The following is a 224,785-nucleotide window of genomic DNA, read 5'->3' as shown; positions in this document are numbered from 1 at the left end:
TCACTGTTGGAAGTTGGTGCAGCTCCTACAGAAATAAGTATGGATTTTCTGAAGAAAGTTGATCACTGGTCCAGCAATATCATTTAGTTGAACCTGACGGACTCTCAGTCAACAGACCACAGATTTACTAGTATATCCATGGAAACAAGTCAGTGTATATATCCATATACAGATGAATGAACCAAAAAAGAAAAAAAACATGGCACAGAGGCAACAGGATTTCATGTAGCTGGGAAGAAAAGTGAAAGCATGACTTTTTCAGAAACGTATAACTGGAGGCCACTGTTCAGAGAAAAGAATCCAGATCTCAGGAAGAAAATATCCCATGCTTTCTTTCATAGGCTGAACCTAACCTTAAAGGCTTGTGTATCTGTACCTGTGGTTTTTAGATACCCAGTCAGGAAAAGCTGAAGAGGTACCAAGTGGTGTTGGAAATGAATAGGGTTATATGTAACAGGAAGGTAGAAGCAAGGACTAACTAGAAGAAGACAATGAACTGGCTGGAGGGAGGGGGGAGACCCAGGAACACAGGAGGGAGGGGCACAGGTGAGAACTGAGTACACTGACACATAGTATGAAGAAGGTATGATGAAACTTGGTGATTAAAATAGAATAAAAAGACAAAGACAGTTACGATTTTTCAGTATCAGCTGAGGGATGGTGGCACAGGCCTTTAATCACAATACTTGAGAGGCAGAGGCATGTGTATTACAGTGAGTTCAAAGCCAGCCTGGCCTACAGAGTGAGTTCCAGGACAGCCAGGACTGTTATACAGAGGACCCCCTGCCCAAATATTTTGGTATTATTGTCTCTAACGGTGCAGCCACTGGAAGAGTAGGTAGTGAGATAAGTGAGTAAGTGCTGTAGTCTTGTCTTTTAATGCACTCCTCTGATGGCTCTTCTTGATTGTCACCGTGACTACATCCGGAATTATATAGAACCCAAGCGGCTGGCACACCTGTGCATTTTTCTTGATTGCCTAATATGAGATGGGAAGAACTAATCTAAATGTGGGCTACACCTTCTGGTGGCAGCCCCCAGAAAAGGACATGGAAGAAGGAAGCTTTTTTTCTTTTCCTGCTTGCTCTCATTCTCACTGGCAAGTTCATCTAACCGGCTGCTGAGGCATTCCTTTGCTGGTCTTAGAACCCACTTCTTTAGGGGTTTCAATGTATACTGAGGACCAGCTATGACATTCAGCCTCATGGATGGAGTAACTACCGGATTCTTGGCCCTTCCTTCAGGAGACATCGACTGTTGGCCTAGCCACATCACAGCTGGTTAGCCACTCAATCCCCTTCTAATAGATAGAGATTCACGCTAGCACTTCTGCTCTTCCAGAGAACCCTGAACAAAACTCCACAGAAATGAGAAAATTCTACCTATATCATCCTAGGCAAGGGAAAGGTAAAAAGGATGGTGTCATGATTAGGGTTCACTATTGCTGTGAGGAGGCACCATGACTATGGCAACACTGATAAAGAGAACATATAATTGGGGGAGGTTACTTCCAGTTTCAGAGTTTCAGACCATTATCCCACGATGGGGAGCAGAGCAGTGTGCAGGCAGAAGGGGTGCTGGGACTGAGCCTGCTACATATTACAGGCAACAGGAACTCAATTGACGGTCACACCGAGTGAAGCTCGAGAAAAAGATCTCAAAGCCTGTCCCCACCGTGACACACTTCTTCCCACAAGGCCACACCTCCTAACAGTGCCACTCTCTTTGGGGACCATTTTCTTTCAAACCACCACAAAGATTTCAGAATGTCATATGCAGGTAAAGACTCTTGTCTCTTCTTGATTCTAGTAAAACAGAACTGTTTATGCGTTCTGGGTGTCTCAAATTTGAACACGTGAACCTTATATAAAGCAGGCCCAGGACATGTATATGATGATACTTTTATAAGAAAATAGAGAGATATTAGGTGTTCAGCCAGACTTGGATTCTAAGTTCATGTTCATGCTCACAGGAGTGCTGGGGGATGTCCTTCTGTGTATATGTTTCTCTTATTGGTTGGTGAATAAAGCACTGATTGTCCAGTAGCCAGGCAGGAGACGAGGAGAATTTGGGGGAGAGGACACAGAGAGAAGCTGTGAGGGAGATGCCATGTAGCTGCTGAGGGAGCAAGGTTCTCTGGTAAGATAAAACCACATGGAAATACTTAGATGAATACAGATGGGTAAATAATTAAGGGAGAGTTAGGCAATAAGAAGCCCGAGCCATTGTCCAAACAGTTTATAATTAATATAAGCAGTGTGTTTAATATAAGCTGCATGATCAGGCAGAACAGAAGCTCCATCTTCACAGGAAAATCAGGTGGTCTTTAGGAGACAGGGATGTGCAGAGGATCCTGGAGGGAGGACTTACAGCTCAGCCTGGGGACAATTCTCCTAGGAGCCCTTGGGTCTGACAAAATCAATCATGCCTTCATGATAATATCCTGAAGAAAACTGGGAATGGAGCAGACATATTTCAACATAACAAAGGCTATACATGGGTCTTTGCCAGACTCTTTCAATGAGGCTTCAATAACACTCAATCCCCAAGCCACACAAAGACACAACTAAGAAAGAGAACTTCAGACCAATATCCCTCATGAACATTGATGCAAAAATACTCAATAAAATACTGGCAAATCGGATCCAAGTAAACATCAAAACAATCATTCACCACGATCAAGTAGGTTTCATACCAGGGATGCAGGGATGGTTCAACATATGAAAATCCATCAATGTAATCCACTATATAAACAAGCTGAAAAACAAAAATCACATGATCATCTCACTAGATGCTGAAAAAGCCTTTGACAAAATCCAACACCCCTTCATGATAAAGGTCTTGGAGAGATCTGGGATAACAGGAACATACTTAAACATAATAAAATCTATATACAGCAAACCAACAGCCAACATCAAACCAACTGGAGGGAAACTCAATGCAATTCCTCTAAAATCAGGAACAAAACAAGGCTGTCCACTCTCCCCATACCTGTTCAACATGGTACTTGAAGTTCTAGCTATTGCCATATGACAACAAAGGGGGATCAGGGGATACAAATTGGGAAGGAAGAGGTCAAACTTTCACTGTTTGCAGATGATATGATAGTTTACATCAATGACCCAAAGAACTCTACCAGGGAACCCTTACAGCTGATTAACACCTTCAGCAAAGTGGCAGGCTACAAGATCAACTCAAGAAAATCAGTAGCCCTATTATATACAGATGATAAAAGGGCTGAAAAAGAAATCAGAGAAACATCACCCTTTACAATTGCCACAAACAACATAAAATACCTTGGGGTAATGCTAACCAAACGAGTGAAAGACCTGTATCTCAAGAACTTTGCATCTTTAAAGAAAGAAATGAAAGAAGCCCTCAGAAAATGGAAAGATCTCCCATGCTCTTGGATAGGTAGGATCAATGTAGTAAAAATGGCAATCCTGCCAGAAGCAATCTACAGATTCAATGCAATCCCCATTAAAATCCCAGCACAATTCTTCACAGACCTTGAAAGAACAATAATCAATTTGTATGGAAAACAAAAGACCCAGGATAGCCAAAACAACCCTATTCAACAACGCAATGTCTGGAGGCATCGCCATCCCTGACCTGAAGCTCTATTACAGAGCTATAGTCCTGAAAACAGCTTGGTACTGGCAGAAAAATAGACAGGTAGACCAATGGAATCAAATTGAAAACCCGGATATTAACCCACACACGTGTGAACATCTGATCTTTGACAAAGAAGCTAAAAATATACAATGGAATAAAGAAAGCATCTTCAACAAATGGTACTGGCATAACTGGAGGCTGGCATGTAGAAGAATGCAGATCGGTCCATGTTTATCGCCATGCACAAAACTTAAGTCCAAATGGGTCAAAGACCTCAACATAAATCCAGCCACACTGAACCTCTTAGAAGAGAAAGTGGGTGGTACCCTTGAACAAATTGGTACAGGATACAGCTTCCTGAACATAACACCACTAACACAGACAGTGAGATCAACAATTAATAAATGGGACCTCCTGAAACTGAGAAGCTTCTGTAAGGCAAAGGACATAGTCAGCAAGACAAAAAGGCAGCCCACAGATTGGGAAAACATATTCACTAACCCCACATCTGACAGAGGGTTGATCTCCAAAATTTACAAAGAGCTCAAGAAGCAAGTCTCCAAAACACCAAAGGATCCAATTAAAAAGTGGGCTGCAGAACTAAATAGAGAATTCTCAACAGAGGAGGCTAAAATGGCCAAGAGACACTTAAGAAAGTACTCAACATCCTTAGGCATCAGGGATATGCGAATCAAAACAACTCTGAGATACCATCTTACTCCTGTCAGAAGAGCTAAAATCAAAAACACCAAAGACAATTTGTGCTGGAGAGGATGTGGAGAGAGGGAAACACTCCTTCACTGCTGGTGGAAGTGCCAACTCATACAGCCACTATGGAAATCAGTATGGAGATTCCTCAGGAAAATGGGAATCAATCTACCACAAGATCCAGCAATTCCACTCTTAGGCATATATCCAAAAGAGGGAAATTCATACAACAAGGGCATCTGCTCCACTATGTTCATAGCAGCATTATTTGTAATAGCCAGAACCTGGAAGCAACCTAGATGCCCCTCAATTGAAGAGTGGATAGAGAAATTGTGGTACATTTACACAATGGAGTATTACTCAGCAGAAAAAAAAAACAATGAAATCTTGAAATTCACAGGTAAATGGATAGCACTAGAAGAAACCATCCTGAGTGAGGTAACCCAGTAGCAAAAAGACAAACATGGTATGTACTCACTCATATATGGATTTTAGACATGGATCAGGATAGTGCCAGTCTGCACTTCCACTGACAGAGAGTCTGGGAAACAGGAAAGAACCTAAAAGATATGCATAGTACCCAAGAGAAGAGGAATGAGGCAAGATGCTCTGAACAGATGGGGAACACGGCGAGGAATGGGGGGGAGTGGGAGCTGGGAAGAAGAGAGGGGGAGAAGAGGAAGAGAGAGTAGGTCATGGGGGAACAGGAAGGTTGAGTGGGGGGGGGCAGAATAGGGGGAAGAGGGAATCATGGGTTAGAAGACAGATCAGGCACCAGTGTGACCTCAAGTGATCTAACGGGATGACACCAATTGGCAAGCTAAGCAATAGTGGAGAGACCACCTCGAATGCCCGTTCCTGATAATGAACTTGATGTCTATAACCATCCTGGAGCCTTCATCCAGTGACTGATGGAAGCAGAGGCAAACATCCACAGTTAAGCACTGAACTGAACCCAAGGAACCCAGTGACAGAGAGAGAGGAGTGATGAGCAAATTGGCAAAGAATGGGCTGGCAAAACCAGCAGAGACAGCTGATCTGAACAGGGGAGAGCTCTTAGACCCCAGACCCATAGCGGGGAGGCCAGCATGGGACTGTTCCAGACCCCTGAATGTGAGAGTCAGTGAGGAGGCTTGGGCAACCTTGGGGCCCTGAGCAGTGGATCAGTGTTTATCCCTGGAATACAAACAGATATCGTGTGTCCATAGCACAAAGAGGGATGCTCTCTCAGCCTGGACTCTTAGGGGAGTGCCTGGACCCTACCCTGAATGAAATGACAGACGCTAGATATCCCCTATGTGGAAGGAATTGGCAATAGGGTGGGAGGCTGGGGGGGGTTAGGGAGGGCGGGAGGAGGGGAGGAAGAGGGAACTGGGATTGACATGTAAAACAAGCTATTTAAAATTAAAATAAAAAAAATAGATAGGTAGACCAATGGAATGGAATAGAAAACCCTGATTAAAAAACCCACACACCTACAAACACTTGATTTTTGACAAAGAAGCTAAAATTATACAATGGAAAACAGATAGCATCTTGAACAAATGATGCTGGAATAACTATTGGCACGTAGAAGACTGCAGATGTCTATTGCCGTGCATAAAACTTAAGACCAAATGTATCCAAGACCTCACTGTAAATGCAGCTACATTGAACCTGTTAGGAGAGAAAGTGGGAGGTACCCTTAAACTAATTGGTACAGGAGACTGCTTCCTGATCATAATACCAGAAGCACAGGTACTGAGATTGAAAAAACTGAGAAGCTTCTGTAAGGCAAAGGACAAAGTCATCAAGTTTAAGGCAACCCACAGAATGGGAAAAGATATTCACTAATCCCACATCTGACAGAGGGCTGATCTCCAAAATTTACAAATAACTCATGAAGCAAATATCCAAAACACCAAAGGATTCAATCAAAAAATGGATACAGAACTAAATAGAGAATTCTCAATAGAGGAGGCTAAAATGGCTGAGAGACACTTGAGAAAGTACTCAACTTCCTTAGCCATCAGGGAAATGCAAATCAAAACAACCTTGAGATAACATCTAACCCCTGTCAGAATGGCATAATCAAAAACATAATGACAGTTTATTCTGGAGAGGATGTGAAGAGAGGGGAACACTTCTCCATGGCTGGTGGAAGTACAAACTCATAAATCCACTTTGGAAATCAGTATGGAGATACTTTAGGAAAATGGGAATCAGTCTACCACAAGATCCAGCAATTCCAGTTTTAAACATATACCGAAAAGATACACATTCATACAAGGACATCTGTTCCCCTATGTTCATAGCAGCATTATTTGTAATAGCCAGAACCTGGAAGCAACCTAGATGGTATACAATAGACTACTACTCCACAGAAAAAAACACAATGTAATCCTGAAATTTGCAGGCAAATGGATGATACTAGAAGAAACCATCCTAAGTAGGGTAACCCAGTCACAAAAGGACAAGGTATGTACTCACTCATATATGGATTTTAGACCAGAAACAGGGAAGTAACAGCCTACAGTCCCTCCGCCAGAGAGTCTAGGAATCAGGGAGGACCCTAAGAGAGATATACATGGTACCTCAGAGAAGCAGAATGGGACAGGATCTCCTGAGGGGAATTGGAGCAAGGAGGAAGGTGAGAGGGAGCTGGGAGGAAGAGAGGGATCAAAGAGGAGGGGAGAGGAGGACGTGGGGAAGAAAGAAGGTTGAATCAGAGGAAGAATAGAAAAGACCCCTGAGAGATACCATAAGAGAGGGAGCCACTATAGATTTGAGGAAATATCTGGCACGAGTGAGATTTCCAGAGATCTACAAGGATGACAGCAACTGGCAATCTAACCAATAGTGGAGAGGCTACCTTCAATGTCCTTCCCCGATAATGTAACTGATGACTATCTTGTATATCACCATAGAGCCTCCATCCAGTGGCTGATGGAAGCAGAGGCAAACAGACACCCAGAGCTAAACACTGAATTGAACTCCTGGAAGTCAGTTGCAGAGAGGGAGGAACAATGAGCAAAGGGGTCGAGACTGAGTTACGGAAACCCACAGAAAGAGCTGACCTGAACAAGGGGGAGTTCATGGACCCCAGACTGATAGTTAAGAGGCCAGCATGCAACTGATCCAGACCTCTTGAATATGGGTGTCAGTGAGGAGGTCTCAGCATTCTTTGGGACATCAAGCAATAAATCAGTATTTATCCCTGGCACCTAAATAGACTTTGGGAGACTATATCATGTAGAGGAACACTCTCTCAGCCTGGACATATGAGGGGGGGCCTAGCCCATGCCCTGGGATGATATCACAGACTTTGTAGATCCCCCATAAAGGGCCTCACCCTCGCTAGAGAGTGGAGTTGGGATTTGGTGGGCAGTTGGGGATTGATAGGCAGGAGAGGAGAGGAGTGAGAGGGAGCTGGGATTGACATGTGAAGCAAGGTTTTTTTCTAATTTATAAAAAAAAAGGTAAAAATACAAATTACCTCAGCTACTCACCTCCAAGATAAGACACCTCCACTGTCTCTGAGAGGAAGACCAAGGACTTTCGTTAGTTACAAAGGAAATTATAGGAGAACCTGGTCATGGAAGACAAAACACTGAGCTCGATGCATATATGTATATGGAAGAGTCTGTGTATGTGTCTGTGTGTATGTTTGTACAGGGTCAGCCTACGTGTGTGTGTCTGTGTGTAACTGATGACCAGCACTTGTACCTACATGCTAAATAAAGGAACTCCACTGCTCTTGGTCATGTGGCCCTGCCCTTCTCCCTAGTTCCCTCTGTCTTGCTCAAAATCATTAGATGACATCCATAAAGCTCGCCACCAAGATCTATTGTTCCCTTATTGGGCCACTCCTCCTCCTGAGACTGCCTACCTACCATTGTCCTGGCATCAAAGTATTGAAGTCCACCAAGCAAAAGTCCCCTTTGGTTCACCTAATTTAACATGCCGGACCAAAATACACCACAGCATCCTAGCCCACTCTAATACAGCCCAGCCCTACTCCCTAAGCATGGCACCTGCAAGGAAATCAGGTGCTGTTTGTCTGCCTGAGGCAGAAAGCAGCCCCTTTATAAAACTTTTGTTCCCCATATAGGAAAGGATTTTTGCCATTACAGGCAGTGAAGAATCTTTGCGAAAACATGTATTTGGGTGTAGTTTGTACCTAATCTGGGTTGGGAAGGAGCAGCCGTCTGTGTTCTGGAACTCAGTTGAGCAAGTAATCCCCTGGCCCTTTATCACACATTCCAGTCCTTCTGGATTCCCTCATCTAAAAGATGGCTGATTTTAAGTTCCCCAGCTTGGTTGTCCTAAACAGTCCCCAGGTTATTGGGTGACAGCCACCAGGCGACTAGTGTCCCTGCTCTGCCCTGTGGTACTGGGGAGACTGCACCCCACCAAGAACTTCAGTGGTTACCGTGGACACCCATGGACTGACTGCCAGCTAGCACATTCCATCAGTCTGCTTTGGTAGCGGGCTTTGCCTTCTTACTCTTGGTGGTCACACTGCCAGAATCTGGTGTCCTTTCCTGGTCTGAAATTACCTGTTGACAGGTCCAGATTCATCCTCAGGCCCACCTGGGTCCCTCTCTTGGTGACAGAGACTAGAATGGTGATGGCCTACCCCCTCCAAGAGACTGCTGCTCCACCACTCAGATTCACTGGGATGCATGGTCTCCACTTGACTCTCCCCTCAGTCTCTCAAGATTCATATGGACACCTGGTCTCTCCACCTTTCACGATCTCCTTGGCCTCTCAAGACACACAGAGACACTGGGTCTCTCAACTTTGGCCCACTGCCACTAAGAGTGATGGGATCTGTCCCCTCCATGCTGACTCACTCATCTTTGGGATGTCGCCTCCAGAACTCCAGTGGCTACAACACTCAGACATCATTTTTCACTACAATACCCAGGCTCGGCCTGTATATCCACTACATAATCCATCTAAAAGGCCGCCTAACAGCTTTCAGGATGCTAGTATTATTCAGGGTCTTGCAAAATTCTATGAGTTCAAGGGGAAAGGGAAAGAGATCCTTTATGTCTCTGCTTGTTCTTTCTCTGCTGCATGCCCTCCCTGTATGCTTCCTGCAGCCCATCCCATGGCCTCCTTGCTCTCAATGAGACTTCCTGTTTGCAACATTCACACCACGTCCAGCACATACTGTCAGATGTTCACTGCGTCCAGCTCTTACACTGTCTCCCTCCCCTCTTCTGTGATATCTCTCAGCCATGGGGAGAATAGTGTGCTGTAGAATTACCATTTAGATCTGAGCATTTCGTGATCTCTTAATCTCTAAATATCAACCAGCTATTGTCTCTTTGAATCAACAACTACTGCAAAAGGAACCTCTCCGAAAAGAGTAGAGATGTACTAATCTATGAGTATAAACATGAAAATTTAGGAGCAAATTGTTACCATGTCCAGTTAGCAGAATAATAGAATTAGGTTCTCCAACTAGCGCCTTTGTACTAGCCAGCTGTGTTGTTTAACCCAGTTAACAGTACTAGACATGAGTCTGGTCTTGTGAAACAAGCTTTCAAACGAATCAGAAAGTTATTGGTTACTGTAGTATGAGTTAATTGTTCTTAATAATAAAAACCCGGAGAAAGATATCAGGGGGTGAAAGCTGAAGGATCAGAGATGCAATGCAGCCAACCACTAGGCATTTCTTCCTTCTACCAAGGCTCAAACCCAAAAGGGCAATCCTGTCATCAGACTGCTTCTTCAGACTGCGTCCTTAGACTGACTGCCTGGACTGTATACAGCTCAGACTGCTGTCTCAGACTGACTGCCAGACTGACTGCCTCAGGCTGCCCTGAACTCCTGTCTCCTCCCACCTAAAGTTCCTCACTCAACCCAGTCACATCACTCCTGTCTCTACCTCCCTAGTGCTGGAATTAAAGTCATTCCATCCCAAGTGCAGGAATCAAAGGTGTGATCTCAGTTTCTCTTTTACACTGAATCAATCTCCTGTAGCCCAGGGCGGCCTAGAGTTCACAGAGATCCATCTGCCTCTGCCTCCCAAGTGCTGGGATTAAAGGCCTGCACCACCACTGCCCAGTCTCTATGGCTACCTAGTGTGGCTGCTGGGATTAAAGGTGTGTGCCACCATAGCCTGGCACTATAGCTAACTAGTATGGCTATCTTTTCACTCTGATCTTCAGGCAAGCTTTGTTTGTTAGATCATAAACAAAATGTCGCTGCAGGTTACTCCCATAACATGTGTGCCACTGTTGCTTCAGTAGGTATACCTTGGCATAGGATTCATTAGTGTAATTTGCAGGATTCACAGCTGGGTGACACTGCTGGTTACTGTTCTACAGCAGCACGCATAGAAACTTACATGTCTAAGACAGTCAACCAGGAGGGATGAAGCTTCAGGGTCATTGCCAGCGTGATTTCTCCATGTCCTATGACTCAATCGTGTGTTGCCTTCAGCAATAAGGACTTACTGACTATTCTGGAGATTAACCAAGAGAAATGGTAATAACCTGTAATGTTTCCTGGTCTATGGGATGCCAGACCAACAATTTAAAAATAGGTTACACACTGAGCTTTTTAATTTGGTAGTTTATTGTGTCTGTGAGAAGCACTGCCCCCTCCATTGTAGGGTCGCTCCATTTATTCTCATTTTTACATTTACGAAGCTTGTATAGTAAACGTTTACCTGTGGCTTCTGAAAAGATCTCTAGTGTTATTTAGCCCTCCCTATTTGCCTCCTCTTGTGACAGAACATGTGTTTATCCCTTCTTCTGTTTCTAATTCTTTTTCTCTTGTGGCACTAGATTCTTTTCTTTCTGTTCCATCATTTGTAAACTCTGGTATCTTCTACTGAACAGTCTGCCCCTGGTGGCCATTTACTTGCCTCTGTGTCCTATTGCAGAGACTTCACACATCCTGCACTGTGGCCTCAGTATGAAAGTTGGCATGTGGACAGCTGCCCCTGATCGAACTCCCAGGAATGTGTACTCCTGACTTGGTGTGTAAAACATCCCAGTGCCTGGTCTTAGTTCAGTATATAATCTATTTCTGCATTTCCAACATCTATCACCATTGTGGGAAGACATTTGCTGCCATGTTGGGAGAGGAAGCTGTGAGCAGCTGACATGCTCTGCTCCTGGTGAAATCTGTCTCTCCACATGAAATGGTTTGGGATCTGTTTACATTAAGTGTTCCTGCATAGCTCAAGCACATGTTACCAAATATGAATTACAGATCACTAACTCAAACTGTGAGTTAAAGTTCATTCTAGATTTGAATGGCTGTGTGAATGCACATAGTGGGAGGTTGGTACTATGGTCTGTGCGTTCTATTTCTGATTATCTGAAGGCTCACAGTGATCCTGTCTCCTCCCATACACAGACTGTAATGTAATTGATGTATTCCTGTCTGAGAACTAACCACAGCTCTTCCTTGGTTTCTTTGTGGAAATCAAAATATAGTTCTCAGATTTGAAAAATGTGTACAGTGCCTTGCTTCCAGATAACTGAAGCGATGATTCAATGATAATGCACCATGTCATGAATTCACCATGAAGATACTATTGGTGTGAAGCTGGAGAAAGAACAACATCTATTTTATTTTACTACCAGGAGACCAGTGACCAATATTTCTCAGAGAACATGATTGGAGGGCAATGGAAGAGTGGGAGAAGTGAAGTGTGAGTGAACTGTATGTGTCAATGTTTCAGAGAGGCCACATCTCCTTAATTCAAACCTAAGATGCTTTCAAGTCTCTGAGAGGAACAATATGACTCCCTTTGTAGTTACAAAACAAGCAACAGGTCACCTTTTCAGCTTGGATACAAAGTAAAGCTGTGACCTTAAACTTGTGTGCACATTCTCTGCCTGTGTATCTATATGTGTGTCTATGAGCTGGTATATGTGTCTGCCTGTGTGTAGGTATGTGTTCCCATGGAACAGATGGCACAGAACACATATCGTTTCATAGAACTCTGCATTTAATGTGTGCCTACAATCCATACCACCTGAGAAGCTAGGAAACCAGGAGGACCCTAAGTGACACATACATGGTCCCCTGGAGAAGGGGAAAGGAACAAGATCTTGTGAGCAAATTGGGAGCATGGAGGGACATAAAAGGAGGTAGGAGAAGGGGAAGAGAAGTGGGGAGGAGAACATGAGGGATCAGGAAGATTGAGTCAGGGGAAGAATAGAGGAGAGCAAGAAAAGAGATACCTTAATACAGGTATACATTGAAAGAGAAATCTGGCACTAGGGAAATGTCCAGAGATGCACAATGATGAAGCCAACCAAGAATCTCAGCAATAGTGGAGAAGCTACCATAAATGCATTTCTGCTCTAATGAGATGGATGACTACCTTAAAGGGCATCCTAGAGCCTTCATCCAATAGTTGATGGAAGCACAAGCAGACACCCACAGCTAAACCCTGGAATCCACTTGTAGAGAAGGAAGAGAGATGAGCAAAAGGGTCAAGGCAATTCTGGAGAAACCCACAGAAACAGCTGGCCTGAGTGAGTGGGAGCTCACAGACAACAGTGTGACAACTGGGCTCCAGCACAGGACTAAACAAGCCCCTGAACATGGGTGGGAGTTAGGAGGCCTGGGCAGTCTGGGGGCTCTTGTAGTGGATCAGTATTATTCCTACTGCACAAATGGATTTTGAGAGCCCATTCCCAAGGAGGGATACTCTCTCAGCCTAGATCCACAGGGGAGGGCCAAGGCCCTGCCCAAATGCTGTCACAGACTTTTATAATCCCTCATTGAAGGCCTCATCCTCCCTGGGAAGTGGATGTGGGGTGGGATGGGTTGGTCAGTGGGATGCATGAAAGAATGGAAGGGAGAGAGACCTGGGATTGATATGTAAAATAAGATCGATTCTAAATTAAATAAAAATTTATAAAAAAAGAATATGTGGTATAAGGAGGGAAAAGGCAGGCAAGCAATCCAAGAGTTTTACTGGATTTTTTTCCTGTGTTGTGATCTGATTTTCAGTGGAGTTGGGCTTTGGTTGAAGAGGCGGAGTTCACATTCAGCTGCACAGAATGGCTCACACAGTTCCCTGGTGGACTTCAGAGGAGGGAAAGAGAGGCCCTCAGAGGAAGGGGCAGGAAGGAGAGGATGTGAGGTCCTTTTGAGCCAGGACGTAGACAATGGTGCTGTGTCACAGATGCTTGTGGTCCTTCTTTGTCCTTGAAATATTTTTAATATACATTAAGCGAAACGGAAATATATGGAGTCCACACAGGGCATTATCAACCAGTGGAGACCTCTGTCTGCCTTCCTGCTGCCCCACCCAGCCTGCTTTCCTGTGTTCCGCACTGTTTTGTAGCATTTCCACAGCTGCCTTCAGCCACTGCCTACCCCTGGCCCTAAAACACTGCTGGGGTTACCTGCGCCACTGAGCACAAGCCATCACTTTCCCCAAACTGCGCAACCAGGCACAGACCCCAGGCTCCTCATAGTTATCAGTGTGCTGCGCCTCCTGCGCAGCCTGTATCCGAGAATGTGGCGAGGATTGATGACACAGAGACCAGTTGGTTGTGTTAAGAAAACTTTATGCTCCCCAAATCGGCTTAGGAGAACTTCCCAAGAAAAAACGCTTCCCTTCAGAAAAACTTCTGCCATCCATACAGGCACAAATCTCCAACAGCCCTCTCACACACCTCTCATACCTCTCACACAGACCTCTCACCCTCCTGGCTGATGGTTAAATCTCTGGCACCAGAATCAGGAAAAACAGCAGGGAGCAGGAAGAAGTAGCTAGCCATTGGGGGGGAGGGGGGGTCAAAGTCAGTGTGTTTCAGTGACCGAGCCCTTATCAAGACCTTATCAGGAATTTATAGCACTGAATTGTTTTCAGTGGCACACTTCCTTAAATAAGGCCACAGCTTCTACTCGTATCGCTCCCATTGAGGGGCATCTTCTTTCCAACCACCACATAAAGGTGAATAGAATCAACATTCAGTACTGGAGGAAAGTACCCTGTTAGGTTGAGGTTCCGTGGGATCTAGGTCCTGCCATGATGGACTCCATGTTAGTTGGGAGGAAAAACCAGGTCCTAGGATGCTGGAAGCTGGGAGAGCAGAGAGAGATAGACAAGGAGCTGAGCTCTAGAGAAATATGGATGTGACCCTGAATGTTTGGAGGTGTGAATTCCCAGGGTTTGCTGATGGAGCAGAGGTGGGGAGAATAAGGAGTGAAAGATGATCCACTTGTTACAGTTTGATAGCAGGGAGACGGCAGTATTCTGATGTATGGCATAAATCATGTCATGTATAAGTGAATTTATGTGACCTGTGTAGATAGCCGCACCAGCATCTCTTGAGGTGCTTCCAGCTGGCATCAGGTAAGCAGGCAGCATGTGTAAGGAAGAGATGATGCTGGAATGTATGGAGGTGAATGAAGGAAAAAGATCAAGGGCTCACAGACAGCACTCAAAGTAATACTGAGATAAGCCTCACCTGAGGGAGACTCAGGTCTCAGCTCTCAGCTCTCCCCACCCTTCCCCATCCCTGTGAGCACACTGTCTGGGATTCTGATACCACAGTCTCTTGCCTCTGCTCTCCAAGGTGCACTGCCAAGGTGTCAGTCTTCCAAGAGCAGTAAGGAAATATGTTTTTATAGACAGATATTTCTGTGCTCTGGATTTTTGTTTTATTCATAAAACACAAAAGAAAGACTGGCTTCTTACAACTAATGAGGTAATATGAAGAATGAAGAAATCACAAACCATCTGGGAAGTAGCACCAAGTAATGGGCAGAATTTTTTAATGGTAGAATCTAGGACAAGATACAGGACTTTCTGGGGCTTTGAGGACTCCTCCTCACTATGGATCTTCTGGTGTGGGTCCCACGTCCCTGAGAAGTTTCAGAGACTCTAAGTACCCGGAACAGTAGCACAGAAAGGAGAATGACAAGCCAGACCTCAACTGTGTACAAGACAGATCCATACCTGATCAACTCATAGAACACTGGCTGAAGGGAACAGGACAAGCATTAGCTATAAAATATCTTTTTTCTTTTTGTATTTTATTATTTCAGTTTTAAATAGCTTGCTTCACATGTCAATCCCAGTTCCCTCTCCTTCCCCTCCTCCCACACTCTCCCACAATCCCCCACAGCCTCCCACCCTATTGCCGCTTTCTTCCACATAGGGAATATCTAGAGTCTGTCATTTCACTCAGAGCAGGGTCCAGGCACTTCCCTAAGAGTCCAGGCTGAGAAAGCATCCCTCTTTGTATTATGGACACACAAAGTCCATTTGTATGCCAGGGATAAGCACTGATCCACTGCCCAGGGACCCACAGGTTGCCCAGGCCTCCTCACTCACTGACTGATGGAAATATCTTTTTAAAGGAGAGAAGGTGATAACTTTAAGCACACAGCAGTCCCATTTCCTTCCACAAGGAGATGAGTCACACACACCGATTCTAATCCTTTAACTGTGTGCAGGTAACACACAGGTCTGGGAACATTGAAGACCTGGGAACAACTCCGGGCTATAACATCCAATGATTTAACAAATCACAGCTTCAGGAACAGAATGAGACTTTTGCCTACTCAGATTGTGATTTTAGTCCCAGAGGTTAGCGTTTATTTATTCTACTGACAGGTTAGAATGTCTGGGGGAGGAGAGAATGTGGGAGAGGGGCTCATGTCTAGAGGCTCTGTCTCTGTCTGCAGACACAGGTGTCCCTTGTCCCTACCACATACACATCCTGTCACATTCTTACTGACAATCTGTCCAAGCCCTGACCATAAACTCCTCCTTGCATTCACTGTGGGAGTCACAACACAATTCTAGGAGTTGAGGAACTGGGGTAGAGCAGCTGACTATATCAAACCTGCAGTCCTGGCTCATATTTCCATGCCAATGTATCCTGAGATGAGGAGGGGAGACAGGAGAGAAGCCACCTCTGTCCCTGGATAGCAGGATACAGGACAAGTATACTCCTTCAGAGCCTTGATGTCACAGTGAGACCAGTAAGGAAAGAGGGAGTCAAGGACACATGTGTGAACAGAGTCTGTGAAAAACCAAATCACTCACCTCCAATCTAAGACACCACCACTGTCTCTGAGAGGAACACCAAGGGCCTTTCTTTAGTTACAAAGGAAATTGTAAAAGACCATCACCCTGGAGCAACAAAAGGTGCACAGTACTGAGCCTGATGCATACAGGTATATGGAAGTGTCTGTGTATGTGTCTGTGTGTATGTTTGTATGTTTGTACAGGGTCAGCCTATGGGTGTGTGTGTGTGTGTGTGTGTGTGTGTGTGTGTGTGTGTGTGTGTGTGTAACTGATGACCAGCACTTGTGGCTACATCCTAATTAAAGGAACTCCAGTTTGTCTTGAGCATGTGCCTCTGGCAGGCCCTGCCCTTCTGCCTAGTTCCCTCTGCCTTGCTCAAAACCATTAGATGACATCCATAAAGCTCGCCACCAAGATCTATTCTCTTATTTGGCAACTTCCTCCTCCTGAGGGTGGCCACCAGGGTCCTGACATCCAAGTATTATAGTCCAGAAACCAAAAGTCCCCTTTGGCTCACCTAATTAGCACGCCAGATCAAAATATACCACACCATTCTAGCCCACTCTAATACAGCCCTCCCCTATTCTCTTCAGCATGACACCTGCAAGGCATTTGCTGCTGGTTTGAATGCCTGACTCAGAAAGGATCTTTGCGAAAACAGGTATTTGGGTGTAGTTTGTGACTAATCTGGATTGGGAAGGAGCAGCCCTCTGTGCTGAGGTCTCCTCATGGGTTCTGGGATTCAGTGGTCCCAGTAACCCCCCAGCGCTTTTTTTACACGTTCCAATCCTTCTGGATACCCTCATCCAACATCTGGCTGATTGTATGTCCTCTACCTTGGCTGTCCTAAACAGTCTCCAGGTTATTGGGTGACAGTCATCAAGTGTCCAGTTTCGCCACTCTGACCTGTGGTACTGAGGAGATTGCACCCCTCCAGGAACTTCAATGGACTCTCCACTTGACTCTCCCCTCAGTCCCTCAAGATTCACATGGACACCTGGTCTCTTCACCTTTCACGCTCTCCTTGGCCTCTCAAGACATACACAGACACCGGGTCTCTTAGCTTTGACCCACTGACATCAAGAGTGACAGGTTCTGCCCCCTCCATTCTCACTGACTCACCCTTGGGATGTCTCCTCCAGAACTCCAGTGGCTACCACACTCAGACATCAAATTTCACTACAGTATCCATGCTTAGCCTCTATATCCATTACATAATCAATCTAAAAGGCTGCCCAACAGCTTTCAGAATCCTAACATTATCCAGGAACTTAACAACTTTTAACAGTGCACAAGAAAATGGAAAGCGGTCCCATATGTCTGCTTGTTCCTTTCTCTGCTCCATGCCCTCCCTGTGTGCATCCTGCTCACCATTCCATGACCTCCTTGCCCTCAATGAGACTTCATGCAGGTACCAGGGACTCCAGATCACTGACCTGCCCCTTGTTTGACATTGCAGCAGGAGAGCTGGTACTGCTCCTCATGGGAGAGTTAGCCTCTGCACTCATGGGAGATGTCCCCGCCCCACACCATGGGCATGGTTGAGCTATCCTTGATGACATGGGCCTAGGAGACCTGGCTCCACACCTCTCCTGAGAGGGGTGGTCCCATCAGCCCCGACTGAGGAGCACAGCTACCAACCAGACCCAGATCCAGGGCCTTGGGTTGGCCCACCCTTACATCTATCCCATCTATGACCTGCTGGAGCATGTGACAGACCTGGTCCTCAGAACAATAGTCACAGGTTCTCCAAGATTCTGGGAAAATCAGGATAACCAAGAGGAGTTTCTGTGAGGGTCCAGTGATGATGGAGTGCCAGAGGCCTTGAACCAGAACAATAACTCATTACCATGAACATTTTCAGGTAGGGAAGATTGAACAAAAGTGTAACTGTGTGACACACCATACTTTCCAAAGCCACTATGTCAAATGAAGAGGTGTTAGAGAGATGGGAAAGATGGAGTGGCAGGTCATTTTTGCTTGTCTTTTTTCTGTTTTTCATTAAGTTGGGGGGTTCTTTTGTGGGGTATGCTGCAAGGGTGAGGGGCAGATACGGCAGCACTGGGAGGCGATTTGGATTGGGTACATCATGTGAAATTCCCAAAGGATCAATAAAGGCGTGTGTTTAAAGAAAAAAGATGGTTGTTCCGGAATCAGTGATATATAACATAATGAGATATAACAAAATAAAATAATCAAGATAATCTCTCATAGGGTTCTCAGTACATCTCACATTCTGTCTTACTATCAGAAAATCCATAACAGACATGAATGGTCAACAGGGTAGTGGTACAAAGCAGTAATCAACATCTCCCCCTCCTAGCCAAGGTCAAATGCGTGCAGTACCAACTATGCCCCTGGGAGATTCAGAATATCATTGAAGCAGGACTTTGGGTTTTGCTTTTTGTTCTTTTTTTTTTTTTTTTTTTTGCTTTTTTTCAAAGAGTGAAATTACAAGGAGTTTCAGTTGCTAATCATGTAGTGTGAATTTCTAATTCACTCACATTGGCTAGGGAAGGATATGAAATAGATGTCTTTATTTATGTAGACCAAGAGGATCTACAGATGTGATGAGTCTTCTGTTTTAACCAAGCTCCTCCTGGAGGGATCTTGGCTAATGATCACAGTCCTCACCTGTTGTGTGGCTCCTTCCTCTTAGAGAGGCGTGTTTGTCTACAGTGTTGGGCACCTGATGTCCCTGTTTCAAGACCCCTCAAATTAATGTGTCAAAGCAGAACCAACTCTGAGAATGAGGAAGTATGTGAAGACTTTCACGGGGGTAAAAGATCCAGGGTTCATTTTACCACGAAATCACAAATCAAATCCCTATTATCATGGGCATTTTTTACATATGAGTTTATTGGAAGTGAGGTTTCCTCATGCATTTGCACAATGTTGATGACTTTACTTCTCCTTGTGCTACAGAACACTCTAGCCTTTGCCACAACAATCTTTGGGCTCAGGACAAGGAAAAGGATGAACTATCAGGCACTCCAAAGACAAGGTTTGTTACTCTGGATTAGGTTATGAGTCAGTATCCAAAGCAAGGCCAGACATGAACACAGATTTCAGCTTGTGTCTCATTTCCCATCATTCCCAGTAACCGGGGGCCTTAGATATGTATGTTCCCACCTTTTTTTCAAAAAGATCTTCCTTATTAAAAAGAGTTATGGCATCATTTGCTGCAGTTTCAAGAAAGAGATTCTGCAGATAGTAAGTCTTTCTGTAGTAAATACAAGTAGCAACTGGTCCACCAGTGCCCCGAACCATGGGGCATTCAACATGAGGACCCTAGGGCACCTAGGAGAAAGATGGGGAACAGGAGATATGAAGAAGAAACACAAGACAGGATTCTGATCAAGTCCACAACTTTATTTCATCCCAAAGGGAAGGGGGAGGGGAAGGAATGGGGGTACAGTGCAGCTGAAACGAGACTGGTGGAGAAAAGGTCAGTGGGATGTCCTCTGGTAACCTAACTGCAGATTCTAACTTCATCTTTCACATTCTACACTCTATTGTACAAGCCTACGTCCTAGTGACTAGGCAGATAAGCCACAAGTGTGTTTCCTCAGAACTTGCTTCCTATCTTAAGAGGTGGTATTTCAGCAATGTGATCTTCTCTATGAGGAGGGCATGATAATGCTATGACTGAACTCTGGCAGAGGCCCCCGACATCTCCCCCTTTCTGGTTAAACAAAAAATAGACACAGCCGGAGTGTAAGTTACCCAAAAACCACAAGGATGATGGAGCCTCTCTTAGGAATCGATCTGAGGGGCTTCCACCTTACCTGTCATTGGATCACTTTGCCAGCCATCAAAGCTCCTGACTTAGGGGGTGAAAGCATCAGAAGGGAACCCATCCTTGGTCAGCCATCAATAGGGGTGGTTATTTATTTTGTGGGTAAAGGGTCCTGCCAAGTTCCCTGGCTGGGGTTGCATAGGGGGGCCTTGGATTATGTGCCCCAGGGGAGTTTGTCTCCTTTTTGCTATATGGAGACTGGGAACTTGTCATCACTGTTATCAACTTTCTGATAAGGACCACTCTCCTTATCAGTCTCTGATAGTGGATCTGAATAGGCCTTGCAACATGATTATCTATTTTTTTTTGTTTAGTTAAAGTCTGTCAGGCGCCTAAGGGCCCATGGGCCAAAAGAAATAAGTAATATAAAGCCTAAAAGGAGGCCCAAAATGTTGGACAATAAGGATAGCCGGGGAGAAGTAGAAATCTAATTGTTATACCAACTCCCCTGTTGTTCTCTCTCTCTTTTCCTATTCTCTAGACCCTCTCTGACTTTCTACACACTATTTGACTCTCCCTGCTTTGTTAACAGAGAAACACATTCCTCTTTGTTTGAGAGCTCAAGGAATGAAATCCTAGTTCCTTCTCCGGTGGCTCCCAGGCACAAAAGCACATCTTGTTTAGAATAATAGTTAAGGCTGGGAATCAATTTAACTAAAATGTAAAATATAGAGGCAGAATTTAGGCGGTGTGAGTAGATGCGGGTGGTAAGGCCATCCTGACAGGCCCATGGTTCTTAGAGATCGATCATATAAGCAGAGTTAGTAACAGGGAAGAGAGCGAGGTTGCAGAGGTGGGGATGGGTTGAAGGAATTTAGAAACTGGGCGGGAAGGAGGCTATGCAGAGTCAGGAACACTGGTTCAGCATGTTTCACTGGAATTGGTTTGGACAGCTTTCCATGGTTTCAGGTCTGGTTTTTTTCTGCGCTCCATGCATCCCACCACATTCTGGCAGCCACAAAGCTTTGTTCTTTTCCTGTAAGAAAACACAAACATTCCCTCCACCCCAAATTGGGTCTTTTCCACTGTCTAGTGTATGGGTGTTTTTATCTGAACAGAGCAAAAGTCACCCAAATCCATCATGCCAGAATCTGTCTGTAGTAGATTGTTCACTGGCATCCCCATTTTTAAAAAATTTAAATGAAGAGTGCATGATTTAATGCATCATGTGGAGACAAAGGTGATTTTATAGCCATTTTTGCAAGCTATAAAAACACATGACTTAGGTTCATTGTGGAGTATGTCTGAATAGTTAGTTACTCCCATGCCCGTGGAGCCTGTGGCTAAGGCCTCAGATACTCCAAGTCCCACTATCAGGAGGATGAATTAGATAGCTCTCTTATGTCTAGGAATAAGATAATCTGTGGGCTCACTTCCTGGAATAAACTCTCTATCTGGGAGAAGAGTGGCTAATATTCGTAACCCTGTCCAATTTGTAGGCAACATATAATAAGCCATTTCATTTTCACATGTTAAAAACTTACCAGGTGGGGATTAGTGACATTACTATTTTAGTTTTTAGAAGTTGCATTTTTAAGGAGCTATGAGCATGTTCTACTGTTCCTTGAGGATTGTAAGGAATACCTGTTGTGGTCAATTTTCTATTGAGTACAAAATAGCTGAATGCCTTATTAGAATATCCAGACCTATTGTCTGTTCTTTATCACTTTTGGAACTCCCATGTAGGCAAAACATTTTAAACAATGACTTATCACATGCTTGGTGACTTTTTTGTGTGGTGGCCATCAAAAAACCTGAATACCTATCAACTGCCATGTGTACATATTTTAACTTGTCAAGTTCTGTAACATGAGTAATCATCCATTTGTAATAAATGATTAGGATGTAGGCCTCTAGGGTTCATTTTTAAATAAGTTGCAGATAAATATTGTGGGCACAATTCATTGTTTGACAATTTTGACAAGCATTCTCTCTAGTTAAACCAAATTGCTGTTCTAGACTTTTGCTATTTTGATGATGAAAACTGACAAGACTGTAGAGTTCTCTCCACCAGAGTCAAAGAGAACAATGTTGTTGATTTATCTGTTGACTCTTTTCCCCTGGCCAGTGGGCTGGGAAGGTTTGAATGAGCTCTAGTGTTACCCACATAACATGGCAATTGCATTTTGAATTTGAATATTTTAACCTGATCATTGTTAGTTTTAATGTATTGAACTGTCTTTATTATTTGAAGAACTTTAAAAACATAATGATTGTCAGTGTACAATTAAATGAATTATTTACTAGAAGTTGAAAAACCATTGTAACAGCAAATAACTGGACTATCTGAGCTGAAGCCAGAGTTGTTTGCTCCACATATTTCTTACCATCTATACCATAAGTTGTTCTTTTATTAGAATAACTCTTAATAAAAACTAGCACAACATTTTTATAGGACTAATTTTTACTATTTTGGAGAATATAAAAGGATGTGTTAGCTCAAACTGTAACAGCCTATGGGCTGTAAAGTGATTATCAGTTTTCCTAAAAACTGAGCAAAAGCAGTTATCCACAAATCTTTGTTCTGAAACAATAAATCAGTCATGCCTGAGCCCCTGCTCTCAGAGGAGGGCAGGCAGCTGTCCACCATTCCTGTTAACATTCCTTTGCTAATTGTTGGTCATAATGGTCCTCTGCCAGTTGTAAAGGATTCTCTAGCCCAAGGGATAACTGACAGATCCCATGACCTCAGCAACTCTGCAAGCCTTATCTTATCTTATTCAGATGCATCCTGACCAAAACATATATTTATTGTTTTGCTCCAGGTCTTGTATGGTGTAAGTAACCATGGAAACTGAAAATTGTGGCCCTTTTTTAAAGGCCCCCCTCCCTTGTTTTGATGGTGGGCATCTCATGTCCTCCATCATGGAAAGAAATCCAATCTGGCCAGCCTGAACAGAACATTCAATGTGGGGACTGGGAACACCTAGGAGAAAGATGGAGAACAGGAGATACAAAGAAGAATGACAAAACAGGGTTCTGATCAAAGCGACAACTTTATTTCATCCCAAAGGGATTTATATAGGGGAAGGGAGGAGGGAAAGGAATAGGGTGTGTAGTGCAACTGCAATGATCCTGGCGGAGAGAAGTTCAGTGGGATGGGTAGGTCATCTTGTGTCCTCTGGTAACCTAACTGCAGATTCTAACTTCATCTTTCACATTCTACCCTCTATCGTACAAGCCTACATCCTAGTGACTAGGCAGATAAGCCACAAGTCTGTTTTCTCGGAACTTGCTTCCTATCTTTAAGATGTAGTATTTCAGCAATGTGACCTAAAATCATCCCTTCTCTATGAGGAGGGCATGATAATGCCATGGCTGAATTGTGGCAGAGGCCCCTGACACACCAGTAATCGAGGAAATGTGCTTGATACATTTCCATAGTTTGTCTTCCAAGGGCACATTATTGCCTTCCTCAAACAAATGGGGAAACCAAAGGTGCTCCTTGAGTTCATTCACAGATATGATAAGATCTTGAGCAATGTTTTCCAATGAGGCATCATCCAGTCCAAAGTAAGACTTGTAGAGATTAGATGTTTAATTCAGATCCTCTAACTCATCCCTGATCATGCCAACCAATGGAATGGTGGCCAATGCTCCAGCCTGCACAGCCTCTAGGAAGACTTTCTGCTTCAGGGAATCTCTCTTGAGGTTAATGGTGGTCTCAGTAACACTGTTTAAGGACAGTGTGAAGACTTGTTACTTGTGGGCTGGCAGATCCCTTAGGAGTTTTGTTTGCAGGTTTGGGAAGTCATAGTCAGACATATCAAGGTTGGAGACCAAGAAGACTGGAGGCTCACTGGAGAGGGCTTCCTTGAGTTGCCTTGAGCAGTCATCTTGGATTTTCATCAGGACATTCTCCTTATTGAAGGCCTTAGGTTTACTTTTCTTTTCATTATATATGTCATTATCTATCTTGGTTCCAACAAAGTAGAAATTCATCTTCATCTTTTCGATGGCTTTCGCTAGTTTTGCATTATTTTCTTTGAAGCATGAAGCCGAGGTGATAACAAAGAAGTCATACTCAGCAAACTTCATTGCCTGTAGGTAGTTTTCTGGTGGGAAGAAAGTGGACCCAATGCCAGGCAGGTCCCATATTGTCACCTGAGGAAGCTTTGGGTGTAGGTATGGCACTCTCTCCATGGTTGTCTCTGTCACCCCAGTAGGGGCTGCACGTTCTTCTTCCTGCCCCAGGTCCCTCAGGGCATTGATGAAGGTGGACTTCCCTATCCCTGTCTCTCCTGTCACAGCAGTGTTCAAGGGGGGGATCTCAATGTCTCTCAGTACTTTGTGGATTACAGAAAGTGCATGCTGTGATGAAGATAGCCAAGAACCTTTGTGGGTCAAGCATGAAATATGTGGCTTGAAGGTGAACTACCTCCTATAGGGTGAAGTGTTTAAGTGCATGGTACCTAGCTGGTGGCATTGATTGGAAAAGTTATGGAATTATTAGGAGGTAGAGAATTACTGGGGAGAGTAAGTCACTGGAGACAAGCTTTGAAGTTGGTCCCATTTCCTGTCCTCATTCTGCTTCTGAATTGTTAATGCAATGTGATAGAGTGGTCTCATGTCCCAAAGCCATGCCTCCCAACTATGATGAAATGTAACCTCTCTGAAACTGTGAGCTAAAAAGAACCATTTCTCTCCAAAAAATGGGGGGACATCCTGGAGGTTATTTTCCTGAATGTGGGATGAAATCAAGGTGATGGTTTCGTCAGAGATGATTTGGCTTTCCCTCTTAAAGTTCTTAAAGAATGCATCAATGCTGGAGGCCCAAGCCATGTCTCCGTAGAGTAGAAGCTGAATGGAACAGAGAAGAGAGAAATCATAATCATTAACTAAAATCAGGGCACAGCTTTGGAGCCTGCTGTTGCAGTAAAGCAGGCCCCCAGATCTGTCCCACATCAGATCCAGCATTGCCTTTCTTGGCTTCTCTTGGTTGCTGCTTCCACTGCTGACCTGAATATGAAGAGGCCTCTTGCTCAAACTTCACTTCCGGCTAGAAATTTCCTTGAAACCCTCGGTATAATTCAGACTCCATTTATTCTGTGAAGTTACCCACTATAGCCCTTATCATCTCTTTGAAACCTCCTTTAAATTCATTTATTTTCATTAAAATGACACCCCAAATGGTATCAATTCTAAAAGGACACAAAAGAAGCAAAACTTCCAGTATGGGCTTCAACCTTATTTGAACCCATTACTGAATTGCCTGTAGCGCCTCAAAGGCTTTGATCTCTTACATGATTATTCTGTAATGAGGAAATGACACTGGACATGGTTTGGAAAAGGCCTAGTTGAAAAGAGATGTTCAAGAACTGCAATTTCTCTTTAGTCTCATAGGAAGGTCAGGACATGGCTTCCATGGTAGGCCGACTCCTACGTGATAGACCCTGCTTACTGGAGGTTACATGTTCAGTTGTGTATGTCTATGTGCTATGTTCCTTGGGGGTGATTAGTTTGGAAATCAAGACAATAAAACAGTTGAGTGTTCACCCCGGCACTGACAGGGACATACTGGGAAATTTTGACGTGTGTCCTGTATAATACTGACTAGATTTTTAAGGCCAAACATTTCTCAAAATCAACATTTCTAAACTCTAGGAAACACCACGGTTAACTTGGAGATAGAGTTAAAAGTATAGAAAAAGAACACATTGGGAATAGTTTTATTTCATATTTACCTAATATATATAAATACTTTTTGTCAGGAATGGGAAATTCCTCTTGAGTTGCTGGTAAGGGGAGTCTAGGATACTCCAAAAACAGTGAAGGTTACTGCTACTGCCCTTGCTTGATCCCCAGAAGGTGAAGGCCCTTTTGCTGAAGACAGCACACATTTCAGGTACAGGACTCAGACAAATCCAGCTGCATGTGAGCCAAAGTATACCTTTCACAATACCAGAGGGTGCTGTGCAGGTTGTCAAGGGAGGAAAGCATTCAATGATCTTATCCAGCTGTGAGCCACAATGATAATCCCCACATTGAGGTAACTCTACAGGTGTAATGGTGGCATTTATGTTTTGGTGGTAACCCACAGCCGTCTAATCGGACTTCAGGCTTGTTGAACAAGGAGAAAAATCATTCCTGGTAAATGAAAACCTAGCCAACCACGTGTTGCTACCAGTGAGGTCATAGATCTCAGAGGAGAACCCACTATGGCCACTTTCCTATCCCAGTATATTCCTAAGTGCTTTCTAAATACTCATCTTTATACCCACAGGTACGTGGAGCTGTCACTCACCATGAAATATGCTGCTTTTCATAGCAGAGATCACTTTAGAAAGACACAACTAGTCAAAGAGCAGAGAACAACAGATCTATGGTGCCCAGTGGATACATTGTAACTCAAGCCTTACACCCAAGACCCAGGAAACACTGCAGAGGAGGGTGCTGAAAGACAAGAGTCACAAGACTGCAAAGTCTTGACATTTCCAAGTCTGCAAGATTGAGTCTAACGCATGTGAAGTTATGATAGATCCATAAAACCTCATGATTGTAGCCATTTAAACAAGATCTGAGCAAGGATACCACCAGTTGACATGCCAAAGTGGATGTTAGAAATTGCATGTGTTGTCACACTTAGATGAAGCGTCACAAGTGATAAAATGCTGTGGAGAGGCAGAAGTGGTCTTACCCTCAGATAAGTCTGTCTGTCTATCTATATGACCGTCTGTTTGCCTGTCTATCATCTATCTTTATATCTATGTATAAGAGATATACTAAATGCTTCAGGTTGTGCTTACATATGTATTTGTTTGAAGATATGTCACACTAATGAATTATTAGAGGCCATAAATTTGAAAGGCAATAAGGGGTATGGAAGGGACTTTAGGGAGGAGAAGGGGTAATGATGCACTTGTATTTTAATAAACAAGAGGACCCTTGGTTCATGGCAAGCATTTAAATTACATAAAATTCAAAATTCAGAAAAGGAATTAAAGAGAGAGATGAAGGAAGGAAGGAAGGAAGGAAGGGAGGGAGGGAGGGAGGGAGGGAGGGAGGAAGGAAGGAAGGAAGCAAGGAAGAAAGGAAGGAAGAAAGGAAGGCAGTCTACTTTTAGATTCAAGGGCAATCATGGGAAAGACCATACTGCACAGAATGTCATTCACATTGTCTGCCTAAGAACATTATGCTGATATACCTAAGCCAGCCAGTGCTACATTGTAAGATATTGTCTCCAAAACACTGGATAGAGCCTCCAGGACTACCTGCCTACATCATGAGGTGCTGGTAGCCTTTGAACCTTCCTGTCCATCCACTATCCACTCCATGATGTGAATCCCTGTTCCTCAGAGACTTCAGACCCCCAACCTGCAGTGACTGCTATGCATCTTCCCCACTCAGTGTCTGGCCTGTTGGTTTTCCAGCTGTGAACCCACCTACTCACCCAGGGAGGTCAGCATTCACACTTTTGAGTCTTCCACATTCACCTGACTTGTGCTGACCACCCCATGCATCAGAGCCTTGAAAGACAACTCAACTGCTTGCTATTATATAAAAAAAAAAGCCTCAGTGACCAACCTGATCTGCCAAAGACTGTGGTTGTTTCTGATCTGGGCTTTTATCTCCATGGGCAAATGAGGAGCTTACAGCATACACTCCAAGAGCATCTGGGTAACCAGCCTGCTGTCCATCTCCAAGCTTGACTGCTTCAGAAGACTGGCACAGCCCTCAGCACTCATGTGGAAGGAAGGGCTGTTGCTTGTCTGCTTTGGGATGCTCTGTGTCACAGAAGATGGCCACAGAAGGATGCTACTGTGAAGGCTCCCTGATTAAATCTCCCCAGTTTCTCCTGCTCCAGTGTCAGCAGCCCACTCTCAGTGTTATCACCCGTGTAGGGTTATTGGCCAAGCTGAACTTAGAAACTGTTCACTTACCTGAGCAGTGGCGAGCTTGATCTGTTGCCAATGCCACCTGTGGGAAAGCTCTCCTCTTTTTTATTTTATTTTATTTTTAAGTTTAAATTTAGATTAGAAACAAGGTTGCTTCACAAGTCAGTTCCAGGTCCCTCTCCCTTTCCCTCCCCTCCTTCCGTGCCCTCCCCCTAACCCCTCCATTATCCCCTCATTTCCCCAGGGAGGGTGAGGCCCTCCATGGGGGTGTCCACAGTCTGTCATTTCATCTAGGGCAGGGCCTAGACCCTCCCCCAAGAGTTCAGGGTGAGAGTGCGTCTCACATTGTTGGATGGGAGTCCAAAGTCCGTGTGTATACTCCGGATGAGTACTGATCTAGAAAGCTCTCCTCTTAAGAAAGCTCTTTGCAAACCAGTGAGGGCAGTGATTGTGGAATGATCTAAACCTGGAGCTCACACTCAGGATGTTCAGGAAGAAAAGAGATGACCCGTCGAGTGCTGGTGTCCCAGGAAGAACTGCGTAAAGAAATGAGGAACACTAGGGATGGACAGCCTGATATTCTCCAAGTTACTTTATCATCCCTGGTCACCCAATGCCCTTGCTGTTTACACTTCTTGCTGGATATGAGCTCAATTTATACAAACCAACTTACAACTAGAGTTGGTTTCAGTTTCTATTCCTAGAAATGGCAGGTTTGCATGAAACAATGGGGAAGTTCTTTAGAGGATATTGCAGATATGTAAAGCCGTTTGAAGTTGGCCTTGCTACATCTGTGCCCTGGGCACGCATGGGGTCCTTCTGCAGTGTCTTGACTTCTTTATAGATTTACCAGTCTGACTTAACTTTTGGTTTTAATAAATTTGAGGCTTTTAATTAAAGCTTTTAAATAAACCAGTACCAAATCAGAGAGTGATCTCTAGGCAACACCCTGGCTATAGTTAGCCAATGGATTGCAAGTGGAAAAAAATCCACCAAGTTATAATTTTGGGGAGCCTCATTAACTTGTATGCCTGCCAGGGTGTTTGCAAAGTTTAATCTTTTAACAGACATCCTGCAGATACTTTATCATGCAAGCAAACAAGCATTTCAAAAAAAGCAGATCAAGGCATTAGTCTGTTTAATCTGTGACCAAGTACCTTGTAGGAATACCTTAGGCTGTGAAATGTTCAATGGTTAGCTTTTTATTCTAAAGAGCAGTCTAACTACACCAGTAAGAGGTCTGTCTGGGGCCAACTCACAGGGTACATTAAAGGTAGGCAAGGTAGAAGCTACTTCCTCATGGGTTATACAAGCTAAAAAGGACTTTGTTTTTACATGCCTAACACAGTAAATTCATCCTCTAAACATAATGTTCAGCATCACATTTCCAAACCGGTGAGTCTTTCATGTCTTAGATTCTCACACTTTTAAAAAAATTGTGATCCATTATTTGGTGCTACTCCTCAGATGGTTTGTGATTTCTTCATTCTTCATGTTACCTCATTAGTTATAAGCAGACAGCCTTTACTTTGTGTTTTATGAATGAAAACAAAAATCCACAGCACAGAAATATCCATTTGTGAGAACACCAAATAATGGGCCAAAAATAAAAATAAAAATCCAAGACATGAGAGAAGAATTTCCAGTGCTTTGAGGACTCCTCCTCACTATGGATCTTCTGTGGTGACTCCCACATCCCTGAGAAGTTTCAGAGACTCTAAGAACAGTAGCACACAAAGGAGAATGACAAGCCAGACCTCAACTGTGTGCAAGACAGATCCACACCTGATGAATTTTTAGAACAGAGGCTGAAGGGAACAGGACATGGATTAGTTACAAAATATCTTTTTAAAGGATATTTTAAATGCACAGCCATCCCATTTCCTTCCACAAGGAGATGACTCACACACACTGATCCTAAACCATTAACTGTGTGCAGGTAACACACAGGCCTGGGCACATTGAAGAGATACAACTCAGGGCTATAACTCCCACTGATTTAACAAACCACAGCTTCAGGAACAGAATGAGTGGACTCTGCTTGTCTTCTGTGTCTAATACTGTGTCCATTCAAATAGTCCTTCCTGCATAACAAACTTGGTTTCCTGATGTCCTGTTCATTATATTCTGCCCTACCAAGGAGGGCCTCTGCCCAAGGGCATAAAGGGGAAACAAACACTGACTCTGAGATAAGGGGAGATGTTGCCTTTGCACTACTGGCTGAGCTGGGAAGCTGGACTCACTGAGATACAGATCTCTGCATGTCTCCCCTAACTGCTGTCTTCCCAGACACCTGATGCTGCCACCACATAAGGAAAGCAGGACACAGGAACAGCCTGCCAGTCTCCCAAAGCATGAACTGAACCCTGAAACACAGTGGTAACAGCTCAGGCTGAATGAGGCCCAGGCTCCACTCTGCTGTTTCGCTCTTCTTATGAATACCCAGGGAGCACTGAAGTCCTCTGGATGAGGAAATGGCTATGACTGCAGAGCTGTCCTCCACCTCTGAGAGCAACATAACCCCTCCCCCATGCTCACTACATCACCTTGCATTGGGAAAATCTGCCTCCAATCTTTCTTGGGAATATCACACAGTTGTTGGGCCTTCCCTGACATGGCCAGGACACCCAGTTTCTGCTTCCAGTAGAAGTTCACTGTTCAACTGACTCCAGGGTGCTAGGAAATCCCATTCTCCACCATCGCCTGGGTCAGACACGCTTCTACACTGACACACGTGATTCAGGATTAGGGTTCTGACCATCCGTTCTTCGTTGCTCCTGTGTTTTCTTGTATGAAGACTGCCAGCAGCTGAGATCACAGCAAACAAGCAAGTGAATACAGAACAATCACACTGGTCAAGGTCTCAGTGGACAAGGCCGCTGTGAGGGTCTGAAGCCATCTAACAGCTAGGACTCACCGGTTTGGAAATGTTATGCTGAACATTATGTTTAGAGGATGAATTTACTGTGTTAGGCATGTAAAAACAAAGTCCTTTTTAGCTTATATAACCCATGAGGAAGTAGCTCCTATCTCGTCTATCTTTAATGTACCCTGTGAGTTGGCCCCTGACAGACCACTTCCTGGTGCAGCTAGACTACTCTTAAGAAAACAAAAAAAAAAAAAGCTTGTAGATTGGGTGGGGGATAGGAAGATGGGGGGAACAGCTGGCCTGGTGGGGAGGGCAGGGGAGGAGGAGAGAGGGAGCTGGAGTTGACATGTGAAAAAGCTTGTTTCTAATGTAAATAAGAAAAAAAAAGGTTAACGGTTGCACAATTCACAGCCTAAGGTGTTCCTACAAAGTAATGGGTCACAGATTAAACAGGCTCACAGCTATGATCTACTTTTGTATGAGACACATGCTTGCTTGGATGGTGAAGCATCTGCAGGATACTGTTACAAGATTAATCTTTGCTCACACCTAGGCAGGAATATAAGATAATGTACCTCCCAAAACTTATAACTTTGTGAGTTTTTTCCCCTTATAATCCATTGGCTAATTATTACCAGTGTCTTACCTAGAGAATTTTCTATTGTCTGTTCCTGGCCTGAGTCTTTTATTTCAAAGCCTCAACTTTATTAAAACCAAAACTTAAGTCAGATTGATAAATCTAAAAACAAGCCAAGACACACAACAGAAGGATAGCATGCCCAGGGCTACTTGCCATCACCTGAGTTAGCAGTCCCCAGTGGGGAAGCCATAGGGTCAAACCCAGGTTCTACCATGAACTGTGCTCTCATAGTGTTGTGCCAGGTTCATGGAAGCCCAGATACCAACCCGAGGAGCAGACACCTCCAATGCAAAAGCAAAGATTTATTTTTATTGTTCAAGTTGGCCAACTTGAATCTCACTCCATGGTGGGGAAATGAGATTCCAACCAGCCAAAAAGAGAAGCTTTTAAAGGGGTATACCATAAGGTTGAAGGTCACAAATTTCAGAGTTTCCATGGTTACTTAAGGTCATACAAAGTACAGAGTAAAGCAGTAACTACATATTTTAAGCAACATACATTCATTTGAATAAGATAAGACAGGGCAGGGGATTGCAAGGTCACAGGGTCACAGGGTCTGTCAGTTAGCCCCTGGACCATGGGATCTTTACAACCTTAGGTCCAGCAATTAGCAGGCATAGGAATTTTGACCCAAGTGGCAGAGGGTGACCTCCCCTTCTCTGAGAGAGGGTTTCAGGTGCCAGGCACAGCATTCCCAGTCATTAGAAGTTCCCTTTTCAGGAACTTTTATTAATTTCAATTTTTTGTACTTCAGTGGTCACACCACAGAATTAGTAAAACCAACCTCAAACAGCTTGACCCATCTGCAAATTCTCTGAAGAATCTCCCCATTGTTTCACTGTTTCATTTCTAGGAATGGAAACTGAAACCAACTCTGACCACAAGGTGGTTTGCATAAATTGAGCTCATATACAGCCAGAAAAGTGTACAAAGCAAAGACTCCGTGTGGCCAGGGATGCTAAAGTAACTTGGAGAAGATCAGTGCATCCCGAGTGCTCCTCCTTTCTTTACGCAGTTCTTCTGAGGACACCAGAACTCCACACCTCACCTGCTTTCTTCCTGAACATCCTGAGTGTGAGCTCCAGATTTAGATCAGTGAGCTCCAGATTTAGATCATTCCATGATCACTGCCCTCGCTGGTTTGTAAAGAGCTTTCTGAAGAGGAGAGCTTTCCTACAGGTGGCATTGCCAACAGATCAAGCTCGCCACTGCTCAGGTAAGTGAACAGTTTCTAAGTTCAGCTTGGCCAATAACCCTACACGGGTGATAACACTGAGAGTGGGCTGCTGACACTGGAGCAGGAGAAACTGGGGAGATTTAATCAGGGAGCGTTCACAGTAGCCTCCTTCTGTGGCCATCTTCTGTGACACAGAGCATCCCAAAGCAGACAAGCAACAGCCCTTCCTTCCACATGAGTGCTGAGGGCTGTGCCAGTCTTCTGAAGCAGTCAAGCTTGGAGACAGACAGCAGGCTGGTTACCCAGATGCTCTTGGAGTGTATGCTGTAAGCTCCTCATTTGCCCATGGAGATAAAAGCCCAGATCAGAAACAACCACAAACTCTGGCAGATCAGGCTGAGCATGGTGCTTTCAAAAATTCTGCTGCTCTCAGTCAGTTGTTACTCTGATGGCCACATTTATAGTTCTTGATGCTTTTTTCTTGCATTTGCAGAACACTTGGCTCTGTATATATGCAGGGTTTTAGCTATAATATGACTCCAGCAGTTCCTTTTTCAGCCCTGTGTATCTGGTGTCCTCCAAGCCTCATGTATCTACATGGATGTGCTTTTCTGTCTCTAAATTTGTGGAATTTTATGCTACCATTGGTTGAGAACCTTTTCTATGCTGTTGGAATGGAGTTCTCCTTCTAAGGCCATATTTTCATGGTGTTCCACAGGTCACACGTGCAATGTTCATAGGTTTTCAATTTTTATGTTTTTCCTTGAAAAGTCATCCAAGTCCCCTACAATGTTTCAACCCTGATATTCTCTCCTCCATAAGATCCTCTCTGTTGGTATCTTTCCACTAAGAATTTTTAGTCTCTAACCTCATTTAAGTCAAGACTTTCCTCAGTATTTCTCTTGATTGATTTTTATTTTCATACCCTGTGCTGACTCCTACCTTTCACCTAGCTGAGCGTTTGAGCCCACATTTTTTACTCAATATATATTTTTATTTAAATTAGAAACATGAATGCTTAGAATGTCAATCCCAGCTCTCTCCCACCCCACCTCCCTTGTCCCTCCAGCAGCCCTCCCAGCCCCCACCCAATCCCCACATCATTCCCCAAGGAGGGCGAGGCCCTCCTTGGGGGGATCTCCAAAGTCTGTCATTTCATGCAGGGAAGGACCTAGGCCCTTCCCCATGTGTCCAGGCTGAGAGAGCATCTCTCTATTTGGAATGGTAAGCCCACGTTTTTTAAACACATTTACAACAACCACTTAAATACTTTCTCTGGAACTCTATCTAAGTCATTCCCATGAAGGCCATTACTCAGGGATTTAGAAGAAACTCACTGTGTTGTTTTTTACATAACCAAGATTTTATGTTCGAATTTGCTTAGAACACTGACTGATTTTCTTTTGTACATATTTACGGCCTAAATTATTTTATAATAGGAAGCAGTTGGGTGGTCTCAAAGGTTCTCATGCATGGGGTGGTCAGCAGATGTCAGGTGAACATGGATGTCTAAGACTCAAAAGTGTGAATGCTGACCTCCCTGGGTGAGTAGGTGGGTTGACAGCTGGCAACTCTGACAGGCCAGACACTGGGTGGGCAAGATGCATAGCAGTCACTTCAGGTTGGGGGTCTGAAGTCTCTGAGGAACAGGGATTCACCTCATGGAGTGGATAGTGGGTGGACCGGAAGGCTGACCCGCTGCCAGCACCCTATTAAGTAATCAAGTCGTCATGAGGCTCTATCCAGAGTTTTGGAGACAATATCCTACAATGTAGCACTGGCTGGCTTAGGTACATCAGTGTGATGTTCTTAGGCAGACACTGTGAATGACATTCTGTGCAGTATGGTGTTCCCATGATTGCCCTTGGATCTAAAAATAGACTGCCTTCCTTCCTTCCTCTCTTCCTTCTTTCCTCTCTTCCTTCCTTCTTCTCTCTCGCTCTCTCTCTCTCTCTCCCTCCCTCCCTCTTTCTTTTTCTGAATTTTGAATTTTGTTTAATATAAATGCCTGTCATGAACCAAAGGTCCTTTCTTTCATTAAAATATAATTACATCCTTACCCCCTTCTCCTCCCTACAGTCCCTTCCATACCTCCTATTCCCTTTAAATGTATGGCCTCTAATAATTTATTACTGTGACATACCTTCAAACAAATAAATACATCAAAACAACCTGCTGCATTTTGTATAGCATATATATATACATATGTATGTATACAGATGGATGATAGGTGATGGATGGGTGGATGGATGGATGGATGGATGGATGGATGGATGGATGGATACATGCATCTATGGATATACAGACAGACTCATCTCTGCATAAGTCTACTTCTCCCTATCTGCAGCTTTTGATCACTTGTGACTCTTCATCTAAGTGTGACAACACATGCAATTTCCGACATCCACTTTGGCATGTCAACTGGTGGTATCCTTGCTCAGATCCTGTTTAAATGGCTACAATGTTGAAGTTTCATGGATTTATCATCAGGTCACATGCAGAAGACCCAATATTGCAGACTTTGCTGTCTTTTCACTCTTGTAGCCTTTCTGCACACTTTTTTGCATTTTTCCTGGGTCTTGGGTGTAAATCTTGAGTTACAGTGTATCATCTGTGCACCACAGGTCAGTTGTTCTCTGCTCTTTGACTAGTTGTGTCTTTCTAAAGTAATCTCTGCTTTGAAAAGCAGCATCTTTGTTGGTGAGTGACAGCTCAACCTATCTGTGAGTATAAAGGTGAGTATTTAGGATAGGAAAGTGGCCACAGTGGGTTCTCCTCTAAGATCTATGACCTCACTGGTAACAGGTGGTTGGCTAGCTTTTCATTAACCAGGTGTGATTTTCTTCTTGTTCAGCCAGCCTGAAGTCTGATTAGACGGCTGTGTGTTCCCACCAAAACATAAATGCCGCCATTGCACCTCTAGTTATCTCAGCATGGGGATCATCATTGTGGCTCACAGGTGCCACAGCTGGGTAGGATCATTGAATGCTTTCCTCCCTTGGCAACCTGCACGGCACCCTCTGGTGTTATGAAAGCTAGACTAGCCCTCGGGGAGGAGACGTTGGCATTCGTGCAGCTGGATTTCTCTGAGTCCTGTACCTGAAGTGTGTGCTGTCGTCAGAAAAGGGGCCTTCAACTTCTGGGGGTCAAGCAAGGGAAACAGCAGTAGCCTGTGCTGTTTTGATAGTATTTTGGGATTCCCTCACCAGCAACTCAAGAGAAGTTTCCCATTCCTGACATAAAGTTTCTGTTACTGTATGACTAAAAGGGGAGACATTATCAACCAAGTGCCATTACATCATTCCAAGTGTATGCATAAGGACTGAACCAGGCCCCCTGAACATGAGTGTCAGCTAGGAGGTCTTGGCAGTCTATAGCGCCTCTGGCAGTGAAACCAGTATTTATCCACAGTGCACAAACCCATTCCTCATGGAGGGATACTCTTTCAGCCTAGATACAAAGGGGAGGGTCTAGTCCCTGCCCCAAATGACTTGACAGACTTTGATGATCCCTCATGGAAGACAACACCCTCCCTGAGGCGTAGATGGGGGGTAGGATGGGGGGTTTCAGTAGGGGGGTTATGGGAGGGAGAGGAAACTGAGATTGATACATTAGATAAGATTGTTTCTAATTTAAATAAAATTGATAAAAATAAAATGTATATATTATACATATGTAATATAATTTACGTAAATATGAAATAATAAGATTCGCAATATAGTGGTTTTTTATAGTTTTAACTGTTTGTCCTGGTGCTTTCTGGCTATGTGAGCCATTGTGATTTTGAGAAATGTTTTGACCTTAAAAACCAAGTCAGCATAATACAAGATGCTTGTCAGAATTCTCACAGGATGTCCCTCTCAGTGCCTGGTGTGGAAGCTCTGATTCTTATATTGTCTTGAATTCTGACCTAATCACTCTAGAGAACACAACATTGGACCATACACAACTGAGCATGTAAAGTCCAGGAAGCAGGGTCACTCACTTATGAGTCTGCCTGAAATGGAGGTCATGTCCTACCACCGCTAAGAGAAGAGAGGGAAATTACAGTTAGTTGGACATCTCTTTTCACTTCAGACTTTTCCATCCCTTGTCCAGTCTCCTTTCCTCATACAGAATAACCATGCAAAGAGACAAGAGGCCTTGGGAACCTACAGGCAATTCAGTAATGGGTTCACATAAGGTTGAGGACCCTACCAAGAAAAGTCTTACTGTTTTTTTAATGTATTTTGGGGGTTGACAACATGTATAGATGTCATTTTAATGAAAATTAATTTAAAGGAATTTAAAGGTGACTTCAGAGGGATAATAAAGGCTTCAATGGCTAACTTCACAGGATAAGTGGAGTCTGAATTAGACCAAGAGATACAAGGAAATTCCTAGCAGGAAGTGAAGTGTGAGCAAGTGGCCTCTTCATATCCAGGTCAGCAGCAGAAATAGCAACCAAGAGAAGTCCAGAATGACAATGCTTGATCTGATGTGGGACAGGGTTGGGGCCCTGCTTTACTGCACCAGCAAACTCCAAAGCTATGCCCTGCTTTAGTTAATGATTATAATTTCTCTCCTCTATATTCCTTCAGTTTCCAACATACAGAGACATGGCTTGGGCCTCCAGCATTGATGCATTCTTTAAGAATTTTAAGAGGGAAAGCCAAATCCTCTCTGAGGAAACCATCATTTTGATTAAAACCCACATTCAGGAAAATAACCTCCAGGATGCATTTTCCGTAATCCACACTGCACTGAGAGACATCGAGAATGCTCCCCTGAACATTGCTGTGACAGGGGAGACAGGGACAGGAAAGTCCACCTTCATCAATGCCCTGATGGGGATGGGGCAGGAAGAAGATGGTGCAGCCCCTACTGGGGTGACAGAGACAACAATGGAGAGAGTGCCATACCCACACCCAAAGCTTCCTCAGGTGACAATATGGGACCTGCCTGGCATTGGGTCCACTTCCTTCCCACCAGAAAACTATCTAAAGGAAATGAAGTTTGCTGAGTATGACTTCTTTATTATCATCTCAGCTTCACGCTTCAAAGAAAATGATGCAAAACTAGCGGAAGCCATCAAAATGATGAAGATGAATTTCTACTTTGTTCGAACCAAGATAGATAATGACATATATAATGAAAAGAAAAGTAAACCTAAGGCCTTCAATAAGGAGAATGTCCTGATGAAAATCCGAGGTGACTGCTCAAAGCAACTCAAGGAAGCCCTCTCCAGTGAGCCTCCAGTCTTCTTGGTCTCCAACTTTGACATGTCTGACTATGACTTCCCAAAGCTGCAGACCACCCTATTGGGTGAGCTCCCAGCCCACAAGCGCCACGTCTTCATGCTGTCCTTAAACAGTGTTACTGAGGACACCATTAACCTCAAGAGAGATTTCCTGAAACAGAAAGTCTTCCTAGAGGCTCTGAAGGCTGGAGCATTGGCCATCATTCCATTGGTTGGTAAGATTAGGGATGACTTAGAGGATCTGAATGAAACATTCAATCTCTACAGGTCTTACTTTGGGCTGGATGATGCCTCATTGGAAAACATTGCTCAAGATTTTGGTATGTCCACGGATGAACTCAAGGTACGCCTTCGCTTTCCAAATTTGTTTGCAGAAGGCAACGATGTATCCTTAGGGAAAAAACTACTGAATTATATTGAACTCATTTCCTCAGTTACTGGTGGACCATTTGCTGCTAGGTTTTACTACAGAAAGACTTACTATCTGCAGAATCTCTTTCTTGAAACTGCAGCAAATGATGCCATAGCTCTTCTTAATAGGGAAGACCTTTTGGAAAAGAAGGTGGGACCATTTATATCTAAGGCTCCTGATTACTGGGAATGATGGGAAACAAGGCACAAGCTCCACTCAATGTTTAGGTCTGGCCTTGCTTTGGACACTGAATCATAACCTACTCCCGAGTAACACACCTTGTTTGTGGAGCGCCAGAGAGTGTCCTTTTCCTCATCCTGAGCCTGGGCTCAAGTGTGCTGTAGTAGTAGGAGAAGCTTCAACACTTTGCAAATGTGTGAGGAAAACTCATTTCCATTAAAATCATTTGTATAATATCCATGATAAATATGGATTTGATTTGTGATTTTTGTGGTCAAATGAATCCTGGACCTTTTACCCCTGTGAAAGTCTTCACACACTTCTGCATTCTCACAGCCTGGTCTGCTTGTCACATTGCTTTGACGGTATCGAGTGCCCAACACTGTTGGAGGGGATGAATTCAAGTGGGTGGGTAGCCTCTTTGGGAATGTGGCAGGAGATCCAGAAGCCAGGGTAAAAGCAAAAACCAACTTCTTTATCGAGGGTACGGGCAGGCCATTTATACCCCTTCTGCCAAGCTAGAATACTTCTTAGTCTCTCTCTCTCTCTCTCTCTCTCTCTCTCTCTCTCTCTCTCTCTCTCTCTCTCTCTCTCTCTCTCTCTCTCATTAGCTCAGGCCATCATGATGTCAGCAGTCTCCAGGCCTTGAGGCAGACCTTAGTCTGGCTCAAGAGGGGGTTGACCGGCCTGGAGCCAGCTGCTAGCCTTCTCCTACACAACTCTGTGCAGACAAACACACTTCATCAGGAGGTGTGAGCCCTCACAGGAGGCACACAACAGGTAAGGACTGTGACCATTAGTCACACTCCAACCAGGAGTTGCTAGGGAAAAGCAGAAGAGTAAACACATCTGTAGATCCTCTTGGTCCACACAAATGAAGATATGTATTTCATATACTTCCCTAGCCAATGTGAGTGAATTGGAAATTCACACTATGTGATTTGCAACCCAAACTTTAATTATAAACTGTCTCCCCTTGTAATTTCACTCATTAGAAAAAAGAAAATATCTGCTTGAATGTTTTTCTCTAATCTCCCAAGGGTACTATTGGTACTTGCTCTCATTTGAACTGGGCCAGAATGTGGAGCTGTTGACAATTGTTTTTTTCCACTACTCTGTTGACCATTATGGACTTTTGGATAGTATGTCAGAATGTTCGATGGGCATGAGAACCCTATGAGAGATTATCTTGATTATTTTATTTTGTTATATTTCATTATCAAGGAAGAACCATGTTTTTTAAACAAAATTCTTTATTTTTTCTTTGGGAATTTCACATGATGTACTCCAATTCATATCACTTCGCATTCCCTCTGTATTTGCCCCTCACTTCTACAGCAGCCCCCCCCAAAAGAAACCCTCCAGATTAATTAAAAACAAACAAATAAAACTGCTTCCCTCTCCCTCTTTCCCATATCTCTAACACCTCTTCATTTGACATAGTGGCATTTGGGATATGTGTTGTGTCACACAGTATATCCTTTTGTCAAATCAGCCCCACCTAACATGCTCACTGTAATGAGTAATTGGTTCTGGTTCAAGGCCCCTGGCCCACCATCATCACCGGAGGCTCACAGAATCTCCTCTTGGTTATCCTGCCGTTCCCTATGTCTTGGAGAACCTGTGGATATTGTTTTGCAGGACCAGTCCCTTCACATGCTCTAGCAGATCATAGATGTTGTAGATGTAAGGGTGGGCTAACCCAAGGCCCAGGATCTGGGTCTGGGTGGTAGCTGAGCTCCTCAATTGGGGATTCTGGAGCATACCCCTTAGGAGAGGTATGGAGCCAGCTCTCCTAGGCCTGTGTCATCAGTGATAGCTCTCCCATGCCCATGGTATGAGGTGGGGGCCATCTCTCCTCAGTGCAGAAGCCAGATCTTCCACGAGACGTGGTACAAGCACTCCTGCTGCAGTGTCAAACTAGTGTCAGGGCCAGTGACAGGAGGGACCAGCTCAACAAGTCCCTTGGATTTCAACATGCATGGTTCCTATGACCCCCTGTGATAACATGGACCATTGACATCGACACAGACTCCAGCTACAGCAGGAACATAGATCCATATATGACCTTAGGCAGCAGCTTGAGCCCATATGTCACCATGGCCCCAGTGGCAGAACAGGCCACCCATATCAGCATTTTCCAGGTGGCTGCATGGCCCTTGGACACCAACATGGTCTCAGATGGCAGACCAGACCCTGAGCAGCTGCACAGCCCGCAGTGGTAACAGGAGACACAGACATCAACTCAGACGCTGGCTGCTGGAAGAAATGGCCTTAGGCAGCACTGGTGACACCATGGCTCTGTGTGGCAATGCAAGCCACACAGACACCAATGTGGTCACCGTTCCACAGGTTGAGGCCTAGACCCTGGACATCCATAAGGACTTTGGTAGCCATATGGGTCATGAATGTCAACACAGACTCTGGCTATGGTAGGAACACAGACATGGCCTTAGGCAGTGGCCTGGTCCCTGATGTCACTGTGGCCCTGGGTGACAATCAGGCCACCCATGTCAGCCTGTTTTTCACTGCCTTCACTTCTTCAGTCTTGCCTTTCTCCACAGCGCTTGAACCCTTCTGCTTCCCTTTCTCTCCCATTTCTCCACAATACATTTGCTTGTCATAATGGCATGTACAAGCCCGGCGCCTTCAGCCAGGCTGACCTGTGAGGACCCAGGTTGCCCTGTTGGTTTCTTTGGCCTGTCTGAGCCGAGTGGTGCCAAGTGGACCTGCGATGCCTTCAGCCAGCCTGGATGTACTGTGGAAGAACCACCTTAATGTGAGGCGGGACCCTCCTCCCAAGAAAGAAGATTCTGGACTGCATGAAGTGGGTAAGGATAGTGGAACATGAACGCTTTTCACCCCTTTCAACTTCCTATATTTGCAACTGGACCAGCTCTCTCAGGCCCCTATGGCTGTGATTTCCCTACCAGAGTTCAGTATAACCTTCAACTGTGAGCTAAAAGAAACCCTTTCTGCCTTACATTGCTTTGGCTAGGTTATTTTGCCACAACATAAAAGAAATTCAGGCAGATACCTAAAGTTACTCTTGCTTAAAGCCCCTATGTAATTCCCATGGTTACAGCTTTCCCACCAGAAGGGAAGAGATGCGTGCATCACATTCCATGAGCAGAAAAGTTCAGTATTGGGTTCTCTAGAAAACCAGATGCAGTAGATCAAGGCCTGTGTCCTCTTACAACTCTGTCAATGTGCACATCTTATTGACATTAGTTAATTCTGTGTGTGGTGACACAAATATCTGACAAACACAACATAAGGGAGGAAAGCCTGCTTTGTCTCAGAGTGACAGTGAATTACAGTCTGCTTTGTCTCAGAGTGACAGTGAATTGCAGGCCATCATTCCAGAGGTGACAGGTGGCAGAAGCAGTGGGGTCCATCAGATCAGAAGGCTGTCTGTAAGACAGCAGAGAAGAAGCAGAGAGAACTAGAGGACAGGAGGCAGCAATTCAGAGTCCTGGTCCTCAAGAACTACAAACAGTCCCCAGACTCAGGATCCACAGCATTAAATATAGGAGCCTTTGGAACATATTTCAGATTCCAAACGTAACACTAATGTAGCACTATCTTACTCTCTTTCTGAAAACTTGGACATACATGGAGGAATCGATGTTGCAGCTTGTCTCCAAACAGCCTGTAGTAAGAACTGTCTCTTCTTTGGTGATGTTGGATCTTCCTCATTGTCTTGGCTGATATAATAAACAATATGGGAGTTTGTCCAACGTATGCCCTCACTTGAAATTTAGTATTGTCTAAAAGACTTCAGGTCACCTCTACCTAATGGTGAGTACATCTGGATAGTAAAACCTGGCCAGGTTGCCATGTAAAATTCACCTTCCCAATCCCCATGATTACCCTATTTCTTTTTATTCCAGCCTTCACATATGTGTGTATATAAAGATATGTATATCTAAAGAAATTTGTGTGTGTATGTATATATATATATATATATATATATATATATAGAGAGAGAGAGAGAGAGAGAGAGAGAGAGTTGTATTTTCATGTGGTACAGTGTGACAACTTGACATAGACATGTAACACTAAATGACCAAATCTAGGTACTTATACTTCCATATCCTTAATCATTTTTTAAGCTTTTGCATTCACCTAACTAACATGTCCAATTAAATATGACATTTTGATACATGCATACCATGTATACTATCTTGGTTTGTCCTCCTGAAGCTAAGATATCGTGACAAAAGCAACAGTGGAGAACAGGTTTATTCCAGGTCATAGTTCAGAGGTACAGTCCAGTCCATGGCAGGGAAGTCATGCTGGTTCTGGAAGCAACTGGACATGTCATATCCACAACTGGAGACTGCAGAGAGCACTGAGTGCATGTGTGCTAATGTCCAGATCCTTCCTTCACTTGATACAATCCAGCATCTCCTACAATCCACAATTGACATAATCAAGGTAACCCCCAGCAGGGATGCTCAGAGTTGGCTGTCTCAGGAAACTCTAGATTTTGTCAAGTTAACAATTAACACTAGTCATCACATGAACTATCCAGATCAGGATTCTTTTGTTACCACTATAATATTGGCACTTTGTCATTGGTGTGTTTGGGCTCGTCCATTTTGCCTATTTCATAAAATTTGTAAAAGATTATTTAAAACTAGTCACTAGTGTGCTCTGTAACCTAGACTTTATGTCTTCCATCCACCTCTTTAGGTACCTGTTATCCAAACAGTCTCTGTCCCTCTACCCTCTTTCCAGCCTCTACTAAACACTTTTCTACATTCAGCTCAACCATCGACACACACAAGAGAGCAAGAATTGATAACTTATTCTCTTTCTCATTTTCCTTTATAGCATTGTCTACAGAACAGCCTGCTCCTGAAGGGTACTCACCTGCCTCTGTGCCCTGCTGCAGAAGCTCCAATACCTACACTGTGTGCCTTGAAGATGAACATAAGCGTGTGGACAGATGTGCCGTCCCACATCCCTGATGTATCCACCCCTGCCTTGGTGTGTGAAACACCAGTGCCAAACACTAGCTTGGCCTATAATCTATTTCTGTGTGTCTCAGTTCTTCTGATCACAGTGGAAAGCTGTTGGAGCGATTCTGCAGAAGGAAATTTTCAATGGCTGGCATGGCCTTGGAAGGGATTCTATCCAGCATGGTGTAAACGTCTCTGGAAGGACTTGTCCTTCTCGTCCACTCCCTCTGCCTTGCCAAAAACCATTAGGTTACATCCCTAAAGCTAGACACCAAGGTCTAGTTCCTTATTTTGCCACTTCCTCCTCTCGAAGCTACCAAGATCTAGCTATCAAAGTATTGAAATCCAGCAATCAAAGGCCCCCACTGGCTCACCTAACATGTCCAATTAAAATTAAACACCTCTCCCTAACCCAGAGTTTCCAACTGTACCTATATAAACTGCCATGTGAGTATGGCCCACATCTATCTCCTCTCTATCCAAAAGCTATCCTTTGTCCCCCTCCATGACAAATTCCCCCTCCCCCTCCCCTTCCTCCTTTCTTGTTCCCCTTCTCTTCTCCTTCGTCATCTATCTTCTGTCTCTGCCTCTTATTCCCTGCCCTTTGTCTCTCTGGGACAAATATATATCCTTCATGCTGAGATGTTGGCCTTGGGAGTCTATCTTTGAGGATTGGAGTCGTTTGTCCTACTTACAGGAAAGTATATTACAAGTACATGACACTACCCACTGATGACAACAATAAACTTCTGCCTACTCAGGCCATGCCATTTTAGCCCCCAGAGGTTAGTGTTTATTTATTTCATTGACAGGTTAGAATGGCTGGGTGAGCAGAGACTGTTGGAGAGGGGCTCATGTCTACAGGCTCTGTCTCTAATTGTCTGGAGACACAGCTGTCCCTTCTCCCTACCATACACACATCCTGTCACATTCTTAGTGATGCCCTGTCTAAGCCCTAACCATAATCTCCTCCTTGGTTTCACTGTGGGAGTCACAACACAATTCTAGGAGTTGAGGAACTGGGGTAGAGCAGCTGACTATATCAAACCTGCAGTCCTGGCTCATATTTCCATGCCAATGTATCCTGAGATGAGGAGGGGAGACAGGAGAGTAGCCACCTTTGTCCGCGGATAGCAGGGTACTGGAAAATGTATTCCCTTAGAGCCTTGATATCACAGTGACACCTGAAAGGAAAGAGAGGGTCAAGGTCACATGTGGAAACAGAGTCTGCTGTAAACCCAATCTGCTCACCTCCAATCTAAGAGGTCTCTGAGAGGTACACCAAGGTCCTTTTACCTTTATAAACCTCCTTTTGCCTATGTCCCACATCTGTCTCCCCTCTATCCTGAGGCAGTCCTTTGTCCCTCCAGGACAAATACCCCTGTCCCCTTTCCCTTGTTCCCTTCCCCTTCCCCCTCATCCTTTATCTCCTGTCTTTGTCTCTTATTCCTGCCCTTTGTCCCTCTGGGGCAAACAAATTTCCTTTGTGCTGAGAACTTGGTCTTGGGGGTCCTGAGCCAATATATTTCCTTTCACAGATACCACCAAAATGCAACTTGGTAAGCCAATGAGTTTTCTTGGGGCTACTTACTGGAATATGTGTGAGGGTTTACTTAAAGGAGCAGGAATCACTCAGACAGCTGCATGTCCAAAGCCCACCCCTACATAAGTAACAGCTCTCAAAAGCTGGGAAACATGGAGCAACTCAGCAGGCTGGAGAGTGCCCTTTCCAAGTGACTCTGGTCTAACCTTCCTCCAGGCAGCTTGGTTGGTTTCCACTTCTTCCAGGCAGCTGTTCTGCTCTCAGAGTTTTCTTGCAGCTCGTCTTTATTCGTTGGAGAGGGACCATCAGCTTTTACTGCTTACTCTGGCAGGGAAGGACCTAGCAAATCTAGTCAGTTTCAGGGACTTCCTGGAGATATTTTGAGTTGTGTATCTCTCTGTCTAAAGAGCTTCCCTGATGGGGGAAGTCCTTCTGTGTATATGTTGATGAATAAAGCACAGTTGGCCAATAGGGAAGCTAAATAGTTGGGGCTAGGAGTCTCAGAGGATTCTGGGAAACTGAGTAAAGGGAGTTGTCACCATGTGATCTCCCAGGAAGAAAGGACGGTGTCCTTTGAAAGATAAGTCCTTATAGAAATATATATTAGTAATTATGGGTCAATAATTAAGTCAGAGCTGGCCAATGAGAAACAATAGCAAAAGGCCAACAGTTTCATAATTAATACAGTGTCTTGTATGTTCTTTGGGGTCTAAAGTGGCAATGGGATCCAGGCAGCTGACAGGAAGAATGCATGCTACATGTCCCTGCAAGATGGAATGTTTCACTCTCAGAGAAAACTGTTACATAACAAGGGATCACATTGTCCAAGCCTCTGGGCAATATGGAGACCTCTGTTTGTAGAGCTTGTGCTGAGGCCCCTCAGGCAGTGCTTATTTCAGAGCTCCTGGGTTCTATCTGCACATGCCTGGCCACTCTCCGTCTCTCTTTCTCTCTCTGTCTCTGTCTCTCTTTCTCTCTTGTTCTGTCTCTCTATCTCTGTCCCTCTTTCTCTGTGTGTGTGTCTCTCTGTCTCTGTCCCTCTTTCTCTCCCTCTGTGTGTGTGGGGGTGCACAGTGTGCGTTGAAGGGTCCAGAAATAGGAATATAGAAATGAAGGGTAAAGAAACATAGAAATATAAAATTGTAAGCCCAAGCACATTTTGAATAAAAGAAAGAAACTGACAGTCACTGTTAACCTTTAACAACCCCTTTCTGCCGTAAGGGCAGACACCCTGGCATCCACTGTGTAGAGAGGAAATTTTAACACTTGCCTCCTGCCTCCAAGCTTCAGCAGACAACGTTAGCTTCTAACTATTGCCTCTATGGGACCCTGTGCATTGCATTCCCTTCATTTTTGACTGTCCTCCTGTGTGATTCTACTCTGCCTTGCTTTCTTTCAGGGACAACAAAAAGCGGCTATGTCAGTCGCACGCATTCGCAAACATCCTATAACCAAAAGTTGTAAAACCTAAAATGTAATGTGACTCTAAGCCTGACCACAAGGTTGTAAAAACTCTCTCAATCACACCTGGTGATTGGTTTTACTTTTATAAAAAGAGGCCCCAAACAAGCCCCCATTGTCACAGTTTGGAAGCCCAGTCTCTGGCTATGGTCTCAGCAAGCTGATAAAATTTTTATGCCCCTCGGTGATTTTTTTCTCTCTTTCTTTTGCTAGAATAAAGCTTGTTTCTGTTTCAGACTTTGGTGCCTGTTCCCCCATTATTTCCTCCCCCAAACCAACTGTGTCAGGAAGTGGTCCATCTCGGGCCAGCTGACAGGGTACATTCAAAGTATGAGCCACTTCCTCGTGGCTTATGCAAGCTAAAAACAATGTTGTTTTTACAAACACAGTAAATTTACCTTCTAAGCATAATGGTCACCATCACAGTGGAAATTTCCATGAGTTGCCAGGGAAATAACCCATTGCTCCCTGGAGCTCACTTGCCAGCCAGCCTTGCCTAACTGGTGAAGTTCGAGCCAGTGACAGTGTCTGTCTCAAAATAAGGAAAATGGTATTGAGTGACAACAACACATGTCCGCCTACACTGCCCATTGGGTGAGAGAAAGAAAATCAGCAGGACAGACAGCACAGGGTGTGGGGTTACTAGTGTCTGCAACCATTGAACCCTGGACTCCCTGGATCTGAAAGTCAACATTGCCCAGCAATAGATGCCAACATCTGAGCAGAGGCTCTTGAGGAGGGAAAACAGAATGGTCAGTGCCAGGGAACATTGTTGACACTGGATTAGGCCACCATGGTAACAGATCAATCAGGAAACCCTGGAGTTGGACTTGAGCCACTTCAACAAAGCTCCACCCCCCTCTCTGAAGGACGATATAAAACCTATGCCACTGACTTGTGTAAACCAGCCAGCTGGTTCAAGAAATAGAAACCGAACCCTACCCTCACTGTACCCCTCCCTTTAGGGACCAAGTAGGCAGGATTTAGATCTAGGAAGTGCAGAGCACAGGCTGTGTAGAGCAGGCTCTGGAAGGAAATCCAGGCAGATCAGCATTTACTTCCCAGCTGTTCTGCTCTCCTACAAGACCAGAAACCCAACACCCTGCATCCCACCTGGTCCCTGAACATCGCAGCTCAGACGATTCGCCAGGACCTTGCTTCCAGAGAAGAGGTGACATCATAGGAGGGCCACTCACATCATCACTCAGGACCAGGTATGTGAAAGATTTTTAAGTGTAGTTTAACCAAAAGTCCTACTTACTTAAGACATGGAATGTGAATTCCTGGTAGCAGGGCAAAGGAGCTCGTACTCTGGTTTACTACACTCAGGGACTGTTCACAGAAGGACCTTTCCCTGTCTGCTGCACCACAAAACACCCAACCCACAGAGAGGCAGCAGCAAGCTTTTCTGCCAGCTGCACATTCCTGGGTCTGTGGCTCTTCTGATGAGAGCTTAAGCCTGGAAAGGGAGGGAAAGCTGCATGACCAGATTCCTCAGAGTCAATGCTGTAACATGCTTGGGGGTGGGTTTCTGTTCTTGTAGCTCTTTGTTGATTTTATTGTTTTTGTTTCTGTTGGAGACTTGATCACTCTGTGTGCCTCTGGCTGGTCTAGATCATGAAAATCAGCTTGGCCTCAAACTTACGGAGACCCATCTACCTCTGCCTGCTAGTGCTGACATTAAAAACGTGTCCCACCACACCCGGCTATACTGTAACTATTTTATTTACCCCATGGGGATAACATTCTATCATCAGAACACCAACTGGTATTACCTGGTGGACAATGAATCTGTGAGAAGCTGTGAGCTTTACCTGGACCACCTGCAGAATACGAAGGTCTTTGGGTTGGGTTTTGAAGATGAAGCATCTAAGTGGCCTTTTTCTCTGACTCACATCAACTATTTTATCTGCATTGAGGAAACTATCTCTATGGTAGGGCACAAACTCCTGCAATAATTACTTTACTGAGGTTGGGATTTTTCAAACACTTCAGAAAGTATGCCATGCTCAGTACTGACATGAGGATCATGCAGAGATATATGAATGAATTTGTCTCTCAAAGTTTCCATATGGTGATCAAATAATACCAGGAATTTTTTCTTTTAGATATCAAAATTCATTTTTGATATTTATTTTTTTGAAAACTTCATGCATGAATACTGAATCTACCTCATTCCAGGCTCCTCTCCTCATTTCAATTTTTCCCATCCTCAATTAATTATCTATTCTGTAATTGTCATCATAACATGTATGTACATATGTAATGGCAGGTACTTTACCCACTATCCAAAATCCTTGATATTTCTGATATATATCAAGGCTACACTAGTTTTAATATCTCTGAGTCTTGTGATGGAAGTTCAAATTAGTTACATGAAAAAATCATATAGAAACCCCAGAGAAGCTTGAACCCTCTTCCAGGAACAGATGAAAGCAGATGCAGAAATCCATAACTAACCAGCGGGCCAAGCTCCTGGAGGACAATCAAAGTAGGGAGGAGCGATAATATGAACAAAGGAGTCAAGGTCATGATGAGGAAACCCACAGAATCAGCTGACCCGAGCTAGTAAGAGATCACTGACTCAGGTCTGGCAAATGGGGAACCTGTATAAGACCCAATTAGCCCTTAAAATAGGTGACAGTAGTGTGGCTGGGGCAACATATGAGGCCACTGACAGTGGGTCCAAGATCTAACAATAATGCACAAACTCTATATGGAGAGATACCTTGCCCAACCTAGACACGAGGGTATGGGGGTTGGATAGTTGCTCTGGCCCTACATCAACCAGATGATAGGACAGACTTAGACTTCCTAGGGGAGGCCTTACCCTCTCCGTGGAGCAGATGGGAAGAGGGGGGATGTAAGGGGAGCCGGAGGAGAGAGGGAAGGGAAACTGGGATTGGAATGTAAAAAATAAATTAATAAGAAAAAGTGCTTTTGGCCGGGCGTTGGTGGCGCACGCCTTTAATCCCAGCACTCGGGAGGCAGAGGCAGGCGGATCTCTGTGAGTTCGAGGCTGGGCTGGACCGACAGCCTCCAAAACAATACAGAGAAACCCTGTCTTGTAAAAACCAAAAAAAAAAAAAAAGGAACCATATAGAGCCTAGCATAGAAAATCAATTCATGAATATCCTACATTTTGTATCAACTCCTTTGTTTATGGGGTAAGGTACAAACACACTTGTTAAAGTTGACGAAATGGAGGATAATATAATTTTCACAATTCAGTGAACAACAATATAGTAGACCAAAGTGCACAACAGAGTAATAAGTTTTCTTATGCTATTGTGCTATCAGGGAGCATGTACTTGGGTCCTGTGTCAAATGGATTTCCCACTGTTGTCCCTAAGTGGCACCGTCTCTCCCTATTGAGTCACCCAAATGGAATCCTTGATTGCCTTCCACTCTTTGCCCCTCGCTTCTGCACTAAAACTCCCTGATCCAGCCACAGGTCTACTAGCAGTTCTCAAGATGTGCTACAGTGCCTCATCTTTATCTCCATTTCTCAGGCTCCTCTTGACCACACCCCCTTTCCCATCTACCCAGCCCACTCCACACATCATTCGTCACCTTGCTTAGAAATCACTTCCTTTTGAAAGTCTTCTATGACAAATGAGACAGGACCATGGGATTTTATTCTGTGCTTCCCAGCAATCACACCTATACCATGGTTGGCATGGGAGCATTTGTGAGTCCAGCTAAGTGGCAAATTCTGAGCATCAGAGCCTGCCTGAATTTTTTGAATATAGTGACAGGTCATTCCTGAGAAATGGCAGCCATCTAGAAGTGAAGATGGTGTAAAAACTACTAGGAGCTCACAAAGGTGCTTTTGTTACCATGATTTGGTAACATGACTTAAAATCAAGTACAGTGATGTCCTCAGCATTTTCCCCACCTCAGAATTGGTTTGTCTGTATAAGATTTTTTGTACTCTCAAACTGAACTTTAAGATTTTTTTCTAAGCAAAGGATGGTGGTCCACCCTTTAATCCCAGCACCCAGGTAGCAGAGGCAGGTGGATCTCTGTGAGTTTGAGGCCACCCTGGTCTACAAAGATAGTTCCAGGACAGCTAGGGCTGTGACACGGGATTTTTTCCCTGCTTCTGTGAATGATGGCATTAGAATTTGGATAATAATTGCATTGAATCTGTAGATTGATTTTGTTAAGACACCCATTTTCCAAACATGAATTTTTTCCAATCCTTTAGCAGGACAAATGTTTTTTTATCTTTTATTGCATTCTATTTTTTTCTTGAAGGTTATAAAGTTTTCACTATAGAAGGCTTTTCCTTCTTGGTTAGCCTTATTCAAAGGTATGTTGTTGAGAAGAAGGGGCTGACTAATGTAAATGTGACTGGTTCACTGGCTTCTTCTTTGACATGTTTGCCTTTAATATACATTCAGGCTACCAAGATTTGTATTGATTTTTAATTCTGCTACTTTGCTGAAAGTGGCTCCAAGAGCTTTCTGGTGAAGTCTTTAGGGTCTCTTATGTACAGAATTATGTTATCTTTGACTTCTACCTTTTCTATTTATATTTTTATTGTCCTAGCTGAGACTTCCAGTACTGAACTGATAAGAGTGGAGAAAGTGGAAATCTTTGTCTTGTTCCTCTGCTCAGAGCACTGACTTTGAGGTTTTCCCATTTGGTATAATGTTAGTTGTAGGTTTACCATGTATAGCCTTTGTTATGTTGAAATAAGTTCGCTCCATTCCCAGTTTTCTTCAGGATATTATCATGAAGGCATGATTGATTTTGTCAAACCCAAGGGCTCCTAGGAGAATTGTCCCCAGGCTGAGCTGTAAGTCCTCCCTCCAGGATCCTCTGCACATTCCTGTCTCCTAAAGACTACCTGATTCTTCTGTGAAGATGGAGCTCTGTTCTGCCTGATCACGCAGCTGTTTAGCCCCAAATAAACACACTACTTATACTACTTATAAACTGTTTGGACAATGGATCGGACTTCTTATTGCCTAACTCTCCCTGAATTATTTACCCATCTCTATTCATCTAAGTATTTCCATTTGGTTTTATCTTACCAGAGAACCTTGCTCCCTCAGCAGCTACATGGCATCTCCCTCACAACTTCTCTCTGTGTCCTCTCCCCCAAAATTCTCCTCGTCTCCTGCCTGGCTACTGGATAATCAGTGTTTTATTCACCAACCAATAAGAGGAACATATACACAGAAGGACATCCCCCAGCACTCCTGTGAGCATGAACATGAACTTAGAATCCAAGTCCAGCTGAACACCTAATATCTCCCCATTTTCTTATAAAAGTATCATCATATACATGTCCTGGGCCTGCTTTATATAAGGCTCATGTGTTCAAATTTGAGACACCCAGAACGCACAAACAGTTCTGTTTTACTAGAATCAAGAAGAGGCAAGAGTCTTTATCTGCAGATGACATTCTGAAATCTTTGTGGTGGTTTGAAAGAAAATGGCCCCCAAAGAGAGTGGCACTGTTAGGAGGTGTGGCCTTATGGGAAGAAGTCTGTCACTGTGGGGGCAGGCTTTGAGATCTTTTTCTCAAGCTTCACTCGGTGTGACCGTCAATTGAGTTCCTGTTGCCTGCAAGATGTAGCAGGCTCAGTCCCAGCACCCCTTCTGCCTGCACACTGCTCTGCTCCTCGTCGTGGAGATAATGGTCTGAAACTCTGAAACTGGAAGCAACTGCCCCCAATTATATGTTCTCTTTATAAGTGTTGCCATAGTCATGGTGCCTCCTGACAGCAATAGTGAACCCTAACCATGACACCATCCTTTTTACCTTTCTTACCTAGGATGATATAGGTAGAATTTTCTCATTTCTGTGGAGTTTTGTTCAGGGTTCTCTGGAAGAGCAGAAGTGCTAGCATGAATCTCAACCTATTAGAAGGGGATTTAGTGGCTAACCAGCTGTGATCTGGCTAGGCCAACAGTCGATGTCTCCTGAAGGAAGGGCCAAGATTCCAGTAGTTACTCCATCCATGAGGCTGAATGTCATAGCTGGTCCTCAGTACAGATTGAAACCCCTAAAGAAGTGGGTTCTAAGACCAGCAAAGGAATGCCTCAGCAGCAGGTTAGATGAACTTGCCAATGAGAATGAGAGCAAGCAGGAAAAGAAAATAAGCTTCCTTCTTCCATGTCCTTTTGTGGGGGCTGCCACCATCTTAAATTAGGCAATCAAGAAAAATACACAGGTGTGCCCAGATGCTTTGGTTTTATATAATTCCAGATGTAGTCACGTTGACAATCAAGATGAGCCATCAGAGGAATACATTAAAAGACAAAACTACAACACTTACTTAGTTATTTCACTACCTAGTCTTCCAGTGGCTGTACCATTAGAGGAAATAATACCAAAATATTTGGGCAGGGGTTCCTCTGTATAACAGTCCTGGCTGTCCTGGAACTCACTCTGTAGACCAGACTGGCTTTGAACTCACAGTAATACACATGCCTCTGCCTCTCAAGTATTGTGATTAAAGGCCTGTGCCACCACCCCTCAGCTGATACTGAAAAATCTTAACTGTCTTTGTCTTTTTATTCTATTTTAATCACCGAGTTTCATCATACCTTCTTCATATGTATGTGTCAGTTGTACTCAGTTCTCACCTGTGCCCCTCCCTCCTGTGCTCCTGGGTCTCCCCCTCCCTCCAGCCAGTTCATTGTCTTCTTCTAGTTAGTCCTTGCTTCTACTTTCCTGTTACATATAACCCTATTGATTTCCAACACCACTTGGTACCTCTTCAGCCTTTCCTGATCCCTTTTGGAGACTGGGTATCTAAAAACCACAGGTACAGATACACAAGCCTTTAAGGTTAGGTTCAGCCTATGAAAGAAAACATGAGATATTTTCTTTCTGAGGTCTGGATTTTTTTCTCTGAACAGTGGCTTCCAGTTATACTTTTGTGAAAATGTCATGCTTTCATTTATCTCCCCGGCTATATAAAATCCTATTGCCTCTGTGTCATGTTTTTTTTCCTTTTTTGATTCATTCATCTGTGTATGGATATCTACACTGACTTGATTCCATGGATATACTTGCAACTCTATGGCTGTTGACTAAGATGCCGTCAGGTTGAACTAAATGGCATTGCTGGACCGGTGATCAATTTTCTTCAGAAAATTCACACTTATTTCTGTAGGAGCTGCACCATCTTCCAACAGTGAATACAGTTCCTCTTTTCTGCATTCTCATCAATATTTGTTGTTGTTATTATTTGGCTTCTTGATAGTAGCCATTCTGACTTTGTTCAGATGGAATATCAGAGCAGTTTTAATTTGCTCTTCTCTGATAGCTCAGGCTATTGAAAACATTTTCAAGTATTTATTTCTCATTTTATTTAGTCTGTTGATGACTGTCTCTACAGATCATTAGACCACTAATTGACTGAATTATTTGAGTGTTGACTCTTTCAGGATTTTTTTACATTGTCAAAACACTCTGCCCATTCCCTGGGTTCTTACACTGTTCTGTCATCTCTGCTGCTTTGCACTAATCCTTGGAAGGGGTGATAAATATGTCCTGTTTATGGCTGAGCATTCAACATCTCTTATTCTTAACTCATTGAGCACTGTGAGTTACTCTACATTTACTCCCACTCACTATAAAGAGCAGCTTCTCTGAACAAGGTGCATGATAGTACTAACTCAGATACAAACCAAATATTTAGGTGAAAAAGTAATGGGTATATCATGCCAATTTCACAAAACAACACTGGCAACATCCCCCACAAGAACCTATGACCACCAAACAACATGGTTTTGATTGCCAAAACAAAGGGTTTTCAGCACCAAAGAGAGAAAAGAGTCTCTTAGATATCAAAGTCAGAGGAAACTCAAGAGAGATGCACCAAGGGTGCCCTGCATCCTTAATACCTCTTCTGACCATGAGTTGTGCTCTCCACTTGAATTTGAATAATTACCATTCAGGTTAATTATTAAAGTAACTGAAAACCTGAAAATCAATTTACATGTCATAATATGACCTTATTTGAAGAAACTGACAAAGCTTTGACATTGGTGATTTCTTCTCCAAACAAAGATTCTTGGTATCTTAGCCCAGGCAGACCTCAAACTTGTGATTCACAGCACAATCTCCTTAGTGCTGGTATTAAGGTTTGAATTTGATCTTGAAGAATTAAAAGTGCTTCAAAGAGGAAAATGGTCAAGGGTAAAGGAGTCTGAGTCATGGCAAAATTTACATCCATGACAGAAGTAAATGCAGTTGAGTCCTGAGTATTTGATTAAAGGGGGGAAAGACCCCATTTGTAATGTGGGGTGGTTACAGGGACTCTGCTTTTCCATCGCTTGCTCTTTCTGAACTAATTTTTTTTTTACCTTCCTGTCTCTTTCCTCCCTTTAGTACCATCAACTGTTCCCAGTCATGGGTCAGACCTCCTCTTCTACACCCCCTCAGAAGGAGGATCCTGATTCAACCTCCAGCCTTGCTTCCAACGTTCACAATTTCAAGATGGAAAACAAAATCCTGTCTCAGGAATTAGCCACCTTGATTGGATCATACCTAGAGGACGGAAACCTGAGGGGAACAGTTTCTGCAATCAGTGATGCTCTGATTGACATTGAGAAAGCCCCACTTAACATTGCAGTGATAGGGGAGGTTGGGGCTGGAAAATCCAGTCTCATCAATGCTCTACAGGGAGTGCGGCCTGATGAAGAGGGTGAGGCTGCTTCCACTGGAGTGATATGTACAACCACTGAGAGAACACCATATCCATACTCTAAACTGCCCAGTGTGACACTATGGGACCTGCCTGGCATTGGGTCCACTGCCTTTCAACCACAAGATTATCTGAAGAAAATCAAGTTTGAGGAGTATGACTTCTTCATTATTGTCTCTTCTAGACGCTTTAAACAAAATGATGCAGAACTAGCCAAAGCCATTGTGCAAGTGAATAGGAGTTTCTATTTTGTTCGAACCCACACAGATCACGATCTAATTGTTCAAAAACAGTGTAGTCCTCGGAGATTCAATAGAGAGAACATCTTAAAGCAGATTCGAAATACCATTTCAAGTATGCTTAAGGAAATTACCCAGCAGGAGCCTCCAGTCTTCTTAGTCTCTAACTTTGATGTGTCTGACTTTGACTTCCCAAAGCTGGAGACCACCCTTCTGAGGGAGCTCCCAGCCTACAAGCGCCACATCTTCATGCTCACTTTGCCAAGTGTTACTCATTCCACCATAGACCGGAAGAGGGACACACTGAAACAGAAGGTCTGGAAGGAATCGGTAATGCCAAGAGCCTGGGCCATCATACCATTTAGGGGTTTGACCAAAAATGACGTAGAGAAATTGGAAGAGACTTTGAACCTCTACAGATCTTCCTTTGGCCTGGATGAGACATCCCTGGAAAACATTGCTGAGGATTTGTACGTGACACTGGAGGAACTCAAGGCGAGCATTAAGTCTCCACATTTGTTTTCAGAAGAGCAGGGTAAATCCTTAACAGATAAACTATTAGAGCACATTAGCCATTCTTACTTTTCAAAGGCTTTCTACTTGCAAAATTACTTCATTGACACTGTGGCAAACGATGTTAAAATTCTCCTTAGTAAAGAAGAACTTTTTACAGAAAAGGTAAGTTCATTCAGCCCTAGCGCCTCTCTATACTGAGAGGAGTTAATAGGACAAAACAGTGTTTTCCACAGTTGTTCCAGGAAGAACCTTTCTATCTCACTTTGTTGAAATGTTTCACAGTGACTCTGATCAAATCCGTTTTCTGAAGCTGTTGAGATCTTATGGTCTTTCTGGTTCAGGCTGTTACATGATGACTTTTAAGGCTTTTCATTACAAACTGACTCATTACTGTAGTGTTTATTTGTTTTGTGGTTAACAAGTATTTCCACTAGTTGGAATCCTCCTTGTCAGTTTGCTTGTGTTTCCTATGCTTTGGGGACCCTATGTGGAAAAAGCTGATGAAGTTTTTCATATATATTTCCTTTAGGAGCTTCAAATTTTCTAACTTATATTAAGCTTTTTGGTCTATTTTGAGTTAGATTTTTGTATAAAGTAAAAGATAAGGATCAAGTTTTAGCCTTGCCTGGTGTCCAGTGTGCCCAGTTCCATTTATCAAACAATGTGCCCTTTGTGCAATGTTAGCTGCCTTACTGAGATGTCAATTGACCGTAGATGCACTCATTTGGCTGTACATGTATGGAGACATTTCTGGGTCCTCTCTTCTGGTCTGGTGCTTGGTCTATGAGCCTCTTTTCATGCCACTGTATTAAGGTTTACTGTGGCTCTGTACTTTACCTTGAAATCAGGTTTTGTGATTCCCTAGTCCTGTTCTTTTTGAACAATACTGTTTGGGCTATTTGCAGTCTTTTGTGTTTCCATGTGAATTTTATAATTCTACAGTCTACTTCTACTTTAAAAGACACTGATATTTTAAATGAGATTGTATTGGGTCTGTAGATCACTATGAAAAGTATGGACACTTTGGCAACATGGGAATCTTCGCATCTTTTGTAGCCTTCCTTGAGATTTCTTTCATCGGTGTTTTGTGAGCATTTATTGTTCAATGCTTTCCACTTCCGTGGTTAATTATTGAAATTTGATTGCTCTCTTCCTTTCCTTATCATTCCTTTTCCTTTAACTTCCTTCTTTCCTTCCTTCCTTCTCCCCTTGCCTTCCATTCCAGTGTGCCATTATACATCTCGTCCATTCTTATATGTTCTTACTCATTCCTTTCCCTACCACCTTCCACCATACCCTTGTGCTTGTCTGTCTAGTTCCTTTTCACCTACAATGAGTTCCTTCTTCACTTTCTTATCATATATAATCTATTACTCATCCTATGTATTTCCTCCTTTAACATGTCTTCCTCCCTTCTCATATGATTGAAATTCTTGTCACTGTTTTTGAAATATTTAACAGCAATTTCATCCATTTCAATTGGAAATCTGTGATCTTTTGTGTGTATCACTGTCTTGATCATTTTTAATAATTCTTGTTTTCTGTGTAGCAGTTTGTGCTTCTCAGTGGAAATCTCTACCACTTAAAGAGGATGTTCTTTTTTTTGTTTTTTTTTTTGTTTTTTTTTTTGTTTTTGTTTTTTGTTTTGTTTTGTTTTTTTCCGAGACAGGGTTTCTCTGTATTTTTTTTTTTGGAGACTGTCCTGGAACTAGCTCTGTAGACCAGGCTGGCCTCGAACTCACAGAGATCCGCCTGCCTCTGCCTCCCGAGTGCTGGGATTAAAAGCATGCGCCACCAACGCCCGGCAAACAGGATGTTCCTACTAAGCAACTTCTCCAGAAAAAATGTGTCTTATGAGGTCAGTTTGTTGTGCAATATTGGGTTTATTTCCAGCTGACCAGCACAGTGTAGATGTCATATCTTTATTCTGGTAGCAATTAGTGACTTTTGGCTCAGCCCATTCCGTATCAGAATTGTAGAGAACCATGGTCTTAGATGGTCACACAAGACTGAGGACTCACATGCATTGCAAGCAACTGCGGCCTAAATAGTAGAGCATAAACTATGCATTATACATGAGTTTATATTCAGTTCTATAGCCACAATGACCAGGAGTTCTTAAATACTGCTCTACTTGTAAATCAATTGTGGAGATAGTCCTAGCACTGGAGAGGCAGAGCAAGGTAGAACCCTAGGATTCATACTACATGTGTGTGCAGCTTCATACACAAACTCAAATATTCACCTGAGAGTTTTGATATTTTAATATACCATTCCTAATGATTGTAGGATATATATATTGATGCCTACCCCCTTTCCCTTACTGTTATTTGTGACATGGCTTCCAACAAAATGATCGGCAGTATCAAAACTAGAACTTTGTATTGAAATTTCCATAGACCAGAATATTAGAGCAACACCCCCTTTCCCTTACTGTTGTGACATGGCTTCCAACAAAATGATTGGCAGAATCACAACCTAGAACTCTGTATTGAAATCTCCATACACCAGAATATTAGAGCAACATGAAGCCAGTCTCACGTAACTTCCTGAATTTACCTTCTGTTCCAACTGCAGTTCCAAAGGCCTGTATATGCTTCTAACATCAAAAGAAAAAATATGACAGTGAATCTACACCTTCTTCCTAAAGTTCTGGTCTCTTTTGAATCAATATTGATAAACTTGGATCTACACTCAAAGCTATAATGAAGTCTGGTTTTGTGCAATTCATGAAATGGAAATAGTTGTAATGTCCTTGTAAGATTATAATAAACTAGGAACATGTGAGAGAAAATGGATATGACCTATAAAATCCAAAATATGAAATCTGTGGACCTTTAAGGGAAACATTTGGATTCTTAATGGAAACCCATCCTATCTTTACCCCAACTCTTCTGCCTTAAGAATTGGCTCCTTTGCTGGATGGTGGTGGTGCACACCAGCACCCGGAAGGCAGAGGCAGGCAGATCTCTGTGAGCTTGAGGCCAGCCTGGTCTGCAAGAGCTAGTTCTAGTACAGCTAGGACTACACAGAGAAACCCTGTCTTGAAAAATTAAAAAAAAAAGAAAGAACTCTTTCTCAGGGAAGGGGTTTGATGAGAATACATTTCTTCAGGGTACTTTAACAAAATGAGGGAGCATTTTTAGTGTCTTCTTTAATCAATCTATATCTATATATATATATATATATATATATATATATATATATCCAGTTTGGGATTTTTCATTTTTGTTCATTGTTTGATTGAGGTTTAGAGACTGAATGCTAGCTGAATGCTAGGAAGCAGGGACACATGGGATATTTGCTTACCACTGAGTCAATCTACCACTGGGGCTGTCCCCTAACTCCCCTGTTGAAAAATAAGGGATGGCATAAGTTCGTATCTCCTTTCAAATGATTTTTTAATTTATCTATTTTTTAAGTTTTCAAATAAGCACATACTTCAGGTTAAGAATACCCCCCCCTGGTCCCTTGTCACCTAAGACAGTTTCACTTTCATATCATATCATATAAACACATATAACTTATGTGTCTATATAAAATCTAAGTTCCACGAATAAGAAAATGTATTTGCCTTTCTGAGACTGGCTTAACTGACAATATGATTATCTCCAGTTACATCCACTTTCCTACAAATGACATAATTTGTCTTTTTTATGGCTATAAAACAAAGTCCATTACAGATGGGCAATAATGTGTCCAACTCTCTGTGGGCCATGTAATGAATCTTGTCCATTCCCCACCTCATGTCCCTTCTCCCTTTATTTACAAACTTCACAAAGGAAACTAGAATGGCTGTGCTAAGAGCCCAGAGGTCATGAGGCCTAAGAAACAATGCTTGCAAGCATTCACAAAAGGCAGGGAGCCTTTCCATGAGAGATGATGTTCGCTGTTTTTGATATGCAAACCTGTGCCCTTAAGGTTTTTACAATGTACAGATATTAATCTTTAAAAAGAGCAAACAGAATTTAAAGATAGTTTTAAATAAGAAATAAACACCTGGGTAGGTAACTGCATGGAATAAGTGGACCTTGAACTGGACAGCAAGGAAAGAGGGAAGCCTTAGGAGAAGAAGAGCCTGAGTAAGAGGGCGCTTGATATGCCGGTCGGAAATCTAGCCAGCAGCCAGGAACAGAGAGAGAGGAAGGTGCTTCTGCCTATTAAGGGGATAGGAGATGAAGCCCTGCTTTACTGTAGCAGCAAACTCCTAGCCCCTGCTCTGCTGTACCAAGAATTACAAGGTCTTTCTTTTCTCCTTTCTTCAGCATCTTCTACTGCAAACAGCTCCATGCAAGCCTTCGAGGCCGTCTGCTTCAACGGCTCAGCTTTTGGCATCCAGCTTTGAAAATTTTTTTCAGAATTTCAAGAAGGAAAGAAAAATCCTCTCTGAGGAAACCATCGCCTTGATTGAATCCCACCTGGAGAATAAGAACCTTCTGGGAGCTGTTTCTGCAATCAGCGATGCTCTGAGAAACATCGACAGAGCCCCACTAAACATCGCCGTGACGGGAGAAACTGGAGCGGGCAAATCCAGCTTTATCAATGCTCTGAAGGGAGTGTGGGATGAAAAAGAGGGTGCAGCCCCCACTGGGGTGACAGAGACAACCATGAAGAGAACTCCATACACACACCCAAAACTTCCCACAGTCACAATATGGGACCTGCCTGGCATTGGGTCCCCTTCCTTCCCACTTCACAACTACCTATCGGAAATGAAGTTTGCTGAGTATGACTTTTTCATTATCATCTCGGCTACACGCTTCAAAGACACTGATGCGCATCTGGCCAAAGCCATCGCCAAGATGAATACAAAGTTCTACTTTGTCCGAACCAAGATAGATCATGACTTAGATAACGAACGGAGGAGTAAATCTAAGACTTTCAATAGACACAGTATCTTAAAGAAAATTCGAGATGACTGTTCAAAGCATCTCAAGGAAGCCCTCTCCAGTGAGCCTCAAATTTTTTTAGTCTCTAACTTTGATGTGTCCGACTTTGACTTCCCAGAGCTGGAGACCACCCTATTGAGTGAGCTCCCAGCCCACAAGCGCCACATCTTCATGCTGTCCTTGCACAGTGTGACTGAGTCTGCCATTGACCGGAAGAGGGATTTCCTGAAACAGAAGATCTGGCTGGAGGCCTTGGTGGCTGGAGGATGGGCCACCATTCCACTTGGGGGCTTGATCAGAGATAAAATACAGACGGTAGAGAAGACCTTGGACCTCTACAGGGCTTACTTTGGGCTGGATGATGCCTCACTGGAAAATATTGCCAAGGATTTTAACATGTCTGTGAATGAAATCAAAGCACACCTTAAGTCTTTCCATTTGCTAACAAGGGCCGAAGACATGTCCTTAGAAGAAAAACTATTGAAATATATCGAGTGTATTTCCTCTGTTACTGGGGGACCACTTGCCACAGGCCTTTACTTTAGGAAGACTTTCTATTTGAAAAGTCTCTTCATTGATACCGTGTCAAGTGATGCCAAGACTCTTCTCAATAAAGAGGAATTTTTATCAAAGAAGATGGAGTCATGCATGTCTGATGCCCCAGAATACTGGGAAGCCGGGAAGGAGCCATGAGACACGTAACTTCCAACTGGCTTTGGGCACTAACTTATGACCTTTGAAGGAGCAAACATTTTCTGTGAAAGACCTAAGGATTCGCAATCCCTTTCCTCTTTCAGAGACAGAGTATCACTGTGGCAATAGGAAAAAAAAAGTCATCAATGGTGTAAAAACACATGTGAAAGCTGTCTCCCATTAAAATATCATGTCTGTGAACACATGCTTGTATATGTATGACTTGCAATATCTTTGCCAAATTAAACTTGGATCTTTAGTCTCACGGAGATTCCCCAGACATTGCCATACTCTCCTAAGGTGAAGAAGGTAGTTTCCTACCTTGAAGAATTTCTTTGTAGGGTTGTAAAGTACAGGGGCCTGGTTCCCAGCAAACATCTCCACATGAGGTGGTATCTTTGTGACCATCATCCATGCTCCCTCCAGGATGGACACAAGAGCCACATGGTAGAGGGGATTGTGACCATTGCCCATGCTCCTTCCAGGAAGAGCTGGACTACCATGGATGGGTGAACACATCTGCAGGTCCTTTCAGTTCTTGAAAACAAGGACATTTTATTCCATATCCTTCATCAGGCAGCCTGAATGAGTTCAGAATTCAGATTGTAGGCAACACAAGCACTAGTTAAATTGTCTCTCCTTTTGGTAAGATCACTCCAAAACACCAGCTTTCTGCTTTGATCTCCAAGGGAGTTTGTTGGTTCTTGCCCACATGAGAGGCTCAGCATGTAGAGTTGTTGACAGCTTGTCCACAGCACCCTATGGGAACTCTTTTGGTGTCTCTTACGTGTCATCCTAGGGAGTCTCTTTTGAACATCTAACTCCGTTAAAATTCCAGCGATGCTTTCTATATTTATAGCTGCCCTTGTAGAAGGTATGTAAAGAGTCATGCATGGAATTCCATGTGCACAAAGCAAGCATGCACATCTTAGATCTACATTGGGGTTCTTTGGAGAAAAGGAAGCAATATATCATATTCATATTTTCTTCTACCTGTGTCACAGAAATGATTTAAGAGAAGAAAGGGTTTGCCTGGCTCGCAATTTCAGAGAATTGCACTCTTTCATACTAGAAGCGGCATGGTGAGAGAAGTAACGCAGTGTAAGAGAAGGCTGTGAGCATGGTGGCAGAAAGAGCTAGGTGACAACAAGGGACAGAAGTAACAAAGTACTGGCTCTCATGACCTACTTCCACCAACTAGGCCCTACCTCCCAAAGCTCAACAACATTCAAGAACATTGTGCCATGCTGGGGACCTGGTGCTTAACACAAGAGCCTGTGGTGGCCTGCAAACCACAGCACTGTCATGGTCATAACTTACCAAGTCTGTCTCTCCTCCTTTCTTTTCCTCCTCTTCCTCTTCTGCCCTCCTCTCCCTCTTCCTCCTCTTCTCCTTCCTTCTCCTCTTCTTCTCCCCCACCTCTCTCTCTGCTCCTCTCCCTGCCACTGGCTCTCGTTGGCTCACTCAGCCGTGAGACTTGGCAAGCACAGTATCTACAGGGCAGCCGTGTAGCAGAAATCTTTGGAAGAGTCGAAATTACAACTTGTGTCCAAACAACTCTTTCCTCTCCCTCCCGGGGGTTTCAGATTTGCTTTGTTTTGTTTTTGTTTATCTCTGAGGTCTTCAATTGGTTACACAGGGGCATTTACAGCAGCAGAGATAATCTGGAGTATTCAAAGGCTCCTGTTTTAAAATGTAACCTCATCTAAAAATTACTTTCACAATAATATCTACACTGGTGCTTGTTAATTACTTGGGCACTGTCCTTGTTAGGGTTCGTTTTTCTGTGAAGAGACAGCATGACCACAGCAACTCTTACAAAGGAAAACATGTAATTGGGGCTGGTTTATAGTTCAGAGGTTAGTCCATTATCATCACGACGAGTGGCATGCTGGCAGACATAGTACTGGAGAAAGATCTGGGAGATCTGCATCTTGATACGCAAGCAACAGAAGGAGTCTGTAACCTACACTGGGCATAGTACAAGAATAGGAGTCCTCAAAGCCGCCCCCGGCCCCCCACCCCAGCCCCACAGTGACACACTTTCTCCAACAAGGCCATACCTCCTAATAGTGCTACTTCCTGTGGGGGCCATTTTCATTCAAACCAGCACAGGTAACATTACCTAGACAAGATGCTATGTAAAATTAATTTCCTCAAGCCCCATAATTATCCTAACTCACTTTATACCAGAATATATGTGTGAATGTGCACATGTGCACATTTAGTTACAATTGTACTTATTTGTGAGACTCAGGATGACAACTTAACTCAAATAAACAAGACATAATTATCAAATCTTGAGAGATATCTCAGCAGTTAAGAGCACTGACTGCTCTTCCAGAAGACTTGTATTCAATTCCCATGCCCACATTGCATATCATAACTGTCTGTGACTCCAACTCCAGAGGATTCCACACCCTCACACAGACATGCATGCAGGCAAAACACCAATGCAAGCCGGGCGTTGGTGGCGCACGCCTTTAATCCCAGCACTCGGGAGGCAGAGGCAGGCGGATCTATGTGAGTTCGAGGCCAGCCTGGTCTACAGAGCGAGTGCCAGGACAGCTTCCAAAACTACACAGAGAAACCCTGTCTCGAAAAAAACCAAAAAAAAAAAAACACCAATACACATCAAATAAAAATAAATAAATCATGTTTTTAATCTGGGGAGTCAGATGTCCGTATTCTTAGGCATTTTGAAATTATTGCGACTAGCAGATAATAAGCCAATATTAATAATGCATGTATACAGTAGATGGTGACCAACTGAGGGTTCGTTTGCCATTTTAATGTCATGTCTGTGTCTGGAACATCTGACCATCTCTGTTCTTCTTATTCATAAAGAACATGGGCTGGCGGGATAGCTCAGCCGTTAAAGGCTAGGCTCACAACCAAAAACATAAAGAACATAATAGGTTATTTTAAGAAAGAATGTCGGTGCTGTGCTTCAGCACCCCAGAACCAGCTCCTTACTTCTAATCCTTTTGGTACCTATTAGCCAAACACTCTCTTCCCCTCTATTTACATTCCCAGCTTCTGGAAATCACTATTCTAGGCTCTGATCAACCATCAGAGTGTTCCACTGCAAGTGAATAGTATTAATATGTCATTTCTTCTCTTTCTGGCTTACTGTCCTTTGTGACACTATCTACTGAGCAGTCTGCTTCTGATGGTCATTTACCTGCCTCGTGTCATGTAGAACACCCAGGGCCCTGTCTCAGTGGCCTTGAATCTATTTCTGTGTGTTTAAACACGAACAGTCTCAGTGGAAAGCCATTACCACAGTGTATGAGGCGGGGAGGCTGTCAGCAGAGAAGTCCACCTCTGAGGATGCGAGAGTTTCTATCCTGTATATGGGAAATGTTTCAGTACATTGCAGGTTTGTGTGTGATAGTTTATATCAATTTTCAACTTGACAGGACCTAGAGTCACCTTCGAGACAAATATCTGGGAATGGCTGTATGCGATTATCCTGACTAAGTTAATCAAAACGGGAAAGCCCACCTTAAATGTGGGCATTGAGGAAAGATATCAGCCTTCCAGGCTCCAAACCCCGGCGAGCCCAGCTTCAGGTGAGATTGGGTCTCCAGCGGGGACACCCTCATCCCCTGCCCAATACCCATCCCCTCGATCTTCCGGGCTGCTCCTGGCATCCAGAAGACCTGCCCACACAGGAAAGACATCAGCCCTTCTAGGCCCCAAACTCCGGCGAGCCCAGCTTCAGGAAAGACATCAGACCTTCCAGGCCCCAACCTCCGGCAACTTCAGCTTCATCTTAAGCTTCAGTGTCAGCATCCCCAGCTTCAGCTTCAGGAAGGAAGGAAGACCAGTGGAGACAGAAAGACCCCACCAGCACTCACTGGAAGAAGAGATGGAAAGAATACAGAATAAGAGCTCACTCAGCAATAAAAAGACCAACATGACTCCACCAGAATCTACGGAACCAACACCAGCAAGACCCGAAAAGCACTACATAGACGAAGCAGAGGAGACAGACCTTAAAAATTATTTCATGAAGATGATAGAGACCCTGAAAGAAGAAACAAGGAAATCCCTTAAAGAAATAGAAGAAAAAAACAAACAAAAAATCCATGAAATGAGGGAAAAATTCAAGAAATAAACAAATCTTTCAAAGAATCTAAAGAGCACCAAGAAAAAAGAACCCAAAAAATGAAGGAAACAACTCAAACAGTTGAAGGATTGAAAGCTGAAATAGAAACGATAAAGAAAACACAGAACGAGGGGATGCTAGAAATAGGTATAGAAGAAGGCGAAGAAATACAACTCAAAGGTACAGAAAACATATTCAACAAAATCATAGAAGAAAACTTCCCTAACCTAAAGAAAGATATGCCTATGAAAATACAAGAATCTTACAGAATACCAAATAGGCTGGACCAGAAAAAGAAGTCACCTCTCCATATAATAATCAAAACATCAAACCTACAGAGTAAAGAGAAAATATTAAGAGCAGCTAAAGAAAAAGGCCAAGTAACATACAAAGGCAGACCTATCCGAATTACACCTGACTTCTCAATGGAAACGATGAAAGCCAGAAGATCCTGGATAGATGTCCTACAAATGCTAAGGGAACAAGGATGCCAGCCCAGACTACTATATCCAGCAAAGCTTTCAATTACCATAGATGGAGAAAACAAAATATTCCATGACAAAACCAGATTTAAACAATACCTATCCATGAATCCAGCTCTACAGAAAGGGCTAGAAGGAAAACCTAGATCCAAGGAAGACATCTACACTCACAAAGATACAGGCAATATATAATCCCACTTTACAAAACACCAAAAGAAAAAGGGAGGAGAAACTACACAAAATAACTTCACTAACAATAAATCAAGCACAAACAAGGATCATCAATCAATTGTCATTAATATCCCTCAATGTCAACGGCCTCAACTTGCCTATAAAAAGACACAGACTAGCAGAATGGATACGAAGACAGAACCCTTCCTTCTGCTGCATACAAGAAACACATCTCAACATCAAAGACAGACATTATCTCAGAGTAAAGGGTTGGGAAAAGATCTTCCAATCAAACGGTCCCAAGAAACAAGCGGGTGTAGCAATCCTAATATCTAACAAACTAGACTTCAAATTAAAATCAATCAAAAGAGATGAAGAAGGACACTTCATATTCATCAAAGAAAAAGTACATCAAGATGAAGTCTCAAATTTAAACATCTACGCCCCAAATACAAAGGCACCTACATTCGTGAAAGAAACATTACTAAAGTTCAAAATGCACATAAAATCTCACACACTAATAGTAGGAGACTTCAACACTCCACTCTCACTGCTAGACAGGACCTCCAGACAGAAACTTAACAAAGAAACAAAAGAACTAAGAAGTTATGACCCACCTGGGTTTAACAGACATCTATAGAACATTCCACCCAAACACAAAGGGATATACCTTCTTCTCGGCGCCACATGGAACCTTCTCTAAAATTGACCACATAGTAGGAAACATAGCAAATCTCCACAGATACAAAAAAAATTGGAATAGCCCCCTGTATCTTATCAGACCACATGCATTAAAATTAGACTTCAACAATAACACAAATCGCAGAAACCCTACAAACTCATGGAAACTGAACAATGCACAATTGCACCATCCCTGGGTAAAGGAAGAAATAAAAAAAATAATATTAAAGACTTCCTCGAATCCAATGAGAAGGAAGACACAACATACACAAACTTATGGGACACTTTGAAAGCAGTGCTGAGAGGAAAGTTTATACCACTAAGTGCCCACATGAAGAAACTGGAGAACAGTCATACTAGAGAATTAATAGCACAGCTGAATGTTCTAGAACAAAAAGAAGCAAACTCATCCAGCAGGAGCAGACACCAGGAAATAATCAAATTGAGGGCTGAAATCAATCAAGTAGAAACCAGGAAAACACTGAGAAGAATCAATGTCCAAACTAACCAAAAGACAGAGAGAGAGCATGCTAATTAACAACATCAGAAATGAAAAAGGGGATATAACAACGGACTCTGAGGAAATCCAGAGAATCATCAGGGCATACTTTGAAAATCTGTACTCCACAAAATTTGAAAATTTAAAGGAAATGGACAATTTCCTGGATAGATATCACTTGCCAAAACTAAATCAAGAACAGATAAACAATCTAAACAGACATATAACCCCTAATGAAATAGAAGCAGTCATCAAAAGTCTCCCAAACAAAAAAAGCCCACGCCCAGATGGCTTCAGTGCAGAATTCTACCAGAAATTCAAAGAAGAGCTAATTCCAATACTCCTCAAAGTATTCCACACAATAGAAGCAGGAGGCTCACTGCCAAACTCTTTTTACGAGGCTACAATTACCTTGATACCCAAGCCACACAAAGACACAACTAAGAAAGAGAACTATAGACCAATTTCTCAATTGAACATCGATGAAAAAATACTCAATAAAATACTTGCAAACCGGATTCAAGAACACATCAGAAAAATCATCCACCATGATCAAGTAGGCTTTATCCCAGGAATGCAGGGATGGTTCAACATTAGAAAATCTATCAATGTAATCCACAATATAAACAAACTGGGAAAGAAAAACCACATGATCATCTCACTAGATGCTGAAAAAGCCTTTGACAAAATCCAGCACCCCTTCATGATAAAGGTCCTAGAGAGATCAGGGATAACAGGAACATACCTGAATATAATAAAAGCAATATACAGTAAACCAACAGCTAACATCAAACTAAATGGAGAGAAACTCAAAGCAATTCCTCTAAAATCAGGAACAAGACAAGGCTGTCCACTCTCTCCATATCTCTTCAATATTGTACTTGAAGTTCTAGCTACAGCAATAAGACAACAAAAGGAGATAAAGGGGATATAAATACAAAAAGAAGAAGTCAAACTTTCACTATTTGCAGATGATATGATAGTTTACATAAGTGACCCGAAAAACTCCGCAAGGGAACTCCTAGAGCTGATAAACACCTTCAGCAATGTGGCAGGATACAAGATAAACTCAAAAAAATCAGTGGCCCTATTATATACAGATGATGAAGTGACTGAGAAAGAAATCAGAGAAACATCACCCTTTACAATAGCCATTAACAGCATCAAATATCTGGGGATAATGTTAACCAAGGAAGTGAAAGACTTCTATATCAAGAACTTTGAGTCTTTAAAGAAAGAAATCAAAGAGGATACCAGAAAATGGAAAGATCTCCCATGCTCTTGGATTGGTAGGATCAACATAATAAAAATGGCAATCTTGCCAAAAGCAGTCTACAGATTCAATGCAATCCCTATCAAAATTCCGGCACAATTCTTCACAGACCTGGAAAGAATATTAATCAACTTTATATGGAAAAACAAAAGGCCCAGGATAGCCAAAACAACCCTATACAATAAAGGAGCTTCAGGAGGCATCACCATACCTGACTTCAAGCTCTATTATAGAGCTATAGTCCTGAAAACAGCTTGGTATTGGCACAAAAATAGGCAGGTAGACCAATGGAACCGAATTGAAAACCCTGATTTTAACCCACACACCTATGAACACTTGATTTTTGACAAAGAAGCTAAAACTGTACAATGGAAAAAATAAAGCATCTTCAACAAATGGTGCTGGCATAACTGGGTACTGGTATGCAGAAGACTGCAGATACATCCATGTTTATCGCCTCGTACAAAACTTAAATCCAAATGGATCGAAGACCTCAACATAAATCCAGCCACACTGAAACTTTTTGAAGAGAAAGGGGGATGTACTCTTCAACGAGTTGGTACAGGAGACCACTTCCTAAACAAAACACCAGTGGCACAAACACTGAGATCGACAATTAACAAATGGGACCTCCTGAAACTAAAAAGCTTCTGTAAGGCAAAGGACACAGTCAATAAGACAAAAAGGCAGTCCACAGAATGGGAAAAGATATTCACTAACCCCACATCTGACAGAGGGTTAATCTCCAAAATTTACAAAGAACTCAAGAAGCAAGTCTCCAAAACACCAAAGGATACAATTAAAAGGTGGGGTACAGAACTAAATAGAGAATTCTCAATAGAGGAGGCTAAAATGGCTGAGAAGCACTTGAGAAAGTGCTCAACATCCTTAGCCATCCGGGAAATGCAAATCAAAACAACTCTGAGATACCATCTTACTCCTGTCAGAATGGCTAAAATCAAAAACACCAAAGACAATTTATGCTGGAGAGGATGTGGAGAGAGGGGAACACTACTCCACTGCTGGTGGGAGTGCCAACTCGTACAGCCACTTGGAAATCAGTATGGAGATTCCTCAGGAAAATGGGAATCAATCTACCACAAGACCCAGCAATTCCACTCTTAGGCATATATCCAAATGAGGCAAATTCATACAACAAGGGCATCTGCTCCACTATGTTCATAGCAGCATTATTTGTAATAGCCAGAACCTGGAAGCAACTAGATGCTCCTCAACTGAAGAGTATATAGAGAAAATGTGGTACATTTACACAATGGAGTATTACTAAGCAGAAATAAAACAATGGAATCTTGAAATTCGCAGGTAAATGGATACCACTGGAAGAAACCATACTGAGTGAGGTAACCCAGTCGCAAAAAGAAAAACATGGTATGTACTCACTCATATATGGATTTTAGACATGGATCAGGATAGTGCCAGTCTGCACTTCCACTGACAGAGAGTCTGGGAAACAGGAAAGAACCTAAAAGATATGCATAGTACCCAAGAGAAGAGGATTGAGACAAGATCCTCTGAATGAATGGGGAACACGGCGAGGGGTGGGGGGGAGTGGGAGCTGGGAAGAAGAGAGGGGGAGAAGAAGAAGAGAGACTAGGTCATGGGGGAACAAGAAGTTTGAGTGGGGGGGGGTAGAATAGAGGGAAGAGGGAATCATAGGTTAGAAGACAGATCAGGCACCAGAGTGACCTCTAGTGATCTAAAGGGATGACACCAATTGGCAAGCTAAGCAATAGTAGAGAGACCACCTCGAATGCCCATTCCTGATAATGAACTTGGTGTCTATAACCATCCAGGAGCCTTCATCCAGTGACTGATGGAAGCAGAGGCAAACACACACAATTAAGCACTGAACTGAACCCAAGGAGCCCAGTGACAGAGAGAGAGGAGTGATGATCAAATTGGCAAAGAATGGGCTGGCAAAACCAGCAGAGACAGCTGATCTGAACAGGGGAGAGCTCTTGGACCCCAGACTGATAGTGGGGAGGCCAGCATGGGACTGTTCTGGACCCCCGAATGTGAGTGTCAGTGAGAAGGCCTGGGCAGCCTATGGGGCCCTGAACAGTGGATCAGTGTCTATCCCTGGTATACAAACAGTCATCGTGTGCCCACAGCACAAAGAGGGATGCTCTCTCAGCCTGGACTCTTAGGGGAGTGCCTGGACCTTACCCTGAGTGAAATGACAGACTCTAGATATCCCCTATGTGGAAGGAATTGGCAATAGGGTGGGAGGCTGGGGGGGATAGGGGAGTGCAGGAAGAGGGGAAGGAGAGGGAACTGGGATTGACATGTAAAACAAGCTATTTAAAATTTTTTTAAAATGTGGGCATCACAGGTCCCTAGGCTGTAGCCCTGTGCTGCATACAATGGAGGAAGTCAGCTGAGCACCAGCGTTCACCTCTCTGCTCCCTGACTACAGATGCTATGTGATCATTTGCCTTCTCCATTACAATGGATTGTAGCCTTGAACTGTGACCCAAAATAAACTCCTTCTCTTTTTATCGTTTTTACCAGGGTATTTTATCACAGCAACAAGAAAAATAACTCATACAAGTAACTACCCAGCCAGGAAGTAGTGGTGCACACTTGGAAGGCAGAAGCAGGGGGTTCAAGGCTAACCTGGTCGAAACCCTGTGTTAGGGTTCCTTTAGGGTTTCTTTTGCTGTGAAGAGACACCATAACCACGGCAACTCTTACAAAGAAAACGTTTAATTGGGGTGGCTCACTTATAGTTTCAGAGTTTCAGTCCATTATCATCATGGCAGAGAGCATAATGGCATGCAAGCAGACATATTGCTAGAGAAGTAGCTGAGAGTCCTACATCTTGCAAGCAACAGGAAATGGTCTGATAGTCACATTGAGGGAAGCTTGAACAGAAGAGACCTCAAAGCCTGCCCCCACATTGACACACTTCCCCTAACAAAGCTATACCTACTCCAACAAAGCCACATACTTCCTAACTCGCCATACAAGCTTATGGAGGCCAATATATTCAAACTACCACATTCCACTCCCTGGCCCCGATAAGCTTATAACCATATCATAATGCAAAAAGCATTTAATCCAACTTCAGAAGTCTCCACAGTCTATCACAATCTCAACAACATTTAAAAGTCCAAAGTTCAGTCAGGTGATGGTGGTGCATCCCTTTAATCCCAGCACTTGGGAGACAGAGGCAGGCAGGTCTCTGTGAATTAGAGACCAGAATGAGTTCCAGGACAGGCTATAAAGCTACCCAGAGAAACCTTATCTCAAAAAAACCTACGTAATTACTTAATTAAAATGAAAATCCAAATTTCAAAGTCTCCTGAGATTCATGTAATCTCTAAACTTAAATCACCTGCAAAAACCAAAAATCAGATCACATGCTTTCAACATATAATGACACAGGCTTGTACATCACCATTCTAAAACATAGGGAAGGGAGCACAATGAGGAAATGCTAGACCAAAGCAGGACTAAAAACCACCCAAGCAAACTCCAAACTCTGCATCTCCATGTCTGATGTCAAATGCTCTTCAGATCTCCAACTCCGTTCAGCTTTGTTGACTGCAACACACTTTTTTCTCTTAGGATGATTCGACTCCCATTATTAGCTCTCTTCAGCAGGTATCCCACAACTCCAGTATCTACAACATCTTGAGATCCCTAATGCAGTCCGACTTCAACTTCACAGCTTCATACAATGGCCTCTCTAGGCCTCTATTCAGAGACACCCCTGACACATGACTAGCCTCAACAACTTTCCTTAGGCGTGGGAGGCAAAGTCCATAAGCCTTTTCTTCTGTCTTTAACTCCAAGGAGTCCTACATTGCAGGCAACAGGAAATGGTCTGAAAGTCACATGGAGGGCAACTTGAGCAAAAGAGACCTGAAAGCCCACCCCCACAGAGACACACTTCCTCCAACAAGGCTGTACCTACTCCAACAAAGCCACATCTTCTAGTAGTGCCACTCCCTAAGAGCTTATGGGGCCAATTACTTCAAACTACCACACAGGGAGGCATGCCAAGGTCTGTCTGCACATCCAATGTCATCCTAAGCAACAAGCAAGCATCGATCTTTCTTTCCTATCAGTCCAACAAAGTACAGAGAACAAACATGCAGAAAGTCATGGGAAATCTAAGGCCAGCTCTATGGTCTGATAATGGGCATGGGGGTAAATGTATCAATGCATGGAGGTTTTGGAGCTTGATAGACTGTGCCCTGAGTACATTGAGTCCCCTCCGCTGAGGTATGGAATCTGTGAGAGGGAAAATCCATTTCCTTTAAGGGTGGGCAAGACTCCTGGTAGGAAAACAAAGTGGACCCACACTCAAGGGTATATGGGCAGCACAAACTAGACTCTGCATTATAATGAAAAAAGAGAAAGAGCCCAGTGTTGGTGGCACACACCTTTAATCCCAGCACTCGAGAAGCAGAGGCAGGTGGATCTCTGTGAGTTCGAGGCCAGCCTGGTCTACAGAGTGAGTTCCAGGACAGCCTCCAAAGCAATACAGAGACACCCTGCCTCACAAAACAAAACAAAAAAAAGGACATGAAGTTGGAAGGAAATGCAGGAAGGAGGAGTTGACCTAGGATTTAGGAAATGAGTGGGGGTGAATATGCTCAAAATGTGTTGTGTGCATGCATGAAATACTCAAAGAGTTAATAAAACTAGACTTTCTAAGAAATTATGGAAACAGATAAAGGAGGAAAACAGAATTGCTTTGTTTTAAGAAGGACAGGTGAACATGTTTGTGGTCCATTAGTCCTTTCTTCCTGACTGGACCTGGTTCTCTGACCCCACCACCTTGTAAAGAGGGGGCTTATCTTCCTGGAGTTTTCCACCAAGAAGTTCAGGCCTGGGCTTCCTCTCCCTCAGCTTCCGGTGTAGCTTTGAATGCTATGAGAGGAAGTGGTTTGGTTTCAGAAACGACTTATTACAGAAACTGTCATCTTGTGTGGTGAGGTATGCGGCATAGCTAATTAAAACTGACAAGGCCTAGACCCAGGTCCAGTTCCCAAGTCTGGCTTGGTCTTCAGTGTTTTCCTGTCATTCAATTCTTGTTCGTGGGGGGAATAGGGGGAATGAAGGATGCAATCCCCTTGATGGCTTCCAGTTATACACAGACTTCCAGGCCACTAGGAACATGGAGTGAGATTTTCACTAGAAATCCAAGACAGACAGACAGACAGAAACACAGACAGATAGATAAAAGGGAGAGAAAAGGACAGGCTGAGCCAGTGCTTGGTACTGAAGGAAGTCACAGTGGCAACTCTTTGATACTGGCTTGCAGGTTCTTCCATCTGCCCTCAACCCCTGCCTGCTTGAGTGGGAGGGAGTCAGGCACACGGAAACAGGGGTGGCATTGAGGCACAAGAGAGAGGAAATCGGGCACAATTTGTGCTCGGGTCTCCAGAGCAAGACTCTGGACAATTCAGGGTTGCATAGCTCCAATCCTGCCCAACCTGCCTCCAGCCAGGGTACTGCACAGGCTCCGCTCCACCCTCGACCCCTTCTCCTCCTTATTCCCATTTGCAGGGAGAACTTCCAGAGATTATGGAACAGCAGAGGGTATGACAGAGCTACCCTGACCTTCCGAAAGAAACAAGGTTCCTGTGTCCTGCACCTGCCTTTCCTAGAAGTCCACCCACCCACCCCACCTTCCATCCCGGGAATATTACCAATGATCGTGCTACTATGACAGGAACAAACCCAGCCCTGGCTCCATCCAGAAGTTAGCCATTAAACAAACCGTTCTCAACACTCTTCCCACTACGACACCTGCGCACTAACAGGAGACCACTTTCCCACTCTCTTGACGACATCGTCTCTCCTATGAAGACTGTAAAGTGGGAGGAGCAGTTGAGAAAGGAAGCAGTGTCCGGGAGCAGCCTGGGTGACTGTGTGCAGCCATCGGAGGGACCAGGGGGCTCCAGGAGTTGATGGAGTTTCATCTCCAGGGTAAGATGAAAGAAGCTGGGAAGATGGAGTCCACGTAAGATTCTACACAGTCAACCCGGAAGGTCTGACCCTGTAGGTGGCTGAACTGTGATCATCTCAGAGCAGAATATGCAAAGCCTGGAGTTAGGCTCCGCCTCTCTGAGAACGGTGAGGAACTGGCCGAATATCCAAAAATAGGAACCAAACCAGCCCTCATTGTAGTTCCCATTGTACAGGGCCAGAGCATGAAGAGCCGAGGTGTAGAAATTGCAAAACGAGGATTGGGGCTTTCCGTGGACTGGATCTGGAGGGAATCCAGAAAGATCAGGCCACTCTCAGTGCCTCCTCGGTCTCGGGATCTGGATGTCTTAGGGGGACCTCAGAACTTCACACATCATCCCTTCCTTTGCTGAGCATCCTCTTTCTGGATAAGAACCGTTTGAGGGTCTTTCCATCCGGCCCTGCCTGAGCTCAAGCTGTTTCCTTAGGAGAGAGGGGTGACACTTCAGGACAAAAGTAGCATCTGGCCACAGTCACTTCCATAGCAGGTAAGTGGAGGGCTTCTGTTAGTTTTCTTACCCGTTTCTCTGACAAAGACAATTTTAAAACAAGGGTTAATTTTTGCTCGTGGTTTATAAAAAGCTACACATGTCGCGGTTACTCTCCTAATGCTCTGATAAAACGCCACGACCAAGGCAACTTGAAAAAGAAAGCATTTAATCAGGGGCTTATATCCCCAAGCAGCAGACAGAGGGAGCTGACTGGAAATGGTATGAACGTTTGGCCCCTCAAAGCCTCTCCAACAAGACCACTCCTTCTAATGCTTCCCAAACATCCCCCCAACTGGGTAGCAAGCATTCAAACCTATGAGCCTGTGGGAGTCACTGTGATTCAGGCCAGCACACAGCCCATGGTGGCACCCAGGTATGAAAGCGGGAGAATGGGACAGTTGGTCACTTCCTGTCTGCACTCAGGAAAGACAGCAACAAACGCTGACGGGTGATTTCATTCCATCCCTGCCCTCAGTCCAGGAAAGATGCCGCCCACATTCAGGATGGGTCTTCCTACCGACACTAAACCTCCCTAGAAATACTCCCACAGATACAACCAGACTCCACATAATTTTAAACCAAAAAAATGACAGTGAAGATTAACCATTATGACACTGTTCGTGAGGCAGCATGAAATCCAACCCCTGACATCAGGACAGGAGTCCTGGAGGTCTGGATTATTCCACTCAGGGAGTTCACAACTGAGCCCCTCTCTGATTCTCTTCTTTTTAAAGATTAATATAGTTATTTTTGCGTATATGAGCGTTTTGCCTGCATGTGTATATGTGTACCGTATACATGACTGGAGCCCACAGAGGGCATCAGATCTTCTGTGATGGGAATTAAAGAAGTTTGTGAAGCATCTTGTGGGTGCTGGGAATCGAACCTGGGTCCTCTACAAGAGCAACAAGTGCTCTTAACCTCTGTGCGAACTCTCCACCCTTCTGATGGTCTTCCGTACCAACTAGCTTGTATTATTATGTGTTGCTTAAACTCATCCAATACAGCAGTGAGGAGGAGATAAACATCCCTCTTATCTGCCTACTCCTGCCTCCTGGATCTTCTGATGGGGCTCAGTTTGGGGGTGGAGTAGAATGTGCTACACAGATCTAAGGGACTCAATTGTAACCTCCTCATTTTCCTTAAAGGGTTGAACCCACAGACAATACCTAGGTTACCCTGACTGTGAGAGAACTCACAAGCCCCTCACCCACAGGATGCCCTCACCTGCACCACCCATGGAACTGCAATCTCAAAATAAGGTTTAAACCCTGCCATGGTGGGCACACCTTTAATCCCAGCACTCAGAGGCAGAGGCAGGCTGATCTGTTTGAGATTGAGGCCAGCCTGGTATACAGAGTGAGTGCCAGTACAACTAGGCTGTTACACAGAGAAACCCTATCTCAAAACAAACAAACAAACAAAAACATCAGAAAGGGCTGTAAGATGGCGCTATCTGTGTGCTCTTCTGATTGGACTCAGCTCAAGTATTTGATCTGCACTGAGAAGCAGCTCCACAGTCGACACAGACTCGTTCCTTTGTGCATTCCATTAACGCAATGGGAACTTCTCCAGTTCCCTTCTTTCCAGTTTCCCAATACATGCCTTGTATGCTACTGACATTGTCGGTCACGAGGAGGCATGTCAAGTCTTTCTAGAATAAGTCAACACACTGGTTTTAGCTCACGCTTTGTCCAGTTCCTCCTGCTGGGCAAACGGGGAATAAAACCAAGAATTTGACCTGATGGTTGAGGCACTCACCTGTAATCCCAGCAGAGGCAGAGACAGGAGGATCTCTGTGAGTTCTACGTCAGCCTGGTCTACAGAGCGAGTTCCAGGACAACCAGAACCACACAGAGAAACCCTATCTTTAAAAACAAAAATGTGGTGTGCCATGTAAATCCCAGGTCCAATCTGTGTTGCATAGCTGCTTTCCCTGGACTGAAATAGTCACTCCCTCCTGAAGGGAGGAGGGAGGCTCATAAGACCCAAGGACCTAAGGAAAATTAGATACTCAAGAAACTCAAAGGGTCAAGACTCACAAGTCCCTCCCCCAAGGTTATATGAGCAGCCAGCACTTTCTGGGGAAGAGGAGACTTTCTGCAGTAGAGCTAGCTGTCTATAGCCTGCACAGGAGCTTCCAAGGATGCAGTACTCATGCAGTACTGAGTAGCTCTCTCAGTGAGGACACTGCCTTCAGTCACCCAAGCGTCTGCAAATCACCCCAGAATATTTGCTGCTTGACTAAGACAGGCTTGGAGGAGACATCTTTGCTGCATCTGGAGGGAAGAGGTGACTCTTTCCAACTCTCCAGAAAAGTCACATGACTAAGCCTGTGACCTCCTGCCCATCACCCCTTAATTACCATCCTTGCCCACAGTTCCCAAGTGGATAGAAGCTGTGCTCGGAGTGCTTGAGAGAATGAAATGTGAGACCATAGTGACACCTACAGGCTGCTTCAGAAAAGAAGAATTTTTCCTAAGACCCTTTTCTTTTTTAATTTAACATTCTTTTTTTGAGTCTTCCAAACACGAATACTCTATTTGCGTCATTTTCATGCCTCCATTTCCCCCTCGAACTTCTCCCACATCCCTCCACTTCATTTAAGATTCATGACCCCTTTTTCTTTAATTATTGTTACACACGTACATACATAACACACAGAGAGACACAAATGCAGAGTCCATTTAACGCTGCTTGTCCATGTAAGTGTTTAGGGCTGATCATTTGGGACTAAGTAACCTGTCAGGAGTCTCATCCCTAGACAAAACTGGTTGTCTCTAAGAGAGACATTTTTTTACATGAAATGTGTGAGCCAGGGCAAAATGCGTTCGTTATTAGAAAAACAAAATGTTACATGAGAAAATAATCCCACTCTCTATCACTTCAGAGAATGGAAAGACAATTATTTTGAAACTGCAAAATGATCTGTGAATGTAGTCGGTGTGACATAAATGATGACAGCTGAGACAGCAGACAAATAAATGAGATTTTGAAAAGGAGACGAAGTGTTAAAACTGCTCTGTCTCACCGGAAGTACACCAGAAAGTGCTGAGAGAAACCACCTCCTCCAAAGGAAGTGAGCCTCTGCTGCACACACTTCCTGAGTCCACTAGGGCCAGCATCCAGTGTCAGGCCACAGGCAGGAGGGGGCAGCTGCGGGAGGGGTAAATGCCCTTTTGATCCCCAACTGTAAACACCATGCTTTCCTTGTGGGAGTCACAGTACAGTTCTGTATGCTGAAGAACTGAGGTGTGTCTTCATGATAACTGAGCTCTAAGCTTGACAGCCTGTGATAGATTACCTCTGAGGGTGCTTTGTGGGAGGAAGAATGGCACGTGTCCCCAACCCTGTGAGAGCAGGAGACCAGGAAAGCCCTTACTGTCGGGGCCTCCTCCATGCTCCAGTATACAACCCTTCTGTGAGTTGGAGTCACACACAGGAACGAGGTCCACTGGGTGGTGGTGGCGGTGCTGTACACTTTTAACCCTAGCACTCCAACAGGTGGATCTCTGAATTGGAGACCAGCCTGGTCTACAGAGTTCCAGGACAGCCAGGGCTACACAGAGAAATCCTGTCTCTAAAAACCAAAATAATAATAATAATAATAATAATAATAATAATAAATGTCCATGAGAAACTATATTTGCTGAGCTTGGAGCTAGATACCTACATTACCCCTAACAGAAATACGAGGGCTCTTTCTCTAGTCACAAAGCAAATTGAAGATGGCTTCTTTAGCCTGTCCCAATAGTGGATACAAGGCTCTGTGGCTGCAAGGTGTTTATAGTGTGTGTGTGTGTGTGTGTGTGTGTGTGTGTGTGTGTGTGTGTGTGTGTGTGTGCATATGGATTTGTGCATGTGTCTGGACATGGGCATGCCTCCATGTGTGGTAGGTATGATATTGATTGACAGGTCTGCAGAGTGAGTCAGCGTGAGTCTTTGTGTGGAGTGTAACCTGCTGTGGCAATGGACAGACAGTACCAGGAAATCATTGTTGACCGAAAGGGCCAAGGGCAGGAGAGAGGCAGTCCCCACTGTCACTTCAGTGTCAGAGAAAGTAAACAGCGAATCACCAGTACTGAATACTTTATGGTCTATCTACAGTGAATTAATGATTTACCAAAGTAAAAGCCTGTTGAAGTAGGTACTTTTTTTTATTAATTCTTATTTCATGTGCATTGGTATTTTGCCATGGGTGTCAGGGTCTCCAGGAACAGGAGTTACAGACAGCTGTGAGCTATCATGTGGGTGCTGGGAATTGAACCAGGGTCCTCTGGAAGAGCTGTCAGTGCCCTTAACTGCTGAGCCATCTCTCCAGCCCTTGAAGTAGGATCTTGAGTAACTCAGATGTTAAGGGTCTGTGTTGGTCATGGAAGCTCACGCCTTTAGTTCCAGCACTCAGGAGGCAGATTCAGGTGGAGTTCAAGGCCAGCCTGGTCTATAGCATGAGTTCCAGGACAGCCAGGGCCTGGAACTCGCTATTATAATACAAAGTAGTAGTCTGCAACTACTCTCCTTATCTCCATCTCTCAACTAAATAGATTAGCATGTGTCCCCATGGCAGTTTACCCAGGCAGCTTCTAAACAGGCGACCACCTGAAGTTAACCATCAGCCTAGCCTCATCAGGGAGGTCTAACTGCAGACCACCTCACCAAATACAAATGGCCTTTTCAAGGATAGGCTGCCTGAGTTCTGATTATCCTCTGTGCTCACACTCTGCATCCAACCATTATGTCATCCTGACTTAAGAAGCCTTCCCCTGATGCCCAATCATACAAGGCCTGTGGTACCAGCCTCGGTTCCTCTCCAGGAGCAAGAGCACGAGAGGACTGACTCTGAGGTCCAGGGAACCTGGGTTGGAATTCTGGCTCACTGACATAAAAGGTTCCAGAAACTCTCTTTCTGATCTTCCTGTACTGCCCTAAGACCTGTTCCTCTTTGTTCTTATGAAAATCACATAAAGAAAGCAGAACAGATAGACAGGCCCCACCAATCTCTAAAGACAGATCGAAATCAGCCAGACTTGCAGTAGTCTGGTTTCTACCCAGGCCAAGGACTTAGAGGGAAGCAAAAAGGAGGGACAGCCTCTGGCTATCACTCAAAACTCCAGTTAATTAAACAAGAACAGGAATGAAAAAAAAAGTTCCTACTTAGTCCTCTTCTCAGAAACTCAGTCTTTTCCAGGAAGGAGAAAGCAAAAGCTACCATAACAAGTAGAGGATCATACTACTGGTCACCTGGAGAGGTGACAGAGGGTCATATTTCACAGACCTCTGGGCAACAAGTCCCCCAGTCAGCAGAAGTTGTGTTCAGGGCACTGGGAAGTGCCTGTGTGAGCCTCCTCCTCCCTCCCTGCCCAGCCCATCTCACTGCACGGTGACTCTGAAACAGGCTCAGCTCTGCTTGCATGCACACCCCTGCTCCTCGTGACTCAGCTGTGCCAGGAGGTACAGAAAAGCAGCAAAGGGACTGAATGACAGAGCTGCCCTGACCCTCTGAAAGCAACATGGCTCCTCTCGCCTGTCCCCTCTGTCACTGAGCCTGTGCCAGTCGCTAGAGAACACTTCTGCTTTTCGTCATGAAAACATCACATGGGGGCAATGCGTCTATGCCAGGACCAGAGTCTCCAATTCCTGCTTTTGCTCAGGTGTCCATCTAATAAACTAGCTCCTGGATCTTAGGGAAATGAAAACTGCCCTTCTCAGCTCAGACCCCCTTCCCACTCAAACACCGACTGCGAGGACCAGAGCCTGACTCCCCACTCCCTGGTGCTCTGGCTTTCTCCTTTATGAAGACAGTGAGGTCAGGAGAATCACGGGAGCTGGCAGCCAGGGAGAACACTCACACAGAACAAGGTTGCAGCCGTGTCTCCAAGCACCCGAGGGGCCAGAGTTTGCAGATCTGAAGGTTAGCATTACCCAGGTGGTGTCCATGGAAAGAAGGAGCAGGTGCTAACACAGGATGCTCTGACCCTGGGCTGGCTGTTAAGGTCCCTAAGCAGACATGGCAAACCCCTGACTCAAGGACTCATCCATCACCCACCCATCCCTCACCCCTCCCCCATCCTTACTTATGTTGAACTCAGATCAGCCGAGCAACACTCTGTCCACTCTGTAAAGAATACTATGTAGCCTGCCCAGCCTAATCCTTCAAACCAGCTGTTTTCCAGGAATTGAAACTGAAACCTATTCTCACTGGAGTGCACTCCCCCTCCCAGCCTTGCCAAGCAGAACTCAGATATCGCAACAGCCGGCCAAAAAAAAAAAAAAAAAAAAAAAAACAAGGTCTGCACAGAGACCAGAGGCAGAAAGGAGGCAATCCACTTGCTCAGTTAGCCAGCTCCTACTCCTCCTGACCATCTCTTGGAAGAACCCCAGACCTCTGCATCTCATCTCTGGACTTTCTGGGTCTGCATTCCAGTTCTAGATCGCTCGGGAGAGAACTGCTGGAGGACAGCAACGTTTTTCTGAAAGGCAGCTAACATCCGGACCCCACTTAATCCCTCCTCTGCAGCTGGTAAGTAAAAGCCTCTTCAATGCAGCCTGTTCACCGCCAGTCTCCCACAACTTCTGTCTTTAAGATACGAAAAGTAGGACTGTGACACCAGGTCACAGAACCCTAGATCTTGCCTATTTTTTTGCTTGGGCAGGGCCCCTCTCTGACTTCAGTACCACACAGCACTGAACCATCTTTGCTGCTCAAATCCATCCAAGCCACCAGCATGAAGGCAAATGTCTAGCTCACCTGCATAAGCCTAGCCTGTGGGTTTTCTACTGGTGGCTAAATTTGAAGAAAGAGGGCAGAGCGTGCCAGCCCATGTTCTCTTGGGACCTAAGATAGCTCCTCTTCATCTCTCCATAAGAATACATCCCACGATCAGAATGGACCACAGGCAGTATCTAAGATAGATGAAAAATATGAAAGAAAAAGGAGTTGTTTCTTGTCTAGACCTCAGGGTGGGTTTTAATATAAGGTAGCTTAGTGACCTTTTTGTCTGACTCCATCCAAATGTTTTATTTGTGTTGCAGTGACTCTGTTTAAGGCACCAACTCACTAACTCATCTATAAATTTACTAACTTTTCAAACACTATCTTCCCCGAGCAGCTGGACTCAGTATTGTCCCCATTCACCTTGAGGAAGTTTATCATATTCTCCAGAGATAAATAAACATCTTGAGTTTTCTGTCAGTCTTTCCTAATGGTGATCAAATAAGGAATAAGGAATGAATAATAAATGAGGGTTTTAGAACACACAAGGATATTAGTTCACAAAAATCCTTGATTTCAGGTTCATTACTTAGTCTAATCTGGTTCCCACATTTCCATGAATCTTTCTGATGGAGATTCATAACAGTGGTGTGATATGTGAACTACATAGAGCCCTATACGGAAATAAATAAATAAAAACCACTTGTAAATGTGCTTCATTTTACATCAGGTAAGCCATGAAATTTATTTAGTGTATTATAATAAGCATGTTTTCAAGTTAGAAAATAGTAAAACTCAGTTCAGTGAACTAAATGGAATAAAATAGTGCCAGAGTGAATTGTATGGTACCTACCACCTTCCATGCAGCTATGGACAAGTGTGTGTGAGCATGCTCTCAGTTCTGTGTCTGTTGGGAGACTTCAAAGACACTGCCCACGTCTGATTCTTCTTCCCAGACCCAGCTCCCCTCTCTAATTGCATCTTCTTCTTAAGCTGCCTCCAAAATCCACAAGGATCTACATTCTTGCATGGGAATCTTCAACCTTTACAGAGTGGGGTGAAATAGGGGTATAATCTGGAAAGGATCCTCAAAAAAAGGGAAATGGGGGACACATGAGTCTCAACAAGAATTCTTTTCAGACACTGGGTCACTGTTCTGAGCTACAGTACTCTGAGGCTATCCACCACAACACTCTACAGAGTGGCTCCGGAAGGAACTTGCAGCTTCACCCAGTTACTCATGGCCTTGTCCATGGTCTACTTGTAATACACAGACTGCAGCAGGACACAGCCCTCTTGAGAGTTCCTGGATCCTGTGTGTAGCCCTGACCTGCACCATCTCCCACAGGGTCTAGTACAGGGTGTACAAGTGTGAGAAGTCCCCATCTCCAGTCACAGTGACATAAATGGTTCTGAGCAAAAGCATGGTTTGCACTCATCTTCTTCTGGTGAGTAAAACTCATGGTAAAGCAAAGCAGACACAGAATGAGACCTTGGCCAATAACAGGCAAGGGAGGAGAGCTGCCTTGGGGACAAGACACTACTAAATGTTGCACCGCTTTTTTCTGCCCACCCCCCATCTCCACACACCATTGCAAAATGTGCTCTCTTTGTCTGGCTTCATTGCCCTGACTTCCAGCCAACTTTGCCTCAGAATATACCAACCCACCATGGTGCCTATATACCCAGTTCGTGGCACCTTGACACTCTGAGGCAGAAAGCAGCGCCCGGTTTGAGCCCTGTCATCTCAGATCTGATGCAGGAACTGCTGGAGGAGGGCTCTGAATAGTCTCCATAGTTGCTGGCTTAAAGGGCTTGCAGCCTCTATGCAGATGTGATACATGACAGCAATCTTTCCCATATTCTCCCTCCCACTGAACTCTGGACCTCTTTGTGATCATTTGATGAAGCATCATGGTCTCTTGATGAGCTTAACCCCAAAACAAGTTCCGAGTAGCTGGAGACACTGGGGGAATTTCCTTTACTATTGCAGTTCAGTTGTAGGGTGCACATAAAAGACTACAGAACTCTTTGGTTTCCAAAATTATAAAATACGTGTCCATATAAGTGTGTCAATGGCAACTGGTGGCAGTGGGTAGACCAGGGCTTCCTAGGGAAGCCCCTCAGCACACATCACAGCCTCTATTGAGTAGGATTGTCTTCACTAGACAGGCAGAAACACGGAGTGCCATTCCAGGGATCAACTTTAGAGTCCTTACACTCTGTGTGTAATTCAAGACTGGTTCTTAGACATGGTGGTATGCCCGTGTAATCCCAGTACTAGAGAGACTGAGACAGGAGGATCATAAATTTGAGGTCAGCGTGGGTTACAAAGCAAGACCCTGTCTAAAAAAATAAAAAGACTATTAAACTATTCATAATTCTTTGTTTCTTCACCCACAATGATCAATAATGAATACCACTTATCTAATAGGGTTTGAGGACTATTACGTGAGATAAGGCATTCGAAGGACCCAACCCAGACTCACAGACACAGGACCTTCTTGCTGTGTCGTTAAAGTGGAAGAGTGCAGGAAGAACCCGAGGAACGGCTTCCTCGGAGACCCCAGTAAAACCAGAGAGCCTCACCAAGAGAGCTGAGAGGTGTGCAGAGAGCATCACACGGACCTTGTCATGAAACCATCTCACAAGTCCTGGGAGGTGGGTAGCATGATTTTCTGATGCTTGAGGCAGAAACCTGAAGTTCCAGGAGTGTGTCCATGTTACAAAGAGCTGAGTGCCTCGAACACAGGATGGTCTCTAGGCCCATTTCCTTTTGTAGAGGATAAATCCAAGTCCCAAGACTGGATAGCAAGGCTGTGGCGAGCAGAACTGGGTTATACTCAGGTGCAATCCCAGGAGAGGCATATGTGAATGGGGTGCCCAAGCCCAAGGATATTATGGAAGCTGGGAAGCTGCCCGAGGATGTATCATGGTCATGAATGTGTCCCACAGATAAATAATGGGGTCTTCTAGAGAAACATCCCCACTCAATGTAAGGACAAGACATATCTCCAGGTGTTCCATTGGATGTTCCTAATGTGACAGAAAGGCTCTATTTAAAAGAAAAAAAAGGCCTTGGATTTCAGAATTGTTTTAATTTATTACATTGTGTGTGTGTGTGTGTGTGTGTGTGTGTGTGTGTGTGTGTGTGCATATGCTCAAGCATGCATGTGAGGGTGGTTGGAGGACAAATTTTGGGAGTCAGTTCTCTCTCTATGTGGGTTCTTGGGATTGAACTCAGATCATTAGATTCAACGTCAAGTGTCCTTAGCTACTGAGCCATCTCACTAGCCCTGGGTGATAGAATGTTTTTATTTATGATCCTGCCTAAGAAGAAAGTTGAATTTTCAGAGAGGATAGCATAGTCCATCCGTAAGGAGCAGCTTGTGTTGTAACTTTGTGTAGAACCCACTTGGTGAGCCCACCCAGTCCTTTTCTCAGTCCTGGGCCAGTCCCACTAATTTCATTGCAAGCCACCAGCCAGCAAGAAAAATCTGCACTCACACTTCAACTTGAGTCCCTCCAATAATAATGTTACCAATAGTCACACACAGAAATATCCAAACATAAGTACTGACCAAGACATCAGTGGCAGACTATTTAGAAATTGTTTTATCTGTTGAAGTTGATGAGAGATGAGCATTTCTTAGAAAAATGCTATCCCCAATTTAAAAAAATGTCTTTTGAAAAAGGAAAAGGCTGTGTACTATTTAGAAAGGAATAACTCAATTATACAGTAGGCTTGCAGGTCCTCACCAGCACGTGGCTTAGTGAGGAGAGCTAGCCTTCACATTTTCAGTTGTCCATCCTGCCTACTCGCTTAGACTGACCTGTGTTCCCACTGGGTGATCTGACTAATGGGAGCATCCTGCTTCAGAACTACCACCCTTCACACAACGGCTGCACAAACATCCTCCTGAGCACCTCTCTGTGAATGTGCAATCATTTCCTGAACCATTCTGTTTGTAAATGAAACGTCTTTGCTATTCCGTGGTTGTGGATCCAGAACCCCGAGGTTGTGATATGAAGTCTGTTGGTTCCCATAACCCGCCATGTCTAACTCCACAACTCTTCTACCATTCTACAGGTTGAGCCACTACTCCCCAACATGGCAGAGACCCCTTTTGCTCCACAGAATTCGTCCTCCCCCTTTGCCACGTTATATCAAACAGGGGGCAGCATTTTACCTGACATCAGCAGGACCGTTGAAACGGCCTTGAGAAAAGGGAAAATTCTAGACGTGGTGTATGGGGTCAAGGAGACCATGGCAGCATTGTCCCAAACTCCAGTGAACATCACTCTGACTGGGGACGCCGGCAATGGCATGTCATCTTCCATCAATGCACTCCGAATGATTGACCATGAGGAAGATGACTCGGCTCCCACTGGGGTGGTGAGGACCACCCAGACACGGGTGAAGTACTCTTCATCCCAGTTTCCCAATGTGATACTGTGGGACCTGCCTGGCTTGGGGGCTACAGCCCAAACCATAGATAACTATGGAAAATAGATGAAATTCAACATGTATGACTTGTTCATCATCATCGCCTCTGAGCAGTTTAGCTCGAATCATGTGAATCTTGCCAAGCTCATCCAGAGGATGGGGAAGAGGTTCTATATTGTCTGTACCAAGCTGGACAGGGACCTCAGTACATGTGTCCTTTCAGAGGTCCGTCTTCTACAGAGTATACAGGAGAATATCCAGGAGAGGATGAACATACCCCCCATATACTTGGTATCCAATCTAGAAACTCTACTATATGACTTCCCAAAGCTTAGAGACACACTGCATAAAGACCTCTCCAGCATCAGGTGCTGTGTGCCCTTAAACACTCTCTGTTACACATGTGAGAAGATCATTGATGAGAGAGTGGCCTCCTTGAAGGAGAGACTAGATGGCGGATGTTCGGAGCATTCCATTTGCATCAGGGACAATGATGACATGGAAGAGTGTGTGAAAGTGTACCGACTACAGTTTGGTATAAATGATCAATCACTTCAGCAGGTAGCCCTGAGCCTGGGTACAGTATTACTAGAGTACAAGGCCAGCATGAAGTCCCAAAACAGGTGCACTCTCTGCAGAGGGGACTGGAGACTGAGACTGATGACTTGTGCTCTCCGGAGTGCATTCTCCATCACTGTTAAATGTCTCTCGTGCTTACATTGCTGTGTCCCCCGGTTCAGACGCATAATACACAGACGTGTGCTTCACTTAGCTGCCCAGGACACCAAGATCATCGTGAAGAAAATCCTGAAAGACTCCATCAGTGCCCCTCTAATCTAGTGTAGGGGGTTTTCTGGCACTCTTCTCACATGGAAGCCAGACTGTCCTGGGTCTCTCCTGGATCCCTATTTATCCTCTAGAAATCAAGAGATACAACAACATTCCCTGTAAGTGTTTTAGATCCTTTGGGAGGAGTTTAAAATCACTCATTTCCCTTGCCTCAAATCTAATTCATTGTTCCACTAAGGGACAAGGACAAATTGTTAAAAATCATTGACCATGATTCTTAGGTTTGGAATATGAAAATTTAGTTTTCAGTTGTTAAGTGTGATGTATGTCTAAATCAAATTTCCTCTAACATAGTAAGTCAGTTCCTCTTCGTTGGTGCCTTTTTATTCTCGTTCTCCATGCTTTACCTAGATGCACCTGTCTAAGGACTAGTCTGGTACAAAGGAACACTTAGATCAAGTTTGGAAGCAGATGGAGAATGTGGTAGCTCTTGTTCTCTGGATTCTGTTTAGTGCTGGGGACAGGACTCCAGACAGTGTTTTGTAACATGAAAAATAAAAACCCAGAGACAAATTCTAGGGTTCAAGCTTCAAACTGAAGTTCAAAGCAAAGCAGCCAAGCCAATAGCTCTTACCTCTACCCAGGCTGAAACAAAACTGCCCTCAATGTGGCTGGAGACCAAATTGCCATAATTGCCCCAGACCGAATGTCTGCTCCTACCCTATATACCTCTCCAGAGTTGGGGTTAAAGGCGTGAGATCTCCTTTGTGTGAGCTGTTTCTCTTTTAGACTGATTCAGTCTTGTGTAGACCTGGGTAGCCTTGGACTCAAAGAGATCCATCCTCCTCTGTCCACTGAGTCCTGGGATTAATGGTGTGTGCCACCACCACCCAGCTTCTGTAGCTAGCTAGTATGGCTGGCTTTGCATTTTGATCCTTCAGGCAATCTTTATTAAATCATAAATAATAGATCACTGCATCATTCCTAAAGCAATGCTGTCACACATTCTCTGTCAAATACCTACAAATAATATCTTAAGAGGGAACTTGGGGGTCTGGGGGTGGTGGCGCATGCCTTTAATCCCAGCACTGGAGGGACAAAGACAGGTGGGTCTCTGTGAGTTCAAGGCCAGCCTGGTCTACAGAGCGAGTTCCAGGACAGACTCCAAAGCTACAGAGAAATCCTGTTTTGAAAAACAAAAAAAAGTGGGTTTACCCATATATTATTTCAGTGAGAATGGAATTAACTTTATAATTGACAATAAAAATATGATCTTTATCTGGCACATGAGGGCAGCAAACCTGGACTCCTCTCTCTGATCTTTCGTTACAGATATTATATCAATCTCAATAGCAGAAAATTGCCAAATCAATAGCTGCCAAATCTACATGTACTTACCAAGTTGAATATTTCATTAAAAATGGCTAAAATGAAAAAAAAAGATGGTTTACATGAGTCAGTGTCATGGCAAGAGAGTAATGGCATCAATGGACTTCACACTGGACCATTTAAGGAAGTTTTGCTAAGGATATCTCTTATGTGTAATGAGGGTTCAAGGAGATTGCCAGGTGTTGACTCTTGAGCCAACACAGTGAAGACTGACCTTCTCCAGGCCTCACAGAGCAGTCTTTTAGTCTATTTCCTGGTGTTAGAACAAAATACCTGAGGTTGGGTGATATAAAAGGAAATGAGGTTTATAGTTCACTGTTTTTGGAAATTGATAGATGGGTCCATGGGTAGGACACTTGCTGCTCTTCCAGAAGGACCTGAAATCTGTTCCCATCACCCACAGCAGGTGGTTCACAACTACATGCAATTCCAGAGAGTCCGATGCTACCTTCTGATTTCTGTGGGCATCTGTAAGGTGCATTCCTCGCGCCAGCCACCTAGATCCTGTCGCTGCTTTAGCCCCCAAATAACACACAAGACACTATATTAATTGTGAAGCTGTTGGCTGTTTTCTTTTTCTTTTTCTTTTTCTTTTTTTTTTTTTTTTTTTTTTTTTTTTGGTTTTACGAGACAGGGTTTCTCTATATTGTTTTGGAGGCTGTCAGTCCAGCCCAGCCTCGAACTCACAGAGATCCGCCTGCCTCCCGAGTGCTGGGTCTTTGTTTCTTATTGGCTAGCTCTGACTTAATTATTAGCCCATAATTACTAATATATATTTTTATAAGGTCTTATCTTACCAAGGACTCAGCCTCATGCATCCTCTCCCCACGATCATGCAGCAACAACTCCCTACTCTTAACTACATTTCCCAGAATCCTCTGTAACTCCTAGTCCCACCTATCTTGCTTCCCTATTGGCCAACAGTATTTTATTTATCAACATATACACAGAAGGACTTCCCCCAACAGGCATCCACACATAGGTGGTATACACTCACACAGACACATACACACAAACAAAAATAAATATTGAATCTGGGGACGGTGGCACATAACTTTAATCCCAGCATTCCGGAGGCAGAGGCAGGAGGATCTCTGTGAGTTCAAGACCAACCTGGTCTACAGAGCCAGTTCCAGGACAGCCAGGGCTGTCACATGGAGAAACCCTGTCTTCAAAAATAAGTAAATAAAACCCCTTGAAACGTTCCCAAAGTTTCAGGGGGTGAAAAGACAGTTAGACTGGCCTCTGTGAGGGCCCCCTTCTGGACAGGGTAAGAATGGCAGGTGCAGGGTCACAAGCAAAAAGGTTCGTGTAGGAAACAGGAAACCAGGCAGCTTTAAAGACTGGTCTCTCCCTTTTATAACGATTAACTCTCCTGGGAGAAATAATTCAATCTGAGAGAGCACCATTAGTCTCTTCCAAGGACAATGACCCTAGGACATAATTACTTTCCACTAGGCACGCCTCTTCCAGATTCCACCATTTCCATACCACCTCGGTGGGGACCAACCTTCAGCACATGAAGCATCAAGCCATGTAAAACATGTCCAGCCCATAGTGGGCCAACAGAGCAGTAGATTGGCCCTTGACAATAATAACCAGCAATTATGAAAGCTGTGGCTTAGGAAGAGGGAAGGAAGTCACAAGGTCCCAAGTGGCTGGGAGGAAGAGTGTCCTCACTGCCCCTACTTCCTGCCTGTGCTGCCCACTGGCCAAATCCCATGGCCTCTGGGGCTTGGGGGTGGGATGATCTTTGACCTTGTAACACAACATTGTGATCTTCAAATGTGCTAATCTGCATTCATAGCTATCCTGGAGCACAGGAAGCCTAGGGGCAGCTGTATGGGCCTGCCTGTGAGGGTGAGAAGCCTCATAGATTCCTGCAGCCATTCCTACAGTCCACTCTCCGTACGCCCAGACAGATTTGATCATTGCGTGTGTTTATGCACACACACACACACACACACACACACACACACACACACACACACGCACACACGCACACACACACACACACACACACATGCACTCTTGTATGGGACTAGAGATGTCTCAGTAGGCCTGCAGCATTCCCTGTTTTCACTTCAACTATCTTTAACTATCTTTGTTTGGATAATAGTTTCATGTTCGCTGGGCATTGGTGGCGCACGCCTTTAATCCCAGCACTCGGGAGGCAGAGGCCGGAGGATCTCTATGAGTTTGAGGCCAGCCTGGTCTACAAAGTGAGTTCCAGGACAGCCTCCAAAGCTACAGAGAAACCCTGTCTCGAAAAACCAAAAAAAAAAAAATACTTTCATGTTCGTCTCAGGAGCTTTATTTTCCTGCTATCGTTCCTGATATGGCAACATCCCTTTTTTTTTTTTTTTTTTTTTTTTTTTTTTTTTTTGGTTTCTTGAGACAGGGTTTCTTGTGCAACAGCCCTGGCTGTCCTGGAACTCTCTTTGTAGACCAAGTTGGCCTTGAACTCACAGAGATCCTCCTGCCTCTGCCTCCCAATTGCTGGGATTAAAGGGGTGAGCCACCACCACCCAAAGGCAACACCCTTTTAACCAATGGATCCTGGCTCTCCTCTCACTTCTGGGCATCTGAGCTGGTTCTTCTGCTCCCACAACTGGTCTTCTTGTCCCTCCCTGGGGGCAGAGCCACCTTGTCCTTTCCATGTCTTTGTTCATTTCTTTATCTCAAAGACTCTTCCTTTTCCCTTTACCCAGCATATGCAGATGCATCACTTCCTCTGCGAAGGTCTTTTGAGATAACCCAGATGGAATGAGCTGGGCTGGGAAATTGGAAAAGGAAGAGAGAGCCAAGAGCAGGGGGAGGTGGGAGGGGCCAGAAATAAAGGTGCCTGTGACTTTAATACATGGTTTCTCTGATATCAAATCCAGGCAAAAGTGCAATGGGCAGAGAAAGGGCCCTGAGTACAGAAAGGAAGTGCTTCTGGGAACAAGCAGCAGTAAACATGCAGGTCTGGAGAGGGGAAAAGCTTTGCCTTCTCTTAGAGGCCAAGACTGAGCACAAGGCCTGAGGAAGCCCTTAGCCTTGTTTCTTAGCCAGACTTGGAGTCATCAAAAGGTTCTAATTGAAAACCAGAGAAACACCAGCTTCTGTCTGCATGGAAACACAGTCTTCTTTGTCCACCTTGGTCTAGTCCAGTACTTTAAAGCAAAATTGTGAGAGATCCCAACTCAACATTTTTAGACCCCTAGCGACTAGCCCATCACAGAGTGACTTGCCCTTCTGCCCTCTCCTGAGAAACCGGAGACCTCAAGATAAACGTAAAAGATAACCCTCCCTCATCCAGGAACTAGCTCACCACATTCCTGCTCCATGTCTAAAGAATGCTTGCTAGAGATAACCTTCCTGTTAAGACATAAGCTATCATTTAACTTCCTCATCCGTTATGTTTATGATGTTTGCCTAACTCCACGATTCAGTTTTTCCCTTTTAAAAACCCCCAACTGCAGCTACTAGGGATCGAACTCCTCTGCCCCTGTGAGGGTCATGAGCTCGGCCCCAGTGCACTGGTTCCCCAAATAAACCTCATGTGCTTGCAGCAAGAACGGTCTCTCTTGAATTATTGGGGCGTCGGCTTATCCCGAGACTTGAGTGAGGGTTTCCCCACTCTGGGGGTCTTTCAATTGTCCCACAAAGATCTGGTCTGCAAAAATCTAGACTGTGGAAAGCATAATGGGACAATCAAGTTTGTACTTTCAAGAAAAAAATTGAGATGCTGATTACCTTTCCTTTTCTTTCTTTGCTTGTTTCATTTTTTGAGACACTGTCTCACCATGTAGACTTGGCTGTCCTGGAACCTGACATGTAGAGCCAGTTGGTCTCAAACTCACAGAGATCTGCCTGCCTGGGGGTGAGATGAAAGATGTGTGCCACTACGCCTGGCCCTGTAGTTCCTTTTCTATTGCCGTGACAAAACACAGTGACCCAAACCCCTTAGAGAAGAAAACACTGACTTGGGCTTCCATTAGGGCTCAGAGGTTGCAGTCGCGATGGCATGGTGAGGGAAACAGCAGCTTAATCCTCAAGCAGGAGGCAGAGAGCTAACTGAGAAGGTCTAGGTGTTTGAAACTTCAAATCTGTCCCCAGTGACGCACCTCCAACAAGGCCACACCTCCTAATCCTCCCCCAACAGTTCCAACCAAGCATTCAAACATACGAGAATGTGAGGGCCATTCCTGTCAGGGCCTGTAAAAATGGCTCCGCTTCATCTTGACTTAAGGTCAGAGAGTTCAAACCTGCTATTGCTCTTCCAAGGTGAAACAACAAGGATGTCTGGCCTAACGTGTAAATGCAAAAGGATTCTTGGCCTAAGGTGCGGTCACTGCACGTCCTGCCAAAACCACAGAATACTTAACTCAGGATATAGTTATTTGATGTTTCCGGTATTGAAGAGGTAATTACTCTGTTTGTTCCTTATATCATTGGAAAGGAAGTCTTTTGCCTTCTCCCCTTCTTTTGATGGGGGTATAAAATATCTTTGAAAGAATAGTAAACGTGGTTCTGATTCTGGAATTCACCCGGTGCCCTCCTGACTTTACCCTCGCCTATTCCTTCCTCAATCCACACCCCCCTCTCAGGTTGGCTGTACCTGCGCCCCTGCAAAGTGGGTCACTCCATAGTCTCAGTCAGCACCACTGCTGTGCATAAAGAGATGTAAAGATACAAATGGACTGTGCTGTGTAAGACACTTTTCATCCCTGATCTGCACAGGTAAGTTAAAAAAAAAACTTACACTGAGCTTGGTAGCGCACGCCTTTAACCCTGACACACAGGAAGCAGAGGCAGGAAGATCTCTGTGAGTTTGAGGCCAGCCTGGTCTACATTGTGATTTCCAAGACAGCCAGTGCTATGTACAGAGACCTTGTCTCAAAAAAAGTAAATAAATAAGTATTAAAAAAATAAAATTACAAGCCAGCTGGTAGTGGTGAATGCCTTTAATCCCAGCACTCTGTGAGTTCGAGGCCAGCCTGGTCTACAAAGCGAGTTCCAGGACAGTCTCCAAAACAATACAAAGAAACCCTGTCTCGAAAAACCAAAAAAAAAAAAAAAAAAAAAAAAAAAAGACTAATCCTGGATACTTGTCTCAAAAACAAGAGAATCTGTTCCAACTGTGGGCGAGGATGCTGCAATCACCAACTATCGACAGTAGATGGCGCCAACAGCCTAAACCTAAACATTTCTGACCATTTGAACGCAAATACCTTTGAAGACATTGATTTATATGTGTTTATTTTATTGTATTGTATTTTATTTAAAAACCTTGTCTCTACTTTAAATGCCCCTCCCTAATAATAATTTTGTCGACTATCTTACATACCTTCCTAGAACCTCCATCCAGTGACAGACGGAAGCAGAGGCAGACACCCACAGCTAAACACTGAACTGAACTCCTGGAACCCAGTGACAGAGAGGGAGGAATGATGAGCAAAGGGGTCAAGACTGGGCTGATGAAACCCAGAGAAACAGCTGAACTGAACAAGGGGGAGATCTTGGACCCCAGATTGATGGCTGAGAGGACAGCATAGGACTGATCCAGACCCCCTGAATGTGGGTGTCAGTGAGGAGTCCCAGGCAATCTATGGGGCTTTGGGTAGTAGATCAGTATTTATCCCTGGCATACAAATGGACGAAATGACAGACTCTAGAGATCCCCCATGGAGGGCCTCACCCTCCCTGAGGAATGGAGTGGGGATTGGGGGGGGAGTTTGGGGGAGCTAGTGGAGGGGAGTGGGTGTGGAGGGGAGAGAGAGGGAACTGGGACTGACATGGGAAGCAAGCTTGTTCCTAATTTAAATATATAATAAAAATGTTTAAAATAAAAATAAATAAAAACCTTGTCTCTCTATTTAGTTAATGCTGATCTCAAACTCCTAGGTTCAAGCAATCTTCCTGCCTCAACCTTCTGAGTAATTTGGAGTACGGTGAATGCCATAGTGCCTGTTACAAACTAGAATGCTATAGAACTTGCGGAATTTGGTAAAGGCAACAAGCAGAAACTAAATCCTATTATGACTCTCAACAGCTTTAGAGTTTCAGCACGACTGTTGCAAGAACATAACAAAGAATGTGTTCGTGTGAACTGCGATTGTCTGTGTTTTACGAAAAGGCGTGTTGAGCTAAGAGATTATCCACAAGCCAGCCACAAACACACAGAGGGAGCAATTAAACTCTCTCATGCATTGTTCTCAGCGCAATCTAAGGCAACGGTTCTCGACCGTAGGTCGTTACCCCAAAGACCATGGTAAACACAGACATTTACGTTACAATCCGTAACAGCAGCGAAATTACAGTTATGAAGTAGTAACGAAATAATTTTATGGTTGGGGTCACCACAACATGAGGAACTATATTAAAGTATCCCGGCGCTAGGAAGGTTGAGAGTCACTGCTCTAAGGCAACAGGAGAAGAGGCAAACTGTGTTCCTGCTTCGGAGGAGGACACTGGTTCTCAGAGCTAAGATAGCTCACCTACGATTCTTGCCCCCTACACCCCCACACCCCGCCCCTAGTTCTCCAGCACCCGCCTGAGTGGCTACTCCGTTTTATTGCACAGTGAGTTCTACACTTTGACCATGCGCACTTTTGTGATTGGCTAGTGGGTACAACGCCTTCCTCTCCAGACCTCCAGAAGTGTGTGTGGGACTCCTCAGAAGCTCGGGGGTAATCCTATTCGACGGTGTCCGGAAGTCATCTAGGTAGAGCTACCCGCTCGTGGGGCAGACAGCCAGGAGCATGCTGCCACTGTTTTCTGAATGAGCGGAAATGTGAGGAAAGCTGGGACTCAATGACATGCTTTCAAGTGTGGAGCGCCGGGGCTTGGGCCTCAGAAGAGCTCAGTGCAAATTACTGAGGTGAGCAGTATCACACCCCCAGTCAAAGATACCTGAATGGGCGGTTTCATTCTCAGTAGGGAAGTGTCCATGTGTGGAGAAATGGATAAGGAAAATGTGGCTTTCTTTCTGTGGTGGAAGTGGGCGTAGGGTGGGTTCACTTTTAAAACCTGATTCCGCCATTCAAATGAGTTTTCCAAAAATTCAATAAAATAAAGATACAAGCTCAAAAAGCACAATTCAAACCTAAGTAAAATCCCAAGTGAAGACACACACATCCTAGGGCATCAACAGCAACAAAACTAAGGCTTCCTTTATTTCAAGTTGTGGATTTCCAGAATTCTTCTATAATTTTTCCTAAATCTTGCTATTTTTTAAAAAACTGACTTTTCGCTAATCCGGGAAAAAAATGTGCAGTGTGCAATCAAGAGAGTTTTGACAAAAATCTTTCAAAACCGGTGCCTTCCACTGGAAAACCTGTTTAAAGAATAGAAACCTAATTAAGACAAAAGAGTCAGTCCGCAAGCCCCTAGTCCATGGCTAATGTGATCCCATGCACCAGTGACGCAGAAAGAAAAACACAAGTTACGTATGTTTGGATGAAAATATAGGTTTTTCTCCTTTTAAAAAAAAAGTTCATAAAAGCAATCCGCTCTACGCTCAAGGCCATTTGCCAAATAAAAACAAGATGACCAATTTTTTAGTGCCTTCAGAAAAACAGATTATGAAGTCTATGTATGTTGAATTCTGTCCGAGAGCAGGTGAAGCAAGCTTCCAAGAGAGGGTGGCCAGGATAACCAATTCTGCTGCAGAGACCCCCCTCGAGGGTGTATATGGACCGAATAGAATCAGTGTTGAGGCCAAGTGTGTCAAGGTAGCGTGGCCGAGCGGTCTAAGGCGCTGGATTAAGGCTCCAGTCTCTTCGGGGGCGTGGGTTCGAATCCCACCGCTGCCAACAACATTTTGGCATTTTTTTTTCCCAAAAGAAAAGTTCGTCTTTTACCTTGGGCTAATTCAGAAACTGCAATTCTGATTGGCAGCAGGTGGCGCACTTGACCAGCCCGTTTGGAAAGTCTATGTGCAGGTCACCGCTGTTAGAAACAGCAAGATAGGTGTGCTGTTATGATTCGTATGTGCTGTTAGGAACAGCAAGATAGGTGTGCTGTTATGATTCGTATGTGCTTTTACCAGCAGAAAAATAATTCTCAAACGATATGAGCGAATTACTCTTCTCTAGGTTATAATAAGTAAAAGAAAACCTTGTTTCCGCCCGGTTTCGAACCGGGGACCTTTCGCGTGTTAGGCGAACGTGATAACCACTACACTACGGAAACCCACAGCAAGAGGCGCCTCGGCAATTCTATTATTGCTAGCAATCTGTCTTTCACCGCCGCAAGAGGTAGATTGGCGTTTATGAATGTGTAGTAGTGTCTCCTCGAGGATCTGCGATCAGATTCTTAATCAAAACTGTTAGTCCCTACTATCTCATATCCTTTCATCCAAAGTTCTAGACACCCTGTTGTGCCGTGAGCCGCTAAACACGCCCGGAGACCAAAACTCTTGGGCTCGTCCGGGATTTGAACCCGGGACCTCTCGCACCCAAAGCGAGAATCATACCCCTAGACCAACGAGCCACCTGGAAGAAAGTTGCCAATCAATCCATAATCGTACGGTATATGGACTATTTTTGGCAATTTGAAAGTTTCTTCAAGATTTAATATTTCCCTAAATATATTTATTGCGGTTCAACCTTTCGTCCAGCCCCAAACTCAGCCACACCTAATTGCAATGTAGATGTTCGGATTCTCTTGGTCAGTTTGAGAACTCCTGGCTGGATCCGGGGTTGGGAGACAGCATTCTTTCCCTGCAGAGGCTTGGTCGCCCTCTCCCAAGTGAGCTTAACTGAGTCGCAGCTACGGCCAGGTACGAAAACTCTGGAGAAGGCAGAGCCTGGAGGATGGCAGAGCTGGTTGGGTGATGAATGGAGAGACGCGAGTCTAAGCCTGGCAGTTCCATTAGGCTGCGAGTCCTGGTAAAGGGGTAAGAGTGCTTCCTTATCACTTTATGAAAATATAAAATATAAAAAGCAGTGCAAAAAACTGCCTTATTGGCAAAATAAGTCATAGGAAAACATTAAGGTCAAAATGACTAGCAGCAGCCCGGTCCTCCCGCGGTGACACTGGCCGCATCAGTTGATTCACAGAGTCTTGGGGTTCTTCTTAGCACTGGCCAAATTCTCTTGGGATTGCCCCGGAACCACCCCCTGCACAGACAAACTGGCCGAGACCCCGCCTCCCTTGCATCCGACCTTCCCTCACACCTAACCCTGCCTGCTGTGGTCCATTTCATAGCCAAAGATTCAGGGTCCGTGCCGTTGAATTCGCAATGGTTCTCTCAGAGCTGGTCCTCGGGCTGAGTCTTACGTCGGTTTCAAGGACTGTTAGCAAACGGCGTGGAACACTGACTCCCACTCATCGCCTTCACCTCCAGCCTCCACCTCCGCTCGAGTGTGCTGGGTGAGGATTCGGTTTTCGAATCCTGAGCAACCTGCTACAACCCACTCGGGACCTCTCCGAGGTTCCCTTCGGCTGGAGAATGGGTACGAGCCGGGAAAGCAACGCTGTCCCCAGACACCTGAAGCTCCTGGGTCGTTGTCTAGCTATTTCCTTCGAATACAGACATTGCCCCTGCCCCGTCGGTGGGAAAAAAAAGAAGGCTGGTAAAGTTAGTAAACTAACGGAATTAGTAAGACTCGGGAAATTAGTGACAGGCCCTGAAAGCTCAGAGAGTTCCAAGAAGCACGAAGCCTCTCTTGCTACGGTTATAAGGGCTGTCATGGATTGCTGGCTGGAAGAACGAGCCTGGTTGAGGCAGGCAGTCCGCCACTACGGCAGGGCGCTCCTGGGCTGCAACCTCCGTGAGTCACTGCCCATGCTGGGGTGGGCTTCTCATCACCTGTATCCAGCAAATAACCCTCCACCCAGAGTCCTGGGAGTCACTCCCATAAACTCGAAGGTTCTCTGACTTAGTTAGGGCTTCTATTCGCTGCGACGAAAACACCATAACCAAAAAGCAACTTGGGGAGGAAAGGGTTTATTCGGCTTACACTTCCACAGCACTGCTCGTCCTTGAAGGAAGACCGGAACTCCAAAAGGGCAGGACCTTGGTGGCAGGAGCTGATGCAAAGGCCATGGAGGGATGCTGCTTACTGACTTGCTTCCCCTGGCTTTCTCCGCCTTCTTCCTTATGCAAGCCAGGACCACCGGTCCAGGGATGGCACCACCCATAACGGGCTGGTCCCCTCCCCACTCAATAACTAATTAGGAAAATGTCTTACAGCCGGCATTTATGAAGGGATTTTCTCAATTAAGGTTCACGCCTTTCAGATAACTCTAGTCTTGTGTAGTTGACACAAGACTATCCAGCATGTTCGCCGAGCTGGACATAAACAAGTAGAATCTTTTGTTTGTTTGTACTTTTCTGGTGTCCTATCTAAAGTAAATACCGTTTGTTCACGTCTCCTCAAGGAAATTCTACAGCAGCTTGGCTCTGGCCCTTGCATGGCAAGCACTCTGAGTTCACTGAGAATGTATATTCAGTCTGTACATTTTACGAGTCAACGAGCATGACTAGTTGTATTTTTTTTCTTAAAAGATCGAATGAAGATGACAAAAGTTAGGAGGTGGCATGTTAGGAAAGTGAGTGTTTGTTTGCATTTTTCCTTTCTGCAATTCCACACGGAGGAGACCGGGACCTGCAGTCCCGAGCCACCCCTCCATGGCGGGAAACCAGGGCCGCAGACCTAGTGTCTAGCGCTGGCTGCAGGAGACTCGGAGGCAGGCACCAAAAGGCGAAGGGGCTCGTTGGCGCAATGCTCTCCATCCGGAAAGGGGGAGTGGGTTCGAGCTACCAAAGCTGGTGAAACCCTAATCGAGTGGGTTGATAGAGGGCTGAGGGCGGTAACCTCACAGAGAGCGTGCAAAGGAGGAGTACGGGAGAAAGGGCTGGACACAGAAAATTAATGTTGAGATGGGCTGGAGGACGCAAATTTCAGTTCTGGGCTGCAGCTACGTGATTTGAAAACGTGACATCGCCAGGACCTGGCCTCCCACCCGCAATTTCGGTATTTTCGTGTTCTGTTGTAGCAGGGAGATTTGAACTCAAAACCCCTAGTTTACAAGGCCAGTGCTTTAACCACTGAGCTATGGAGCCAGACATGCACTTCCTCTCTGCGCACGAGCAGTTAACACCAATGCCGTCATCGCGCAGCCGCAGACTATAACGCTAACCTAAAAAGCGATAAAAATAGAAATTTTGTTTTCCAATCAAGTAGCGACAGCAGACACCACGGCACTGTCCACGAGGACAGATAAAACAGGAGAAACGAGAGCCTTCGGGCAGAGTCTTTTAAAGAACAGGTCTGTGATGTGCCTGCGGGCGGGAGAGGACTGTTCTCCAGTGACAGGAGCTGTGAGGGGAGCCCTGGACCGCCACAGGAGCGGGAAGGGGACTAGTGACCAAGGACTGGAGCCAAAGGTCAAAGTGTGGGTATGCAGTGGGAATGCGGAGGGGGGGGGTGAAACTGTCCTGCAGACTCCAAAGTCAGAGATGGTAAGCTGGTACCTGAGATGGGCTGGGTAGTGACAGCAGTGAGGGAATCATAGGATCCGGCTATTCCGAGGTGCTGAGTGGAGAGCTCGGGTGAGACCCAGAGTGCCTTGGTCCCGCCTTACTTACACGCAAATTCGAAAAGGACAACCAGTCCTTAAGGTACATCTCAAAGCCAGCCGTGAACTAGCTTGTCGGAGCCCCTAAGGGCCCCCCCCCCCGAGCGAAGGACAGAAAAGACGAGTGTCTAGGGGACGGGGGGGAGGGCAGGAGTCATAATCTGAGAGGAAATTGAAAGCAGTAGCTGTTGCCCATAGCCCCTCCGCCTGATGGCTAGCCTGCCCTGGCCCGAAAACCAGATGATTTGGGTCACTTGTTGTACAGGCCAGAGGCAGCCCCGGGCGCCCTTCATTTGAGTGCCGAGAACTCTGTAAAGACCGGATGTAGAATCCTGGGTTCTGGGGTCTAGGATTCTGGGTCAGGTAAGCAGGATGTCTTAGGGCCAGTTATTCTCAGAGACCCAATAATGTCAGAGGTCTTATGTCCAAAAGATGAGAGGGAGATTTTCACACAGTCTCACGTGAGCTTGGGCAGTCAAGTCACCAAGTTGCTTTGTAGCCAAGTAATTGTCACAGTAACTGCTGTCGCATTACAGCCATTATACAGACATCTGTAATTATGCTACAAATGCCATTCTCAGACAGAATCATGAATACATTTAGACAGCAGCTACCCACAATCCCTGGTCCTGGCCTCACATGTACACAGGATACCTACACCCAACACCCCACTTCCTGTGACATGTAATATTTTGTCATTCTAAGCAGTCATTAAATGATACAAAGGAAATTATGGTCATCAAAAAGCCATACAAGCGGGGGCTGGAGAGATGGCTCAGAGGTTAAGAGCACTGACTGCTTTTCCAGGGGACCTGAGTTCATTTCCCAGCAACCACATGGTGGCTCACAACCATCTACAATTCAATCTGGTGTCCTCTTCTGGCATGTAGGCAGAACACTGTATATGTAATAAATAAATGAATCTTAAAAAAAAAGCCATACAAGCTGAGTATGGTTGGTACACACTTTTAATCCCAGAGCTGCAGAGGCAGGAGGGTCTCTGTGAATCCAAGGCCAGTCTAGTCTACATAGAAAGTTCCAGCCTAGCCAAGGAAACACGATATTTAGAGCTATCTAAGTCTAAATCTGCCCCCCGGCCCCGCGACATAGTCACTCATACTTGACTTCAGTGTTGTGGTGTTCCAATCCACTGGTAAAGACCAAAGACTTAGGCTCAATTTAGATTAAATGAGCTGGCTCTTACTGCTAGCGGAAAGACAGCAGCCTCAGAGGCAAACAGCATGCTGTTCTGTAGAGAACTACAGGAACCCAGGTGATATCCAAATGTACATTACAATTTCTATGGAATCCACGTCTGGTCAGGAAATCGCTTTATTCCCTTCAGTGGTTTCTCTTTCCCATTGTATAGTAATGAAAAGACTACTTCATCCCAGTCCCACAAACGTTGAGTTTTTGAAAGCAGAAAGCAGGAACACCATTGTCCTATTCTTATCTTACCTGCAGCCACTAGGATCTCACAGTCATTCCAGGGCAAAGGTCAATGGCCCTTAAGGGTTACCTGGTACCATATTGTTTCTTTAGCCATTACAGGGGAGTTATGCGTAAATTACACAGGTCTGAGCACTCTGGAAGAAGTGTGACAAGTTGACTGGGGTACAGCAGGCAATAACACAGTGCCATCAGGTTAGGGCTGGCTGTCACATCCCCATACCAGAATAAGCTATCTCTTGCTCCCTTTGAAGTGAAATCGAATGTGTATGTTTATGTGTATGTTATCTGTGTGTATGCATATACACATGTGTGTGCGCTGGCTCTGGGGTGTGTGTACAGAGAGACCAAGAGAGGGCATCATAATATCCTTTGAAGCCGGAGACTGGGTATTTATAAAACATGCTACCTGTTACATGGATGCTGGGATCTGAACTCTGCCCATCATGATTCCACGGTAAATGGGAAGCTGTGTTTTTTGTGTGGTTATCTGTTTGCAACAGCTAACCCCTATACAGGTGCTCATAAGTGCCCTCACTGAAACCCTCGAACCTCTCATCCGATATCTGAGATACAAGCACACAAGCTCATACACCTCAAATACTCGGGATGAAACCATTACTCAGACATAGCCTCCTACAGTCAGACCAGGGCATCAAGAATGAATCCATCCACCCCCAGAAGTGTGCTCAAAATCTGTATTTCCATCTGCTCTGCCTCTTCCCAAGGGAGCACTCACTAAGCAGGGAACAGCCCACTGCTGCCCTTCCAGAAGCCCAGCTTTGTATCCAACAGGATAAGGAGGCTTGCCCGCTCAACACTCTCCATAATGGAGGCTCAGTAGTCCTCGACACCAGGATGCTTAGCTGTTTGCATAGTTAGTAAGATCCAGAAAGAGTTTGTCAGGGCTGTGTTTATGCTGCGTGTATCTCCACACTGGTGCTAGTTGCATCAAGAATCAATCTGTGTTTCACAATTCCAGAAACTTTTGATCTCCTTACCCAAAGGAGGCTATACTCTGATGGAAAATGTGAGGCTTAAGGCACCTATGATCACACATGTTGCCAGTTACTGTGGTCAAAGATATCATCATATCAGGCTAAGGGGTGCTGGAAAACAACAATGCAGGTATATGTGTACACTGTTGTCCAGGCCTTGTTTATAGGCCAAGAGTTTCCTTCCAGGTCTAATCAGGCTGGCTTCTGAGCCTGGAGCTACAGTGTTCCTCCCTAAATAAACAGCCCAGCCTGGCCAGCTGGATTCGGAGGACTCAGTGACCTCTCTAGGCAGAGTCCGCAGCTGCCACAAATAAATGTAAAGTAATAACCTGATGGCTGGAGAGCCAAAGCACACCCTTTGCAAGGGTGCCAGTCTTCGACATTGTTCTGTGCGCACAGGGACCCTTCTAAACCTAGCCCATGTGGTTTGAAGCACCCTTGTTAAGAGCTGGGCTTTGTGGGCGATCACCTCTCCACAGTTCAGATACAACGCGCAGGAACAGTACAGAAAGGAGAATGCCCAAGGGTCCAAGTCATCTCTTCCCTGTGAGTTACCCAATAGCGCCTCTTTACTCAATCAGGTTTCAGCGCCTCTGGTTGTGACAGCCCGCTAGGGCAAACTGGGTTAGGGGTGTGGAGGGAAAGTCCAAGATGGAGTACGTCTGTTTTATGGGGGAGAGCTCCCTCAAGGCTGCCCTGTCCCCTCCTGGGAAGGCCGACAGCTCTTCACGGCCAGATTCTCAAGTAGGTGCTGGTGGAGCAAACAGAGAAAAGGGGGAACACTCGCTCTTGAAAGTTGACCCGGAAGGTGTACAGGTGGCGCATATCCTCCACTGCATAGAAGGACACCGCCCCCACTTCCAGGTCTAGCGCCACCCTCACCCGCGACAGATGCCCACAGGTGAGGGGCGTCCTCTCGGGGCTGGTTACAGCCCAGTATTGCCCATTGTTGAGTTGCATTGCCCAGACACCCTCCTCAGGGGTAAAGGGCGTGAGGCCTTGCGACACACACTCTCTTGGGCCACACCAAAGGCCCAGCCGTCCTTGGAGCCCACTTCCACCTCCCAGTGATGTTGCCCTGAGGAGAAACCACAGGATGCCAAAACGCGGGTGTTGGTATCAAAGCTGTTGGGATGGTTAGGCAAGTCCTGGGCGCGCTGTCCTAGGCGCATGCTCTTTAGATCCAGGGACAAGATGAGGCAGGAGTTGGCTGTATCAGGGTCCAAAGTGAGTTCCACTGAGGATAGAGAAAGAAAGATGTTTCCAACAGTATTACTTTCACAGCCTCTACACTAAGGGCACACTCCCTTATTGTCACCTGGTCTTCCCTCCCTTGAGGGAACTTTCGTTTTTCTTCTTCTTCTCTTTCTTCAATTTAACAAACATGTATTAAAAAATTTTAACTAACTCATAAGTTTAAGAAATACAGTAGGCCTGATTTGGATCTCAATTTGAGCAGATAATCAAATCTGATTTCAAAGATAATTGTGGAGCTGGGATTGTAGAGAAAGCATGAGTTTAGGTGGAGGCAGAAGAACCAGGAGTTCAAGGTCATCTTCACTTACATAGCCAGCCTGAGGCCAGCCAGAGTCCTTGTCAAAACAAAGACAAGTGGGGAAATTTGAAAAGTAGACACAAGAAAGAACTGTCACTCTCTCTAGGTGTGATGGTTGTTTTTAGGAGAGGCAGGAATGAGACACTATCTTAAAAAGTCTGTCTTTTTGGAGGTAACATATTCTCACATTATTTGTGTAAATACAATATCTTTGTTTTATTATAAAACTTAACATGCTGGTGGGTGTGGTGGCACATGCCTTTAATCCCAGCACTCGGGAGACAGAGGCAGGCAGATGTCTGTGAGTTCAAGACCAGCCTGGTCTACAGAACTACTTCCAGGACAGTCAAGCCTACCCAGAGAAACCCTATCTTAAAAAAAAAAAAAAAATAGCCGGGCGTTGGTGGCACACGCCTTTAATCCCAGCACTTGGGAGGCAGAGGTAGGTGGATCTCTGTGAGTTCGAGGCCATCCTGGTCTACAAAGAGAGTTCCAGGAAAGCCTCCAAAACAATACAGAGAAACCCTGTCTCGGAAAAAAAAAAAAAAGCTACAATACACTAAGTTGTACACACTATTATAGGACTTGTTCCAGGCCCTCTGCAGTGATTTGAATGAGAATGGCTCCCATAGGCTCATAAATTTGAATGCTTAAGTCACCAGGGAGTGGAGCTATTTAGGAAGGATTAGGAGGTGTGGCCTTGTTGGAGGAAAACGTATAGTCTAAGCCAGGCCCACCCAGAGTCCTCCCCCCCTCCTCACCCCCCCACCCCCACCACCTCTCTGCCTGCTGCTCTCAGTTACTATTACAGCACCATGCCTGTCCAGTCTCAGCAATGACGACCACAAACTGAACCTCTGACATTGTAAGCCAGCCCCAACTAAATGTTTTCCTTTGGAGGGGCTGCTTTGGTCCTGGTGTCTCTTCACAGCAATAAAACAGTGAACTGAGACATCCTGGAATACTACAGAGATCAAGGTTGGTGGACGACCTTGCCCCCCCCCTTTTTTTTTTTTTTTTTTTTTTTTTGGTTTTTTAGAGACAGGGTTTCTTTGTGGCTTTGGAGGCTGTCCTGGAACTCACTTGGTAGTCCAGGCTGGCCTTGAACTCACAGAGATCTGCCTGCCTCTGCCTCCCGAGTGCTGGGATTAAAGGTGTGTGCCACCAACGCCCGGCCACGACCTTGCCCCTTTGCTGCTTCCTTCCCAGCTGTGTGAGGGAGGCAGTGGCAGAACATCTGGAGCGCAAACTGCACTTTCACACAGTAGCCAGGAATGGCTCACCGAAAGGGTGTGTTACAGAAAGATCTAAAGGAGGTGAGGAAGCCAGTTACATGGCAGGAAAACTTGACTCTGACCAAGGGGTGTCCAGTGCAACTCAAAGGTCCTGAAGCTCATGTGTGGTTGGTGCATTCTAGAAGCAGCAAGGAGTGTGTGCCAAGGACCTGAGATGCAGAGGTTAGATCCGCTGGGGCCCTGAAGGCCACTCAGGGCTGAGGGCACATCGAGGGCATGCTGAGTGACAGGGGCCACGGCAGGACCCTACCCAGGTAAACTCTGTGCACTTGCTTCCTTCCATTCAGGGTTGGATCTCTCTCTCTCTCTCCTCTCTCTCTCTCCGCCCCCCCCACACACACCGCTGCCTCCACCCCTGCCGCCGCCCCAGATCTCTGCAGGGTCCCTTTGTTTCCACTGTCCCCCAATCCCATACACAATTCCCAAGATCTTCAGAGGATTTATCTGCCCCCAAGCAAGCTAAAGCCAAATCATTCCCTATCATTCCCTCGTGGCTTATGGACCAATGGGCCCCACTGCCACCCGAGGGTTCAAAGATGTCAAGCAAGGATTAGGATGCGGGCAGAGTGATAGTCACTGAGGTGGATGGGCAGGCAGGGTCAATCATTTGTAAAGCCCCAGAGAGAGCCTCCTGCAGGGAGCAGGTTTACTGCCTAGCCAGCTTTATACTCACGGCCCAATGGGCATCCATACCTTTCTCCTCTTTCTCCAACTCTCCCTGGAGATCCTCTGCAGAGAAACAAAGCATAACAGATGTGCAATGTGGGAGACTGCCTGGCCAGGAAACCTCCTCTCCCCGAATACTCAGAGCCCACCAGATATTCTTAGAGGTCAAGAGTTACAGGTCAGAGCCAAGATGGGAACACAGGGAAGAGGGACCCCACCCAAGCGTCCGAGCTCCACCTCTTCCCCTTCTCCCCCTATTGTCTAGAACTGGTCTGACCTCATGTCTCCCCTCCTTAGCCTTCTTCCTGTCCCCAGTACTCTTCTGATCTGTCTGTCCCCAGAGGAAGCAGGACGCCCTGGGGTGAAACTCAGATGACTTTGTCATCAGTGCCTTCCCCGAACAATCAGGCTTTGGTACACCCCACCTCCTGGTTCCTCTTTTCAGTTCAAGAAAGACAGACCCTTAGGTCCCCAGTACCGACCAGGAGCACACCCCTTCCACCCAACACCGCACACCCAGGCCCCATGCCTTTGAACTTCTTCAGCAATCCTTTTAAGACGAAACTCTTGAGGGAAACATTCCACACTTTATTCTTCATCTCAGATGAGACCGTGGTTGGCTTGGAGCAAGGCACGCTGCTGCACCTGCAGGACAAGGCCCCTGAGGAAGTCCCAAGAACACCTTCCCACTCCACTGCCTACGACAATTAGTTTAGATACGTGTAATCCTAAAGGCCTGTGTGTTAAAGGCTGGATTCCAACTTACGCTCTATTAACAGATAACACAACCTTAGGGGTGGGGCTGGGGGAAGGACTTCCATGACTGCCTTTGAAGAGACTATCATCCAACTGACTGTCTGATTCTGTCTTTTCTTCCCTCCATCTCCCTCTCCCCATCCCTTCTCTCTGGCTTCCCAGCTGCTTCCTGTAAGAGGAAAAGGGAAAAGCAACTTTACGCAGGAATTCCCACAGCCAGGTAGGTGGGCCTTGGCCTTAAAAGGTACCCAGGTAAGGAAGTGGGAATTGGGGGTCAGGAGATGACAGATGATGTTGGGATAAAATGGGGGAGGGGGCGCAAACCAGCTTGGAAAGACCTAGGAATGGTTAGGTTCACTCACTTGCTTAGTGTGTTTTTGAATTCCTGAAAGAAAAGAGGGAAGGAAGTCAAATCATCATTATATAACCTCCATTCACCACTGAGAAAACATGACTTGCCCCTTACCTGACTCACGGAAAATAAACCATGCCCCACTGACCACAGGCGCCTGGTTTCTAGCTGTGGCTAGCTACCGGATGTTATGTCAGCTATAGTACCCTTCAGCTCTGGCCACAGATAGGCAAAGCTATGGTTAGTACTAGCATGGTTACCACCCAGACAAGCCATGGGGTCTTGTTTGTTTCTTTTTTGTGTGTCATCGTCATCCCTCCCAAGACAGGGTTTCACCGTATAGCTGTCTGTCTTGGAATTCACTGTGTATACCAGGCTGGCCTCGAACTCACAGAGATCTGCCTGCCTCTGCTTCCTGAGTGCTGGAGTTAAAGGTGTGTGCTACTTACTATACCTGGGCCTGGTGACTGTTTTTTTTTTTTATTATTGATTATTTATTTTTAAAGAAATGTTTATGTGTATGTGTATTTTACCTGCGTGTGTGTCTGTGCCCAGAGGTCAGAAGAGGGCGCCAGATCTCCTAAAACTAGAGTTACAGAGTTACAGGTGATGAGTCACCATTTGGGTACTGGAACTCAAACAGCCAGCGCTGGTACTGCTGAGCCATCTCTCCAGCCCCAACTTTTTTTTTTTTTAATGAAATAGAATAGGAGAATGGGGGGCTGGAGAGATGGCTCAGAGGTTAAGAGCACTGACTGCTCTTCCAGAGGTCCTGAGTTCAATTCCCAGCAACCACATGGTGGCTCACAACCATCCATAATGAGATCTGGTGCCCTCTTCTGGCGTGCAGACATACATAGAGGCAGGATGTTGTATTCATAATAGAATAAATAAAATCTTTTAAAAAAATAGGAGAGTGAATTATAGGTAGCAAAGATAAGGATTATTTCCTGAGACTGGTCTCAAATGTGTGTATACAGAATAAATGTAAAATAAATTATAATGTCTGGTAACCATGAAAGTTTTTTGTTATTGTTCTTGCTGTTTTTGCTTTTAGAGACAGAGTTCCTCTGTGCAGCCTTGGCTGTCCTGGGACTCACTCAGTTGACCAGGCTGACCTCAAACTCACTGAGGTTCACCTGCCTCTGTCTCCCAAGTGCTGGGACTAAAGGTGTGGGCCGCCACCACCCAACAACCATGAAAGTTTTATCACATCACTTCTAGCCTTCCAATCCCAGGAGAGTCAATGCCCTTTTCTACAATCCCCTTCCTCCTGCGGTTTGATTGCTCTCCAGCAGCCTCTCCTAATGCCTAGGGCAAAGGCCTCAAGGCTGTGACTGAGCCAGCCTTACCTGGAGGAAGTCTAGGTCAGGCTTCTGAGCTGTCTCCTGGATCTGGCTGCTGAGTTTGGACAGCTGAGTGATCTCACCCTCCAGCTGGGCCAGGTTCTCATTCTGCTTCTGGGTCACTTCCCGGGACAGCACCTCCAGTCGGCCTAGAAGCCGGCCCTCCTGCTCCACCAGAAAGGCCCGAAGTGCCTGGAACTCTGCCCCCACCTTCTCTTTCTCTGCTGCCATCTGCTTCTGTCTCAGGAAGAGGAGAGGTTGGCACACGACTTAGAGAAGGGACTTGGGCATGACATTAAGACAGGGGACTGGAGGAGGTATCCTCCGGGGCAAGGTTGCTTCCCCTCACTGGGGAAACAGGCACACCCACGCGTGCACACTGCGCACACCCCTAATTAAAATAGCCGGACTCTACAAGCCACAGCCTGAACACACGCTCCTCTCTCCCCAGCCACAGATGTCCTCTGGTGTTTCTTAGGACATGGACTCTACCCCTCCCTTAGGGCATCTTCAAACTCCCCACAACTACCTCAGGCTGCAGCTTCCATCATGAGGACTATTTCAAAGGTTGCTTTTTCTTCCTCTGTATATTCATTCAACTGCCTTTCACCTTCTGTTTTAGAGACAGGGTCTCACCATGTAGTCCTGGCTGGCCCGGCGCTTTCTATGTAGGCCAAGCTGACGTTGAACTCACAGAGATCTGCCAGCCTCTGCCTCTACCTCCCAAAAGCTGGAATTAAAGGTGTACCCCACTACCACTGCCTGCTACTCTGTCCTATTTTTTAAAATACTATTGTGGCTTCAATTCTTATGGAAATTCAAGGTCAGAATGCAGAACTCTGGAGGTACAGGGAGAGAAGAAAGCATCTGTAAGCAGAGGTAAGAGCGCACCCACTGGGCAAGGGTGCATGCTCTGTACAAGCTTAGCATTGCGTTCTTTCCATTATCAGATTTAGGAGTTTTCACGTTTTTAGATGAACTCCTTGAATTATTTTTTTTACACAAGCACACTTGTGTAGCAAAATCCCAGTAAACAAGAATTCTAGTGGCTATCAACAAGTAAGTATCCTGTCTCCAACAAGGCAAGCTCAATTATGAAAGGTCCTCTCCCAGGCAATTACAGAGGAAGGAAGAGGAGCTGCGAAAGAGTGAAGTCAGGAGCCCTGCGCTCAGATCACGGCTCCCAAGGCTTCCCATAGTACGCCTGCCTTGCCTCCATTATCAGACCTTGAACGGCAGCATCAGGGAGGAGCACTTGAATTCATCCACCCTGACCCAATGAGGTCAGCACGCTTCTTATTCCATTTTAGGGTGAGGAGACCCACCCTAGAAATAGTTAAGCTAAGTTTCTAAGGCAGCATAGTCTGACTCTTAAGTCTACTTCTGTTAACTCTATGACATTGACTCCCAAGGGAACAACCCAAGCAGAAGTGTTTATCAAAATAGCTCTCCATGTCTGTGTTAGTGGTGAGCATCTATAACTGTACCACTCAGGAGAATGAGGTCCTGCAAGCACAAGGCCAGCCTGGGCTACATAGCAAGGTCCAGGCCAACATGGGCTACATAATGAGACACCACCTTTAAAACCTGGAGGGGAGTAAGATAGGAAAGGAAGAACCTGAGAACATATTCCCTCTGTCTTGCCATGTGGCGCCCTCCATCTTGCTATGGTTCAGGGAGAAAGCCCTCATGGGGTGCAGAGCAGCTGCTGGCACCATCCTTTTAGACTTCCAGCCTCCAGAACTGTACACTAAACTTTCATTGCTGTTGTTGTACGGCGCTGGCTGTCCTGGAGTTCATTATGAAGACCAGCCTGGCCTCACTCTCACAGGTCCCTTCTGTTTCTGCCCCCCAGGAGCTGTAAGTAAAGGTGTGAGCCATCATACCCATTTTTTTTTTTTTTGGGTTTTACGAGACAGGGTTTCTCTGTTTTGGAGGCTGTCGGTCCAGCCTGGCCTCCAACTCACAGAGATCCGCCTGCCTCTGCCTCCCGAGTGCTGGGATTAAAGGCGTGCGCCAACAACGCCCGGCTACCTTGCACCCTTAAGTGTGCCTGCCAGAGCACAGCTCACTCTCTTGTCTCTTGTCTTTCTTGTCCCCACTCAGACATGGCTTTTCACTCTTAAACTCTCCCCCACCTCTCCCAATAAACCTCTTGCACATGGAGTGTTTGCTTACCGGCATACCTTCTTTTTATTTATCATTACGCACTCTATTCTTCAAAAGACCACACAGTCAATGACATTGTGTGACAACAGCAGAAAGCAGATGAACAGACCAAGAAAACTGTCCCAGTCTTGTTGTTGCTGACATTTGGGGCCAGATAATTCCTGGCTGTGGTGCTGGGATTAAAGGCGTGCACCACCAATGCCCGGCAAGGATAGCTTGTCTCCCCGTGGGGGAACTCGAACCCTGTTCTCCTGGGTGACAGGCAAGGATACTTCCCACTACACTGCTGATGACGAAATGTTGCATCCTTTGATGTTGCATTTGTTTACCTCTGTGAAGCTGTGTTACTTTGCCTGTCTAAAACACTTGATGGTCTAATAAAGAGTTGGATGGACAATATCTAGGCAGGAGAAAGGCTAGGTGGGGCTGGCAGGCAGAGAGAATAAAGAGAAGGAGAAATCAGGGAAGAGAAAAGATCAAGGAACAAGAGAGGAAGGAGGAAGACCTCAGGGGCCAGCCACCCAGCTACACAGTCAGTCATGGAGTACGAGTGAAAGTGAAATTTACAGGAGAGAAAGATAAAAGCCCAGTTGCAAAATGTGGACAGAATAAATAACAACAACAGTGGACAAACCAAAACACCTCCAGACATTACTGGATGGGGTAAGGGCATTTTTCAGATGAAAGTATTCTCCTCCTATCCTGACTTCAGCCCACAAAATTTGTACAATTATAAAAATCCCTGTTTACCAACCAGGCGTGGTGGCACACGTCTTTAATCCCAGCACTCGGGAGGCAGAGGCAGGCAGATCTCTGTGAGTTCAGCCTAGTCTACAGCCTAGTCTACAGAGTGAGTTCCAGGACAGCTCCAAAGCCACAGAGAAACCCTGTCTCAAAAAACTAATAAAATAAAATCCCTATTTAGTGGAACAACTGAGGCAGGTTCACCTATGACCGAATGGTGAGAAGAACGAGGGACATGTGAGTGGTAAAACACATGCTTGGCTGTGAAAGGCCCTGGTTTGGATAGGTTGGGGGGAGGGTTTGGGACAGGGCAGAAATGTGGGGGCGTGCTAAACAATATTCTGAGGAGGTGGGTCGGAGACTGGGAAGGTGCACAGGCCATAGAGAATGTCCTCTCAGTCATAGATGTAAACCAAAGGTTGAAGAGCTGGGCTCTTGCTCCTTTCTCCAGTAGAGGTGAAATAAAGGTCTGGATGGGTAAACTTTGCTTTGGAAAGGGAAGTAAATGATCAAATGTGAAAGTCTGGGAAGCTTGATGGATGAAGTTAAGAGCAGTTAAAAGTAAGGAGAGGGAGCCGGGCGTTGGTGGTGCATGCCTTTAATCCCAGCACTCAGGAGGCAGAGGCAGGCGGATCTCTGTGAGTTTGAGGCCAGCCTGGTCTACAGAGTGAGTTCCAGGACAGCCTCCAAAACAATTCAGAGAAACTCTGTCTCGAAAAACCAAAAAAAAAAAAAAAAAAAAAAAAATAGTAAGGAGAGGGCCAGGCATGGTGGCACACAACTTTAATCCTCTAGCACTGGGGAGGGAGAAGCTGGTGGGTCTCTGTAGGTTCAAGGCCAGCCTACGTAGCAAGTTCCAGGACAGCCAGGGCTATAGAGAGAGACCCTGTCTCAAGCAAAGCAAAACAACAGCAACAAAGAGCTCAGAGAGGAGCCTGAGTATCTGAACTCCATAATCTTTCCCTTCCAAACCTAAACAAGTCTGGGCTAGTTAGGCGTTGGTGGCACACGCCTTTAATCCCAGCACTCCAGAGGCAGGCGGATCTCTGTGAGTTCAAGGCCAGCTTGGTCTACAAAGCGAGTTCCAGGACAGCCTCCAAAACAATGCACAGAAACCCTGTCTCGAAAAACCAAAACAAACCAAAACAAAACCTAAAGTTTGGGCTAGGGGGAATATCTCAGCAGGTAAAAGACACTTGGTTCATAAGCATGGCAATTTCTTCAATCCCTAGAGGTGGAGGGCAGAAACTGATACAAAGTTGCCCTCTGACCTCCACATGCAGACAGTGACACATGCATCCCACAATATAAATTAATTTCTTTTAAAGAATAAGAGGTTCAGCCGGGCGTTGGTGGCGCATGCCTTTAATCCCAGCACTCGGGAGGCAGAGGCAGGTGGATCTCTGTAAGTTCGAGACCAGCCTGGACTACCAAGCGAGTTCCAGGACAGCCTCCAAAGCCACAGAGAAACCCTGTCTCGAAAACCAAAAAAAAAAAAAAAAAAAAAAAAAAGAATAAGAGGTTCTGCCGGACCTTGCCCTCTATTCCCTGCTTCATGAACAAATGACTTAGCCCTAACAGGCCCTAAAGGTCCCTTCCATTCTTTCAGCACTATTTATTGAGCTAGGGGGTGAATTTGTGAGATAGAAAATTTCTTTTCAAATTGGAGGTGTGGGACACTAGAGGCTACACAGAACCTGAGTCCCCAAGCCTCCCGTCCTCTGCCACAGCCAGGAGTCTCTCTGATCCCTCCTCACCATTTTCTCCCTTAACCCCTAATTCTTAAATCAAAGCTTTGGAAATGAACATTTTCTGCCAGGTGGTGGTGGCCCATGCCTTTAATCCCAGCACTTGGGAGGCAGAAGCAAGTGGACCTCCGTGAGTAGATATCTGTGAATTAGAGGCCAGCCTGGTCTACAGAGCCAGTTCTTTTTTTTTTTTTTTTTTTTTGGTTTTTCAAGACCGGGTTTCTCTGTATTGTTTTGGAGGCTGTCCTGGAACTTGATCTGTAGACCAGGCTGGCCTTGAACTCACAGATATCCGCCTGCCTCTGCCTCCTGAGTGCTGGGATTAAAGGCGTGTGCCACCAACGCCCGGCTCCAGAGCCAGTTCTTAACATGGCATAATCCGTGTCTCCTTGTTATATTCATGTTTCCACTTAATATGACTTTTTCTGTGAAGGAATGCATTCAGTTACAAGATGCTGCTACAGGTCATAATTGGCTGATTGTGAATGACTGTGTATCCTAAAATTTATTTGAACAGTCCCTTTCACAAGCTCTGGTTTGTATTATAAATTATATGGCTAACCTTCATGATGTATAACCATATTATCTTTCAGAAATCCACCCTACTGTTTCAACACACACACACACACACACACACACACACACACACACACTGCTCTGGGCATCCACAGCCCTATGCCTCCCACACTTGACCTCACCAGAAGCTCCTTGCTTTCCCTCTCCTCCGTGGATCGGAACACTTCATACTCTTCCAGTTCTTTCTTCAAGGTCCTCAGCCTGGAGTCCAGCAGCTCCTGTGATATGAAGGGAGGCACTGTGGGAAGATAATTCTGGAAACCCTCTCATGTACCATCCTAGAGCCATCTGGGAGAAAGCCAAGGTTCTGATCTGGGATAGATGGCATCTCTGGCTGTGGGGTGAACATAGCCTGTGCAGATTACGCTTGTCAGCGCAGAGCAAATGCAGGGGCCCTCCAACGGCCCAGGAATCTCACTTCCCCAAGGACATCAGCCGCATGGTCTGCGCTGAAACTCAAGATTCCCACACTGGTTCAGTCCACCTTGTCAAGCAACAGAAAGCATACTTATAGGGGGGCTGGAAAGGGAGCGCACACACCTCTTCTGCGGCTGCCCAGCAAGGGACAGACAAAGGGGAGGTGCCCAGAGCCCATAGGCTTCGCACAACCCAGACTTCTGCAGAACACACGCCAGGAAGCCAGGTTGTGGCCCTCTAGGAACCGGGTATTTTGAGTAGTGTCATGCCCCTCCTCGGAAAGGAATTAAGTGAAGGCACAGGATGTGCGGGTGTGCAAGAGGAGACTTTCTCCTGGGCAGAGTTACAACTGCTCTTGTCTGTTGTTTGTAACAGACAAGAAAATCTTCCAAGTCTAAGGGGCCTTCTCCAGGCATCCGGCTCTGGGGGGACTAAGGGAGATGAGGAATGTTCTGGAAAACCGCAGTTTAGAATGACAGAAAGGAGAAGTGAGCTCCCCTGTAGGCCTCCTGCCTGTAGTCTGCCAGGAGAGCCGGGAGACTGGAAAAGAGCCAGGGATCCAGGAGATCCTGCACCCACCTTGGCCTCCTGCACCGCCTCCTCCAGGGGCAGCACTGCGTGCGCACGATGCTCGCGGGCGCGGTCGCACACCACGCAAATGGCACGTCCATCATCTTGGCAGTAGAGCTTCAGCAGCTCTCCGTGTTGCGAACACCGTGCAGCCGCCGCCCCGGCTGCCACCGCCGGAGTCCCGCGTTCCCCGACGATGCCCGGGGGCAGGCTGAAGCGCCGAAGCAGCGAGGCCACTGCGGCCAGCTGTCGGTTGGGCCGCAGCTGGCTGGGGCGAGCGGGCTCCCGGCACTGAGGGCAGGGCAATGGGCAGGGAAGCGTGCGGGTCACCGTGCCGATTCCCCCTCCGGGACGCTCCCAGCAGCGCGTGATGCAGGCGCGGCAGAAGCTGTGCCCGCACTCGACCGACACGGGTTCCCGGAAAAACTCTAGGCAAATAGAACACGTCGCCTCTCCTTGGAGCTCTGCCGCCAGAGCCAGAGCTTCGGCCCCTGCATTCGGCCCGGTCCGCGGTCCCACTGTCGCCATCCGTGTCCTTGGGACATCCAAGTCCTGTGGCGCTGGGGAGGTTCCTGGACGCTACAGTACGCTCCAAGCTGGGCTGGACTCCCGAGTACCCACTGGGTGAGGAAGGGCGGGGCCGGCACCCGGCAAGTTGAGACATGAGCTGAGTGCACCCAGCCGGGAGTGGAGGCAGATGGTGCCCTTTCTCTGGGCTCCCATAGCCACCACCCCAGCTGGGGACCTCCCTCTTATCGACCCCCCTTCCTCAGCTTCTTTAGGCCCCAGTATGACCCAGTCAGCAGTAGGAAACTATCCGGGACAGGTGAGCGAACACGTCCAGCTGGGCTCCACTCCCAGTTGGGGCGACCTAGGCTGACCCTACATTGCAGGGGCAAAGGCCTGGCTCCCGGGGCAAGGTGTCTGGTTCCCCGCATACCGACTCACCCTGGCACTGTGCTGAGCTAAACTTAGGGTCTAGAATTTGGCTGTACCTCCTCACCCCAAGCACGGCCCTTTGTGTACTCTTGAAATACATCTCTTACAACCCCCCCCTTTAATTTTGAACATGTAATACAATCACTTTTTCTCATTTCATCACCCTCTCCACCTCCACACCCCCAAAAAATCTGTCTCTCCGCTGGGTTCTGCAGACCCTTTTTGAAGTTGCTTCCCTATCTCTTGTTTGTCCCTGGAGGCCACTAGGGTCAGGTTTCCTCCTCCGCCTCTCTCAAAACCTTTCTTGTCAATGTCACCATCCACTCATGCAATTGTAACCAAAAAGTGCGGACCTCGCTTCTCCTGCTCTCTGATGTATCTGTTCTTCCTGATGGCATTTTCCCCTCAACACACGAGACACTACATTCCCCCTTCTCTCCAGTCTATGGCCTCCTATTTTCTTCTTCGTTTCTATGTCTTCCCACTCGGCTCCCTGCCCTGGCTCAGTCCCTAGGTCCCAGTCTCAACACTCTGCGATCTGTTCTACAACAGGCCCCCAGACCCTAGCACAAACTGACTCCATGATGGAAGTGCCATTCAGGCTGTAAAACTCAGCACGTAGACGGTAACGCCTGCCAAAACTAAAACAAAGGCCTAGTCCATCAAAGTCCAAATAGTACTAGGAAAATCTCAAAATGTACTAATCTTGCTTTTTAGCTTAAGTAGTTCTGCTTCTGGGTAACCATTCTTGTTAATCAAAGTATATGTCAACCCAGAACGTGTGTGTGTGTGTGTGTGTGTGTGTGTGTGTGTGTGTGTGTGTTTGTGTGTTTAAGAGCTCGTCCTGGGAAAGGCTCCGTGCTACACTGGAATCTCAAACACCCAGTATAGTTGCTGGCTATTAAAAACTTTCTATTGACTTAAACCCATGTCCAAGCAGTCTTTGGTGAATACCCCACAACACTTCTGCTTTTTTGACTATAGAGAGTCCTTTTAGAGCTCATGGCTCCACAGTAAAAATCAGAACCCTCTGCTCAAACCCCGCCAGTAGCTGCCAACTCTCAGTAAAAATTGAAGTCCTCACAATAACCCGAAGACTCCACCTTCTCTTTGTGCCCAGCTCCTATGCTCACGCTCTCCTGCCTCGTCTCCTACGACTTCTGGTGCTGACCACAGTGCAGCCCTGTGGGTCTTATTCCTACATGTCAGAAAGACTCCATGCTTGATTCTCCTCCGTCATGGAACGTTTTCATTTTTCTGCAAATTCAACTACAATTATTTTCAAGATAAGAAACTTTTTAAGTCTGTTGAAGAAACAAGTGAGTCCCGGGACTAAGGAATGTCACCGCCTTTGGGCACACAACTGCAGGTGGTGAGCAGGGCCAGTACACCTACCAAGAGGCCAGAGTGAAGGCCTCAAGGAGCTTCAGTGGGGCGTTATTCGCGGGGCCTGGTGACACACTTGTAATCACAGCGCCAAGGGCAGAGGATCAGGAATTCAAGGTCATCTCTGCCTACATGGCCACCTGAAGGTCAGTTTGGGTTATATGAGACCCAGATTCAAAACGGGGGACATTTTCTGTGTAGACTATAGCCCCCAAGTCTATATCAATGAGCTACTTGTTTGTTTGGTTTTTCGAGACAGGGTTTTGCCCGGAGACCTCTACCTGTTTTTTTGTTGTTCCTAAGAGACTCCTCCTCATCCTCACTAATAATGGAGCTTCTAGTTTCAGCCAGGGTCTCTTCATCCTCACTCTCTGCCCCTGAACTCAAGGAGGCTTGAGTCTCCGTCTCTTGTAACTCTAAAAAGGCCTCTTTTGTGTCCTGAACTACCTGGTGGTGACGAACCTTATCTGTCAAAAGTGCTCCCCTCACTAATCTCCATAAGGAGAATGTCGTAGGGGGTAAGGACTCAGATCCCTCTTTTCGTAAAAGTCTATGAAGATCACGGCGAACCTCCTCCCAATCTGCAATATTTAAGTTTCCCCCAGTAATGAACCATGGACTGGCTCGTTCGATCGATTTTAGAAAGCCTTCTAGGGTTTTAGACTTGACTGCAGTCCCATTTTCTTTAAGTAACTTTTTTAGTTGATACTGCAATGATTCTAGCTTCCCGGAACTATTCCCCATAGTTTCTTAACCCCGTCCACTTACCTCGCTTTCACGATCTCGGTAGGACCTCCAATTGTCACGTCTGCTGTGCAGCCTGTGTCCGAGAACATGCGGAGGGTGTCGGGGATTGACAACACAGAGACTCGTTCAACGATGTAAAGAAAACTTTAAGCAGGCTCCAAAAAGGTTCAAGAAAACTTCCTAAGAAAGGCTCCCTCCAGAGAAGCTTCTGCTCTCTCCTCTACCCTGGCTCGTTCTGCTCTGACACCAAAAACTGATCTGGGCGCGTCAGAAGAGGCGGTTAGTCTTTGGACAAGGTCGAGGTCAGGGCGGTTTCTGTGGGCAGGCCTTTTCCAGGAACTTATTGCCCCGGGCATTGTATTGTTTTTAGTAAACATGTTTTTAGTAAACATTGTCTTACAGCTGCCTACTCCCAGGCAGAAGGGGAAGTGGGTCTCTGCTCAAAGTCTGGTGTTCCCACAGGGTTTCTCTGTGGTCTCTGGAACTCACTCTGTAGACCAGGCTGGCCTCGAACTCACAGAGATCCTCCTGCCTCTGCCTCCCGAGTGCTGGGATTAAAGGCGTGCGCCACCAACGGACGTCCAGCTTCTTTTCTTTTCATTTTTTTTTTAACTTGATCGCTTTTTCTATTCAAATCCCTCATCCATACAGCACGTAAATCCCTCATCCATACAGCACGTAATCAAATAATCAAATGTGGCAAAGACTTTTTCAGTGGGCTGTAGGACAACTGACTCATGGGTTGGCCACGCTGAAGCGTTTTGATTAGTTTATGTTTGACTTGCAAATGTTACCCAGACACACAAATAACTGCACCACCATCGAATTCCAGTCGACCAGCTCCTGGGCTCGCACTGCTGATCTGTCTTCCAGAAATCTTCCTCTCAAATGTTACCTTAACCGCGCGAAGCCTACAAGCCATCACACACAGATGTAAACGTAAAATTGAGGGGGAAAAAATCGAGCATTGAAAACCCTCCCGTCCCATATGCATTCCTCTATAGAGCAATTAACTTCATTATTTTGCTTAAATACATTATCTTACATTTAAAAGAGAAACCAAACGTATCTTTCTTTTTTGGGTAGCAGTTCTCTTTTTTTCATAATGTCTGATGTGTGAGTCTCTTTTCTCCCGTTTTCTACCCTCGTCTCAGTTTCCGCCCTCGGGGATCTTTCCGGGAAGAACAGCTTCTTTACTGAGCGTCGGGGGAAGACTAAGGAACAGTACGCAGCAGGGCGGCCTCTGTCGAATTTTGATTAACGGTTGTGGTTTTATGGCAGCAAAATTCAATCCGCGATTAGGAACTTTACACGACGTAGTTACTAGAGGAGTCCTGAAGAGGTAGCCAGAGCAAGTGGGGATGTAGCTCAGTGGTAGAGCGCATGCTTTGCATGTATGAGGCCCCGGGTTCGATCCCCGGCATCTCCAGGTGGCGGTAGCTTTTGCTTATTTTTCTTTTCCTCATGATAAATTTACAAACTGATCGCGCAGCTGCGGAAACCCCAGACGGTGGATGCACGGCTTAGAAAAGGCCGTTGGCGGTTACGTGCTTCACCACGTTCACTACTTCTCCCAGCTTGGAACTACTTCCGATGAAATTCGACAATAAGTACGCCCCGCCCCATCTCTGATTTTGGTAGAGAAACTTTAAGCAGAAAATGGAAGAAAACAGGGAAGATGGTCAGGCATCAACAGCTGAATTTAAAATGTCCGAGACTTTGTAGTCGTGTTAAATTCTCGTTCAACCCGGAACTTCTGACTTTTCTCCAAACATAGCCTTGAAGAAATAAGTACTCCGTCGCCAGGGCGCCCGGCTAGCTCAGTCGGTAGAGCATGAGACTCTTAATCTCAGGGTCGTGGGTTCGAGCCCCACGTTGGGCGCATCGCAGTAATTTTAGACCTCATAACGGTGGTTTGAGGAAAATAAAACTTTAGCAGTGTTTATCCCAAAGTTCATACCTTGCCAGAGGCACTCAGGGAAAAACAAACAATTACATTCTGGAAACTTAAAATCGAAAGTAATCTTGATCTCTCTCAGTGTCAAAATACGCATCGGGCGGTTTATCAAACACCTGTTTGTAAAGACCACGAGCCCTGCGCCTCAGTTTTGTTGTGGCAAAATATGTGAAATATTAATAATCAACTTAATAAATATTTTCTTTTAAAAACCAAACGTTGGGCCTTGAGCGCGCTGTGCAAGAGTGCTGGGATTAAAGGCGTGCACCACCAATGCCCGGCTGCGCATGATCTCTTATAAGGAAGAGGAGGGGTCTCTCTCTCTTGTGTGGTGGTCGGATGTGTGATCTCAGCTTCCATTAACCCAAGGCAGAACGGAAGACTGTGGTGGCTCTCTACCTTATTGTTATTCGTGAGTGTTCACCCCAAAATATTTGATATCCTTTTATTCAGGCTCTCGTGGACTCACACCTACCTATATAGATGCAAAGTCATAAAAATAATAATCTCGTAGGGCAGGCAGTGTGGCACATGCCTTTACTCCCAGCACTTGGGAGGCCTACAGAGCGAGTTCCAGGACAGGTTCCAAAGCTACAGAGAAACCTTGTCTTGAAAAACCAACAACAGCAACAACAAATCACGGCAAGCCCAGTAACTGGAGCATTAATTGTAAAGAAAAGACTGGCAGTAAAGAAAACACGTGGAAGTGATTTGGTGAACTATGATTCTGCGACAGCAGAGTATTACACACGGTTGCTGTATAACCATCTACTTGGATATTTTTTATTCAAAAGCTTTCCTGGAGGGGCAGGAAAGATGGATAACCCTGGTTAAAACACTTGCTGTACCTATAGAAAATCCGAGTTTGGGCTGATATAGTGGCTGCATGCATGCCTTAATCCTAATACTAGGGAGTTAGATGCAGGTGGGTCCTTGTGAGTTTGAGGCCAGTCTGATCCACACAGTGAGACCCTCAGTGTTTTGGAAAAAAAAAATTCACAGAGATCCTCCTGCCTCTGCCTGTCAGATGCTGGAATTAAAAGGTGGGCAACTATGCTTGCCTCCATTCTAAATTTTTGACTTGAGAATGTTAGCAATAAGCAAAAGAGAGAATGATGACTTTTGAGTGTTGATTAAAAATCTATGGTGATGCACACCTTTAATCCCAGCCTACAGGAGGCAGAGGCAGAGTCTAGGAGATCTCCAAACTGGAGAGACTTGCCTAGTCTACAGAGTGAGTTCCTGGACAGCCAGAACCTTGTTTAAAAAACAAAACAAAAACCAAACAATCGCCGGGCGTTGGTGGCGCACACCTTTAATCCCCCCTAAAAAAACAAAACAAAACAAACAAAAAAAAAAACCCAAACAATCAGAAAGGGAAGGGGGGAATCTAAGTAGACAATTTTTCGAGACAGGGCTTCTCTGTAGTGTTTTGGAGGCTGTACTGGAACTTGCTCTAATAGACCAGGCTAGCCTTGAACTTGTAGGCATTTCGGGCGTTTCGGGTTGGACAGGTATTCTGGCACAGAATACTGAGTGTTACACAGCTCAGACGGAAAAGTATCCTGGAGCTCGGGAGCCAAGGACTACCACAGGATGCAGTAAGCTTAGCAGCTTACAGCCTTGCCTCAGGGAAAGGCTACCCAGTATATCAGCTCTGCTCCGGCAGGAGAGGGTCTTCCAGCTAGGGATGTTTGCCCAGTGTAGCAGTTTTGCTCAGGCAGGTGGTTTCCCAGGCGAAGTTGCTACAGTTCAGCTCTGCTCTCGGGAAAGTGGACAGCCGAGTATAACAACTCCGTTCCGCCAGGGGAAGGTTTCCCCAGCAAAAGTGTTACAGCCCCGCCTGCTCTGTTCTGCCCAGGGTCGTCTCTGCTCTGCTGCCAAAGAAAGTCTTCATCCAAAGCTCATCCAAGGAGTTTATTGGGAGGGAAGAATCCAGGAGAGTGGCTGCCCTCTGCCAGAGTGGCAGAAAACAGCCGGGTAGCGTGAACAGACACAAGCTGAACAAACACAGGGTTTATATGGGGCTTCCAGGGTGGGGATTGGTCAGATTTTAATGTTGATCTCAGATTGGCTAGAGCTCCTGCTCAAGGTTTGGTTAGTTTTCTGCACAGAGTTAGGGTCAGATTTGGCTCTGGTTTCAGGGCCAAATAGTGTTTCTTTCTCTGGTCCTTTTTAGCCTTTTGGCTCTAATTTTAGGGCCAGGGTGTATGTCTTTCACTGACTCTAATTCCAGGGACAAAGTGTTTCTTTGGCTCTGCTCAGGGTGTGTTTCTTTGACTGGCCCCTTTTCCCTACAGAACTCACAGAGACTCATCTACCTGTCTTTGTCTCCCGAGTGCTGGGATTAAAGGCATGTGCCACCAATGCCTGGCCTAAGTAGACAATTTTGTAGAGAAACAACATTGAGTTTATTTGAAAAACAAAAGAAAATGAAAGCCCATAGTGAAACAAGATGATCACGTGAGCCTCTGAGTTACAGCTTGGACTGCAGAATGAAACCTAGTCTTAAACATAGACAGATGGGGGCTGGAGAGAGGCTCAGTGCTTAAGAGCAGGGGCTGGGGACCTGAGTTTGGTTCCTATTTATCACTTACAGGAAAGGCTTACAGACATCTGATACCATCTTCTGGACTCCTCAGTGTCACTGCATGCGTATGGTACACTTGCAAACATATGGACAAACATTCACTCACACACATTACACACATGAAAGAAAAGAAATATTTCAAAAATGAACAAGCAAACAAACAAACAAAAAAAAAACCCACATAGGTGTGTGTGTGTGTGTGTATAGGTGGATAGATGGATAGACAGGCATCTGAACCTGTAAATGTGCAGCAAGATTTGTTTGTAATATTTTCCAGCCCTTGGGGAACAAACCCAGAGTCTCACACATGCACTGTTCTGCTTCATCAGCTCCCCAAATTATCATTAATAGAATTTCCCATGTGATTTTATTTTTCCGAGGCAGGGTTTCTCTGTGTAGCCCTGGCTGTGCTGGAACTTGCTATGTAGACAAGGATAACCTCGAACTCAGAGATCTGCCTGTCTCTGCCTTCTTAGACCTGGGATTAAAGGCACATAACCACCACTGCCTGATCCAAGGTCACTAATCTAAATTACATGTTTTACTAAAGGCCAAGGTCACAAATCTAGTTTACATGTCTTACTAAAGGAGATCATCACACATCCCCATAACTGTAGTGTTTTATTATGTGTCCTTTGCAAAACACAATAATACAAGATCCTCTGGTGTGCCTGAAACGTTTTGTGATCAAAGTCTTAGGATGGCTGCAATGTCCCTAACAGCAAAACAGTTTTATAAGTCACAGAAAACAATCACTGTTTTCCACAAGGATTCTTCAAGGTCAGAGTACTTCTAGAAAACAGCTATTCATTCTAATTTCTATCCTGGATACGATGACTCCCTGTTTTGTTTTGCACTTTAATGAAAGCAAATGAAAACTCAACTCCTTAAACATTCTCTTGTAACAGAGGACAGAGAAAACTCCAGAAAAATTGAAGCAGGAGTGATTGCCAGGCAGCGAGGGTTCTTTCAGATTGCAAGGGCTAAAAAGACAAAAGGGACAGTGTGAGTACCTGCTGATAAATTGCTACATTCATTCATGCATTTGTTCGTTCGTTTATTTTTATTTAGTTAGTTATTTTTGTTTGTTTGTTTGTTTTCCAAGGCTTTGGAGGCTGTCCTGGACTAGCTCTTGTAGACCAGACTGGTCTGCCTGCCGAGTGCTGGGATTAAAGACCTGTATCACCACCTCCTGGCAAATTGCTACATTTAAACACCAAAAGCAGGGTTGTTTTTTTTATTTGTTTGTTTTTGTTTTGTTTTAAGGCAGTATATTGACTCTCCTGCTTCTGCCTCCCTCCTGCTGAGACTGTAGGCATACTCTACCATACCCAGCTAAAGACCATCTGTTACTTGACTAAAAGGAGAGGCGTGTTGTTCTGTTGGAACTTTTCATCACTAAATCAATATTTGCTCTGCTAAAAAAGAGAGTCTAAGAAGGTTGTAAAGTTCTGACAAGAAACCTGCCGTTTGGCCGGGCGTTGGTGGCGCACGCTTTTAATCCCAGCACTCGGGAGGCAGAGGCAGGCGGATCTCTGTGAGTTCGAGACCAGCCTGGACTACCAAGCGAGTTCCAGGACAGCCTCCAAAGCCCAGAGAAACCCTGTCTCGAAAAACCAAAAAAAAAAAAAAAAACAAAAAAACAAAACAAAAAAAAACAAAAACAAACAAAAAAAAAAGAAACCTGCCGTTGGTGGCGCACGCCTTTAATCCCAGAACTCGGGAGGCAGAAGCAGGCGGATCTCTGTGAGTTCAAAGCCAGCCTGGTCTACAGAGCGAGTACCAGGACAGCCTCCAAAACTACACAGAGAAACCCTGTCTCGAAAAAAAAAACCAAAAAAAAAAAAAAAAAAAGTTCTGACAAGATAGAGTCTCATTTAAAAACTATCTGACTCAGAATTGACAGCTGTCTGTGCAAGCTATTGGGCATTCCGGCAGATTGGCTGTATTAGCTATGTTGCTATCAATTTATTTCCTGTCTCCACATGGAAGGCCATTGAAAACTGCCTCATCTGGGGCATCAATCGAATTCACTTGGGTAAGACTGATAAAGGGGTGAGTGATGGATTCTGAGGTCCCAGAGTTCTAGTGTGATCAAGTGAGTTAGCTGGAAGGGATGTGAGGGCTGAAGATATCCGGGCAATCCTGGGGTAGGGGCATGGAGAGACACACCTCTATGAAGTCTACTATGGGAAAACTCTACCATTCGAAAACGTAAAAAGAAAAAGGAAAAATCGTGTAAGCAGAGGGACTCCGAGATAATTCTCACGAGTCTAGGATCTTTTCACTCATCACTTCTATGTGTTTTTAAGTCTGCTCTGGATCCTGGATTTAGTGGTCTGTACCTTCGGGACAGAGTGACGGTGCAATGAGCACCATGTTGATGTGGTTTGGGTGAAGTTGGACTAATGCAGGTGGCCTGAGCAATTTTGCCTCCATTGGGCTGATTTGAACCATGCTGTGCCTGTACTAGGGATGTGTGGCTCTTTAAAGAGGACACCGTTGATTACTTCGGTGGATGTATTATGTGACTTTCAAGTCTGACAGCACTGCTGAGAGACAGTTGCCTGGCATACGAGTAAGCATGTTTTGTTTGGTGTGTGAAGACGTTGTGGGAGTAGGCTGTACTGTGGGGTGCACCCTACTGAGTCGCTCCCCTTTCCAGACGTCTAAATAGAGGCCCAGCAGTCCCGCTGGCTGCGATATTGCTTTTCCTCATTGCGACTGAGCCCTCCCTCCTCTTGTCCCCGACAGTTTACCAGTCCCTAACTATAGGTAAGGATGACCAAAGCGGGAGAGGCTGACTGAGCAGACAGTAGGAGAAACCATGGGCCAGAGGCGGGTGTGACCAAGCCGGCTTTTCCTACCGCTGTCCCCTCGTCGGCACTTCTCGTTAATGTGTCGCAGTCGCAGGACTCCTCTTGTCCCTTTTCCCCCATTGATTCCTTTGCTTTTCTTTTTTCCTTCTGCGCCACGGCTGATCCAAGGCCTTGTGGTAAACCGGAGGACACTGCGTCCTGCTTGCTGGACGTTCCTCCGAGGGAAGTGCGGTTCACTGTGGGTGCGGCTGTTAACACTGCCGCCACCTTGCCTGAGGAACATCTTCCCTAGCCTGGACTTCCAATACACATTTTCAAAGCAACGCTCTTGTAATGTGCTCCCTTTGTGGATGCACTGCGTTTCTGACCCGCGAGACCTGCTAGGACTTCAAGTTCTTTGAGGACAACAAAGAGACCTATGTATGGAGTGTAGTGTTGATTAAGTAAACTGATAGTGGATTGGAAAAATGAGAATAGTTGGCAATGGGAATTGCATACATACACACTCCCATGATAACCTGACGAAAGTGGGAAAATGGTAGCAACCCTTGTTTCCGCCCGGTTTCGAACCGGGGACCTTTCGCGTGTTAGGCGAACGTGATAACCACTACACTACGGAAACTTACGGCCAACTGGCCTCTACTACTTCTAAATGAAGGAATTGTGAAACTCTTTGCTCCCATTTTTTTTTTTTTCAACGTACTCTGCCTTCCGGGATTTCCAGACCCTGTCCACTAAATGATACGGTATCGTTGAAGTACGGAAAAACAGTCTTGGGATCCTGGGAAAGAGAGAGAAAATTTAAACACAACACAACAAAACAAACAGTCTGGCAGCAGACAAAGTAAATGTAACTTCAGTGGATGACTCACTCCGTTTGCGCTTTAAATTTTTTTTTTTAATTTATCCGTTTGCTCTTTTTGTTACAAAGAAGAGAGAGGGAGGATGTAAATGCCTTTCTAATCTGGGCTCTGTTGATAGTAACAATCCAGAGGGGAGAAGATGGGGGAGGAGGACTCAAATGTCAAAAGAGAAACCGTTTTTATGTATACTTTCAGAAATAATTGCATGAAAAATTATTAAAATAAAGACAAGTTGAAACTAGTGAGCATCACCGTTTAAGCTAATGTTATGCAAAGCTGAAATTGTTATTAACATTAAAACTTCACTGAAGGACTTTCTAAATAAAAAAAAAATTCATCAAACCTGTAGTTGAGATGCGGTTTAGCATGTTAAATGTTAAGAATTAGGATCTACGTTGTGCAAATTTGAGAGCAGAATGTTTAATATTTCACAAGGATTTCCTGTCATCCAAACCAATTCCCAAATGAATACCCCAGGAGTCAGGATTTGTAACACAGGGGTTCCTGATGGGCCTGTGCGTCAGTCCGCTCTCCACCAGAACGTGGAGCCGCTGGGCTTGCTTGGGTCTTTCGTTGAGGTAAACAAAGGCCAGGTGACCACAGGTGACCAGACCAAGGATGCTTTGCCTCCTCTTCCTAGGTGACACGCAGGGTTTAATTCTCTCCACGTCTCTCCCTCTGGATCCAGTGGAAGCTTTCCTCTCTTCTTCCTGTGCCAACTCATCCTCCTTTTAGCTGAGAGCCATGTCCCTGGAGAGCCACGTCCGGGCTCACGGCATGACCTACATCCTCACTCTGTGTCTCAGGCAATAGCAGTGGCCAGTCTCCCAAGACTCAGACTCACGTGTGACTTGGGACACCTCGTTTAAGCTCTCTCATAGTCTCTCAGCCCATTCAAGCCTGAGCTCATTGATTTTATGTCCCTGTCCCTGCACCGTTTTCAGTCTCTAGGAGTCATGCATTTTGTTTGTAGAGAGGGAAAGGGGGCAGAAACTTGTCCACGTCACATCTTTTTAATGGAAAAGCCATGACTCTATAGGAAAGTTTTCCAATGCCAGTCATAATGGGAAGAAATGACCCTAAAAATCTGCAAAAGACCCAGCAAGCATTCCTGCAAAAAGTTCAAATCTCCAAGGTGACCTCAGTCTGACTCCTAGAGTAGAACTTACCATTGCTAATGAACTGGCTGGGAAGTTGAAGTCCGTCATCAATAACTTAGAGAAGTCAGGTGAATGGCTAGCTGACAGTTTAAAACAAAACACTAATAATCATTATTAGTTCCAGTTGCCAATATACAATTGGTTTAGCTCTGCTGTTGTCAACGCCTGAAGGTAATTTAGTTTGCATATTTTAATAAAAAGGCACTTGTAGCAGGGCATGGTAATCCACACCTATATTCCTGGTGGCTAGGATGTAGAAGCAGAAGGATCTGGAGTTCAAGTCATCTTCAGCTACATAGCAAATCTGAGGGCAGCCTGAGCTACTTAAACTTTTTTCTCAAAACACAAAAGAAAACAAGGGTCCTGAACAAAAGGATGTAAAGAAGTATCTATAGTGTGCTATCCCTTCCACAAGAAAGGGGTGGTGGTGAAAAAAAATGCACGTTTATCCATCACTGCTTCAAAAGAAACGTCTGAAAATATACCAGAAACAGCTGAGATGGGCGATTACAATAGGGTGGATGGGAACGGAATAGCGAAAGGAATGATGCCTGTTTAAGGATGCCTTCTGCAATGCGCTATTGTTTTTTTTTGTTTGTTTGTTTTGTTTTTGTTTTGTGTTTTTGGTTTTTCGAGACAGGGTTTCTCTGTGGCTTTGGATGCTGTGCTGGAACTCACTTTGTAGACCAGGCTGGCCTCGAACTCACAGAGATCTGCCTGCCTCTGCCTCCCGAGTGCTGGGATTAGCAATGCGCTATTCTTTAGAGCATATCCTTTCAATATGCCAACCTGGATGATCGTGAAGCCAAAATCAAAGACAAATAATAACAAACATATCCAACCCCATTACAAATGACAACATAACCACACAGTAAAGAGGAACTTCAGCTATTTAGAAAAATTATTATTGTGTGAACTTTTCCTGGGGAGATGAATGAACACACATCCGTTTACCCCATATAAGGCACCAATGGCAGAACAAAGAAACAATTGCACCCTTGTCTAGCTTGGTGAATCAATGAGTCTAATTAGGGTTGCTTACAGGAGCATGGGAGGGGCATTAAAAGCATTGGCAGCTTGCTAGTGGCTACACTACTGAAGAAAATGTCTTCCCTGGAAACCATTAACTGCTGTCATATCCTTAGGTATAGGCAGGGTCTCCTAAACCCCCTTCCTAGCAATTGTCAACTTTGTCAAGTGCCTATATATCCTTAGGCTGGGATATCTTAGCCCTTCTCTGAACAAGAAGGAGGGTTGGGGCTTCATCATCCCTTCCTTAATGATGGAACTTTTTTCAAGACAGGGTTTCTCTGTGGCTTTGGAGGCTATCGTGGAACTAGCTCTCATAGACCACAGTGGTCTCCAACTCACAGAGATCCACCTGCCTCTGCCTCCCTAGTACTGAAATTACAGGCGTGTGCCACCACTGCCCGGCAATGATGGAACTTTTAATGGGCCTAATTTCTTGCCATCGAGCATTCAAGAGGGCAATGGCCATATCATATCATGTATACATACTCATATACATATACATGTTTGTATTTTTCTTTTGCAGTTACTAGATATTGAACTTGTGGTTTCATATTTGGTGTCACGATATCTGCTGCTGAGCTTTAAGACATCTCTCACTAAATGTGCCAGCTTCTGCCTCTGTCTCCCAAGTAGCTCTGAGCTACCAGGATTGCCTGGGAAATTTCCAGTTGTTGGGGCAAAGGGGTGGTGCTCAAATACTTTCTTCAAAACCCCCAAGCTGCTTATTTCAATCCATACATTTCAAGGTAAGACCATAGTCACAGTAAGTGTCCAGGAATTTGTGTGCTGGATCATGCTAGGAACTCTAATTCTTGCTATGATCACCCTATATAGGGTAATACACCCACTCTCCAGACCCCACCTGCTTCGGAAATGGAGGGTGATGCTGTCCTTTGTTTAGTAAGTGTAATAAACTAACTTGGTGCCATCGTTAGATGGTAGTGCCTGGTGTGTTTGTAGAGAAGACAAAGGCAGCCCAAAGGCAGCCGGTAAGTAGGGCTGGGGTTGTATTTACAAGACTAAGGAACAGGTGGCCTATCTCACTTGACATTAATGAAGAATTCCCTGGAGTTGAAGATGTTCGTGCTAGAGCTTTTCAGAACAAAGGACATTTTTATATTCCCTTATGTACTGTGGCAAAGTGGGCAGGGCAACGTCTCAGCATAGAAAGACTCTTAATTTAAAAAAAGATCAGCTAAAGTTGAGGTTCTCATCGCACAAAGCACCTTTCCTGGAAACGCGAGTGTGACTCCTAACTGATAGTTTGGAAGCTTACGTTTGGAAGCTTACATAGGCCTGCCTGATCATGGGGTCTCAGCCTACCCTCGCTTGTCCTGACTCCTGGGTGTAGCCTAACACATGGATGCACGTGGGCTGATAATAGCTAGCCTCCAGGAATTTGTCAAATGGTACCCGTTTCTCAATCGTTTGCGGGCTTGCCAATGTAGTGGTCTTCACAAACGTGGCTAAAACCACTGTCCTTTCTAAAACAAAGTTGAGCGCATGTTGGCATATAAAACACGACTTTGAGATTATGAGCCTGGAGTTTTGGATTGCATCTGAAGCGCCCAGTACTTTGGCTTCAAGATTTATTTCGTTCAGTTACTATTTTCCTTAGATTAGTCTTTGAACAGCACACAGATTTTGTGGAAGCAAAGAAAACCACTACGTTTAAAATGTGTTTCCGCCCGGTTTCGAACCGGGGACCTTTCGCGTGTGAGGCGAACGTGATAACCACTACACTACGGAAACGAGCACGCTGAGAGCCTAACCTGTAAGTTCCTGAAGTTACGATCCGACAGGCTTGTGCCCACTTCCTAAGACCAGAGTCGTCCCGCGAAGGTCCGTGACTTTAGCATGTTCGGTTGGAGTTGCTGAACTAACTCTGCGCTCAGAGGATATAACGCACCAGTTATTTTTAACCAACAAACTAATTAAAAAAAAACAAGCAAAAAGGACATAGAAACGCGTTGAGGACCACAGGAATATCTTTATTACTATATCTAGGACAAGATTCTCTCACAAAAACCCAAAAGACAAACAAACAAAAAAAGAACAACAACAACAAAACCAGTTTCATAACACAATTCGAGACTCCCCTCCCTCTTACACTGGAATTCAACGAGTACAAATCTCAAAAACATTTAGGATTGCAAATCATCGAAAGTGTTCACGACCAATATGAAGTAGTAAAATTTGAATGACTCCATAGCAAGGGGGAAATATTTTTTAAGAAAACATATGGACTTGTTTCAAAACTCAGAGAATATAAAAAAAGAACTCCATGTTAGGAAAAGTGTCTTTCCTACCCGGTCATCCTTCCTAGAGAAATTCTGTCTTCTTCCACAGACGCGGATATGGTAGAGTAGCTAGCTACCCCTGAACAGTCGGACCAGGTGCTAGGAAACATTCTGATCGCTTTACCTGACATCCTCACAAAACCCTGTGTGGCAACAACCTATGATTTACTTTAAGTGAGTAGTCATAGTCGTACAAAGCACCAAATACACTTAACATTGCCTGCCCTCTTAGGTGGTACACTCAGAGTGTTCAGCAATCTGCGCCTTTTAAACATAACACATCCGGAAGATTCTTGCTCACATAGCTGCACAGTGTTCCACTTAATATGAATGTAGATTTTAGTAATATCTACAGATATTAAAGCCAGATGACAGCTTTTTTGTTTTGTTTTCTTGCTTGCTTTGGTTGGTTGCTGGCTACTTTCTGGGACAGCGTCTTCCTTTGGAGCCCAGATTAGACAAGCCGGTAACTTGCCGCGGTCCCCCGCGTCTCCCTCCCAAGTGTGGGAGGCTTACAGCGGTGCCAGCAAGACCGCAGTTTCTGAAAAGGGCGTGGAAAAGCCCGGCACCGAGGGTGGCGCCCCTGTCACTCCAGTGCTCTCCGTGTCCTCAGACTCCGCCCACGACCCCACTGGGAGGGGTCTATCCAGTCTCAGGCAAAGCTCTAGGTCTACTGGGGCCGGAAGTATTTGAGGAGGCTGAGCGGGCCCGCCCCTCGGCTTCCGGCGCTGCTTTTGGGAGTCCCTTCTGCAGTCGTCCGTGCCCGGTCGGTAGGATGGCGCTAGGCCGCTGCGGTTGTAGCACGGAGAGCAGGGTGCCGCTCCACGTCCTCGCTGCCCTCCGCCATCTGTCCCCGCTGGCGGGGCATGGGGGCTTCTTCCGCATTGTACGCGTTCCCCGCGGCCAGTCATCACAGAGATGCGGACCTCCGCCGTCCTAGCCCTCCCGTCCTGTTCCCGCGTGCCAGGCTAGAGCGTCTCCTCGTTTCCGGTTGCCCTGGAGTCCGGGGCGGGGCGTGTGTCGGAGAAGGGGGCGTAGCACAACCTCGGAGGGAACTCGTGAGTTTAGGTCGTGCGGAGACGCCGGAAGCGTCGGGAGGGAGGCCGGAAGCCGGGGGGCGGGGCCAGGAAGTGAGGAGGGGCGGGGGTTTCTGAGGAGGCCCGGGGAGCGTTGGGGCAGATTTGCACTCAGGTCCACCGGAGGCACTTGCCTGCGGTGCTCACCTCAGTCCCCTCCCCTCTCTTGAGGCTCGATTGCCGTCTAGGAGCCGGGGGACGGCGTGTGCAGGGGTGGGCTGGTCGGGAAGCCATTCCTCTGGCCTCGCCGCAGGCAAGGTGTGGGAGAAGCAGGGCTTGGGGTGGGGACGGGTCTCCCGGGCTTCTGAGAAGACCCCCCCCCCCCCTCGGCCCCCACCACACGTCTACCCTGGCTGACTGGACACTAAGATGGCTGCCGTTGCCATGACACCCAACCCTGTGCAGACCCTTCAGGAGGAGGCGGTGTGCGCCATCTGCCTCGATTACTTCACCGACCCGGTGTCCATCGGCTGCGGGCACAACTTCTGCCGAGTGTGTGTAACCCAGTTGTGGGGCGGGGAGGATGAGGAGGACAGGGATGAGTTGGACCGGGAGGAGGAAGAGGAGGTCGGAGAGGAGGAGGAAGTGGAGGCTGTCGGAGCCGGCGGGGGTTGGGACACCCCCATGCGGGATGAAGATTATGAGGGTGACATGGAGGAGGAGGCCGAGGAGGAAGAGGAGGGTGTGTTCTGGAGTAGTGGTATAGGCGGCTCCAACTGGGACAACATGGACTACGTGTGGGAGGAAGAGGAGGAGGAGGAAGATCTGGACTATTACTTGGGAGATGTGGAGGACCTGAGGGGGGAAGATGAGGACGAGGAGGAAGTGCTGGAGGACGATGAGGAAGAGGAGCTAGATCCGATCACCCAACTGCCGCCACCTCCAGCCCCCCGGAGGTGCTTCACTTGTCCTCAGTGTCGGAAAAGTTTCCCTCGGCGGAGCTTCCGCCCCAACCTGCAGCTGGCCAACATGGTCCAGGTGATTCGTCAGATGCATCCAACCCCGGGTCGAGGGAGTCGTGTGAACGAACAGGGCATCTGCCCGAGACACCAGGAAGCCCTGAAGTTGTTCTGTGAGGTGGACGAGGAAGCCATCTGTGTGGTGTGCCGAGAATCCAGGAGCCACAAGCAGCATAGCGTGGTGCCATTGGAAGAGGTGGTGCAGGAGTACAAGGTGAGCGTCGGGAGGGAATAGAGGAGACGAGGGAATGGGAGCGTGGGCTCTCATAACAGGACCTCATGGACTGGAGAAATGACTCTCTCTGTCCAAGCAACGACTCTCATTTACCCCAGCGTCCTGAGATGCCCTCTGTGGCTTAAGGATAGGGGTGCAAGTGACTGACAGTGCGTCACCACAAGTCTCTTGTCCTTCTGGATGACTCTTTAAGCCTTATCCATGACAGAGTCACTTCCAGATGGAAAGAAATGGGGACCAGAAAGAACGAGTGAGTCTGAAACAAGAGCATAGAAATAACTAGCGTCGGACCCAAATACTCTGCTCTTGTTTCCTAATGGGTTCCACACCCATCCTATGATACGGATTTGCTGGTTGGCTCTGCACCCAGTCTCTTGTGTTAACCAGGAAAGAGGCTTTTAGGGCAAAAATTCTTGCATCTTTGAACTTTAATTATCACAGGAATGTTAATATTTATAGGACACTTTACGTATAGTCAGTACTGTGCTGGCCACTTTTTGTGGATTGTCATTCATAATTCAAAGTCACCCTGTGAGTTTGATGTTACCATTCTCATTTTACTGATTGGGAAACAAGGTTAAATTTTGAACGTGGATGTTTATGTATATACAGCTTTAGTAAGTGATAGATTGGATATGAACGTCTTCTCCTTGGGCCATCTAGGTAACACTACTTGGAAATTTTAGTTTGGCTTTTCTGATGTGGCTGTTCATAATCTAGTTAACTGTCTCTAATTATTTGGACATTTGTCTGTAAAACAGCCAGCACAGATAGACCTACCTTTATGTTTGAAGCCATGGAACCAGGAGGAGCGGGTAGTCTTCTTTGTATGGCTGCCCAGAGCTTTGTTTGTGACTCATGTTTCTATGCCTTCTCCTGATTCAGTCACTAACTTCATTTAGGTGCTCATCACCACCTCAACTTTAAAGAGTCTTTTTTTTTTTTTTTTTTTTTTTTTTGGTTTTATGAGACAGGGTTTCTCTATTGTTTTGGAGGCTGTCGGTCCAGCCTGGACTTGAACTCACAGAGATCCGCCTGCCTCTGACTCCCCAGTGCTGGGATTAAAGGCGTGCGCCACCAACGCCCGGCTAACTTTAGAGTCTTGAGGCTTCACAGCTGATTGTCAGTTACTTGAGGCGGTGTCAAAAGTACAATGGGCTTTACTGCAGAAGGTCTGAATCAGAGTGTCTATAGAAAACTCAACCCAAGATGGGCGTGGTAGTGCAAGTTTTTTTTGTTTTTTGTTTTTTTTTTTTGTTTTGTTTTGTTTTTTGGTTTTTTGAGGCATGGTTCCTCTGAATTGTTTTGGAGGCTGTCCTGGAACTAGCTCTGTAGACCAGGCTGGCCTGGAACTCACAGAGATCCGCCTGCCTCTGCCTCCCTAGTGCTGGTAGTGCAAGGTTTTTATCCCAGCACTTGGGGGAAGATGAGTTTAAGGTCATCCTTGACTGCATAACAAGATACATGAGACCTGAGTACAGGAAACCCTTTTTGTTTGTTTGTGTTTCCTAGACAGGGTTTCTCTGTGTAACATTTCTGGATATCCTGGAACTCACTTTGTAGACCAGGCTGCCCTCAAACTGACCTGCCTCTGTCTCCTGAGTGCTGGGATTAAAGGCGTGAACCACCACTGCCCAGCCCGTTCGTGCATGCGTGTATGTATGTACGTATGTATGTTTTGCTTTTATAGATTACTTTATTTAGTTTTGGTTTTGGGAGGCAGATTTTCCCATATCCCTTTCTGTCCTGGAACTCTCTGTGTAGACCAGGCTGGCCTCAGAACTCTCTGAGCTGCCTCTACAGGTGTGAGCCACCACTCCTGGCTTTATTATGTTTTTATTTTGTAAGTACATGCAAAGATTACAGGACAATTTTGGGAACTGGTTTCTTCCTCCACATTGTAGGTCGAATGGATTGAACTCATCATCAGGCTTAGCCAGAGTTTACTGGCTAAACCCTCTTGCCAGCTCAGAGAGCTTGTTAAAAAAGAAAGAAAAAGGGTCATGTGTGGTGGCATACTTTGTTTTGAGACAGGGTTTCTCTGTGACTTTGGAGGCTGTCCTGGAACTCACTATGTAGACCAGGCTGGTCTGGAACTCACAGAGATCTGCATGCCTCTGCCTCTCCAGTGCTGGGATTAAAGGCGTGGGCCACCACCGCCTAGCAGTGGTGTACATTTTTAATTCTAGCACTTTGGAGGCTGAAGCTCTTGGATGTCTGGGAGTTGAGGCAAGCCTGATCTACTCAGCAAGTACTATGTCAGCTGTACTGCATGATGAGACCCTATCTCAAGCCAAACCAAGCCAAATCCCTGTACATTCTATTTGGATGTATCCTTTTGTAATTTGTCAATTTTCACAAATACTAAGGGGTAAATTAAAGCTTTGTAAATTCTGAATTGATGGAGTAGAGATAACTGATTCTACTGTGGATAAATAGCAGTAATATCAAAATACTGTTTAATGGAATGACTGATTTATTATGCTTGTAATACTTGCTACAACCAGTTGTGTAATAATTGCCTTTTGTACTCAGGGTCAGTTATCTTTTTAGTTCATGGGTCATTCTCAGGCTGTCACTGGCAGCTTACCTCCATAGTTAGCAAATGCTGGATATTTACTGATCTTTTGCTATATGTCAGATACTTTGCTAAGTTTGCTCTCTGTTAGGTTGGCATTATTCCCACTTATAACTGAGGAAACTAAGCCGGGCGTTGGTGGTGCACGCCTTTAATCCCAGCACTCGGGAGGCAGAGGCAGGTGGATCTCTGTGAGTTCGAGGCCAGCCTGGTCTACAAAGTGAGTTCCAGGATAGCCTCCAAAGCCACAGAGAAACCCTGTCTCGAAAAAAACCAAAAAAAAAAAAAAAAAAACAAAAAAACTGAGGAAACTAGAAGCGTGGTTTGCCTCAAATCACTCAGATGTAGTTTTGGTTCTCATAGAACTAGGCTCAAGGTCCATCCTGTATTTTCCTCTAATGAAAAGGAGGGAGCAAGTCATAAGGAGAAGACATAAAAAGGGGAAAGAGCAAAAGGCTGAGTTTATTATATCCATCCTGGTCTCTGTCACACCCCTTAAGGAAAAACACATAGCTATAAATCCTTGGAATGGAAAGGCCATGCATCTGATTGCTGTTAGAGAATTGTAACTAAAAGAAGAAAGGGCTTTTGGCTTTTGTTTTTCATGAGATGACAGTTCAAAGCAGAGAGAACATAGAAACTAAGTAAAGTGACAATCCCAGCACCAGGGACATAGAAGTAGGAGGATGAGAAGTTCAAGGTCATCCTCAGCTGTGAGACAAATTCCAGACTAACTTGAGCTATATGACACCGTGTCTCAGGAAAGAAAAATGAGGGTGAAGGACCCGGTAATGCCTGGAAAGCACATTTGTAAAATTGTTTATGCTCTGGGATAGTGGTTCCCAACCTGTGGGGCACATCCCATTTGGGGGAATGAACCATCCTTTCACAGGGGTTGCATATCAGATGTTCTGCATACCAGATACTTACAGGATTCACAAAAGTAGCAAAATTGCAGTTATAAAGTAACATTGAAAATAATTTTATGGTTAGGATCACCACAACATGAGGAACTGTATTAAAGGGTCTTGCAGGGTGATGGAGGCAAATACTCTTTAATCCCAACACTTGGGAGGCAGAGGCAGGCAATCTCTGTGGGTTCGAGGCCAGCCTGGTCTACAAATGAGTTCCAGGACAGTCAGGACTGTTACACAGAGAGACCCTGTCTAGAAAGCCCTCCCCCACTCCCCGCCCAAAAAAAAAGGGTCGCAACATTATGAAGGTTGAGAACCATTGCTCTGGGTAGTATAGACTTTTTCAAGTAGTCAGAATCATGCTTGGGAAGCTGGGTTGTAAAAGTAGAATACTTTGGACTAAGTGGAATATGGTAATCCCAGGCCTAGGGAATAGCATGAAATCAAAACTTGAGGGGGTGGATGGGATGTAGTGACAGTAATTGAAATGTAGGATTCAAATTTTGAAAGTGGCAGAGAACTACTTTAAGCCTGGTCTGCATATCCAATTCCAGGACATCCAGGGCCACACAGAAAAATCTTATTTTGAAAATAAAAAACAAGTTTTTAGCATAGGCACAAAATCTCCAGAAAAGTGTTGAGAGCTGTATGTGTCGGGGAAGATGACTTATCAAGTGGAAAGGACTAAAGGCAGGAATATTACTGTGATGGACTTCATGTGGTGAGGAGCTAAAGCCATGTATATGGCAGCTGTTGAGTACAGAGTTTTGTAGACATAAAGATCCAAACATCCAACCTCCTTTTTTTTTGTTTGTTTGTTTTGTTTTTTGAGACAGGGTTTCTCTGTGGCTTTGGAGGCTGCCCTGGAACTGGCTCTTGTAGACCAGGCTGGTCTCGAACTCACAGAGATCTGCTTGCCTTTGCCTCCCGAGTGGTGGGATTAAAGCAGTGTGCCACCACTGCCCACTTAAGATCCAGCCTCCTAAGAAGGTTCTCAGGGCTTCTTCATCATCAGTGCAGGGTAGAGTTGGTGACATTTATGGTCATCTGAGAGAAGGGGTGTGGGAAGGGAGGGCTTATTTGACACTTAACAATGGTAATATCAGGCATTGAGTTTCCATTGTAGGGAGGACAGGAGATGAGGCTCTGTAGGTGCTTCTCATCATCCCCCTGACTAACCTCCCTTTCCTGCTCCCTCAGGCCAAGCTCCAAGGTCATGTGGAACCACTTAGGAAACACCTAGAGGCTGTGCAGAAGATGAAGGCCAAGGAGGAGAGGCGGGTGACAGAGCTGAAGGTGGGTAATGTCTGTGAATGGCTGACTGATTCTGTTGTCAGGGTAAGGAAGACAAGACAGAAAACTATCATATATATCCTGAAAAAAGGGTAGCCAGGGCCTGGGAGGTGGGTAGACACTTTTCTAGGAGGGTGATGCGGCCTTTGGAGTTCCTTTCTAGCTCGTAAAATGTAGTGAAAACTGAGGCCTGGTTTGTTGAGGCTAGTTGTGTGGTCTAAAGCTACAGCGTACACCCAGCCCCTGACCCTAGATAACACAGAAAGTATACCAAGTCCCAGGATACACACAGATGGTAGGCAGAACATTAAAGGGTGTGCCCTGGAAGAAGGGCAGTCATGTTAGGAAAAGGAAGAATTAGTGATCATTAGCATTGCACGTGATCACTGTCCTCTTTCTCAGTGTTCTCAGTCCTTTTACATTGGCTCACCTCTCCAAGGAGTCTCACTCCCTCAGTTCCTGTCTGTTTTTAGAAAGCGAGCAGGTCTTGCTGGACTGGTATTGTTGCCAAGCTAATCTCCAGCCATCAAATGAGGGTTCCCTTTTTCTCTTACCAAGTCCAGGCCTTGCCACTTCTACAACCCATAGTAGTGCCATCTACACATTAGGGACTCACTTCTGTGAAATGCCAATCACAATGTGCTGTAAGCAGAATCTGAGTTTGGAAATGGGGAATCTTGCTGCCTTTGTCAAGCTGTCCAAGCTAATACTTTAGAGTCCTCTGAGTTATAGAGAATATATGCTGGGATCTGTGTCTTTGGTAATCTTTGTCTAGAATAACATGAATCGAAAAAGTGTGGTTATCATTCAAAATCATCTAGCCGAAGCAAATGGGTTGGAACTAGGCAGTTTTCTGTCATTATAGGATACTAAGTATAGTTTGTCTTCTATCTTATATATTCAAGTTCAAATTGGAAATAGAAAAAAAGTATCATCAGTGCTTAACTGACCCCCCCCCTTTTTTTTTCCAGATAGGGTTTCTCTGTGGGAACTCTGTAGACTAGACTATCCTTGAACTCAGAGATCTGCCTGCCTCTGTCTCTTGAGTGTTGGGATTAAAGGGACAACACTATGCATGGCTTTACAGACTTTTTTTTTTAATCAAGTCTTTATTCCTGTGAGACTTGGGAAACAGAGGCAGGCAGATCTTTGAGAATTTGAGGCCAGCCTAGTCTGCACAATAAGTAAGACTTTGGGGAGGGGGTTAGGGGTGAGACAATTTCCCTGTATAGCCCCAGCTGTGCTAGGACTTGTTCTATGGACCAGGCTTGCCTCAAACTCTTGCTTCTGCCTCTCAAATGCTGTGATTAAAGGCATGGACTACCACTTCTGGCCAGTCTTTAAAGTATACAGTATTGTCAAAGTTACCTTTCAGTTGCTGTGAAGAGACATGATGATCAAGGCAACTTATAAAATGTTTATTGGTCCTCATGGTTCAGGGTGGGGAGAGGCTAACAGGGAATTGTATGGGCTTTTGAAGCCCACCCTGGGTGACACCATCAACAAACCCTCAGCTCCTAAAATCCACTCCCAGTGACACACTTCCTTCAACTAGGCCACAGCTTCTAATTCTCTCAAACAGTACTACCAACTGAGGACCAAGTATCGGCCAAGTATTCAAATATATGAGCCTATGGAGGTCATTCTCATTTAAAACACCACAAGTAAAGTATAGCTGTTTAGTAGTATTTACATTGTATTGGGTATTATGAGACATTTAAAGTATATGGGAGGATATGCAGCTTCTATGCCATTTTATTTTATTTATTTTTGGTTTTTCGAGACAGGGTTTCTTTATATTGCTTTGGAGCCTGCCCTGGCACTTACTCTGTAGACCAGGCAGACCAGGCTGGCCTCAAACTCACAGAGATCCACCTGCCTCTGCCTCCTGAGTGCTGGGATTAAAGGCGGGCCACCACCACCCGGTTTATTATGCCATTTTATATAATGGATTTGCACATCTGCTGATTTGGATCTCCTGAAACCAAACCCACTTGAATATCTAGGAACAACTGTACCTACAAAGCATTTTACCTTTTGGCCCCTAAGTGTATAATACTTGCTGTTTGCACCTTTGCTGAAGAGTTCGTAAAGGATTTGAATGACTGCTCTATGGCAGATGAGACTACTGAGAGTCAGGACTTAATTTTGTAGCATCTTCCTTTCGTGTTTTGAGACAGGATTTTATATTATAGCCCAAGCTGGCCTCAAATGCATGTTTCAGCGTCAAGAGTATTGGTATTAGAGGCATGAGCCCTCATGTCCCAGCTTTACTTCAAGCCTTGCTTCCTGAATTCCCTTATTTGCTAATTTCAAAAAATTCTTACCAAATACCTACCTGTAGTTGGTACTGTTCCAGGCTTTGGTGGCACTGTGGCAAACAAAGGCATGCATAGGTCCTATCTGTGAGAACATATGGCATAGAAGAAGAGAATTTTCAAAGATAGTATGAAGCTGGGCATGCAGCTTATATATTTAAACTAGCCAACTGGAAGTTGATGCTGGAGAATGGTGAGTTTTGAGGCCAGCCTGGACTTTTGTCTCAAAAACAAAGCAACTTTGCTGGCAAGATGACTCAGTGAGTAAAGGAGTCTGCCGCCAAGTTTGATAATGATAACTTGAGTTTGATCCCAGGGACTTACATGGTGGAAGGAGAAAACTGAACTCCTGAAAGTCGTCTTCTGGCCTCCAGTCCATCTCCATTATAACATAGCATCTCTAATACAGTGATAATGGAGTTGTTGCTGCAAAGATCTGGAGAGAAGCTCTTTTGGAACATGTAAACTTCCATTTGAAAAGTAAATTAGTTAAGGCAGAGAGAGATAGGTATAAATTAGTTAGGGCAGAGAGAAATAGGTATTCCAGAAAGGAATTGGTGAATTTGGACTAGTGTACATGAAAGACTGAAATGAGGAAGGAAACATCTCTTTCCATTCTCAGAACTTGAGTTAGGGATCATAAGGCTTCTTTGCTTGAGATTGAGAAAACTGCAACTGTTTTCTGTGTATTCAGGTAGTGGCCTTTATTCCCTTTGCATCTCTGCATCTCTCCAGTTTTTAATTTTTAAAATTTTAGTGTATGGGTGCTTTGCCTGCGCGTGTGCGTGTGCGTGCGTGCGTGCGTGCGTGCGTGTGTGTGTGTGTGTGTGTGTGTGTGTGTCCCCATTGCATGATTGGTGACCACAGAGGTCAAAAGAAGCATCGCTTCTGGAACTGGTTACAGATGGTTGTGAGATGCTGAGAATCAAACCGTGGTCCTCTGGAATAGGCAGTACTCATAACCACTGAACTATGTCTCCATGCCTGCCTTTGCATCTTTCCAGAGCCAGATGAAGTCAGAGCTGGCAGCTGTGGCCTCAGAGTTTGGGCGACTAACACGGTTTCTGGCTGAAGAGCAGGCAGGACTAGAGCGGCGCCTCCGAGAGATGCATGAAGCTCAGTTGGGACGGGCAGGAGCAGCAGCCAACCGCCTTGAGGAGCAAGCTGCCCAGCTAAGCCGCCTGCTTGCTGAAGCCCAAGAACGGAGCCAGCAGGGGGGCCTGCGGCTGCTGCAGGTAAGCACTGGCCCCCTCTGCCCTGCCTCATGCTCCCCAGCTCCCTTTTTGTCCTATTAAGCAGTACTCACCAGCCACTGCTCAGAACTGTCTGTTCCTCACTAGGAAGAACCCTAATTCTTTTTTTTTTTTTTTTTTTTTTTTGAGGCTGGTGACAGTATGGAATATGGTATGTGCCAGTCATACCTAAAGAAGGCAGATTCAGTTGTTAGAGATGGGGTTAAGAGTTGACAGAGGCAGAGAAACCCTGCCTGTAACACCCCCAACCCCCGAAAAAAAAAAAAAAGAGTTGACACAGGAATGATAGCAGTTGACAGAGGAGTAATAGCTTGAGGAAGGTGTCCGGGTCAGATTGAAAACCCTGTTTCTGGGGCTTACTGCAGGATGATGTATTAGGTCTGGTGGTCAAGTTCATGTTTATTGTGATCCTGGAAGTTGCTTTCTCCCTTCTGTTCATGCTCAGCCTTTCTTTAGGGGACTGGGAGAGAGCGGTGAACTTTGTGCAACTGACACTTTCTCTTTTTCCCTCCCTCCCCTTTTGTCTTTTATTCCCAGGACATCAAGGAGACTTTCAATAGGTGTGTTACCACTCTACCCTTTGAGGTCCAGTAGTGTCTGGCTCCCATTCCTGCCTCTCTTGAGACCCTCCCTCCCTCCCTCCCCCTTCCCCCCTCCCAAGACCTAAGTTCCTGCTTCTCAGACTCTCCACCCCCACCCCTTGGCTTTTGTTCTTTACTCTGGGAATATGATGTTCCCACCCCCTACCTGGTCCCCCCCCAGGTGTGAAGAGATACAGTTGCAGCCCCCAGAGATTTGGTCCCCTGACCCATGCCAACCCCATAGCCACGACTTCCTGACAGATGCCATCGTGAGGAAAATGAGCCGAATGTTCTGTCAGGCTGCAAGAGGTACGGAGGTCAATAACCTCCCTTTGCCTTTCTTCTTACAGACTTGAGTTGAGGTTGAGGGCAGTCTGGGTAGCTGGGATGGAGTAGACTATCGGTGGCTCCACAAGCCAAGAGTTGTTTCTATGGTGGCCCAGCTGATTTTGGTAGGTGCTGTGGACAAAAAGCAACGGGAAGGCTGGCAGGTGGTAGAATTAGGGTGAATGCTAGAACCAGTAGATCCGGAGCTTGGCCCCCAACATGGGGTGGGAGCTAAAAGAGTTGGATGGGTTGGAGGGTTGTATAGAGGTGGAAAGGACATTGGTGAGTCTGTGAGGGATATAAGGTGTTTTAGCTCTGCTATATTTATCTTTCCTCTTTCCAAGTGGATCTGACTCTGGACCCTGACACAGCTCACCCAGCTCTTATGCTATCCCCTGATCGCCGTGGGGTCCGGCTGGCAGAACGTCGGCAGGAGGTTCCTGACCATTCCAAGCACTTTTCAGCTGACTGCTGTGTACTAGGGGCCCAGGGCTTCCGCTCTGGCCGGCACTACTGGGAGGTAGAGGTGGGTGGGCGGCGGGGCTGGGCAGTGGGTGCTGCCCGTGAATCAACCCATCATAAAGAAAAAGTGAGCTCTGGGGGGTCCTCTGTTAGCAGTGGGGATGCCAGCTCCTCACGCCATCACCATCGCCGCCGCCGGCTCCACCTGCCTCAGCAGCTTCTGCTCCAGCGGGAAGTGTGGTGTGTGGGTACTCACGGCAAACGGTACCAGGCACAGAGTTCAACAGAGCAGACACTGCTGAGCCCATGTGAGAAACCACGGCGCTTTGGCGTGTACCTGGACTATGAGGCTGGGCGCCTGGGATTCTACAATGCGGATACCCTAGCCCACGTTCACACCTTCTCAGCTGCCTTCCTTGGCGAGCGTGTCTTCCCATTCTTTCGGGTGCTTTCCAAGGGCACCCGCATCAAGCTCTGCCCTTGATTAGCCTGCCACCCGCAGGGGCCCCTCCAGTCACTGCTGGGGGGGCGGGTGGTGGCGGATGGTTGCCCATTATGTTTGTGAGCTCAGGCTCCTCCCAGTTTGTTACTGAGTTGCTTCCTGCTCCTTGAACCCAGGCTGCTTCCCCCTATAGGAGCCTAAACAACTTCCTAGACTTCTCCAGCTCAGTCTTTTCTCACTTACTTTGTCTGACAGGTCTGCATGGGTCCCTGCCCGATAAGAACAGCTGCCCAATCTTCCCTCCCTGTCTGCCTAGCTCAGTCCAGCTCTGGGTCCCAGTTTGAGTACAGGGATGAGTGGAAATTATTTCATTCCTTAACTTCTCTTTTCCACATCTACTCTTCAGTCCTTGTCACTTCTGAGGCTGGAGGGTTTGTTTGGGCAAGACCTACCCATTCCACGTTTTGATGCAAGCTCCAGCTAAGGGATTGGAAACTTCTGTGGGGAGGCAGGCTGGGCAAAAGGGTAGAGCTGTGTAAAGTCTACTTTTCTTGGGGAAGTAGGAACTCTTGAAGCTTTCCTTCTGCCCCTAATTTCTACCTCCATAGACTGGCCAGAATTTAGCTTCAACAAGATCTGGAATGGTCACATGACACTGCACACCATCACATCACCCAATAAATTATTTTCTCTCTGGGGCCCAACTCCTCACACCTAACCCTTCAAGTCTTCACTGCCAGGCTCTTTCCCCTCATTCAATGATTTCCAGTTTCTGGCCTCTCCATACCTTTTAGTTCCATTTGGTAAGCCCTGTTGAGGAGCTTGGGAGAGGGGTCTGGATCCTTGGGAGAGCCTTGGGTATAATCTATTTTTCTAGTAGCCCCTTGCCTTCTGTCACTTAACAGCTATTGTCCTCTGCTTTGATGGCTGAGGTCAATTCATGTTCTTGGGGAAACAGTGGGTTGTGTTGCAGAAATAAAGTGTTTATTTGCTGCTGTTGTGGAGTCTTTCTTTACAAGCAGCAGTTTTGCCTCTGAGGTACCTGCCCATAGACTTTTTTTTTTTTTTTTTTGGTTTTTACGAGACAGGGTTTCTCTGTGGCTTTGGAGGCTGTCCGCCTCCCGAGTGCTGGGATTAAAGGTGTTTGCCCGGCCATAGACAGTCTTGGAACTGCTTAAAGGTGTTCTTCCTTGGGAGACTATGTTTCCTGGTCTGCTTTCCTCAACTTGTGAGCTGAGGCTGCTTGCAGATTGCTGCTGAGACTGGATGGCGATTTGATGCCCAGCAAAAAAGTTATGCAGTTTATTCTAACTAGTCTATTCAGAAACCCTGTCTTGGGGAAAAAAATTTCTCTAGGATAATTAGCACCACTGAGGCCCCATGTTGATCCCAGGTCTGACTTACCCTATCTCATGGAATGGCTGAATGAGAGCTTCGTCATTTCCCTAACATCCTCTAGCACAGATACACATGCAGGATTCATGGGGAGAAAGGTTAAGGAACTCGCTCATCAGGCAAACAAGAATACTTACTAAGAACCATAACTGAAAACAATTTCAGAAAGCCACTTTATTTCTAAGACTCTGTCATAAACTTTTAGCGGGTACCAATAGTCACTTGCCACACTCTCACCAAGTTGTCTGTGTAACCAGCAAACAGAGTCTGTAAAAGAGAATGACAACAGGGTTATAATCAGCCCTAAAACAAGGAACTTTTAGTTTTATCACACTCATTCCCCAGACAGGCATATTTAATATTTTCCAGGTCTAACTAGTCTATTGAAAGTCAACCTGGTTGTCATTTCATTTATATTAACTCAAGTACTTACCTGGCCATCAGCAGACCATGCCAGGGAGGTACACTGGGGTGGCTCTGCCTTGCTGCTGGTGCTGATAACTTCTTGCTTCAGTTCATCTACAATGATCTTGCCCTCCAAGTCCTAAAACGGACCAAAATCAGGTAAGGATGCTCATACCAATCATACCATGGACTTTTATGGTCTTTTTTAAAATGGAGCCCATAAGAGGGCACAAATTAAAGGGCCTTGCTTGGCAATCTAAAAGTTTTAGGGTTATATTTTGGCAAACCACTTGCCTAGAATGTGCAAGGCTCCAGATTCAATCCCAAATACCACTTACTACATAGCAATCCCCAGTCTTTTATTTGTCTAAAAATTCTTTAATGAAGATTACTAAATTAAAGCTAATGGCACAGGTGGTAGGGATTTGGCTTATGTCTCTTAAGTGCTGGGCAAGTGCTCTATTATCTTTTATACACTACTGACATACTTTTGCTTTGGCCCAAATGACTGTCAAGGGAAAAAAACCTTAATTTGTCAATTGACAGCAGCTGAAAATGATGGAATCTACCAAGAAAGTTTGATTTATGGCAGTGAAATCAATGTGCTCTGTAACAAGACCACACTTACCCAAATCTTGATACTGGGGCCAGTAGCAGCACAGAGCCAGTAGCGGTTGGGGCTGAAACACAAGGCATTGATGATGTCCCCACCATCTAGTGTGTAAAGGTGCTTGCCTTCGTTGAGGTCCCATAGCATAGCCTGGCCATCCTGGACAGACAGAAAAGGTGAGTTAGGACAAATAAAGCTAATGACTGAAGTATCAGTACTCATGGTGCTAAGACCTTTCCTCTAATGCACAATACCCACACTAACTTACTTTTATTTATGTATAAACGTTTGCCTGCATGTATCTCTACAGCCAGAAGAGGGCACCAGATCTTATTATTGATGATCTTGAGCCACCATATGGTTGCTAGGAAATGAACTCAGGACCTCTAGAAGAACCAGTCAGTGCTCTCTCCAGCCCCCAACTTTCAAAGAAAAACTTCTTCGGTATACCTTTCTACACAAGGCTCAGAAACATTCCCACAGTTTAGCTAATCTTTTAACTGGTGCAAGCTATCAGTGTTCTCCATAAATAAAGATCAGAGGTCCCCAAATACCTTGCCTCCAGAAGCACAGAGGGACCCATCTGGAGAGACGGTCACTGTGTTCAGATAGCCAGTGTGGCCAATGTGGTTGGTCTTCAGCTTGCAGTTAGCCAAATTCCATACCTAGGGAAAGAGGTCCATGAGTGACCAGGGTTATGGCCTACACTCAAGAAAGGAACAACATCTTTAAAGGTAACTCAGAACAGGTATCGTAAGCATATGTAATCCCAATATCTGGTTGGCTGAAGGCAGGAAGACCACTAATTTGAGGCCTGCCTGGATAACACAGGTCTGTCAGGGATACAGAGTGAGACCTGGCCTCAAAAACAAACCCAATCCCTAATGAACTGAGACAAAACACCAAGAGCCAAAGCCAAGGTAATTTGCAAAACATTCCAAACAGGAGTGCATTGTTACCATCTCAGAGGAATGGGAATACATTTTAGATTTCTAACAGGGCCAAGCCATTGTTGAAACTCACCTTGACCAGCTTGTCCCATCCACAGGAGACGATGATAGGGTTGCTGCTGTTCGGGGAGAAGCGGACACAAGACACCCATTCTGAATGACTCTCATCCTACAAAGATGCAGGGTAAGTAAGAGGAAGCTGTACTTCCAAGACTACAGATAACCTACCCTAAGTGGGGCAACAGCACCCTCACCAACCCTACTCAGGATCAGCAGAACAGTTGGTAAAGACATCTGTCAAGCCTGCTGATTCATGTTTGAGTCGTAGGATGCCTCCAAGTTTACCCACTCCTCATGAATACAGCGCCAGGCACAGCTCAGAAACAGCCTCTGGATTTCAGCATTGCACCTCAGATGGCATGTTGGGGTCATCACTGCTCTGCCTGGCTTATAGCCCCATAAGTACTTAAACACACCTCCAGTAGGTAGGTAAAGATTTAAAACCCCCTCTTAGGAAAGTTATGGGACACATCTGGGTATTTGCTTGTGTGTAAGGGTCTATGCAACTGATGCCTTGGCTTGGGGTTCCATGTCCCAACTCAGAAGAAAAAAAACCCAAGTTCAAGGCTAAGCAGGGTCACATAGTAATGAACCCATTTCAGAAACAGCAACCAAATCCCCAGGGGCTGGGAGACAACCTCTAACTTGTAGCTATCACTCCATCACTTTACCTGGACGGTGTACTTGCAGACACCCAGAGTATTCCATAACTTTATGGTCTTGTCTCGGGATCCAGAGACAATCTGCCGGTTGTCAGAGGAGAAGGCCACACTCAACACATCCTTAGTATGGCCTACAAATCGTCTCGTGGTGGTGCCCCTAAGAGGGAGAACCTGGTTACTTTCTAGACAATGTATCCATTTACAGTCAGACCCTTCTCTTGGCATCATCCCCACTCCAGTAGGCTCTATTATTCCACACAGCTTACATGTGGCTTCGTCTTATTGACCCATTCCTGGTATGTGCCAGAGAACCCATTCAGAATTGCAGGACATGTCCTCATTCCCTTGTGGGGATTGGTTGACAATGTCTTCTTGTCATCACTAGGATCCTCTATTACACCTGCCAAATGCCCATCTAGGACAACTTTCAAGATGAATCACTTGTTTTAACAGCCCACTGTACCAAGTAAAAATACTCAACTACACCACACAATCCCTCTGCAACTTCCACGAGGCCACACCCCATCATCTTATCCCACCCTCTACAAAAGGACCAATTTCCAAGATTCTAGGGAGTCTACCTCAATTTTGCCCAGCTCTCCCCCAAGGTCCCAAAGCAGCTACTTGCGTTGTGAGATCCCAGAGGCGCAGCGTTCCATCCCAGGAGCCTGAGAGGGCAAACTGGCCATCAGAGGAGATAACAACATCACTGACAAAGTGGGAGTGGCCTCGCAGCGCACGCTGTGGTATGCCATAGTTGGTCTCGTCCCTGGTCAGCTTCCACATGATGATGGTCTTGTCTGAAAAGGTAGAAGAAACTTCATAAGGACACCCACAACCTACCTAAGGCACACAATTTACAATGCTTTAGGGTCACTGGAGTAATAACAAGGGGAGGATCAGTACATTCAGGGGGAGAAACGGAAAAGATGTAAGGTGCACCCGAGACTATGGGTACCACACTTGCTGGGATTAAAACTTAAATCCAACCAAGTATTTAATGTGCATTGAGTGTTTCCCGTACATGTATGCCCATGGTGTTTTCAGAAGAGGGTGTCAGATTCCCTCTAACTAGCTACAGTCGGACTGCAAGTCACCATGTGGTTTCTGGGAAGCAAACCCTACCTAGTCCCCTTGAAGAGTAACCAGTCACTACCCATCACTCCAGCACAAAGCTAACTCAATAGTAGCACAATCACTTGGGTGTGGGATAAGCAGACCGCCTTTTGTGCCTTCTAAGGTTTGACCAGAAATGCAGAAGCTATGGCAAGTAGCAGACGGTCCTAGCCATGCACCATGTCATCAAACTGTACAGAAACAAACAGAATGCCCGATAAGCTTCACACCAGGAGAATGAACCTAAGTTTGGGCAGGTAGGGAGATCTGGGATAAAGATGAGTCATGGGAAAAAAAGACCTGGGGAATAATGTAGCTTCCGAGTTTATGCACTGCTTAGAGCTCAGGGCCAGGCGGTGGCTCAGAAACAGCCTCTGGATTTCAGCAAAGTAACTCAGATGGCATGTTGGGGTCATCACTGCTCCGCCTGGCTTGTGGCTCCTTACCTACTTAAATATATCTCGAGGAAGCAAGCGAGAGATTCAAAGTCACCAGATCTTACGTGAGTTATGCGACACGACTCGGTTTCCGTACATGTGCAAAGGTTCGCCCTACTTGGGGCCCAGGTTCGGGTCCCCAACTCATAACTGGATGGGGAAATGGACCAAGCCAGCTAACCCACGCGCCCCCTGCAAAGCCAGGAGACACGCAGCCCCCGGAAAACCTGCTGTTTCGCCCGGCATGCAGCCCGTACCTCGAGACGCAGACAGAATCATGTCTGGGAATTGCGGAGTGGTGGCGATCTGTGTTACCCAGCCGTTATGGCCTTTGAGGGTCCCACGAAGGGTCATCTGCTCGGTCATGGCTGCAGCTGATACGAGTGTCGCCGCAGCGACAAGGATGGCACCGGATAGCTCAGAGAGCCAAGCACCACAGCGGCAGCCACAGCGACCCCGCGGAGGAAAAGAAAGAGCGGCCTCCGCCGGAACCGGAAATACCCGGAGAGCAAGGCGGGGATTCCCATGATTCACCGCTGCCCAAAGATGGCGTCACCAGGTAGTGGGAGGGGCTGGGTAGGATACGTCGCAATATCGCCTTTTCTTCTGCCACGGAACATAGTTTGGCAGCGCTGAATGTATGCATTCTGAAGGAAGATGTACGGGGTTTTAAGAGAGGCTCCTTGGCAGATTAGAACGTGTTGTGGAAGCAAAATAAGACGACCGGCTCATTGCCATACTGTGGGGGGCTTCTCCCTCCCCCACTACGTGGCAGAGACGGAGCTCCACCCTTTCCGCTTGGTGTTCTGGCTCCTTGGTTGGCGACTCCGATTTAAGCTATGAGTTAAGGAAGTGCTGTTAAAATTCCAATTACAGGCGTGTGCCATCGAATCTGGCCTTTTTTTAAGGCAAGGTTTAATGTAGTGAAGTCTAATTTTAAATTGGCTTTGTAGCCAAAGATGATTTTGATCTCCTGCCCTGTTTCCCAAATTCTGAGATTATAGGCCGGGGTCACCTGACGAGGCTACAGAGGAAGTCCTAGGTTCAGATTTCTGGGGGTTTTTTTTGGAATCCCTTTCTGTGGTTCTGACCATTCCACAGAAAAGCCTGCTTGTGTAGCCCTGAAAGAAGTGTTCCTAGTCAGGAAAGCAGAGGAACACTGATAATTTGGCAATCTGATGACCTCTCCCTCAAAACTTGTTTAAACATCTAGTGTCCCCCTTAAGTCACAGTTCTCTTCTTAGGATTTATGTTTTAAAATATTATTTTGAGCCGGGCGTTGGTGGCGCACGCCTTTAATCCCAGCTCTCGGGAGGCAGAGGCAGCCTGGTATACAGAGCGAGTTCCAGGACAGCCTCCAAAACAATACAGAGAAACCCTGTCTCGAAAAACCAAAAAAAAAAAAGTGTGAGTGCGATTGTGCTTGCCACAACGCCAAGGGGGAAGTCAGGAGTTTTCTCTCCTGTCATGTGGACTTGGCTACGGATGACCTGTACCTCTTGCTCAATTCAATTTTTTTTTTATTTATCCGTTTATGTATGCAGTGTTCTGCCTGCATGTGTGCTTGTGTGACAGTTGTGAGCCACCATGTGGTTGCTAGGAATTGAACTCGTAACCTGTTGAAGAAGAGCCAGTGCTCTCAACCTTTTAGCCATGTCTCCAGTCCAATTCAAATACTTTTTTTTTTTTTTTTTTTTTTTTTTTTGGTTTTACGAGACAGGGTTTCTCTGTATTGTTTTGGAGGCTGTCGGTCCAGCCCGGCCTCGAACTCACAGAGATCCGCCTGCCTCTGCCTCCCGAGTGCTGGGATTAAAGGCGTGTGCCACCAACGCCCGGCAAGTATTGATTTTTTTTATTTGTAAATGCATTGGTTTTAGTTTATTTGTGAAATGGGACTGAAATTAGTACTTAACATAATATGGTTGTGTGGAGAATAAAGGAATGTTGGAGACTAGGCATTGTGTCAGAAGCCTGTTATCCCAGCACTCGGGAGGCAGAGTCAGGAGGATCACTGTGAGTTCAAGGCCAACGTAGTCTACGTAGCAAGTTCCAGACCAGCCAGGGACTAGATAATGAAACCCGAAAATAAAACCAGAGTTGGGTGGTGGTGGCTCATACCTTTAACCCAGCTCTGGGGAGGCAGAAGCAGGTAGATCTCAGTGAGTTTGAGGCCAGCCTAGTCTACACAGTGAGTTCCTGGACAGCCAGGGATGTTACACAGAGAAACCCTGTCTCCAAAAGCCAAAAATAAAAATAAAGAAGTGAAGTTTGGAGTAAAGTCATATGCAGGTGAGAAAGCAATCTCTTGTGAGAATGTGGATTTATAATGTTCTGTTGCAAAGGTTCTTGACTGAGAACTGAGCAGTGAGAGTTGGCAGAGAACCTGCTAGGATTAGGGTAGGACCTTAGCAAGGTACATTGGAAGGCATTTGGAAAGGAACATGTTAGGTGAGTATAGTGACCGAGCTGCTGCACCCTGTGGTTGCCCAGGTGTGCAAAGGTTAGGGCTTCTCCCTTCAGACCACTTACTCTTCGGGCCTCCTGCAGCCTCCCCAGGGCTCCCGCCAACTCTCTGGACTACACAGGGTGCTGTCAAGGATGTGTTCCTTTACAACCTGATGAGTGTCTTTTTAGGACCCTCAGGTTGTTTACATGTGTCCTTGGTAAACCCAACTGAATGCCTTTATTTTCCATTGTTTTGTTTCTCTGGTGGTCCTGGAAGTCACCCGTCCTTCTCACCCCATAACCAGTTTGCTACCAATTAAGTGGGTCATGCTAGCACCTTTCTGTGTCTCTGTACTGCTCTTTGTAAATAGAAAGGTGAACCCCTACATCCACATACTAACTTCCTTGTTTATTTCCCTTTTAAAAAATGTCATTCTCTTTTTCCTCTGGTCTTGGGGAGGAAAACTAGAGGAGGGGCATGTAGACCAGCGTGCTACCGGTGAGCTACATCCCCAGACCCCTTTCTTTCTTTCCTTTTTTTTTTTTTTTTTTTCAAGACAGGGTTTCTCAGGAGGCTGGAGAAATGGCTCAAAGGTTAAGAGCACTGGCTGCTCTTCCAGAGGTCCTGAGTTGAATTCCCAGCAACCACATAGTGGCTCACAACCATATGTAATGAGATCTGGTGCCCTCTTCTGATGTGCAGGCAACACGCAGGTAGCACGTTGTATACAAACTAAATAAATAAATTTTGAAAAAAAAAAAAAGGTCTCTGTGTAACAGTCCTGGCTGTCCTGGAACTCATTTTGTAGACCAGGCTGGCCTCAACTCACTGAAATTTGCCTGCCTCTGCCTCCACAGTGCTGGGAGGCCCAGACCCTTTTCTTCCTTTTTTTTTTCTCTTCCTCCCTCACCACCCTCTTTTCCTCTCTTCATCCCCTCCCCAGGACAGGGCGTCACTGTGCAGCTCTCTGGCTGACCTTTACCTTCCTACCACTGAAGTCATAGGCATACTCCACCAAGCCCTGTTTTCTATTTTTTTTTCTTGATCTCTCCCTAGGGCGCCCTAAGGCATCAGATTTCTGAGCTAGACTGGAAGTCTGAGTTTAAAACGAATGCTTCCCAGACCTTCCTGGGATGCCTGGGATGGATGGGACTACTGCAGATCCTTTTCCCAGGGCCTGGAGGTTGGGGGCAGGGTGTATGTGGGGCAGCCTTGCCCACAGAGACACTGCCTTTCCCAGAGTCCCTGCCTACCACTCCCTTGCTCTGTCTCTGTGGCCCTGAGGTGCCACCTTCTTTCCTAGGGCTGTGAGACCGGGACGGAGGCCTGTGACCGGAAGCTGCTTTCATCCTTCTTTGCTTGTCAAGCCCCTACAGGGAGAATTTAGAAGTTGTTTTGGATCTCACCTTGGCTAAGATGGTGATGCCAACCACGAAATGGAGAAAAGTAATGTGGTAGACCTCATGCACAACCAGACTCTGAAGGACTGTGGTTTCCTTTGCTAGTCTTCCTTCAGTTCCATCACAGGAACCAAAGAGAATATGTGCAGGCCATTATGGCCTCTGGAGGACAACAGAGCCTAGCGGATCAGTGCCTTGTAATATTGGGAATTTCTTGAAGTGTAGCTCGGGGCATGGGCCTAGAAGACAGAGGGGCGGCCTTGCCTGCTCCTCACACTGGAGTTGATCATCTCTTCATCACTTGTTTTGTGAATCTCCCTAGTGCATCAACAAATGCTCCTGCTTAGTTGGGGCCAGGAGACCCCACCTCTGGGGGAAAGATCAGTACATTTGACTCTTGGTCTGTAAAGGTTTTCAGCTCCTGCTCTCAGCCCCCCCTCAGCCACGGGACACTTGCGTGTCAGCCACGCTCCTCCTAAAATAAGTTTGCAAATCTTGGACTTCTGGCTCCTGGTCATTCCTCTAGTCTTGTGGAGATGAGAAGCATATTGGACCCCACCCCCCATGTGACCTTTGAGAAAAGATTCAGGGTTGGCCCATACAATGTTGGCAGAATGATTGCTGGTTGTGCCCACCATTCTTGTCCTGAAGTTCAGCTGTGTGTCACTACACAGCTTCAGGGTTATTCCTTTTCTTGTGTCTTCATGAACTGCTTCCATTCCACACAAGGGAACTAGAAAGGCTTCTGAGAAAGCTGGTGTCTGTTTTGTAGAAGCTGTCAGGACCCACCTAGTATACAGAGAGCTAGCTCTTCAGGCTGTGTAGAGCTCTGTGACCTTAGGCTCTACCCACTCTTGCAAGCATTCAGTACTCTGGAAGCGGGGTCTCTTTGTAGATAAACGTGTGTGGTGAGAATCAGTCATCCTCTGGGCTCTGGGCTATGCAGATTCCTGGTAACTGGTTTAGTCAGGCCGCTGTGTGGTCTCATGGGTCTTCTCCTCCTACTCTTCATTTCCCTCCACACAAGCCTTTACACATGACTCTTCTGCCTAGCAGGCCCTCCATAGCCTACCCTCCTCATAGCTAAAACTAAACTTGCTTGGATCTCACCGGAGGTTGCTGGGAAGTGCTCAGTGACCCCCCCCAGGTCAAGGTCAGGTTCCTTTGGTGCTCTCATGGCCATGCTTATAGTCACTGGTCCCAAGCTCAGTGAATACTTACTGGATTCTCAGGGCTTCCTTTATGAGTGTCCTGGGATAGGGCTGGTCTGTTTCTGCTTACATTTTATATTTTCAGCACCGTGTTGAGGACGTGGCCTGTCGAAGCTTCTAACCTTCGTGGTCAACCTCACAGACTTACTTTTAAATGGCAAAAGAAGGGTGTTCGAGATAGAGGGATCATCAAGGATGCAGAGTCTTGGCTTTTAGAATTTAGATAGTAGACAAAAACCCTAGATAGGTCAGGATCACTAGTGAGGAATGTATTTGTAGCTAAAGAGTTAAAATTTTGTCCTGATAATATTTGTAGCTAAAGAGTTAAAATTTTGTCCCTCAGTCAGTCTGTCTGTCTCTCTCTTGTTTTTGGTTTTACAAGAAAGGATTTCTATGTTTCCTGGCTGTCCTGGAACTCACTCTATAGACCATGCTGAACTCAGAACTCAAAGAGATCCACCTGCCTTTGCCTCTAGGTGCTGTGATTAAAGATTTGTGCCACCACCACCCAGCTTCTCAAGTAGTCTCTTTAGGTTAAGAGCAAAGAGACTCTGGACTTCGTGATTCTTCATAAAATCTAAACAATGAAACTGTTGCCCTATTGCAGCTACCTTTTATTACTTAGTTCCGAGATCTTGATTTTTGTACCTGCTTTGTCTGTGAGGGTCGTTGTTTTCTCAGCTGGACATGACATAACAGCTCTAAAATTAAAAAATATTGAGGGGATCGATCCTGCTGCCTCTAGTCTGAGACTAGAGAAGTGGGCCATTGTATCCGTTAATACACAGATGCCTGGACACCATTGTATCCGTTAATACACAGATGCCATGGATACCATTAGTAGGCTCTGGCTAGACCAGGTTGTCCTTCCACTGAGCACTGCTGAACACCAATGCCATGTTCTGGCTATAGGGCCTCAGTCTACACCACTAAGTCTACAGGGCTTGTGTTTACAATAGTGGTTCTCAATTGGATAGTCAAACTTTTTTTTAAATGTGATGGGTTTTGCATTTTTATCTGTGCACTGTGTGCGCAATGCCCAAAGAGACCAGAAGAGGGTGTGGGATCCCCTGGAACTGGTGTAACAGAAGGTTGTAAGTGGCCATGTGGGTGCTGGGAATAGAAACTGGGTTTTTTTTTTGGAAGAGCAGCCAATGCTCTTAACTGCTAATCTGACTATCTAGGTCTGTGGGGATGGTTTTTGAGTGTCCCCACAGGTGACATTTTGCAGTTTCTGGAGACATTTGATGCTGTTATAACTGGTGGAGGGGGCAAGTGTTACCCCTGTTAACTGGAATCTTGAGACATTCAGTATTTGACAACACACAGAACAGCCCCTCAACCCCAAAGAATTATCTTGTTCGAAGCATCAATTCTGAGCTTGAGGAACTTTAATCTAGTTGAAGTGTGGACCAGCTCTTCATGCCTATGGTGTCCAGGCTCGGTCACATAATATACAATGCTAGCAAGTGTCTGATAAGTTGGGAGGGGAACAATACAGAATCAGTAGGCTCTATGAAGCTGCAGAGTAACTCTAACTGTGGTGTGTTTCGATATAATAGAAGCCTTAGAGCTAAGGAGTTGAGGATTTTAGATATTAGGAAATCTCTGTGAAGATGGGGTCCAGGGTACAGCCACAGTAGAGGAGCAAGCTGAAACTGTTTGTCAGGTAACTGAATAGTCAACAGCTGAACCTGGGAAGGAAGATGTTCAGTAAAATGAGTACCTAGTACATGTGTTTGCATCCCCCCCCAACTTTAGTAATACATACTGCTCTTTTAAAGTTGTAAAAAGTTCTCATCCTGTTTCCTTCAGGTTACTGAAAAATCCAAAATCGAGCTTCATGTAGTTAGTTGGTAGAGTGTTTGCCTAACGTGGATAAAGGCCTGGCTTCAATTCCCAGCACCCCATAAACCTGGGTGTAGTGTAGCTTAGGGCGTGGCGGCAGGAAGATCAAACACTTAAGATAATTTTTTCTGTATATTGAGTTCAAGACCAGCCTGAGATACATGAAATCTGTCTCAAAACAACAACAAAAACCCCCAGTATTTTTTTTTTGTTTTGTTTTTTTGAGACAGGGTTTCTCTGTGGCTTTGGAGGCTGTCCTGGAACTCGCTTGGTAGTCCAGGCTGGTCTCAAACTCACAGAGATCCGCCTGCCTCTGCCTCCCGAGTGCTGGGATTAAAGGCGTGCGCCACCAACGCCCGGCTCAAAACACCCAGTATTAATTATGTCTGGGAGTACTTGTTGCTCCTTCTAGAGGGCCTGGATTCCATTCCCTGCATCCATATTGGATGACTCAAAACCACATGTAACTCTAGCTCTAGGAATTATGATGCCCTCTTCTGCCTCCAAAGACACTGACACATACACACACAATTCAATTAAAAATGAAGAAGCACCAGAAGTAGAATGATTTTGTAGCTATTGCAGTAATAGATTTTTCTTCTCACTCATGTTTTCTGATTTAGCCTCTGAGATTTTTGTCCTGGTATAGGAGAAATATTTGCCCTCTTTTGGCCTCCTTGGGCACCTGCCTCATGTGCACACCACATCCCCCTCCCATTAAAAATAAAAATAAAAATACAATCTTGTCTCAAAACAAGCAAAGAACAACAGCAACAACAAAAGAATATGGGATAGAGAGTTGGCTCAACAGGTGAGAACTTAATGCTTTTCCAATAAGGATGGAGATCAGTTCCCAGCTCCCATGTCAAGAAGCTCATGACTACCTGTAACTTCAGTTCCAGGGGCTCTGACACCTCAGGTACCCGAACTCATATGCACATATCTGACATGGGCACACTTAAACATAACTAAAAGTAAATCTTAAAAACATAAGTGAGAGCGAGTTCCAGGACAGGTTCCAAAAACAATATAGAGAAACCCTGTCTCGAAAAACCAAAAAAAAAAAAAATCTGTCTCAGATTTCATAAGTGAGTGTTTAAAAACATAAGTGAGAGCTGGGCATTGGTGGCGCATGCCTTTAATCCCAGCACTTGGGAGGCAGAGGCAGGTGGATCTCTGTGAGTTCGAGACCAGCCTGGTCTACAAGAGCTAGTTCCAGGACAGACTCCAGAGCCACAGAGAAACCCTGTCTCGAAAAAACAAAACAAAAAACAACAACAACAAAAAGTGAAACATTTTATCAGTCTCTGTCTGGAGTGCCAGGTTACCAAGGCCTATGGTAACCCTTCATCCAGCTTTATCCAGTTTTCGGGATTTTCCTCTTTCCTTGATTTGTGCCCCAGTGAAAAGTACAGTGTAGACTTAAACACACGCAGCATAAATAAAGTTCCAGGAAACTTTTAGTGTTCCCTCCCTTATGCTTTTTTTTTTTTTTTTTTGAGACAGGGTTTCTCTGTGGCTTTGGAGGCTGTCCTGGAACTCGCTCTGTAGACCAGGCTGGCCTCGAACTCACAGAGATCCGCCTGCCTCTGCCTCCCGAGTGCTGGGATTAAAGGCGTGCACCACCCACGCCCGGCTCCTCCCTTATGCTTTTAAGGAACTAACATTTTCTCTTTTAGTCAGTACAATGCTGTTTATGGTACAATGTCAGATGGTCCTGATGGTGCAGGCCTTTCTCTGCAGATGCTTCCAGTGGGAAGACTGCAAGTGCAAGGTCTGCTTGGACTGGGGTGAGAGTTCAGGGACAGCCTCACCACTAAGAGACAGACTGAACACACAAAAGGAGAGCTGGAACATAGTTTAGTTGTAGGCCACTTGCTTAGCATATGCAAGGCTCAGTGTCCAATGTGGAATGTCTAAGTTACTAATAGCAGCTTGTGAAAAATGCTGTCCCACCAGCTCCCAAATAATGACATGGAGATTTCTTTTTTTTGGGGGGGGTTTCCGAAGGTTTCTCTATATTGTTTTTGGAACCTGTCCTGGAACTCACTCTGTAGACCAGGCTGGCCTCGAACTCACAGAGACCCGCCTGCCTCTACCCCCCTAGTGCTGGGATTAAAGGAGTGTGCCACCACTGCCCATCGGAGATTTCTTATTATCAAAGAGTGGCTTAAAGCTTAAGCTTGTTTCTAACTTTTTTTTTTTTCTGTTTTTCGAGACAGGATTTCTCTGTGGCTTTGGAGGCTGCCCTGGAACTAGCTCTTGTAGACAAGACTGGTCTCGAACTCACAGAGATCCGCCTGCCTCTGCCTCCTGAGTGCTGAGATTAAAGGTGTGCACCACCACCGCCCGGCTCTAACTCCGTTCTTCTAATTTAAATAGACTCATTTATACTAATCTGTGTTCTGCCACATGGTTTGTGACTGTTACCTCCTGCACATCCTGCTTGCTCCTGGCATCTCCCCTGTGCCTGGATAATCTCCTACTTCCTCTCTCTGCCCAGAAGTACTGCCTATATCTCCTGTCTAGCTATTGGTTGTTCAGCTCTTTATTAAATAAGTCACAGCAATATATCTTCACACAGTGTACAAATATCCCACAACAGCAGCTACCCTAGTGGAGCCTTCAACACATTCTGAAGCCCTTTTCTACATTTCTTGGCTTGAGCTAAACTATTAAGTTGGGGAGGACAAGGGTGTTCTGCACAACATTTTGTACACACCTGACCGTGCAGAACAGACAGCAAGCATTTCCAACGTGTATATTGAGGAAAAAAACACAAGTGAAACTTGGGAGGTGGCAGCAACAGGACTAGGATATCAAGGTTTTCTCCTGATACATATTGATATCAAGGAGCCTGAGTAAGAAATAAAACCTGCACACACACAAATACCTACTGGGGTTGAAAAGATGTCTCAGATGAAGAGCACATGGTGCTCTTGCAGAAGACCCCAGTTCAGTTCGTAGCACCTGTGTCTGGTGGCTCACCTTCTGTAACTACAGCTCCAAGAGCACCCCTGACACATGGCATCCATTCACACAGATACAGAAGCATACACATAAGTGCACACCTCACACATGGCATCCATTCACACAGATACAGAAGTATGCACATAAGTGCACACCTCACACATGGCATCCATTCACACAGATACAGAAGCATACACATAAGTGCACACCTCACACATGGCATCCATTCACACAGATACAGAAGCATACACATAAGTGCACACCTCACACATGGCATCCATTCACACAGATACAGAAGTATGCACATAAGGGGTGAGACTTTTAAGAAGAGTACTGGCCAGGCGGTGGTGGCGCACGCCTTTAATCCCAGCACTCGGGAGGAAGAGGCAGGTGGATCTCTGTGAGTTCGAGGCCAGGCTGGACTGACAGCCTCCAAAACAATACAGAGAAACCCTGTCTCATAAAACAAAAAACAAAACAAAACAAAAAAAGAGCACTGACTGTTCTTCCAGAGAAGCCAGGTCAGTTTCCAACAATCATATGCCAGGTAACCACTGTAACTCCAAGTTCTGAAACCCTCACACAGACATACATGCTGGCAAAACACTAATGCAAATCTAAAAAAGAAAATAATAAAAAACTGGGTAGTGGTGGCACACACCTTTAGTCTCAGCACTCAGGAGGCAGAGGCAGGTGGATCTCTGAGTTAAAGGCAAGTTCTACAGAGCAAGTTCCAGGATAGCCAAGACCACACACACACACACACACACACACACACCCACCGTCTCAGAAAAACCAACAAAACAAAAAACTGGATGGTAAAACTGGATGGTGGTGGTGCATCCTTTTAATCCCAGCACTCGGGAGGCACAGGCAGGAGGGTTTCTGTGAGTTCAAGGCCAACCTGGTCTATGGACTGAGTTCTAGGACAGCCCAGGACTGTTTCACAGAGAAACCCTATCTCAAAAAACCAAAAAAACAAAACAAACAAACAACAACAACAACAACAACAAAAACCAAAAAATCACCCGAGTATGATGATACATGTCTTTAATCTCAGTACTCAGGAAGCTGAGGTAAGCAGATTCTTTGAATACAAGGCCAGCCTGGTCTATCTACTGAAGTTCCAGGACAGCTAGAACTATACCAAGAGACTATTTCTCAAAATACAAAGCAAAAGACAAAATGTATACTTTTGTTGGGACAGTATCTTTGGTCTCAAACTCTGTACCCAAGGATGACCTTGAACTCTTGATCTACCTGCCTCTTTCTTCCAAAAACTGGGATTACAAGCATTCCTGCTCCAGTTTTATAATTATGTTCTTTTTCTCCTTTTCCCCCCATTTAACATACTGATCCAGGTCTAATTCTAGGGACTAATAGGAGACAGTGGTATTGTTAACAAAATTGTAATCTGCTGCCATCAGTTTGCAGAAAAGAAACCCCAAGCAGCAGTAAACTGTTGATTCTAAAGTGTCTTATCAACCAAAACGGGGGCAAGGGTTAGCTAACCCCTCCAAAGAACATGAAGAAAATACTGAATTTGAGAGTTACTAGACTTGGACATGGGAAATTAGGGTTATGCTTGCAGTGGCTTCAGGTTGAAATTAGCTACTGTGACAATATACCCCTTCACAGGCCACCCATATTTCCAGGGGCTTTTACTCCCCTGGATGGGTGCTGGTGGAAAGTGTGCTCAGCGTTTCCTCTATAGATGCATAGCCCCAAAGCCAAAATTAGAAAGAGAGATGGGGTGGGTTAGTGGGGAGATAAACACTTTTTGGAACTGCAAAGAAAACAGCCCCTTACTGGCTTCGTTTTCCTCATGTTTAGAGGCGTAGCATGCTCCGGGTGTCTCAAGTGGAACTTGGGTGCAGTGTTTCCCACTCTCCATCTCTTGTACAACTCCTGACTGAGAGCTGTGGGGCCTATTGGCATGCATCTCCATGGCAGGCATGAGCTGCCCATCTTCTGGTGCTGAAGGGACATAACAGAACCAATTCTCCAGCTGCTCTGCTCTAATTCATCATGTGTGTCTAGAAGAATCTTCTCCATGTCCCCATTGTGGGTGAAGGTTCCCAAAAGTAGGCGCTTCAGACCCCTCTCTCCCCATTCTTCTATTGCCAGGGTCATTGCCAGTGCTGCCGTTCGTGGTTAACTTCAACCGGGGACTGTCGAGAGCCACTGTGGCAGAAGCTGCTCTTTCGTCAGATAGTCTAGCCAAGAATTATGACACCGAGCGTCTTTGTTTTAAAGTTTCTGCTGTTGTACAGGGGCCTCAGAGGCTCACCTGAACGAGAGACTACATGATTGGCAGGAAGAACTGCTGCTGCAGGGATGCCTCTGCTTCCTTCTCGGGCTGGGTACCCATCATTCTTAGCTGCAGCTGTCAACATGACACAAACCTAGAATCAGCTGGGAAGATGGAACATCAACTGATAAATTGCCCTCTCACACTGGCCTGTTGCCATGTCTGTGAGGCATTTTCTTAATTGCCCATTGATGTGGGAGGGTGGTGACATCTGCAGGTGAAAGACCTCGGCATCAAAGCGCCGGGCACTGAACTGAACCCTCTGCCCAAGAACCAGGGCCAGACCACCACTGGCTGCAAATGCAAGAGGTGATTTATTGAGTACACAGGCGCCTGCGGATGCTCCTGCAACTCGGGTGCAGAGCATACCGGGCTTTCAGGGAGTACAATATTTATAGAGTTTTAATGGTTACATAAGTAACAGGCATTTCATTGGCTCATCTTGGGGGCAGGGGTAGTTCCCACGGACTAAGTTTCCTGGTATTACTTTATGAAAGACCCAGGCATACTTCAGCAATTATTATCCTGGTCCCATGACTACTATGGTGATCATAGACACAACTGGGGGCAAGGGTAGTTGCCAAGGACTAGGTGTCCTGGTATTGTCATATGAAAGTTCCCAGCACGCTTCAGTAATTATTATCTGGGTCCCATGATTGCTATAGTGATCAGACACAATTGGGGGCCAGGGTAGTTGCCAAGGACTAGGTTTTCTAGTATTGTCATATGAAAGTTCCCAGCATGCTTCAGCAATTATTATCTGGGTCCCATGACTGCTATAGTGATCACAGACATCCTGTTTTGAGGGTGAGACACCTGGTCTGGGTTTCTTTCATTAGGCAACGGCTTGGCCTTGCTTTTCTTTTCCTAGGGGGGCCCTGGGTAGGGGTCTTTCATTGGCAGGTGGGCTTGGACTGTATAAGAAATATAATTGTGCAAGTCAAGGGAAGCAGTCTAGTAAGCATTCCTCCGTAAACTCCAGGTTTCCACTTGAGTCCCTGCCTTGGCTTCCCTTGATAATGGAATGTGACCTTTAATCAAAATTAAATCCTTTCGCCGGGCGTTGGTGGTGCACGCCTTTAATCCCAGCACTCGGGAGGCAGAGGCAGGCGGATCTCTGTGAGTTCGAGGCCAGCCTGGTCTACAGAGCGAGTGCCAGGACAACCTCCAAAACTACACAGAGAAACCCTGTCTCGAAAAAAACCAAAAAAAAAAAAATTAAATCCTTTCTTTCCCGAGCTGTTTTTTTGTCAGAATGTTTTCTTACCATAAGAGAAAAGCAAAACAGGATAGTACCCCACCTCTTTTCTTTTTAAAAATGTAAGTGTGAGCCGGGTGGTGGTGGCGCATGCCTTTAGTCCCAGCATGGACTTGTGAGCTGTTCCTGGTTCTTTACATTGTTTCATACTAAGAACAAACACACACACACACCCAAGCCTGTCCATGCATGCACGTGTGCACATGGTTTTTTTGTTTGTTTGTTTGTTTTTTGAGACAGGGTTTGTCTGTATTGCTTTGGAGACTGTCCTGGAACTAGCTCTTGTAGACCAGGCTGGCCTCAAATCCTCAGAGATCTGCCTGCCTGAGTGCTGGGATTAAAGGTATGCACCACCAACGCCCGACCTGATTTTTCTTTTAATGTGTATATTTGTTACACATACTGGTGCTGGTGGAGGCCAGAAAAGGGTGTTGGATCCTTGGAGCTGGAGTTACAGGCACTTGCGAGCACTGAACATTTTTCTTTTAGACATTTTTTAACAGAATCATTTTTTTCTTTATGAATGAGTGCCTTGCCTACATGCATGTCTGTGTACCTTGTGTGTGACTGGTGCCCACAGAGACCAGAAGACTCCCTTGAAACTGGAGTTCCACATGGTTGTAAGTCATATGTAGGTGCTGGGAATTGAACCTGGTCCTCTGGAAGAGCAGCCAGTGTTCTTTAACTGTTGAGCCATCTCCAGCCACAAAGAATATCTTTGTAATAAGATGTTGCCCCAAATAAAAGTTCCTTAGTTGCTCTTACTTTCCACCTTTTCCCAGGAGAACATGGGGTCCTGTAAACTCAGAAAGTTGAGCCCTGGGCCTCTGCCATCTCTACCTGCATTACAAATATTTTAAGATGGAGAGGAATTAAAAGAAAAAGCCATAAAAAAGCAAAACAAGTTTAAAAAAAGTAATAGCAGGGTCTGTAGCTTGGTAGAATTTTTGAGTAGCACATCCTAGGCCTTGTATTCACTTCCCCATAAGTAAAAAATAAATCCGACTTTTTCCTGAAATTCCATTTGAAAGAGCTCAACATTTAAGAAATACCTGAGCTGGGTGGTGGTGGCACACACCTTTTTTTTTTTTTTTTTTTTGGTTTTTCGAGACAGAGTTTCTCTCTAGCTTTGGAGGCTGTCCTGGAACTCACTTTGTAGACCAGGCTGGGCCTCGAACTCACAGAGATCCACCTGCCTCTGCCTCCTGAGTGCTGGGATTAAAGGCCTGCGCCACCAACGCCCGGTGGCACACGCTTTTAATCCCAGCACTCGAGAGGCAGAGGCAGCCTGGTCTACAGAGCTAGTTCCAGGACAGCTAAGGGATGTTACACAGAGAAACCTTGTCTCAAAAACAACAAACAAACAAACAAACCTGAGGTGGTTTCGGGAGAGAAGGGGGTTGGGGAGCTGGCTCTGAGACCCAGCATATCCAGGGCCCTGTTCCACATTGTATGGTTTACACCCACCTGCAACTTGAGCTCAGAGGGGTCTGATGCACCTCACTTGCGGACATACCCCTCACAAAGACATGGGCATAAGCATAATTAAAAATTATACTTCTTTTTTTGTTGTTGTTGTTTTGCGAGGTTGTCCTGGAACTCCCTCTGTAGACCAGGCTGGTCTCAAACTCACAGAGATCCACCTGCCTCTGCCTCCCGAGTGCTGGGATTAAAGGCGTGCGCCACCACCGCCCAACTAAAAAAAATATACTTCTGAGATAGGGTCTGGCTATGTAGTTGTGGCCTAGAATTTTTGCCAACTAGGCTGAAGTTGGACTGATGTTTCTGGGATTAAAGGCATTCATCATCATTCCCAGTAAATATCTTTAAAAAAAAATTGGTCTGGGATGCGCCTCATTTGATAGAGTACCTGTCTGTCAGGCATGAAGCCCTGGGTTTGATATCTAGCACCATGAGCTGGTCACGGCGGCACATGCCCTGCCATCCCAGTACTTGGGAGGGGCATGAGGATGAAACCGGTCACGTGGAAGAAGATAAACACAGCTGAAGTCAAGAACAGTGCTCAGAGGCATGCTCTGGAGAGCGGATCTGGATTAGCTCAGCAGATCTTGTCCCTTTTTTTCTTTAAATTAGAAACAATCTTATTTTACAACTCAATTCCAGTTCCCTCTCCCTCCCATGCCCCCCCACCAACCCACCATCCCCCTTCTGCTCTCCAGGGAGGGTGAGGCTTTCCATGGGGGATCATCAAAGTCTGTCACATCATTTGGGGCAGGGCCTAGGCCCTCCCCCATGTGTCTAGGCTGAAAGAGTATCCCTCTATGGGGAATGGGCTCCCAAAGTCTGTTCGTACACTACGGCCCCATAGAATGCCTAGGCCTCCTAACTGACACCCACATTCAGGGGGCCTGGTTCAGTCCTATGCTGGTTTCCCAGCTATCACTCTGGGGTCCATAAGCTCCCCCCTTGTTCAGGTCAGCTGTTTCTGTGGGTTTCTCCAGCCTGGTCTTGACCCCTTTGCTCATCACTCCTCCCTCTCTACAACTGGATTCCAGGAGTTCGGCTCAGTGCTTAGCTATGGGTCTCTGCTTCTACCATCAGCTACTGGATGAAGGCTCATGCTTGTCTCTCTGTGACAGGGTTACCTCACTCAAGATGATTTCTTCTATTTCCATCCATTTGCCTGCAAATTTTAAGATTCTATTGGTTTTTTTTTCCACTGAGTAGTACTCAATTGTGTAAATGTACCATCCTTTGGGTATATGCCTAAGAGTGGAATTGCTGGATCTTAGGTAGACTGAATCCCATTTTCCTGAGGAATCTCCATACTGATTTCCAAAGTACAGATCTTGTCCTTTTCTAAGCAGAGCAAAGAGGTGCAGCCTCCTCGTGGCTAGAGAAAGGTTCTTGCGGGGGTAAAGGGGGTCACTGTAGAGATGTGTGTGAGCCAGGGACTGATAGCAGGCCATGTTCTTACAAACTAGAGTTAAGATAAATGAGGGGTCGGCTCTTTTTTTTAATTTTTAGTTTTTACTTAGGGTTTATTCATAATTATAAACTTCTCTGCAATCCAGCTAGACTTGGAGAGGAATGAGGAAAATATGGAACCCAAAGAATGTCAGTGAGAGCAGAGATTACAGGGCATTGTGAGCAGATGGGAAGGGGATGCTTTCCTGAGCTACGGAGAGAATGGTCTGGTAGGTAAGAAGCCTGCAAGTCGCTGGGCATTGGGTGTTGGTGGCGCACGCCTTTAATCCCAGCACCTGGGAGGCAGAGGCAGGCGGATCTCTGTGAGTTTGAGGCCAGCCTGGTCTACAAAGTGAGTTCCAGGACAGCCTCCAAAGCAATACGGAGAAACCCTGTCTCAAAAAACAAAACAAAACAAAAACAAGAAAAACAAAAAACAAAAACAAACAAACAAGCCTGAAAGTCAAGAGAATTACAGTTGCCCCACAGTTGGAAATGATGATCTTGCTGGTGTTGCCATTCCGTGACCCGAGATGCTCCATGGCATCCACAATGTTCATGCCTTCTTTCACCTTCCCAAAGACCACGTGCTTGCCATCCAGCCACTCGGTCTTGGCGGTGCAGATAAAAAACTGGGAACCATTTGTGTTTGGTCCAGCATTTGCCATGGACAAGATGCCAGGACCCGTATGCTTCAGGATGAAGTTCTCATCCTCAAATTTCTCTCTGTAGATGGACCTGCCACCAGTGCCATTATGGCGTGTGAAGTCACCACCCTGGCACATAAATCCTGGGATAATTCTGTGAAAGAAGGAACCCTTATATCCAAATCCTTTCTCTCCAGTGCTCAGAGCGCAAAAGTTTTCTGCTGTGTTTGGAACTTTGTCTGCAAATAGCTCGAAGGAGACTCGGTCCAAGGGCTCACCATCGGCCTTGGTGTTGAAGAACACGGTGGGGTTAACCATGGCTGCAGGAAGAGGTGACAGGGGACAGCAGTGTCTGCAAAGCCGAGGGGTCGGCTATTAAGGGACGGTCCCAGGTCTGTGCACTTTCTGGCCCCTCTGTTCTTTAGGAAGACAGTCCCGCAGAGAGCAGGCTCCCAGCCCCTGCCATTCTGCTCCTTAGTGGGACACGGGCTCATATCTAGGTCAGGGTTTGTTCTCTAACTCTAAGTTGGCTTTCTGCCATCACCACAATTGCTACATGGGTCATCCATTGTCTCAGGGAGCCACCAGGTAAATGGAGAAAGGTACTACAATTTCAAAGCATAAATACCCTGCACATTTTTGTTTTAAATTTGCGGTTTGGTTTCTCTGTGTAACAGCTCTGGCTGTCTCTGGACTCTCTTTGTAGAACAGGCTGGCCTCTAACTCACAGAGATCCACCTGCCTCCCGGGTGCTGGGATTACAGGTGAGTGTCACCACCACCTGGCTTCCTACACGGTGTTGCTGACTGTTGGAAGGAGGTGTGGAATGGTAAGGTGTGCAGCTGTGGGCACAGGGACATGGAGGCCTTGCTTCGGGGCAGACTGGGAACTTCCCAGCATGCCAGTGCAGAGTCAGTGGGTCTGCACTCTGGGTTTCAGCCAGGCATCATTCCTGTATTACAGGCACTATACCTCGCCTTTCCCATTTTCCAGACAGGGTTTCTCTGTGGCTTTGGAGCCTGTCCTGGAACTCACTCTGTAGACCAGGCTGGCCTCGAACTCACAGAGATCCACCTGCCTCTGCCTCCCGGGTGCTGGGATTAATGGCGTGCGCCAACTTTTTTTTTTTAATAAACAAGGGCTTGTGTTAAATTTCCTTGACTCTCAGAGGACTGTTTGTGTGTATGTGTGGTGTATGCTTGTTTGTGTGGGTTCTGTGGTTGCTGGGAAGAACTCAAGGTCCTTTGGAAGAGCGGCCAGTGTTCACTGAACCATCTCTCCAGCTCCCCCTTTTAAAACGATTTATTTATTTATATTTACGGTATCCTGCCTGCATGTTGCCTGCACACCAGAAAAGGGCACAAGATCTTATTATAGATAGTTGTGAGCCTCCATGTGGCTGGGAATTAAGTCAGGTCCTCTGGAAGAGCATCCAGTGCTCTTAACCTTCAAGCTATTTCTCTAGCTCCCTAAGTAGTTCTTCTAACGTAAACTAACACATTTTTTTGTTTGTTTTTGAGGCAGGGTTTCCTCTGTGTAGTTTTGGAGTCTGTCCTGGAACTGGCTTTGTAGACCAGGTTGGCCTCCAACTCACAGAGATTCACCTGCCTCTGTCTTCTGAGAGCTGGGATTAAAGCTGTGTGCCACCATGACCTGGCATTAACCCATATTTTTAAATCTACATTCAGTCGAGTGGCTCGATACCTTATCTTTCCATACTGCCCATCCTGCTTCCTCTGTGCTGGCTGGACCCCACCTTTCTTCTTCCTAGAGGCCTTTCTGTCCCCGGAAGTCCCACCTAACCTCCTTCCTGCCTAGTTATTGACCATTAGCTCTTTATTAAACCAATCAGAAGGTGTCTTGGTATAGACACAGTGCAAACAAGTTTTCCACAATAGGTAGATGCATAAGAGAGACAGGAACATCTGAACTGCCAGGGCTGTGGGAACTAAACATTTTTTTTTTGTTTTGTTTTGTTTTATGAGACAGGGTTTCTCTGTATTGTTTTGGAGGCTGTCGGTCCAGCCCGACCTTGAACTCACAGAGATCCGCCTGCCTCTGCCTCCCGAGTGCTGGGATTAAAGGCCTGTGCCACCACCGCCCGCTGGGAACTAAACATTTATAAGTTGGAGGTAAAATTGAACCTCTTTATCAGTACAAACCTCTAGGCAACATTTAATTGTTCTGACGAACCATTAAAAGTGCAGATGGCTGAGCAGGATTTGAGTTTTGACTTGAGACAGACAATGGGTATTTTTGTATCTCATGAAGGCTGTCACAGACACCTGGGACACTTTCTCCATGACTTCTAAATGCTTAGAATCACTAGTCTTGCCTCTGTGTAAGATATTTAATGTGTTTATCACATTTTTATGTTTTTCTGTGCTCAAACCTAGGCACAGATTATTTTTTAATTAAAATAACTTCGGAGCAACTCAAGGTTTTTTTTGTAATTGTGGATAATTCATTTCACAGTTTGAACATTAAGATATTCTGAGGTGGTCAGAGGGTAAAGCACTCATCAGGAAATAAACAGACATTCAAATTGTTGGGTGGGGTCGTGTAATGATGGGGGATCGACCACCAAAATCTATGAAACTTTATTCCAGCCTTAAGCAAACTTTATTCCAGAAACAAAACAAAACCCACCGTGGGGCACAAAAAGCTTATCAGCTAATCTAGACCACGGGCTGAGTTCTGGCTTCGGAAACTATGGCAACAGGGTGTGTTCTGACCCCCTTTTTTATACCAAGAAGTAAACATTAAACATAGACAAAGGAATTTTTACAATTTCGAGGAAAAGCTTAGAGACATTTTGTATTTTAAGATTTACAAATTTAGTCCGGGTGTTGACGGTGCTCACTCGGGAGCACTCCGGAGGCAGAGGCAGACGGTTCTCTGTGAGTTCGAGGCCAGCCTGGTCTAAAGAGCGATTGCCAGGATAGGCACCAAAGCTAAACAGAGAAACCCCGTCTCGAAAAACAAACAAGCAAAAAAAAAGATTTACAAATTTCGATAACAAGGTTTCTGCTAAAATGGTGTTTACTTTGGCTTGCAGAATTACTTCCCAACTAATAGTATTTGTAAAGGACTTTACAACTTTTCTGGCATAACCGGTTTCCCATAGCAGGGAAGGATACAAAACAATGTAAAGCCAAAAGTCAGTAGGGACAATTTACTAAAAGTTAACCTTGGTTCGCGACAGTTTTCGACTGTAAGAGGCAGTGGGCTATCGTTAAAAGTTAACCCCTGCCTGTTGACAGAGGTGCTAGGTGTAAGGCAAAAAGACATTGTCGATGGTGGCGCACGCCTTTAATCCCAGCACTCGGGAGGCAGAGGCAGGTGGATCTCTGTGAGTTCGAGGCCAGGCTGGTCTACAGCGCGAGTTTCAGGACAGCTTCCAGGTCGATACAAAGAAATCCTCTCTCGAAAAACCAAAAAATAGTTAGTCCCTTGCTGCTGATAAAGACAAAGCTGATGAATGCCAGCTCCCACTTCTTTTAGGCTTACAAATTTATACTTTTATTTCTATTCCAGGACCCTTCACAAGAAGGGTTCCACATGTAGAAAAAGGCTTAAAACAAGCAAGCAAACATTGCAAAAATCAAACACCTCCATAAACTGACGCTAGAGCTCAATGCTGCCATCTAGTGTCCGCTCTGGTTCCCACTTTAGCTGTCTGTCAATTAAGCACTACCCGCGCCCCTCTCCCCCACCAGGTGCGTGTGTAATCAAAGACAACGTGGAAGAGTCCGATCTATTCCTTTCAGCATGTGGAACGTACCTGGGGATCGATAGGCCGTCAGGCTTGACAGCAAGCACCACTACCCACTGAGCCCTGTAGTCAGACCTCATTTAATTTTTAGTTTAGTACTTCCTCATATGATTAGGACATTGTATTGATTTTTATTTCAAAATATGGTATATAGATAAATCGTCCTTGGGTTTCCCCTCAGGGCAGTGAAGGTATCTGAAATCTGTGTAATAAGGCGATTCACTCTGATTGGCTGTGACACACATTCTGCACAGGTGATAGATACCAGGACTCTACGCCCGGAAGAAGAGATAGTGAGGGGAAAGCCCCGAGACAAGATGATATCTGCCTTGGATTTTGGCAGCGATGTTGAGAGAAACAGCAAGCGTAGGATGGGATGTGGTCACGTGGTGGAGCAGAGGGAGGTAATGAGGAAGGAGGTCGCTCTGCAGGGCAGGTTTTCAAGACCACAGGAGCTTGGCTCAAGCCCAGCGCTGGCGTGAGGGCTGATCCACAGAAATTGGGGGCAGGGGAACACCGAGGCTTATTCTCCACCGCCATCTCCTCATTCCGACAGAGGTGCCGCCCGGTCCCTACCAGGTATGGCAGCAGGCTCCTGGGAGTGGAGACAAGATTGGGCCCTTATCAGAAGACTGTGCGGCCTGGAAGGAGCTTCCAAGCGTTTGTTGATTGCCCCATAGTGACAGCCAACACCTGCCCTGGGAGGCCCTGTTGTAAATCTTTGCCTGCAGCTGTTCACTCACCAGCCCTCCGAGGTAGGACTTTTTTTTTTTTTTTTTTTTTTGGTTTTTCGAGACAGGGTTTCTCTGTGGCTTTGGAGGCTGTCCTGGAACTCGCTTGGTAGTCCAGGCTGGTCTCGAACTCACAGAGATTCGCCTGCCTCTGCCTCCCGAGTGCTGGGATTAAAGGCGTGCGCCATCAACGCCCGGCCCGAGGTAGGACTTTTATTTTAAAAGGACAGGTTGAAATCAAGTCATCTGCCCAAAGCCAGGTACTTTGTAACAGGTTGGGATTTGAACCCAGCTCTACAGGCTTGGATCCCGGCAGTATAGCTCTAGGTGTCCTAGTCTATCTAAACCAGAACTTCAAAAGCTTTTTCTACTTGTGACCCCTTTTTGCCCAAGAGACTTCTAGGTAACTGGGGGTATGTAACTATAGTAATTACTTTTCTATTGCTGCCACAAATGCCATAACCAAAAGCAGCTTAAGGAAGGAAGGTTTATTTTGGGTTATGGGTCCAGGGGGTTAGAGTTCATATGTTGATGGGAGACATCGGCTGCCGGAGCAGGAAGCTGGCTGATCACATTTTAATCTGCAGGGAGGGAAAGTTGGGGGGTGAGGGGAGAAGGAGCAAGAGCCAATGTAGGACATGGACTAAGCTATAAACTCTCACAGCCAATTCCCCAGTGATGTACTTCCTCCAGGAAGGCTGGACCTCCTACAGGTTCCACAGCCTCCCCAGTGCCACCAACTGGGGAATAGCGTTCAAATACAGGAGCCTTTGGGGGACAGTTTTTACTCATACCATTGTAAGAGGTGTATATATAATAGAGATAAGGATGAAACACTTATGATATTAAACCCTGAAGAAATCTGTTTTATGCAGCCTGGTCTACAAGAGCTAGTTTCAGGACAGCCTCCAAAGCCACAGAGAAACGCTGTCTCGAAAAACCAAAAAAAAAAAAAAAAAAAAAAAAGAAATCTGTTTTATGGCCAGTGAGATGGCTCAGCATGAAAAGTGCTTGTCACCAAGTTTGATGACCTGAGTTTGATGCCCAGGACCTACGTGGTAGAAGGAAAGATTGGTTCCATCCAACTGTCTCCAACCTCAACATACGTGCTGTGCATCCTCCTCCATCGATGCCATTGATGACTGTAATGGCGTCTTTCCTTTCCTTTCCTTTTTTTGATGTGGGGTCTCACTTTGTCTCTCTGACTTGCCTGAAACCCACAGAGATCAGAAATCCATCTGCCTGTGCTTCCCCAGTGTGGGATTAAAGGTGTGTGACACTGCCCAGCAGAGTGTATGCAAAATTTTAAAAATGATACACAACCTTAGCCTTTTTGTTATATTTTTGTATATATACATATTTTTTTAAAGATTTATTCATTTAGTATGTAGAGTGTTCTGACTTGCCAGAAGAGAGCACCAGATCTCACTTCAGATGGTTGTAAGCCACCATGTAGTTGCTGGGAATTGACCTCTGGAAGAGGTCAGCGTTCTTAACCTCTGAGCCACCTCTCCAACCCTGTGTTTTTATATCTTTCGAGAGTTTCAAGCATGCATGTAATGTATTTTGATCAAGTCCACCTCCCATTCCTCCCTCCAATTCCTTCTCTGTCAACCCCGGCCCCCATACACACATAGATATTATGTAATGTGTGAACTGTTTTTTAAAACCATTGAGTCAGGGGGCTGGAGACATAGCTCAGTGGTTAAGGTTTGATTCCCAGCACCCACATGCCAGTCCACAGCCATCTAGTTCCATGGCATCTGATTTTTCTGATCTCTGTGGGCACCTGGCATTCAAGTGGTGCAAAGATACACATGTAGGTAAAACACCCCTATACACAAAAAATAAATTCACTTAGTGTTGCCAGTATATGCATGGGTGTAGGATCATCCACTGGAAAATGGGTAGCCTCTCAAGGGCTGTACACCCCCCTCCCCCCACAAAAACCCGACCGTCCTCCCAGCAGCCACCAATTGCCAATTGCTTTTAGCTAAGGGTGGAGCTTACTGACGTCTTCCTCTCTCCATGCTGGGATTTTGACTGACTTGATCTTGTGGAGAACCCACTGTGTGTTCATATGTGCAACTGCCTTGTTGGATTCAGAGAACACCATGTTGCTGTAGTCATCCATTGCCTCTGGCTTCTATAATCTTTTTGCCTCCTCTTCCATGATAATCCATGAGCCTTGGAGGAGGGGGTTTGATATACAGGTCCCATTCAGTGCTCAGCCTGCAAATTGACTAGTTTTGTGTCTCTGTGCTGATAACCATGTACTGCAAAAAGCAGCTTCTCTGACTGGGGTTGAGTGACACACCAGTCTCTAGGGGTAACAGTGAGTGTTTAGGAGTCATTTTGATACTACTTCCATTTAGCAGAATAGCAGTAGTAGGCTCTCTCTAACCACGGGTTCTTGACTAATGGTGCCAGGCATGAGTGCTGTCTTCTGGAGCAGGCCTTAAATTCAATCAGAAAGTGGTTACTCCCATAGCATTGGGGCCACTGTTGCACAGGTGACCATATCTTACCAGACTGGATTTGTTTTTTCAATTGCAGTCCACACAGCCCACAGCTGGGAAGACTGATGACAACGGTTCTTGGCATATCATGTGAGCTCTTAGGAAAGCGATGAAGTAGTTGCTGTTAATCTATTTACTTTTTAAAAAACTGCGATGTGGACAGTTATGTGATATCCCTGAGCTGTTCACCTAGTAGATCATGAAGGTTTAGATCCAGGCCCGCTTCACTCCACAGTCTCTGCTCTGAGCCCCATCAATCCAAGATCTGTACTTTTTTTTTTTTTCAAGACAGGGTTTCTCTGTGGCTTTGGAGGCTGTCCTGGAACTAGCTGGTCTCGAACTCACAGAGATCTGCTTGCCTCTGCCTCCTGAGTACTGGGATTAAAGGCGTGCGCCACCAATGCCTGGCCAATATTCATTATTTTTAAGCGTGTGTGTGTGCGCGCGCGTGCGTGCGTGCACATGTGCGTGTGTGTGTGCGCACGCGCGTGCGTGTGTGTGCATGTGTGTGTTGATTGTTTCTAGCCAGGCATCGAGTGCCTGGAATATTAGGATCCAGTCAGAACAGGATTGCTCAGTTGGTCAACCTCTGGCCCTATGAGGGCAGTCTTTCTTCTAGTTCTCTTGTTTTCTCCCCTCTGTAGGTGGGTCTGCCTTAGGGTGAGGCTGGTGCCCGAAAATCATCTGTTACCATAGCAAAGGTTGATTTTGGCATCGGAGAGGCTCATGGCCACAGCCTTGTGAAGCTGGAGGAAAGACCCTCTCTGGTGCCTGAGGTACTGTCTATCCTGCCTAAAAGCAATGTAAGGAGGGAAGAGTTTCTTTTAGCTTACAAGTCTCAGGTCACACTCCGTCACTGAGAGAAAAAGCCTTACGAGCTTGCCTGCACGCCAGTCTTAGAGAGCGTTTTCTCAACAGAGGTTCCCTCTTCCCAGGTGATTCTAGCTTGTGTCCAATTGACAGAAAACTAGTCAGCACAGGCACTCAAGATGATGCCTGCCAAAACCAAGACACATGTCCGGCATGTGTTCATACTCTATGACAGAGAACTCTCACTCTACAATGTCTGTGTTCTGCTCTTTATTTTCTTAAAATAACCTAAAAGACAAAAGTCTTTTATCATTTGTCATCGGGTTGCTGTATAACTGCCAGTTTAATTTTTAAAGAAAGTATTTATTTTCACGAGAATGGGTATGGTTGCCTGCATGTATGTCTGTGTACCTTGTGAGGAGAGGGCATTGGATCCCCTAGAACTGAAACAGTTGGTTGTGAGCCATCTTGTGGGTGCTAGGAATTGAACCCAGATCCTATGGAAGAACAAATGGTGCTCTTAACTGCTGAGCCATCACTCCAGTCCCAACACACACATATGCACACACTTGATTTCTCAAGACAGGGTTTCCCTATGTAGCACTGGCTGTCCTGGAACTCACTCTGTAGACCAGTCTGGCCTCGAACCCAGTGATCCACCTTTCTCTGGCCCAGTATTAAAGGTGTGCACTCGCACACCTGGTTCCAGTTCCTAATTTTAATGATTCCATTTATTTCTTTATTGTGTGTGTGTGTGTGTGTGTGTGTGTGTGTGTATACCATGGAGCAGGTCAGAGGATGGTCCGTTCTCTCATTTCACTGTTTGAGTCTCAGGCTGGAACTCTGCTTGTCAGGCTTGTGGCAAGGCTTTTACTGGCTGAGCCATCTCGCTAGTCCCAGACACAAGTTTTATATAATTATTTGGAAGGTGTTGTCCATCTTCTGTGATAGGCATATGTGTAGGCCTGTGCAACTAGAACCGGAAGTCATCTTAAACATAGCAACAGTGCTATGTTTAAGTAGCTTCACCTTCTTGAGTAGCTTTTGGAGGCATGGTCAACTTTTCTAGTCTTGTCCTGTAGGTGGCAGAGTTGGGACAAGAATCAAATACTTGTCCCAATTTCCTTATCCCTGGGGATCAGGAGAATCGGTAGCAGAAGTGGATGAGCTTTGTGGTGATTCACTGTAAGGTTTTAAGGCACTTAGCTGTTTTCCTTTTAGTATTGCCATGGGCGATTGGGTGAGGGATGGCATCTTCCTTTAATGTTTTGGCAGTGACATGAAATGACAGGAGTTATTAGGTACACTAAATCCAGACTACAGAAATGCTTTTATTTTGAAAGTTCTCTTCTAGTTGAAGAAATTGCATGTTCATATTCACTACCAAGAGAAAATTGCTTTTCTGCAGTTTGGATACATTTAGGATCAATCCATTTTTTTTTTCAAGGCAAAATCAATTATGGAGAAAGGATTTGAATCAACCTCAGCCTTGTTTTCTATTGATTGATTGATTGATTGATAGGTGTGTGTGTAATAGTTCACATATGGAGGTCAGGGGACAACCTTCAGTAGTTAGTGCTCACCTACCTCCATGTGGGCCCCAGGGATCAAACTCAGGTCAGTCCTGGTGGTGACCTTTATCCACTGAGGCAGCTCACAGGCCCGGCCTTGCATTCTGAATATGAATATATATAGTACTGTCTCTCTGTGTGTGTGTCTGTGTTTACAAGTGCTGATGCCCTCAGAGGCCAGAGGCACTGGGTCCCCTGGAGCTGGAGTTAACAAACTCAGATGTTCTGGAAGAGCTGTGAACCACCGAGCATTTCCCTCAACTCCAGCTGGACATCCTAAAGTGAACCAGTAGGTGGCGCTCACTTAATTCTTATTCATATACTAGTATTCAACTCCGCCTGTACACCTTTTCATTGATAAGAAGCACTCCCTCTACAGCCCTAGTCGAATGTACCACATGCTTTTGTATATAAAGGAAGAATCTGGGGGCTGGAGAGATGCTCAGTGGTTAAAAGCACTGGCTGCTCTTCCAGAGGTTCTGAGTTCAATTCTAGCAACCATATATTGGCTCACAACCATTTGTAATGAGCTCTGATGCCCTCTTTTGGCCTGCAGGCATACATACAGGCGGAATACTTTATACCTAATAAAGAAATAAATCCTTTAAAGGATGAACCTGGGTCCTTGCTTGTTAATGTAGACTTCTGGGTCCCACTGCTCTTGTGATCCACTAGGTCTTGTGACAGGCTGGTTCTGGAAATGTACCCCCATTCAAGCAAGCCCTTCCAGGTGACCACGTGGTGTAGTACCCCAGTCTGAGAATATTCTGGTGAGGAACACAGCTGGGGTACCATGTCTCAAGATGAATTAATAGCCACTGCTTACTGGGACCTGGTTATTTGCCGAGCTCGGTGCTAGTGTTTTATTAAGATGCAGTCCTTCCCCGGGCGTTGGTGGCGCACACCTTTAATCCCAGCACTCGGGAGGCAGAGGCAGGCGGATCTCTGTGAGTTCGAGGCCAGCCTGGTCTACAGAGCGAGTTCCAGGACAGCCTCCAAAGCCACAGAGAAACCCTGTCTCGAAAAACAAAAAACAAACAAACAAAAAAGATGCAGTCCCTCACACCATGAGGCAAATGTATTGTTTACCACTTTACACGAGCAGAGAGTGAAGCACACAGGACTCAAGTAATTGTCTCAGAGTCACACAGCATGTAAATACCGGCACTTCGATTTATATCAGGCTTCTGTCGTGGCTGCGTCTGCATTTTTAACAAGTGCACAGGTGTGTTTTAGGGTCTCTCCAGCTAATCTGTTTCATGTGTGAAAAGACCTTAGGACTCTGTGGGCTAAGCTAAGCTTCAGGCACAGCAGCATGGAGTCACAGAAGTAACACCAGAGAAGGGAAAGGCTGTCCTTACTCCGTTCTCGGGTATTTGTATTCCATTCAAGTAGGCGGCCTCCCCCCCATCCCTTTCATTCATTAGAAAACAAGGTTCCGAGTCCAGAGAGTTCTCTGAGGACAGTCTTCTGAATGACTTGAAGAGCCAGGCATGGAGCTGCATGCCTGTAATGCCAGCTCAGGGGAGTCTGAGGTCGGCTCCGGCCGCTAAGGGATCTTCTGACTCCAAAAGGAAATGGAAAAGATTTGTTTCCGAATGGAAGTTCTTAGCCTATTCCCACACTAAGCGAGACAGACCCGCCAGTACTGGGGACCTCCTCCTTTAACAAATGCCCTGATGACTGCTCTCCATGTTGGAGAACAGGAAGAGCAGGGGCGCTCTGTGTTCTCTGACACGGAAGCTCCATGGTTCTCAGCGTGGGAGGTCTGACCCCTTAGGTGAACGCCTTAACTAAACGTTGTGTGATGAAAGCACAGCGTCAAACAGGCCCCGGGAGCTATCTGGACGGGATAAGGAACAGGAGGAAGCTTGGGTCTGCGTGTGTGCGTGTGCTGAAGATCCGGCACTTGCTAAGAAGGTAGTCCAGGCTGACCTCAGACTTGATGAGTGACCTCCTCCCCCTACCTCTCGAGGATGCGTTACAGATGTGCACCAACGTCCTGGCTCGGGAACTTTTAATGTAGAAGACTGTTGAAGACCCCACTTTCAGCTTAGCTTTACATGTTCAGAGTGTAGTATCCTTGAATGCAATCTTCAAATACGTTGAATTTCTTTCTTTCACTTTCAGAGTCATGATAGACTTAAACTTGCTGTCGAGTGGATCCCATTGAGGGGGCACATTAGAAAGGTCAGTAATGATTGGCTGGCAAACATGCCCAAATAGCCCCCTCCAGGTAAAGGAACAGAGTAGTCACGGCAACCCAAAGCCCCCTTTATGCTCTCAGTCAACCCCCCTTTGTGTACTCCCTAAGTGTAGCAATCGGTTTTTCTTTTGAGACAGGGTCTCAGTATGTAATGGTGTCACTTGCTGTGTAGACAATGCTGGCCTGGAACTCACTGAGTATTCTCTGCCTCTACCTGCAGACTGGTGGGATTAAATAAACGTGCAACCTTGCCTAGTTATAATCTTGATAGCTAACAAAAGGTGATTTTTTAAAAGTTAGTCAGCTTTTGTTCAGCTTCACATAATTCTCTGGGCACACATTATATGCCTACTACTGAGGACACAGAATAAATACAGTTACTGCCCAATGGAGTCTACTTTTGACAGGAAAAGAGGCTAAAATCAATCATAGAAAGTGATGATTGTGCTATTTGTGACAAACTTGGAAGGACAGAAGACTGGGCCGTCATTTCTTTAAAGAGGTACAATGATGGCTGGAGAGAAGGCTCAGTAGTTAAGAGCACACACTGCTCTTGCAAAGGACCCTTATTTAGTTCCTAAGTGTCCACATCTGGAAGCTCACAACCACCTGCAACTCCAGCACCAAGGGGATCCGCCGCCCTCTGCTGGCCTCTACAGGCACTGCCCACAATTAAAAAATAAAACCAATCTTTAACAAGAGATGCAATGAGAGTAAAAGGGTAAAGATATTGACCCACAAATATATAGAACCATAAGAGTTGTAGAAACTCAAGGGGATTCATTTTCATAGTATGAACATCAGGACCACACCACTCCTTCAAGGCCTGAGAGAAATGTAGGTTGGCATACACATGACCTTCGGAGTTGACTGGGTTTCAATAATCTATACAGGGCTCTAAGTCCAAGGAGAAAGATGTGTAACCTATTCTGAAGACAATGTAAAATAAAAATGGATCTGTTTCTCTGTAAATGCTGAAGTGTAATTAGATGTTTTCCCTGCATTTCATCTTAATTAACAGAGAGGTTGCACTACCAATTTTAGCTAATTAGAAGAGGCCCTTTTACACATGTTTTTGTTTTGTTTTGTTTTTTTGACACAGGTTTCTCTGTGTAGTTTTGGAGCCTGTCCTGGAACTTGCTCTGTAGACCAGGCCGGCTTCAAACTCACAGAGATCCACCTGCCTCTGTCTCCCAAGTGCTGGGATTAAAGGTATGCACCACCATCACCCAGCTCTACACATGTGTTTTTAAAAAGGAAATGTTTCTGGGGTTAGGTGAGCATCCAGACAGATTCCAAAGCAGGAGGAGGTAACACTAAGAGGACATCAAAATTTTTAGGGGCAAGTCTCTGAACTTGGTAAAGTATATAGTTTATATGTATGTATATATATATATTTTTTGTTTTTTTTGTTTTTTGTTTTTGTTTTTCGAGACAGGGTTTCTCTGTGGCTTTGGAGGCTGTCCCGGAACTCACTCTGTAGACCAGGCTGGCCTCGAACTCACAGAGATCCGCCTGCCTCTGCCTCCCGAGTGCTGGGATTAAAGGCGTGCGCCACCAACGCCCGGCTTTTCTATGTATGTATATTTTTAAGATTTATTTATTATATATACAGTGTTCTGCCTTCATGTGTGCTGCATGCCAGAATAGGGCACCAGATCTCACTAAAGATGGTTGTGAGTCACCATGTGGGTACTGGGAATAGAACTCAGGATCCTCTGAAAGAGCAGCCAGTGCTCTTAACCACTGAGCCATCTCTCCAGCCTCATGGTTTATATTTTTATGAGCATCTTTTCTTTCCTTCTATTTTTTTCCTGAGGCAAGGTCTCATGTATTCCAGACTGGCCTTGAACTCACTATGTAGCCAAGGATGCACTTGAACTCCTGGTCCTCCTGCTTCTACCTACTGTGCGGGCATTCTAGCCGGTGTGACCACACTTGCTGTATATGGTGCTGGGGAGTAAGCCCAGGGCTTCTTCTTGCATGCTGGGCAAGCACTCTATCAATTAAGCTTCATCCCAGCCCTAGGCTATATTCTTAAGCTGGCCTACTGTGAATTTTTAAATGTATAATTTAGAATATGTCTGTTATGATATTGTAGGTACATTGGATAAAGGAGGAAATATTGGTGGGTGAATTATACTTGTGCACTAAAATAAAACATTTTAAATATTTCTCCATTAGAGACTTGAATGAATCATCATTTTTCACTTATGGCCTAAGAATGATCATAAAAATTTCACTTTGGAAAGTAGGGGATGGCAATATTACTGTCAAAGAAAGTAGAATTTAAGGAAAGAGTGTCACATGAACCCTAAAGTGTTGTTTAATGTATATGAGGAGGAACATATTCTGGAGTTAATTTGAAAAAATGTCTAACCCCCTTGAGGATCAGCTCGGTGAATCCTGAGAGTCCATGGTGGGCTCCGGGGTGAGAAGTCCTGATGTTGATGGTGCTGATGTTGATGGTGCTGATGTTGATGGTGCTGATGCAAGCCTTGCTTGCCAAGAGCCTCCCTCACCTCTCTCCTATATCCATGCTCTTCAGAGTATGATGCAGCTCTTGTTAAGAGGGTGAAGTCTCTGAAACTAGGTTGATTTTTGTGGCTTTTCCTCTTTAAAAAAAACATTTTTAATGATTTATTTTTATTTCCTGTGCATTGGTGTTTCCCTGCATGTATGTCTGTGTGAGGGTTTAGATTTCCTGGAACTGGAGTTACAAACAGTTGTGAGCTGCCATGTGGGGCCCTGGGAATTGAACCCAGGTCCTCTGGAAGAACAGCCAGTGCTCTTAACCGCTGAGCAGTCTGTTCAACCCCTTTTGTGACTTCTTTAGCAAACCAAATGTGTTACAGATGATTGTTGCCAGTTCCCAGATAAGGTACGACAGAAAATAGGCATTGTTCATTAAAGAATGAATAGTCACTTTTATTATGTTTACTTATTTCCTTATTTTGTGTCTAAGTATATGGGCACACGCTTGCTATGGTCTCTCTCTTGCTATGGTCTCTGTTTCTGTCTCTCTGTCTCTGTCTCTGTCTCTGTCTCTCTCTGTCTCTGTCTCTGTCTCTCTCTCTCTCTGTGTGTGTGTGTGTGTGTGTGTGTGTGTGTGTGTATGTGTGTGTGTGTGTGTGAGGGACAGAGGACACCTTTCTGGAGTTGGTGCTTTCCTTCCACTGTATGAGTTTGAAGGACTGAACTCTGGTTGTCAGGCTTGGCAGCAAGTGCCTTTATGCACTGAGCCATCTTTCCAGTTCAACAGTCACTCTTTTGACCAAAATAAAGAGATGTTTGGCATTTTGTGAGTGCCACAATAACCTTACTATTGCCTTCTTAGGCAAAATTATGACATGACTAACTTCATCTTATTTATTAGTTTGCTATTTATTTGTTATTTTTCTGAGACAAGGTTCATCAAAGTCCAGGTTGGCCTCAAACTCTCCATGCAGCTGAAGAGGGCCTCGAACTCCTGGTCTTCCTGCTTTCCCTTCCCAGGCCGGGGGATGACAGGTTGCCATCTGCACACCGGCATACTTGATCTCCTTTAGTCTCATGGTAACGTTGTTTGAGGTTGGTGCTCTGAGGTAGTTTCTGCCCCAAGTGTAATCACACTTTCTGACTTCCTGGGTGTGTCCCACCAGGGTCAGGCAAGGCCCAATGTCCACTATTATTGAGTATTTTCTGAGAGTTCAAAGTGGCTAAATAATCAAAGAGATTTTATTGAAAATGAAGAGATTATTACTGCATATTACTTAGAAACCCAAGAAAGTCGGTGAGGACTATTAGAAGGGTTTGAAGAGAGGACTCAGTTGGTAAATACTTTCTGTGCAAATGGAGGACCTTCTGTTCTCAAGTCAAAAGCTAGGCTCTGGGCCGGGCGTTGGTGGTGCACGCCTTTAATCCCAGCACTCGGGAGGCAGAGGCAGGCGGATCTCTGTGAGTTCGAGGCCAGCCTGCCTATTCGGTGAAGTTCCACACCAAAGAGAGACTCTGCTGGAAATACAAGTGGAGAGTGCATGAAGAATAGCACTCAAGGCTGTCTTCCGACTCCCATATACACGTGCACACATGTGTGCACTTCACCCGTACACTGCCCTCCCAGTTTCTCATAAGGAGGCTCGGTAAGACGATTGGTGTGAAAATCAGGTTGTAAGCCCCAGAGCGTATCCTTTGAAATCAACATGCATCAGAAAATACAAGACAGCAATTTAAAAAACTAGTACAAGCCGGGCGTTGGTGGTGCACGCCTTTAATCCCAGCACTCGGGAGGCAGAGGCAGGCGGATCTCTGTGAGTTCGAGGCCAGCCTGGTCTACAGAGTGAGTTCCAGGACGGCCTCCAAAGCCACAGAGAAACCCTGTCTCGAAAAAAAAAAAAAAAAAAAAAAAAAGCTCGTACAAAACAAATGTTTAGGGATAAATGAAGCAGTTGGGCATACATAAATAAAATTGTAAAGCATCACCGAAGGACCTGAAGGAAAATGTGAATAAATGATAAGGCCATTTGAATTCTAATAAAAACCACCAGGTTTTTATAGTAGATGATATCAATCTAAGGCCACCTGTGCAGCTTAATAAAGGGTGAGGAGACTTTGGAAGACCTAAGAGTGACTGACACAGCTAGAGAAAAGATTTGTTATTAAAACAGTATGCTTCTTGCGTAGCCATCAAAGTAGTCATCAGTCAGGCTTAAGGATACGTATTTGTTACTGGACAAAGTTGTCATTTAAATGGATTTATGTTTCTTCTTATTATAGGAAGCCGCAAAAAGGCATCACTCCCCCACAACAATGAGAAAATCAGCAGGCAAATGCCAAAAATTCTGACGCCTGTTGAATCCTTTGGATATATGGTTAGTGATGACCCGTGTAACCTAATCCAAGAGAGAAGAGTTTGGTGTAAGGGGCCTGCGCAGCCTAACGGTCAGAGAGGATCGAGTGTGAGAAGAAATCAGCTAAGCTGTAAAACATGGTTGAAATCCATGTAGATCAGGAATAGCTGAGGGCGCAGCGGAGTTGACATTCGGCTGCAAAGTCTGTTCCAGAGCTTTCCGGAGTTCCCACAGAATGTTCACAAGGAATATCGGAGGCAGCGAGAAACTGTTCTCTCCAGCTGCTATCGAGACAGGTAGGTGCCTGTCAATGACTACGGAACGCAATATGCCTTCTCATTACCTTAAGTTTTTACAGACAAGCTGAGGTTTCACACGTGGAGAGAAAACGCAGGGGGAACAGGCAATTAAAGGGCATTAAGTGACGATGGTAAGGACACGATCACACGATGTAGCTGAATTAGATGCAGCTGTGGTCTAGGTGCGTGCACAGCTTGCCACCGGAGCAAAACTGTTTTTGACTCAGGCCTGCTCGTTACAGATGTTAAGGTCCAAAGAAGGTCTGGCACAGGGCACGGGACAGATGGGGAACACAGTGGGATGCATTGGGAAAGTAGCTGAAGCAAAGGGAGCCACTTTATAACGCCGCCCTCCCCCGTGTTTAAAATGGGAGGGAAGGAGAGAGCATTCTTTTGGGAGTTCATGCTTAAGGCTCAGTTGGGTAGGCACTTCTCTGTAGGGAGACCCAGAGAAGCTGAGTGTTAGATGTAGTCTCCCTTCCTCATTTGCTTGCCCTTAAGCCAACGTGCTAATTGCCTCTGTTAGTGGGCAGGTAGGCCGTGGCTAAGTGAAATGTGAAATGTATGGACATCTTCTATGCCGTTGAATCTTAAGCTTAGCTTTTGTGCCCTTCTCTGCCTTGGTCTGTGCTATCCTACTGCATACTTAAATAACTCCAATGGCCTTCCACAGGCTTTGGGATAAAGTCTGTACACCTCTTCTTGTCCTATAAATCCATGCCAAACTTGATTTAGTTCACACCTGACACACTGCTTTGTTAACTAGAAATCTGGGGCTGGAGAGATTGCTCAGTGGTTTAAAGTACTGGCTACTTTTCCCGAGGACCTGGGCTTGACACCCAGAACCCCCACATGGCACCTCGCAATCCAGGGGATCCAATACCCTTTTCAATACTCCCTTGGCACTATGCGTGTGGTGCATAGATGTGCATGCACTCATACACATGACCTAATAAACTGAAAAAGAACTCTGAGGGTCAGAAAAATGAAATAATTGGTCTAGGATCACAATAGCTCAACAGGTAGCAGAGTTAGAAATCAAATTCAGATTTGACTTTACAGTTGAAATCAATTTTTAAAATTGTGATAAAGTACAGATAACATAAAATTTACCATCCTAGTCATTTAAAGTGTATAATTATGTGGAATTAAGTACAGCTGGAATGCTTGCCAAATGCCAACACCAATCATTTTTGGAAGCATTTACCCATTAAATGATTACCCTCCCCACTTTCCCTCCCTGAAAGACCAGTGACCTTCAGTCTCTATGAATTTGAATATTCCAGGTATCTCAAGCTAGTGGAATTTGACTAAAGTGTGTTTATTTGTTTATTTATTATTTATAGATAGAATCTCACTGTGTATTCCTGGTGGACCTGGAGTTCACTGTGTGGCCCAGACTGGCCTTGTACTCACAGAGATCTGCCTGCCTTTGCCTCCTTAGTGTTGGTATTGAAATAGTGTGCTACCATGACCAACTTACTCTTTTTTTGTGACTGGCTTCAGGTTCATCTATATTGTAGCATGTGCCAGAATGTCTCTTTAAAGGCTGGCTTGCACTCCATTGTTGTTTTTTGTTTTCCACTATGTACTTTTTTTTTTGCCCCTTTATTGCTGATGGACACTTGGGGGATGACCACCCTTTGGCTGTTGTGAATGATGCTGCTGTGAACATTGGTTAGCAAATCTCTGAAGAGCTGCCTTCACTTTTGAGTATTTGCTTGGAAATAGTTTTCCATGCTAGTTGCTCTATGTGCATTCCCACCAGCAATGCACAGTGTCCACCTTCTCCACGTGTTTCATAGCACTTGTTGTATGTGTGTTTCTGTCCTAGCCATCATGATGGGGCAGGGCAATTCCTCATTCTGGTGTTGTGGAATATTATTATTTTTCTTAAAGACTAATTAATTAATTAAGTACAGTGCATGTATGTCTGCAGGCCAGAAGAGGGTACCAGATCTTACTATAGATGGTTTGAGCCACCATATGGTTGCTGGGAATTGAACTCAGGACCTCCTAACTGCTGAGCCATCTCTCCAGTCTGTGGAATATTATTTTAACTTGGCAAAGATGTGTTACATTTGTTTATGCTACAGAATATTGCTTTAACTGTGTAAATGTGTGTCACTTTTGTTTATGCTACATTTGTTTAATTATGAAAAGATGTGTTGCTTCTTTTTCACCTGCCTGCTTTAGGCACCTGATTGATCTAATAAAAAGCTGAATGGCCAATAGCTAGGCAGGTGAAGAATAAATAGGAGAAATCTAGGCTCAAGAGAAAAGAGAAGAGGAAGGAGAGATTGAGGGACATTCCCGGGGCCAAAAGCCAGGCAGCCATCAGCCAACCAGCTACAGAAATAGCAAGAAAGTAAGAAAAGGTAAAAAGCACCAAGGCAAAAGGTAGGTAAAGAGAAACAGGTTAATTTAAGTTAGAAGAGTTAGCCAGAAACTTGCCTAAGCAAGGCTAAGCATTCAAAACAAATAATAAGTCTCCATGTCATGATTTGGGAGCTGGTTGGTGGCCCAAAAGAAAAACCTGCTGTGTTCTGGTTCTGATTTATATTTTTTGAATGATGAGTGAAGTTGTGCATCTTTGCATATAAAAATCACAAATTCTCAATCTTGGCTTGCTTAAATATTTAATGACTTTATTTTTACCAAAGAAATAAATATTTCTAGTGTCAAGTGTCATTCTTCATTGTACTTAGACTTTTTCTTAGAATGGAAAAATAGAAGTATATCTCATATACACCATTATCAAAAAGTGGTCACCTAAAGAAAAGCTTTCAGAATAAACAGTGCTAGCCTAGATGTCTTATGTATCTTCAGCATTATAGTATAGAGCCGCACCCCTAGGTCTTGGGAATAACATCAAATACACAGGTGCTGGGGATAGTGTAGCATTGTTTTTCTTGTTGCTTTGATCAAATACCTAACATAGATAGACCCAGCTTAAGGGAGGAGGGCTTATTTTGGCTCACCGTTTGAGAGGACACAGTCAGCATGGTGAGGAAGGTATGGCGACAGGGGTGTGCAGCTGGGACTCTTTACCTCCTCACGTGGTGGTGGAAAGGGAAACAGGAAGTGGGGCTGCGCTGTAAGATCTCATGGTCGTCTTCAGTGACCCACATCCTTAAGTTGGGCTCCACTTCTGAACGGTTCTGTGACTTCCAAAACAAGGCCAACAGCTGGAAACCAGGTGTGTACACATGCGAGCCGAGGGGGACATTACAAAGGAAAAGCACAGCGACTACACAGACGCATGGCGTGTCCTTCGCATCGCCTGCATCCGTGGTGCCCTTGATTGCCGAGGGTCCTGCTCAAGTTCAGGCACAGCATCCAGAGTCCCCATATCTCGTTTCTTTCAGCCTGGAACAACAGCTCCTCAGCTTTGCACCGACATTCATGAGCTAGACACGGATGGAGATTGTAGTGTTGGAGTACCCTGAATTGAGGAGGGGTTCCCAAGCTGGATTCGTCACCCCAAGAATCAAGAGTCCACACGCCAATTGATGCAACACGCAAGAGGCTTTAATTAGGCATCTGCAGATGGGCCTCTAGGTCAGCTTTTAGACTGATTGGCCCCGAGGTTCAGTTACAATCAGCTTTTAAAGACAAAAACCACAAGCTTTTGGGAGGGGTCCCTATCTCGTGACGGGGGAAGGGGGTACGAAACTCCCGACCCAGGGAAGTAGATGTCTTCCTGACCTACAATGTTGTAAATTCCTCAAACCTTGGCATGAGTTAATTATCTCTCCCTAAGTAAATAGTGTTATCTCCTTGTTTCCCACTAGTCTTGTTTGCCCATCTCTGACACCCTGGTCAGTTCTTCACAGATGGCAGCCCATAATTGGCCTTTTGTGGATTTACAGCCCTTCTGCAATTAAGGTTGCTAAACCATACATTCCATTCTGTGGCGATTTACAGCCCTTCTGCAATTAAGGTCTCTAAACCATACATTCCATTCTGTGGTATGGCCGGTTCCTGGGATGGGGTCCTTTGTTCACTTCCCAAGTTCTCTAGTGGAGTGCCCTCCCTGTTTAAGCTTATATTTTATTTCTATAAATTCGGGGTATTTCAGTAGGGCAGGCATTTTGCAGACTCTTCCTCTCTGCTCTTCCCCTATCTCCTCATGGTGAGCTCTAAGCCACGTTTCGACTGCAGTGGCAGTGTGGTTATTTGGTTGCTGTGCGTTTAGCTTCAATTACTTAGGCTGGCCTCTGTCACCATAGCAAAGTCACACTTGATTCTTATCGTAATTAATAAATATACTGTGAGGAGATACTTTGAGACCCTGTGAATGTCTCTTTCCTTATCAACCTGTCACTTGCTAGAGTTTCAGCAGCCATTGATCTTTCATGCTTGAATTAATTACTACTATCATGGTTGTCAAGGTGTTCATCTTACTCAAGAGATTATAAAATGTTGCTATTTATTTTTACTTACACACGTACACATACACCATGTGTGAGTGTGTGTGAAAGCAAGTGTGTGTATGTATGTATGTGTGTATGTATGTGTGTGTGTGTGTGTATGTATGTATGTACGCATGTATGTATGTGCACAGGCCTGTGCACATGTGGAGGTTGGAGGAGGACATCATGTGTCCTGCTCTGTCACTTTCCACTTTATTTTCTGTAGACAGGGTCTCTTGTTGAACCTTGGCAGCCATCAAGCCCTAGCAATCCTCCTGCCTCTGCCTTCCACAGCAACAGGGTTATAAGTATGAATGAAGCCATGCCCATCTTTTTATGTGGGGGGAGATTAAAACTTAGGCCCCCTCATGTTTATGCAACAATTGCTCCTATCCACCGAACTATCTTCCCAGTCTTTGCCCGTGTCTATTTGTTTATTAAGAATCAGTTATTTTATATGCGTATGTGGTGCTTGAATGTATGTGTGCATACCGTGTGCATGCAGCAGTGGGCAGAGGCCAGAAGAGGTGTCAGACCGCCCAGAACTGGAATTAACAGGTGGCATGAGTTGCCATGTGGGTGTTGAGAACCCAAGCTGGGTCCTCTGCCAGAGCAGTAAGCATCATAATTAACCACTGAGCCATCTTTTCAGCACTGTCTGTATTTATTTCTTTATAAATTTAAAAATCGTTTCATGCGTGCGGGTGTTTTGCCTGTGTGTGTGTCTGTGTACCACATGTGTGGGTGCCTGTAGAGGCCACAAGAGGGCATTATAGTCTCTGGAACTGGAGTTGTTGCTGGAAGTTGAGCTTAGGCCCTCTAGCAGAGCCACAGTTGCTTTTAATTGCTGAGTCAACTCTCCAGCCCTTCTGTTTATATGTATTTTAATGCTCAGACTTTCCCAATTTGTTCAGTGAGAGTTTCTTCAATTTAGTTTCTTTACCTTTCTTTTCCTTCCTTCCTTCATCCCCTTCCCCTCTTTCTCTTTTTTATTTCTTCCTTTCTCTCTCTCTCTCTCTCTCTCTCTCTCTCTCTCTCTCTCTCTCTCTCTCTCTCTCTCTCTCTCTCTCTCCCTCTCTTTCTTTCTTCAGACACCTCTTCATCATTGTTTTGAACATATTCCATGCTCATCCCACTCAGTCCTCGGATTCAGTGATTTAAAGACAGCATATTTAAAGAGAACAAGTTCCTCAGTTTGTTTCATATGTACACCCTAGGCAGGCAGACCCAAGAATTCCCACTGTTACCAGTTATCAATTCCAAAAGATGTGGCGTGATTATTATAGCCACATAAGCAAGGGCTGGCTATAAGCTTGAGCATTCTCTTTTGTTTGTTTTGCCCTGGCTGTCCTGGAACTCCCCCTCCAGTCCAGGATGGACCCTGAACTCAGATCAGCCTGCCTCTACAATGCTGGGATTGTAGTGCTACCCCAGCCCTGTTTAAACTCTTTTGTTGTTGTTGTTTTTTATTTTTTTTTAACTTTTTTTTTTTTTTTTTTTTTTTTGGTTTTTCGAGACAGGGTTTCTCTGTATTGTTTTGGAGGCTGTCGGTCCAGCCTGGCCTCGAACTCACAGAGATCCACCTGCCTCTGCCTCCCAAGTGCTGGGATTAAAGGCGTGTGCCACCACCGCCCGGCTGTTGTTGTTGTTGTTAATTTGAGCATTCTTTATGGTGGAGGCCACATCTATCCGAACTGAAGGTTGTTGAGCTCCCCTAACACTCTCTGTAACACTCACGAGCTGCCATCATGGGATCTTTGTCTAGAGAGAAGACAATTTTCACACATTTCTCTATAACAGCAACGGAAGTAAAAAGACACTAGGTTTAGACTTCCCTTTATTGTATACAGGGGTGTTCATCACTCCAACCTTTAATGGCTGAACTCAAAATAGCCCATATTTTTGCATTGATGGAGAATGAGCCACCGAGGGCCAGGAAATATCCACTGTAACAACACTTCAGTCATGTAATTTAATATAATTACTAATTAAATGAAAAGAGAATAGAGTCCCTAACAACAATAACAATCACTGTACTTTTTGTTGGAGCATTACCTAGGAGAAGGTCTCCTGCAAGAGCCGTGTTTACAGAAGGGGCTGTGGCTGGCTCACTTTTGCTGAATAAGGCACGGGGACTGCTTTGGGGGCAGCCGCACACCTCATCTTATATCCCATCTCTACTGCCATTCTTGTGCGGTTTCAAGGAATTTATTCGCTAGTGCCGAAGGCAGCATACCATTGAAAATCAAGGTAGGGAACAGGTGGGGGGCACTTGTCAGCCACTTTATTTCAGCACAGAGAAGGGCTCAAGCAATCACCTTGTCCTTGGTGAGGGTCACACTGACACTGTCTCGGGAAGGGTGAAGTTCTTTCTCAAGGATCTGTGAGTGTATGTGTCCTTGTTGAGTGGCTTTCAGTGGGAACATGTAACAGTGTACACGGAGCACTAAGGGGTATAGAAGAGAGACACGGCATCACTGACAGAAACTTTAAGAAAATTCCATTTCTGCTGGGAGCTGAAATCAAAGAAGACTTTGACCAAGCAACGGATGGAGGGAAGGATGCTCCAGGCTGTAGATAAAGGCTGTGCGCGAGTGTGAAACCCAGTTGTTTTGAGAAACTAAAGGAGTTTCAAAGTGTGTGGAGTAAGTACACAGAGGGGGAATGTGTCTTCTGAAGGTCATTGAGGGTACGAACATTCAGGTGTTGGCTCGCATTTGAGAAACAAATGGCAATTTGTATTTGTTTTCTTTTTTTTTCTTTCAAAGCTACGGTCTCGTGTAGCCTAGGCTGGCTCAAGCTCGCCATGTAGCTGAGGATGGCCTATTACAGGTGTGTATCACAACATCCTGCCCCTGTTTCTGATCTGTTTTGTTGTTCCCATTGATACTAATGGACAATAACTTCGTATAAGCTGCAAGTTAAAACAGCAGAAAGCTTTGGAAGTGAGGGACTCACTGTTTATTTCTTGGAAGGTTTATCTTCTCGAAGTCAACTAGGTCTGATGATCTTCAGAAGACATTTTGTTTGTTTTTACTTTTTTCCTAACAAAGGAAACTGTGTCTTTAAAGCACTTTTCAATTTCTCTCTGGGCTTCCCTTCTTCCCCTGGTTTCTTTACTCCTAACGAGCTAACATAAAGCAGTCCTTTGTCTTTTAAGCTGTTGATTTACCCTGAACAGAGTGAAGGCAAGATGTTATTAAAACAAAACAAGTTCCAATTGAGCTGCTAATAAATGCTGAAATGCACCCACATCACCGTATTGATTACCTCCTGCCAACAAAGGCAAACACAAGCTTGTAAGGCAAGCTGCCTGTGGAAATGAAAGGTTTAATTAGATGAAAACAGGATGAGCTAGAAGATCTGCCTCACGTGGTCATCAGACGATTGCATTTCATAACTGGCTCTTTGAGACGGGCCCTTCTCTTGAGCCTTTTTCACTTGAAGATTTCCCTACGGTGCATCAGGACGAGTGCATCTCTAGTAAATTTCCCCCTGAGCGCTTCACCAGCTCAGGGTTGCGGACTAGAATGAGGCCTGTCAGGCCATAAATCAGGTGTGATGCAATGTCTTGGAATTCAGAGTTAGCAAACCAGAGCAGGAAGACTGGTTCTTCTGCAGCCCAGGCCCATCTCCAAATGTTGAAGATGGGAGAAGAGGCTTTGGCGGAACAGGTGAGAAGAGGCCCATAAATTCCTAGATTCTTCAGAACTCCAAGTGTCTGGATTGAAGCCTAGAGCCTGCAACTGTACTGATATTTAGTGATGGGAGTGTATTGAAAAGCCAGTGTTCACTGCACGGGAGTGCTTCTGACTCCCAACGGTTGTATTGAAAAGCCAGTGTTCACTGCACAGGAGTGCTTCTGACTCCCAACATTTGTATTGAAAAGCCAGTGTTCACTGCACGGGAGTGCTTCTGACTCCCAACGGTTGTGTAGCTTTTCAAGACAGTGGGGAAAACAGCAGTAGAAGCATTGCCTGAGGCAGCCATGTAGCTCTCAGCTGCATACAGGTTTTGCTGCATGAGGCCCCAAGTGCATCATTAACCTTTGAAGGATGAGTTTCCTCATTCACACATGTGGATGTGGAGGGTGGTTTGTTAGGAAGATGGAATGCGATAGTGTAAATGATTCCTTTCACATGGTAATTGGGTACACAGAGCACTAGGACCATCGGTTCTCACAGTAATAGTTCACTATTCATATTTACAGACCCTGAGGAGACATCGTTTCTTCTATTCATAGCAGCTTGGCCAGGCTTTATACCTCAGGTTCCTCTGAGGCAGGGGGTGTAGCTGAGTCATAGGGTGATTGCATAGCATGCCCAAGTCTCAAATTCAATTCCAGCATCATTTATACAACAATAAAAAATTAAACGTTAAAAATGTTCCTCTGATGTAGCGATGCATGCATTTAATGCCAGTACTTGGGAGGCAGGGGCAGGCAGATCTAAGAGGATTGCTTTAACATATCACATGATCTAGATTTTAAAGCACCCTTATAAGATTGGGTACTACTGTCTATACCATAGATTAAGAAGGAAGATCGCAGAGTCTGGACAGATGGTGAAGTGGTTAAGAGAGTCAGAAGTTCTGGATTTGACTGGCAGCATCCACGCAGCAGCTCACAACTGTCCTAACTCTGATTCCAGGGGGAATCTGGCACCCTCTTCTGGCACCTTCTGGCATTGAACACATGTGGTGCAAAGATACACATGCAATCACTATATGAAATAAAGGAAGTCCCTGGTGTGCTTAGTAGGACACACCTTTAATCCCAGCACTCGGGAGGAAGAGGCAGGAAGGTCCCTGTGAATTTGAGCCCAGCCCGGTCTCCACAGTGAGTCCTGGGCCAGCCAGAGTTACTTGGTGAGACTGTCCAAAAATATAAATGAATAAATAAAAATTAAAAAGATTCCTGTGCATTAAAGGATCATCTATGTTTCAGTTCTTAGACATTCAGTGAGGTTTCATAGTCATCTCACAAATATATATTTTATTTATTTATTTATTTTTTGGTTTTTCGAGACAGGGTTTCTCTGTGGCTTTGGAGGCTGTCCTGGAACTCGCTTGGTAGTCCAGGCTGGTCTCGAACTCACAGAGATCCGTCTGCCTCTGCCTCCCGAGTGCTGGGATTAAAGGCGTGCACCACCAACGTCCGGCTTACAAATATATATTTTAAAATATTGAATTATTTAAACAATAAGCTTGTTTTGGGATTGTACAAGACTAATAGCTGCTCACAGGTATGAATGGTGGTCTAGAGCGCAGGTGCAGGACTAGACAGCTGGTGCCTGTGGTCTCTAACCCTGCTGGCTCTCTCATTGCCACTGATGATGAAATGACTGGACTGCATGAATCAGGTGAGTTAGTGCTGGCATAAGGCCTAGCACAAAATACATGGTCAACAAATCCTAACTAGTACTGAACAAAATATATATAGCAACCCTAACCCAAAAGCAAACAATTAAAACCCCCCCAGAAAATCCAAGAGTGCTTTTTTTCCCATGACCTTCCATAACTACTGTAAGTTCTTAGAAAGTACACACTGGGGGCTGGAGAGGTGACTCAGAAGTCCTGAGTTCAATTCCTGGTGCCCTCTTCTGGCCTGCAGGCATATATGAAGGTAGAATGTTGCATAATAAATAAATCTTTTTTTTATTTTTTAGTTTTTGAGACAAGGTTTCTCTGTATTGCTTTGTAGGCTGTCCTGGAACTCGCTCTGTAGACCAGGCTGGTTTTGAACTCACAGAGATCCACCTGCTTCTGCCTCTGCCTCCCGAGTGCTAGGATTAAAGGCGTGCGCCACCAACGCCCGGCATAATAAATAAATCTTAAAAAATAAAGTACATACTGTGTGAGCAGCAGTGCCTACATTATGGGACAAACATACTTACTACTCAGCCCATTTTGTGTACCTTGAAGGGGACTCCACGTGGTGGGGGCTCCCTTTCAGACCTGAATTAGGCACAAATCACACCCAAAACGCCTGTTTTCACAGAGAGATCCTTTGTTAAGAAAAGTTAAAGTGGTTGCTTTCTGACTCAGGCAGAAAACAGCAGCAAATGACATTGCATGTGTGATTTTTAAGAGGAGAAGAAGGGGAGGTCTGTGTTAGAATGGGCTAGGATGTGGTGGTAAAGGAGGGACGGGACAAGGGGGAAGGGGGCAGGGGTATTTGTCCCAGAGGGACAATGGAATGCCTCTGGGTGTGGCACATGGGATATGGGGTTTATAAAGGTAAAATGGGAACCCCCGTGTTAGGATGTGGTGTTTAATTTTAATTGGGCATGTTAATTAGGTGAGGCTTCTGATAGCTGGACTTCAGTACTTTGATAACTTGGACCTTGGTAGTCAGCCTCAGGAGGAGGAAGTGGCCGAATGAGGGAATAGACCCTGGTGGCTAGCTTTGGGAATGTAACCTAATGGTTTTTAGCAAGGCAGAGGGAGTGCGGGAGAAGGAAGGGCAAGGTCCCTCAGGGCCATGTGCTCCAGTGGGCTGGAGTCCTTCAAACCTAATGAGTCCTCCTTTAGTATGTATTCATCTTACCAGGGAGCCCCACTAAAGCTGGCAAAGACATTAGCATATATCTGGAAGCTGTAAAAGGGTTTCGAATGTTTGCTCTGTTTTGAACATCACAAACCAGCTCTGCGCTTCGCACATGTTATCTCACGTGGTTAATACATCAGTTCCGGTTCTTTCTCTCCCCCTCACCCCTTCTTTTCAGACGAGCAAATAAGATCAGTGAAGTTAGGCAATTCCTCCAGTATCACACAGACATGGAGCTAAGATTCACAGTTGGTCTCTTTGACTTCTAAGTTGACATTTTCTTTATTTATCTCCCCCTTGCCCCCCAAGACAGGGTTTCTCTGTATAACAGCCCTAGCTGTCCTGGAACTAGTTCTGTGGCACAGGCTGGCCTTGAACTCACAGAGATCCGCCTGCCTCTGCCTCCAATTGCTGGGATTAAAGGCGTGTGCCACTATGGCCCAGCTCAAGGTCACATTTTATGTACGACCTTACAAGCCTGATGCTGAATTAAGAGTAGTCATCCCACACAAAACAGAGACAAATGATCTATATTTTATACTAGACAGCAACTCCCATACTCTGGGTTCAGACTTCTTAACACAATAATTTGACATTAAAGCTAGAGTTTCTGCTATGTATTTTTTAAAAAAAAATTATTCATTAATTTTTTACATTCCAATTCCAGTTCCCCCTCCCTCCTTTCCTCCCACTCTCCTCCCCCACCTCCCATCTGCTCCTCAGAGAGGGTAAGGCCTCCCCTAGAAAGTCTACTAAGTCTGTCCCATCATCTCATTGAGGCAGGACCAAGGTACCTCTCTACCCCCCACATCCCTGTGTCCAGACTAGGCAAGGTATCTCTCCATACAGAATGGGCTCCACTAAATCAGTTTGTGCATTAGTGGTAGATCTTGGACCCACTGCCAGTGGCCTCATATATTGTCCCAGCCACACCATTGTCACCTATATTAAGGGAGTCTAGTTTGGTCTTATGCAGGTTCCCCAGTTGTCAGACCTGAGTCAGTGATCTCTCACTAGCTCGGGTCAGCTGATTCTGTGAGTTTCCCCATCACGGTCTTGACTCCTTTGTACATATTATCACTCCTTCCTCACTTCAATTGTACTCCAGGAGCTTGGCCCATTGGTTAGTCGTGGGTTTCTGCTTCTACTTCCATCTGTTTCTGGAAGAGGCTTCTGCTACTTATTAAACAGCTTCCCAAGAAGTTCTGATAGCTTCTCTTTAAGAATAGATTTATTCGCCGGGCGGTGGTGGCGCACGCCTTTAAACCCAGCACTCGGGAGGCAGAGGCAGGCGGATCTCTGTGAGTTTGAGGCCGGGCTGGACCAATAGCCTCCAAAACAATACAGAGAAACCCTGTCTCGTAAAAACCAAAAAAAAAAAATAGATTTATTCATTTGTGTGAGTGTTTCGATCGTATGCGTGTGTGTACCATGTGCAGGCCTGGCTCCCATGGAGTCGAGAAGAGGGAGTCAGAATGCCCTGGACCTGGAGTTATAAATGCTGGCCAGCCACCGTGTGGGTGCTGGGATCAGAACCCAGGTCCTTTACAAAAGCAGTGATTTCTCGGAACTTCTACATATCCCTTTAGCACCTCTAACAGGTTATTCCTAAAAGCTGTGTTTTTATTATCAAGCATAGGCATGCACGTCTGTATGTGGGTATGTGCCGAGGCTGGAGGCATCAGATGCTGCAGCTGGAGTTACAGCTGTTGGTGAACTGCCTGGCATGGGTGCCGGAACAGAGCTTGGGTTCTCTGGAAGAGCTGTAAGTGCTCTTAAACACTGAGTTCTCCAATGGCCTTTAAGAAGCCCTTAGAGTGTCTGTCTGTTCAGACCATTTCTCCATGCCTTCTTACACTGAATTTGTGTGACACTGGGGCTGTGTTTCTTTACTGTCTGGCCCCTTCTTATAAAAATAATGCAAATCATTCTTGTTTTTTTTCAAGTGGAATTTCAAGTCAAGAGGAGCAGATGAGCAGTGTCAAGGAAAACACCCTTTGCAGACAGTGACAGGACCTGTCCTCCAGAAATGAGGCGACAAAGATCACATAAATGTTTAATTTTACTGTGCATATTAATGTAACCATTGAACACACTTGGCTCCGAAGCAAATTACTTGTCACAGAATGAGGATGAGGGGCACGTGCTGTGTCTGGCATGTACTTACTTACATGCAATAGACAAAGAATGGAAACAATCTTCATGTCTTCCCAATGAAGAAAAAGAAAAAAAGTACCTGTATATAATGCAAAACAGTTCATCTTAAAACAGATGGGATCTTTCTATTGATACCAACATGGATGGGACTGAAGATTAATATAAGCCAGGCACAGGAGGTGCATACTGTCTTATTGCACTCATGTGAGGACTGTAAAATAGCTGTTGAGGGCAGAATGGTGGTTACCAGATTCTGGAGAGAGTGGCTGGGAAAAGTTGACTAGTGAGTACTATGCTATAGTTAATTTAACACAGGCATGAAGTTCTGTATTCTAGTGTGGACTACAGTGACTGTGGACAATGGTGATGCACTGTGTTGTGATGTTTAATCTTGGCTGTCAACTTGATTAAATCAACTAAGAGACAAGCCTTTGGGTGGGTCTGTGAGGATTCACTGGGGACATCGTGGCACCTTCCAGTCTCAGTCCAATTATTAGGAGGCCCAATGGAAAAGCTGCTGCTTCTCATCTGCCTGCCTTCACCCTTTGTGGTTGAGTCCATCTTCGACATTACTGTCTCTGCCATCATCCTTCAGTGACCTTGGAGCCCAGCTTTTCGGGCTTTCCAGTGTTGACTGAGACAGTGGCTCTCCAGGAATCCTCCAGTCTTCAGTGCTAGATTGGAATCCCTGAGGCACTCATTCTGGTGGACTGAGCAGGTATGGGGTTCTCAATCTCTCCAGGGTAAAGACAGTCATTGTTGGACTACTCAGGCCATAAGTGTAAACTAATCTAATATATCTCCATTTGTAATATATATTTTTTCTGTTCTCCAGAGAACCCTAATGCAGACACACACACACACACACACACACATTTTTAAATGATACAAGAGGGTCTAGAGAGATGGCTTAGAAGTTAAGAGCACTAGCTGCTCTTCCAGAACCCAGGTTTGATCCTAGTACCCATATGGTGACTCATAACCATCTATAACTCCTGTACCAGAGATCTGATGCCCACCTCTTGCCTCCCTGGGCACCAAGCATGGATTTGGTATACAGACATATATATATATATACACATATATGTATATATATATAGTTTTTCTTTTTTTTTTTTGGTTTTTACGAGACAGGGTTTCTCTATATTGTTTTGGAGGCTGTCGGTCCAGCCTGGCCTCGAACTCAGAGATCCACCTGCCTCTGCCTCTTGAGTGCTGGGATTAAAGGCATGTGCCACCACCGCCCGGCTTATATATTGTTTTTAAAGACAGGGTTTCTCTTGTGTCTTTGGAGGCTGTCCTGGTACTAGCTCTGGTAGACCAGGCTGGTCTCGAACTCACAGAGATGTGCTTGCCTCTGCCTCCCGAGTGCTGGGATTAAAGGTGTGTGCCACCACTGCCTGACTACAAATAAATATTTTAAAAAGCCATAAGAAAAGATTCTGAATGCCGCCTTTGAATAATACATAATATTGTAGATGGACATTTCTGACTGCCAGTTCACAAATAACAACACGGAGACTTACTAATTATGAAAGTTTGGCCTTAGTTTAGGCTTGTTCTTATCTAGTTCTTATAACTTAAACTAGCCAATATCTTTTTTCTTAGTTAAAGGTTTTATTGCTGTGAATTTATTGCAATTCTCATAAATAAAACATTTAATTGGAGATTTAATCTTACAGTTCAGAGGTTCAGTCCATTATCATAATGATGGGAACATGGAGGCATGCAGGCAGACATGGTGCTGGAGCTGAGAGTTCTACATTTTGCAGACCAAAGGAAGTTGATTCAACCCATATCTTTTAATCTGTGTCCTTTTCTGTGACTTGGTTAGCTTTATTCTGTAATGCCTGCCCATCCTGCTTCCTTTGCATTTGGCTGACAACTCTACGTTTCTTCCTCCCAAAGGCCTCTCTGTCCCCAGAAGTCCCACCTAGCCTCTTCCTGCCTAGCTATTGGCCATTCAGTTCTTTATTAAGCCAATCAGAAGGTACCTTAGCAAAGATACATCTTTACAGTGTAAGCAAATATTCTGCAACACAATATGTATGTGCCTCATTATGAGCCTTGTTCAACAGCTCTGCTGGCAACTTTTGCCTGTAGCTCAGGGGTAAATGAGACCTTTGAGAGAAGCTGAGGAAGGATGAAGATACTAAATTCTAGTGAGAAGAAGGGGAAATAAATACTTTAAAAATAGATTCAGTGTATGTGTAGTGTGTGTGTGTGTGTGTGTGTGTGTGTGTGTAAGTGCTTGTGGAGGCCACAAGGGGGCATTGTATCCTCTGGAGCTGGAGTCATAGTGGGTTGTGAACAGCTCTATGTGGGTGCTGGGAGCTGGATTCAAGTGTTTGTTTTTGTTTTTTTGAGACAGGGTTTCTTTGTGGCTTTGGAGGCTATCTTGGAACTAGCTCTTGTAGACCAGGCTGGTCTTGAACTCACAGAGATCTGCCTGCCTCTGCCTCCTAAGTGCTGGTATTAAAGGCATGCACCACCAATGCCTGTCCCTGGACTAAAGTCTTGTGATAGAGCAGTAAGCATTCTTAACTGCTGAGCCATCTCTCCAGCTCCCAGAAAGTAAACACTTTCTGAAGTTTTCTGATATACTAGGTACTCAAATAGCATAACTCACTACTTTTGGGGTGAGAGGCAGAGAAATTGAAGGAGTCTTGGGAAATTTTTAGCATTACAGTCTTGGAGAATACTTCTTTCTTCTGTTGAAGTGGGAATCAAGAGTTTTATTCTGTCCACATTGTAAAGAGCACACTATACATCTATACAGGTTCCCCAAAATGACCTGGGCTGGCCGGGGTGGGGAAGGCCCTGTGTGTTCATTTGTTTCTTCAGGGTGGTTGTGAGAAATGTAAAAATTGTCTTAAAGGACAAAAATCCTCCCCCCCCCAAACACTCTGACACTGTGCTAACATGACATTCCTCTCTCCAGCTCTGTGCCTAGCATTTTCATTTTGAGAAGCTCTGAAGTTCTCTCCTGCCCTTTCTAAGCAGAAGGGAAAACAATTCAACAGGAGGATAACCATTCTTACTGTTCACTGCCAAACTGCGTCTGCAGACATAGTTTTAAAAGCAGATCTATAAGGTACATGCAGTTTTCAGAGCAAAAGCCAGTGGGGTGCAGGTAGGGGAGATGGTTCAAAGACTGTATGTGCTCACAGGCGAGGACACCTATGCCCGGGCTAAAGGCTGTTGTTCAGATTGTTGGAGACCACTAAAAACCAGAGCCATCTCGGTCCTGCCCTTTTGGAGCCAAGAGAAAAGAGGGTGGACTTGTTAGGATTCCCCAGATCATTGCTCAGGAGGGTATGCACCCTCCTGCCCATTGATAGGGAAGGTTTTGTCAAGGTTGGATGTGGGTGCCCAGCTGGGAGAGAATGGTCAAAGGTCAGCAGAGTGGGATGTCAGGCTGGGCATCAAAAGATGAATTCTGTCTACCTCATACTTTGAGGCTTGGTCCACTGCCTGCAGAACAAGTAGGGCATAACAGTTGCTCCCAGAGGGTGTTCCATAGATATAGAATATCTGGAACAGGCAATTCCCCAGGGGCAGAAAGTGGATTATTGGCAGCCAGCAGAAAGATTGGGGGAGAAATGGCTTCATGGGATCTTCTTTTAGGGTAATGCAAATATTTTGGACCTAAATAGTAGTGGCTATTGCCTATGAAATGCTCCTAAACTGCACAACTTAAAATGGCAAATTTTATATGGATTTTATTTTAAAAAATAGAAGCAGAAGTAAGTAAAATCCATTCTCAGGTGACCTATGCAAAGCAGCTGACCCCAGACAGACTCTGTGGCTGGTGGAACACTCTTGACTGAGTATCATGGTATGCAGAATTCTCAGTCCCTTTGATCCGCTCTGTCCTTACTGCTGGCTGAACCAACAGATCTTGCATCAGCCCTGAGTGCGGATGAGTGTGGGTTTTCTGAGGCTTTTGGCCTAAGTGTGGATCCTGACGCTGATGGTGTGAATTGGATGCTGAGTAACCTCTCAGCCTCTGTTTCCTCACTTGCCAAATAGTAGTGGCACTCTCCCTTGTAGAGTTTTCTATAGCATGGACTGAGTATGGAAAATAAGTGTCTCAAAGTGGCACATGGCATGGCCCTCCAGTGGAAGTGGATATTATCAGTAACAATTCTATTATCTCTTATATATGCCTGAGCATGGATGGCAAAATCCAGAGCTAGCAAGATTGGATTTTTCAACCAAGTCCTTTAAACAAAATCTCAACCCTAACAGCCTACTACAAAAGGTGGTGGATGGCCATTGATCGCCTGTAGATCTTCATCTGGGGTAGAGCCTTGTTAGTTTGCCCCATCCGCACTGTCATGCGGATGGATGATTTTTCCATTGTTCAGGTCTTGTTTAGACAACCATATTTTTCAGACTCTAAGGGTACAGTTTCCTTGTCATGTCTAGAGCTAGCAGTAAGTGCCCTGATCTTTGTCCCTTTAAAATCTTCCTGCTTATTTGATGTTCCCTGAGCCTTAGGTTTAAAGATCAACATTTCACTATCCATTCTCTGCATTTTGACCAGTTGTGGCTTTCTGTAATAGTCCCTCTTTACTACCGAAGATGCTTCCTTGATGAAGGCTGAGATAGACACTCATCTGTGGGTATAAGGATAAGCATTTAGAATGCAGTTAGAAGTCGGTTACTGGTTTAGAAAAATAGCAGTAGTAGGCTTTCCTCTAGAGTCCGTGACCTCTCTACCCACAAGTAATTGGTCAGTTTTGCAATATCATGCATGGCTTTCCTTCTGTTGAGTATGTGCTAAGTCCTGTTAGACATATGTTGGTTACTTCCAAGACACAAGTGCTGCTATTGCACCATTGGGGAACCGCTTGCCTGGCTGCCTATTGTGCTTCATTGGCTTTGCCTCTGAGGAGGACTATTGATTCCCCTCCCTCCCTTGGTAGCTTGTAAAGTGCCTTTGGATACTGTGAGAGATAGTCCTCAGTGAAGAGGCTTGGGAAGTCATTTTAAATAGCTATTTACAGGGAGTTTGCAATGGTGTGGGAATTATATGTCATTATGTAATAATCTCAAGTGGAAAAAACATCAAACTTGTACATACAGTTTGGACTCAGCTATATTGAAACTTCCCTAATATTACACTCAGAAAAGTGAAAAAAAAAACTAGGAGGAAATTTCCAAAATACACAGTGGCTGTCTTTTTAGTTTCTAGAGCTTACTAGTGTTACTTTAATGAGAGTGTATCTCTCTTTTAACAGAAACCCTAACTATATGAAAAAAGAAAAAAAAGGAACCATTTTCCAATGGAAGAGTTACCTATTATGCACCAGCTAAACCAACAAGTTAGAACTCCATAGATTCTTAAGGCTGCAGAATGTGAATGTTGCAAGCGATTTTAAAGATTTTCTTTTGGGGAGGAAATCACAGATCCTTTTGGGAATCTTCTGGAAACTACAACTTCTCAGAACATATTATTATAAACATGCTGTCATTGAAGTGACTTCTAATTTTAAGCTACAGAATGCTGCCCTAAATGCAGCTTAAGCAATTGAGTCCTATCCTTGTTTGAGATTTAGTTTTTCAGGTGCGCGCTTGTGTGTGTGTGTGTGTGTGTGTGTGTGAGAGCATGTGAATGTAGAGCCTCTGAAAGCTAGAGGTGTTGGATTCCCTGGAGTCAGAGCTACAGGCAGTTGTTAGCTATACATTGTGGGAGGTGGTGACAGAGCTTGGGTCCTCCGCAAGAGCAGTAGGTGCTTAACTGCTGTGACGTTTCTCCAGCTCCCTCCCACGCCCCATAATTGTGTTGGCTTATGGAGCTAAAAGCTTCAGGTATCAGGTGATGCCTGGAGGCACTTGAACAGCTCCTCCAATGCTCTTACTTCTCCAGTCTCTCCCTTGTGCCCCCTCCATTGTTAGCTGTGTCCCCAGGCTGGCTCAAGGATACCAGTAGAAGCTTTGGACCTCCAAGTCCAACATGAAACACTGCCTGTTTCTGCATCCCTAGCAGATTTGGTTTGATTGTACGGTTTAGACACATGATCATCCTTGTGCTACAACTTTGCTCAGGAAGAAGCTCTCTGGCTAGATCTCACTCTGCCTTAAAACCAACATGGAGTTCGTGTCTCTGGGACCACATTGTTTCCTAACAGAAACTAAGGGTAGTGCTGTTCCAGTACACACAGCATCCTGGACAAAACTTAGCTGACTTTTTTTTTGGGGAGGGTGGTGGTGGTGGTTTGATAGGGTCTTGATATATTACCTAGGCTGGCCGGAAACTCAAGATTCTCCTGGCACAGTTGCTCTAGTGCTGGGATTCCAGGATTGAGCTACTACATCCAGCTTATTTAGCCTCATTCTTAGACTTCCTGGTTCCAACTTATGCACTGCATGTTAAGAGTACCCAGTCTGAGCTGGGTGACAGTGGTACATGCCTTTAATCCCAGAACTTGGGAGGCAGAGGCAGGTGGATCTCTGTGAGTTTGAGGCCAGCCTGGTCTACAGAGTGAGTGCCAGGATAGGCTCCAAAGCTACACATAGAAACCCTGTCTCAAAAAACCAAAAAAAAAAAACCCCAAAAAGCCCAACATCCTCAAACACCACCCTCCCCCAAAACACACACACACACACACACACACACACACACACACACACACACACACACAAACCAAACTCAAACCAAAATAAAACAAACAACATAAAGTACCCAGGCTGACCCAGTCCTCTTTGCTTAGGATGAGGGTTCAGAGGCTCAGGGGAGCTTACAAATACCCAAAGCTTCCTAGAAGAGCAGCAGGGTTCTGGACCCCAAACTCCCTCTGCATATGGTAAGTTAGAGATGACTAATAACAAGCAGGATACTGAACAGTGACTTACACCCAGGTTCCCCAGAGACCCAGGATGGATACATTTGATGAAGAACCAGGAAAGACCTCATATCAAGGGATGGAGGACATAGAGTGGATTGGGCTATATCAAGCTGCAGCTGGAGGCTGCCCATGTGAGAGACCACAGAAGGAAAGTGATAGAAATGAGGAGACGGGGAACGATTCTATTACTCATGCCTCTATCTTGAAGATAATCACTGTAATTTTCCCCTCTAAAAAATGCTGCTTGTTTGGAGGCAATGGCTGTATTCTAATAACCACTTGCTTATGAAATGTGCAGTAACTGGATTGGGGTGTGAATTATTAAACTGTGTGGGGTGTCATTTCTTGCCAGGTGTTTAATGATTATGTTTAAATGTGTGGGGCTTCTCTATCTGCCTGGAAGATAATACTCCTAGGAAGAAAGCTGCTTAACCCCGGGTCAGGGTGAGGGTGGCTTTTTGAAATAGTTGTGTTGAATATGCTCTTAGGAACACTGAAGTCCAGCTGCCTGCCCACCTGCCTGCTTGCCTGTCTGTCTGTCCAAGACAGAGTCTTGTGTAGCCAAGGCTGGCCTGTTGCCTGATAGGCAATCAAGGATGACTTTGAACTTCTCATCCTTTGGCCTCTACTGTCCAAGTGCTAGAATTACAAGTCTGAAACTCCTATATCTGCTTTATAGTGTGTTGGGGATTGCATTCAGAGCTTCAGGCATTCTAGAGAAGCACTCCACCAACTGAGCTACATTCCTATCTGCCTCAATTTAAGACAGGAAAAACCCATCATTATTGCCAGGAACCTAGCATAAGATAATTGGCTAGGCCCAGGGTACTTGAACATCCTATGGAGTGTTTTTGCTCAAACAACCTGAGCTATAGAAGTGGCCTCCTGAAGGAAAGTTGGGGAGCATTTTACAGGAAAGGGGAGAGGGAAGCTGCATAGGTGGGAATTCACATATCCACTATACTGTATTCTTTCTTTATTCTTTTTTTCCAGAAAGATTTAGTTTATGTGTATGGGTGTTTGCCTGCATGTACATGTATGTATTGTGTATGTACCTGGTGCCTGTAGAGGCTGGAAGATAGTATTGGATCCCCTGAAAATGGAGTTACAGATGGTTGTGAGCCACAGTGTACAGGGAATCAAACTTGGGTCCTCTCTCTCTTAGAGCAGTGCGTTCTCTTAACCCCTGAGCCCTCTCCCCAGCCCCTGTAATTCTTGATCATTTCCCCTTTGAATCACTGCTATAATCTCCCTGCTTTCCCTCAAGCTTTCCTCTTCTTCCCCTTTGAGCCCATCTCATCCGAGATGCCAGATGATCACCATTCATTCCTTTTCATTCATTTTCTCTTTATGCTCTCCTACACAGAATCTTCCAGGGGCCTTCAATGTCATCAGAGGTCCAGCCTTATTGTGCAAACCGACCCTCCCCAGCCCTTCTCCACAGGTACAAATTTGATCCATTTACTTATTTGTTTTCCTAGTGCAACAGTTGTCTTTGACTTAGGGTCTAGATCAAACTCAATCTCTTTCAAGTCCCTTTCTAGATGTCTTATTATTGGGAATTTCCCAGGGTCTGGGAACATTGTTCTCCATTTCCTCCCTCTTACATCAGGTTAGAACTTCTGTAACAAAATGCTACAAAGTTGATGGTTTAAACAGCGGGAATTTGTTTTCTTGTAGTCCCAGAGGCTAGAAGCTCTTGATGAGGCATTTGCAGAGGTTTCCTGCAGCTTCAACCTTTACCTTGAGGATGCTATCTTCTTCTCACCTTGAGGATGCTATCTTCTTACTGCATCCTTACTGACCTTTCCTCTGTGCGTGTATTTCCTCTATGCATGCATTCCTGAGGCTTTCCTTACAATGACAATAGTCATAGTGCATTAGGAATGCCCTGATGGCCTCAGTTTATTTTCACTACATCTTTGAAGGACCTATCTCCAAACTCAGTCCTATGGATTAGGGCCACCACATAATCTCATTTAATCCTAATTATCTCCTTGAAGATGCTGTCTCCAGATAATGTTTTATCCTGAGACACCGTGGAAATGTAACATGTACATATGAGTATTTCCTAGGGTCAGAATTCAATTCCTAGTAGCGCGAAAGCATCTCCATTTTGCATTGTTAATATGTGTGTGCTTATAACTCCCTTAGAAGATGGAAGTTCCTTGAAGTCATGGGGCTGTCAAAGCTACTCATTTGTATTTTTAGCACTCATTTTGTTTAATATAATTACTTAGACAGTGTCTAATTTTTTTAGTTGAAAATAGACTTTTATACAATATATTCTGATTAAAGATTCTCTTCCCCCAACCCCTTCCATATCTCCCCACTTCCCCACCCATCCAAATCCAAACCCTTTCTCTCTCTCTCATTAGGATACAAGAGACATCTAAAAATAAAGTAAGATAAAAACAAATCAAAATAGGACAAGACAAACAAATAGTCAAAGAGAAAGCCCAAGAAATGCATTCAGACCCCCAAGACACATACATTTACACATATGGAAATCCCATATAAACAATAGTGACACGAAGGTGTGATGGCCCACACCTTTAATTCCAGTACTGGGGAGGCAGAGGCAGGCAGATTTTTGTGACTTTGAGGCCAGCCTGTAGCTCTAGGACATCTAGGGCTATTACACAGAGAAACCCTGTCTCAAAAAACCAAATAAAAAGTGACTAAACATTTTACTGAATGAGTAAATGGTTAGATATAAGACTTTCTCATTTCCCAAATTCTCTCTCTCTCTCTCTGTCTCTCTCTCTAATAATCCAGTTATATAGTAGTGGTACACTGGGCTTTATGGAAAAGAATACTTTTGCACCAACCCTGTTGCTGTGTAGTTATGTGATCTTAAGTGTCAAGGGTTTTTTCCTTGTACATCACTCCGGGTCACTGTTTGCTTAACTGTAAAATGGAGATGGTAATGTTTTCCATTTGTCTCACATGGTTTCTTATGAGTATTAGTGAAATCACTGAATCACAAATAGGTACCTTCTGCATACCAGACAGTGTTCCAGGCACAGGGGATACAATAGGAGCAAGCTGAGCAAGATTCCTGTCTACATGGTTGTTGAAAGATGAGTAGCAAGCAAGATCACTGATATAGAAGATTTTTTAAGAAGGTGCTATGTTCTGTGAAGACATTAACGCAAAGGGCACCGTAGTAGAGGCTTAACTCCTTTAAAAGGATGTCCAGTGACCTAAGGAGGTCATATTTAGTTGAGATATGAAGAGGGGGAAAGAAGTTCCATTGTGGGAGAGAGACTGAAGCAGAGGGAACAGCGAAGGCCCTGGGGTTGGAAGGGTGAGAGTGAATGCTGACATAAGCTGGGGAAGTAGTAACATGCCACATGGGATACCAGGCCAGTGTGCAAGGCCTTTTGGGCATACACATGAACCCCTGGAGTGCATTGTAGTGTTGACTGTCTTAGTTACTGTCTTCTTCCTGTGATAAAATACTCTGACAAAAGCAACTTAAGAGAGAAAGTGTTAATTCTGGCGTACAGTTCATGGGTACCATCTGCCATGTTAAGAAAGTCAAGATGGCAGGTGCTTGAAGAAGCACATCACATTTACAGTCAGGAAGAGGGATAAATGCATGGCAGAGCTCAGCTGTTTTTCTCCATCTTACACAGTCTAGGACTTGTATCTAGGCAATGTTTACACTCACAGTGGGTGAGCCTTCCCACCTCAGATAGCCTACTAGCCCACCGTGACTCACCATGGTGGATTTATTATTTCTTTTTGAGACAGGTATCTAGGTGTAATCCTAAAGTCCTGGAACTTGCTCTGTAGACCAGGCTGGCCTTGAACTTGCTTCCCAAGTGTGGGGATTAAAGGTGTGCACCATCACACCCAGCTTCTGTGTTGGAATTTAAAAAAGAGATTCATTTTATTCTGCAGCGTGTGTATATGTATATGTGCACATGATCATGAGTGTAGAGTGTAGGCCTCTTGGAGGCTAAAGGAGTTAGCTGGAATTACAAATGATTATGAGACACCTGATGTGTATACTGGGAACTCATGTCTTCTGAAAGAGCAGTGCATTCTCTTAACCATGGAGCTATCCCTCTAGCCTCCTGGAATAAGATTTGGTTCAACTAGTGAAGCTTCTACATCTGAAACCTTGGGAATATCAAATGGGATAGCCAGTGGTGACTTTTTTTTCCACGAGAAGTTATCAATTATGAATGAGCAGACAATCAGAGATCAAAAGACTCCTATTTCCCCTAATGAATTACTGGATTTTAGAAAGCGATGAAACAGAGCTGGCAGACATTTTTTAAAGGAGAGGGTGAGGGATTTGAAGCTGGATGTATAAGGCTTTGGATCAAAGAGACTTTCTGTTTTTGTTCCAGAGTCTTGAACAGATTGTGCACAAGGGCCGGAGGGCTGGAAGTTATATGCTGGGACACCTGAGAGAGTTCATGGGCTGGTATCGTAAGAATGTGTGTCTTCAGTCCAAAGAACTGGTGGTCATCTTACATCAGATGTCAGACTCTCTTCTTTCTCTGCTTTGGTATCTATTAGTGTCCTCCATACCATCAGTTCTCCTAAGATTTTATCAGAGGAGAGTGCTGCAGGAAGATTCCCTGAATATCCCAAGAGGAAACATTGTCCTTATGTCTGTGTCCTCGATGCTTTTCTGGTTTTGTTTCTCTAGGGAGGCGGTGGAAGCTGCTGTGATTATTTTCTCAGTGTCTCTGTCCCTGCCTGTCTCTCTCTATCTACCTGACACCCAAACCCTGCAGTAGCTGCATGCCCTCTATCACCAGAATCCCACACATTCATATCCACAGAGATAGGAAGAAAATCTTGTGCATATATATTTGTCTATTTAAAGACAGAGAATGACTCAGGATTGTAACTCTTATATACCCAACAAGCTACCGACTAATACACATTCAAAACACACAAACTATTAGAAAATATAGATACCAAGAGAATGAAATTCACCTGCTGTACAAGGTGTTTCCTTTTAAAATTAAATATTAGCCTTTAAAAATTAAGAGTAATCTACACATAGGAAAAGATACTGGAATACTTCAAAAGGGCCTGAAATATAGATCTAGGGTCCCTTGTCACTAGTTTGACAATCTAGTTCACTTGAGACAGGAAATTCCAGAAACTTATTGACTATACAAGTATACATCTCAATGTATATTTTCTGAAAAATCATGATGGAGGATAAGTCACAAACTGTTCTTTGTCTTATTTTATGAACAAAACCTTTCACTTGTCTATTGCTGAACCACCAAACTAGTGCCATGCTCAGAAACAAAGAAAAACATCTCAACCCTCCCCCAGAGTGTGTTCAACTAGGCAGACATTGGTGACATTCTCAGTTTTACATAGTTCACGAGTAGTGATCTTGACACAGGCTGATTGTAGTCCATCTCATGTGCACATCCTCTTCTTGGCGTCATACTTGGTTTTATTTCCAGTATTTACTGGTGGGGGATGGGGACAGTTTCCCCCTTTTTTTAGCTAGGAGTTACTTGATGTTGAGAGTCTTGTGAGATGACATGGTAAGGAATGGAACCAACCATGATGATGGAGAAAGGGATCCTTCCCCATTTTAAAACTTAGTATAGTTCAGATACCTTTCCATGATAGAACATATAGAATATGTCTTTAGAATGACAAACACTCACTATGTACTATGTGCAAATTATCGATGCTGTGCTGATGTGGGAATATCTCTGAAATGCACATTGGAGCAAAGAAGAGAGTCAGAAAGAAAAAGGTCACAGCACTACTGGGAAATGGTACTTCATTATTCGGGAATCTGTCATGTTTATATATTTATGTTATCTTTGTGGAAGGAAGTGACAAGTTAATTAATCTGTCTTCTCTCTAACCAAGCATTCCCACTGCACAAATCCTCTTGGCATGCTGAATTATCATCCTCTTGATGCTAGCAGTGGCCCCAGTCACAAGCCTTCATGGCAAGTGGATTCAGCTGTTATTCTGTCTTAGGACCTCACGTCAGTGAAGAGCTGCTTCCTGAGGCCTGAATGGTGCTGGTTTTGGGAGCAGCAGGTGTTTAGGTGAGTTCATGCTTGTCATTGTTGAGGTGCCCTTGTGTTAACTTTTCTTTTTTTTTTATTTATGTGTGTCTCCGTGTGATTCTGTACTTGTGTCTGTGTGAATGTATGTGCATGTGCATATGTAGGTATTGCTGGAGGCCAGAAGACAGCAGCAAGTCTCCTGGGGCTGAAATTGCAGTTGACTGGGGCTATCCATTGTGGGTACTGGGATCTGAACGCCAGTCCTCTGGACTAGCAGCAAGCACTTTTAACTGCTGATCCATCTCTCTAACTGCCCCATGTTTGTAACATGAAAATTAAAAGACCCAGGGGCTGATATTGGGGCTCAGACTTCAAGCTGAAGATCAGAGAATCAAAGCAGCCAGTCACTAGCTCTTGCTCTACCTCAGAATGAAAGGTGATCCTGGCTTTGTAGTCATTCTCTTTTGTGCCCTCTTCTTTTTCTGTGAAACCTCAGACTATAACCTCTCCTCAGCGTGGCTGGAGAATCCTGAGACTTCAATGTCTTTGAATCTTCAATGTGGCTGGAGCAGAAATGCCTGATACTGACTACTGAAGACCCTGCTTCTATCTTTTATACCCCTCTGGTGCTGGGATTAAAGGCATGTAATCCCAGGTGTTGAGATCATCTTTGTGTGAGTGTTTCTCTTTACGACTGGATCAGTCTTGTGTAGATCTGGGTGGCCTTGACAGAGATCTGTCTACCTCTTAATCCTGAGTTCTAGGAATAAAGGTACATACCACCACCCCCTAGCTTCTGGCTGCTGGAATTAAAGGTGTGTGCCTGCTTCTATGACTTGTGGCTGACTTTGCTTTCTGAGTCCTCAGGCAAGTTTTAATAAATCATAAATAATATATCACAACACGTGTTCTTTAATCAGTATGTGGATGATACAGGGCCTTCTAAAGGGTGGAGTTCAGAGCAGGGACTCCTCCTGCTGAGGTCTGTGGGTGGGAGTACATGCTGTTAATGACTGTACTGCATACAGGATCACACCCAGACAGTGGATAATGGCTCTTGCTTTGAGTGACTAGTGAGTTCTTCCCATGATCTCTCCTGCCCTGATCCAATGCAAGGACAACCCTTAGCCCAAACCCCATGCATCCTAAACAAGGCTTGGGCTAAGTACAGCAGGGACCTCAAGAATACCACTCCAGAGCAGACATGAGAGGAAATGTGCCAAATATATTTTTAATATTTTGAGTGTTATCTTGTGTATGAGTCAATAGTCAATGAAAACTGTGCCCTTGCTTCTAATAAGAATGTTTGGGATGGGCAGTGATGACAAGGACAAGACAAGCACTATGGGAAAAGCAAGCCCAGTTGATGGGCGATGAGGCTTCAGGTTACAGTTCCTTCATCAGGTGGCATGTTGTGAGGGTGGCTTCAGTGCCCTCTGACTTGGAAGCCTCACCCAAGGACTTGTCTTGATGGCCTTAGTTTATGTGGGCAGATCTACCCCAGTGTGCTGTCACCTGGTAGCAGCCCAGATAAAAAGGAGCCTTACTTTTTTTTTTATTCTGAGTTTGACTTTCCCTCTCACCACTGGGCTTATTTATTATTCCTCTGTTGATGTCAGAACCTGAATTTCCAGGCTTCTAAGGTTAACCAAGGACCAGCGGTTCTCCAGGAACCTGGTTTTTAGCACCAGATTGGAACTGCTGAGGGCATTCTACCCTGTGGCCTGAGCATGCAGATCTCCAGTGTGAGCCAGCCATTGTGGGATAACTTGACTGCTGAAGCATGCATCCTCAAGGACCATCAGCTTCTCAGTGCTCAGGTGTGATTCAACTGTTGCCGTTACTTCAAAGGAATAGGATTTAATAAATCTCTCTCTCTCTCTCTTACACACACACACACACACACACACACACACACACACACACACACACACACCCTAACGGTTCTGTTCCTTTAGAAAACCTCAATGAACACACATGTGGGGAGCCATCTTGATCCCTTTGTCACTTCCACAACAAGAAGCACCCTTTCCAGGAACCCAGCAACAGACAAGTTGGAGTCTTGAAGGATGGTTACGAAGCAACCACTACCAGCCATGGTGTCTTGAGAGAGATGCTTAGTTGCTCAACTATGCCCTGCTGAGACCACATAGAACATTAGAAAGATTCAGAGTTGATGCCAACTCTTATTCCTTTGTCTACTCACATCAGCAAATTCTTTCTTCTTTCACAAAACCTGGAACTAAGTAAACTTAAATGAGCCAGATGGACGTTAAGTAAGTTGCTTTTTGTAGCTCTTGAACAATGGGAACAAAACTGTAATCTGTGTCACTGAGAAGCATCAGTTAGTCTGTTTTCTCTTCCTGGCCTTTTATCACATGAATATAAATATAATGGTCATAGGTATGTGGTTATGTGTACATACACACATAAATAGTTATACATACATATGTGTGTATGTGTATGTGTGTGTACATGTATTTTGAGACAGCACCTCACTATGTAACTCAGGCTTGAAACTGATTTTCTGCCTCAGTCTTCTTAATGCTGGCATCATAGATATGCACCACATGTTCCTTTTAAAAATTAGATTAGGCTTAGTTAGTTTATATAGTTTTCTGTTATGAGAAGCTTTTTCCTTGAGAAGGAGCCGTTCCGCCAGCCTGGTTCCAGATCCGCATCAGTCCCAAATAAACACACAAGACGCTGTATTAATTATGAAGCTGTTGGCCTTGCTTGTTTCTTACTGGCTAGCTCTGACTTAAGTAATTACCCCATAATTGTTAATCTAAGTATGTCTCTTACCGGAGAGGTTTCCGGGCTTCCTACCCCAATGGCGTTACATCTCGACTCCCTTGTGTTTCTCCTTCCCAGAGTTCTCCTGGACTCCTAATCCCTCCTATCTTGGTTCCCTATAGGCTCAACAGTACTTTATTGACATAAGACTTCCCCAACAGTTTTCTGTTGTTTATACTTTAGTTAAATTTAGCCAATGATAAATTATTTAGTATTCTTCTGGGGCAGAATAATGTTTATGTAATATTTCATCTCAAGGCTATAGCAAAACTTATTTAATGGGTTTCCTACTTTGTTTGATACAGGGTCTTACTATGTAGCCCCAGCTTGCCTGAACTTGCTGTATAGAACAGGATAGATTCAAACTCACAGAAATCATTGACCTCTGCCTCCTGGGTGCTGGAATTAAAGGCGTGTGCTACCATGTCTAGCTAGTTTTCCTGTTTTTGGACACTGGTTTCCAAATCTTTGCCAATATAAGTAACTAGATGATGAACAGTCATATCTTTTCACACATATCCACATTGGAACAAAGAATTTCAACTTCAAAAGTATCTCTTTTCTTGTTCACATGCCAACACATTTTCAACGACATCATTACCTTTAATTTTCCCATGGTCTTTTCACAGCAGAACACCTTCTTAAATGATTCTGAAAGCCTAGAAGCTCAATAAAAAATCCAGCAGCCGACCAACAGCCCTCATCTCTGACTCATGGGCTTTCCAGACCACAGGGCAGATAATGGCTTCTGCTAATAGCTCCCAGGTCTATAGGTATAGTGCCAGTGTCTAACAAGAGGTGGGCTTTTTTCCCTCTCTTGCTTCTCTTAGACAGGCATAATCTGAATAAGATGCTCATATCTGCACCCATAAACTGTGGGTCAGGTAAAGTGGATGACAGACCCTATGCATAATGTGAAGAAGAAATTTCTAGAAAATACAACCTGTTGAAGCTGGGCATGGTAGCATAGGAGAATCCTTGGGGTTCACTAGCAAGCCAAGCCAAAGTTCTAGATCAGTGAGAGAAGCTGTCTCAAGAGGAAAAAAAAAAGATAGTTGACTACTCTTGAGGAATGACAGTAGAAGTTGACCTCTGACCCCTACACACATGTACACATGTGCACACATATATACATTCACTAGGTATGTGCACATTCAGAGAGAGAGAGAGAGAGAGAGAGAGAGAGAGAGAGAGAGAGAGAGAGAGAGAGAGAATGAGAGAATATGCATATTGGCCAAATCAACAGGATCTATAACACCATAACAATTGAGTTCAGGAGAACAGGATTCAAATCCAGGTCCTGCCATTAACTTGATGACTGAATATTGTTACTTAATCTCCATCTCTAGGACTTGCCATATTCGTCTTTGAAATGAGACAATTGCCTTACTTCATTCCAAGAGTCCTTCCAGTGTTCTCCTTGTGAGAGGTAAGTTTGAAGCTCCCAACTGGTACTTCTGTCTCAGGACATGTCTGCTCTGGCTAGCAGCTTTCTTCAGTCTGTATTTATTATGAGTTCCCTGACTGCTGTCTCTGTTCTACCAAGCCATAATGAAGACACTGACCATAGCTAACTGCTAACTACCATGAAGGATGTGTGTGAGGGTCTCTTGCTTTATGCTGTAGGTAAAACATGAGCCAATGTAGGTAATCATTTTTTCCATCAGTTCTGTGATACTATTATGATTCCAGATGTATTTTTTCACTACTGAAAATATGAGATATTAGGAAACCTTTAGAAGTCATTTAGTCTAGGGGCCCTAAATTTATGTTCTACAATTGTGCTAAAATTATTGGAAGAAATATTTACATGTGATCTATTAAAAACCTAGTGCATAATTTATAGAGAAATAAATATTAAAATGCAGATTAAGTGTTCAGTTTGGTAAATTAATAACTTTGTCAACCAACACCAAAACAGTACATTAATTATTTCAATTACATCAGAAAGTCACTCTCTGTGACTCTTTTAGTCCATCATCCCCCTGGCTCCCCTTACCTCATCAACCAGTTTCTTTAAAAATTTTTAACTAGTACATATCAATTCTATAAAATCATGTTTCTCATTGTGACAATTATTGTTTGATGAATAAAGCCTGATTGGTCAGGCAGAATGATCTCTGGTTACATTTTCTTGCAAAGGATATTTATTATTATTATTATTATTATTATTATTATTATTATTATTATTAATTACATGTATACAAGTGTGTCTCTGTGTGTTTTGTGCGTGTATGTATAGTGTCCACAGAGGTCAGAGGTATCAGACACCTATCCAGGTGCAATTATGAGTGACTGTAAACTGCTGTACATGGGTGCTGGGAACTTGACTCAGAGCCATTTCTTCAACCAGAGCCATCTCTTCAGCCCAAAAGATTTTTTTTTTACAGCTGAACAATGCTTCATTGTCATACACACACTACATTTTAAAAATCTATTCATCTGTTGATGGGCGCGTAGGCTGATGTCATGACTTGGACATCATGATAAGCATGAATATGCATGTGTCTCTGTGGTATGTTGGCTTATATTTGTTTGAGTACACAATCAGGAATTGTATAGCTCAGAAGAATATGGCATTTCCGATAGAGTTTTATGAGGTCACCATCAGTGTTGATACAAAAGGCATGACAAGAGGAAAGACTCCTGGTCCATATCCCTGATGAATAATGATGTGAAAATCTTCAACAAATACTAGCTATGACAATCCTCAAGAAATACCAGTAGGTCCAATGCAACATCCCATTAAAAGGCTCATCTACCATGGCTCTCTTGGATTTATCCCTGAGATGCAAGAAGGATTTAACCTATAAACACCATTTGACATGATGCAACAATTCAGCAGAGTAGAAGATAAAAAACCTCACGATCACTTTACAGATTCAGAAAAAGTGCTTACTCCAAATTCAGTACTCCTTCATTTTAAGTTGAAAAATTATAAGAATGGAATGTTTTCACTCAGTAATGGGAACAAGGCACAGCTGCAGTGTCTCATCTTTTCTGTTAGCATAATGCTAGAAGGTCTACTCAGATAAGTCAGGCAAGGAAAAAAAGCACTCAGATGGAAAGGAAGAAGTTGTAAATCCCTTATTAGCATATGGTATGACATTGTATATATGTATATTTCTTACTAAGGTTTTCTTTGACAACTTCACACTTGGTGTAATGCACTCAGGTTACTCTCACCACTTACCTTGTCCTGTCTCCCTCCCACCTCTTTCAATTCCTCTTCTCTCTACAAGTGTCTTTCCCATATTAATGAGCATTGTGTCTAGAGCTGGTGCTACAGCCTTGTACATTGTACCTGTAGCTAACAATACAGTCCTATGCTTTTTGTTGACATTAGGATTTAATGTTCTTCACATAATTAGAGCACATTAAAGCAATGCTGAAGTTTACCTACTTAATTAGTTATTATTTAAAAATTATCTGTATATGAATCTGTGTACCTAAATGTAGGTGCTCTTGGAAGCCAGAAGAGGGTATCATTTCCCCTGTAGTTGGAGTTGTGGGTGACTGTGAGCTGTCTCACATGGGTGTTGGGAACCAGGCTTCTGTAAGAGCAGTCTTAACCACTGAGCTGTCTCTCTAGCACCCAAAATTACATTGAATTTTAAAAAGTTCCAAACTTTTCCCTTGTAAAGAGGTCATAAACTATTAAATACCAGTTTCAAATTGTCACAGTTGTTTGGAAGGAGCTTTCCTGTTGGGGGCCACAAAAATCAAACATCTCATGCCAAATGTCTTGGAAAACAGAAATACTGGTGACCAACTTGTCTGTGGCATTTCCTGACCTTCCATCATCTCCTGTGTGTGGCTCCTGGTCTGGGGTTTTGTTTATTTTTTTCCCAAGTGGGAGTATCATAGTACTCCGCACTGTCCTCTGTTTGTTAATACTGTTCAACTCTTTTCTTGTCTTGTTTGGACTGTCTGCTTGCCCCCCGGTGTCAGCTCTGTTCATTTCTCCCAAGATTTTTGTCTGAGCGATTAGCGTGTCATTTGTCTACTTGCAAATGGAGGCTTGGTAGCATCTGAACGTCTTCAGAAACAGACAACTGACAAAAAGTGTTTCCAATGGGAGGCTGTAGGAGATGGTGAGAGACAGTGGGTAGTCTGCTCTAGGTCTTAAAACTGAGTGAAGACTGGAGAAGACTCTGGGGATGCTGAATCAGGTAACGAGTAGGCCTTTTCCTGGTGGGAGCCTGCTGGTGGGTGTGCACCTCTAGATTCGCTGTTAGACACGCCCATGGAAGCCCTGCTGCCTGTAGCCTGTAAGCCTCTGTCATGTCTGTGGGGAAGGGATTTTAGCCTGGGGGTTTTACATGGGAAATGCCAACATTATGTTGCCTACTTTACTTCATTTCCTCTTCCTGAGCCACCCAGGAGCTAGGGACCATTATTAGCCCTTTAGTAATGTAGAAACTGTCCAAGGCATCCCCACTGTAGTTCCTCAGGGGTGGTTTCATTTAGTTTTAAAAGCACTTTTAAAATAGCTAATTAAAACTTTTGTTCAGGGGCCTGGAGAGATGAGTCAACCATCTGGAAAAGCAATGACTGCTCTTGGAGAGGATCTGGGCTCAATTCCCAGCGTCCACATGTCAGCTCAAAACTGTCTGTTACTACAGTTCCAAGAGACCAGACAACCTCACACAGCCATACATGCAGGCAAACACCAATGTACATAAAGTGAAAATAAATAAATGTAAACGGAGGTTCCTCTGTCCTATCTGCATCCTGCATCCGCTTAATACTAATTGCAAAATGTTCCAACCTATTGCTCAGGCTTATTACTAGCTAGCTCTTATATTAACCCATTTCTATTAATCTATATTTTGCCACATGGCTCGTAGCTTTACCTGTTCTCTAGCATCTTGCTTCCCCGGTGGCTGGCTCATCTCTCTCTTGATTCTGCCCTTCTCTGTATTTTCGGTTTGGCTTTCCTGCCTAGCCTTATTCTGCCTTGCTAGGCTAAATCGGCTTTATTAATAACCAATGAGATATGCATAGTCACATAGAGAAGTATTATTCCACATCAAACAACAAACAAACAAACAAACAAATAAAATGATCACCCAGGGGTGATCCCAGCACTTAATCCCAGCACTCGGGAGGCAGAAGCAGTTGGTTCTCTGAGGCTGAGGTCAGCCTGGTCTACAAAGTGAGTTCCAGGACAGCCAGAGCTACTGTCTCAAAAAAGAAAACTGATTTGTTAAAAAACAAATAAACAAACAAAGACCCCTTTTGATTATTAAACTCTGCATCTGAGAAGGGTGATAGGCTTCCACTGGGGATCTAATGCAGGACCTTGTATGTGCTAGGTAAGCATGCTACAGTGAGCATTTAATGTTCTTTGTTGAAAGCTGGAGATTTTAGGTAATATAACGTGACATTTTTCTCTTCCAGAAGATTGTTATTACAGTTCTTTATCATTTAATAATCTGAAAAGCCAGTTTTCTCTATCTGTAGTTGTAGTCACAAGTGATCACTGAAGTCTCAATCAGCCAATATAGGGTAAAACTTTTTATAAATGTGTCTCCAGTCCTTGTCTAGCAGCTGTCAGTTAGGCCTAGTAGCTTCAAATCTCTGCTAATTTAGCCTTGACTTCCAACCATAACAGAGCCCTGCTGTTAGCTAGAGGTGAGAACTTAAGGCCTCTGTGAGTCTTTTCTTAGCACTCACATATAGCACCCATGGATCTTCCTAAACACACAGCAGTATGTTAGGGCTTTTCAAAAACAGTTATACACATCTGATGTCTTGTACCTTTTGAAACTTTTGTATTTATTTACTTATTAATGTTTCATTAGCATGTATTAATTATACAACGGGTTTCACATTTTAACATGATGTATTTCAGTCAAATCCACCCGTTACCCTCTCCTGTCCTGCTGTTCCTCTTGCTAACTCCCTCCTATCTCCCAGCTAGCCCCCTTCCACTTTCATAGCTTTTTTGTGGGTGACTCACTGAGCTTCATTAGGGAAGTTTATAGGAACATGGGTGAGGGTTGTTTGCAGGGGCATGAACGCCTTACCAGCGGCTCACACCACTGATCAGTTGTGCTTCTTTTCAGTTACTTATGACCACCACAAAAGAGAAACTTCTCTGACCAAAGCATACAGCAGCACTAACCTATGGGGGTAAACATAGTTATTTAGAAGACAATTTGATAGCCACATCATCTACTTAGCAAACCAGCAACAACTGCTTCCATGTGGGAGCCTAAGATCTCCTCAACTTCTGACTTTTGATTGGGTTTACAGTACCAGAGATGAATTGCCTCCTGTGAGTGAGCATTAAATCAAATAAAACTGTATTTGGTTACCTGGGTAACAGACTTGCCACTGTTGCAGTTGTGGACTCGTCTTTCCCAGCCAGTCAGTTTTAAAGCACACAGTGTCCGCAGATGAGGAAGACTGAAGACACTCTCCCCAGCACCTTCTCGCACTGCAGGTGCTATCCAGCAAGGAGGACGCTCCCAGCTCAGCTACGGCTTGGTTTCTCCATATCCTATGTTCTGTCTTGAGCAACCTATAAGGGTGAAAATTGCCCATATCATTTGGGAGACTTAAGGGGCCTCCCTGGCCAACATCTTTCAAGGAGGCAACCCACATATGCCATTCATATTTGTGTTCAATAATCCATGGCTTCTAGGAGCAGTTATATCTGCCCACATGGGGACACTCTTCAAATTTTTTTGGTTATCTCACGAAGTATAAGATTCCCACATGGCTTTTTCATATATTGTTCACTTTAGGTAACCTTTACCTCCCCCAACTCACTTTCCCTCTTTCATCTCTAACACTCACCTACTTACATATTAGAAGTGGTTCGCTATCTTCCTCCAAACCTTCATGGGTTTCTTTTTTAGTTTCCTAGGGTTTTTTTTTTTTTTTTGGTGTTTTTCGAGACAGGATTTCTCTGTGTAGCTTTGGAGCCTGTCCTGGAACTCGCTCTATAGACCAGGCTGGCTTTGAACTCACAGAGATCCCCTGCCTCTGCCTCCCTAGTACTTGGATTAAAGGTGTGCACCACCAAATGCCTGGCTAGTTTCCTATGTTGTATATAAACTTACTCCCATATATAATATACACATATGAACAATGCACATATGTAATAGTCAGAGGCTAGCATCTTTATATGAGAGAGACCATATGGAGTTTATCTTTCTGAGCCTGAATTACTTCACTTAGTCTATTGTTAGGCCATCCATTTTCCTATGAATTTTATTGCTATTTACAGCTGAGTAAAATTCCGTTGTGTATATATACCACATTTCCATTATCCATCAGTTGGTGGGCATCTAGGCTGACTCCATTTCCTTGCTATTGGGAGTAGTGCATCAGCAAACATGGATTCCCACGTGTCTCTGTGGCAGGATGTCATCCTTTGAGTACTTTGAGTATATGGAAAGAAGTGGCATAGCTGGGTCACGTGAAAGCCATTATTTATTTATTTATCTATTTATTTTGAGAAATCTCCAGATTGATTTCCATAGCAGCTGTACTAGTTGATACTCCCATCAACAATGGATAACCATTCACCTTTCTCCACACCTCCATCAGCATTTGCTGTTATCTGTTTTCATTGTGATACTGTGCTGACTGGAGTGAGGTAGAATCTTAAAGTTTCAATTTACATTTCCCTAATGACTGAAAATGCTGGATACTTTAAGGAATATTTATTGGGCTTTTCCTTTCTTTCTTGAACTGTATGTTCAGTTTCTTAGCCCATTTTTATTTTTTCTTTTGGGTTGTTTGCTTCCTTGTTTAGCTTTTTCAGTTATTTTTATGTTCTGAGTATTAGTTCTTGACTGTCCTTCTCCAGCTTCTGGAATGCTGTCTCCCAAGACTTCTCTGTGATGTAGTCTCCTCTCTTCTGAGTCTTCATGTGCATGATTAGATTACTGATGCTGGGTCTGTGGACATCATTTCATGAGTGGTCTCAGATCTGGTCACACCAAATTCTCTCAGGGCTCCAGTTGTGTTTGTTGGCCCAGCCTCCATTTAGCTCTTGGAGCCTGTGTGAAAGCTCCCAGGTGTGTTTTGGTTCCCACCAGGCTTTCAGCTCCCTGAATGCTGTGTGGGTCAGATTCAAAGTTTCTTTTCTGCAGTGTCATACCACCCCGTTAGTGAGATTTCAGTGTATTCCTGAGACACTGATCTGAGATTCTCAAGAGTGTGTCCCACAGAGGGTCTGGGTGTCTACGTTGCTGCCAAGCTGAATTCTTTTTTTTTTATATGCCAAGATTTTTATTTTTCTTTTCCTTTATAAATGCCTGGTTTTACAGGCATTTATAAACAAGAAAGCATACATTCATTACATAAAAATAGTTCTCCAGAGTAAGCCATTATGTTGTTGTTAACAGCAGTGTAGGGCTGGAGGGTGCAGGGGTTTGGGCAGTTATGAAGGTTAAGGTGGGTTTATTTTTAACTGATGAAAATGTCATTTTAGAATCTTGACTTAACACAAGAGGCCCCCCTCCCAGCCCTAGGTTGGGCATGTGGGGAGGGTCCATGGAGGATTCTCCAAGTAGGAATTGGGGTTAGTGGGTGGCTATGGAGGACACCTCAGGGGAAATGCCACAAGATGCTTCTGTCCCCTCTGGGGACAGAATGAGCAATTTTTCCTCAGTTAAAAACAACCCAGAAAACAAGACAACCAGCAGGTAAGAAAGGTTTCTGGAAAAGGAATCATCATATGCACATATAATACAACGAACGGTGTGAAATGGAAGAAAGTATTTACATGTGAGTTGTTTTTACATTAGCTAGTTCTGTATGAAAAGCAGGTGTCAATGTGTACGAGTTAGCTGCTCACCAATGAGTTCTATTGCTGTTGGTTTTTCCCTTTGTTAGAAATCTTTCAGGATAGAAATAATGAGTAAAAAAAAAGTTGAGCGGTGGTGGCGCACACCTTTAATCCCAGCACTTGGGAGGCAGAGGCAGGTGAATCTCTGTGAGTTCAAGACCAGCCTGGTCTACAAGAGCTAGTTCCAGGACAGCCTCCAAAGTCACAGAGAAACCCTGTCTCGAATACCCCCCCCCCAAAAAAAAGAAATAATGAGTAAACTGATAAAAGGTTTAACATACAGGGAGAGTCAACAACCAACATGATGGAAACATCTCCTCCCTTTCTCTGAAAAGAAGTCTGCAGCCTTCCTAGTGGGGAGCCAGGCATACAGAGCCTGCTTGCTCTCAGGTCCTGCAGCAAGCAAGGCTGCCTTCCATGGCAACAGCACGGAATACCCAGCTTTTCCCCAGCCTCACCCAGGAGGCAGAAGCAGCAGGATAACCTGGTCTCTAGCTCCTAGAGGGCCTAGGTCACAAGCTTCTGGTAAATGGGAGCCTGTGCTCTGGTCCCACTGCCTTCAAGGGCCTCACAGGAAGCAGAGGACAAGCTGACTTCTTTTTGAAATGCAATCTTGCTGTGTTCTGTTGGTTGTTAGTGCTTTGAACTCAGCACTAGAGGGGGAGGGTCTTCCCCACCTCCTCTTTCTGTTATTGCTGCTGCTGCCCCAGGTATGGTCTATTTTCCAGTGTCTATTGCTTTTCTGATAGCAGTTTTTCAGATTTCCTCAGGTTACTTCCTGAAGACTCTGGCCTCCTCTGCTTGAGTGTTAACTGCCATCTTGGGGTCCTCTTTATGTTTCCCCTTTGAGCTTTTTGATTGGCCTATTGATCACCTCAGCTGTCATCCACTGCTCTAATAAGCAGTCACTCTCAACAAGTGCCTCCAGGGGAAACTATGCTCAGACAGAGTGAGTTCTAAAGCAGGCCAGAGGAGGAGTCTCAGTGGAGTCTTCCAGGGAAACATCAGGCAGGTCGGGTATTGGTGATCCTCTGGTCATGAGGCTTTGGAAGAGCTCCATCCCTATTCTGCCCAGCAGCAGTTGCCAGGGGAGCTTCCATCACAGGCTGTTGGTTTTCAGACACTGCTGAGGCTGGGGGAAAGGAAGGGAGGGAACAAGTTGATAATCTGGTTGTTCTTACCGACTGTCAGTCAATGCCCCATAGGTTCTGCTAACCTTTGACTAATTTCTATAGTTCTGAAGTTGACTTTTCAATGCCTGCCCCGTTTCCATCGTTTTTATGGAGAAAGCTTTTGGATGGATTTACCCCAATTCTCACTGATGTCAGCTCACCAATAAACTTATTTTACTCTCTGGTCTCCTTCATCATCACCATGTATCTTTGAGCTGTTTTTAGAGACAAAACACATTGTACATCACTTCCCTTATGTGATGTGGAGTTGTGATTGCACCCATGTTTTGTCATTCAGTCTGTTCCTGTTTTTATATTTCCTATCTAATGGGAGTTAGAGGTGGGATCTTATTCATATTTGATTAATTTTTGCAAGGCTGCTCCTTAGGTGCTATGTGCTCTTCCATGAGGAAGTGCTTAAAGGTGGTCCTTTAAATGTGATTTTAGGGGCTGGAGAGATGGCCCTCACAATAAATGTGTTGAGAGTCAAGCCTGATCACCGGAGTTTGATCATATGAACTTATTTGATGAAAGGAGATCCAACATCCAACTACAAAATATTGTCCCCTGACTTTCACACATGGTCCTAGTTAGGTTTTTAAGGTTGTGATAAAGATCAGGACAAAAAGCTACTTGGGGAGGAAAGGGTTTGTTTGGCTTATATATCCAGGGTCCCAGTCCACTGAAGAGAAATTAAGGCAGGAAGTCCAGGAGGGCAGGACTCTGGAGGATTAAATGCATGCGCCACCACTGCCTAGCACATGACTCAGATTTTCCATGAGAAACTTTCTTCATGGAAAGTTCAATAGTTTTAAAAGGATAGTATACTAAAATTCTGACTTTTAGAAATAAAAATAAGGATTTATAAATATGATCTGATATGATAAACATCATGCCAGTGTCTGGCATAAGTGCTACATTGCTTCTTTCTTTCTTTCTTTCTTTCTTTCTTTCTTTCTTTCTTTCTTTCTTTCTTTCTTTTCTTCTTCTTCTTCTTCTTCTTCTTCTTCTTCTTCTTCTTCTTCTTCTTCTTCTTCTTCTTCTTCTTCTTCTTCTTCTTCTTTTTTTTTGAGACAGAGTTTCTCTGTGGCTTTGGAGGCTGTCCTGGAACTAGCTCTTGAAGACCAGGCTGGCCTTGAACTCACAGAGATCCGCCTGCCTCTGCTTCCCGAGTGCTGGGATTAAAGGTGTGAGCCACCACTGCCTGGCGTTTTTTTTTTTTCTTTTTTCACAAAGTAAGAATATGTATTTGTAAAGACATTTAATAATATAAACATCATGCTAGTGCCTGGAACTCACTTCTGTTGGTTCACTTAGGAACTTACTATATAACATCTCTTTTAGAATGATCCCAGCTGAGTATGAGTAAGGAGGGATGAAGTGCGTTTGTATGTAGATACTGCCAATTATCCCATCATCTATCTATCTATCTATCTATCTATCTATCTATCTATCTATCTATCATCTATTTTGTTTTTTGAGACAGGGTTTCTCTGTATTGCTTTGGAGGTTGTCCTGGAACTCGCTCTGTAGACCAGGCTGGCCTCGAACTCACAGAAATCTGCCTGCCTCTGCCTCCCTGTGCTGGGATTAAAGGTGTGAGCCACCAACGTCCAGCAATTTATTTTTGGTTGAGTTTCTCTGTGTAACAGTCCTGGCTGTTCTGGAACTCATAGTAGACTAGTCTGTGACAACTCCTCTCTGTCTACACTTCCCAGAATTCTTCTTGTCTCCTAGTCCTACCTATCACCCTGCCTGGCCAATCAGTGTTTTATTCATCAACCAATAAGACAAACATATACACAGAAGAACGTTCCCCATTGTTGTAGAAATAGGGTTGGTCCTGTTCAGAGACTGTTGTAGAATATTATTTTAAGATGTGTTACATTTGTTTATGCTGTGGAACATTTGTTTCAATGATGCAAAGATGTGTTGTCTTCTTTTATGTTGCATTGTTTAACTCTTGAAGCTGACCTTGCCTGTTTAAAACACCTGATTGGTCTAATAAAGAGCTGAACGGCCAATAGTGAGGCAGGTGAAAGAATAGGCAGGGCTGGCAGGCAGAGAGAACAAATAGAAAGAGAAATCTGGGAGGAAAGGGGAAGGAACAAGAAAACAAGGAGAGGAAGATGTTAGGGGCCAGTCACCCAGCCACACAGCCAACCGTGGAGTAAGAGTGAAAGTGAGACATTCAGAAGCAAGAAAAGAAAAAGTCCAGAGGCAAAAGGTAGATGGGATTTAAATTAAGAAAAGTTGGCCAGAAATAAGTCAAGCAAAGGTCGGACAATTATTACAAAGAGTTAGAAATCTTGTGTCTTTATTTGGGAGCTGGGTGGTGGGCTCCCCAAAAGAGTGAAAAAAAACTAACAACTATATTTTGGCATTGTAGTGTGAGGCTAGAGTAAAAGAAAATCCAAATACAGGTGATGACAGTGACTACCAGATTAACAATTTACTGGACCATCTTTTAGAATCAGAGACACTGATGAGTTGGTGATGTGTGGAACCACACTTTGGCAGTGCTATTTGGTTTTCCATACCTCTTCCCATCCGTTTAAACCCAAACCTCATGTCAGGACCCCAATGGCACACTTGGGAGCCTTTCACCAGTTCCTCGTCTCCATGTGGTCCTACTGAATCCAAGGCCTCCCTCTGATTTTCACCATCATTCTTGACATATTAGGGCTGAGTGACCAAGGTTAGTCTGTCTGGGCTACTGGAGCCTGAGCCTTTGCCCTAAATTTCCTGCTTACATATCTATGAGGATTCCAGTCCTCTCCCCACCTCCCCTCTGCTTGTCCATCCACTCTTCCACTGTTTCTATTCAGAAAATGGCAGACCTCCCATTGATATTGACATAACGTCACATATCGAGTTGTAGTAAGACTAAGCATCTCGCCTTGTATTAAGCAGGGCAAGGCAATCCTTTTGAGACAGGGTCTCACTTTGTAGACGAGGCTGGCCTGAGATTTGCTATGTACACCAGGCTTGACTAGAACTCAGAGATCAGCCTGCCAATGCCTCCACAGTGCTGGGATTAAGAGGTTAAGGGCATGTGCTGGCTTTAAAATTGCACGTGTGTGTGTGTGTGTGTGTGTGTGTGTGTGTGTGTGTGTGTGTGCGCGCACGCGCGCGCGCGTGCGCTCATGCATCACAGTGTGAATGTGGAGGCCAGAGGACAGTTTAGGGGAGTCAGGGAGTCAGTTCTCTCCTACAATGTGGGTGCTCAGGACAGGTGACCAGTCCTTTTTCTTGTCTGTGAGAACAGCCTAAGGATTTATTTTTTCCCCCTCTCTACATTACATTCCAACTGCAGGTTCCCCTCCCTCCTCTCCTCCCAGTCCCCCCTATCTCCCTCCCAGAAAGGGCAGGCCTCCCAGGGATAGCAACCAAACATGGAATATCAATTTTCAATAAGACTAGGCACCTCCCCTCATATTAAGGCTGGATAAGGCAACCCAGTAGGAGAAAAAGAGTTCCAAAAGCAGGCAAAAGAGTCAGAGATAGCCCCTGCTCCCTCTGTTAGGAATCCCACAAGAAGACCAAGCTATACAACTGTAGCATATATGCAGAGTACCTAGGTCAGTCCCATGCAGATTCCCTGATTGTTGGTTCAGTCTCTGTGAGCCCCTATGAGCCCAGGTTGGTTGATCCTGTGAGTTTTCTTGT

General features: G+C 45.0%; 7 protein-coding genes, 2 long non-coding RNA genes, 10 other non-coding genes and 1 pseudogene across 21 annotated transcripts; 9 read left to right on the top strand and 11 right to left on the bottom strand.

The window, feature by feature from the left end:
* Positions 1-19,420: 19,420 nt before the first annotated feature.
* Positions 19,421-47,293, bottom strand: LOC121141309 (annotated as a pseudogene).
* On the top strand, positions 32,378-38,728 carry LOC121141308 (T-cell-specific guanine nucleotide triphosphate-binding protein 2-like). The gene is made up of 2 exons (XM_040748502.1): positions 32,378-32,689; positions 37,231-38,728. The coding sequence occupies exon 2, from the start codon at positions 37,249-37,251 to the stop codon at positions 38,491-38,493; it is 1,245 nt and encodes a 414-aa protein (XP_040604436.1). The 5' UTR covers positions 32,378-32,689; positions 37,231-37,248; the 3' UTR covers positions 38,494-38,728.
* Positions 47,294-47,362: 69 nt separating the features above from the next.
* LOC101823002 lies at positions 47,363-61,726 on the top strand. Its single transcript, XM_040748501.1, has 3 exons — positions 47,363-47,666; positions 54,809-56,041; positions 60,145-61,726. The coding sequence occupies exons 2-3, from the start codon at positions 54,830-54,832 to the stop codon at positions 61,459-61,461; spliced, it is 2,529 nt and encodes an 842-aa protein (XP_040604435.1). The 5' UTR covers positions 47,363-47,666; positions 54,809-54,829; the 3' UTR covers positions 61,462-61,726.
* A 12,839-nt stretch (positions 61,727-74,565) lies between these two features.
* On the top strand, positions 74,566-87,174 carry LOC121141307 (immunity-related GTPase family M protein 1-like). The gene is given in 4 exon segments (XM_040748500.1): positions 74,566-75,172; positions 81,600-81,695; positions 84,322-84,548; positions 85,978-87,174. Coding segments are annotated over 2 exon segments (1,224 nt in total). The 5' UTR covers positions 74,566-75,172; positions 81,600-81,695; positions 84,322-84,521.
* A 9,055-nt stretch (positions 87,175-96,229) lies between these two features.
* Positions 96,230-96,311, top strand: Trnal-aag. The gene has a single exon. It is a non-coding gene; the product is annotated as a tRNA-Leu (tRNA).
* A 306-nt stretch (positions 96,312-96,617) lies between these two features.
* Positions 96,618-96,690, bottom strand: Trnav-aac. Its single transcript has one exon. It is a non-coding gene; the product is annotated as a tRNA-Val (tRNA).
* A 228-nt stretch (positions 96,691-96,918) lies between these two features.
* On the bottom strand, positions 96,919-96,990 carry Trnap-ugg. Its single transcript has one exon. It is a non-coding gene; the product is annotated as a tRNA-Pro (tRNA).
* A 4,043-nt stretch (positions 96,991-101,033) lies between these two features.
* LOC121141306 (E3 ubiquitin-protein ligase TRIM7-like) lies at positions 101,034-115,526 on the bottom strand. The gene is given in 8 exon segments (XM_040748499.1): positions 101,034-103,531; positions 103,534-103,767; positions 106,074-106,109; positions 106,576-106,691; positions 107,165-107,187; positions 108,507-108,737; positions 113,860-113,955; positions 114,734-115,526. Coding segments are annotated over 8 exon segments (1,530 nt in total). The 5' UTR covers positions 115,253-115,526; the 3' UTR covers positions 101,034-103,256.
* A 3,627-nt stretch (positions 115,527-119,153) lies between these two features.
* Positions 119,154-119,225, top strand: Trnaa-ugc. Its single transcript has one exon. It is a non-coding gene; the product is annotated as a tRNA-Ala (tRNA).
* Positions 119,226-119,605: 380 nt separating this feature from the next.
* Trnak-cuu lies at positions 119,606-119,678 on the top strand. Its single transcript has one exon. It is a non-coding gene; the product is annotated as a tRNA-Lys (tRNA).
* Positions 119,679-125,711: 6,033 nt separating this feature from the next.
* Trnav-aac lies at positions 125,712-125,784 on the bottom strand. Its single transcript has one exon. It is a non-coding gene; the product is annotated as a tRNA-Val (tRNA).
* Positions 125,785-129,896: 4,112 nt separating this feature from the next.
* Positions 129,897-129,969, bottom strand: Trnav-cac. The gene has a single exon. It is a non-coding gene; the product is annotated as a tRNA-Val (tRNA).
* A 1,262-nt stretch (positions 129,970-131,231) lies between these two features.
* On the top strand, positions 131,232-143,951 carry Trim41 (tripartite motif containing 41). Its single transcript, XM_040748497.1, has 6 exons — positions 131,232-132,766; positions 137,480-137,575; positions 140,895-141,125; positions 141,681-141,703; positions 141,906-142,033; positions 142,396-143,951. Exons 1-6 carry the CDS (start codon positions 131,963-131,965, stop codon positions 142,995-142,997), a joined length of 1,884 nt encoding a protein of 627 aa, XP_040604431.1. The 5' UTR covers positions 131,232-131,962; the 3' UTR covers positions 142,998-143,951.
* A 558-nt stretch (positions 143,952-144,509) lies between these two features.
* On the bottom strand, positions 144,510-149,071 carry Rack1 (receptor for activated C kinase 1). The gene is made up of 8 exons (XM_040748498.1): positions 148,848-149,071; positions 147,666-147,837; positions 147,047-147,194; positions 146,389-146,484; positions 145,920-146,030; positions 145,384-145,524; positions 144,784-144,894; positions 144,510-144,617 (listed from the first exon to the last, which is right to left on the bottom strand). Exons 1-8 carry the CDS (start codon positions 148,954-148,956, stop codon positions 144,552-144,554), a joined length of 954 nt encoding a protein of 317 aa, XP_040604432.1. The 5' UTR covers positions 148,957-149,071; the 3' UTR covers positions 144,510-144,551.
* LOC121141644 lies at positions 146,689-146,756 on the bottom strand. Its single transcript, XR_005878608.1, has one exon. It is a non-coding gene; the product is annotated as a small nucleolar RNA SNORD95 (small nucleolar RNA).
* On the bottom strand, positions 147,347-147,426 carry LOC121141633. Its single transcript, XR_005878600.1, has one exon. It is a non-coding gene; the product is annotated as a small nucleolar RNA SNORD96 family (small nucleolar RNA).
* Positions 148,511-148,578, bottom strand: LOC121141645. The gene has a single exon (XR_005878609.1). It is a non-coding gene; the product is annotated as a small nucleolar RNA SNORD95 (small nucleolar RNA).
* Positions 149,072-160,767: 11,696 nt separating the features above from the next.
* Positions 160,768-165,927, bottom strand: LOC101837686 (peptidyl-prolyl cis-trans isomerase A-like). Its single transcript, XM_005071976.3, has 2 exons — positions 165,439-165,927; positions 160,768-160,851 (listed from the first exon to the last, which is right to left on the bottom strand). The coding sequence occupies exons 1-2, from the start codon at positions 165,925-165,927 to the stop codon at positions 160,768-160,770; spliced, it is 573 nt and encodes a 190-aa protein (XP_005072033.2).
* A 3,848-nt stretch (positions 165,928-169,775) lies between these two features.
* Positions 169,776-185,894, top strand: LOC121141305. 3 transcript variants are annotated; one of them, XR_005878181.1, is made up of 3 exons: positions 169,776-169,963; positions 181,977-182,346; positions 185,718-185,894. It is a non-coding gene; the product is annotated as an uncharacterized LOC121141305 (long non-coding RNA). The 3 variants fall into 3 exon arrangements; XR_005878182.1 differs by having other exon boundaries at positions 169,776-170,139; XR_005878183.1 differs by lacking the exon at positions 169,776-169,963 and adding an exon at positions 177,109-177,205.
* Positions 185,895-189,534: 3,640 nt separating this feature from the next.
* On the top strand, positions 189,535-195,895 carry LOC121141127. The gene is made up of 2 exons (XR_005878037.1): positions 189,535-189,596; positions 195,258-195,895. It is a non-coding gene; the product is annotated as an uncharacterized LOC121141127 (long non-coding RNA).
* Positions 195,896-224,785: the final 28,890 nt, after the last annotated feature.

The sequence above is a fragment of the Mesocricetus auratus genome, unplaced genomic scaffold (assembly GCF_017639785.1).
Source record: "Mesocricetus auratus isolate SY011 unplaced genomic scaffold, BCM_Maur_2.0 Super-Scaffold_100007, whole genome shotgun sequence".
Classification (NCBI taxonomy): Eukaryota; Metazoa; Chordata; class Mammalia; order Rodentia; family Cricetidae; genus Mesocricetus; species Mesocricetus auratus.
The sequence above is the reverse complement of the archived record's forward strand: the minus strand, read 5'-3'. Positions and strand labels throughout refer to the sequence as shown.

Excerpts from the sequence above, each read along its gene's own strand:
- LOC101823002 (XM_040748501.1), top strand. The coding sequence starts at position 54,830 with ATGGGTCAGACCTCCTCTTCTACACCCCCTCAGAAGGAGGATCCTGAT. Across the intron at positions 56,042-60,144 it reads AAGAACTTTTTACAGAAAAG|CATCTTCTACTGCAAACAGC; the intron begins GTAAGTTCATTC and ends TCCTTTCTTCAG.
- Trim41 (XM_040748497.1), top strand. The coding sequence starts at position 131,963 with ATGGCTGCCGTTGCCATGACACCCAACCCTGTGCAGACCCTTCAGGAG. Across the intron at positions 137,576-140,894 it reads GGCGGGTGACAGAGCTGAAG|AGCCAGATGAAGTCAGAGCT; the intron begins GTGGGTAATGTC and ends GCATCTTTCCAG. Across the intron at positions 142,034-142,395 it reads GTTCTGTCAGGCTGCAAGAG|TGGATCTGACTCTGGACCCT; the intron begins GTACGGAGGTCA and ends CCTCTTTCCAAG.
- LOC101837686 (XM_005071976.3), bottom strand. The coding sequence starts at position 165,927 with ATGGTTAACCCCACCGTGTTCTTCAACACCAAGGCCGATGGTGAGCCC. Across the intron at positions 160,852-165,438 it reads TTTCCAACTGTGGGGCAACT|CTGCAGCTAAGAATGATGGG; the intron begins GTAATTCTCTTG and ends TCATGTTGACAG.
- Rack1 (XM_040748498.1), bottom strand. The coding sequence starts at position 148,956 with ATGACCGAGCAGATGACCCTTCGTGGGACCCTCAAAGGCCATAACGGC. Across the intron at positions 147,838-148,847 it reads GATTCTGTCTGCGTCTCGAG|ACAAGACCATCATCATGTGG; the intron begins GTACGGGCTGCA and ends CTACCTTTTCAG. Across the intron at positions 145,525-145,919 it reads TCTGTGCTTCTGGAGGCAAG|GATGGCCAGGCTATGCTATG; the intron begins GTATTTGGGGAC and ends CTGTCTGTCCAG.
- LOC121141308 (XM_040748502.1), top strand. The coding sequence starts at position 37,249 with ATGGCTTGGGCCTCCAGCATTGATGCATTCTTTAAGAATTTTAAGAGG.